The sequence below is a fragment of the Stegodyphus dumicola genome, chromosome 5 (assembly GCF_044657685.1).
Source record: "Stegodyphus dumicola isolate Sdum_Otavi_A_Nest chromosome 5, ASM4465768v1".
Lineage (NCBI taxonomy): Eukaryota > Metazoa > Arthropoda > Arachnida > Araneae > Eresidae > Stegodyphus > Stegodyphus dumicola.
The window spans coordinates 219,776,492-220,064,849 of record NC_140772.1 but is presented as its reverse complement, the minus strand read 5'-3'; the positions used below and the strand labels follow the sequence as shown (position 1 = coordinate 220,064,849).

The window sequence follows — 288,358 nt, the reverse complement described above, 5'->3', positions numbered from 1 at the left end:
GACAAGTAATAAGCAGTTCATTCGCTCATGGAACCAGAGGCCATAATAATTGCGAAGGTAATGAGAGGGTGGACTTCCTTGCAAAGCAGGCAGCACTTGATCAAGTCGGTGACGGTATAAACATCCCCTGGCCACAATCGGCATTAAAATCAAAGCTCAAACAACTTGCAACTGAGACATGGCAGCAAGACCGGGAAAATGCTACAACAGGACGACGTACCTGCAGCTTTATACCGAAGATAGATGATACACGCACAGTATCCAACTATTTCTTGACACAATATATCTCAGGTCATGGCCCTTTCCCTACATATTTCTTGGAAAGAAATTATACTTCAACTGATTTGTGCATATGTGGGGAAAGATGCGACCCTGACCATTATATCTTTCATTGGCCACTAACCGCCAACCTACACGTCAAACACCCTACTCAAGTGGGAATATAATTTAAAAGATTCCTAATCAACCATCAACACACCTACAAAAACATTAAACTAATCATAGATAAGCTACAACAACAAGGTAGAGAACTATGCCACTCATAAATAACAAAACGGACGTAATGATGAATAATAGCAATCGAAGTGCCACTACACAGCTGTCCAAAGAAACATGACTCACCTCCACTGAAGAATGACACCTAATCTGCAGCTTCACCATTTAACTTTCCATGGAAACAATCTAAAGTACTCATATGATTCAAATATGATATTCAACAGGGAGTTTTCCTATCCTAAGTCATCACTATTTATGTGAGTGATGATTATCAACTACCAGTGCCTTCAAACTGCCAAAGCGCAGTACTTTGAACTTTACACTATTATCTGATGCTCATTATACAAAGTGCTCTCCATGCTGCTGCGCACAATTCTGTGCACATTGAACTCTATGCACAATGAACTCTGTGCAAAGTAAACTCTGCAATATCTGTGCACAATCACACAACGATACCACCAACACAAAAATAACATAGCATTATAACTCACATCAGATCCTTCTTCCCAATTGCTAAGGCATTCCTCCAAGCACACAAACAAATGTCAAACTGCAACACCTAATTAATTGTAACATGTTATCTCCATATTGATTCCTGTATACCAATATATCTGTACCTCAATTACCTGTACCCCAGTTTATCTGTATAATTGTTCTTCCTATGTAAATAACTTGTTACTTTAATGTAATTTATTATATCAACTGCGTAATGTAATGACTTGAAATGTAATCTTTTGTCTTAATAAATTCCAGAAAAGGTTAGTGCAGTGGGGCAGTACCATTTTGGTCTATGACGATATCGTGGTGCCCCCTGCACTTTTTCCTGTCCTGTACTGCCAATAGTTCGGGCGCCACTGTAGGCATAGCTTCATTATAATATTTTGAATCAGGAGACGTGAAAAATATGCAATGCTCTCACCGGAACTCGAACTTGGTCTCTCGAATACACGCCGAATGTGCTTCCGGTACAATACGAAGGCATGGTGGTCCAAATGATGGTGGTCACGAATCTAGCGCTTGCCACCTTTTAGTTCGGAACCCACTCTCGAATACGCGCCGAGCGTGCTGACCACTACACTACGAAGGCTTTCTAAGAAGGCGGCAAAAATACCTTATGTACTCCCTTTTTTAAAGGGCTACTGGGGATTAGGAGACTCAATCGCCAAATCCTGGTGGTAGAGAATCATCACCTACCACCTTTGTTTAGTTCGGGCGCTACTGTAGAGACATTAGGTTATTTTGAAGCAGAATAATGAAGAAAGAGCAATTCCTTGGCCGGGAATCGAACCTGGACCTCTCTAATACGCACCTAGTGTGCTATTGTTAGTCCACGAAGGCATGCAGAAAGGAAACAAAAAATACCTTATAATACAATATTTTAAAAATAAGTGAAGATACATGCATATTTTCTGATGCTTGCTAGTGTGAAATTAGTAATAAAAAAAAGTTAAGCACTAGCAGTAATAAATTATCTGTATTATTCACAACAATTGAAATCGATCCTTTACAGTTGAATTTCATGTTAATAACCAACCGAAAGTTTAAAGTTACTGCAAATTTTCATCTGAGGAATGTACAGCAAAACTCGAAAAACTAAATAAAATGTATTTTATTAGTCCTGAATGAAAAGTGCATGTTTTCGTTTCAACAAACTAAAACAAACTCTTTTCATTAAACTATGACTTCTCGTACATCGCTGAAGGGCGCTTTCCGTTTCCTCACAGACGCCGTCTAGACAGGCGCCTTGTAAACTTTAAGAACAAATAAAATTACATGTTAGCAGGAGGATTCGGAGTTATGAAAGCATGAAATTTATCTGAAAAGATTACAAATGAATGGAATATTCCGAAATCTTTACCCCAAAGCATGTCATTATCACAATACATTGTTGATTCTTAGAAGATTTGATTTTAATACTATTGAAATGAAGATTCGTATTTACATTCTCGAAGCTTACTTTGTCATATTAGAAGATTTTCATTTTAATTCCTTTCATATCTCTCCATACATTTAGAAACAGCTGCTGAATGTTAGAGATTAACCTAAGTTATGTTGAAGCAAGTTTATGTAAATGTTGCACATGGAGAAGACCATAAAACTGCTCATGCGAAATTCTGAAATGCCACTGTTCATCATGTTGGGGTCCTCCCTTTTATCTGTTAGCTAAGTGTCGAGCAACCTAGTGAACAACTAAGCAAAAAATCGCTTAAGTTCATGAATAGAAACGTAAACTCAAAAGAAGGGTCACTTACCCTTTATTGACCAAAATAAAGATTGACAGGTGGCCCCTTTGTCAGGACGTACAATAAAGCCTCCACTTGGACTTGAAATTATAAGAACTTATAATTCATGACTAACTAAAGAGATTTAGTGATTTCGGGCTTCCCTGCCTCGTTCGACTTAACAATATTACAGGTCCACCGCTCCCTTTAGAGCAAGTCGCAGAGGATCTACCTTCGCCATTGCCCCTCCAGGAAGGGACGCACCACCTGGAGCCAGGCAGCACTGGTCAGCCAGGCAGTGCTGGTCGTTTGATTTGCTACCTGCCAGTCGCTCGGGCTGCCCGTCGCAGAGGGACATTACCCAACAAACCCGGGCTACTAAAACCGCGCCGCGTTAGGACGTGCCAGACTCCGGGGACGGCCAATAAGTGACCTTTCCCGGGGCCTTCAGAACTACCAAGTTCATGAATTTTATACCCCCGTGGCCGAGACTGCCTAGATACAAATCCTAGCTAGTAGCTTCGCAGAGTTCTCTACGTCGACTCCCGGGGAGGACTAAAGAGATTTAGCCGAAGCTAACACAATTTCAAAACTAGTTGGCTCCTTAATATTATTTCAGCTTGCGAAGGTATCAAGAACACATAACACGACCGAGCGTAGTAACAGTTTAGAGAGACGTAGCGAAAAGGCAAACCAGAGCTATTCAGGAAATCTAATTCTGTCTGTTCGAAGTCAATAAACTTTTACTTAAACACTCTCTCCTGCTTATTTGCATTTAAGGCGATTCTACAAACTCATTATTGTAAAAATATTTAAGCTGAAGCTAAAAGAGACACGAAAGGAGCTTTAAGGAGACTCATACATCTCAAAATCCATAAGAGCTTCGAATATGGGACTGTCGCGAGAATTGGGATAATTTATTTATTTTAAAAGCATTTTACAGCTGACTACATAATATAGCTGCTTTCTGAAATAATAATCAGAAATTTTGTGTTGTCACAAACATTTTTATAATTTAATTCGCTTTGTGACAAAAATTTTTCCTCATGTTTCCACCTTGCGCACACAGTTTAAAACATTCTGTAGCGTAATTTAATTCCATATTTAATACATAGCTTTTATAACATTTGGAAACAATCGTCAACCAAAAATTGTAAGAATTTCATGTTAAATTTTTATTTTTTTGAAGTTGAGTTTTAAAAATGTATAAATGTATTTTATTTAAAAATTCTGCAATGTTTTCGTGCATAAAATATTTTAATATTAAAATGTTCATCAGATTTTTGGCTCAGTTAGACAATAGTGCCCATATAAAGAATTCCATCAAATTTCAAGTATGTACCATTAGCCGTTTTTAAAAATATCATGCTTGCAAGGTAGAAACATGACGAAAACTCTTGTCAGAGAGCGGATTAAATTATAAAACTATTTGTGCCAACACAAACTTTCTGGTTACTAGTTTCCAAAGATGCTATATTATGAGTTCAGCTGTAAAAAGTTGGAAGTAAGTGCTTTCAAAGAAATAAAACATTCCAATTCTTGCAACAGTCATATATTCGAAGATCATAAGGGGTTTAAGGTGTATGAGCCCCCTTAATTTAAATTAACTGTTATAAACTTAGGATATACCTTATAAGCAACTTAACCATTAGGCCAATAGTGACAAGAAGTCGTTACTGAGAAATGTTCTAACAATCCCTTGTATATTCCAGTAAACGCAGTGCTGCGTTTCCTAAATTCTCATTTTTTATAACTGCCAAAACTTGACTCTGAGCGCAACGTCATAACTCAAAAAATCAAAACATAGCGGGCGTGATATAAGGTAGAGGAGGAGTCCTCAAATGTTTTTGACATCGTTACTTTGAAGAAGTTTTTAGCTTTGTATCGATCCTTTCTGCTTTATTATTACATAATTATGATAGGATGAAAAAAAGTGCTAATGAGTTCGTTAGATTCTTTATTTTATAGTATTTGTTATTTTTTTATATTAAATGTAGTATCTAATATACTAGTTATATCTAATATACTAGTTATATCTAATAAGATGCACTGTAATAAGTTTTTGGTGAGTTATTAGATATGAGTAACATCGACTGCTCAACGGAATCTTCCAAGGTATTAAAATATTACGTTCAAGTTTAGAGAGTTTCTGTCTTGAATCTCTGCGAAATTCTATATCTATCGTCTTGTATTTCATGAAGATGGAATGAATATGACTAATTCCATGTACAGAGTGTGTTTACATTGTTTTTAAAAAATAAGAGGGTAATAGTGCGTATCCAGACGAGCAATAATTACCATGGGATAGAGGTTCGCACTCCACTCTCAGAAGCAGAAAAGAATATGAACTTGCAACATTGTTGGGAAAGAGAATGAAAGATATAGTTCGACCGCCTCATCTGCGACCATGAGCGCAAACACGCATGCGCCATTCGGATCGAATTATTCTCAAAATAGGATGGAATGATGGGGATTTTCTTTCCCTCCAGCATAGCTCTTTCCGGAGAAGAGAAGACCTTTCACGTCGCAGCATGGCAGAATGCCAACCAGGGTTGCGCTTGAGACGGTCGAACTATACCAAAAGTTGCACAATCTGATTTATTGATCAGAGAAAAACTCACAGCAAGTGCTCAAAGTGGCGACCACGCGTGTTATTGCACAGTTCACACCGGTGAATGAATGACAGCCGCATCCTCTCAAAGATTCCTGGTGATGTCAACGATTAATTGGTGTTAATTTTGTCAACGATTCGCGCTGTAACATCTTCATCCGAGTCCACAGACGTTTCGCACACTAAAGAGTATATGTGCCCCCAGAAGAAAAAGTACAGGGTGTTCATGTCAGCTAGGAGGCCAAGCCACAGATCCTCCACGTCCGATAAATCGCGAGGGATATTATGCTTGCAAAACTGTGTTGCTCGTCGGGATGGGTACTACCGCCTCTCTTATTTTGTTAAAACTATTTAGACTCACGTGGTGTGTATGAACTTAGACTTGTGAGAAAATGAGAAATTAGTACTTTAGAGTAATATTTTAATAAAGGAGTAGGAGTCTTAGCTTCGTACGAACTGATACATTGATAAGTTCATCTTGTAAGTTTCATTCCATGATTCTAACTTCCACTGAAAATAGCTCCGCAATCCAATCTGAAATGTGCATAAGTTTTAAATCATCAAAAAGCAACTTAAAATCATGTCGCGAGTTTTGAAGATGCTTTGTGTATACATATAGATCTTCATCTTTTACTTATATTTCTTATGGATTTGAAAAGTGCTGATAATCTCTTGTCCGAATAGTACCTCCACAAAATTAGCAAAACCTCATCTTTCATATCACAAAATTTAGCAAACGATCTCAATTTTCTCGATCCAATCATTCACACCTCATCTTCAATACCATAAAATTTAGCAAACAATCTCAATTTATCAGAATGCTCTCTAATTTTATTAATAAACTTCTTCAGGGTATTTTCAGGTTTCTTACTCAAGAGATTTTGCTGAAGATGCGTGTTAGTAGTTTTGCGATTCAAAATGGAAGCGAAACACGCCAAATTAAAAGATAGGCAAATCAATAATTTTATGTTAGCGAAGTTTTGAAAAACCTCAGTTGACTTAGAGGCGCGATCAGAAACAGGTTCCTCTTTTCAGGAGAAAAATGATAAATATAACATAATAGAATTTAAAAAAATTTGAAAGAGTTAAGATTTTATCTATTGCCCAAAACGGCTGCATTGAAATTTAATATGGTTTATCAATAGAGAATATCAAGAGACAATTTTTAATATAGCGAAACTTTTATATGATTAAACGAATAAGCATTTAGTGTAACATGGGAACACTATGTATCTTATGAATATTTAAAAAGTGAAAAATGTAATTCTAAAAAATAATTAATGCTTTAAAATAGCTATATCTAGCTATGTCTATGTAAATAGCTATGTCTAGCTATATAACTATCTGTCTATCTAGCTCTCTATCTATATATACATAAATGTGATGAGAACTTTGTGTGTGTGCACCTGGGGTGTGTGCATGCAGGGAGATTCTAAAATTAATTTCAAAAATGTGAAATGTAATGCAAACATCTAGTGATTATTAAAGGTTTAAAAATGCACTTTATGAAAACGTGAAAATGTGGAAGTTCACATTTATTTAAGGAATTGAATATCTTGCAAGCAAAATCATAAGACTGACTAATTGCACAATAAGTAGCTCTAGTAATCCTCTAGCTGAAATGGAGAGCGATCAGCAAGATTGTCGCCAAACTCTAGCGGACTCACTCAGTAGTTATGAGTGTCTGGGGTAATGGTATCCAAATCATGGCGTTAATTTCAAACAAAAGGTACCATCACTCTGTTAATGCCATCCCCTACGACACTTGAGGTGAATCAATGTATGACATTAAATGAAGGATACCATAGAGACATAACGGCTAGACAGCTTTTTAAAGACTTTTGTGCCAGTCTGAAATAACAATAGCCAGACGACTGTCAATGAAGGCTCTTACGACCCGGATACCAGCAGTATGTGTCTCCGTCAAGAGATGGCAGAAAAAAAGCTGTCTTGAGTGAGCCATGCACGTATATTAGAATACAGGAAGACTGAACCATTGTTCTCTTCAGTGTTGGGTCGAGATTCAGTATATGGAATGATTCTCGGCGAATCTTTACCTAGAGAGAAACTGGAGGCCGGTATTATTCATTCAATCGACCACTTTGAAACAAATGGAATTCGTGGAATCTTTGTGTAGAGCAGCATCATGTTGGACGTGTAAGGCGGCACCAGCATGTCTTTCATATGGGTACTGTCACTACACAACGTTATATGACGTTGTTTCTGAAGTTTTTAAAGACATCTCTGAAGATTTGTTGGAAAATATTTTACTTTTATGGAAGACAAAGCGAGACATTACAGATTTCAACTAGCTGACAATTTGTTTCGAAGAAGGCGGTACTTGCCATGCATTGTAGCCAGCGAAGTCTTCGAACTTGTTTTGTAGGTCTAGAACGAGCCTTGTATAATACTGAATTCTCCCGACTACATTCGTTATAGTCAGATAGTTTTTAAAACATTTAAAGTCACGTTTTGGTCATTTTTATTTCATTTACATATCGCAAAAAATATTACCTATTTATGTTATTTTACACTTTACTGCTTTATAATACCATGCATCGATGGGGAAAATTGAACTGAAATAAACCAACAAATTTTCCAGACATCCAAAATTTGGTGTTTAGAATATCGATTTGGATCTCAAATCGATATCGTTCAAAACTATAAATGTTTTATAAAATTTGGTATTTACGCCAGATTTAACGTTCAGAATTTAGAGTCCAAACATGGGGGGAAAACTGCGTAGTATTTCAGAAAAATCTGAACCTGTGCCAAAATATGTATGCTAGAACAATGCTGTATACAAATCTGATATATATCCCAAGTCTCACTTGGAAAACGCAAGCTGAATTTTGATCATGACCAACTGGAATGGAAGTGTAATTACTGTCCTACTTTTGTGAAATACAAAGAAATAAATAAATTCTATGCATAATATTGATTCTAGCCTTTTTTTCATGTGTTTTCTCTGTTTGAATTCCGAAACACAAATACGAACTGCAAAAGTCCATTCTGGAAATTTGTCAGAAATCAACTTACGTTTTAGAAAGACATTGAAACTTCAAAACGACAAGTGCAACTAAATTAATCTTGAAAAATTTGAGGTCACTAAATTAAATTAATATAATGTTTTTATAACAGAACAGAAAAAAATATTGCACTATCAATTCACGAGATACCTTTTTTTCCATAAAAATAAATTATACACAACGAAAGCACAACTTGATGATGTTAACTCAAACAGCATTGCATTAATTTATAATGCGACAAAATAAAATACTAAAACAGAGAATATTTATGAATAATTATGCAGGTAGAATTTTGAAAAATCTTATGATAAATAAGAAACCCACGAATATGTGAACTCTTGAATCGTTATACTTAAGAAGGTAAGTGCCTTTTACGACATTCTGTTCAGAGAATAAATTTGTATTCCTTAATTATAGGATAACTTCTATTATTTGATTTATTATTGATCAATTTGAACTACCCTATGAAGTGCTTTAATGTATTTTCCAGTGTCTTTCAATTACGCCTTTTTTTATTTAAATTAAAAACAAGAAAAATGCATAAAATAAGACTCTGTCTTTGCAACTCGCATGGTCACACGTTGATTTAATGATCGCTGATTGGATCATTTTGTTCAATTAGAGCATCATTATTTTCAACTATAAAGCATCACTGACAGTATGTGAAGAATTCTAAACAGTAGCCATTTTTTTTTTCCTTTGAGAATAAGATGCAAGGGATACTGTAGGAAACCATGAAGAGAATTCCTAAGCATTAGTTATTTCTACAAGCAGGTGAAAAATAAGCATCTTGCTAGATTAGCTGATAAAGCTGTATTTATAGTTCACGAAACGTTTTCAATGGCAAAGCAATTACCATCATATATAAATTATGCAGTGAAAACTATAGCCATTTTATTGTGTAAAACAGGTTTCTTTTTGTATTGACGCTTAAGGTATCCGACTCCTTTCTAATCATAAATTTTGATGAAATTTTTCAAAAAAAAATATTATTATACTTTAAAGTCTACGTATATTAAGCTTCCCAAAACTACTTTTATTTTGTACGTTCGGTCGCTAGAAACATAATCATGGCTGTTTTTGTTCTACGCCATGAATAGGAAGTTTCTGTTTAAGAACCCGGAAACTGACGTTTAAAGGAACACACTCGATTCAAAATAACTTTAAAATGATAAGTTTTCATTTGAATACTTTTGGCAACGTTTGAAAGATGATTTTGAACCTTTATATTTGTTATTAAACGCTCGAGAATGAGATAAGTTTTTAGCTTAATTTTTATAATTTTTATACTTGGCAACATTTTCCTTTCCTTCTGTTTGTGTTTGCATTACATTAAAGTTATTTTCTGAAAAATTTCATTTTTTAACTTTTCTGTTATGAAAAATATTTAACTCAAAGCATTACTTTAGTAATTTTATGAAACGTTTCACAAATATTCTATAAAATATTGTGAATTAAATGGATTGAAAGTTTAGGTTTATGTACATATCTAGAATTTTTTCAAACAATTTTGTAAATGAAAAGAGATAAATTTCTCCAAAAACAGCTAGTGCATGTACTCGAACAGGTATATTTAATAGACATTTTACTTTATGATTTAGATTTTAATCCATTTAATTGTTTATACCTTAATAAATATAAGTGGAAAAAAAAAGTAAAATGTTCATAAATATTTTTGTGGGACAATATCTAGCAATCTTGAAGTTTAGCACATATTTAATACAAAATCTAAGGAAAAACCGAGAAGTTTACTTTGATAACATGTTTCTTACCTGTATCTATCATTTTAAGTAATATCCGGATAAATAACACCAATAGGTAGTGTAGAGACTTTAGATTATTTTAAAGCAGAAATTATGAAAAATGAACAATGCCCTCCTCGGAACTCGAACCTGGACCTCTCGAATATGCGCTGAGTGTGCTACCATTGCACCAGGAAGACATGCAAAAAGGGAGGGAGAAATTACTTTATATACTCCCCCTTTTTTGGTTTGACTGGGGATTAGGGGACCCAGTAGATAAATTATGGTGGTAAAGAATCATCATCCACCACAATTTAGTTCGGGCGCCACTGTAGTGACATTAGGTTATTTTAAAGCAGAAATCATGAAAAATGGCCAATGCCCTCGCCGTGACTCGAACCTGGACCTCTCGAATACGCGCCGAGTGTGCTACTGTTACACCACGAAGGCACGCAAAAGGGAGGGAGAAAATACCTTATTATAGACTTATTTATACTACTTTCTAAAATTTGAATGTCGAGCGTAGTCAGATACCGTAATTTGAGTAATTAATTAAAAATTTTTAAAAACAAAACAGATTACGAAATTTAATTATCTTTTTTATAATCTAACATCAGATAGCTGGCGCTATGTATCAAACTTTCAGTAACCATTTTAGGTTGGTTTATTAAAACTACATGGTATTAATTTTATTTATGTGTTTATGTTTAACCCTTAAATGCATAAATTTTTATTTTTATTTTATTTTTTTAATTCAAGTCAAAATGCTTTAGAACTGATATGAAATAAAATAGGAAAATACTAAAAAAATCTAAACTAAGTTTTTATTCCAATTTTTTGATAAAATATTATTGTTGTCAAATGCTAAATTATGCAAAAAAATATAATATGCAAATGATGTGTAGTAAACATTTTATGTAAAAATACATACCTTATGGACTTGTTCAATTAATTTTAAAACGTTGAATGCATCAAAATAACAGCAAACACAAAATAAAAAATTCGTAAATACAAATTATGTCCACACCAACTCACACTAATGTCCGTTACACCTGTAACTACCACACTGAAACTTTCTAAACTGTATACGTAGGCAGTATATATCCAACTGGTTACACTATGTAGTAAGATAAAATTTGTATTTTGATTTGATTTACATGACTAAATATGAGTATGTTGCCAAATGGCAACTACATACGTTTAAGGGTTAGACAGATATTTAGATTTATGCAATAAGAAATATTTGCTCAAAACTTTTATTCTGGCTTTTGTGTCTCATCACTCTTCAAATATTAATTTTTCCAATTGTCTTTAATTTTCCCAGTAGTTTTTTTTTTTTTTTTTTAAATCTCGAGAAACTTTATTTTACACTGTTTATTTAATTTTTAGTAGTATTATTTGATTAGCGTCATTTCAAAGCAGATTAAATCTTGATGAAAAATTTTTTAATTTTACTTTTTTTAAATTTTTAACTTATTTTTTGAGGATTTTTATTAATATTATAAAATTTTAATGTCCTTGACTTGTGTTAAATTACATTCAATTTGTTAATCTTCACTCTTTTGAACTAATTATTTATTTATTTTTATAATCATCCAAATATAATTAAGAAACGTGCCTCATTTCAAAATATTTCAGTTGCTTTTTAAGAAAGACTAAGGAATTTTTAACTACATGTTTTATTATTTTACGATTATTATTATTATTTTATTAGTTTTGTTTTTGCCTCAGTTTTGATTTGTGTTATGCCTGTTAGCTAGTTAACCCTTTCCGGCACGCTGGTTAAAAAAAAAAATTTGAAAAATGAGAGTCTTAAAAAACTAAACATGGCTAAAATATATGGACTGGTTTGTGTTAAGCTGCCATCTACTATAAATAAAAAAGGTTCAGAGTAACCTATAGTAACCTATAAATCCCTTTTCATTCAATTTTTCTGTGCGTACAGAAGGAAATTTTTAGGTGTGTCCAGACCGGACACACTCTGCCGCAAAGGGTTAACAACCCTTTCTTATTTAATTATTATGTCTTGATAATTTTATTAATTTCGCAACATATAGCACAACTTTCATAACTAAAAATCTTAATTCCGAGATTTCTAAACTCTTGTTCGTTATATATATTTAAATATATATGTGTGTACATGTATATATGTAAGATAAAAAATATAAAAGCAAACTTCTAAATTTAATTCACTATAACCTCTTTTATTTTTATTTAATTGGGGAACTTCATCCATCTGTTCTAAAAATAGCGCTTGAGTCTAAACAGCGTCATTCAAATTAATCATGCGATCTTACGTAACCCTTAACGCAGATGCCTCTTGACCAATCACCAAATTGAAACCGAAACTTTTCTCTTCGCGTGCTTCCATCTTGCGTAACTACGCACTTCAGCTTTGCTCTCTACTGTGCTAAGAGGTAATTTCGCTGGCTTGCTTTCTATTTCAACAATATCAAAAATTTAAGTCTTCTGTGGAAAGGTACGACTACAGTGCTAAGTGATCTGTGGCCACATAATGTCAATTGGAAGTAAAAATGGAATTAAAACTGCCTCGACTGCCAAGTTCTTTAGATATTACCAAGTTAACATTATTAGCATACTACGCAATCAAAATTCTTCTTCAGCATGGATCTAAGCACGCATCGACACTGCTCCGGATTTAACTTGTGCTTTTATTACTTCATATATATAGAGAGAGAGAGAGAGAGCATATATAGATATAGATCTGTGGAATGAGCAAACGCAGTTTGGAGGTATTACCTGGCTTATCAATTAAACATTTCAAACAAAAGATTTCCAAAATTATAAAAAATTAGGCTTATAAATTATCTCGAGCTGAAGGAATTGAAAATATCGAGAAATATTAACCTTAATTCTTGAAAGCCTTCATCTGTGATAAATATTATTTCATCGTTTTCAAATACTGGAATTTAGAGTAAGTAAAGTTTTATTTAATTACTTAATCTTAAATAAGAATTAATTCAATGCAATTAACTTACAAAATAAACAAATGTTTGAATTTTGAACTTTCAACGCACGCTTAGCTATTAGGAATCTTCCATTCCATGGATGACAAACAGTGAGAACAGGAGATACCTGCAAACTCCTATATAGTAGATGTGCGCTGATATACTAGTAGCATATTGTAGCGTGTAACCCCAGATCTACAATCGCTGTTGGAGGGACGTAAATGACACTGACACGCAATCTGAGTCCAGTCGAACGGGTAAACATTGTGACAAATTCTATATTGCATTAGCTGTTATCGACCAAGTTTCAAAGCGGAAACTCAGAGTATAAGCCTTTGTGTTATGAAGCTGGGAGAATATATATTGAGCATAGGATTCTATGCAAACTGAGATCTCTAGGATCTACTGAATATAATTGCTAATTTCTTTACAAAATTGTTATACGAATCGTAAAATAAATTGAATTTTTGCGTATAAAGGAGTGTCTCTTTTGAATCCCTTCGTAGTCTGTGTTCCAATATCTGTTGAATACCTATAGCAAGAATTTATGACTGTTCTTTAATAGACAATTTATTAATTCTTTGTCTTAGTTAAGAAAATGTGTGTAGAGTAAGAGCAGTCAAACGATCCATAGTTAAGTGAATTAATAAAAATTCTGTTGTTTTAAGTTAGACTCAATTTAATTTTATTATTAATAAGCGTTTTTCGTATGGCTTCAAAATGAATTTTCGTTTAATGTGGAGTGAAATAGATCCTTAAAATTCTACATTTCCTGAAGTGCAGTCTAATATCAAATTTGTAACTGCAGAACTCGAAAGCTCTCTAATTTTAATAATGTTAACATTCCAAAGAAATGTTTTTGCTTTCAGTTTGCAATAAAATGGCGTCCAGTGTAAAAGACGTTACTTGCACCAGATGATGAATAAGAGTATTCTTTTAAGTTTGATGTTTAAAGAATTTTTTTTGCTTAATGTAGCGTACTTTATTCAGCAAAAAATATCATTTTACTGCGAAATTTTTCGAAGCCAGGAAATATAAAAATAGATTGTGCCCTCTTCGAGGTACGAACCCCGGATTTTCCACTTGATAAACGAGTGTGCTAACCATTTGTACCCAAGAGCACACACGGGGGTGTACATTTTCTAACAATTAATTTGAATTTCTTATCACACGTTTGCAATAATATATATATCATAAACGAAAACGATTTATAATACTCTACACTCGAACGCAGATTTCTTGTTAAATTTTGCGTGCATTATCAAGTGCAGTAAAAACGAATTCTAATGGATAGCACATGTATTTTTAGTAGCGCATATACTGAAATGCGCGAATACTTACTGACCTTCTGCTTCCTTGGAGCATCTTCGTAGAAAACCATCGTGAAGGAAAGGACGTCGTGCTACCTGAACCTCAGTACGCACTACAGTGATGAACGAAATCTCACATGCGTAGAAAATAACAAGCTTTTCGAAGCCTCCCAAAGTTAAAATTTTTGGGTCTGAAACTAGGCTAAGAAATGTTTCTTTTACCCTTTCTCTATCTGTCAAGACCTAGTTAGAAAACTGAATACTTGTCATACTCAAGGATGATAAATATTGTCAATATACCCAGAAAACAAATTATTTTGTATTTAGTCTGTTATCTGAAAATGTACATAAGAATCCCCTAAAGGCACGCTTTTATATCAGCAATAGTCTATTGCAATGCAGGCTGATTCCTATTTCTCCCATTGTTTATTTTAACTTACTGTTATGTGATCCCGACACAATCGGCTGTGAAGAGAGCGTGACCAGTTTCTCCCCCCCCCGGAGGTCGAGGTAGAAATCTCTGAGAATCTACTGGCTAGGATCTGTACCTATACAGTCTCGGACACGGGGATTATACAGATTACGAACCTAGTGGTTCTGGAGGCCCCATAGAAGTTACTAATTGAACTGGCACGTCCTAGAGCAGATGGCTCTAGTAGCCCAGGGTTGCTGTGTAATGCCCCTCTGCGACGGGCAGCCCGAGCGACTAGCAGGTATCAAATCACAGACAACGATCGGTGTAGCATAAGAGATGCTTCCAAGGTGCCAGAGCAGGGATCGAACCTCTGTGCCTGGTTTTGCGGCGTGAGGGGACTCTTAGTGCCATGAGGCGGAAAGAGAAATGACTATATTACTAGACCTAGCCATCAGTCATCTCCTTCCATTTTCGCTCCATTGGAAAGCACAAAGCGACGAGTATCTCTCGTGCTTGGCGATTCAGGCCACATTTAACCGAGATGAGTGTGTGCCATTACTGACTCTTGAACACACTTTTCATATCGACGAGTCTGTCGGGGGATGAAATGGTGAAGTGGTTAGTGAAGAAAGGCTGTAAAACATGGCTGTAAACAAAAAACTACATGCAAATTCATCTGCTCAATAAACTGAATTAAGGCAAAAAGTGGTATTTAGTAGCGAAAATGTTGCCGGTAAGTGCAATGATTAGTTTGCAGCTCTAACCCATACTTAACAGGAAGTGATAAATGAGCTGATGGGAAAACATGAACTATTCCTAATAAATGCTCTTTTCATCTTATGGCCATTGTGAACAAGATGTGAATACAATGTGCCCCCATACATTTCTTCAGAGTATCCAATTCGTGTGCAGATTGAGACTCGGGGATGTTGCACGTCAGTTCGAAGGAAGGACACTTTCAAAAAACTGGCTGAAATATCTGTAGAAATTTATCAGTCCTAAAACCGAAGTCATTACATATGGCACCCCGAAAAATGTGCACATAAAGGAGGAGGATTTTAATGCAGTAGAGATGCCGATATCGAATTCTGATCTATGTGTCAGTACGACCACTGAGGACAAGTTGAGCCAGATTACAATATCAGCATCTCTATATCAATGTCTTATTTGTTTCTGACGGAAACCTGTTCTCACTTCTATCCAGAGCAGCTAATTTCCAGAATCGGTTGTAAGAATGCAGAGATTTCCGTAATAAAGACTACTCTACCTTACTGGTGTATGATACACTCTTGGGGGTAAGTATGAAAAATTCAGATCGTCCGACAAATGTAAGCTTTTATGTAAACATCTTGCCAAAGTAAACCAAAAGTTCAAGGAATTTATTTTTTCTAATTTGGGGGAAAAACAATAGGGAACTTAAATGTTTACGAACAAAATGGCATCATACATTGAAAAAGCAATGTGCGTTCTCTAGTTACGGGAAACTAAATCTGCAGAAGCAGTTTAGGAGCGATTCCGACACGAATTTAATAGTAGACTTCAATCTAGAGAACAACTAATTAAAAGATGTTTAAAACATTTTCAATGAACCCAAGATGTTCTGCATAAAGAAGGTGCAGATGGGCCAAGCATCAGTGAGAAAAATGTTTTCGCTATATAGTATGTATTTGTGCTCAGTCCGGGTAAATCCATTCTTCTTGCTAACTTGCAAACATGAATTTCCAGGTCGACTGTTCATTAAGTTGTTTATGAGCGGTTGTAACTGACTGCGTATGAACTGCAGATTTATCAACAAATGAAAGCTAAAGTTCGAGTCCTTCATAAGGAATTTTATGTTACGTTCTCGACCGTATTAATAATGACGATCAGTTTCTTTAGAAAATCATATTCAGAGATGAAGTAACATTTTCATGATTGAGCGACATAACAGCAGGATTTGGGTATCAGAAAACTCAACTTTTGTAATGGAAATTTAGCGAGGTGTCGCTTAATGTTTCATGCCCTCGAACTTATAACAAAGTGACTGGTCTCTCCCTCTCTTGTAATCATCAATTGATTCGGATGATTACTTCGATATGCTGAGATTGTTTTCAGAGCCACAATTAGAAAAATGCGGCCAAAACTTTTTTTTTTCAATAGGGGAGGATCATCTGTCATTGGGCTACACATGTATACTTGTTCCTTTCTGAAATGTTCCTAGATTGTTGGATTGGTAAAGGTAGACCAATTTCATGGCCACCTCGTCCTTTGGATGTCACACTACTTAACTTCTTTTTCTGGGGATACTTGAAGAACCGAGTATATGCTGCAGAGATTTGCAGCACCGAAGAATTAAAAAATCGAATCATCACAGAAACAGCAAATGTAACTCCGTAAATACTTAATAACATCTAGAGAGAAATGGAGAACAGACTTGATATTGTCCAAGTAATTAATGGCCCTCATGTTGAAGTGCCTTAATGTAAAATTCTTTGGCGTGCTAAATAATATTCAATGTCCTATTTCTCTACCTCTCATTCAGTTTTATGTAAAACATATATTTATCCGGTGGGTAAATTATAGACATTCTGTATATTGGAAGAAAAGTAGTCAAGGTACAAAATGAAAGGTTCGTTCTGGAACTATAATTAAGGAAATATCATTTATTAATGACATTTGGAACTCTGAAATTTCGGTTCCAAAAGTGCAAAGCTCGCAGGGTTAATCGCATTTTAACGGTATTCTAAAATAAAACTATAGTTTTATGAAGTAGAAATAATTAAGAAGAAAAGCAAATATCCCTTTAATTAGTTTTACGATTCAAAACTTTTAGTCTCAAATTCATTCCATCTACAATTTATTTAAGAAACAAAAAGTCATGAAAATGCGAGGGTGCAAATCCTGAAAGTAGAAGTTTCAAAAATTAGTAAACTCTTGGAAGTCAAAAATCTCCAAAAAATCGTGACTTGGGATTTTTGCATTTTCAAATTCCTTACACCTGTAGAGTCATAAGTATTTTTCATATGGGAAACATGAAAAATGTACATTTCCTTTGCAGGGACTCGAGCCAGGACTTCCCGAATACGCCTCGAGTATGCTTCCAATTACACCACGAAAACATGAGCATTAGGGAGGAAAAATTACTTTATATACTCTCCCCCCTTTTAAAGAGCAACTGGGGCTTAGGGAACCCAGTCGCCAAATCCAAGTGGTGAAGAGTCATCATCCACCCCTTTTTTTAGTTCGGCACCATTGTAGAGTCATTAGGTATTTTTGGTACAGGAGACATGAAAAATGTACAATGTCTTGCCGGGACTCGAAACTGGAACTCTCGAATACGCACCGAGTGAGCATACATAAAAGAGAGAGAAAAAAACCTGATACATTTTTAAGTATCTAAAGAAACATGCTTTAATATCTATGAAAATTAGAACTGTAAAAAATGTAGTTTTAGATCGCGCCCATTTAAAGGGACACACATTTGATTGAGTAAACATCGCACTTCGTTTTTATTTGAATACGCAAAGTTTGACGTCATTTTGAATGTTTAATAAGTCTGAAGGTTATTTTCTTCGATGGTAAGAAACCTTACTATATCCGGGACTGTTCGCTAAATTTCAGTTTGTTTACGATTGGAGCTTTTGCAATAGCACACTTTTGATTTTGAAACGTTTCTTCTTTTCAGTTGCTTTTTATTATATTAACATTAAAATAACTTAGAGTAATTATCTGCTTTATTTATATAGTTTTAGCGATTTCTAGATCATCTGAAAAAGTCTTTAAAAACGTAAAGAAAATTATAATAAAGACAATAAACAAATGAATGAATGTGAAGAAGCTCCGGCAGAAAATTTTGTTCATAATTCAAATGATATTAATTTCTCAACTAGCGAAAAGAAATTAGATAATTCAGATGTTTCATATTCAAATGAAAAATGCTCTGGTGTTAAAAATGTGATTATGTATAAACTTGTATGAAAACAGGATATCGATTATTTCAAAGTGAAAATATCTGTGGTAAGGCTTGTAGAGTCATTAGCTTAATTGGAAGCAGAAAAGACGAAAAATATGCAAATGCCTACGCCGGGAATCTATCCACGGACCTCTGGAATACCGGCTCAGCGTGCTACCGTTACACCACGAAGGCACGCTAGGGAAATGGGAGAAATACCTTATAAACTATTTAGTTTCATTTAAAATGTGCTTTTTGTAAATATAATGTTTTTCTTCAAAAAGGTGTGACAATGACATTTCCAAGAACGATGGAGTGAATGATAGATTAATGTGTGACAATGATATTTCCAAGAACGATGGAGTAAATAATAGGTTAATGTGAGAAAATGATATTTTCAAGAGAACGATGGAGTGAATAATAGGTTAATGTGTGACAATGATATTTCCAAGAACGATGGAGTGAATAATAGGTTAATGTGTGGCAATGATATTTCCAAGAACGATGGAGTGAATAATAGGTTAATGTGTACATTGCAAAGCATAGGAAAAGGTGCTGATGCTGCAAGAATGTTTTCTGGTGTTACGAATTTTACCCCGCCCCCTTCAAAATTATCTAAATTTAATAATCTCCTACTTAAGCAGCAAGAGAAACCCGTGAAAACAGTATGTACGAAGTTTTTTTAGAAGCAGTTGTGGAAAATGAAAGTAACAGTGATATTGCTGTTGCTGTCGACGGATGTGGAGAGGCGAGGATTTTCTTCTAAGAATGGTGTTATTATGATTATTAATGCAGATACTGGTAAAATATTTGCATTGAGATTTTTCAAAACATTGCTTCTGTCCAAACAAAAATAGCCACCTTCCAAACTGCAGGAGAAACTTGTAAGGTTATAGTGGGAGAATAGATCTAGGTGAAGCTCCTTCTATTGTTCGACGCTCCGTATCAAAACATAATGTACGATGCGCGTCGAATACGCGTCGAGTATGTGTCGAGTATGTATCAAGTTTGTCGAGTATGCGTCGAGTAAACATACCGAATTTAGGTGATGGAGACTTAAAATGTTGTGAAGTTTATCTATTTATTTTTAACTAATAAATCATTTTAATTTGAAAAGACTTTTCTATCACTCTCTTTTCACCCACACTTTCCATGCCAGAAAGTAAATGAGATATCGAGAATTCATCCAGATTGAGGTAGAAGTCTATTTAAGCAAGAGTTTCGGAAGTTAGTTTTCAAAAATCAATAGATACATAAGGATTTAAAAATTCCTCATGACCAAGATTACATATTGATGACTGCGCATAACTTCTTCAGAAGTGTACAAAATTCAGAACATCATCATATCACACAGCTCTGTGATACTTCTTTGGCGAAATGAAGCAACTCCAATGATGGAACATAGCAATAACTTTTATTTAACACTAAAAAATGGCGACATACAAAACAAAAAGAGAAAACATATTCTAACATTTAAAAATAAATTACATTCTTCGTGCGAGAGTCGCACGTGGCACTCGAGTCTGGTTTCAAATATTGCCATTCACAAATACCTTAATGTTCATCTATTTAAATTATTTAAACTACAAGATTTTAATAATATGTAAAGCTGTTACAACCTCTCCCCCAACGGAGAGACTTTTACGGAAGGGAAAAGTTCTGTAAAATTCGAAGGTTTATAAGCTCGGCATTCTGAATTATTTTAAGAAGAGGTAATTTCTCCCATAAGTTCTAAACTTTAAACCAAAATTTTAAGTTTTCAACAAATACTTTTACACCACATTTAAATAGAAAAAAATTGGAGAATGATTTAGTCTTCCTTTTTTTTCTTCACAACGCCTAGATCTCTTCCATAGTGGACCAGTTCCTCGGCTATAATTCACAGCAAAGCCTTTCCTCAGTTCAGCGGTGCCTTTCGGATAATATTAAATTGTCATTTGCTTTCTACAATTGTTTTCTTCGTCTATTAGTAGCGGCTTTGATATTAAATCAAAAGCCGAAAGATGATGATAACGCTGCATTGCAAAATGATTCTCAATATTAATTTCTTTATCGTTCTTCAAATTTTCGTGAACATCTTCCACGTTTAATTCTGGTGATTTAACTTCTTCAAATACATCTCTGGATGCTTTATTTTCTTCCTTCATCGGTTCCAAGATCTGCTCTTCAGCTATTTTTCTTTTCCTTTGAGCTCTAGTAGAAACGGCATTAAAATGGTATCACTAAGTTTACGTTCAAGTGATAAACTAATAAAATAAGGCAGTTCAGTGTTAACAGTAAGTAATAACCTGATATCACTAATATTACGTTTAGTGATGAACTAATAAAATAAGGCAATTCAATATTAACAGGAAGTAATAACCTGGTATCACTAATATTATGCTCAGTGATGAACTAATAAAATAAGACAATTCAATATCAATAGGAAGTTACGTTCAGTGATGAACTAATAAAATAAGGCAATTTAATATCAACAGGAAGTAATAATCTGGTATCACTAATATTACGTTCAGTGATGAACTAATAAAATAAGGCAATTCAATATCAACAGGAAGTAATAACCTGGTATCACTAATATTGAGTTCAGTGATGAACTAATAAAATAAAGCAATTCAGTATTAACAGAAAGTAATAATCTGGTATCACTAATATTGCGTTCAGTGATGAACTAATAAAATAAAGCAATTCTATATGAACAGGAAGTAATAATCTGGTATCACTAATATTATGTTCAGTGATGAACTAATAAAATAAAGCAATTCTTTATGAATAGAAAGTAATAATCTGGTATCACTAATATTATGTTCAGTGATGAACTAATAAAATAAAAATACGCACGATTATTCGATCTCGGTCGGTGCCTCCAAAATAATTAAGACTGTAATACTTCTTTGGCGAAATGAAGCAACTCCAATGATGGAACACAGCAATAACTTTTATTTAACACTCAAAAAAATGGCGACATACAAAACAAAAAGAGAAAACATATTCTAACATTTAAAAATAAATTACATTCTTTGTGCGAGAGTCGCACGTGGCACTCGAGTCTGGTTTCAAATATTGCCATTCACAAATACCTTAATGTTCATCTATTTAAATTATTTAAACTACAAGATTTTAATAATATGTAAAGCTGTTACAGATCGCAAACTATGACCCTACAGTTGTGCATCCTTTCAAGCGTCCTCGTACTATTCATCATAACTCTGCATATTAAACTTCCATTAAACATCATAACTCTGCATAAAAACATATCCACGCAGGCCAAAAGTGTGATAACTTCGTTTTTCTCCCTGCTCATATTTACTAAATCTCGTCGAAGCGCCAGACATCAGACTAAAGACTGTGATTCAACTGGCAAAGCATCAGGACTTTGTTTTGAATTCTCTACATCATTTTGCATTTTCCTTTATTATGTATTCAACTTGCATATTATTATGTATATAACTTGCAAAGAAAAGGATTTGCTCCAGACAAAGCGGGAATAAGACTTTGTTTGTACCTTATTTCAACACATATTATTATTCTCAACGCATTTTATTATTCTAGTATTAGCGCATTTATATAATTTGCAAATATTTGTTAAGTCTTTATCTTAAGAATACAATTTCTTGATATATAATCTATGTTTATTATATAATCTATCAAATAACATTTCAATGCTTTTTTAACTCGGATATTAATCTAAGTTGCGCAAAAGCGCTTCTTCTTCTATTTCCAGCCAAAGGCCTCAGAGCAAAACTCCAATATACTACGGTCTAGCTATATTATGATATTTAGCTAGTGTTCAGGATATACGATAAGCAATTTGGGCGTTTTCCTTTACAAACCGTCAGCAAATGCTAACGCTCAGCACCGATTTTGCCAAATACGTGAAGAAATGTTTGCATGGTAGTACACAAAATCCAAGTAAAGCGTAAATCCAGTGAAGTAATGTAATTTTGTTTCGTGTTCCGAAGAAAACACTTGTCCTCACAGAAGTTCTTTCTTTGAGTACTAATAATGCCGTATCAACCTTTCATCAAGAAAATGTCACAGAATTGCAAATTTTCAAAATAACTAAATCTAGAACCTGGAGACAATACAATAGTGACGGTTAGAACACTGTATATAAGAGAACATTATTTCATCGTGGCAATAAAATTCTTCGGTCTGAAACCAAAAGGTAACTCAAAAATACGTCTAAAATATATATTTCTCACCAAAGACTCCTCTGCTAAATTTCAGCTAATTCCAGAAGGATTGTTTCATTATTGAATCCGTATAACAGACCAATTTAAGCTTGCGTTTTCTAAGGTAAATTCAGAGGTGTTACTACACGCAGCTTGTTTAAATCAATGTATATATAGTATATATATATATATATATATATATATATATATAACAAGCAAGGTAGTTAGTACAATACTGTATGACCAATTTGGTCTAGAGAATATTTTGCGCAATATGCTGCAAAATAAGTAAATTAGAAATAGTAGTAAGCTCGCCTAAAAGTTACCAGGAGCTGTGGCTCCAAAAAGTTCAGCACGCTTTTAAAAAACAGTGTCATTGAAGGGTGAGAAATATGCTACACGAGAAAGGAAAAAAACTTAGTAAAATACTCAGTGTTGGAAACTAGTAATGGCAAAAAATACAGTAAAATACCTATGGATGTGCCATTTGAAAAATTAATACATATTAAAATCAAACCAAGTAACAAGTAAAACATAAAACAAATAAAATCAGATTAAAATAGAAAGCGGAAAATGGTAAATTAGCTGAACTCGACTTCCAAACTGGCTTTTCAACGGAAATATCTGATTTGAACGTCGAATCAAGCTAACTCCATTACGCGTTTCGCCTAAACAGACAATTGAAACTTTTTCGCTACAAAATTTTTAATTTAGACATAGTGTCTTGGAAAAATTTATTAGTCTCAATTCTCTGTTCCAATTTCCCGACGCGTCCGCACAAAATGACACATTAAGGTGTTAAAATATGTAAAAACAATTCCGATTACATCTAAAATCAAGACAAAAATAAAAATAAAAATAAATAGCGATCTGCTATTAGTCCGCGGATCGTTTCGCAAAAATGTTCTTGGAATATCAATTGAAAATATAAAGATAATATTCACAGAAGTGCCCACCAGCAGCCAAGCAGTAAGGTCCCTGAACACTGGTAGTTCGGTCCGAGGTTCAAATCCCGCATGAGAGTTTCCGTAGTTTTCCACATGTGTAAAGGGTTATTATGAGCCAGTTTCTCTTGAAAAGTCTTCCACGAAGGCACTCCTCCTTTCCGTGCAGTACCTTAGAGCGAAACACGTAAATAATACTAATAACAGTAATAATATTCACAGAAATTTTAATTTTCATTTGTTATTGTTGTTGTTGACTAAAGCTCGCTTATTTAACCTATGGTCAGCCCAAGCCTACGAAATTCCTCTTTAGATACGCCTGGTCTTTGGCAACAGCTTTGAGCACCTTACAAGTGGAAATGCGATTTAGCTCAGTTCCGACCCCAATTTTGTTAGAGAGCACACCGGGGATACGGGTCCAAGGGTCTTCCACCCCTCTCCTCCTACCCTCAACCTCTCGAGATGACATTCGGCTCGCAGTACATTTAGAGTTCCCCCATGCCGCACGGACACTATATATTTACAAAAATCCATGCCTTCTCCAGGATTTGAACCCGGGACCTTCAGCACGGCAGTCAGCGACGCTAACCACTATACGGGTTGGGCGGCAATTTTCATTTGTGACCGCATACATTGTGTCCATCTTAAAAAAATATTTTTGTTTTACTTAATGTTAATTTATTTCAGCTAGTTGATAAAAAATTTGAAGTGTTTATTTTGTCTTAAAAATCTCTTGGGGTATTTGGGTTACAAAAACGAAATATTTGAATTAATTTAGAGTAAATGCGCTTTATTTATTTTAGCTTTGTGTTCTTGTAAGAAGGCAATATATTTGATTTTATGTGAAAAGCTCTTCTTTTAGCCTGCTTCTAAGTTCACCAGAGAATACCTCACAAATATGTGATAGCCTGTATTTCTTATCCGACACATAGACATATTTTCCTTTTCAGATAAAATATAATGCACAGATGTCTTTAGAAACATTATCCGTAAGTTTTATTTGTGTTGTTTTAAATGGAAACTGACCAAGATGATATATTATTTCAAACAAAATTGAAAAGACACCCACCATTGCGACAATACTCAATAATTTTACTCGCTCGTAAATATTGTTCCTTTTCCATTGACCAACTGGCAGTTGGTAAACTTTTGAAAAATCACCAGCCATTACACATAAATTTCTACCACGAAAGCTTTGTTTTTCTGAGAAAGAAATCCCCACCGAACCCTTTCTCGTACTTTTTTGTTCTGCCATTGCATGTTCGGAACGATAAATTTCCACGACTTTTCGGACGCTCTGTATCATCTTTCATTAAAATCGTTTTTCTTCCGCTTGTTCTAGCGTCGCTCCAGCCGCGATCCACCCATGCATGGTCTTTGGGACAAGCCATTTCAAGATGGGATTTTTTTTAAAAATCGGTCATTATTTATTGGTTCTAAAAAAAGTCAACTTTAAAAGGGTCTAAACTATAATAACGTATGTGATGGGCAAGTAATAGTTTTTGGAGACAAAATTTTTTGTTCAGATTTTCGTAATAATAAAAAAATAAGCACAACAGATTTTTCCAAATGTTCTATGTTATTCCATTACGAGTAACTCGACTTCTGAATGCTGAAATTTTTTCACATGATGAAGAAAGCATTGTGTATAAAAATTTACTACCAATAAACTACTACTAAAATACGTTGCAGCATCTTCCTTTCCAAAAGAAATAAAGATCAGATAACTAGAGAAAGGAGATTTAAATTAGCTGTATAAATTGTAATTTTCTATATAATATGCGGACTGTCATTGCATGTTCTAGCATTCTGTCATTGCACGGTCACTGTATGAATATCTAGAATAAAATTAGTGCAAAATAGAGGTATAAGGTATTTTCTCTCTCCTTTCTGTATGCCTTTGTAGTGTAATAGTTGCACACTCGGTGGGTATTCTATATGTCCAGGCTCGAGTGCAGGCGCAGGCATCGCTCATTTTTTATGTCTTCTGCTTCACAAAAACCTAATGTTTCTACACCTGGCCCCCGAATTAAAAAGTGCTGGATGATAATTCTTCATCACCATGATTTGGCGATTGGTTGCCCTAATCCTCAGTTAACCTTTAACAGGGTGAGTATATAAGGTCCAGGTTCGAGTCTCGGCAAGGGCATTGCTCATTTTTCATATTTTCTGCTTCAAAATAAACTAATGCCTCTACAAAGGAGGCAGATAAAAATACAAGTTAAAGCATTTTGAGAGAATAAAATGGTAAATCTCTATTATTTTCACCTTTAGCTTTCTCACCATGTATTTAACAATTTTGCTACAAGCCATGACACCTTTTGAAATCCAACAGAAATAGGAATGAGCATTATGTAATACATCCCATTTCAAAATAATTCATAATAACATTACTTCGTATGATTAAGTACCATATTGCTTGGGCTTTTGAAAAAATCTAATTATTCTGTTTTGAAATGCTTAAATTTCTGTCCTTTTCTTTACTCAGTTTACTCGTGTAATTATGCTAGACTATAAGTTAGTATTAATAATAGTCCTACTTTGTAAAGAATCATTCAGTTTTAAACTAACCAATTTTGTTCAGTTACTTATCCTATATATCTTCTCACATTTCCATTTCCTGTCAGAATTGTTATTTTAATTTCGCGTGATATGCAAAGTAGAGTAGAAAGTTCCTATTCAAACTGGTGTCTGAGTTACGTCAGACAGACCGTGTTCTGCCGAGCTGCCACATTGTTTCGTTGATTTAAGCTTGCAGATTTACGGCCGTGTATATTAATTGCCGATTAGTCTACGTCGGTGGTAGGGTTAAGAGCCAGCTGGTGTTAATAATCTAAGTTTGTAAGCGTCAGAAGTGCTGTCTGTAAATTCATTCTTGAGTTGCATAAAACATTTTTTTCACCATTCTTACGTCTTGTCATTGATACTGTTTAAACTTAGCGAATAACCGCTAGTTTAAGTGAAGATCTAGCCAGCAAGATAAAGTTAATTTAGTTAGAATCTTACATTTGGCGGCTGAAAAATTTACGAACAATGTTAGAGCACAGTAAAAAATTTACGTTGGCTTTCCCAAAGCTTCAAGTTCCACCGCCACCAGTTAACCCATTGGAGGATTTGGCTTCGAAACCATGCGAGTAGCTATGAAACCCTCTGCCATTTTTGATGGAAAGAGTTCCTTTATGTTGTTCTTGGAGCAGTTGGATTTGCTTTTCATATTCTGTTTTATTCTGTTCCGGAAATGCAAAAATTTACGACTGCTACGGCAAATTTGAAAGGTCAAGCTTTATGCTTGTCAAAAACACAGGCATGTTCCTGCTAGGTGAGCTAAGGAACACTTTCACCAGGAAAACGTTTAAAAATGCGTTCATAAAAGCATTTCCAGTGGTAAAAGACAGAGGTAAATTAAAGGCTGAATGTTTCAGCAAATATCAAAGTAAGGTTGAGGAGTTGGCGAATTTATTTTAAGAAGTACTGAAGCTAATTTCCCAATTCTGGACTTTTCGATGCGAAATACGAGCACGATCCAAAATTTATTTCAGTTAGCAGTAAAGTTCGAAATCTGGCGAGCGACGGAATGTGTGCATACTGCGGAACATGGGCAGAGATCGCCTGGACAGTTTTTCGAATCTCCATCCCTGCAAAGGCCACAGGTTAGCCAGAATAGACTGCAAGAAAAGAACAAAGGGCGGGAAAAATAATTTAAACTTATTCGGGGGACTCATGATAAGAGGGTACGCTTACTCCTGACGCAAGACAAGCTCTCTACAACTAATTATATACAGCGCTCGTCAAAATTTTGACCACTCGGACCCACTGCTGCTTTTTGTCAGAAGATCTTTTCCTTTGTATATTTTTTAGGCAACAATTCCTTCTTAATTTTTTTAGGGGAATGAGCTATGAATTTTTATATATTTAAAAGAAGTAAATATAAGTTATTGCTTAAAACGCGTTTACACAGAAACATGCTTTCGAATTAAAAATTAATTTTATTCATCATCATACAGAAATGATGTTTATTCCTCACAAATCATTATTCTTTATTGCTGCTCATTATTTACAGCATTTTGGTGATCATGTAATAAAAACATAACAGTAATACAATGTGCTAATTCAATACAATGTATTTTACTGTTTATGCATACATCGTTAATATAGAGATAATGTCATTGATGAAGATATATCATATTTCAGATTCTCGTCATATTTCTAATATATTCCTCTTTAAAGAGAAAACTATACTAAAAAACACAGCTTATTTTAAATAATTTACGTTTGGAAAATATTATTGCAAGCAACTAATGTTATTATGGACTTATTACGATCAAGGTGGCCGTTACTGATTTACTGACACTTTGAACTTGATTTATTTACGTTTTTTAGTGGAGAAAATTAAAGAAACTACTATAAACTCACGTAACTTAATTATTTTTGTAACTAAGAACAAGAATTTTGCTATCATTTTTGGCATGAATTCAAAATGTAGAAGTACTTGATTTTGGAAAAAAAAAAAAAAAAAAAAAAAAAAAAAAAAAAAAGGACATTAAAATGAGAACATAGGAAAGGTGATACAAAGTTTGGTCAAGAAAACTTTGTGTTACAACCTTTTAGCAAAACTTATAAAAAATTAAGACTTCTGTGTTTATCCCTGACCGAAATGTAAGACTTACAGCTATTTTCCATGCTTAACAATCTAATATTGTTCATAAGTTCTCGCAACAGCAAAGTTTATGATGAATAGCGCCTTGAAGCTTATAGAGAGTACTAGGTATGCCCAGAAGCGAGGCGTCATAGTGCGCCTCATGTACTTTCTATGGAATTTAAATTCAGTAAATGTGAGAAATTCATCCTCTTGATTCTTTCAAACATCGCAGTGGGAAAACGCATCATAGTCCATTAGGAGGGAATTACTACTGATTGCATCCTTAAATATATTGATATAAGGATTAAGAATAAATCAGTTTCGAAATTGTTACAGCATTCATAATTGCACTGGTAGAAATGTGAAAGATACTTATGTCATTTTGAAATGGTATACGCCCTTACCATGAATCCACCATATTTATACTGTTTCGCTTCGTGAATGTTTGCAAGCTTATTGCATGCGTTTTTCTCCATCTAGATTGTAGCCAGTCTAAAATCACTCTCCAAACAAACTCAAGACTCTTCAGTAAAAGGAGTTCGGCTCTATTCCATGCTACTCCAGTCATAATAACATCTGCACCATTGCAACCGACTGGGTTTCGCAGACCGAATTAATGTGACACAAGTCATGTGTTTCATTAGAAACAGGAAACTTTTATGCAGCCTATCATTAACAGTATACCTTGTATCTGCAGAGAATTCCATTGCAATCTGGTCTGATGTCATTTATATATACACATATACAGGGGTTGTTCAAAAATATGGAAACACTGAAATAAAAACATATTGCTGTAACTAATACGGGGTAGAAATAGCTTGCAATCTTCTTGTAATGAATAAATAGAGGTCTTGTATGCTTTGAAAGAGAATCTTGTACCAATATTTCTGTAAAACGTTGACAGGTTCAATAGGCAAGGTAGATGTGAATGTTCACCGTAAAGCTCAGGAAACCAGTCCTAAATGATGCGAGCTGAGTGAACAGGACCTATGACGTCTTGGAATACGGCATCACCATCGGGGAACAAAATTTGTACCGTGGGATGGACGTGATTAGCTACAATGATCACATAATCCTTGGCAGTAGTGTAACCTTGCACACTAATAATGGGTCCCATGGAATACCACCATATGGCTGCCTAAATTATGACCGAAGCTTCGCTACGTTTTACTCTCGGCAGACACAGTCTCTAGCATAGGCTTGGGATGACGTTCTCCAGAGATAAACTCACCCACAAGCCAGAAACATTGTGAAACAAGACTCATATAACCAAATGACAGTCTTTCAGTGAACAGGTTTTATGTCTCTGGCACCACGTTTTCTTCTTACAGACATTTTGACAACTGATGAGTAGCTCTTAAATTGCAGCTAGCGTACAAATTTTTTGTACCTGCTTTTGGAGGTTCCTTTACATTGTTTTGGTGCTGACAGGGTTTGCGAGTGCGTCATTCAGTTCAACAGTCACTTTTGCGGCTATAGTTCTCCTATTTTTCATTATAGTCATCTTCAATGATTGTCTGTCATGATCACTCGACACACATTTTCATCCACGCTATGATTTAACCGATGCGGTTTTTCCAGTTTTCCTGTATGAGCTAAAATTCGTATATACTATGGCTCTTGACACCCATACCAAACACGTCAGCTACCTTGATTTTGAAAGCACCCACCATAGGAGGCCCAATCATTTACCCACGTTCGAATTCATTTAGCTCCGACATGATGCACTCACAACTGCATGGAATGCTGTCTCGATGACGAATGACACTTGAAATACGTTGAGGATGTTCTACAGGTGGCATTAGTGAGCAAACACATCAGCGCTACCAACAGCTTTTCAGTTGAAACATGCTTCCATATTTTTACTCAAACCCTGTATACAACAAAAGCTTAATTTTGAAAATTAGAAGACAAAAATGTTGATACTAGCTTGAAAAATGTTTTTATTTGAAATTTAAAATAAAGAAAATATAAGTGATCTTTTAGATTTTAGAACCATGTATTATGCAATGGAAAGGTAAGGATAAACCAGAAACGGTTTTAGAAGGATTTAAATATCACGAAAATGCATGTTAATTATTCATGCTTTATAATGTTTCAAAATTTTTTAAGAATTAAAATTGTATGTTATATATATATATTTATATTTAAATACATATACAAGTAATTTTTTTAAAACAACAATTTTCAGAGGTTTTTTTTTTTTTTTTTTTTTTTTTTTTTTTTGACTCGTTTTAACGTTCATCTTGTTTTCATTATATATTATCAAGGTATTTTAATTATTTTTAGATTTTCAGCATGACGATTGTGCTTTTAGGTAATATTTACAGATCTGTGACAGTATCTGTCGCGCTTCTATGTCCATTGTGGCACGCCAGTTCCCACAATCCGTCCAAAGTCTTCTCGACGACACGTTCCACCTTCCACATGTGCAACGTTTATCCGCCTACTCGTATGATTCTTGGCATGAGAGTTTGAAGCGCTCCCTTTCTCTACGTTCCACACGTTCCAAAAAATGACGGCAAAATTTACTTTTTTTGGTCTGTCTGTGTAATTTGCACATGAATTGAATAATGTCTACTCCGTCCATCAAACAAGTGTTTTGTATTGCAGTATTTGCTACAATTTCAAACCAGATAGCAAGCATGAGCTTGACAAGTAGAAATTATGATATTTTATATATCGAGGAACACAAACTTTCAGTTTCAAATTAATATAAAAATAACTAATAATAAGAATTTAACATTTTTGAGGCAGAAGAATTCTTCTTCATCATAAAACTAAGCTAAATATAATTGTGTAATTTAATGCACTAGTAGTGTAGAGAATAAATGCTATTAAACTGAGGCCCACTAACAAACGAGCGGAAGATCGCTGAACGAAATTAATTCGACCTAGGATCACATCCCAGCCAGTGACTGGATGCATGTGAGTTCTCTTGGTTTTCCCAATGTGTAACGCAAATATTTCTTAAAGTACCTTTGCAGAGAGATATTTTTCTTCAGGCAGATATCTCTCTTTCACACTGCCATAATCATTATAAAACGTATGAAATTATGTTTCAACGAACCATTACTTCATTGTTCTTACGATATCTCACATGAGTAAGCATATAACGTGAACATTTTATGTATATGGAATTTTATAAGCTGCGGAACATAAATGATCATTTTACAAATTATATAAAAATAACAATAAATGTAGCTTTTTTGTTAAAACTGAATTAAATTCAATAGTGTCATTTAATGTATTAGCCTTTTAGAGACCGAATTCAATTAAAATACGTTTCAACTAGCCATTGTGTCACTGGTCTTATCTAACCGAAGGTATAACACCTCAAAAGAAACTGAAAATGGCACCGAATGAGAAGAGACGTTAGCACTTGAAGCATTCTTTAGAAACTAGGAGATCGGCTTAAGCCTCTGTACAAACTGCAATCAGACCTGTCCACCACTCCTGAGTCGTTGAAAGGACTAAACGAAATAAAGGCTAGGTACAGGATAGAGAAGAAGCAATAAAGGGCTACAAAAATCGCGGCTCCAAATGGACTTCTATTTGTCAACCACAGCGAGCAGTAATGGCGTCCCGTTTGTAAAGAAAAAGAACTCTCCTACCTACCACCATTCCCCTTCAAGCTCAGTTACTGTGAAGATCTGGGCTTATCCATTTCTGCCCACGTATTCTTTATATTTCCGAGTAAACTTATTTGCTATTCTATTAACAGTATTAATCTCTTAGACTGAAATGATATATCGTATCATTTTTATTAAAACGGAACAGAATGGTTGTTGATTAGAAACTTAGATTTTAGTAAGAGTGCTAAAACCTAAATTACAGCTTACAAAATCCGTTTGGTTATTTTGAATTGTTTGCAAAATACTAAAATAATATACATTTGCAAGTACAAAATACAAATAATAATAAATATGTTACATGGGTTTTGTGTGTGCTTGTCTAAGGGAAACAGATAAAAAACACTGAACACATCTGAATTGTAATGAAATTATAGTCTTTCAACTCGAGATCATCTTTAGGATTTTAAAAGGTTTTTACTCATTTTCTGCGTTTAATATGTTCCCATCGCTTATACGCAGGTGTCTGAGTGAAATTTTGTATTTTAACTTCAGAGGATTGATCTTCCTTTCAGATTTTAAGTTTCCTAATTTAAATTCACGCTGTGAAACACTATGTGTAGGTCAAATCGTAAGTATTGGGAATACGGCTTGGTTCAACATGGATAAGAAAATAACTGAGACAATTGTTTCTTTAATTGTCTGTCAAATATTAGTTAATTGACTTGAACAAAAAGTACAAAATTTCTCTATCAAAGAATAAGTGTCTTCTGAACAAACAATTGATATTAACACGTGAGAAAATCTTGAAACAGCTTGCAACTACGCTTTCTACCAAGAGTCTAAGTGACCGATCTTTCGTGTTCAAGCAAAGATCACTAAGCAAATAGTGCCTTTCTGAATCAATATAACTTTCATTAATTCCTTAAATATCTTAGTATCAAATGGTTCAATTAGCAATCACCCTGTCATTACTTATAATAATACAAATTTTCATAATTTAAGAATGGCACAATATCTGCGTACACTGGCAAAACATTTTAGATAAGTTATTGTAACTAAACGTTATTGCCTTGTAGAATATCCTCTTTTCCATAACCTCTCTCAAACTATCTGGCAGGGATTTAACTATCTTCGATCTTTCGTCTTTGAATTTTTGGTTCCAATCTTCCAGCATAATAGATTTTGATCATTTGTTTGGATATTATTTCATGCTCCATGAAATGCTCTATTAAGATGAAAACTGGGTACCGAGCTGGTGTACAGAGTTGGGGCAGCTATAGCTTTAGAATGTATCTTGTGTACTTCAGGTCTTGCTGAAAAAAATATTTACTTATCCCAAACTTCTTAGCACTTGCCGCAAGATTTCTCTTCAGCATGTTCGAGCAATCAATTTTATTTATTCCCGAGCCAATAAATTCCAGGTTGCTAACTCCACTGCTTCTCATGTACTCCCAAATCATAACGCCTCTTCCTACATCTTTGACAGTCAAAACAAGGTTTTATTTCTTTAGATCTACAGCTAGTTTCCTTCAGATGTATTTTAGTGCTTTGATGCCGAAAATACAAAATTTACTTTCACCCGAAAATGTTACTTTTTAAACAAAACTGTGTGTCTTGTAGTCTTTGACAAAAGCTCTTAGCTCTGGTTACTCGAGAGATGAATGGCTTCTTCGGTGAAATCCAGGCGTAAACGTCATGCTATTTCAGGTCTCTTTGAACTTCGGTTAGACTATTACTATTTTGGTTCGCTGATCTTGAAGCTGATAGTCTCGGATCTTTTTTTACCGAGCGGATTAAGAAGCGGGATATCCGAAATGACAGTGCAGATGTGCAATCAGATCATGATCCGTATGTCAAAAGTTAGTTAATTTGTAGTTCATGATCACTTTTTGAATCGATGAGTGTCTCCTCTTGACAGTTTCAGCAATTGTTTGAAACGATTTCCCCTTTTTTACAGATCTGCGATGATCTTTCTTTCAGCAACATTGATATCTATTCTGCTACCTGCATTAGAGTCATACAAGCATTTAAAATCTCAGATCCTCTTTAAAATGGAGAAGACGCTTTAGTTACATAAAAAACACGAACTGGCGCAACACTCTGGAAGAAATGTTTTTTAAGACCCTCGTTTTTAAGTATACATTGACTTTTGTCCAGAGTGACAAGCGGTTCTTTGACAATGCCATGATTTATTTTTTTATGAAAAAAAGAATCATGGCCAAAAACTCGCTTGAAAAAAAGAAAGAGCCTTAATATTAGTAAAGGTTGTTTCTTTTTTTGTTGTTGTTTAAATGAAATAAGGTTGAAGAATCACTTAAATATTTGCTGGTTTCCCCAAAAGAGACTTCACTCCTGATCTTAGCAAGAACACAGATGATTGCTTGTACGCAGACTTTTGAAGTAACTTCATTCGCCAGAAACTAAATTAGTACGAGTGCCTTGAGATTTACTTTCTCCACTTTACCACTTCCTTTGATGGCTATTTTTTCAATTACGTTTTTCGCTTTTAATTCAGTAATAATTTCATCAAGAGCAAATATTTTTGGCCGTTCCGATCTCAGATACAATTTTGTGACGACACAATCATCATATTTGCCAAATTTCCGATCATCTGATTCCACTGTCTCTCTTATGCAGATGGTTCTGAGATAGCATACGCCTAAATGATGGAAAATCACATAGTAAATGTATGTTCGGAAAAGCTTCCTGTCGTGGTAGTGACAACACGAAACACAAGAAAGACAGAACATGAATAGGGGGAGAAAACATGTTTATTATGCTTAGTACAACAAAAATCAAGATATAAGAACAAAAATACACAACGAGCGTCATCAAAGAAGGTGTTCGAAATTACGTCCCACGACCCTGATGGAGACCTTACATCTCCAGAAGATCGAAGTTCTGATGTTCTACAAAATATCGGGCACGACTCGGACTCCCCCAGCTGCTGCCACGATACGTGCAACAAGTTCCTCAGAACTTCTAACGACGGTTTCGTACACCAACCTCTTGATGTACCCCCAGAGGAAGTAGTTAATGCAAGTTCGGGTAGGCGATCTTGCTAGCTAATGCACCGGACTACCCCTGCAGATCCAATGTTGAGGATATGTTTCGTACGTAATTTCGATTCTTTGATAATGATCGTATGTTCTGTGGTTTCCGCTTCATTAAGCATCACAACCATAAATTCTCATTCTGTTCGTGCCCTTCCTTTCTTGTGTTTTATGTCATCACTACCACGTCAGGAAAGCGTTTCCGACCATGCAGTTCTATGTGTTTTTCCGACCATGCAGTTCTATGTGTGAAATTGTGATTTGCTGAAACACTCTGTATATTGAATTTCATACAGACCTGTCCTATGAGAATTATACACGAATATTTTCAATAGAAAACGAATTAGAATATATGAGAATTATACACGAATATTTTCAATCATCAAATTAACACAATGATAAAAAATTTTAAAAATTAAAAAAAAAAAATTAATCTAAAGTGCTTCAGATTTTAAATTTTGCATCTAAAGAGGCGTTTTATTAGCATTTTGTGTGTTACCTTTATTTATGAAATATCATGTTCTTCTCATTTAAAACATAAAATTCAGTTCAAGAGCAATATCGCAAAATAATTTTAAATTGAGCTTATCTTTAGAAGTTCCGATACACAGTCTCACCCGCTGGAGATAAAAATGTTTTTCCTGTACAACGTTGCCATTACTCGCTTTGAAATCTTGAGATTCTTACTAAAAATTCGTTAAAGCTTTACAAAATATAAAATCGATAATAAAACAAATTCCAAACTTCAAGTTTGGGTAAATTTGAGCCCATATTCGCAGTAGGATTACGTCTACCGTTGTTTTATCACAATGCGAGAACATACATATATTTATGCAAATTCTTCATTATTTAATTTCCTCAAATATAATACAGGGCGATAATATTGGTGGCAACAGTTTTAAAAGTGAAATGGGTATTTAGAGTGATTCGACGCAAAATCGAAAAACGAAACCAATAGTCCCTCAGGGACAAAGCCCCTTTGGACTAATAAAAAAGGTTTGTTTGAGAAAGAGATTAGAAACAGTTGCTGACGTCACAAGTACATTAATCTTGCTTTTAATCGAAGAGAATAAAGTTTGATTTTCAGTTAGTAATTAAACCTCTAACTTTCAAATTCTAAACGGTAGTTCCGCAGTATATTACGTTGTTCATTAAATCCACCAGCATATATTTAATCGAAAATCTACCGAGCAAGCAAGTGAAATTTCACTATTAGTAACTTACAGATCATTTACTTGGTTTCTGATAGTTCTGCTTTCATCAGCTTCCATTCTCAACAGAAATTTTTCCAATTTTATCGAGCCAGTTTTTATTTGCAAGTAGATTTAATTTAATTTATTTTCTTTTCCTTTTTAAACCATTTTTTTCTGCACAGTTTGTTTAACTAGTACAGAAAAATTTCTAGTCAAAATAATGCTTTAATATCGTTAGATTAATTAAGAATAAAGACATTCCTGCAGCATATGCTTGTACTCTATTCATTAGCACTTTGTTATAATTAATATGAAAGGTTTATGAATGAGTTCCATTTAGTTTTAAGAAGGCATTGAACTGGGTGTTCTATTTCCTTTTAAGAAAGCGTTTATCTAGATAAAATCAAGTTAAGTTTGAAACTGCTTCTATTTCTGTAGTAATATAAATTTAATGCTTCATTCTAAAGTAATACTGATATCAAATCAGCATTATCGGAATATGAATTTTATTTATTTGTAAATCTTAATCACTCTAATCAATTAATTATAATTAACTCTATTAAAGTTTACTATATTTTATAAACATTACTTAAAAACCACATTCCAAATTTTAAAAAAATATATAAAAATACGGGAATATATACATGTAAAATCTCAGTGTTATTCCAATGCTAAATAACAGAAGTATTGAGAAACCCATTGAATTTGTTTAAAATAAAAGTATATTTGGAAAGACTTAGACAGTTATAGATGATAACAATTATATATGATAATAAGGATGTAAAATTTTCGATTCCCAGTAAATTATTTGACATCAAACGTTTATCTTGGCAAAACATTTAAAGATTATTTGAAAAGTAATACAGGAAATAAGCGAATAATGAAAGTTTAAAAAAATTAGGTATTTGCCTTTTTTTATATTATCCATAAATTCTCAATAATTTATCACTTTAATCTACAAAAATCCTGAAACGAAAGAACTTCATTCATTACAAAATTTATCATGCAGAAAATAAACTTCTAATAAAGGTGAACATCGTCCATTCAAGCTCGTGAACATTAATTATAAGATGCGTCATATATTCGGAAGTACCTGTCTAATGCAAGTGCAGGTCCTGCTTTTTAAATTTGTCTGATTAATCTCTAATTTTCGAAACTGATGATGGAACTCAGTGCTTGCTAGCTTTCTGAATTAAATAATTTGCGATTTACAGGTTCTTGAACAGCTCTTCAAATAATTATTCTGAATGAGCAGGAAGTAAGTTACAATTTAGTTTAATTAAGCGTTTCGCATCCTTTCAGTATATGCGACCCAATTTTCATTATAATTTCCATCGCATCCCCCTCTCATATAATAACAAGGTACAAAATAATGTATTTTGTGTATTCTGACGCTTAACCTTCCCTGCGCCTATGCGCAAAATTTACGACAAATTCAGTTTTTAATGCACATTTTTCGCATATCGAAGCTGGGACGTCTGAATGTCATTTCTATTCTTCCTTTATACCCTTCCCCAATCATGGAATGTGCCAACAGGAAGTCATTTGACTTTTTTTACTGGGCATTTGTGCTACTTGGCAGCTTTTTCGTAAAAGTTTCGATACGCGCGTGTTCGTGGGTGATTCGGAAAATATTTTTTTTCTCAAATATTTTGTGATTTTGTGTTATTAATTGCCGTGTATTAGTTTAATTTGAATACATTTGGCTCTGTAAATTTTACATCAGTTTTCATGGCAAACAAATAGGTGCAAGCAGCTGATTTTGCTCGCATTCTTCAAGAATTATCTGATGAAAGAAAAGGAAGACAAGGAAACCTTTGGATGAGAGAAGAATAGGGATTTCCATTCCTTATTTTCTTTTATTTCTATTTTTTATAAATAAATAAAAATATTAAAGTTAGTTTAAAGTGCGTTTTTGTAACCTGTAAGAAGGAAATTTCCTTGCAGAAATAAGTAATGCTAAACTTGCTTTTTTTCCTACCGAGGTGTTTTTTTTTTATTTGTCTATACTTCCCTTTGTTGAATATTAAAATTAGCTTCGATTTTAAAATATAATTATTAAATAATAAATTTAAAATGTTCTATAATGAAATACATCATTGCATTTCCATCTAACTAGCATAAGAACTTGAAAATAATTTACGTATATTTGAATGTGATATCATTTGTACGAGTATTTTGCAATAAAAAGATTAATATTTTATTTCTTAACAAATTTTTTATCAATATTCACTCATCTGTCGTTTTCCGTGCCCAAAACGGTAAAATAACGGATGTCGTATAAAATACGACGCGCGCGTGCTCATATAAAATTGCCAAGCGCACGTGTTGGAAAGTTAAGCTACACTACGATCTTAATTACGAACCATACAAACTACTAAGAATAAGAAAAAAAAAGTATTAAAATTTGGCAACACCGATCTGCGGCATTGACAAATCCAGAAATGACGCCACTCTGTTGCTGTCTGCCTTCCGTCCACCATATCGGATATTTTAGCTAGTTCGCGAGAAATTCAGATTCGTCTTGAACATAATGGAACGTCTGCATAACAGCGATGCAAATGTGTATAAACGGTGCACTCCGTTAAGATCCAGTCAGTCTCAGTCAAATCGATCCTTCTATCACTATGAAATCTATCTTGAATGTGTATGTTATAATTCAGGTGCTGCGTTTTGACTAATTCATTTTTAATTGATTTTAAAGCGATTATTACATATCATATAAACCCAATAGAAATTTCCTGAGCTGTCGAGCGACTCAAACTGAAAATTTGAATTTTCTCAAAAGTCTTTGACTGGCTTCTGAATCGTTGCTAGAATTAAATTTCCGGCAATTTCTGAAGTGGTACTAAATCTCTTCTGCCTTCAGCACCTCATACTTATGTGAAATTACTTAGCATTACGTAGCTCTACTAAGCATTATATTACTTAATTTTAACGTTTATTAAATCCAAATATCGTTTAACGCTAAAAAACCCTGAACATACTGTCAATCAGCATCTAATATTGCAGTCAATATTGTAGTCAATTAGCGTCAAATATTGCATCAAGATTTAATTTGTTAGGCAGCAGAAAACAAATCCGTTTCATTTAAACGTAATTTTCTTCCCTTTATTTTCGAACACTTGAAACAAATTCTAAAACTTCTTGTGTTTATTGTAGACCAAAGAAATAATGAGAAAATATTAATAAAAATTAATATTTATGAGAAAATATTAATTTTTATATTATTATTTTGTATTTAGTATTAGGGGTTGCAGAAAAATCTCGATGACGAAAAAGGGTCACGAGTGAAAAAAGTTTAAGAAACCCTGGTTAAAAGCATTAACTTAATTCCCTCATCTGCAAACCATATAATTGAGTGTTATACTTATATACACTACGAAACATATTACTCATGGTTTAATTGAAATCGAGGTTTAAATTAGATATTTTATAGTATATTGGAAATTGCGTCCTAGTGACATGTATTGTGAAACTGAAATAGTTATTTTATGAAAACTCGAAATCAGTTTGCAGATTTAGTCACATTTGTTTGAAGACAGTGGTGTGTCCAAACCGTCCACAGACATTGGCTATTACTAAGGCCGAAAGCAGTGGTCACTTTATTATGGAGTCCTTTTATCTCCTATGAGAGATGGACAAACACATCCATGCCTTCTCCGAGATTGGAACCCAGGCGCATATAAGCATTCTGTACCGCGCCACGCGCATAGGAAAAAGACCATACTTGTGATTGGACATATTTTTCGATGACATCATTTTCTCTTGGCGTAATGACGTTTAGACGGCATTTTTATGTTTTTGTTTTCGATGCATCACTCTCATGCACACGGAAGCGTGAAAATTATCGTTAGTTTTCTTTGAAACGAAAACATTTAGCTGCAGCTTTCTACAGATGGCTTCCTGTTTCATGCAATAATAAAATTATAAAATCTTTTAAAGATGCTGTTAATATCAGAAGCAATCTTAAGCGCTTAGAATACATAAACAGCTGAGTTCATGAATTAGTGCAAAAACCAAAATACGACGCTCTCGATCCAACTGTTAAGGCATGCCTTAACAGTGCACTGTGCTAGTAAGTATATTATTATTATTGCAATTTTGTTGCATTCAGTTCATTTCATACTACAGAAAATATTTCTCTGCGAATGTTATGTTATTTCCATGTCATTTCTAATATTGTGTTGCCTTAAATGAAAGAAAAAATGCATCCACTATTGTAGCTGAATTTAATACATGTGTGTATAATACGTGTGTGTATCCTTCTCCAACAAACACTATTTTTATGCAAAGGTACAAAAGATGTTACAGATTAAAAATGGGCCATATTCATAAAGTAATAAAGCTCAATTTAAAATACGTATCTCTATTTCCCTGTTCCAAACCTATATTAGTCTAACTTAAAAAATAAATTTTACTTTTTCAGACTGATTTTAAATATTGTGAATTTACTGCGTTAACATGTTAGCTTTCAACGTCGTTTTTACTATTTTCAAAAACTAACTTGTCTCACGCCTTCGGAGATTGCATCTGCAGAGAATGGATGTATAATGAACATGAAAGAATGAATTAATAATCGCAACACCTTTAATATGAAGGTTTTTAAATTAAGAATGAGTTTATTAAAATCTCTGCACCTAATATTAATACACATTTACGGAGTTAGCACAAGAAGAATTAATACTTTTTCTCTCTAGGAAAAAAAATCACTACCTTTTTTTTTACATTAAATTCATCATACCATGTTGTTAAAACTGCAGTCTCATAGTTGGAAAAATACAACAGACGTAATAATCTTTTCGATAGTGCTATCAAAATGTAAATAAACGGTATGAAGGTGTTCCCTGGAACTCAAGCAAAGTCAAGACATTCCTAAGCGTAGGGGAAATTATGTCATTGGAAGCCATATCCTGCCACGAGGTGAGATTTTTCCCTATGTGCGTAGCGCGGTACAGAATGCTTATATGCAACCCGCACCCTTCGGTAACAATCACTAAACACTTTCCTGTCTAGGGGTAATTACAGTCTGATGAAGCGAAATTTCTTAATCTCCTTAACTTAAAAATGTATTTCAAAATGTTTGAGCGTAGTATAACTTATTTTTACCAATTTACCAATTTTAAAGAGTAAAATAATATTCTTATGTAAGATATGTGACGGTAACTGCAGTAACATTCTATTTAATTTGCTTTTAGCTAAAAGGAAGGAAGAAGGAGTGATATACTGTAAAGCGTAATAATTCTTTTGCTCTTTTCACCGCCAATAAATAATAACCAGATGAAAAGGCATCAAATATCTAAATGGTGTATCACTGAAATTCGTATACGCAATCTTTACCGCAAATATTAAAAAAATATGATTTTATCTAATAGCTACAAAATTTTACTCATGTTGAGAAAGCCAAAATAATTTGGCATAAACTGTTTACGTAGCAATTTTTTCCATTAAATTTTGCACTAAGTACGTTTCACATTCATTTCATGGCAACTAGCCAGTAGAAAATACTTTTCTCCTCAATTTAATACTATTAAATGGATGGAGCCTTTTCAGGACATTTAATGCCGTTGCTACTGTACCGTTAAGTAATTTGTTTTCGTTTATGCTCTTTAACGGTCTTGAGTTTGCTAAAAACTTTTTTAAGAAAATACTGAAACTTAACAAAAAGTGAAAAATAATTTTTGTAATGAGGCATGCGGTATACATTTGTATATTTTTTACAAACATCTGTGTAATATGTTAAGCTATACGCACAGGTTTTAGTTTTAGGTCCATGACTAATATACTCTATTTTAATACTTTATTTGCTTGTGGGTAACAAAATACGGAAAATTTAATTTTTTAAACTCAGAAAGCATTTAAACGAGAAAAACATTATTTATAGCTGACAATGTGTGAGATGTGAGTATTTCACTTCTTTTTGGAAACTTAAATTTAATAACTCATGTTTCTATATTTTTCTTTCTTTTTTCTTTTTATTAGTTTGCCGCATTTATTATTCAAACAGTTTATGACTTATAAAATTTTAGTTTGCCTCAACTCTAGAGCAGTATACGTTCGCCATTTTGGTCGCTTCTTTGGTCATTATATCATACTAGAAAGCCTGGTCATACGAAATGACGGCTGTTCTAGATATTATAAATTGTAATTAAAATAATTTTTGCAAAGGTGTGTGCTAATTCAAACTGAATTACCCAGGGCAGGCGGCGAGGACGTCCCTTTTCTTATTGCCCCACGGGGTATCCCCTTTCTACTTGCTTAATTGTTTAAAGTAGAGTGCAATGAAGGAAAGTACTGGCGGTATATTTCTTAAGAGCTACCGCTAGCTCAATAAATAAAGGTGATTTAAATAATAAAATGTTAATTCACATATCAAAGATATCTTTGTACACAACATTCCTTGTGTAGATCTTTCCATCATTTTTAAGCTCGCCTTGCAGAGGACCATCCATTATTTTCAATTTTACGTCCGTTCTTTCACGAACTCTTGAACAAGCAACATAAAGTTGACCGTCTCCAAATGCAGGCTCAGGTAAAAAAATGCCAACACGCTTAAGTGTTTGGCCCTGAAACATATTGATGGTCATAGCAAAGGCAAGTTTTACCGGTCATAGCAAAGGCAAGTCAACCCTGTGCCGTGGCAACGTCCCCACTTTGGCTAGTACAGTTACGCAAGCAACCAATAAACTATCGTCAACAAACAGACACTTAAGCCGCATATAATAAAGATATTTATTTATTTCATTTTATGTGTTTTTTCATCGTTGCCGGTTTTTGCCGGTTGCATATTTCTGGATTCTATTATATATAGATGTTAAATTTATTTATTAAATGTTAAATGCACGGGCTCTTGTATTTTTAATTTTTAAGGCTTAGCTTTATCATAATATTCGTGACGCGCTGCACTGCACGGGGAATAAAACAATTTACAGTTACGAAAGCAACCAATAAACTATCGGCGACAAACACTTAAGCCGCATATATATAAGATACTACCGTTGTTTTATTCCGAACCTGCATGGTTGTTTTCCCACTTTTAATATGATAGTCAAATTATAAGGAATGGTCATTTTATCTGGTGCGTCTTTGTCAGAAATGTTTATGCAAGAATTGCTCAAAAGTTCTAAAATATAAAAACAAAGTTCTAAGTTTAGACATACTGCAACATTAAATATATTTTCATCAACACGGAAAAACATTAATCTACCTGTTATAAAAGATAATTGAGATATCGAATAGAATAATAAATCAAAGTTTACATTTTGATAAAATTAAAGGATACAATTTGAGAAAGTTGACTTGACTCAAAAGCAATAAAACATAATAGCAAAGTTCTAACTTTAGGCATACCGTAACATTAAATATATTTTCATAAACGAGTAAAAAATATTTACCTGTTGTAAAAGATAACTGATGTCGAAATTAACTCAAAGAGTACAATTTGAAGAATAACAATGTTTATGTTCAAAATGCACATTAAGAAAAATGATATAAAATATTTACAGTTGAAATATAAATGCTTGTTTTACACAGACAAATTTATTTTTGAAAAAATGAGATTTTGTAACATTTCAGGAGGTTGAAGAACGATATTATTAAGGATAGAATCAAGAAAAGTATAAGTGCCCTATATCTGATTTTAGAATTCTCAATTTATAACTATAGAAAAGGAAAATATACATTCGAGATTTATAAAATATTAAAAATTATTTCTGTGGGTACAAGCATATCTATACATATTTAAGATGTAAGAAAATATCAGTTAAATATTTTGCATGTTTTTAAATTTTTTAAAATGATTAGGGTTTTGTGATGCAAAATTGCTATTAACTCTTGCAGCTTGCAGCATTCCAGCTTATTTACACTCTCTACTAAGAGTAATAATAACGTTCTTCTTTCGGAGTACATTGCAATTATATAATTTTAAATTTCTTCTTGTATCAATGAAAGACTTCTGTTTTCTTTGTGTTTGAGTTGAGTTTTCATGTAACAGGTGATCGACTCAAATTTATCCAACACTTCAGTTCTAAAGGAAGAATGGTTTTAACGATATAAGCACATCTGATTCCATTTAAATCTATAATTAGTACTTCCCTCCAAAGCTTAAATTTTACACACGAGTATATGAGGACATCTTAGTGAAAGATTTAATCTGCGTTACGCAGCAACAATAAAGCATCCCAATGTTATTATGATAAAAGGTTGTATCTCAGTACATATAGTGTATCAACTTAGCATCTTACAAAAGAAACTTAATACTTATTAAGGTATACATATGCTTGAAAGAAAAAAGCTTGTTTTAGCTGTCAATGTATTTCGAAGTAATATCTTCCGCAATGATAATGCATTAAGCTATCGAGAACGAATGCTAGCCAAATAGCCAAATGATTTTCTACCAAGTGAACCTAAGAGTGTCAAAGGTCTTTATTGCAATTCAAGTGAAAAATGATTGGATTATAATGAAATAGAAAATAATTTACGCTGCAGTTGCATTCTGCTATAATATATGTCAAATAAATGCCTTTCAGAAACTTGCGAGTTTGAGGCGTATCGCAGAAGCAATGTGTATTAATAATCAAAAACGCTTTCCAATTAAGTATTAATAAGCTGCATAACTTGAAGTATGTCCAAAACTGATAGATTTAAGCAAATATTTATAGATTTTCTTTAATTATACATTATCCTTTTTTCTCTCCTTAAATAATTATTTGTAGTTTGCAAGAATTATACAAAATCGATATCATTTCTATCCGTTTGTATCAACTCTATAATTTCTTCCCATTTTTCTCATGTATATTATTTATAATAATGTTATCATTTTAAATGTTAAACATTTATTCAATTCTCTCTAAAATGATTTTTAAACTGATCTATTATTTAATAATATTAGCACTTAAATTATTTTTTAAATATGGTTAGGTCCGTAAAATACATGATTTCATGGTGTGTTGCAGAGCTTTACCACCAGGCTGTGAAGCAACTGTAATCAAATTTGAGAATTATGCCTTGAAAAGCTAATAGTGCAAAGAGATTTTCAGGATGTAGGACTGTAAGGGTTTAGGACTCATTATACTGGCCGCTTGGTAAATTTCCGCTTTCAAGTTCCCCTTATTAACGTAAAAAGTCGCCCGAGGGGCTAATAGTTAGCGACTTTGACTACCATACCGAAGGGCCAGGATTCGAATTCCGAGAAGCATGAATGCTATAAACGTATAGTATTTATGCGGCAAGGGAGCACTCTAAATATATGGCGAACTGGAAGTCTTCTCGTGTGGTTTGGTGTTAGGAGAAGAAAGGAGAGAGACCCTCGTACTGTCCTTCACGGTGTTTTTCCTTAAAACTGGGAAAGAACTAAGCAAAATCCTGCTGTCAGTGCCCAAGGCTCTTGCTAACGACAGATGTAATGTTGTACTCCTTACAACGATAAAATCCATGGGCTTGTTCTCATTATATATGTGAGATTTTTTTACAACAACAATAACAGTGCAAAAAATCCATTCTTGTTTTCGTAAACGATTTTCATACACGCACTTTTAACCCATGTCCTAGCCCACCATCAGACGGAAGATAAAGTCGCTGTACACTAGAAGCTCCGACTTGGGCTCAATTCGAGGCGAACGGGCTGGCTGCATGGACGTTTTTATGTTTTTTATGTTTAGTTTAAGTGCACAGAACATGATATTTAATAAATAAAGGTAACACACGAAAAGTTAATAAAAAAAAACACCCCTTTGGACGAAATTTAAAATCTGAAACCTTTCAGTTTTTTTTTTTTTTTTTTTTTTTTTTTTTTTTTTTTTAAGTATGCCACTATATGAAACAGTATGAGAAGTATCGTTTCTCTCTTTTGCGTTAATGGAAAAACAAAGTTTCAACATTTATGATGCCATTATGTTACACTGCTTTGCATTGCTTCATAGATTTCTTTAAAATAGGCTTTATTTATTTGCTTAACACGGACGAGTAATATTACTTATTTTAAGGGAACTTTGAAATTTTAACATCCAAAAATACTTGTATCTAATTAATTTACGCAATATATATTATTATTATTATATTAATTATTATAAAGATTTGAAATTATCAAAGGTTCGGTAAAAAATCTTCATCCTCTTTTCTAAATAACAGTACAATATGGTGATTTTTTAATAGGATTAGAATTTTTTAAATTTAAATTTGGATTTTATTTTCATATCTTCGTTTAATGGAAAAACAAAATTCACAGAATTTGATAGTTAGCACCTTCAGGCAGTGAGGAAAAAGTCTTTTAAGCAAAATTTGTATGATATTTTAACATAATTTCTGATTTTTACGCAATACAGCTGAAAGTGTTTTATTATTTGTTTATGTAATATAATTATTTAAAGTAAAAGAGTAATTATTCGTTGTTGAAGAATTATTTTAGGTGAATTCTTGATAACATCATAGAATCTACATGTTCTTTTTGGTAGCAGGTAGCATACAGCGTGAACTCTACGTAGAAGACGAAGTAGCGAGTTCTCGATAAGTCTTTAAAGAATAAGTACTGCAGAGGAAGGTCTAAATAACCTTTTATTTTAACTAAAATGAACAGATGCATGCACTTGGTGCTCGCAAACCACCATTTCTAACTAAATTAACAGAAAATAAGAATATAAAATACACATTAAATTAAGATAGCTAGCGACTGGCTCTTAACTTAACTAAACGCTGAATGGGTTGTACCCAGCAAAGCCGAGCCTGGAATTATCAGTATAAACTGAAAGGTACCTAATACCGACTGGAGAGCTAAATTCTAACACGCCAACATAAACTCGCTACTACTGTCTTTCTACGAGAAGAATAACTCTCGCCACAGTGCCTGGCAGGTGGCGGTCGCTATAGCAACGGGGCTAGTATATTTCAAATAGGGAAGAACCAGAGGTTGCCAATTCATCTTTAAACACGCCAGGATGGCAAGCTGAAAAGTAAATCTTCAAGATACCCCTACGGAAAATGGGTCAAGGCTCGTTTCTACGACAATAGACAGATGCAGACTAACTGGTGAGAGCTTTTCTTATCATAGACAGACTGTACTGTATTCGAACTCTTGAAAGACGGTTTAAAAACTGCTTCTGAAACACGCTTAGATTAGAATACTACTTCATTACAAAATTTACAATCCGGAAGGAAACTGAAATAAGGAGAGAAAGGAAAGGGAAACTAAAAATAATTGGTTAAAATATAATAAATCCTTCCAACATGCCATTCCGACTAAAAAGATCAAAATTAATTGAATAAATAAATACAAGTTTTTAAATATGTTTTTATTTAAATCTCATAAATTAGTTAATGAACTAAAACAGGAAAATTAATTTATCATATAATTTAATTGCAATAAATAGTGAAATATTTTCTTTACAAAATTCACATAGATTTATATATCACGAAAGTTAAAAGCATGAGGGGCTTTTGATAATCTTATAAAAATATTGGCTTATGCTTTCGACAATTCAATTCGCCTAACAGATTCGCTATTTAGATGCCCATGCTGTGATACGATATACAGCCATTATATTTTTAACGTAATGCAACATTTGCCCATCATACACATTTATAAATATCGCTCATGTGTGAATAAATACAACATTTTATCTAGAAATGAACAGAGAGATGGGGAAGTGACGGAGATAGAGACTCATGTATTCAAATTTTTACTCACGATTTTATTCAGAAACAATTGACCATCGGAAACGAATCTGAAGCAAACTTTATGTGTTAGTAAATGCATCACGATTTTGTTTCGCTTCATATGTGATTATATGAGTATAGAAAATACGCCTACGTCACTGATGGGACCCTAGCGACCTGAGGTACAAAATGGCGTTTTCCCGACCACTTACAAAAGTACAGCAGCAGCTTCCCGGTTCTGATATACGAGCACTCAGTTCCGAGTGCTCCACAAATCTGATCAGATGGCCGCCGCCTCGCATTGCAACGGGGAAAGTTCTAGGGGTGGAAGAAGAGGAGTGACGGCTCAGTTGATTACGAGAATGGTTTTTCGGGGTCGTCCACCGATCGTTTGGCTCCCGAATGGGGCTGTATTTTCTCAGGTCCAAGAGGGAATGTCTCGTCGAGATATTGCCAGCTAGTTAACGGTTCTCGGACTTCAAATGTTCGCTCCAGGGTAATGGAGAATTTCAGCTTTCCTCTATTAACACGGGAGTTTTGGAGCCATTTTGCAGCAGTTAAAGGTGTTAGATCTTTAATATTCAGCGAGTTTATGCTTGGGTAAGGAATATATGCATAGGACAAATGCTTCCAAGGAGAAAGCACAGATCTAGATTCGTTCGTGGATAGGTCTTACAATGCGTTGATAAGGCCACTCTTTGCGGTATGGCTACATTGTCTGTTTCTATTACATCATGGTACGTGAATTTCAGTCTTAAGTAATAATTTATTCTACACTGCAGTAACTTGTTTTAAGTGTTAGTTCAGGGATTATTCATATGCGTTTTACGTTCGTTTTACTTACAGTTTAACAGAATTTTTGAAACGCGTCTGAAAGGTTTTTGATTAGATTTGATTTGAATGAAATTGAGGATCAATTTTTTACGCTTCCATTTAAGCAAAAAATCAAGGTGATTCAGAAATTTCTGACGTTTCAGGCGTTGTTTAGTGAAACGATTAATGCATGAAGGCATGTTAAACAATGCAGAAAATCGAACTAAATGAACCCAATAATAAAGCACGCTCAAAACAATGGAAAAATTTCGCACGGAAAATGAATACAAAACAAAATATTTGTAACTACAAAGCGTTAAATCAGATAAGCAAACCGCAATATTAAAATATGTACAACGCAAAACAAACTTAAAAAATTGGAAAGAATACTTATCGAAACTCATAAAATCGCAAAATGGCGGTCACCCGATGTGCAAAAAAGGAAAGCAAAAAAATAAGCCTATTTGCAGCTGCGAAACTCCTACAATCGCAAAATGGCGAAAACCACGTGCAAAAAAGAAAGCAAAAAATAAGCCTGTTGGAGCTCCTGTAATTATGATACCAACTCGAAACTAGTCCTGTGAAAATTTCAAAACATAACGCTGATTTTTGTTGTTTGCTTTCTAAATTATACATTAAGCTAGTTAAACGCACTCTGAAAGATTATAATAATTTCAACAAAATAGGGATACTTTGCGGTAAAAAGTAATGTTGATATTAAAATAAATACAAAAATTACTTTTTAGCTCAAAGGGCCATTAGCCCAGAAGGGATATTAGTCTCGAAATTTAATTTTGCGTCGAATCATTAAAAGCATTGAATAACTTTCTAAATTGTTGCCGCCAAATCCTATCGTCCTATATTATATTTAAAGAAATTAAATAATGAAGAAACTGCATGAATGCATGTATGTTTCTCCCACTGTGAAACACTACTGGTAACTAGAGCCATGAAATTTTGAATAACGTAGTCCTCCACGGAATATGGGCACCTCGAAGCCCGAATTTTTTTTTTTTATCTATTTCATATTTTGTAAACCTTTAATGAATTTGTGATTAACAAACACAATGATTTGAAAGCGAGCACTGACAGCAATGTATGGAATAAAAGATTTTTATCTTCAGCGAGCGGGAATCTATCGGGATATGCTGTCTTTAAGTATTTCTAACCGAAAGGGACGTTAGCTCAAAAGCTCTTGAAACGTGTATATGTGTAGCGTTGTGACCACGGCTAGCTGTAAAATTGTTAAACAAAACTGGTAAAATTTAAGCCAGACAAACTTTAACATTTAACAAAAGGAATTTAATTAAACACAAACACTACATAAAGAAAGTTACATGACAAAACTAACAAGAAGTAACGCAACGAAATATTACTCAAAAGAAAATGAAAAGTTCATGTTCATAGTTCTCTGCCGAAACTCAAACTAAACAGTTCGAGCGTAGATGTTTTGAATAGCGTCCGATAAGGTGGCGCTGCAGTACATGAGGCTGTTTGCTAGCGTTCGTTATATATGTGTATAAATGAAACAAACGCCCCTTTGGACGTGATACGAAACCTGAATGCTTTCATAATTTTTAAATTATATTTTGTGTAACAATATTAAAATAAGAAATGTCTCTGCGACTAAAATAATAATACATTTACAAGTTTGAGAAAGAAATATTTTATTACGTCGTGCATTTTACTATATATGTGTTTGTTTAGAATGATATGTGTTTGTTTAGAATGATATGTGTTTGTTTAGAATGCAACAGTACAAAAAAATCTGTATTTTAAGGACTTTTCTATTAAGATATTGCCGTATGATGTGTTCTAAAAGTTCCGAATATGCATGCTTATGTTTTCAACTGCTCTAGGCTAAATAATGAAAGTTACGCTCAAATAAACAAATAAGTAAATAAAATATCAAATTAAATATGTTTTTTGGAATTTGCTGGCTTAACATTTTAAGACGCTTTAAATGTCTTAATGCCCACTGCACTGCCAAGTTCGTAATGCCACCTATTCAAAAATTGCGTTTATATATCCCTTTAAGATAATTCAGTTATTCAAGACTGCACACTTAATTTTGTTAGTACTTTAAATACATTGGCTACATGGGCGTTTTTGGCAGTTTTTGCTACGTATTTACAACCCAGTTTCCCTTAGAAAGTCCTCCTAAAGTTAAACAGTTTTTACTTGTCAAATATTCTGACACTAAGAACCTTACATTTTAACACTTCCATATTTATCAGTAATGAGTCGCAAGATTTTCTCAGTTAGATAAGAAAGTTGTATATGTGCATAACGGGACATTTAGGTATTTTACTTAAATTTAATAAATGTATTTGTTAAATTATGAAAACTAAGGTTTCTTCATTAGTATACGAAATAATAATATAAAATAGTCATTAGGTACCTTTGTAGAGACATTCGAGGTATTTTTTGGAAGCAGGCAAGATAAAAAATGAGCAAACGCCTTCGGAGGGAATCGAACCACTGACCTCTGGAACACCGCCCCAGCGTGCAGACCACCACACCACGAAGGCACGCTAGGAAGGCGGGAGAAATACATTGTATACTCCCCCTTTTAAAGGGTGACTGGGGATTTTAGGGGATCCAATCGCCAAATCCTGGGTGCTGAGAATCATCATCCGACACCCTTTTAGTTCGGGCACCACTGTAGAGATATTAGGTATTTTTTGAAAGCAGGCAAGATGAAAAATGAGCAAAGCCTTCTCCGAGAATCGAACCATGGACCTCTGGAATACCGGCCCAGCATGCAGACCACCACACACCGAAGGCACGCTGGGAAGGAGGGAGAAATACCTTATACCTCTTTCTCCTAGCATTTATATATGTGAAAGATTCGCACTTTTGGCCAAAACTGAAAAATCTGATGCAGCCGGAAAATGTATTGCATTTAATGCTGCCTTTTAATATGCTTAGCTTCAAGGAATAACTTAAAAACAGGTTTTCATGAAATCATTCTGTAGTCAATGAAATATTTGTTCAAATTGCGCCAACGTAATTTGGTTAGGAGTATCTTGTAAAGACAATATTAGTTTATTAGGATTGCCATTATTTCACAATGGGCTCACCTACGTTCGGTGGACACACAACATAAGGCGCGGCGTTTAAGTTTCAAATATTTAGCAACTCCTGATGCAGAATAATTCACGACATCACCTGAAATTTGGTGACCCTCCTTTTATAGGTAATGAAATAAAATAAATGCTAAATTTTACTTCTTACTAAAATAATCTAAAATATCTAAAATCTAAAATCTGCAGTCTAAATTAAAAACAGTTTCAGCTTCCGTGAAGTCTTACTGCCTAATTACAGCGTATTCCATGTTCTATCAATTGGATACTACTTCTTCCAGTGCTACAACGACAACACAAAGTGCATTTCGCCTCCTCCTTCACTTCTTCATTCCATAAATAACACAATATTCAGAATTTGGGAAGCTCATACAAATTTGTTTATCCCTACTTGGATCAAAATTTGAAATTTATTTCATCCGTTCCCAGTCATGAAAAGTTCTTTGTTTACTCTCTTATTAATGGAAGAAAATGCAATTCTGAAAGAAACTGAATGAATATGCTCTGCATAAAATTATCGTAATAAGAGTATCTGAAGCTGAATTAGCGTTATTGTGATTCTTCCGGGAAAATATTTGCCAATGGTTTGAGAAGTTCCTCGGCAGAATATTCATAAATATGATTTTATTAGCATTAATATTTTCAATGGTATGTCGAACAAGATTTCTTCTTAATTAAATTGGCATAGCTCTTGATAATACTTGTATATAAGTCTATTCTAATTATAAACATGGTTTGTTTCTTAAGTTTGTTTTTATATATTATAGGGTAATTCAGAAAGAACAGGTTTGTTTCATTGATATTTCAAAAATGTTTTGAAGCCAAACAATGAAAGTATCGCTCTCAACGTTCACCTTTTACGTTTCCTCAGTCAATTATTACTCCTGTGACAAATACTCAAATTTTTTGCCCGAGTGTGCTTCGTCTAAAAAGAAAGAAAAAATAAACAGTTGCACAAGAAATCAATAAATTATTGCAAGCTGCTAGCATTTTTAATGTATATTTTAAGCAACGTTATCTAACAGTGAAACATTGATGCTTCGCAATATATTTTGATACTTCGATTATCTAAATAAAATTCCGATTCTAAGACAACATTTTCTTCAATAAAATACTTTTCAAATGAAAAGTGGCTTTCATGCAACGATTTCGCCGTCATAGGTAACTCTTACACTGTGCAAGCAGTTATCAACACAATAAAATAAATACTTTCAGTGGACAAATGACAAATGCCTATGGAGTGCAAGGGGTTAAATATCAGCAATTCACTTTATCTCAAATAATGGAGTAGCCATCCACTGGGTCTAATTAGTATCTCGGCTAGAAGATCCCATTATCAGAAATATCTTTACAGTTGAGTCTTCATGACTCTTAGCTTGGCAGACCTACAGTGGAAAGGTAGGTAACAGCGCTGAAGTTACTTATATCCTTCAAATGCCTTTGTAGAAAAATGAAATAAAATCATGAATCATGGTTCTAATTAAGATCAAAGTTGCCATAGGTAGCTAGATAGGAAAATATCGCAATAACACTGATATGAAAAACTGTCATTTATTACTAATGGATTACCAAAAATTCATTTACGCATATTTCAAGTGAAGTTTGCCCTAAGAAGATATATCGTACCATTTAAAATATAAGAATTTTAGTAATAATGTAAGGTTAATTCTAAGTTTTAAACTGTTATTTTAATTTGAAGCTCCGTTTTTATCCATCCTAATTTCACGTTACAATTTCCTACCAGAATATACTTTTAGAATCACTTTTAATGCAAATGAGTAAGAATTGTATTTAAATCGAAGATCCACTGACTTCGAGAGAGAGCTTTCCGACTAGCGCGCGGTTGCTTTTTGGCCACATCTCTCTAAACTTTTGCTATGTTCGGCCGTATTACAGACTCTTGATAGCTTCGCTAGCTGCTTCGATACTTAGGGCCAACTAGTTAGATTTGTGATAGCCTCAGCTATATCTCTTTAGTTAAGCATTAGTTAAGTTCCTATTTCTTATTATTTTGCGTTCAACTTAAGTCGAGGCTTTGCTTACGCCCTGAGAAAGGGGCCTACTGTTCATTCTTATTTTGTGCAATAAAGGGTAATTAATCCTTCTCGAGTCTTCTTATTACTGAACTTAAGCAATTTTTCGCTTAGATCTTCACTAGGCTCCTCCACATTTAGATGTTAGATAAAAAGGGAAACCCCACAATAATAAATTAGTTACAATGTAAAAAATACTCAATTAATTATGTTGTGTGATAACAAGTGCTAGCATATTCCAAAATTCCTCAGTTCATCATTGGGACATTACAAAATTATTGCATATTACGTGCCCTAACGAATAAATTCATTGTCATAATGATATAAAATGTACACCTTAGCGAATGAGAAATACACACCATGTCTCGAACATCAAATATTTTCAAAACTTTTAATTATTAGAGAAGTAATTTCATGATCTAATACATTTCTTGAGCTGCTAGTAGAAGCTCACGGTTTAATTTTGGAAACAAAAATAAAATAGAAAGCCTTCCTTTTGTACCTGGGAAATACCATTTAGAATAAAAAGAAAAAAAAGTATGGTTTAAAAATAAATTTTACAGTCAATTTTATCGTTACCGTTATTTAAAGAATGTATGTTTTCACATTTATTTGTTCGTAATGCAATTATCAGTTATTTGTAAGTCATTTTATTTATCAGTCAAGTCCGATTTACTTGAAGTTTAAGAACATAATCTGAATGCAGGGTAAATATGATCATCTCTTCGCAGCACAAAGATTTAAAGATATACATAACTATATACTACACTGATTACCAATAAGTATTTGGACACCTGGTGATAGAAAAGAAAAACTAACTTTATTCAAAATCAATAGTTGGTAGAGCCTCCACGAGAGGTAATTACAGCATGGACCCTCCGGGGCATACTTTCCACAAGTCTTTGTATGACAGCTAGTAGTATTTTCTTCCATTCGGCTTGAAGAAGACATAGAAGTTCCTTCACCGATTTTGCACGGGTAGTGCACCCCTGAATTCGGCGATGCAAACCGTCCCAAAGGTTCTTGATAGGCTTCAGGTATGCACTCTGGGCAGGCCAGTCCATTCGATGAACTCCATTGGCACCATACCAAGCCTCGGTTAACGTCGAAACATGACAACTGGCATTGTCGTCCTGAAAGTTACAGGGGTCCAACCCGTAAAACTGCCACAACGTAGGAAGCACATTGTCATCCAAAATAGTGCAGTAGGCATCGGAGTTGAGCTTACCATGATTGGGGATCAAGGGTCCCAGGCCATACCAGGAGAAACACCCGCAGACCATAATTCCACCTCCGCCGAACTTGACTGTTGGCACAATGCATTCTGGCAGGAGACGTTCTCCAGGTAGACGCCAGACCCAGACCCTGCCATCCGAACGGTAAAGGATGAATCTTGATTCGTCACTCCAAAGAACCCGTTTCCACTGATCTACGGTCCAATTTCGATGTGCTTTGCACCATATTAACCGAGCAGCGCGGTTGGATTTTGTCATCAAAGGCTTATGGGCAGCAAAACGACCATGGAAACCAAGCAGATGTGCTTCCTTGTGGATGTATTCATTGAAACAATACTCCCGGATGCCTGTTGAAACACCTCGCGGATGAGGGCCATCGGTTGGGTGCGGTTCTTCCGAATTTCTCTGGACAGCACTCGTCGGTCTTTATCTCCCAGTTTGGTTGGTCTGCCGACTCGGGGCACATCCCGACAATCACCGCTCACCTTCCACTTCTTAATCACATAGGCCACTGTCGATTTTGGGTACCTCAGATCGATAGATATGTCCCTCGGCCACATTTTTGATACCCGATAATTATACCTTTCTCAAAATCAGAGAGCTCCGAACTTCGAGGCATCTTGCATGCGACTAAAGCCGATGCTGTTACCTACACGATATATGCCGGCGAAGTCCGTGACATACCTTAGGACCGCAGATATCGTCATTTGCATAGGTGTCCAAATACTTATTGGTAGTCAGTGTAGAAGTACTGAGAAATAACACCATACCTGAACTTCCGTTAAGAAAAAACGTCTTCCAACACTAAATTCTAAATTTTTTTCGCATGTAAGAATCTATTCATCAAGAAATACATAATAATGAAAAATTATCTGCTACTATTCTATAGATAATTTTTAATGATGTTTTAACTATTCTATAGATAACTTTAACTATTCTATAGATAATTTTTAATTAAAATAAATGAAGAGATTTTGATCATTGTTGCTGAAATTCCTAACAAATTAGATCCGCAACAGCGAATGTTCTGACAAAATTGCAAAAACTGTAAAAGATGTTTTGTTCCATAATTACATCAAGTTTAATAATACATTTTTAAACAAGTCCGGGGCATTCTAATGGGATAGAGCCCGTCCTCGGAAATTTATAATTTCTTCCTCTTCTCACAGGAATATCAGTTTCAGTGTTCCTTTACTAATGAACAACCTACTTATTTTTCCAGCATTTACAGATATGTCGATGACATCATTGCATTCAACAACTTTAATAGAAGAGGAGAATTAAATATATATCCTACTTGCCTCAAACTTAACTAGCCTACATCAAAATGATATTGGAGTTGAAATTTATGATAAAATGAAAGATTTTAATTTTCATACAATTAAACTCATCAGTAGGAATTCCATCATCTCCAAGAAAGTTATACTTAATGCTATTAATCCACAAGTTCTTAGAATTAAACCGTTTGCAACGAATCGGATTACCTTGAGACAAAATTACTAAAACTTAATACACCTTCTCTTGAAAATCAAATACCCAAATCCACAATTCCACGCACTTTAAAAACAGCTGGCTTTTTTCGCATGCGTTCTTTCAACAGATTTTAGTAGCCATTTGAATTTCTAGAATAGAAGTTTACAGAAATGGTAAGTTTTTCACACTTTTACATAATTGTAGTTCCTGCATTAAATTTGACTTGATTCACGTTTTGGCAGTTACTTTTAATTTATTCCAAAAAAAAAAAAGAAAATTTTTCTTTATGTAAAAATTTAGCCTACCCTTTTTTGTACCTTGTACATCGACTGTGGACAATTTTGTCATTTTTTCCAGTAACTAGTTTTAAAGGCTTTCTGCTTCTTTATTCTCGTTTCGTCATTTTTATCATTTTGGATTTAGTTAGGCCATCTGTTGGTTACATATAGTTTTGTCAATTTCTAAAGGGTTTAAGTTAATTTTTTTGGCATTTGTATCTTGTATGGTTGTTTATTTGTAATTTTGTTTTCTGAGTACAAGTGCATGTAGGAGAAAGATCTGAGCGCATTTGAGACTCATTCGAAGTATCATTTTAAAATTTATAATTAACGTATTGAAAGTAATATAAAGTCTGAAATTGTTTAGAGGAACAAAACAGATATTCGGAGCTCATTAACCAACTTGATTCAAGGTTTCAAAACACTTTTCTCTTAACAAGTTCTGTTTGGAGCGTTAAAGGAGATTAATTTTGCGAGCAATTTTATTACACTTTGTATTTTTGCAGTCTCTTGCGCTATGTTTTTCAAATTTTCTTCGATCACTTCCTTTTTTTACTTGTTGCCCTTCATTTGCGTTTGCTCGGTTCTTTTGGCCTTTTCCCCCGAGATTAAAATGGGTTGGCCCTTATATTTTTTAGAACTGAATTCGTATTTAATTTGCGTTCTCACTATTTGTTTCATTTTGAATTTATTTTTCTCCTGCAGCTTCAGCGCAGATTCGTCTCTTATTATTTTATTTAAGTTACTGCTACAATTATGACTATTCTATAGAGTATATATATATATCATCATTGTTGGAGCATTATGCGCCACAATTATATATATATATATATATATATATGGTAGACCATATATCCATTGTTCTAAAAATATAATCTTTAAAAAATTTGGCGCATAACGCTCCAACAATGATGATGATACATAGATAAGTTTACGACATGTATATGTATATATATATATATATATGTCATAATAAATGCACAAGGAAAAGAAGGAACATTGAAGAATCGTGATTAGACCCATACTGAAGAAAAATTTGATTGCATAGTATTTAAAGAACTTGGCAGGCGAGGCAGTTTTAATTCCATTTTTATTTCCAATTGGTATTCGTGGCCACCATCACTTGGCACTCTAGTCGTGCCTTTCCACAGAAGATTTACATTTTTTATATTGTTGAGATAGAAAGCAAGACAGCGAAATTACATCTTAGCAGAGTAGAGGGCAAAAGCTGAAGTGCGTCGTTATGAAAGATGGAAGCATGCGAAGAGAAAAGTTTTGGTTTACAATTATTACGTCATCAGAGCTTCGCGGGCCATAGAGTGATCTAGAAATGACGCAATGCAGAGAAGTTATTACGATTTTAGAATAGAGAGGAAGAATTAATGTTTTTAGTTATATTATAATTCTGATTCATATATTTTTATCTTACATATTCCCCCCTTCAAAAAGAAAAAGGCGTAGCGACAGAGAAGCCTTTTTAAAGAGAAAGAGTTAAAGCACTAGCAAATGTAAAAAAAAAAAAAAAAAAAAAAAAAAAAAAAAACCATAAATCATAAAATTTTTGTCCTGTAAAGTATAATTTATAAATATCAATTTTTTTAATAAATTTTTAATTTTTAGAGTCCTATTGAATTTTCCAGCATTTCAGTCCAAAAGTCTTTTTGTTTGAGAATTCACATAATCATAATTCTTCAGGGAAGGTTCTTGTTATTACAGAATATCACAAAATAAACTTTTACACAATCAGGGAACGTTCTTGTTATTACAGAATATCACAAAATAAACTTTTACACAATCATTACTTATAACAAAATGTAATGCACATAAATATTTATGATACTTATTTCCATACTGATAAATTATAATTTAACATCATAAATAATAGGATTAAGATTTTCAGAATTTATGGTTTCACCGTTATCATCTTTCATTTACAATTCCTGATTTTACCAAACTGGAAGCCTCGCAATACTTCTAAACAAACATATCTATCAATAAGGCTGTCCTCTTGAGCTAACCAGTGTGTTCTCTGCACTAGTGGCCTAGGGTGCCCAGACAGTTACTTGAAAAGACCTCCGTTCCTTGCATTAAGGTAACTGGCCTTTGAGAACTGCACTAATACATTCCATAATAAAAAATATAATAATAATATAAAAAGTTTACATGCATTCATAAAATGAGAGCCTCCAACATTATCTTGCATGAAGAGGGTAAAAGTAAAAACTGGTACAGAGGTAATTACAGGCCTCTGTTGAAGGAACTAGTACACCCTCAGCATACTATACTTAACACACAATAACCCATAAATTTTAACATGCATTTACCCACACAATAACCCATAAATTTTAACATGCATTTACCATAATTTCATATTGCTTATCTGTACTAATTTCACTTATTTTTAACATCTTTATTTTTAGAATATTTATAAAATTCGTATTCAAATTCTCAACAAAATTTCAAAACATAAAAACTTATCTTAATATCCTTCCCTATGAATAATTTAAATAGCTTAAATTTCGTTACTTAATTTGCTCACACATAATTATGAAAAATTTAGAAAACTTAATGAACAAGAATTTCAGATTTTCTCAAAACAAATTGCAGAAATTTTAACCAAAGTTGAAATGAAAACTATAGAATTCGCAGCATATTAAATGATTTAGTTCCTGAGTTAGATTCACACGAATGTAACAATTTTTGAGCTGTTGAAAAAGCAGAAGTACAAATAATTTTCTGTCGCACATACTTGCAAACACTAACTCAGATCGATCTTGTACCCGCTGTAATGCTTAATTCCTACACGGTAATTCAATGATGATTTAAAGCACTTTTTTTCTAAATATTGTAGAGATCGGCGAAGCAAATTAAATATTCCTTTTCACTAGGCATTCGAACTTCTCAATTTATCGAGGGATCACTTTCAATCTGTAAACACTACGCGTGATTATTTTTTTTTTGAAGCACTTGCACCACAGCAGAAGAATGATCTGTTATTTTTTAAACACTGAAAAAACAAATTTGATGATTCACTTCTTTCACATTATCTTGGATTTATCACAAAACGATGATTTGAAGAGCTGAATTAAATTTTCCATGCAGCCTGAAACCTCAATGGAAAATTTAATTCAGCTCTTCAAATCATCGTTTTGTGATAAATCCAAGATAATGTGAAAGAAGTGAATCATCAAATTTGTTTTTTCAGTGTTTAAAAAATAACAGATCATTCTTCTGCTGTGGTGCAAGTGCTTCAAAAAAAATAATCACGCGTAGTGTTTACAGATTGAAAGTGATCCCTCGATAAATTGAGAAGTTCGAATGCCTAGTGAAAAGGAATATTTAATTTGCTTCGCCGATCTCTACAATATTTAGAAAAAAAGTGCTTTAAATCATCATTGAATTACCGTTTAGGAATTAAGCATTACAGCGGGTTCAAGGTCGATCCGAGTTAGTGTTTGCAAGCAAGTATGTGCGACAGAAAATTATTTGCACTTCCGCTTTTTCAACAGCTCAAAAATTGTTACATTCGTGTGAATCTAACTCAGGAACTAAATTATTTAATGTGCTGCGAATTCTATAGTTTTCATTTCAACATTGATTAAAATTTCTGCAATTTGTTGTGAGAAAATCTGAAATTCTTGTTCATTAATTTTTCTAATTTTTCATAATTATGTGTGAGCAAATTAAGTAACGAATTTTAAGCTATTTAAATTATTCATTGTGGATATTAAGATAAGTTTTTATGTTTTTGAAGTTTTGTTAAGAATTTTGAATACGAATTTTATAATTATTCTAAAAATGAAGTAGGTGTAAAAAATAAGTGAAATTATTACAGATACGTAATATGAAATTATGGTAAATGCATGTTAAAATTTATGGCTTATTGTGTGTTAAGTATAGTATGATGAGGGTGTACTGGTTCCTTCAACAGAGGCCTGTAATTACCTCTGTACAGTTGTTCCTTTTACCCTCTTCATGCAAGATAATGTTGGAGGCTCTCATTTTATGAATGCATGTAATTTTTTTATATTATTATTATTATTATACTTTTTTATTATTGAATGTATTAATGCAGTTTTCAAAGGCCAGTTACCTTAATGCAAGGAACGGAGGCCTTTTCAAGTAACTGCCTAGGCACCCTGGGCCACCAGTGCATAGAACACACTGGTTAGCTCAAGAGGACAGCCCTACTGATGGATATGTTTGTTTAAAAGTATTGCGAGGCCTTCCAGTATGGTAAAATAAAGGAATTGTAAATGAAAGATGATAACGGTGAAACCATAAATTCTGAAAATCTTAATCCTATTATTTATGATGTTAAATTATAATTTATCAGTATGGAAATAAGTATCATAAATATTTATGTGCATTACATTTTATTATAAGTAATGATTGTGTAAAAGTTTATTTTGTGATATTCTGTAATAACAAGAACCTTCCCTGAAGAATTATGATTATGTGAATTCTCAAACAAAAAGACTTTTGGACTGAAATGCTGAAAAATTCAATAGGACTCTAAAAATTAAAAATTTATTTAAAAAAATTGATATAAATTATACTTTACAGGACAAACATTTTATGATTTATGTTTTTTTTTTTTTTTTTTTTTTTTTTTTTTTTTACATTTGCTAGTGCTTTAACTCTTTCTCTTTCAAAAGGCTTCTCTGTCGCTACACCATTTTCTTTTTGAAGGGGGGAATATGTAAGATAAAATTATATGAATCAGAATAACTAAAAACATTAATTCCTCACCCCGGCCTCTCTTTTTGACGGGGGGGGGGAAATGTAAAATAAAAAAAAAAATACGATGGCTTTGCTCTTTGCGAACCAGCAACCTTTAATTAATTTTCTGCAATTCAGGATCGTCCCCTAACCCAGTACCTGCTAGAACATTCACGCCTATTACATAACCTCCTCATATAAATGCTGCGTCATAAGTTTTCTACATTTTTCTAGAAGCTACTCTGTTACATAACCATTCATATAAATGCTGAGTCATAAGTTCTCCTAGACAGATGCCTTCTCGCCTTCGTCCTGCTAACGCTTCCGCTATGCTCCTCTTTCTTTGTTAGAACATTATGACGTATTAAAGTTTAAAGTCAGTCGTATCTAATAGTTCAAGTTATTTGATTCAATTACTGAATAAGTCATTTCATTAACTTCATCTGGAAAAAGTCATCTGCTATAAATTAAAATAAAGATATGCTTGCTGTCAAAAGTGAAAAGTCCTGAGCCGTCATTTTTCTCCGTACTTCAATCATCCCAGCTTCGTCAACCCTCTGCCAGAACGTGTAATGGAATAGCCTCACCATTCGCCCACGATGTGATGGAATAACTGAAAACATTACAGTTATTAATTAGCCGGCAGGATTTATCCTCTACGTGGGAAAAAAGCTCCTGGATTTATTTACAACGCGCTTCTAAATTCAACAGTGGGTCAAGGACAGTGTGTGATCGTCTTATGCTTTTGCTTCTTTTCCGGCTGTGCTTAAGTGTTTTACTTCTCCAAAGTTATGCGTTTTATCAAGTGCTTCTAAAGTGATTTATTTAGTGTTCAAATTGATGTGTATGCGAAGTCTTAAATTCAAGATTTTGTGATTGGAATGTTAACATGCTCAAAAACGGCAAAAATGTCAACTCATAAGAAAGAATCCGTAGCTATTGTGGATACAATAAAATTCCAATTTCCTATTTTTGATGGCACAAGTACAAATTTTCCAATAGACAAATATCTTCTATTGTTTGAAGAGAAATGTGCCGCAAAGAACATTCCAGAAAAGGAAAAGAAATTTGTTTTCTCAGAATGTATTAGAGGAGAGGCTTTAGCCCTCTATTTACGTGATTGTTTAGATAAAGACTGGGACAACATAAAGGTTATTTTCGAGACATACTTCACAACATCGCAATCTGTTACTTTTAGAGATTTTGTGTCTTTAAAATACGAGAAATTTAATAATATTGATGTTTATTTTCGTAATAAGTTGAAATTAGGAGCCAGCTTGAAACTAACAGATTCCACAATGGTGGAAGCACTTACGGAAGGACTTCCTGAGCCTCAAAGAATGCTGTTAACAGTGCAAAAAATAGACACACCGAAAGACTGGATTACTCTTGCTAGGAAACTGTTTCCAGTTAAGATGCCGTTAGATGGTCTAGAAAATAGTAATTACCAATTTGTTTCTCCAAAGCAAACTGTTCCGAAGTGCTATTATCCCAGACCAGTGCAAGCCACTCCTTATCAAAGTTTTCGTAGTGTGAGACCTTTTAATTATCAACAAGTGCAATACCGACCTCTACAGTATGCGTATCGGCCAATTCGATATCCACAATTACCTGCTATTAATTATAACACGGTTCCTAAAAGAGAAGTTATTACGATTTTAGAATAGAGAGGAAGAATTAATGTTTTTAGTTATATTATAATTCTGATTCATATATTTTTATCTTACATATTGTTACGAATTTGGTATTTAAAAAGCTAATGTTAGTTCAATTAGAAATTAAATGGTTTTATTTCTCGCGCAGTGCAGCGCGTGACGAATATTAAAAGAAAGCTAAGCCGGAAAATTGAAAATACAAGAGCGCGTGCATTAAATAAATAAATATCTCTTTTTGATTTCGAGAAAGTACTGGAAAATTCTAGCGCGTGATTTTAAAATCTTATAAAAGGAGGAAAACATCTCAGTTTGTAGTAGTTGCTTAGTTTGTTGTTGTTTAGAAAACTACTGTTGTTGATTGTAGCGAATTCGCGGATTAGCGTTCTTTAGCTGTTTTGAATTACGTTCTATTGGATATTTGAGTAGTTAAAAGATAACTACTGTGAGATATTGTAATACTGCATGATAATTTGAGAAAATTTAAGCATTTTTGTTGTGATAATAATAAATTTTTGTTCATTTTTCATCGGACTTGTGCATTCATTTCATAACGAACCCGTACGCACGCAAAAATTTTTGGTGTCAGAAGTGGGATTTGAATGCCAATAACAAGAGCGATGGAAGAAAAATTGAGACAGCTCATTAGTGCTTTTGCTGCATTCCAAGAAAAGATGGAAGCTGGCCAAGCATCATTTAAGGAAGAAATGAAATTGGGCCAGGAATCCGTTAAGGAAGAAATGAAATTGGGCCAGGAATCCGTTAAGGACGAAATGAAAGCCGTTCAAGCTGGTCAAGAAGAAATGAAAAGAGAAATTACTTGCATAATAGAAAATAAATTTGAAGCTATGGAAGGCAGAATTGACGCAGTTGAAAATAAAGTTGGACATATTGAAGAAAGAGTTTCTTCGGTGAAAGAAGAAATAGAAGAAAGAGTTTCTTCTGTAAAAGAACAAATTGATGAGAGAGTTTCTGCAGTTGCCAAAGAAATGGATACTTTAAAGAAATTCGTAGCGTCGGCAGGGAGCAGGAGTGATGATTTTAAATTCTTACCAATGCCTGCTCGTCCACCTCTGAAGCTATCCACATATGATGGGAAGACCTCCTGGCAGGTGTATAAGACACAATTTTCTATCGTGGCGGATGCGAATGGATGGGATTCCCAAGCTAAGGCCTGTCATCTCGCCGTTTCTCTAAGAGCCGACGCAGCGGATATCCTTCAGACTCTTCCCGAAAACAAAAGGTTAGATTTCGAAGCTCTGTCCGGCGCCTTGGAGTTGCGCTTTGGGGAGAAGTGTTTAAAAGACTACAGCAGGCTCCAATTAAAATCTCGTCAACAGAAGCCTACCGAAACACTTCAGGAGCTCGCCGCGGATGTTGAAAGGCTGTCCCATCTCGCCTTTTCGGAATGCCCGACAGAAACAAGGGAAATCCTGTCCTTGCAATACTTTATCGACGGCATCCGAGATACTGAAATACAGAAAGCTCTACGAATGGCGGATGTAAAAGATTTAAAAAGTGCTCTAGTGTACGCCATGAAATTTGAAGCAGCTCAGCAAGCCACTCGTCGAGACCGCTACCCAGTTAGAGCTGTGCGAGTCCATGAGCCAGTGGATCAACTGATGGCTCGTTTAGATGATTTAGCCAGACAAGTCGAAGATTTGATACGGAGTAGGAGCGAGAAGAAAGTGGCTCTAAGGTGTTGGAGATGTGGTAGTGAAGGTCACCTAAGACGGAATTGCAGAACTCCCCAGGGTACGGAATATAAAGCAGATGATTTTACCAGACAAGTCAGTGGCTTGAGACGGAACAGAAGTGAAAAGAAACTAATTCTAAAGTGCTGGAACTGCGGAGTTGAAGGCCACATACGAAGAAACTGCAGAACACCCCGAGGTACGGAAAATAAGACCATTTCCCAGCAACAACGCAGTAAACAAATTAGTGACCATATCGAGGAACGGAGGTTGCCAGATAGTGAAAAACCTTGTTTTAAAGCTCTTAAAATTTATACAGTGAGTGGCAACAATAACGGACTGTCCATCAATGGGAATATCGATGGAGTTCCTTGCAGAATGATCATTGACACAGGAGCTAATGTTACCATCATTAGGAAAGATTTAGCTGAACAGTTTAAAGATAAACTTATTTGGACGCCATCCTGTGTTACCCTTCAGACTGCGTCTGGTGACAAGATCGACATAACTGGGAAGTTAAACGTAAACATCACGTTTGGAAGTGCCGCCTACCATCGCACGGCATATGTGGCGGATATTACAGATCCATGCATACTCGGATTGGACTTTTTAAGGAAATACAATTTTTCCTTAGACTTGAAAAACAACAAACTGCTTTCAGGATCTGAAGACATGACTATCCATCCTAAGAAGGGATCCTCACCTGGAAATGCCGACGCTTTGTCCGAAAGAACCAGCTCGAGAAACAGTCGAAATCATGCTAGGGTCGAAAAGAAACACCAGACTACCAGCTATTCTCCATCTCAGATGCTCTTCGGTCGAGACCTTCGTCTGCCTTGTGACCGCCTGTTTCATCGCCGTACGGATGCGCCTTCATCGCCTGAGGAACACATCCAAGATGTCAAGTCCCGTTTTGAAGTGATGCACCGTTCCGCACGAAAGCGAGTGAACTTGGCGACGGAGAAAGTGAAGACCAGATACAACACGAGAGCTGCTGGACATAGATCCAACGAAGGAGACAAGGTGTGGTTGTGGAACCCGATTCGACGAAAAGGAGTCAGGCCTGATTTACAGTCACCTTGGGATGGTTCGCACACAATCCTAAACAGGCTAAATGACGTCATGGTTCGGATCCGTGAGTCTTCGAACTCTTACGACAGGTTAGCTCATTACTATGGCCATAGTACGTAATGTAAATAATTGTAAATAGTATAAGACCATGGTCCATTTTTGTTTTTAAATGTGTATTTGATTTGTATTTGATAGCATTTGATTTGTTTTATGTATTGCATTTATTGTTCATGTTGTTTATTATTGTAATGTAATGCTTATTAATGCATTTATGCCACAGTTGTAAGTTTTGCTTCCTGTCCAGGGATTGTACTGCCCGGGACGTGCAGTCCTTGGGAAGGGGGCAGTGTTACGAATTTGGTATTTAAAAAGCTAATGTTAGTTCAATTAGAAATTAAATGGTTTTATTTCTCGCGCAGTGCAGCGCGTGACGAATATTAAAAGAAAGCTAAGCCGGAAAATTGAAAATACAAGAGCGCGTGCATTAAATAAATAAATATCTCTTTTTGATTTCGAGAAAGTACTGGAAAATTCTAGCGCGTGATTTTAAAATCTTATAAAAGGAGGAAAACATCTCAGTTTGTAGTAGTTGCTTAGTTTGTTGTTGTTTAGAAAACTACTGTTGTTGATTGTAGCGAATTCGCGGATTAGCGTTCTTTAGCTGTTTTGAATTACGTTCTATTGGATATTTGAGTAGTTAAAAGATAACTACTGTGAGATATTGTAATACTGCATGATAATTTGAGAAACTTTAAGCATTTTTGTTGTGATAATAATAAATTTTTGTTCATTTTTCATCGGACTTGTGCATTCATTTCATAACGAACCCGTACGCACGCAACATATATATATATATAACTTTATTCGACTTGCAGTCAAGCTGACTGCCAAAGTCTAAATTTAGGAGGCATTGGATTAAACATTTAATTATAAATTATGTCATTATTTCGTGCTGTTCGGACCTCTGAAATACCGGCTCAGTGTGCTGATCACTACACCACGAAGGCACTCTAGGAAGCCGGGAGAAACACCTTACAAACTAAACCTAGAAACAAAAAATGTGCGTTACATTCAGAATTCTAAAAGAAAACTCTTTTTCATTTCCATAGAATTCTACTCTTTCATTTCCATAGAATCCATAATGAGCACGCTGATCAGCAAAACTGATGCTAATCCTCCTATTTCTAAGCAAACTGTCAGTCAATAGATGGCGCCCAGCAGGTATAATGGTGACTCATAGCAATGGGCCCGGGTTTGGTTCGAATCGTGGTGAAGCCATGGTTGTAACTGTCTGCTCCTTTATAGGAAGCAACGGTGGTCACCTATTAGATGCTTTCATAATGAAATAACCACAACTTCTGACCCTTGTAATGGTGCAAGGCTATTTAAAAAAAGTCATTAAAGAAAAGAAACAGTTAATAGTGTTTCTGCTCAAAATGCGAAGAAAAGAAAGAGAAACATAAAAAATAAGGTACCTTTAAGATGCTGTTCTAGTAGCCTTGATCCATTTGACAGCAAGATATACTTCATTTCTAGGAGCTTGATGATACCTACTGCAGATGACTCATGCATACTGACATAGTCATTCATTTGAACACGTATCAAAATGTGCAACATATGCATTTAATATTCCTTTAAGTTTGTTTCATGAATAAATGAAGATATTCTGCGCATACAGGAAATTATTTTTCAGCTTAGAGCTCAAATTCAGCAAATGTAGTTTTTACTATATGTATAATTTGTATAGCAGAAATAATTAGGTAAGAGACACTTCACATAACGTTATTTGAAATCTAACTTATTGTTGTGCTTAAAAGGAGCTTAGAGAATATTTCTGTTAAATGTAAAGTGACTTACTAACTTTCAATTCTTTAGAAATTCAATTCTTTAAGGAACATATCAACTTGCAGGTTTGTGAGCTTGATTTCACTTACCTTCTAGAATTTTTTCCTAGACTAAGCAAATAGTTCTACTATAAAGTTAGAACATTAGCGTGTATCTTGTGCATGTGAGAGTTCTTTCATTTATGCTACCTGAAAGAAATTATCTCGTCACGAATAACAGCTGTCTTCCGTCGGATTGAAATTTATAAGGTAGGTTTAGTTTGGTAGGTTGCAATTCTGAGTCAGTACTAGCGATAATAGGTGAATCAAGCAAGAATTATCATATTCTTGCGTGCCTGCTGCTCTGTCGGTAAGATCTTACTGAAAATCCTTTGTCGGGTAGAAGAGTTACTTAGGATTAGAATGGCATTGGTCAATCTGCAGAGAGGCTGTATGCTTTGCCATTATCAAAGCCTTGAGGACCGTTCCGACTGAAGTTTCCTGTATCCTTGCGGGTGTTACACGCCTCTCGATTTTGAACAAATTATAATACAAAATGTTTCTACTAGCTAATAAAATTATGATAGATACTGAAATTGGACAAAAAATACACACGAGTATGGCCTTTCAACAAGAGAATGAGGATATTATTCACACAATGACACGGCTTGGATTATTTTATGATCTTGAGTTTCCTCAAAGTGGCGAAACAGACGTTTTTACAGATGGTTCTGGAATTGATGGGAGAGTGGGTAGTGCTGTCATGGAGTTGAGATAGACAATGTGAGAATAAAACTTAAATCAATGAATTAGGTTATCAAGCAGATCTATACGCATTGACAGAGGCTTTGAACTGGATTAATAAAAAATTAACAGTTCATATTTTATAAATATTTATATTGATGCCCTCTCCGCGTTACAGGCACTATTCCAAGCACATCATAAAAATCGACTGACTATGAAATAAAAGACTTGTTTAAAAAGGCTGAAAGAGAACATATTGTTAAATTACACTGGGTAAAAGCACACAGAAATAAGAGAACGGACACCCTTGCTAAAATGGAACGGATAATGGGACCCTTGCTAAACGGTACTTGGGGGTTGGAGCCGATAAGTTTTATATCCAAGATTCAAGAAAAACGACCATTACTGAAATTTAAAACTGGATTTATACAGAATGGAATATTTGCTTGGTGTCGTCTAATAAAAAAAAACGTTTTAATGAAAAATATAAAGTTAAACAAATAGAAGGGTAATATAATACTATACTGACTAATGCTATAAATCAGATACTGACTAACCATGGGCTTTCCCTCGCTTATTTTAACCGGTCAAATCTACAGAATAATGATAAATGCTTAATATGTGGTACATTTGGGGACACCAAGCGCTTTGTCGATGAATGTACGCTTACCCGGAGTGCAAGAGATAAAAATTGAAAGAATTTCAAGGAAGCCTTTAAAAAAACTATTCAAATTTGAAAGATTTCGCAGAGACAAAAATGAAGATAATAAATATAAACAAAGACAGAATTGGAATTGATATTGACACTAGAATTTTGCCCTTCACATGTTTTTTCTTTTATTTGTTTTTCCTGGCCAGTTCCACGTTTTCGTCATGTGGCCGGCTAGTGAAGGGTAACAAGACCGTTGCTGTGGCCTTATGATGATGATACAATCCATTGTTGGTTCTAGGTTTCCTTAGGGTGCACAATATCATGGACCTGATTTAGCTCTGCTAGCTTTGGGGATGAACAACAACAACACAGGTGAATCATGTAACCTCTGGATGGAATCAATTAGATATACTAATTAAAAATAGTGTAAAGGAAAGCTCGTGTTTACAGCCAGATTCAGGTGACTGTGAGTTTTGAGTTGAATTATTTTTAGTTTAATCCTCGCAAGATGTAAGGTTGTAGGGATTTATATTTATTTAAACTAATAATTTAAATTTTAGTTCAGACTCTCCTATAAGCCTTCATTCCCGTAATTGTCAGTAACAGAATAGTTAAATTTGGTAGCGTGCGTGCAAGAATGCAAGTTCTACTTAAGGAGAAAATGTTTAAATACCGAAGTTTCAGAAGGGGAGTCAGAAGTTGGGCTCGAGAAACCGTCTCTGCCGTAGGTACTATTGCTGATTTATGGTTCAAGTGGCTTACTTGCATTTATCTGCTGCCACTAGTTATAGAGCGGGTCGAAGTTCGGTATTTCGCTGAGCCCTGTAGGTTAGTTTAGCACTTGTTAAGCATCCCAATTCTTGATTTTCAATTACCTGCTTTTCAGTTACCTCCCAAGTAGAGGCGAAGCTTGTTAGCGTCGAGTTGACCCAGTGTAAATTTTAAAGAGTTAATAAAGAATTTGAACCCTTTTTCTGTGTAGTTTCGTGCTACTCCAGTATACAGTATACTACAGTATCCAGAAGTTAACCCGCTTGGACATTACAAGGTAAATAAATTTAATTTTTTCTTATGTCTATTTGCTTGAAGATATTAGTTACTCTAGGAGAGAAAACCTGCCTACAGAATACACCTAATCCTTAGACAGGCTTGTAGTGTTAAGTTAAAACCAAACAGTGTAACAAGTTCTCAGATTAAAGCCAGACAAAGACTTAAAGAAATAATATAAATTTAATTGCTACACTAGCAGTCCCCTTAGCAAATTGTAATTCAGGATTCACCAGCAAATCTAAATTTAATGACTTCTTTTGTTTGCAATCCATTACCCTGAGAATTTAAAATATTCTGCTTTCTATGTTAACTACATTTAAAATTCGATGTGTTTAGGGAATTCTTTCAGAGCTGTAGTGTAAACAAGAATATAAATACAGGAGCTGTGAACAATTTTTGAATGAAAAAGATTTGAGAATGATGTACAAAAAAAGTATAAGAAGTTTGATTAAGAATTAAAAATATTACTCACGTTTCCTTTAAAGATAAAACATTCAAAAATAAAAATGCAGCATTTTCATGTGCTTAAAAAACAAAATAAAGCGAAATTAAACCATGAATAAATTGTTATCATATTTTCGAAAACTCAAACCTAATTGTCCATAACGGAATTCTGACAGAATTTCTTTTCGGATTTCGCAGTCAAAAATTATCGCAGTGTTTCTATGCTATCTTTCATTAAAAATTAATTATTCTTCAACTACAATGTTTACGGAAATTATAAAATTTGAATGAATTTATATTGACAGAAAATAAATTATTAAGAAGATAATTTACCTGCAGGCTTTCGATTTAACAAAATAACTTCTATTTTGTTTTTCATTAAAAACGCGCATTTCCTAAAAGCATTTTTTATCTTCATTAAAATTAATAAACCATTTTGAGATTCATTTCATAAGGAAATTATCACTATCATTTGAATTAACGATTTGGAAGAATGCTCTTTTAACGTGCTTACTTCCACCTTTCCTGGGGAAAAAAATGTCCCAATGCATAATGAATTGCGAAAAGTATGCATTTAATATAGATTAGCTACAAAATGATTGCCATGTTGTTTTATGTTTTGTTTTATTTGCATCAGTGTAACAGAGATTTTGTTAATTTTCTTAAAGTTGAAACATTGAAACATTGTTAAACATTGAAATTAGTGACTTCAGGAAATTGGCTCTTAATTTCTGCGCTAAGAAAATAGTTATTTAAATAGATCTAACATTACAAGAAATACAATCGGATATATACTGGTGCGTGTGAACAGGTTCGTAACAGATTGAAAGCAGACAGAACCGATCATAGCTTGATAAAATTCATTTGACCGAAACAAGCAGTTCATAGTTCTGGAACTTCCCACAAAAATACTCGTATATCTGTTTACAGTATCACAGAGTACAATCAATAGTTACACTTCAAACTACTAAGAACGTTAAACACAACGAAATGCAAACCGCATCTAAAGAGAAAGCTAACTCGGATTTATCTCAGTTCACGCGGAATTACCACTCACAACACAATAACTAGGCAAGTGAGAGCGGATGCTCTCTCTTCGGCCTTGAATACTTTTCAAAAGGTTCCCGAGATATGTCTAGTACTTCCTGCTTCTCGAAATTGCTGGAAAGAAATACGAGACTGAAATTACAGTTTACAGCTGACATAGTGGTCAATTACATTTATTCAGTTACAATACTTTATTAAATAGGGACCGGACCCAAATGTCGCCAAATGGTCTTCAAATTTGGCATCAAAATAAATCTCAAAAACCGTTATCAGCTTGGCGATAACTCGTTAAATTACCGAGATACCCATTTAGTCAGCGTTAAATGAGTGTATTATTACTTTACCGGGATGCGTAATGGCAGACCGCGCATTCAGTTGATCAATGTTAAACGGATTTTGCGTACTGCGCATGCTCAGAAGAGAATTCGGCACTATGACGACTTTGGCACAATTCTAAAAGAAGATAAATGCCGTGTATGGTTGATATTCTGTTATCTGAGCGTAAAACAGTTCGAGGTTTTAAAACTTGTTACTCAGTAAATAAGTTGCTTCATTACTTTGAGTGTAAATATCGATTGCAAACTACGCAAATTTTCGTTTAGGAAGGATTGCAAAACAGGAAACATTACAAGATATCAATAGCTGAATGTATATTGATTATATTTCTGAGGAAAAAAAGCAACATTATTTACTATACATTCCATTTGTTCCACTTTAACAATTACTGAAGTTTAGTCAAAGAAATTATTATCATGGTTATGAGCAAAATAAACCACAATGAAATGAAAAAGAACCAACAATTAAGCACAAACAAATTTCCGTAGTACTGCAATTGTAAACAGTCGAAAAGACCTTACATTGACGAACAGGCTTGTGTAGGGTTGCTTATGTTTAGTCGAAAGTATTTTCTACCACGTCAACGGTACGACACTGAGCATGCGCAGTAAGCGAAATTCGTTAACATTGATCAACTCAATGTGCGGTTTGCCATTACGCTACCGGGATAACTTCTCTTTAGATTTTTCATTATACAAAAGGAATACAACAATTTAGTTATAATTCTACTCAAACTACCTATCTAAGTACAAAATTCTTAACAATATCTTTGATCGCATTGTTGTCAAACATGGATTTATTTAATTCAACATCATGCCATGTTATTATGAGCATTTTGTCGAGGATAGATATTATTTAGTAAATACTTGGAAAATAAAGGGTCATTCAACACATATAATGCAAAACATATATACTTTAATACATACCTCATTCTTCCAAAGCACTAAGCTGTAAATTAACGAATTTCACATTCTACGTCATAAAACATTATGAGAGATAACTTGCAGTTTAAGTTATATCTAAAATGCCATAATATCGAATACGTCAGCTATAATAAAAATGTATTATATTTAAGTTTACGAATAGTATTAATAGGTATAAATTGTGAAAAGTTTGTTTTGGATATAGAAAACTGAACTTCTTAATGCATTCAGTTCCTAATTTATCAGAGGCTTTACATTTAACTGTGTCCTGTCTGAATAAAAGTTAAGTCTATTTTTTACAGAATGAATAAAAAGTTATTATCCTAATTCCTCAGCTTGAAACAAAACTGTCTACGAAAGCTATGGAAAGGAAACAAAATAACTGGAATAACAGCAGTGATAGCTGATGACGCTACAGTATTTGGATTTTTTTATTTCCAATTTAACCTGTTTGTATCTAACCTGGAGCCAGATTTTATGAATGTCAGTTAAGGATTCACATAATAGTATATGAAATATTCGCAAGTAGATATATTTAATGGTTTTTACATTTATAAAAATTCACAATGACATTAATACAAATATAAATTAGTAGATACATTAGGTTTTTTTAAAGCAGAGGAGATGGAAACCTCTGTAATACGCGCCGAGTGTGCTGACTACTACACAACGAAGGCATGCTAAGAAGGTGAGAGAAATACCTTATATGCGTCCCCTTTTTAAAGGCGAAAACCCAGTAGCCAAATCCTGGTGGTGAAGAATCAACATTCACCACCTTTTAGTTCTGGCGCCACTGTAGAGTTATTTAAAATTTTTTCAATGTCAAGAAACTGAAGAAATGAGTAATACTCTCACCGGGACTTGAACCGCGGATCTCTCGAATACTCCCCGAGTATGCTGACCACTATAACACAAAGGCATGCTAAGAAGGCGGGAGAAATACCTTATAAATTAGAGTACGTACAAACCGTTAAAAAATGTGTGGTTAATCCCTCAATAGTGAACCTCTGGATATAGAACGAACCTTTTGGATCGATCCAATTTCCTGCGCGCTTAATGTTATACGACTATAGTGAACGTCCAAATGCATGAAAAATAATTATAACGAGCTTTGGGAATACCTCGGTCTGAAAAGTTTTTGTATTTTTTCGAATGTTTTCCTAGAATATCTGCAGTATTGAGCAAAAAATTACTAACAATTAAATTTATTCTCTTTAAATTATTTGAACAGTGAAAAACCATCTTTAGGTTATTGTTCTTTTATCTTCGACAAGACCTTTATCTCTCTTCTTAAAAATAGAAAAAGCTATGTGATGCCAGGTGTAACACATAATTCGTGGAAATACAGGGGGAAAAAAGATATGCTATAGGAGATTTTATTGTATCACGCATTGGGAAACATTGATCCACTCAGACAAAGTGTTCGGTTCTTTGATTCCATTCAAACAATTCATTCAGACAATTTGATTCTTTGACCCGATCAGACAATCGGATCTTTGGTTCCATTCGAATTCTACGAGTTGTCAGACAGTACTCTTTAAAGCCTGATTGCATTATTCATAACTATAAATACGTATTTTAAATGAGAATGTGCAGTTGAAGTACGACTCTAAATCACAACTTTTGTGGTAAGTTATTTTTAGCGTAAAGTTATTTACGTATGGTAAAATCGCAAAATAAAATTTAAAAACAAAAAAGACAAAAAAAAAAAAATCTGAAAACTTTCAGATTTTATATTATGGCCAGGAGAGCGTTTTTTAGCGTTTCATGTGTTACCTTTATTTATTAAATATCATGTTCTCACTTAAGTTCTCACTCATAAGACTCTTTAAAAACAGCATATCTTTAGAATTTCCGAGTCTTGCGCGCTGGAGATAAAAATGTTTCTTTTCCGTACAGTGTTGCCAATGCTCGCTTTGAAATCGTTGAGTTTGTTAATCAAAAATTAGCTAAAGTTTTTCAAACTATGAAATAGATAATAAAACAAATTCGAAATTCATAATTCGGGCTTCCAAGTGCCCATGTTCAGTTAAAGAACTATGTTATTCTGAATTTGATGGCTCTAGGTACCGTTCTTTTTTCACAATGCGAGAAACATTCATGCAGATTCTTCATTATTTAGTTTCTTAAAATATTATACATGGCGAGAATATTTGGTGCCAACAGTTTAAAAAGTGAATCAATGCAGAAAGCTAAACAAAGCAGAAATTGAAACGACACAAAATTCCATTTTGAGAGTAAGCCCTTTGGGTTCATCCCCCCTTTGGGCTTTAAAAAAATATAGTAATTGCTCATAACAAGTGTAATTAACTTCCTATTTTTTTAATTAAATTTTTTAGGAGATGTGACAACAAATCGCACTTTTTCTGTGTGATTCCTCAGCTAACTGTTATACTGTTTTGTGAGATTTTCCTTATTTTTCTTATGAAGTCGGATATATTTATCCGATATGATACAAAACAAAACTTTCGGTATCTTGAAGTTCGTCACAGCAGGATTCGAATGTGTAATAACTTTTAGGGGTTTATTTTAATTTCCTAATGCTTATTTTAGTTTACAGACATGCTTTTCTATAATTTCTTATTTCCCACCTACATTTCCCTACCAGAATGAGTTTTCAGGAATGCGTTAAATTTAAATGAGATAGAATCCCCCAGTATTTAAGAGGAAGTCTCGGTCACTTCCCAACAATCTCACTCATGCATTCTCCTCATGCATTTCATCTGTCTGTAGCAAATAACTCCAGACAGCCGGAACAAAAATTGGAAATCGTACAAGTTAATCAGCGGCGTAAACAGCGGAACTTGGAACTTGAACTTAAGGAGAAGATCTTACGAGGTCTTAAAAGTAGTGCGTATCTGCCTACCAGCCATGTTCTTCCTACTAGTCCAGTCTTATTGCTATTCGGCCGTATTTTTAGCTGCCTGCTAGTATTTGCCGGTGATATTCAAAAGGACCAAATCTGTTACTTATTTCTGTACAGCTTCGACTGGTTTTAGTACAGTTAGCATTAGAGCAATTTCTGATTTTCTATCTTATGTTAAATCCTAAGTGGAGGTTTGCTGTATGCCTTAGAAGGGATCATCTGTTAATCATTATTGGGTTGAATAGAGTGTAAATTTAACCCTTTTTTGGACTTTCAGTTAACGTTAGTGAACTCTGCGAAACTTCGCTACACAATCCACATGTAACCTAGCTGCCAAGGACCACAGAGATCACTAGAACATTATAAACTAACCTGCAGGATGTATTTTAATTTTATAACAGTTATTTTTAATTTTGAAACCCTATCCTTTCAATTCTTTTTTCTCGTTTACAACTCCCTAACAGAATGAGTTTTTAGAATCGAAATGAATGTATATGAGGTAGAAGGAGTATTTAAGGAAGGTTCAGCTTACTTCAGTAGGAGAGCTTAGGAATCCTTAACGACGCATGTTTGTCGTCAGGCTACTTCGTTATTAAACTTACTACTCGGCCGTATTGTATTGTACGTCTCTGTTGATAATCGCTGGCTAATTTAATTAAGGGCTAATTTCTTTAGCTATTTGTAGCTAGCTTTCGCTAAGTCAGTTTAATTTAGTTCTAGATTAGTTTATTATTTTTCGTATCTTGATTTGAAGCGAGGGGAGGCTTCCCTGTACGCCCGAGAAGGGGCCGTCTGTAAATATTCCTTTGAGTCAATAAAGGGTATTTTTACGTGTATCTGGACTTTGTCGTTACACTTGAACTCAGCGATAAATCGCCACGCAGTTCAATAGGTTCCTGTGCATTCAGCATAGACCAAGTAGTTAGGAACATTATAAACCTGTTAAAAATTAAATGGTTTTGGTAGATTTGCTTTTTTGGGATCGAAAAAAAGATCTCTGATCGTCGAAAAACAGTATAATTCTTAAGCTGTCAAGCCTAATATACTTTCTCATCGTAATCTGTTCTTCTTTTAGAGTATGGAATAGGACTTTATATCTTAAAGCCACTTTACACATTCAAAAATATTTAGTTACTATACACCTCCTTAAATGTTTCTGAAGAATGATATAAAATTGGAACACAGTCATTTCACCTGTCATCAAGATAGAAATATTGTGAGGGAAATAAATTCACTAAAAGCCTTGCGTGTTCTGTTAAATAAAGGAGAGAAACCATGCTTAAGAATACTTCGAATATGAACTTTCGGAGTATCTTCAGAACGGGTTAGCGTGCTAAAGAGATATGAAAAAAGTCGGCAATCGTAGAGTGAATAAGGCCCTTTTTATTCAATGGGAGAGGTTTGAATCTTTCATGTCTTGTGGAAATTGCGGCAGATGTCTGACCAGAAATAAACGTACAGTGTTTCTCTTTATTCGTACATTGATTCGGAATGCTGCCAGATTAAAACATTTCTTCTGTATTTTTCAGATTGCTCTGCAGTTATCTTATGGTGCTTCAAAGAAGCGTGTGAATAAATGCATGAATTGAATTCTTAGATTAAATTATGAAACAAAACAGAAAAAAAAATAATAATAAATCTGAGCGTATGGATGAAATTTTTGCATTTCTGGGAAAGGATGCAGACTAGTAATTTGGGCATAAACTTTAATTTTTTATTTTGTATGATACATTCAAATTGCAAAGGTAAAATAAAGTAATGGCTTAACCATTGCCTTTGCTTTAAAGACTATCTTTTTTTTTCTAACTTTTGTTCAGATATTTAAGCAAAATTCGTTTCTCCTTGTATTAATTTACAAAAATGTTTACCAAATCATTACCAGTACCAGTACCACAAACATTTCTAAAACGATGAAAAAAAGAAGCAAATGTTTTAGAGAAACGAAAGAAAAGTGTCCAGCATTATTATTACCTTTTGCTGCCTAGACGGTATAGTGGTTAGGGAGGCCGTCTGCGATACCAAAAGCCACGGGCTCGAATCCTGGAGAAGGCATGATTGTAACTGTCCGTCTCTCTATAGGAGGCAGAAGCGGCCCACCTATTAGGTAAATTGCATATTGCATAAAAAAGCTGGCCACCACTTGTGGCCTTAGTAGTGGCCAAACCGAATTCGGCAGAGGGCTCGCCATTAGTAAAAAAAAATGTAATCGTATGTAAGTGCGTAAGTGCAACTGCGAAAGCCTCAATATAAAAAATGTATTTGTTTCTTTCCAGATTGGCAAAAACTTTGTCATACGGTACGATGGTCAAACGATCTAATCAGAAAAGAAAGAGCCTGCGATGTGGAACGCAACAAATACAGCGCATTACACTCAATGTCTGACGAGGTCTCTTGTTGGCCCTGTTAAGTGTGTTTATCTGCATAATTAGTGCAGCTGAATGATACCCACATTACCAATCGTTAAACAATGGGTGTTCACCACACTTCACCATATGCATAATTATATGTACAGCTTTCTAGACTTGAAGACTTTTTAAGTAAGTGTATTATGACTAAAACTTCTTAAGATGTTAAAAAGTTCTTCTCTTGTTATATATATATATTGCTGCGTTCTACGGGTTCATGGATTTGAAATGATTGAGGACAACATTTGATGAAGAAAGAAAACAATTTATTCTTCAGTATTACACAGAACAGATCTATAGTTGCGTTGCAGTCTTTGGAAAACTACGGTGAACACGCTGAAACAATCACCAGCACAGCCTTCAGATTATCAGACTGTAACGATGAAGACAGCTTCTCTGCAAATCACTAAAGTACATCTCTCGACTCGGTCGATCGCTCTCAAGCTAATTTCTAAACGCAAGACACTACTACCAAACTCAAGGTACTCTTTCACGATACGCTACTACCTCCCGTACAGCAAGCTTTATATAGCTTTTGACCTGCATTCGAGAACATTCCGGTAAAAACCGGTAAGAATTCTCTCTAGAATGTTCTCGCTGCGTCTGTGGCATATCGCCAATTTTTTCTTTCACATGTCGCTAAATGGATGATTTCGCGCCAGAACTGGCAGCCCTGTCTTTTCTTGCCACTTTCTGGCAACCCTAAACCCGCTCTGAGGGGAAGCTATCTATCTACCTTGGAACGTTTTGTAACTGCAAATTTTAAAAGCCACAGTTCAAACGTTTTATTACAATTAACAGAATGACATATATATACTAAAACATACATACATACCTGCATTTGTCAAATGCAGGATAAATAACAATAACCAAACAGCATGATAAATAACTAAATGAATCAGAATAAAAAGATTACAAACCACATCAAAAAGTATAATTCTATGAACGTTTCCACCAAGAACTCCAGCTAGCGGTTGAACCAAAAGCAGCTTCTATTTAAGGCATGGGAGGGAGGGAACGTGGTATGGGATCAAAAGCATTTTTTGTTCTTTATATGTTTCGGAGTATCAAACATACAAATATCATCTTTTTCTAATTTCGTTTTTCGATAAAAGACTGAGTTTGTTGTGCAGTTTTAAGATTGTCCCAAGGGATAAAAAATATACTAGAATTTTATTTTACATTCTTTTGAAAAATTGAAACAAAAAATTAACTTTTTTCCATTCTTGTAAGCGTGTTATGTATTACTTAGATAAATAACATAAACTTAAATTAGTTACAGTAAAGGATTTTTCAATTCCTTTAAAATTTTAGTTGATTTATAATAAAGTATTTGAATTAATGGTTTACAAAAAACTATATATTTATATATATATTATTTTATTTTACTCTCGTATTAATGTTTATTTTAGAATTAAACAATAATTAATTAAAAATTTTATTTTTAAAAACTTTTATGAGATTAAATGTTTTGTTAAAAATATTTGTTTGTTACTTTTTAAAGCTAAATGATGTTTTAAAGTTTTACTTTAGATTTAATTCAATACTCTATGGCTTTATTTAACTGAAAATAATCTTTTGAATTTATTCTGATGTTTAAAATTTACTATATTGTTACGAATTTTGTACTTAGATAGGTAATTTTCGTAGAATTATAAGTAACATTGTTGTATTTCTTTTGTAGTAGCATGAAAAATCTAAAGAAAAGCCATACGCGAAAAGTAAGAATACAAGGGCAGGTAGTTTTCGTAGAATTATAAATAACATTGCTGTACTTCTTTTTTAGTAGGCATGAAAAATCTAAAGAAAAGCAATACGGGAGAAGGAAGAATACAGGGGCAACTGCATTTAACACTGAGTAAACAGGTATCTCGGTAATGTAACGAGAAATCGCCAAAGTTGGTGACCATTTGGAGATATTTTGGTCCGTTTAATATATCACCGGAATATCTATCGAAATTGAATAAGTGTAATTGTCCACTATGTTAGTTGTTACCGTAAGTCCACCCTCGTATTGTTGTCCAGTAATTTCAAGAAGCAGAAGGTACTAGAAAAATCTCAGCGGCCGTTTGAAACCTATTTAAGAGCGAAGACAGAGCATATCCTCTCAGTTGTTTAGTTAGCTGTTGTTATTGTTGCGCGTTGTTAATTCAGCGAGAGCTCGGATTAGCTTCCTCTTTATATGCGCTTTGAATTGCGTTGTGTTTAACTTTCTTAGTAGTTTGAAGTACTAGTTATACAACTACCGATTATAGTATGGGATACTGTAAACACCTGTTTGAGTATTTCTGCGGAAAACTATATAAATTTGAAGTGTTTCTGTTGATAAAATAAATTTTATCAACCTATCACTGGACCTGGGTGCATTCAATCTTGTACGAACTCGTACGAAAGCAACAATATTCTACAGAAAACAGCAAAAGTACATCAGAATGATTCAAGTAATATTTTATGTCATACTCTTGAAGATTTCCGTTTTCAAGATAACATTAACAAATACAAAAAAAAAAAAAAAAAAAAAAAAAAGAAAGAAACTTCAGAGCATCTCTTTATTTTAATCTATATAATTTCGTACAGCTTAATGCAAAGTTTCTTAAACTAAGGATCACGATCCCAATTGGAGCAGCAAATAGAAGTTTTGGGGTCGCGAAAGTTCAAATCGGTAGTTGAATTTAAAGAAACTGTATTCATAAGACTTTTAAAGACATTGCACAAATTGGCATTAATGAAATTAGACTTTTAAAGACATTGTATCAATTGACATTGATGAGATTAGACTTCTAAATACATTACATTAATTGATATTAATGCGATTAATTACCTGTTCTATAAAGTGCAAATAGGATTTGCAAAGCTATCTAGCGATTCAAACTTAAAACGTGAGTTTTCACAAAAATCTTTGATGAATTCTGAATAGGAATTAGATTTCTCAAATGGTATTGTTACATATTTGGTATTTAAATAGCTAATGTTAGTTGAATTATAAATTAAATTGCTTTATTCTCCGTGCAGTGTAGCGCGTGACGAATATTAAAGGAAAGCTAAGCCGGAAAATTAAAAATACAAGAGCACGTGCATTTACCATTTAATAAATATCTCTTTTTGATTTCGAGAAAGTTCCAGAAAATTCTCGCGCGCGATTTAAAAATCTTATAAAAAGGAAGAAAACCTCTCAATTCGATTATTTTAGTTTGTTTGTTGTTGCTTTAATAGTTTGTTTAGAAAACTGCTCTTGTTGACTGTAGCGAATTCGCGGATTAGCTTTCTTTAGCTGTTTTGAATTAAGTTCCCTTGAGCGTTTGAGTAGTTAAAAAATAACTATTGTGAGATATTATAATTCTGAACGAATATCTGAGGAGATTTAAGCATTTTTTTCTGATAATAATAAATTTTGTTCATTTTTCATCGGACTTGTGCATTCATTTCGTAACGAACCCGTACGCACGCAACAGTATTAAATGTTCTTCTCTCATTCAGCACTATATACTTTTATCAAACTTCTTTTTCAACTTTAACGCTAATTAAAACCAAATGTAGTTCAACACTGAAACATGTTGAAGATGCTTACTGTCCAGCAATGTAAAATATCTAACCAACATTTAATTTGTTATGCAGCAGAAAAGAAACACATCTGTCTCATTAGAATTTCCTTTAATTTTTGCTTTCTTTAAATAAATCCTCTACTCCTTCTTTTTATATATATATTGTTTACCAAAGAAGTAAATTATTTACGGGAGGATATTTAGTTTTATATCTTTATTTTATGTTTAATATCTGGTTCGCGAAAAAATTCTCTGTGATGAAAAGGAGGCGCAATTAAAAAAGGGTTAAGAAGCTCTGGTCTAATGAGAAATTGCATTCAAAATTTGTTATTGAACTATCATTTACTTCTAAATTAAAACATTTTTAACAGAAAAAGTCCTAATTATGATAGTTATGAAAAAAATTAACTTTATAAATATAAACAGCATTTTGTAAAATTTGAAAATTTTATTTTATAAGCAATCTATCAAAATCTCAGTGAAACGGAAAATGAAAGGCTTCGAAAATTTGTGATTCGAGATGGTATTAATTAAATTTAAAATTTAAATTAATTCAGAGCAGCATGTTCATTCATTTTATGTTAATACCTATTTCTAGAAAAACATGAGAAGTGTTAGATCCCTAAGTGAGGATCACTTATATCGACATCATGCTTTCAGGTAGCAGGTACATTTCTGTGAACTTTTGCATTTTAGGGAAAATGCAATTTAAGTTATACTAAAAGCAAATGCGGTACAGAACTTTGCAAGAAATACAACCAGAAGGAGTATTCTCAACCCGAAAAAGCACCTTTCAGAATACCATTATTTTCTCAAGGGAAGGAAAAACTTTCAAAAAAAAAAGAGAAAAGCAGATGATTTATTGGTTTCCATCCAACAGAATTTCGAAGAAATCTGCATTTTAAAATTTTTATAGTACTCAGTTCAAACAAAATGCTGTAGCAATTGTTGTATTAAATCCATGAGAAATCTAGATTTCTCAGGCTTTATTTTGAAGACGACCGGGCTTCACAAGCAAACAAACTATTCGTAAATAAAATTTTTGTTGTCAAATTAGCAAAATTTTCAGACTTTTTAATTAATATCTCGCAAGAAGCCTCAGCAATCAAACATTAATATCTAGCGCAACTCGAAACAAAATTTCTTGTTGAAAAATTAACGTTTTTAGTGTTTTTAATATCTTGCAATAAATAGCAGCGATTAATAATTAAAATCACTCGCAACCCGCAACAACCAACTCGTAAATAAAATTTTTGTAACTATCATAACGTTTTCAGAGTTTTTAATTAATATCTTGGCTGAAAAGAATCGTACAAAAACAAAATGGTGAAAATGGCTTCTACGAACCTTTAGAATCCGGTATTATGTCTGTCGAATCTCAACTCCCCACCTTTCCGGAGGAGATGATGTTACAAATAAACAAACCTATGCGCACAAATTTTAATAGTATAGATTTTGTTAAAAGACTGTTTTTTTCAGCTGTTCGAAAAACTACGTATTACACAGATCACAGCAAGCTTATCCAAATTATAATAAAATGCAGTTAGAGATCTTCGCCTGAGACAATGAAGCTATCAAATTACGACCACTCGAAATTCATTTGCTATTGGTAAGCCTGATACCGAAAAGTATCTTTTTAATCAATAGAATCAGACTATGTAAATTTAAATGATGTTAAGCAATTTTTTTTTGAGAAGCGTTTTGTAAAAGTGCTATATATCTTCAGCATGTCGAGTAAAATGTCCTTCCTCTTCGAGAAATGAAATTGATGTGCCATATAGGTGTTGTAGTTAGGAAAGTAAATTATATCAAATTGTTTCCAGCAACTATCTTCCAAATATACAGTCATATGCATAGTATATTTGGATCACATTTACTGTAATATGTATCATATTTATTACATATTTTCACCGATTAACTAATTATATTAAATGTGAAACTAAATACTTTAATAAACGTTTTTTTTTCAGTACAATGCAGAGAAAAAACCTCTGAATAACAGAAAAATATCTGAAAGCAAACAGATTTTATATTACGCCAAAGGGGAGTTTTTTAACGTTTTGTGTGTTACATTTATTTATTAAATATTATGTTCTTGGCATTTAAACCACAAATTCAATTCAACTGCAAGATCACAAAATATTTAAAAGAGTATATCTTTAGAATATCCGATACAGTCTCTCGCCCTGGAGATAATTTTTTTTCCGTACAGTGTTGCCATTGATCGCTTTGAAATATTTTAGTTTCTTTACCAAACACTCATAAATGTTTTACAAAATATGAAATAACTAATAAAAGAAATTCCAAATTCCAAATTAGGGCTTCCAGATGTCCATATTCGGGTGGAGACGTACGTTATTTCAAAATTTGTTGGCTCTCGGTACCGTTGTTTTATCATAAAGCGTGAAATATGCATACATTTATGCAGCTTCTTCACTATTTAATTTCTTTCTAATTAAATTTAATATAGGGCTCTAATATTTGGTGGCAAGAATTTTAAAAGTGATTCCCCGTCTGTAGTAAATCAACGCAAAATGTCAAAACGAAATTAATAGCCCTTCTGGGAAAATTGCCCCTTTGGGCTAAAAATTTAGTGATCTTAGTTTAGGCTTTTAAAAATTTTGGGTTTGAAACCTGACATCTGAATACCCAAGAGGAAAAGTACACTTCATTTCATAAATATTTTCTCATAATTTGTGTTTTTATGAATATTTCAATATATTCAGAATTCCTTTCCAGGAGCAGTAAAAATATAATGACACGTAGTATATGTTCAAATATGAGCAACATTTAATAATAAGGTAATACATGCAGAGTTCCATGAATAAACAAAGATGTTCATTTAAAAAGCCCCCCCTTCCGTAACACACTGGACAAAACAGAATTTTTTTTTCTGGAATCGTTTTCAGTTTCTTCTAGTGATATGCGTAAAGCTATCCCTCTATATGTCTGACATTTTGAATACAGATAGAGATCTATCTTATGCTTTTCGCTCATAGAATGCATTATAAGTATTCCTGTCTAGGACAACATATTAAAAAAATTAATGTTTCAGGTAGTTCAATAAGAAAAAAATAACAAATGTTTCTTTCATCTTATTTCCCCAATACTTTTTTTTTATAAATGTTTCTCTTTCAGTATACTTTTTGTATGTACGTGCACACGGAGGCATGAAGTTAAATATGTAAAATTTAGCAAGTTTTAGATTTCATTCTTCTGTTAAGGAAGAATTTGACTTCTTTTCCTGCTCTGCGCGCCATTAAAACTTGCACCTGTTCACGTTGCTTTACGGTGGAAGTTTCTCAACCCAATATTTATCGTAATTTGCGGGTTCATGTGGGTCTTCATAAATATTCAGCAACAGTAGCCAACTTGTGGAAGCTCGCAACAACTATAAAAAATCAAAGAGCTTCCCCCTTGAAGCTTTTTCATTTTGATTTTCTTATTTTCAGATCTCAACAGAAATTTGTCTAAAATTTGCGAATATCTCATAGATACTAATGCATGTAGAAAGCTATTTATTTAAACATCGTTAATAAAAATATTCATTTTCTTTCATTATTATTATCAGCCTTATTCAAAATAAATTATGCAATCTAAATTATTCAAACTCTTGTACGTCTGCTTGCTTGTTTGTTTGTTTGTGTTGGCAATAAGCGCTAAGAGTTGCAGAATTTCAATAGTAAGAACTTAAAATTAAACCAAAATATTACGCGGCCGATTATTCAACGCACATTCAAAAATCATAGTCAGTTTAGCAAGGTAAAAAAAGCGAACTGGTATAAAAATTGAAAAAATTCAAAAAGTGCAAATAATTACTTCTCAAACTGGCAGAAGTAAAAAAAAAAAAAAAAAAAAAACCACTTTAAAAATTAATTAGTTCTGCGGAATATATATACTATTAAAATCTGCCTGTTTGTTTCGTTACGAAATGTTCAGGCTCGGTAAGATAGCTTCCTCGTAAGACAGGTTTATGTTTGCCATAAAATGGGAAGGGAAAGCAGGGTTGGCACATTTGGCAAGAAATCGCCCATTTGGCGACAAAATTGGTGATATGCCATGGACGGATGGAGAACCTTCTGGAATGAACTCTTACCGGTTTAGCCCAGAATGTTCTCGAACACAAGACAAAAACTATATAAACCCTGCTGGCACGCGGAGAATCAGTGCGAGTTAGTGTCTCGAGTTAGTCAGTCAGTGCGGAAATGATCGAGTTGACAGCCGGGCAGCGAGTGCGGATGGATCGTCGAGTGCATCGAAAGAGTCTCATAGTGTATCGCGGTTTGCGCATCGTTAAGAGAGTGTGTTGAGCACCGGAAACGACTGAACCGAAGAGTCGGGAGCTGTTCTCTGTGTGTCGTCGAATGCATCGCGAGTTGTCGCATGGAAAATCTCTAGAGTACGTGGAATTCCGAGAATGACCAAGCAAAGTCGGGAGCTGTATTTTGGTGCTTTGCAGTGAAGCTGTTCCCACTATTATAGCCTGATAACCTGAAGACTGTGTTGCTGATTGTTCCAGCGAGTTTATAGTAGATCTTCGACGACTGCAAAAAGTGCTTTGGAGCTGTCCCGATTAATACTGGCTAAATAAAGTGTGTTTCGATATTCCAACAAGTGCTGTCGTCGTTATTCACTCCTAATCCGAACCCCGTACGAACGCGAATGAAGAAAATAACGTAACAACTGGTGTCAGAAAATAACGTAACAGTGGCTTAAGGCATTTTCTCCTACGAAACGGCGGTCAGTTGAACTTCGAGAGATGTACCAAAAATTCGTAGGAAGCCATTTTCGACCATTCTCATCTTCGTATGACTTTAATCAACCAAGGTATTAATTAAAATGAAAACGGTAATTTTCGCATTTACCGAGTGACAGCAGTCTCGCGCGTTGGAATTAAAAATATGCTTTACCTCGAAAAGTGTTGTCACTGCTCGCTTTCAAGTGTAGTTTGTTAAAAAAATTGTAAAGTTTTACAAAACATGAAGTAAAAAAAGCATTCCTAAACATTAAATATATTATTATTGTATTAAGGTCATATTCTGAAATGAATAAAGCATGTGACGTCGTTTTATGTCGAAAATGTTTCGTTAATATGAGCATTTTAAATAACTAGCCGCTATAATTTAGATTAAAATAATACACCGAACAAAGATTAATTTAGAAATAAAACAACAAAAATCAGCGTTATATTTGCAAATTTTTCAGGACTAGTTTCAAAAATTTTATCGAACCATCCTCCTCAGCTGCCAAAGTGAAAATAGCAGCTGAGGAAAGCCACAAGGCAAATTGTAGCTGAGGTGGCTGGTTCGGTAAAACCATCGTAGCTAGTCCTGGAAAATTTGCAACGCTGATTTTTGTTGTTTGACTTCTAAATTGACTAGCTGCTGCCGGCAACGTTTTGGCAGTGCAAAAAGTGACTTTGGAGTCACTTTTTGCACTGCCATTTTTGCAATGACGTCACATGCAATAGCGTGCTTTCTTCAGAGTCAGAATATTACCATATATAATAATATTATGTTTAATATTTGGAAATGCTATTTTTATTTCACTGTAAAACTAACAAATTTTTGATTAAAAAACTTTACGATTTGAAAGCGAGTAGCGGCAAAACTTTCGAAATAAAGCATTTCTATCTCCAGCCCGAGCGAGTGTTGCCACTCGGAAAAATGATTGCCGAAAATTAGCGTTTTAAGAATTTTAAATTAATATCTCGGCTGATTAAAGTCGTACGAATATAATAATGGTCGAAGTGGCTTTCTATGAATTTTTCGAATGCAGAGGTACCTCTTTTGAAAGACAACTCCCTGCTTTCTGGAGAAGATTATGTTACAAACAGCGCATAGATTTTCACAGTACAGATTCTTGATTCTGACATAAAAAATGAAATCAATAGAAGTGTAAGAAAATAACAAAAATTTAGAGTAATATTTTTAGATTTGGAATGTCTACGTATTTAACTTTTCAATGTTTCCTCCATCAAATTAAATACAGATTTTTTTTCAACTATACATTGCCAAGATAAATAACTCTATTGAATTTAGAAAAGTGCTTTGAAATATGAATGCAGCTCATAATTTGTATTTTCATTTTTTGAACGGTGTACAGTTATTAAAATTCGAATAAGGACTACTGGAAAACCCTGAAGAGTAATATTTTGCAATCATGTATTACTGAAAATCTTATCAATAACATATATTCAAAAATATTTCTGCTTCAATGTAAGACTAGAAATTGCTAATAAAACGCCATTGTTTACTCTCCGTACTATTCATCAGAATTCATTTAATAAGAGAAAATATTCCTTTTGATAAGCACTGTTGATTTAATTTAATTTGCGCTCGGAGTGCGAAAACATTAACAACATAGATAATGCTTTTATTAGGAAACAGCTCGTCTTTATAGTTATTTTCTCGTGAGTGATTTGTTTATCTTTCTTCGCTTTAAAATACTAAATTCACATTTTTCAATGCATTAATTAATTAAATTGGTACTGATGCAGTAATGAATTGTTGTGATAAGGGAAGATTTTACAAACCTTCAGCGTAACCTTTTTGTATGATTATTTAAACATTATCCATCGTTATCGTCTACAGCATGATAATAAGGATAATGCGTTTCAAAGTAAATTTTTGCTTCGAAATGGGACGATGAAAAGTGTTCGGTGAGCTGAAATATTTCCCCACATATTATATTTCATAGAAGAAGAGCATCTTAGTACAATAAATAACGAGTACAACCTTTAATCATATTTTGAAAAATTTGAAAAAAGAAATATAACATTCACAGCATTAAAAATAAATCTTTATCTTATCTTTGCATGATAGTCTTCAAAAGTCTTAAAAATATAAAATGCAAAAAATTAATATTTGAAAAGAACCGAACATAATAGCAGAACTAATGATAAGGGAAAAATACGGGTACGAATATTATTTCATCGTAAATTAAAGTTACATGGACACTTGAATGCCTATTTCATAATATAAAATGTAATTATTCACATCGTAGCTACATAAACCCTCTGAGCGGCCAGGGGTTTCGCTAAGAAAGCACAAATTTCCTAAAACTACTATGATAACAAATTATTTTTTTTGATTTTAATGTAAAAACTATCCTGGTATTACATACCTGGATTTGTGTACTTTTGATACATTCCTTAATTTCTTTGACATATTGTAATATGCACGTATATATACGTTCTTACAGATATCACAAAAATATTCTAGGCCGTATATATACGGCCTTGCCGCTTAGAGGGTTTTAATTTCACTCGGTTGCATACGATTTGCAACGTATTTTCTCAAGTGGCAATAATTTCCGTTTCGCTAGTTTGTTAAATCCGCGAGCTTGAAGCAAATCACATCACAATGAGGTTTCTTTCAAAAAATTAATTTCTTTTAAACTTCTATGGCTTGTAAATAATTATTAATATTAATAATTTCATTTTCAAATTTTATAAGCATATAATTTTAATTGAGCAACTAGAAACATGAATGTGTAGCTGAACAATATAAACTGCAATATGATTCAAAGCTTTACTTCCTAATATAGCTTATTTAGTTAATAAATTATTTAATTTATTTGTTAATAAGTTATTAAGTTTATTTAGTTTAATATAGTTATTAAGTTTATTTAGTTTAATATAGTTACATAGTTTATTTACTTAAGTTTTATTAATAAAATTTAGATATATATTTAGATATATTCATACTCCTGTCTTCCAGTTTCATATTGTGTAAAAATCATCGATAATCTTCTCGGTGACGAGCTCAAACTTCAAGGTAAGCAAACTCTACACACCCACGCACACGCACACAGACAAATATATGTATATATACTTCATTTATTTAGAATATAGGAAATTGTATTAAATTCTAGCTATTTAAGTCTGTATAATAATAATAATTTCTTTTGCATTTCCTTCTTTAATTTAATGCATGTTTAAAAAATCAAAATAAATATACTGAAATCTAACAAGGTAAAAAATCAGAGAGAAACTGTGATTGGCATTATACTTTGAATGACTCATTAAAAACAACTAAATGCATTTAAGGTTTTATCCGGTTGAAAAGAGAATACTCATTGTTCTACGTTTGTTCTTTCTTTCAAAAGCGAAAAAAAAAACTGTTTTACGTGTCATTTATCATTAATTTTGATCCAAAACATCTTGGATTTCTTTACAGAACAATTTAAATTGCTACACGTGCGGCAGATATTTTCATTTTAAAAGTCTTATTTTTTGGATATAAGCAATTAGTGCTTAATTACTTTTCAAACAATTCGTTTTTTAGTAATTAGCAAATCTCTGAGACTTATTAAAAAGATACGTTCCAGGGAACGCAAATCATTTTCTTTTGTCTTTCGCTGAAGAAAGAACTCTTTCGACAACGTCATTAGTCGACAAAAAATTATGATTTCCGGGTCTTTTTTTCTTTCAAAGAGCATTCGAAATTACTAAAATTTCACCAAATATACTACGGTACCTTGAAAGCAGAAAAAAATCGCAATTATTTAAATATAGAAGCATGCTGAATTTTTCTTCCTTACATATATTGTTGAGAATGAAGTTTTCAATTAACTCGAATTGAAAGTCCGGCTGTTCAGCAGAATTCAAACTGAATCAAAGTGAAATGATCTCAACTTGATTTCTTGATATATTCAGAAAAAGTTCCAAACATTAATAAATCGAACATATTAACATATCGATATGGAGCTCTAAAAGTGTGCTTGTTCTAAAGGTATACCCTAAGAGTTCATCTTCGTTTTAAGTAAGAGTTAATGGGCTTGTTATGTGTTCTTAAACAAACGTTAAAGTCGATTAATCCGCAGGATAACATCAATTTTAATAGTTACGAAGCGAACCAGTCACGAATGTGTTGCAGTTATATTTCTTGTACGACGGTTCATCAGCTTGCTGTTACTCAACCATTACGGCCCACCAACCACCATTAAAGCCCGACAACCCATTACGGTCAGCGGTAAGTATGTTGAACATTTGGTAGTTCGTACATTCCGAAGAACGAGTTTCGTGGCACTCGCAATGAGTAACATGAATATGAGCCATTTTCCCTTAAAAGATCTCCTTGAAACCTCCCCGCCCTCAGGCAGGCAGCCCTCATGTACGTTTCCATAATCATTTAAGTTTTATAATCCTTATGATCACGTCAAACGTATGTGGTACGTGTAATTATTATTACATTTAGCAAAAAGCCCTCATGTACGTTTCCATAATCATTTAAGTTTTATAATCCTTATGATCACGTCAAACGTATGTGGTACGTGTAATTATTATTACATTTAGCAAAAAGCCCTCATGTACGTTTCCATAATCATTTAAGTTTTATAATCCTTATGATCACGTCAAACGTATGTGGTACGTGTAATTATTATTACATTTAGCAAAAAATATAATTCTCCTTTATTGAAATGACGTAAAATGTTTTCAAAATATCGAAATTGTGAGATGTATTACTGCATAGTGCAATATTTTCCCGTATTTTAGTGATATTATAGGGATTTATATTTATTTTAACTAGCAACCTTAGTTTAATTTTAAGCTTGCCTATAAGCCTTCATTCCCCTAACTGTCAATGCCAGAATATTTAAATTTGGTAGCGCGCGTAAAGGAATGCAAATTTTACCTTGAGGAGAAAAAGTTCAAATACCGAGTTTTAAACGGAAAGTTAGACTTTAGGCTATTGCCGTTACATCTGTTACGTGAGCTTCTACTCCCAGAGTTATTGCTGCTTTACGTGCCATAACAGTGTTTACTTTGCTGCCATTTTTACTTTCTTGTAAAAAGCAAAGGAAGTATTGTAATCGTAAAAATTTTCAGTTGTTATATTTCAACGAAAATATTCATTTTTACGCTATCGAATTCAATTTAACGATATTTTTGCGTTACATCTGTACGTAAGAACAGAATAAAGGACTTTTTAGACAAATTGGTTATAAAATTTACTTAAAATGGATTCAGAAGAGATTTTTTGCGTGACGTCTGTACATACGTACGTTCGTAGCACGTACGTATCTCGCATAACTCAAAAAGGAGTAGCCTCAGAACATAGAATTTTTTTTATATAGGACCGCTATATCATGCAGTTGTGCACCTCCCTTTTTGATTGCAATTGGTCGCACTAAAAGTAAATATATATCCATTTTATTACTCAGCTTCGTGAATTCAGTATTTTTATCCTTATATGTTTGTAAGTTGTGAATTTTCTGCTTTAAAAATTATTGAATTATGTTGGTTTTTCTTCTGTATAAGGTTTTTATGCCTTTAAGAAATCTGCATGCAACAGTTGTGGAATTATCAACAATTTAAGAATTGTTTAAGCGAAACTAAGCTTAATTTTCTTACCATAGCGGCCATATTTGTTTACATTTGAAATTTATCAGAATAGTGAATTAAGTCGATTTCTGTACCTTTAGTGTTTTTTGCTGAGTGGGACCAGACGTAAACTTCAGTTTTGTGCACCAAAAAATCTGTCTTCTGACCCGCTGGCCGAATAGCTTAGTTTTGTGTAGAAATACTAATTTTAATTGCAATTTATTCTTTAATTGGTTAAACTCTATTTGCTGTTTTACATTTTTCTTCATTTTCCAATTTTTAATGAAGATATTTTGAGGTTTTATGTATTTTTGACTTGTCGCGAAGTGAGAACTGATTTATTTGAATGAGTATTGTATCTCGTATGAAATTCGAAAAAATAAGTTTAAATGAAATGCAAGAAAAAATGCGTATAATTTAATATTTCATACAAGGAACTCGTGTGATGGTACACATAAGATATTTTTATTTTAAATCAGATTCTTTTATTCTTTTCTTTTAGTTTGTTGATAATGATTTTCAACTTACTCTAAATAGTGATAGTTTCAAGATCTTTAAAATTTCGCAAACTTTTGCTTTATTATTTTAATACATAGTATTTACTATTGTAATTGCACGTGATATTATATTTTCTACTTGAAGTACCATATTGATCATTCCAAATTTGTGGTTTTGATTTTCGTATCGTGTTTTACTTATTGTGAGAAATTAGATGTTTGCCAGTTATTGATATAGAGAGTATTGATAAGCGCAAAGAGAGTATAACGCCAGTAATGAATCTGAGAAATAGTGAAATGAAACCACATATGATGTTCATTTGCAGTAATTAAAGATCTAATATCCAAATATGTCACTCAGTCACGATTATGCAGCTAAGCTTTTAATGACCAGCCACTAAAATTAAAGTTCTGAATAACTTAAACTTGAAATGAACACCAATTAAATTTCTATGGAGCTAAATAATATGTAAGTTTGAGGGAGGAGATAATTGCCGATTAGTAATTTAATTATCGAGTGTCTTTAGTAATGGAAAAATATGTTGACGATACCGTTAAAATTATTTTAAATACTCCATTAAATCCTATTAAAAATACTTAAAATATTGCTGCGTTGTACAGGTTTGTGGGTTTCGAATAATTAATGATAACACTTGATGGATAATTTAAACACAATTTATTCGCCAGTAAGCACTATTACAAAGGCATTTTTACACTAGTCGAAAAACTACGACAAAAACATTGAAACAACAGGCTATGACGGTCAAGGGAGCTTCACAGCAAAGTATTAAAGCACAGTTGTCAACTCGGTCTCAAGCTAATGTCTGAACTCAAGACACTACTCACTCCCAGGGCAGGCAGGATATAGCTTTAACCTATCTTTGATAATATTCCCGAAAAATCCGCTACAAATACTTGTTCTCGCACCGTCTATAGCATATCGCAAATTTTGTCGCCATGTGCCACCTAATAGGCGATTTCGCTCCAAATCTGGCAACCCTTCCTTTCCCTGTCACATTCTGACAACCATAACGACGCTTTGGGGAAGCTATCTGACTGCAGTTGGGTATTTCGCAGCAGTATTATTTCAAAGCAAAATTGTTCCGTAATTTCGTCTTTGAATATCAATGCTACATTTTAATTACACATCTTTATTATTACTCGTCAAAGAAACAAGATGCGTTGGATTACAAGGATGAATACTGTAAACAAAATTTCCAGGTATAAAAGCAGCAGGTGTAAAAGGGAATGTAATACAAAAATTCTTTCCAGGAGATTAATTTTCACGTTTACTCCACAACGACCGCTTCTTAATATTCAATATTTTTCTTTTTCATTTATATTTAATAACATAAGACATGTCATCGAACTGGTGCTTTAATATAACAAATAAAAGCTAATAACATTCAGTATATTAATATTTTTAACAAAACCTTTGCCACCTTGTAACAGCGAAGATGTTTAAGAAATAACAAACATATACGTCTGCTGCTGTCAAAATTTCCTTCATATATGAACATTTTACCAAAACCCAGTACGCACATGTATTATTGCTTGGATAATATTTATTCTACCCGCAGGAAAGAGAGAGGTTGCTAAAAAAATAAATAAAAGAAAAAAGAAAAGAAGAAGGAGAAGCCGGATAGATCTGATCCAAATCTTAATAATTATTTAGGAGCTGTTGATCGTCGTGAGAGACTACTATTTTTATACTAGTTTATTTTTTTAACCTTTCAGGTATTATTTTCTCCCTGTCTCATTTTGCAGATATCCATCATAGGCAGACGGATGAAACGCTGGAGAGAAATGGGAAAGAGTGAGTGCCTATAGTCACGATTAGGTGATTAACTTCTGTGTAATTGGCCTGATGCAGTGTCATTGGCGCGTTCCCTTTAGACATAGATACACTTCTGAGTTTCCGTGCCTCCTCCCCCCGTCCGCTCTTTCTGTGCTATCACTGGTTTCGGCAGATAAGCACATAAACGTCGACTAGAAAATCAGTGTCAAGAAGCAGAGATATATGTGCCATTTTTTTACGTGCGGTAGGAAGTTTTATTACAAAATTGCATGAATATCTCTACTAAAATGCTGATAATATCTAGCGTCACAGCGTTTTAAACATAGTTTTCTGAGAACTGTTAAGTACTTTTATTATTTTCCTGAAGCATAATTATAGAAGATCTCCAGCACGCTGATTAGTCAAGGTAGCTTTAGGTTTTTCGAATTTTATCCAAAGATTTACTTTTCTTAAGCAAAGTAAATTTTTGTACTTACGAATAATTTTTGGAATTTATATAATGTGCTTTATAGCAGATGTTTTGAATAAGAATTTCTTACGATTCATTCCCATTTCCTATTAGTATGTAGGGATTTATATTTATTTTAACTAATAATTTAAATTTTAGTTTAGATTCTCCTATAAGCCTTCATTTCCCTAATTGTCAGTGCCAGAATAGTTAAATTTGGTAGCGCGCGTGCAAGAATTCAAATTCTACTTTGAGGAGAAAAAGTTTAAATACCGAGGTTTTAGAAGGGTGTTTGGTGTGTATGGTGTATTTTAATTATGGCAAAGCACACGAGGGCTATCTGCCTAAAGGGAGGGATGCCTTTCGTGGAGGACTTTCTAAGGGAAACTGGCTCGTATACAGGTTTTAGAAGGGAAGTTAGAGAGTTGGGCTCTAGCAACTGTACGTACAATTGCTGATTCAAGTAGCTTAAATGCATTTATCTGCTACCACTACTTTTAAAGGGTTTGAAGTTCGCTATCTCATTGAACCTCGTATGTTAGTTTAGCTCTTGTTAAACATGTCAACTTTGATCTTCAATTACCTGCTTTTCAGTTACCGCCCAAGTAGAGGCGAAGTTTGTTAGCGTCGAGTTGACGCAGTGTAAATTTTAAAGAGTTAATAAAGGGTTTGAACCCTTCTACTGTGTAGTTTCCTGCTACTCCTGTATCCAGATAGAATTTAACTCACCTGGACACTACATGCAATTAAAAAATTAAATATGAAGCAATAGATGTTGCTTTTAAACTAATCTTAACACACCACTGACCATTAAAATTGCAATACCAGGAAGGAAAGCAAATAGAGAAAAGACACTTATTGTACGCAAACAGTATAGCTTGAAGATAAAACGATCGAATTTTTAAGCAGGTCGATCATTTACAGGGGGTGAAATTAGTAGAAACAGCTGTCATCCTCGGCATATAAAACAGCCCTTACCTGGTTAGGCATGGAGTCGAACTGGGCTTGGATAACAGAAACGGGCAACTCATTCCATGATGTGGTTGATCTTTACATTATGGTAACTTGGCGATTTTTTGGCGAAAATTTGGCAACCAACTCTCCTACAGCAACCCTCTATTTTTTTTTTCCCCGCCGCCATTTTGTCTTCACGAAGTAAAGACATGCTTCTTTTCTTTTTATCTACTGAACACTTCTTCCAACAATCTACTAGCCGAATTACACTTATGCTAGAAATTTTATCAAAAAAACTGCTTAATCATGACAAATATTCACTGCAAAATTGGGAAAAAGTGCACAATACCATACTCCTTACGCGTTTTTCAAAATAACACATACACATAAACCATGTACACGCCGACTTATTTTTACTTAAAAAAAATCCCAGAATTGCACAAAAATGGCATTGCGCACACTCTTCACTATATCCATGTACACTGCTTTTTTCTCATAAATTAGAAAAATTTCACGAAAATACATGACAATTTTCTCAATCTTTAAACCCGGTAAAAAGAACATATATGAAATTACCTGATCGCGAAAAAGTATTTACCCTTTACAAATATGAACATTTCCACATATAAAATAAATAAAATATCCAAAAACTTTTACCTCTAAATCATCTATTACATTATACACGTCACCAACGAATTCATACTGCAAGCATTACAAATACTTAGTATCAAATATTTAAATTATTTCCATGCACGTTTATTTCAACTTAAACGTATACCAAATTCCTACAAACATAAAATTCACAAAATAACTATCATTTCATTAAAATATAATTAAATTCAAAAACACTACTTAAAATATAAATGAGCACATACTTTAAATTAATAAAAATTACCTTACAATCCTAATTACTTTAAACTAAATCATTGCTAATAACAATTTTCCCAATAATACCAAATTCCTTTCCACCTTACATTTAGAACAATGCATAAAAATAATATCCTCAAATAATTAAAAATACTAACTTACCTAATCTTCTTCAGAATCTTGATTACGTGGCGGATACACTTTTCTAATTCATTCAATAAAATTATCGAAAGATTTTTTGTGCGAATTTTTCCTCCATACTTCCTCCGCTAAATAAAAAGCAAACTTCTCTTTATCACAATGCCTAAATACCCATTTCGAATTCACTTTAGTTATGGGATCCAAAAATTAAACAACACTGTTTCACACAACACAGAATAAAGCTAAATACAAAATTTCCACATTTTTTCCCGATTTCCCCCCTTTTTCGATTAAAGAACCGTAATTCGTCCATTAATATCACATAACATATCCCATGATCTCTCATTTCCCTCACACAAAATAATGCGTAATCGGAACTGAGTACTGCTCACATTATTACCAAAGTCCCAGGTAGTAACCTTTATCGCCTCCAAAATGTCGCCAAACTACCAGTTACCATATTGTAAAGATCAACCCATGCTGTTTCAAGTCTATGCCGCACTTCATTAATAGTATTAGCTGGAGAAGGGTGGCGGGCCAGTCTTTCAGCAACCCATGACAAGATGTTTTCAATGGGTGACAGATCTGGAGACCATACAGGCCAGGGTAGCAGTCAAATACCCTGTGTATTGAGGAATATCAGAACACGACGTGCAACATGTCGTCTTGAATTATCTTGTTGAAAGATGGCGTTTTGGAGGCCTGGAAGATACGGCACAACCACTGGACGTAAGCAATGTTAGAAATGTACCTACCTACGTTCAAATTACCGTCGATCCAAACTAGAGATGTGAATGCCGTGCACCAAATGGCTGCCCAAGCTATTACACCAGGTGCAGGGCCCCTATGCCGATACTGAATGCAAGCAGGCGATCTGCGGTCTCCTCGGAGCCTCCAGACATGTATACGGCCATTAGAATATTACACAAAAAACCGGGACTCGTCTGGAAAGACGACGTTAAACCACTTCTGTATCCAGGTTTGTCGTTTGGCTCATCAGGGTCGCCGTCTCTCTCTATACCACACACTCTGTATGAGCAACGAATCATTTATTCAATTTTCGTATACTGTACAAAAGCTGGTTATTTCTGCACAAATAGGTGTCATTTTGTTTATTTCAAAATTTCACTTAGTTTAATTAATTAGTCAGGCCTGCAAAAATTTAATGTTAGTATCGAGGCTAAAAGAAACAAATTGTATCTTAGCATGGCCAGTATGTTCACAGAGAAGAAATAACGTGTTTAGCTTTGTAATATAAAAGAATGAATCTGTCCTTTGAATTATGTTTCCGTGGCAGGTACTTAATGTTAATAACAACATAATTTGCAGACTGCAAATAAAGGTAGGCATTTATTAAATAGTCTAGAAACTTTATCAACTATGGAAGAAGACTTGTTTGAGTCTCAAAAATTAAATACTTTAGTGTAATTTTTACAGAAAGGTGAAAATTACTGACTGCTCTGGTGAAATCCTCGAGTAGTCGTTTTGAAGCACTGTGACATTTATAAGTATTGAATTTATTGCTTTACCAGTTTCTCAAACAGAAGACATTACTTAACACTGGTAGCTCCAACCTGAGTTGGATTCCAGAACAATGGGCTTTCTGCATGTGCGTCTTCGTAGTTTTTCCCATGTGTAACGTGTATACGAGCCAGTTCCCCTTAGAATGTCCTCCACGAAGGCACCCCTTCCCTTAGACAAATAGCTCTACTGTGTTTTGTCATAATCAACTAAACTAAACCAAAAAAGTTTCAAACAGATATGTGTGCTTGAATTTAAAGAAAAATTTAAATTATACACAATTTTCTTGATAAAATACAAAAACTTGAATTAAATGCTGTTTTGTTCCACTAGGATAAGTTTTGAAGAATGAGTCATTACTTAAAGTTGCTTAATTCATGTAATGTAAACTTTAATCTAAGTAGCTATTCAATGCTTTGTTTTTAATTAAAGCCATTTTAGTTAAATTCAATTTTCAGGCAATGTTGTAATTTCTAGTCATCGAATGTAATATGAATTCCTTATTCCTTGAACTTTTAAAATATTTGCCATGCTGGGATAGTTTTATTTCTAGTTTAAATATTTCAGTTAAAAAAATCAGAAAAATGAATCTTTTTAATCTTAAAATTCTATACATTAGTGAAAGACTTGCAAAAATTAAAACTGGTTTTCTATACTTTTAGTAATAGAATTGAAGATATTAATAATTTTAGTTTTTTTATAAAATGGATAATAATTTAAATAGCTTAGCTTCAGAAAAGATTTAAGACGAGTTTATATCTTCCAGATAAAAGAAAATTCCTTTGAATGTGGTCAAAAGGAACTGAGACGAAGTAAAGTTTCCAGACATGAAAATATTTTAGTCTTTATCTGGCGTCAGTGTCAAAATAAGCGAATTTCTTATTTTTATTCCTCTGGTTCAATGTACTTCTAACATTCTAGCCTTTTACTAGAAAAAAATAAATAAACAAAATCTGCAATCTGAAAACTTTCATATTAAAAGTGTAATACCGAAGAAGAGTGTATCTTTAAAATAATTAAAGCGATTTATAAAAAGTAAAAGTGTAAATCATCACATACGCTTGCAGCATTTTTTATTTTATTTCGTATTCTAATCTTACTTACTTCTGCTAATGCTTAGAATTAAATTTCCGCTGTTGTATGAAATTTAAACATATTTTAAATTGAGTTTCAGTTTTAAAATCTCTCGTGTTCTTTCTGCTTTTCGTATTCTAGTCTTTAACTGTTATAAAGAAGAACGTACCGAAATACTTGCATTAGAAAAAAGTCTAATGTGTTGTTCCCTATATCACTTCCTTGTTCGGTATATTAAATTATAAGCATTTTTGCTGCATTTCAGTTAAACTTTTTTCCTCGAATTTCGTAACAGTTACATTTCTAACTCAAATAATCCAGTTCTCACTTCGCGACAAGTCAAAAATACATAAAACCTCAAACTAACCTAATGCAAATTGAAAAACATAGAAAAATATAACACACCAAATACAGTTAAAACAATTAATAAAACTTTTACAAATAAAATTAGAATTTCTTCTCAAAAACAAGCAATTCGGTCAGTGGGCGAGAAGGCAGATTTTGCGGTGCACACAAGTTTACTTTTGGTCTCACTCGGCAAGCAGACACTGAAGGCGTAGAAACTGATTTAATTTTGTCGTGGATGTTATGCAGAGTCAATATATGAGATAATTTAATAATTTAAATGATAATTCGAAAATAGATTAAGCATAATTTAATTCGCAATAATAAGAGAAGACATTACTTTGTTGCTGCGAAGCTTAGTTGCTCTGGATTGGCAACAAATTCACTATTCTGCTAAGTTACAAATGTAAATAAATATGGCTGTTATGGAAAAAAATTAAACTTAACCGCACCTAAACAACTTTTAAATAGTTGATAATTCTACAACTATAACATGCATGTTAACTAAAGGCATAAAAACCTTAACCGGAAAATAAGACAACATAATTCAATCATTTTAAAGGAAAAAATGCGTAATTTACAAATATATACGAGTTAAGGAACTGAGCTCAATGAACCGAGTAACAGAGTTGATATATATATATGGACATACATTTATACACTTTTGGTGCTGTCGATTGCAACCAAAAAGGCAGGTGCACATCTACATGTCATAGCAGTCCCACATACAAAATTTCAATGTTTTGAGAATACTCGTTTTTGAGTTATGCTGCGAGATAAATACATACGTACGTACAGACGCCACAAAAAAATCTCCACTTAATTCCTTTTAAACCAGTTTTATAATTCGGTTCTTAATATTTATAAACTTGATGGTTATTAATACTGTCTATTACTGTATATCGGCACCCCTACTTAATAAGTAGGATCATCATAAGCCTACTTTTACTTTCCCATCTGAATATTCCTGCATATAGAATTATTCTGATTTTTGCATATATAGAGAAGGTCAGTGACGCTGGTTACTATGTATTTAACAATCCAGAAGGCGGTTGAAAACCTACTGGCAGTAACAGTCCCATATGGATAAATAATATTTGTAGCAGTGCTTATGCAATTAAAAACATCAATGAATGCATGAATATTGCTATTTCAAGCTCAAGGATAATAATGATGTTGCTATCACTGGTAGCATTGCACTTAGTTACAAGTTCAATTTCACAGAATACTCATTCTTATTAGAGTAATATATACATATGTTGCTATTATTATCAATGGTTAAAGTGTACAAACTATAAAACACTTACAATAATATAAAATAGAAATCCTAACCCAGTAAGAAACTGTTGATTCATACAATGTGTTTATTAAAGTTCATAATAAAGTATAGTACTTATCAATAGTAGACGAATACTTTCTATAGTTTAGTAACTGACGAGTGAAAGTATTTCAGTGTACATGATATAACTGTTAAGAAAAAATGCAAATTACTAATTGGTAAATTTGTTATAAGGTATTTTATCCCTCCTTTCTGCAAGCCTTCGCGGTGTAATGGTTAGCACACTCGGCGCGTATTCGAGTCCCGGACATTGACAATTGCGAAGACATTGCTCATTTTTCACATCTCCTGCTTCAAAATAACCTAATGACTCTACAGTGGTGCTCGAACTGAAAGAAGGTGGTGGATGATGATTCCCCAATTTTATTCCGAAATGGTAAATGAAAACTTTTATTTAATACAATAACACATGTTTAACTTAGAAAAATAATAGTTAGTTAGTTTATAATACACATGATTTTCAGCGAAGAGTTTAAGCAGTCATTACGCGAGAGAGCTTTTTACACTGCCCTTTCACATCAGCGTAAAGTAGTAAATTATTGCCAATTTGATACTATTTTATTGAAGTGAAACTAGAATATAATATTTATCACTGTGATGGTGATTAATGCTGTCCATTACTGTATACCAGCATTCCTACTGGATAAGTAGGATCACCATACGCCTGCTTTTACTTTTCCATCTGAATATTTCTTTCCTTTGGAACATTGGTTTACCATATTATATTACCTCACTGTATTTTCATGAATAAATCGCGACCTAACCAGATACACTGAAGGCACACTATCCTCAAAAATAACGATTCTTTCAATACTCCAAAAACTGATACTATCACAAATGCATTCTGATCATACCACCAGATCAGAGCTGGGGCTCTTTACAAACTGGGAGCTCCTTACAAACTAGCAGCTTAAGTTCGATTATTAACACCGTTACAAATTCCTCAAGAACAATCCAGACAACATGTTTACAAGACTATACGACTGCGGATTGATCAAGATATAGTACTCACAAGCAACTCCCCAAAACGCCCAGCGAAACTAATTTAAATAAAAACCACCAGATCTTAAATACCGCATTGCTATTTCAACCAGAAATTAACGCTAAAAAAAGAAAGCCATCTTTCTATAATCGCCGAAGTTTCTAGATATCTACCATCAGCAGAGCACATTTTCCAAAATTGTATACCCAATAGAGTAAATCGGACAAAGTCAAAAGAATCATGCCTATCAAACAAGGCGGATTATCTATTACGTGCAACAAACCGAAAGACGTCAAAATTTCAACAATATCCTAAATAATTCCGAAACATTAAAGGAAATAATGAATGCAAATTTCTCAAAATACAGACTTTAAAAAATACATACTATCCACCAACTACCCTTGAACGTTGCACCTCAAATATTAAACCCGACACTAGCACTGCGAAAAAGCAATGCACTGCGAAGAAAATGGATTCAACCTCTTTTCCATCTTAATGAGAAGCTGAATACAACCAAATGAGTACCCAAGTGTACCCTCAAGCCATTCCAGTGTTGCAAGTAAGAACAATTTGTATATTTCGGTTGGCAGCAAATCTCATCTCAGGATTCACCAGTGACACAGGTGCAATCACTATCGAGCATTCAATCAACGTAGTAAAGATTGCAGCTATCATCCTCACTATGCCTACTATAGAGGCAAAATTAAGGAACGGGACTATACAGCAAACTCGCCTCATTGTACAGCTACAAGATAAAACAACATCCACCACTATAACGACTACACTACGACATCATATATAAACGCCTGCCCACTATACAGTGAGTAAGTACAAAGAATTAAGTCAAAAACTCAGTACTATGTGCAATCGCCAAGGTAACCATTCACAAGGCAATGCAGTCACCCCTCAGAAATCCTCATTTCAGAATCTCAACTTCTCACAGCCCTTGTGCCTCACTTGCAAAAGGTACAGAAACAATTCCATTACAATTAAGTGCAACCGTCCATAACAGCACCACCTCACACATTATCATCAATGATTTCAATGCTTAGAATCTTCTCTGGAAATATTTCAGAATAAATCTAAAAGCATCTGTCATGGAAGATATTTAAACGCACATAATTTGTTCCTCGATAACAGCCCGGAAGGTCTCCTCACCTCTTCAACCGCAGACAAAAAATTTGGCTAGATCTAACGATTACAACCCACCACCTTAGCAAGAAATTATTCATTATCCGACCATCAGTATATGCCCATCTCTATAAAAACCAAGTCAAGACAATTAAAACTAAATGATTTAAATTTCATAATACTACAGACGAAACGATTCATTAAAGCACTGAAGACAACAATTAATTCTATCATTCAAGATATTCCACACCTCAGCAAAAGATATAAACTCACGCGTTCCCATTTGGACAAAACGAATCCAGAATATGTGCAGTAACGCATTTGAAATAAAAATTGTTTATAACCATATGAATGTCAACTGATGGACAAAACTGCAACGAGCCAGGTAAAAAACTAGAGCTCTTAGACGGCTAATGATATCACGCACCATAGATGAAGACCGAAAACTCACATTGACTGAATAAAACAAACAAATGGATACCTACAAGAAAAAAATCATAAAAGCCAAACTAAGATTTTCGAACAGTTATTGCTCAAACAATCGAGACTTATACGGTGCCCGTAAATAACGAAGTCCTTAAATCACCACAAATCTGTATGCCAAATAATAGGGAGCTTAACATTAACAACAACGCAATCTTGACCTATGATGCCCTAACAGTATCTCGGATATGTTTTTATGAAGGAGATGACATAAGTCAAGACACCTCGGAGCAAATAATGATCACAAATGCCAACCACCTCCTAAATACTGCAGATGATAACCCATTTACTAGTACCGGGAGGAGAGAGATTAAGGCAACATGCTCTATCACATAACGATAACAAGGCTCCTGCCCCAGAAGAAACCCCAGACCAAATGTTCAAAAATCTCCTTCAAAGCAAGCCCAGACATTCTATTGGCATTTTACAGTAAATGCAGTGAAGATGATTGCTTCCCAGACTGTTTCGAAAGCAGCCAAATTGTAGTGTTCCCAAGAAAAATAAAAACCATCAAAATCCTTGCTCATACCTACCCATCAGCCTATTACCAGCACTAGGTAAACTGCTTAAACGCCTATTAATAACTAGAATAAAACACCATATCTATAAAAACAACCTCATTAGTTCATAGCAATATGGATTTAAACTAAACAGTTCAACAGCTCACGCTTTGGCTACGCTTGAATCTACAGAGTGTATTTGACTGACTAGAGTTCTCTGTCATTAGACAAGCACTCAAAGAGATGAAATGAACACAAAATTTATATCTACTAGCGAACGGCTTCCTAAATAACAGACAGACAATGTGTGGTGCTGCATGCTAATGACACCAACACCAGAATGCAAGCCAAAGGTTGCTCTCAGGGATCGTGTATGGGCCCGGACGCCTGGAACAGCCACTGAGAACCCCATCCATTGTATTTCGTCATAGAATCGTCTTCAGTAGAACCATGGACTATCAATATCCGCATTCTTATACAATATTCGCCTTTTCCGATGACGATTCTTTCGATATCAGCGGCTCAAAAAGAAGACAGCTCGAAGCAGATCTCAACCCAATTCTAGAAATATTCAGCAATCTCTGCGGCAACATCAGACTACAGATCTCTTATACAAAATGTCAAGCCCTCATCATTCATAAATCTGATCTCACATTACTAGAAATACTGACTCACCGTCCATAGTCCCGTCTAACTGAATTCATGGACACCACAACAAACAAACATTAGCTATTGATTATTTATTGCTTGCAGTTTATGTTACGTTCTTGAAAATTCCGGATATAGTATTCTGTATAAAGATTATAAATGAATCTCTAAGTGTCAGCAGAGAATACAGAGGCTGTTCACACATTTATTAAACGATGTGTATTGTATTCACAAAATTAATTACATAACATTCTTGTGTCTTAAATGTTCTATTTGACATCCCCTATTCTGAACTATCTTTCGACAGCGCAATTTCCAGGTTAATAATGCCTTTTGAAGTGGCAGAAGAGGTATTCTATCCCATTCCTCCCGAACAGCTTTCCAGAGTCCTGTTAGGTGTTTGGGACAACGTTTAGACAATGCAGTTTTTAAAAATCCGAAAGCACAAAACTCCATAGGTGACACATCGGTAGATTTAGTAGGGATATCAGTGAAGGCTATAGCCTTCATACCAGTTTTTTGTTCCATTTCTTTTAGGAAATTTACAGTGGATTTTGGTGTATGACTGCTAGCTTTGCCCTGATGGAGTCTCACAGATTGATGGCACTGTGGGTAAAGCGATGGTATATCATTCAGAAAAATTGGCGATAAAATATGTTCCTAACAGTATTTGGAGTTAATCTTGACATTTTTTTGCACTCTCTTTATTTTCAACTTGCCATTATAAGAAAAACCAGCAACAATCATGAATCCCTTAGAAAAACTTTCTTTCGATTCTTTGAACCATGTACTTAAATTTTTTTCTCCCCTTTTATAATAATAAATGGCTCTTTTTTTTTGTTACAGTCATTTAAATACACCCATGATTAATCTATTGTGACATCTATTTTTCCATTTTTCTTTGGATAAGTGTTTCCCATATAGAATTCTGCAGCGTGTCCTGCGTTGAGCGATATGCTTTGGAAGAAGACGATGCACATTGCGTTTTTTCGCATTCTTAAGATTTAAATCAACGTTTATCATTTTGCTTGCAGTGGACACCGAGCATTTTAATGATTTCGCAACTGTTCTTTGACTAGGAGGATTTTCTTTTAACATTAAACAACTTACCTTTGCAATAGTCGAAGATGTCCGTTTTTTCCTTGGATACTTGTTTGGAATTTTTGTCCCACTTGAGGACAATTTGACGTTTTTTTCCCCCTTTCTTGTTGATGATATTACCTATCGACGCTTTAGATATCACAAACCATGATTCTCACATAGTTTTTGGATAACGGAGTATGCATATTTCTCTTCGAAAGAACGTAAATGTAGACTTCGAACCACTGCTTTGTTAAATTCGCCATTTTGAATAAAAACAAAACTTTCAAGCCACAAACGATAATTTTGACTTTTAAAAACATAGTACAATTGCAATTACTTCTTTTGAAGCAAACGATTTTTTATTACCGCTACCGAATTCGTCTAAAAATGTGCGAACACCCTCTGTATTACTTTAAAGAATTTATCTTGAAAAAACACAAAGACTCGCAATATTTAACTGCACGAATTCGTTTTCATATTACCGAAATGCCCTTCATCATTCTCATTACTTTAACCTCAGTTTAGTGAATTATTTGAGTAAAATCCAATGTTTTCCCAGTCCTTTTTTTCTCTTTAACTATAATTACAGATGCCAGTTGCTTTAGGTCTTTACCATTTAAACTAGTGTTCTTAAATTATCAGGAGAAAACTAATCAATGCACTTAAATAGTATATAGCCATTACAACATCTCCACAAATGAAAGCAGAACCATTACATATGCCTCATGGAAACGCCTCGTTTAGCTATTTTGCTTCAGAGCTTTTTACTTTAAGCATGATCTTTGCTCACAACTCTTAAATACCCTCTCTGAGCCTAAAGAATGCTGCAAATAATAATTGAACACAATATTAACGACATCATCAGGTGCTTTGAACGTTTTACTTCATTTTCAGGCATGGGCGAACTTTGGAACTGGAGAAAAAATAAAAACAGAAAAACTCCAACATCCTTTTCAAACGAGAAATTCACTCGTTCATGAATTCAGAGCAGGTGTTCCTAATTTTTTTGTTACGAACAACCTTCTCCTGCTCAAGAATTAAAAAAACGAGTCATTACAGCAGCAGTTGATTTCAGATGTGCTGGGCACATCTTTTAAATAGATTTAAAAATAATTAGGCTTTTTAGGAAGAACTTTTTTCCTGCTAGAAACATTTCTTTTTTAAAATTTCCTAACGAGTGATTCAGTGCCATTAGTGGTACATCAGATACAGTTTATTCGGCTCAGTTCTTCAGGAAGTGAGTGTAAAATGAAGTTCATTTCTTGTCGCATCAAAGGTTTTAATTAACACTGGAACTCAGCCATTGAATACTATAGCCTTTCAGTCTTCTCTGATAGAAATGCCATAAGGCGTTTAATCAGGGAAAGGTATCTTCATTATAATTATATTTTTATTTTAATTTTATATTAGAAAATAGTTTTCTTTTCAAAATACTTATCAGATCTTTAGATTTCACGTAACCTTTCGTGAAACACAAAAGTGGCACGCTTCGAAAAGCTAAAATCTTATCTAAGCTAACACCCTATTTCCTGTAATTTACGGATACAGGTCTGATGAAGTTATGCATAATGTGGTATTGTATTTTAAGATAAAACAAATTCTATTTATAACAACGTTAGTAATTTCCGTTTAATCGTCTTATTAATTGAGCTACACACAAAAGGGAATGCATAATCTTAATTCCTGAAAAACAACGGCAAAACTTTCGAGTGCAATAAATTGAAAATATAAAAGTGGGCTTTTATATTTTCAATTTATTGCACTCGAAAGTGGGCTTTTATATTTTCAATTTATTGCAGTTAAATATTTTTAAAATTAAAAATATTTAACTGCATATATTTGTTGTTAATGCACTTCAGGAAGTAAAACATTGAATTCAAAAGTCATTATATTTTCTGTCAGGATATTGTAAATTATATTCTTCCTCCTTTCTGCATGCCTTCCCTGCGTAACAGTTAACACACTCGGCGCATATTCAGCAGGTCCAGGTTCGAGTCCTTGCAAAGGCATTGCTCATTTTTCATGTCTTCTTCTTCAAATCACCTAATGACTCTACAGTGGCGCTCGAGCTGAAAACGTGGGTGGATGATAATTCTTCACCACCAGGACCTGGCGACTAGTAGACTTAATAATCAGTTGCCGTTTAAAAGGAGAAGTATGTAAAGTATTTTCTCCCTCCTTCCTGCATTTCTTCGTGGTGTAATGGTAGCTCTCTCGGCGAGTATTTGAGAGGTCCAGGTTCGAGTGTCAGCGAGGGCATTGTTCATTTTTCATGTTTCCGACTTTAAAAATCCTAATGACTGTATAAATAATAGATATGACTGATAGTGACTAAGGACTGGTAGTGTTTTATCATACAATAATCAAAGATAATATATTTTAAAAATTTCCTGAGATTTTTTTTTAATTGCTATTAGCATTTAAAATATAGTTTAATATTTTTCCTGTTATTTCGATCCCAAATAATGCTGACATTATTTTTAAATTTTAATTTTCTATCTATACGAAGAGATTTTGTGACTTGTCTCTTTATTTTGTCGATATCTCTGGTTTCCTTCATACGCGAAGGAATGCTTTTCTTTTATTAAGGAGGAGAATTCGTTCGAGTAGAAAGTTCCAGAACTTTCTCATTCTTTTATTCATATTTCTTGACGTATTATTGTTCCGTGCGGAGTCGATCGACTGTCAACTCGATCCTCTGCTAAATAGCATTTTGGTGACTAATGCTCCAAACCCAATGATTCCTAGCTCCATTTGTTTGGGCCTCCCAATTTATTTACAATGTTTGACAGCTCTTTAGATTGGCTATTTTCGCCGTGGATTTTTCAACCCAACTATAATATATTTTAAAATCCAACTACCTTATCAAAGATAATACAACTACCTTATCAAAGCTAAAATCTTATCTAAGCTAACACCCTATTTCCTGTAATTTACGGATACAGGTCTGATGAAGTTATGCATACAGGTCTGATGAAGTTATGCATAACTATCAACCCAACTACCTTATCAAAGATAATACCTATCAAAGATAATATATTTTAAAAATTTCCTGAGATTTTTTTTGAATTGCTATTAGCATTTAAAATATAGTTTAATATTTTTCCTGTTATTTCGATCCCAAATAATGCTGACATTATTTTTAAATTTTAATTTTCTATCTATACGAAGAGATTTTGTGACTTGTCTCTTTATTTTGTCGATATCTCTGGTTTCCTTCATACGCGAAGGAATGCTTTTCTTTTATTAAGGAGGAGAATTCGTTCGAGTAGAAAGTTCCAGAACTTTCTCATTCTTTTATTCATATTTCTTGACGTATTATTGTTCCGTGCGGAGTCGATCGACTGTCAACTCGATCCTCTGCTAAATAGCATTTTGGTGACTAATGCTCCAAACCCAATGATTCCTAGCTCCATTTGTTTGGGCCTCCCAATTTATTTACAATGTCTGACAGCTCTTTAGATTGGCTATTTTTGCCGTGGATTTTTCAACCCAACTACCTTTGGCAATTTTAAATTCTCGGGCACGTTTCTTTCTTTCTATTTTTTGTGCTACGGATATTCTCTTTTTTATTTTAGTTACAGAGGCAGTCATGCTTTTAATAGCTTCCTGCCCTTCTCCAGATGTTGATTGAGTAACTTGAGAAGAGGTCATTTCTACCTCACTCGATGAAGGATTGATTCATCTCTGCTCCTTCGATTGAGTTCCTTTGGGTTTCCTTGTTTTGGGAAAAACGATCTATCTCATAGGTTTTGTCAGAAAAAGCAGAATTTTAGTTATATTGTCATTTTCATCCATATATAACAAAACAAGTAAAGAATAAAAAAAGTTCACCCATTATTTCCTGTTTCTGGGTTAAGAAAAATACTCTAGAAGTTGCCAGGCATTTTAAAGGGTCCGTTGAAACACTATAACTGCAGTAGCCTAGGCACGAGCCGCATAACACCAGGTTACGAGAGGGGATTGGCGAATTCTTATTTATTATTAGAAGCTATCTTCTCAGATAATACAGGCCATCCGGCTTTCCACCACCTGTCAATAATGGTAATTAATGGTAGCCACTCAGAGCACTAGGGCTGAGAAACAAGAACTTAAATTCATAAGACTCTAAAATGTAAAATTATCTCCCATTTTAATCGTTAAATTTATACTTATACTACTCAAAGCTGAAAATTACTTGTTTAAAGAGAAGGTTAACTTTTAGTTAAACGTTTTCTCTAGAACGGAACCCAAAGAAAGCTTTTATTCACTGAAGTGAGTAGCTAGCTGGTTTAACTAAATAAGGGAAACAACATGAGGTAAGGACAATAGAAACGGTGTCAAATAAAACTGTTTCGTATTCATATGAAGAAAAACTCTAAAACAGCCCTGAAGTAAGTCCAGTTGCCAGAAATCAAACACGATCGAACTGAAACTTTTCAGCGGTCAGCCTGGTCACTGATGAACTCAGATTGGAAACAAAACCATTCATAGTTAGGAGTCTTTTCAGATAAAAACTTAAAAGAAATATCGAAGTAATCACGAGCACTATCTTTATAACCGATAACGAATTCTTTAACTATACCAATGCGTTAAATAATGATCGATGTGTACTTTATGAGGGAAACTTTCGTTATAACGATTACATTAATTGATACTGAATTGCAACGATGAACATTTCTCTATTTCCGTTTTCCTGAAGTAAACTATAATTTTCACTTCAGGTAGCTAGCTAGACTCGTTTGGGAGACAGAAAAAAGGACATAGCACCGTGAAGAAAGTTGCTGATTTTTTTTTTTAAATTAAATTTGCGTAAGTCTCATACACAGGTAATTAAATAACTGAAAACTCATAGCCAAATAACCCATCAGTGGCTGGCAGTTGCACATGGAATGTTGAAATCAGTAATTATCAAAACTCTGGCTGTAATGCATGCTTGTAAACGTTGAGGTAAGTAGTGATAAAAATTCCTAAACTCTCTATGCGATTCTATCAGATTCCTCAACTGTTGCTCAGATTTACGATATTTAGAGTCTGGGTGTCTGTCATATGCCATATATGTTCGTCAGGCGAAATGTCTGGCAACTTTACAGGCAAAGGAAGAATTATTCTTCGCAGATAATCTAGAGATTTGCGAGCCATTTGGAAACTAGCATTACCCTATTGAAACATGGCTCTAGGATGGGTGCCATAAAGGTTAATGCAAACGCTGTAGTGTCTTCAACGTATTTCTGAGCTGCTAAAATTGTATGTCGATGTTAACGTTGTATACTAGGATTGACCTGCTGTCGTAAGAGACAGCATCCCACACCCTCACATCAGGGATAATGGTTGTTTGACTGACAGTGATCGCACAGTGAGTTAAGAAATCTGTAGAGACCCGTTGGCACTGGACCGTCCACACATATACTGGATGGTCATTTGCTACAAGGCTGAAGCGGCATTTATCGCTAAACACTGTGCGATATCAGTTGGCTGAGAGCTATTATGATCGGCTCTAGAAGTCTCTTTCATACTGTGGGACTAAAGGCAGACGTCTTAAAGACCGCTGTGTGTGCGTTCCCGCCTCAAGTTGTGTGTGTGATCCCTCCCAAAGGATGATGCTACGAATGGTATGGAAGATGCTGTAACGCATTCGATAGTAGACAATGATGTCATTTGGATAGGGCTTGCTGTCGCACAATCATCCTATTTTGCTTCGTATTCAAGCATCTTCGTCTTCCAGACACTTGATTCCGCTGATGAGTACATTACAACAAAAATTATTGCCACCACATTTGCACGACCGTGTGCTTACGGTGAAGGTAGCAGCCTATTGTTCACTATGGCCAGCTCGCCTCACGTGTCTTACTAGTTGTCCGAAGTCTTTGACAACGTCGTAAAAATATTATTGCTTGTATTTCCAGGGATCTTCACTGCCAACAACGAGAAAGCATAAACCGTCCGCAACTGATACCTGTGATTAACACGCATTTGATTTGAAAATGTTATCATTTGCATGCTTGGTATGAAGGAATCTGCATTGAGAATTTCATGCTGATAGGATTATCTTTATTTTTATTTATTTAATTTTTGCAAGAGAATGTTTTTACTGATATGAGATCAAACATCATCAAGTGGAATAATCATGACGTTCCCCTACATTTCAGTGTCCCCAAATCTGATTTAAAGCGTTGTTAAACACATTCTACAGATATTAATAAAATATATTTTCAATCTGAAATTTATCGGGTTCGTATTTAATAAAAAATGTAGTAAACAAATCTGATGTAAATGTTTCTAAGGGAGATTACAAACACTTATTTGATTTTAAAGAATAATATCCTTAGCTACACTCCATGTAACGCCCTGAGGTATATTCCAAGTGCTTATTATATTAAACATTTCTAGGAAAATAATACTTAAATTATTTGAGAACACATAAATTCGCGTTGCGTATTTCACAAATAAGATTTTTTCATGTAGCAGACACTATAGAGAATAATTTCCGACAATGCAAGAATTTCGAAGTGCCTTGTATACTTACGCTCTTCTACTAATTTAATAAAATGGTTAAAATGCGTTGTCCCCTTAGAATATTTATTTATATTATTAAATTGCGTATCGTTTCAAGCTTTCATTTCAGAGCCATTCTTAACTAAAAACAGAATACGATGATGGTATTTCCATTTTTTATCAGAATACAGACTGTTAAATTTTCAAAACGACCATTGCAGTGACACCAGTTTGTGTAAATAAATGTTTTAAGTAAAAATATTTTTCAATGCAATGATTTTTTGTCATGAAATAGCTCTTACACTTATTCCTTGTGAGTATGGAAGCACATATTTCTAATACTTTTAAAATTTTAAACACATTTAATCAAGGAAACTGAAGCGAAAGCGAAAAGTTCTTATAATATGTGTATACAATTAATCCTCTCTGCCTTTTAAAATATTAAACACATTTAATCAAGAAAAGAATGAAAAATTTTTATGATATCTTTATACTATGAATTTTCTCTAAGAACTATCCATGATTTTGTCTTCTCCACTAATGATCCTCAAAGAGGATGCATTCAGCTCTGTTATTTATTCATATATTCTCAAAAAAAAAAAAAAATCAGAAAACGATCACTTTATTAAAATATGAATCGTAGATTAAAATAGTTGTAGGGGTCCCCTTAGTTCAATTAACCAATTGTTAAAATTTTTGTTATCTTTTCTGTGCTTCTCAACTTCTCCTCGCAATTCCTATCCAGGATGCAAATTCAAGTTAAGGGAGTATTTAAGCGGATAATCTTGATGTTTATTCAGAGCCTATTTTCGTTAAGCACCGTAAGTTACAAATCTCTCCTAGCTGTTACGCAGAGTTGCTGATACGCCTTTTTGGCTATTTAAAAAATATCACGCAGGGTAGATTGTCGAGTCAACCTAGTTAACCTTAACTTAAAGCGTTGTTTTTTTTTTTTCTTATTAGGTGCTCCACCCTTAGGCACTACACAGAAAGGGAGGGATATCCCGTGGATGTCTTTTTAAGGGAAATTGGCTCGTATCCACGTTACACATGGGGAAAACCACGAAAACGGCCATGCAGCCAGTCCGTTCGCAGGAACTCGAACCCCGGACCGAACTACCAGTGTTCAGCGGCTTTTACCACTCGGCCGCTGGTGGACAGCTTAAAGTATTAGTCCAGCACTACTCTTTAACTTGAAAATTATTGTGTAACGCTTCTTAAGTTCTAGAGATATTAGGTTATTTCGAAGCAGGAAAGTGGAAAATGAGCAGTGCTTTCCATGGGACTCGAATCACTGACCTCTTGAATACGCGTCGAGCGTGCTGACCACTACACCACAAAGGCATGCTAAGAAGGCGGTAGAAATACCTTATAAAGTTCCACCGCAAGTTGTCGGTGTTATTGTAAGCACGAAGTACGTGCCTTTTTCTGTCCAGAGTTTGAGCGGAAGTTGCCGTGTGTGTCACGTACTGAGCCACGCTCGGATAGCGCTCCGTCGTTTTGATCTACAGCAGCGGCAATAATCGTTCTACGAACGCAAAAGTAGTTGTCACGTAATAGCGTATACCCTCAGGAGTACCTGGATATCAATTTTATGCGTATACGACTATTAGTTCGTTAACTGTGGATTTTACAAATTTTGAACATTAATCAGCGTTCCTTGACGCCATTTTCGACGTGAATTCCATCTTCACAACTGCATTAGGAAGCCATCTGAAGTCGCAGCAGTCCAATACTGGTATCATTGGAAAGAGGATTACTTCAGCTTTCTATTAATAATCTCAATCGGCAAACTGGATGATGAATTAATTATAATTAATTTACTAATATAAGGTAGCGAATTTTCGCTCAGCAAGCACTTTTCGACCGTTGAAGGAAATCGTTTCGCCCCCCCCGCGAGTTGCAGGAAGTTCGCGAAGGTCATTCACAACGGCGAATTTTTATCAAGTGGGTTATTTTATTCAACGTAGTAATTAAAGAACAACTCGACGCACCAATCTGGGACAACGCCATTACTCATACTTCACCTTCGCGGACAGAAGTTTCCAAATTCAGTGCAGTGTAGTGCTTACATAGTGCAAGAGTGTGTGTCAAAGTTAGAAATAAGTAGAAGAATTCAGTGCAGTGCAGTGTTTACATAGTGCAAGTGTGTGTGTCAAAGTTAGAAATAAATAGCAGAATTCAGTGCAGTGCAGTGTTTATATAGTGCAAGTGTGTGTGTCAAAGTTAGAAATACATTTACCGTGGATAACAATTATTAGATTTCAACTAATTAATATCAGATGAAGAACAGAGAAGTCTGTCTGCCAAGATACCCAGAGAGGCACAATCGTGCAATAGCGCTAAAAGTGTGTTAAAGTGTGTCAAGTGTTATAAGTTCACCAAGTGTGACGCAAGTGTCATCTCGAAGTGCTAAGTGCTAGTCTTTTAGTGTTCAGCGCATAATTGCTCAGTGCTGTGTTCCACTCTGACATGACACGTCCGACAACTTTATCAGATAAAGCAGGAACTACCTCACAAGATAACTTGGATACGGAGGCCTTATTGACGTCTGAGCTTACACGCGAAGAGCGAATTGCAGCTCTAGCAAGGGACATCAGTCTAATTGCCGACACTTATCGAGGAGGCAAACACGTTCTTTCCCAAGTCTTAAGGAACAGGCTCAAGGATTCACTGGAAGTGCTAAAAGGGTTGGCACTCGAAGGGCCAGATTTCAGTCCAAAACCGCCAACACACGAGGCAGGCACAAACACATCTACCCTCGTCTGTTGCGGCTTAGCGCACTTCCAACCTAACGCAGGACCAAGTGATTCAGCAGCACCAAGCCCTTTCACTGACGTAGAAACAGCTGTAATTCCCCAGGTTTCCATCCCAAGATCTTTTGCGGAGGCAGCAAAGCTGATTCAGAAGCCCAGCCAGTCTAGAAAACCCAGAACCCATACTCTGCTGATCTATCCGGCCCAAGACGCCAAAGGAACAGGCAAAGATCTAAAAGCCACCTTGAATGAAAAATTCCCCCTTGCTACCTTAGGAGTTAGAGTTAATGCAATAAGGAAAATCCAAAAAGGAGGACTGGCAGTAGATTGCCCCACAAAAGAAGACCTCTCTAAACTAGCCAATACATTGGGCAGTGAAGAAGGTCAAAAATTTGTACAGACGAAACTCCCGGAAAAAAGGCATCCTAAGGTTGCAATTCACGCTGTACCGCCAGAAGTACAGAGGGAGGAGGTCGAAAGGACTCTAGCTTCAGAATTTGCTCTTACAAAGTCCACAGCAAAGGTTCTGTACAGACTAAAAGAAGGACGAAATGGAACAAAGTGGATTATCCAATGCGAACCTGCGGCATACGACAAGCTTACGCAACTCAAAAAGATCAGCTTCGGATGGAGAGTCTACAGAATCTCAGAATATTTTAATACGCGACGGTGCTATAGATGTCAGGCATTCGGACACCTACAAAGTGAATGTAAATTCCAGCAACATTGCGCCTTCTGCTCAGGAAGTCACAGCGTTAAGAAATGCAGAGCCAGCAGACCAACCTGCATCAACTGTGCCGATTTTAATTTCAGAACACGTGGTAAAATCAATACCGCGCATGCAGCATACACAGCCTCATGCCCGACATACGCACGATATATTGAACGGCAACAACGCAGCACAGCGTACTAACAGCCAACTAATAGCAACAAGTAATAATCAACCGATACCCACAGAATCAAATAACCCTACGACAGCACAGATAATCCGCTGCACACAAATAAACCTGCAAAGAGCAGAAGTTGCTACAGCACAGGCGATACAACATGCAACGGAGCATTCTGTAGACTTCCTGATGATCCAGAAGCCGTACTGCCAGGAAGGACGCATTGCAGGTTTCCCTATAGCATGGCAGGTCTTCCAGTCAAAAGCAAGGAACCAAGATCAAGCACCAAGAGCGGGTCTAATATGTTGTAACCCAGCCTGGAATCCGCTGCTAATTAAACAGGACAGAGACTTTGTTGCCGTTTTAATTCTGCTCAAAAATGCACAACTGATTCTTATATCTGCGTACTCCTCCCCAACAGATTCCATCGACAATTTCGTAGCAAACGCAACGTACGTCCGATCTAAATGCCATTCAACGCCACAAGTCTATGGGGGTGATCTTAATGCGCATCATGTAAACTGGGGATACCAAGATATCACTCCCAAGGGACAAGCGCTAGAGGACTACTTAACAGCAAACGACCTACATTTGGTCAATACAAGCGGCGCACCCCCTACCTTTGATAATACGTACTGCAAAGGTTGGCCAGATGTCACCCTGGCAACAGGAACGGCTCTATCGCAAGTACAGGACTAGAAAGTTAGCGACGAACTAAGCTGCTCGGATCACCGTTACATAACCTTCACAATCAACTGTGACACCAACATCTGTATTTTAAAGCGCTTTAAGTTACCCAAAGCCAAAATCCGTCCTCTGACAGCAGCCTTCTCTACTTTATTAACAGCAGAACAGGAGACACTAGAAGCCTACAACGGCAAAGACGAGATGGAAGAATTTACAGAACATCTTCTGGATAATATTAAGACCATCTGCTCAAATTTGCTTCCAACGCGAGCTGCCAAGAAACGGCACAGCATTTCATGGTGGAGTAAAGAACTCAGGCAACAGCGTCAGAAATGTCGTGCTCTAAGGCTCAGAATAAGAACAGCAACCGACGAGGACACAAAAATGCACTACCTTTCAATTTTCCGTAAGGAAAGGGCATCATACAAAAAGAACATCCTCGCAGCAAAGATAACAAGTTGGAGAACTTTTTGCACGCAGAATAACAATCCATACAGCGTCCTCCATAAATTGTCGACTAGTAAAATCTACCAGCCATCACAGATCTTCGCCCACCCCTCTCTTACAACAGACATCGCAGGAGCCACAGCTGCCACCTACTTAGACGCACTGTTCCCGAATGACGATCCAACACAGGACACAACAGAGCAAAGGGAGATGCGTGCAGACTCAACACCTCCAGCAACTCCAGCCGACGAGCCCTTCAGTGACTCAGAAATCAGACAGATCTACCGCCATCTCCCTCTCAAAAAGGCACCGGGACCCGATGGCATCGATTATAACATCCTTAGAATAGCCTACAAGGCAAGACCATCCTTCTTTACTAAATTCTTCAATCAGCTCTTGCACCATCGAGTTTTCCCTCGCGTCTTTAAAGAGGGACAAGTCGTCCTCTTCTTAAAAAAGAATACAGATGCAGAAAATCCGCGCTCCTTCAGGCCAATATGCCTTCTATCCTCCCTAGGGAAGATATATGAGAAGTTAATAGTCAATAGACTCAGATTTCACCTTCATCGCAGCCGCTATCTCAGTAATAGACAATTCGGCTTTAGAGTTGGACAATCCACCACTCATGCTCTGCACGCTATCTTGGAGGAAATACAAAGGAATAGATCAGGCAACCTGCACACCGCCTTCATCTCGCTGGACCTCCAGAGTGCCTTTGATACACTCTGGTGGCCAGCAATCAAGCAGGCACTCAGGAAAGCGCAATGCCCCATCAATCTCTACAGCGTCCTCTGCCACTACCTGCAGGACAGAAGTCTACTAATAACTCATAACAACGGAGTTACTACTAAACACCAAGAAAGGGGCTGTCCGCAAGGCTCGTGTGCGGGACCGATTCTTTGGACGATTACTTTCAACGCCATCCTGGAGGCCACATGGCCAAGACATACGTCCATCGTCGCCTACGCTGACGATGCCGCACTGTTAGTACAAGGAAGAACCCGCGACGAGCTTGAGAAGAATGGCACCGAGTCTTGTGCACTCTTTGCAGAACTCTGCGGCAAACTTAAACTTCAACTATCTGCTGAAAAGTCCTGTGCCCTGATCATACCGAAGCAAAGAGCCAACCTGAGACGCAAAGCATGCATCAAATTAATGCAGAGGAACATTAAAATCAATAACACCTTAAAGTACCTTGGCCTTCTGTGGGACAACAAATTAACATGGATTCCCCACCTCCAAAGTATTAAACAGCGAACTTCCGAAATAGCAAGAAAAGCCCGCCTATTTCAGGGGCGAAACTGGGGTCAAAATCCCCACATACAGAAAATTCTTTATCTCACAGTCTCAGAGAAAATAGCCCTTTACGCTTCAGCAATATGGGCCAGTCCGATGAGTGGTAGAAAAGTCAAACAGCTGGGAATTATACAACGACCTTACGCCTTACTCTTGTGTAAGGCCTACAGAACAACGGCCACTAGTGCAGCAGTGGTATTATCTGGTCTAATGCCACTGCACATACGCGCAGAAACTGAAGCTGCTTACGCTACTGTTATCCATTTAAAGAAGGAAGCTATCTTCTGCGGAAACACTTATAGTCCAGTTCAGTATGAGCATCCAAAGAATACCCTGGAGACGCACCCTGCGCACAAGCGAAGAAATATAAGGATTCACGTCAGCAGAAGTGGCGAGCAAATTACAATACAGGATCCACGGTACCCAATGCAGTACTATACAGATGGATCCAAGCTCGACGAGGGTACAGGTAGTGCCTTCGTCCTGTACCACGGAGGATGCAAGGAAATCGAGTGGAAGGGGCATCTTCAACCAATAAACAGTACATTCCAGGCTGAAGTCATAGCCATTACCACTGCGATTCAGCATGCAATTGACAGCGGGATCACCGATGCAATGCTGTTTACAGATAGCATGTCAACGCTATTCGCCCTAGTCAACCATAACCACACCTCCCCATTGTTAGCGGACCTCCAGAATATTCTACAATCACATCCTCAACTAACTGTAAATTTAATATGGACTAAGGCACACGTTAACAACGAGGGTAATGAGACAGCTGACCAACTGGCAAAGGAGGCAGCACGCAACATAGCTGCACAGATGGTAACTATTCCAGCGCCACCCTCGTATCTCAAGAGAACTCTTAAGGAAAAAGGTCTGCAGAAGTGGCAAGCTGAATGGGAGACCTGTGATACGGGTCGCAGAACCAATTTATTTCTGCCTAGAGTGAAAACGGAGCGCCAATACTCCATACCTCCCATCACTAATTACATCTCGGGGCACGGGCCTTTTCCCACCTATTTTGAGCGATTTGGTATCTCTCATACAGGCTTGTGCGTCTGTGGGTCGCTCGGAACTCCAGACCATTACATCTTTGAATGCCCGCTCACGGAGGATAATCACCTCCACTTGCCAGCAGACAACCAAATAGCCTTCAAACGATTCATCGTTAATAACAAAGGCACAGTGAATACCATCTGCAGAATAATCAGCCAGATAACCGCCCTGGGGCAAGACCTATGCCAACCCCACTAATTCAGGGTCTTAAGTGAATGTAAGTACTCCTCTGCATCTAAGGAAATACAGTATCTTCCTTCTGCTAAGCGCATGTACCTTCTTTATTAATAGTATTTATGTGTCATGTCATGTATGTGTTATGTTAATATTTTTTTTTCTTTTTCTTTCTTTCTTTTTTTTTTCTTAAATGTGTAACCAGTATGTTATGTAACGTATACCTTGCAAACCTAAATCTGTAATACAATATAAATAGCCAATGTATCTCTCTATCTCTCATCTGCCCCTGTATGGCAATGTAATAAATCTTTTAAGATCTCAATAAACCTCCGGTAGATAGGGGAGGGCGCGGGACATATGCCTGTTTACCTCTGTTAAACACCAGGCGTCCACGTCCTCCGTCACCTGTCACCTGTCCAGAGTTTGATTCCCCTCGGGGGGTTGACTCAGGAGAATTCTTGGGAAGTACTAGTTAGGATCTGTACCTAGGCAGTCTCAACCACGGAGGCATAATAACAGACTTCACAGAAGGCCTGGGGGCTCTCGGGACATAGTAAGGCTCGGCAGGGACCGTACTGGTACTGCCTTGTCTGCCCTTGCTCTGTGGGGTCGAAACATGATAGATTTCGTTAGTGGGCGAGGCGGCACTAATTCCGTTTGGCAATAGTACCTTAAGTCGGAAGCTGTCTCTCTCCCAGAGTTGTCCGGAGTTTGAATAATAATAAAGGGTTATTTTTCCTTTACACCTGTACGAGAAGTCGCTAGGTTCCTTAATAGAATCTAGTATAGTTTCCATGGCCAAAGATAACACGATTCTACAATGTCAGTTCCAAAATATGTGTCTTCTTTCAGGAATATAACGCACATTTGAAACGTTGTCCGTAAGCTTTTAAATGGTAAAGAAACATTTCTAAAGTTGATGAAACTGGACTAAATATCGGTTTTAACGACATCAGGTACGCTGTAGATACTGAACTCTTAAGTAGATGCCAATTCCTGAAATCCTAAAAACCCATCTCCAACAAATCTGTGCTTCACATATTACCTCAATCCTGTTACAAAGAATACTTGGAATATTTGTTACATCTACAGCTAAATGTATTACACAATTTGCCCTCTCCAACGTACTTCAAACTAGGATTCCGTTTTAATAAATTGTTTTTAATTTAACGCTTTAGCATTCGCAAGCAAAATAATTCTTTCATCATGCTATGATATTCAATCGCCACTGATAGCAGAATAATACGCTACGAGTCATATTCTCCTTATTTCAAATGCGAAACATTCCGCGAGTGTTTTTCAAAAAATGCGGAAGACATAAATAAAATATTTTGAGACTGTAAGGCATTGCTAGAAAAGTTTTACTTTTCTCGTTTTCATTCGGACCTTTCTGACCGTCACGAAAGGTAAATTTTTATTAATTGAAATTCAATATTTTGAGTTGTAGACAGAATTTCTAATCAAAATAAAAAAGAATGATAAACGTTCTATCAGATTCAAGGGAAAAACAATATATGATAATAATAATCTGTGATTGTTCGGCGATACGGTTGATTTTCAACTGAACATCTCCCATTAATGAAGTCTGTAACTCATTTAGAGTTGTGATGCAAATGGAGTAAGCTCTGGTTCTTACCTATTCAGCAAAATATTGTTACGAAATATCTAGGCGCGGTAAGGTAGCTTCCCCGTAAAGCATGTTTAGGGTTGCCATAAATTAACAAGGAAGGCACGGTTGCCACATTTGGCGAGAAATCGCCCATTTCGCGACAAAAATTGGCGATATGCCATGGACGGATGGAGAACCTTCTGGAATGAATTTTTACCGATTTAGCCCAGAATGTTCTCGAACACCAACCAAAAGCTATATTGCGGTTAGTGCATCGTCGAGAGAGCGTGTTGAGCTCCGGGAACGACTGAACCGAAGACTCGGGAGCGTTGCTCTGTGTGTCGTCGAGTGCATCGCGAGTTGTAGCGTAGAGATTCTCGAAAGTACGTGGAGTTCCAAGAACGACCGAGCAGAGTCAGGACTTGTAGTCTGGTGCTTTGCGGTGAAGCTGTCTCCACCATGATAGCCTGATAACCTGAAGGCTGTGTCGCTGATCGTCTCAGCATGTTTATAGTAGTTCATCGACGACTGTAAAACGTGTTTTGGAGCTGTCCTGACAATACTGGCTAATAAAGTGTATTTCGATATTTCATCAAGTAGTGTCGTCGTTATTCACTCCAAATCCGCACGAACCCCGTGCGAACGTGAAGGAAGAAAATAATGTAACAACTGGTGTCAGAAAAGAAAAACGAAAGAATATTACATGGTATCTAGGTATTCTCCCTTCAGTTTCAGTATAAACATGTATCTTGAATTTGCCCATAACTTGGGAATAATTAGCCCAAAAAGGTGGTTAATCCTGAATGGGACATTAGTTTCGAAACGACATTTTGAGCTGAATCACAATATACCACGTATCATTTTTCAAGTTGTTGTCACCAAATATTATTATATTATTAAATTATTAAAATATATATCTATTATATTATTAAAAAATAAATAATGAATGTATGTATATTTCCCACATTGTGAAAAAAACAACTGTACCAAGAGCCATCAAATTCTGAATAACTTAATCCTGCACTCGAATATAGGCACTTGAAGCGCGAATTTTGAATTTCGAATTTGTTTTATTACCTATTTCATATTTTAGGTAAGTTAAGTGATTTTGATTTCAGTGCTAGCAGCGGCAACACTGTATGGAATAAAACATTTTTATATCCAGCGCAAAAGGCTGTCTAACGGAATTTCTAAAGATCTGCTCTTTTTCTTTAAATATCTTGTAGTTTTGCTGTTGGATCTAATTTTATGTGACGTAAGCGCCAAGAACGTGATGTTTAATAACAAAGTAAATACACAAAATGTTAAAAAAAGCAAAAAGACAAGAAAAGTTTTGTAAAACCATGTTAGTAAGAAAACTGAACATTGATTTGATGGAAAGAAAGGACTTAAATAAAGATTAAGGATTTAAGAGGATTTAAGAAAATTAAGGAAGATTAAGGATTTAAGAAAGGACTGATGAAAACAGAAAAATGTATGCCAGCATTCAGCGCTACGTTAGGAATTCTGAACGTATACTGCTATGCTGCTTTTAAAATATTAAAATGATTCTTAATGATAAAGCTTAAAGGACAAAAAAGGGGGTAGCAGGTGTGAGTAGACTAGAGAAGGAGGAAGGGGCACCCAGTCCTGGCTAGCATTTAAGCCGCCTTACATGGTTAAACGCTCCAGCTGCTACAGAATGTATCTACTATGCACGAGCCACAGCTCAGGTTGGGCCTGTAGCTCTAAACCGTCAATGTAAGCGTGCGGGCTCAGCGTGAGCGAAAAGAGGTTATCAAATCTAGCGACGATCGTGCTAGATGCGACTTTTCTGAAAAACGAGATTCTGGTAGCACTAGTTTAAACGGAAGGATTCCTAGAAAAACACATCCGCTAGAAGCCCGAAGTTCCACCTTGCTAAGGAAACGATGTACCGGCTACGCGGTTTTTTTTAAACCTCGCCGAAAATGTTTCTGCTCCTGCTCTGCCCCGTGTAGAGATCAACCAATGAGACGAAAGTTCTGCTTCTGAAGGATCACGTGATCTCAATCTGACCGATAATCGATTAGTGTTTGGCGTTCTAGTCTTCGTAGTAAGTGAAAATGGTAACCTAGATACATGGGCTCCTGGAAATGTGCGGGTTCTGAGAATTGTCCCTTTCGACGTCCAGTCCCTCGTAGCGGAAACACATGTGATTGGGGCATAACAATCCTTTTGGGAGACCGTTAAAAACTGAAACCTAACAGAATTTTTTTATCCTTGTAACCTGCTTATCATTATATTTCATGTTAGTTTTCTATTGCTAATATCTGCTTCTAATCCATATTTACTTTTTTGGTTGTTGTTGTTGTTTTCGTAACTTTAAATTTAACCACCTCGAGTTCCATAAAGTATACCAAGAGATATACGCAAGTAAGTTAGAGCACTAATCAAATAAAGGTGAAGGTAAATTATGTGAAAACTTCATTTGTAGAACATTTATTTTCATCTCTCAAAATTGAGAAACTACTATTTCTTAGTCTTTCCCTTTACCAAACGCATTTTATTTTCCAGAATAATTAATTATAATTGTCAATCGGAAGTATTAGCCACAGAGACTCTATTTAACTCAAATCTTGAGGGTATTCATTTAAATTGATTTCATTTTAGTGAATGATTAAAATTTATATAACCTGCCACCTTTAACCTTTACCAAACGCATTTTATTTTCCAGAATAATTAATTATAATTGTCAATCGGAAGTATTAGCCACAGAGACTCTATTTAACTCTTGAGGGTATTCATTTAAATTGATTTCATTTTAGTCAATGATTAAAATCTATATAACCTGCATTTTATCCTTATTTAACACAGATAAATTCATGATTCGTTCTGATCTTCAGCTCCAAGCTTTTATCCATAGATGAGGTTGTGTGTCTCGTTTCCATTCCATTATTCCATTTTCTCCGCTCATCGTTATCGTTACTGGAACATTCTTGAAAATTTTCCTAATTTGATTTTATGTGTAAACATAAAGTCAGTTTTGATTAGTCATATTTTGAATGTTCTTGTATTTGATAACAGTTGAAACTGTAATCGCCGAAAGAGCCCAGCTGATTTAATGACTTCTTATACCCAGGGATCCCCCTACTTCTTTTACTAGTTTTGTTTGACGTTCCATTGCGAACCATTTTAGATGAATTTCAAGTTTTGAATGCTTCTTTTTTCTAAAAACTGATTTTCATTAGTTTGTGGCAACTTATGCTAGAACTCTGTCGCGGAGGTTTCTGTATTGATGAACAGATGCTGACTTGCATAAAGTTGCCGTAAAATTTATTTTAGCTTACTGTTAGGCGGCTTTACAGTTCTAGCTACTGGACTCAGCGAATTGTGATGAAATTTCAACATGGATGGCTATAATGTTCTCAGTGATGATTTCCGACGGCTGACAATTTCTCGACTGCGTACAAGACTAGCCAGATCTAGCGTTTTAAGCAAATTTTAACGTTTTTAATCATATAGCTATTTTTAATAATTTAATTTAAAATTTATTCTTAAACTCTTTTCGAATATGTATTATTGCATGCGTAAGGGTTCGTAATTGGTTGAATGCACACACGTTCGATGACAGGTTAATAGCACTGTATATTAATCAAAATAAACACTTCAAAGTTCTAGTATTTTCTCCAGAAAAACTGGTACAGGAGTTTACAGTATTACAGAGCACAATCAGTAGTTACGCATCAAACTGCAAAGAACGTTAAACTCATTCCAATGAAAAGCGTATTAAAAGAGAAAGCTAACTCGGATATTTCATTTCACGCGGAAGCGTGATTAGATGCAGCAGATGCTCTCTCTTCGGCATTAAATAGTGTTCAACCGGCCGCCGAGATATTTATAGTACTTTCTGCTTCTAGAAATGACTAGAAAGCAATATGAGGGTGATATTATGGTTACAGCCAACAGAGTGACCAATTACATTTATTCAATTTCAATACATATTACGGTGATAAGAAACCAGACCCAAATGTCGCTAAATGGTCGCCAAATTTGGCGACATTTGGAGATATTTGGAGAAAGTCGCCAATATCATTGTCAACTTGGCGATATCTAAATTACCGGGATACCTATTTACTCAGTGTTAAATGCAATTGCCTTTGTATTCGTATTTTTCCAGCATAGCTTCTCTTTAGAATTTTTTTTTTTTTTTTTTTTTTTTTTTTTTTTTCCATGTTGCAAAAGAAATACAACAATTTCACTTATAATTCTGATAAAATTACATAGCTAAGTACAAAATTCGTCCAGTATTTTAGCTTCTTTCGTTTCAACAATTTTTTTTGCGCAATTTTATTTCAGAATCTTCTGCAGAAAACATATTGAATAAAATTTTATGCACAAGAAAATTTTTATTTTTCGGATTATTTTTAAATATGACATCAGGTTATTTATTCGAGTTAATATTTTATGAGATCGTTTAATACAATATGATAACTGTATGTATGATATTCAACTCTACTACTTGTTGCCTTTCCTTTCTTCATTTTGAAACTCATTGAATTTAAAATAGCGAACAGTAATTCAAGAGCTATATGTATTCAAAAACCTTTTTTAAATCTTATAGCGTAAATTACTAACTTACGACTTCTTTACTATTGTTAAATCAAGATTCATTATTCTTTCTGAACAAAAACAAAATGTTCTAAAATTGTCTACGAATGCCATGAAGTAATTCCAGTTTAGTTCTTAAAAATTAAACATCACAGAGAGAAAATATTCCTTTTATTTTAATCTTTTCCTACATACCTATTCCTTTCTTTCAGAACTTTTCTTTAATTAAAGAACACGATGTCTGAAATAAAGCGCTTCAGGCGGCTTTTCAAAGCACACAAATAAATTCCTCCATCAAGATTTAAAAACGAAAAATCACGGTTTTGAGAAAGGAACGAAGGACAAACAGAAGTGGTCGTTAATCAGTGTGAGCAACGACGACAACCGTGTTTTTCATGTTTCTAATTTTCTTAAAGGAATTCTAATTAATATCCTCAGACTGACTACGAAGATAATTGCTATTTTACGAGTTCTCAAAGGTAAACAATTTATGAACCGGTGCTGCCATCTCTTGACAATTAGCGACGACATTGAAAAATTTTGATGGAATTTTCTCCACTATACACACATAAAGACATGGGAAATTCCACTATATTTCCGCTTTTCGATTAGAATATTTATTGTATACACATACATATATTTTTACGGATATGTATAGTAACGGTATTAAATAAAAAGCAAATGCCAAGGTATGTTTCAGTTATCATTCATAGTAAAAATATTTTTCTTATAAAAGTAAACTTTGCTTGTAAAAGTAAATATTGCATACAAAAATAATTTTAAATGACAGCAAAAAATTATTGTACCTTAGTCGTATTCTGCTGCTTACAGTTTAATTAATGCTACTCTATTTTATTAATTTTTTCTTTTTTCAGTTTTAATAAATAAAAAATAAAATAATTATTTTTTCGACAAATATATCTGAATATAATTACTTTTTTTTTAATTTTTACGTCAAAATTAGAAATATTTGAGAGGTACCTCCGGATTCTATCGTCTGAAGCCATTTTGACCATTCTCATCTTCGCACGACTTTAATCAGCCGATATATTAATTAAAAATTTTGAAAACGCTATCGAAATCATTTTTCTGAATGGCAACAGTGACGCTTGGCTTGAGATAAAACCCTGCTTGGTTTGGAAAGGTGTTGCCACAGCTCGCTTTCAAATCATAGAGTTAGTTAATAAAAATTTGTAAGTTTCGCGAAATGTAAAATAAAAATAGATTGCCAGACATTAAACATATTATTATATAATGTCAGATTCTGACGTTGCGGTTGCATGTAATGTTACTATATGTCAAAATATTTCGTAAATGTCGGCATTTTAAATAAACAGCTGGTGTTGGCAACTCTTTTGTTTCAAGTTCGGATAATTGCCGCGGTATGTTACTGCCATGTTAATTCACTGAGGAAAAGCTGTTATATCACATTAAATACAAAATCATGGCGTCCCCATACGTATACGTATTAACCTCAAGTGTCAGAAGATTTTGTTTCCTGTTTCCCAACAAAAAAATTATTTACGAGTTGTTGCTTGGATAGAATGAACTGATTTCATTGCTATTGAAATGTTTCCATGCATTTTCTTTTCAGGTGTACAAACAAATTATAAATTTTTCTTTGGCAGCAGCCAAACCTGCCTGCTAGTATATATATATATATATATATATATATATATAAACAAAAAATATCAGTTTATTAAAGGGAATATAAGAATTATTTAGAGAGAGATATATTTAGATTTTACGAAAGCTGTACCGTACAGTACAGTACTGGAAATAATATATTCTCAGTTACATTGTCAAATTATAATGCATTTAATTTGTATGTTAACTTTATTTGTTTAAGTTATGCTGTATTTAATTTAGATCTTAAACAAGTCAAGTCCTCACTGCGAAAATAAAATTGTAAACGAGACTGTAATTTTTCTGTAAGGCAAAGTGCAAATGTATTAATTATTTCTCTTTGAGGCATATTGTATTTTTTCATATTAATAAATGACTGTTGTTGTTGTTACTGTCGTCGTATCTCCGTATTTCATCGAAAAATGGTTACCAGAACCTGAATGAGGTTGTACCTCTAGTTTCACCCCAATTTTGAAGGAAAGCACACCGGAGGATGGCCTAAAGGTCTCCCACTCCTCTATCCTACCATCAAACCACATGAGAGTACTTTTAGCTCCCCATATATTTATAGTGTCCCCATGCCGCAAAGACACTATACATTTACAAACAACCATGCATGCCCCGAGATTGAAACCCAGGTCCTTCGGGATCGCAGTAGGCTTCTCTAAACACTATACTGTCTGGGTGGCATTCAAAAACTACTATTTGGCAATTATAATATGTCCATATAATACTACACGTCTGCTCTATTAACACCTCATGTATAATTTCACTTTAAACATATGCAATTGCACTGTAAACTGTTTCACAGCATTTTAAAGATTCATATTTAAATCTCATTTATTATATTGAAAGATGTGATAATCTATCATCTCATCTATTACATTCTCTATGATCTATTATAGAAGATTTTTCACTTGTTATATATTCTTGTTATATTGCATGTATTTCCGTTTATTTTATAGTCATGCTATATTCCTTGATTTGATTACTGATCTTATAAAGTTTAATTTATTTCAGGCAAGACCAAACTATAGTTGCCATAGGTAGCTTTTTGACTGTAAATGTGGCTTGCGTTGTAACAGAGTACTGTTATTGAAATGTAAATTGAAATTGCTTATGTTACGATATTCTGTTTTTAACAATTCAGCAATTTAATCTTAAAAATTATGTTATGCATGTTATAGTTTTAGACATTTTCAAACTCTGCGCTAATTGTCATAAGCAAAAAGCAGATAATTTGACTTACTACAGCGGCAACGTTCTTTTAGAAAAGTGGGACTTTTCGAAAAGCAGAAGAGACAAATATATTAAACAAGTGTGGGATTGAGGATGCACTGTAGGTGTTATTTGAACGCCACAATGAATATGTATATTTTTGTACTTACCATGTTGGAAGCAAAATGCATACCAAGATTAAATCTGTATCTAATAAATAAGCTAACTGATACTAGGTTTTATTTTCCTTTACTAGAGCAAAATTGAAGACTAGGTGTGATTTCTGTTATTTGTATGGAAAAGTGTAAACTATTACTTTTATTTTTATAAGTTGATAGCAAACATTAAAATAATAATTGTACTTAGAATTGCAATTTTTGTACAGGACACGCTACACTACAATCAGTCTCCATTGGTTTAGTTTCTTCAGAGATAGACATAGATGTTAAGAATTTTTAAAAAAATACTAGTTATATTTTTCAAACTACTGCGCTATCCGTCACTTGAATGAAAAGTCTTTTATATTTTATAATAAGTGCTGCGTTTTCTTTCATGTCCAATGTATGCCTGTCAAAAACATCCGATACTTATAATGAGGAATGGGATAAAGGAGACCAGAAGAAAATGCTTAGTTTACTATCTCAAATAACATTCATGCAAAAGTTCATGCAAAAATTCAAAATTCTGCGTCATCGGAACATATTTTCTTGAATGCAGAACAAAAAAAGTAATATTTATTCAATTATCAGTCTTTCTTAGCATGTCTTCATGGTGTAATGGTCCTGCACACTGGGCGATATTCCAGAGGTCCGTGATTCGATTCCCGGAGAACGTGTTTGCTCATTTTTCATTCTGTTTTGCTTCCAAAAAAAATCCTTATGTCTCTACGGTGGTAATATAAATAAAAGGGTGTTCATTGAGGATTCTCCGCATCCAGGATTTGGCGGTCGGGTCCCCTAAAAACCCCAGTCGCCCTTTGAGTTCGCCTTTGAGGAGTATGTAAGGTATTTCTCCCGCATTCCTAGCGTGCCTTCGTGGTATAGTGGTTCTGCACCCTGGGTCGGCATCAAAGAGGTCTGTGGTTCTATTCCCGGCGAAAGTGTTTGCTAGTTTTTCATCTTGCCTGCTTCCAAAAAATTCTAATGCCTCTTCAAGGTTAATATAAAAAGCAAAACTATTTTTTAATTTGTTTAAACTACTTTAAAAACAATATTTATTCCTTCTGAAATGATACATTTATATAACTATTATAAATTCTACATAGGAGCTTTTGAATACTCCTGAATTTAAAATTGCTGCTGCTAGTCATCTGAAGTTTGGTTATTCACTGTCTGTTGCATCGAAAAGAACTGTTTGTTTTATCCGTAATCTGATATCTTCTTTACATATTTTGGCTTACTTCATTTTAAAGATTTATACGTTGTTAATGTTTTTTCTCTTTTGATAATCTACAATGCTTTTGTTTTGTTATTAGCCCAAAAGGAACGTTAGTTCCGATGCGATATTAGTCTCCAAACGGCATTTTACGTTGAATTACTATCAACGGTGTATAACGTTTCAAGTTGTTGCCACCAAATATTATCGCTCTGTACTATATTTAACGAAATTAAATAATGACGAATCTGCGTGCATGTATGCCTGTTTCTTGCACTGTGATTAAACAATGGTACACAGAGGCATCAAATTTGGAATAGTGTTGTTCTCCACCGGAACACAGGCATCTGGAAGCCCAAACTTTGAATTTCGAACTTGTTATATTATCGATTTCATATTTTGGAAAACTTTAACGAAATTTCGGTTAACAAACTTAATGATTTGAAGGCGAGTAGTGGCAACATTACGCGGAAAAATATTTTTTATCTCCGTCGCGCGTGACTGTTATTTGGAAATTCTAAAGATATGCTGTTTTTTAAATATTTCTTGGTTTTGCTATTGAATCGAATTTTATGTGGTCTAAGGACCAACAAAGTGATATTCAATAAATAAAGTAAACACACAAGACCTTAACAATAAAGAGACAGGAAACGTTTCCTGAAGACATCTTAGTAAGAAAAGCTGAACATGGATATGATAAGCTGAGAAAAGGCTACGAGGGAAAAAAAAAAAAAAAAAGCAATGCATGCCAACACTTAAAGTTGCACAGAGAATTCTAAATGTATACTGCTGTACTGCTTTTAAAATTTTTCTAATTTTGTTGTTGAAACGTATATGACGTAAGAAAATTATGCTTAATAATAAAGCTAAAAAGACAAGAAATGGGTTAATAGGAGTGACAACAACAACATACTAGTAGCGCTAAAATACTTTAACACCCTTTTGTGCGGCCGTTAAAATCTGAAACCTTTCAGAATTTCTCTCTCTCTCCTTTTAGTCGAAAGGGGCTTTGTCCCTGAAGGACTATTGTTTTCGTTTTGCGATTTTGCGTTGAATCACTATAAATGTTCGTTTCCCTTTTCAAACTGTTGCCACCAAATTTTAGAGTCCTACATTATATTTGAAGAAATTAAATAATGAAAAATCTGCATAAATGTATGTATATTTCTCGCATTGTGATAAAACAACGGTACATAGAGCCATCGAATTTTGAATGACGTAATCCTCCTACGAATATGGGGATGTGGAAGACGAAATTTGAAATTTCGAACTTGCTTTATAACCGATTTCATATTTTGTGAAATTTTAACGAATTTTTGATTAACAAGCTCGAGGATTTCAAAGCGAGCAATGGCAACACACTACGCCCTTTTGGACGTAATTTAAAATCTGAAACATTTCAGATATTTTTTTTAAATGTTTTAACAGGAGAATCAAAAGTGTAATGCACTGTTCTCTTCTGCGCAACTCCTCAATGTACGGAGTGTTATGTATTCTAAACTGTCTGTAAATTCCAGCTGTTATACTTAATTATAATATAATGATTGTTAAAGTACTATGCCCGTGCCTTTCTTCCTCCTGCTAAACAGTTGATTTTAATTCACTGTGTCTGAAACTTTGCTTCATTAAACTGGACTGAAGAACACATGAACTGCCTTTGTAGCGAATCCCAAAGTATTTTTGGAATCTGCCTACGGAAATTTACACTATCTACTTAAGCTTTAGAGGCTTAGAATTCTCCGTGAAAGCTAAGCTATCATCTAATTTGTTTAGATATTTAAAACTTCCCTCCTGAGTGCAGCCTGGTGACCTCTGCCTCCTTATTAAACACTGAATAGTTTGCGATAAATAACATTTATATTGGTATTAACTATAAAACACACAAGAATAAAATCTTTTATACACTTATACTGCTACGGATGTAAACTAATTCCAAAATACTCAGAAGTGAGCTAAACAAAAGCTGAATTAGAATTTTTGTTGAACATTCTGCTCATTGCATGATACTATAAGGCCTGGGATATACTGCTTATATCTTAAAGATCGCTTATTTACGCATCTCTTTACCATGTCGAATGAATGTTTTAGACACGTGTAATACTGGCAGAAGGAAGGCTTGCTGTTTGAATGCATTATGAATGCTTTGGTATTGGCTACCAAGAGATTAAATAGAGATAGTGCCTGAATAGAAACAACGCGTCGTTTGTTTTCCCATGTCGATACCTGTGTTAACTTCCAAAGCATATAATCTACTGGATGCACGGAATTCTAATTTACATTCTCCAATGGGTTGGTAAACAATATTAATTCAACTCCTATTTAATCAGATCGTTTAAATCTGTTATGACGGTTTTCAATTAAAGATCTGATTTAAAAGCAAGTGCTTTGAAAATCAAATTAACTTTGTCACATTTCATCGAAATGCTCCTCCAGGAATTAAAATGGTTTCTTTTAAAACAGTACTTTACAACTAAACCTGACTTATAAAATGTGATTTATGGGCCTACACATCGTCCTTTATCAGATGGGCTCTTTAATAAACATATATTTTCAAAGGAATGGCTTAGTTAAAATATGGCCTTTTGCATCTATGCAGTGAATAACGTGTACCCAGAATCCTTTTGCTATTCATACAAAATGTTTAATTGAAGACACTATATTCAGCGGTTGCAGAGTAAATGAAACACGGTTTTAAAAGAGTTAAACATAAACCAAAGAGATTTTGCTGATGCCTTTTGCTTTGCTTTAACTACACTTTTGTCGAAAAATCTCTTTGTTTGAGATAGCATTTGGGTATTTAAAACAATAAACATATTTGTAATCTGTTAGATAAACATTGTAAACAAAGATGGCGTAACATTAAAATTTCACAGACGAGATACATGTCGGCCCCATGCGCATATATTTACGTACACTGCCCCCCCCCCAAAATGTGGCAATTCTATATCTCACGTTCTACTGGGCCGATTGCCGAAATTTAACTTGCGTTTTTCATGTCTCGAAAGCGCGACTTAGGATATATATTAGATTTATATATAGCATTGTTTTAACATAGGTATTTTGACACAAAATCGGATTCTTTCTGAAATAACATACCAATTTGATTCCACATTTCGATTCTACCACTCAAACTATGCCTAGATATTAAATTTTGTAATTTTTGGTGCGAAATTTACGGAGAAATTTAAAAATTTCTGATGGCGCATTTTTTTTTCAGTTTGCACCAAGAATAATTCACTTGGTGGAATTATTAATTTATAGTAACTTAACTTGACTTTCCTTTTTTTCATTGATGCAACGAGAGGAAAAAAGTTCCATCGTTCATTTTCTCAAATAATTTTAACAAAGTGCTTAAACCACATTTTCGATATTATCGGTTATAATAAATACGCCAAATTTCAAAAGGCGCCAAAATGTAAATTCACGTTTATCTTAGGAAATTTTGAATGAAAAACTCTAATACTTTCACGTATGCTCAGAAATGCATCTACTTTAAGATGATGGCAAAAATGTTATAGTTTATGATTTAAAATTGTTTTCGAAATATTTGTAAAAATTGTTTTAAAATGCAAATTTTAAAAATAAATCATAAAATATGTGCGAAATTTATTTGGAAGGAACCCAAATTTCGAAATATTAAAGGAAGAATCAAATAAGTTTAATAAAAAATAGATATTAATAAATATATATCAAATTCAAGTAACCTTGAGGAGCTAAAATTTTGAGAGGTAATTTTTTAACAACTACTCGTGCGATTTTTACAACATTTGGCAGTTTGGCATAATTTGAGTCGTAGAATCGATATATGGAAAAAATTGGCATGTCATTTCGGAAAAGGTTTGATTTTGTGTCAAAATACCTATATTAGAACAACGCTATATATAAATCTAATACATAGCCTAAGTCGTGCTTTCAAGACGTATAATTTTTTTTTGGGGGGGGGAGTGTAGATACGTACAGTATATCTGCATTCTTAGGCTAAAACTTGCTTGCATACATACATACGTAATTATGCATATATTATAAATATTGGTTGGTTCGCTCCAGAAATTAATATTTTTGATTAGCTTTTGGGAATTTTTTTTTAATTTACAAAAAGTTCATACTTTACATAAATGAGCTGACCCTTGTATTAATATATAAATACATTGTCTGAACATTTTTTTTTTAATTTTGAATAAAAAATTGATTCATTTATTCTGGATTCAGAATCTATTTTAATTAATTTTGTTTTTAATTTATTTAGTTTTTAGGCTTCTTCAGATTATTTTCCTTTTTTGCATTCGTATATAAATGTTTTTCCTGTATGAGTACGAATGCATATAGGAAAAAGAACTGAATGTTTTGTAACTTTTAAGATAAATTTTATTTTATTATTTTTACGATAAATTTGATTTTATTTTCAAGTTGGATAAATAAAAAGCGGTTTTGAGTCTTAAAATTCAGAAGAACTAAACATGTATTCGAAACTCATTAATCTACTAAGTTCAAGGCTTCAAAACACTTTTCCCTTGACAAGTTCTGTTTGAAATGTTAAACAGAGAAGATTAAAACTTGTATTATTCTTTAAATTTTCAGTATGGTAGTTTATTCTTTTTTGTTCCGACTTTTATTTTTGATTTTTATAAATGTTGATATATATATATATATATACAAAAAAGAATAAACTACCATACTGAAAATTTAAAGAATAATACAAGTTTTAATCTTCTCTGTTTAACATTTCAAACAGAACTTGTCAAGGGAAAAGTGTTTTGAAGCCTTGAATATATATTAAGTATGTCGTGCTTAAATTTAGAAAAATTTAGTCTTACGGTTGACTTTAATTTTGAAGAACAAAATATGTGCATTTCAGTGGGGACGTACGAAATGCTCTCTGCAAGCAGTAGAAACATTCTGCGCTATTTTTCGCTCTTTAAATCAATCAATAAAAAAATTAAGTAGCAAGCTATCCTTTCAGCGCTATCTATTGAACAAAATGTGAAAGAAAGTTTTAAGATGAAGCTTTTAAATGAGAAACCACCAATCCAAGTGTTTCTAACGTTTTTTAAAATGTGAACTCATAATTACGTATATCTTTTATATCTGATCGCTTTCTCAGTAGGATGCACTATCAGTGATTGAATTTTTTTTTCATTTATTTGTTTTTATTTCATCTATTCATCTTACTTGGGAAATTTATAGCATATCTTGAGTGGTTTGAGATATGTTGGTAAGCCTAAAGAGCACATTAAAATTTGATGTTAAGAAGCATAAATGTTACATCCGAAACGAAGAAGTAAATAAATCCTCTATATCTAATTATTGCGGGAATCATATCACAATTTTAAGTTTAATTTTATAAAAATTATTCATAAAACTTCTTGAGTTTATGAACTAGAGTTCCTTGACATTAACTAAAGTAAATTAATTTCTGAAGTATTAGTATATTAATTTATTTTTTTTAGAATTCTAATGTCTTCGCTTTTCAAGTTTAAATACCGCTTTCCAACGCAGATGGCATTATGTTTGGGTTTGTTTTGCCTCTCTTTTTCCGTTCTACATCAATATGGCCGTCTCTTCCATTTTCAAGACATGAAAATGAAAAGGTTGAACTAACCAAAGTTAGCTGTGTCTATGCTACCACTGTCAAGGATTCCACGGGACGCAGAGTCACTGCCATCACTAACCTCGTTACGAATATTGTGGTCAAGTTAACGAATCATTCAGTGCCAGAAGAGCAGAAAGGACACATCCACGTGTGCCAGCTTTGGAAAAGGCGACGCTTCATACTTTGGGGGGGGGAGAAAATTCTCAAACTGACAGGAGCTCTCGAAACCAAGAGACATGCAGACAGATTTATCATGAATAAATCCCATCACAGTGCTCTCTCCAACGGATTTTCACAAAAGACACTGAAGTTAAAAAATACTGAAAAAACCTTTCAAACCTCGTTTCGATAAATCGAGACTCAGACATTCCACTGCTCACCATATTAAGTGATAAAAATTTTACTAATACGGAACTAAGTGATAGCTCTTCATTTAATGTTTAATAACACTACAAGCTGTGCTCCATTCGTATCATGATTTGGAATGTCTGTCGCCCACACAACATCGATATAAGGACCAGCCCTTCAACATTGCATTTCTAACTATCTTTTACGTAGATGTGGTAGACTATGTACCAAATTAGTCTATCGATGAATGAAGGCGAATTTCCTGACGTTTCAGCAAATTTGGAGAAAGCAACGATTTCTGACAGTGAACCAGTTGAAATTGTTTGACAGATACAGGATGCAAAATTAGTCTGATGAAATTTTGATGAATTTTATGAAATGACTTCATTACATGTGCAATTTCCGAACTCTGAGATATGAATTTTACTTTACTCTTCTCATTTGAATATTACTTTTGTTAATTTTAGAAATCCAGGAGGACCACAATTTGAGAAACGTTGCTCTAAAGTAAAATGCCGAAAAAGATGAATGTAAAAAACAAAGTCAAAAAATATTTATTTTATTTCTCATCGGGTGGGGGGAATTCCATAAATAAATATATGAGCATAAAATGTGTGATAACAGTTGCATAATAGACAATTTGTACGCTTTTAATCTATTTTTGGATTACTTTGGTTTATGTGGCTACTCGATATAAGAGGTGCACAGAGTTGTACCTTTGTTATTGGCCATATTTTAAGAACGTATTCGTCCTTATGTGATAACAATTTACAGCTGAAAATTCTTCGATGCTGTGCATAGTGTTGTGAGGCGTCTGACGAACATTCTTATAAATGAAAGCCATAACACTGAACAACTGTAATCCTGCCTGTATTGCAAACTAGGTTTCATATATATATATATATGAGTATGTATGTATTTATCTCTATACGCGCATATGTCTAAGATACAAATAAGTAAATGAGAGTTCTCACTTAAATTTGCAGTAGCATCTTAAATCCTCATTTTGATTTGGGTATTTCGCCTTTTCTATTCTTAAAATAGTAACTGCTATTAATAAACGTTTCTATGCTGTGTCTAGATTACTTTATATCATAGGATGTTTACATACCGCTCTGAGGAAAATAACTTACATAAGCCTTAAGCTAATAAAAGTGTCAGAGCTTTATTAATTATCCAATCAAAATGATATCGAAACTAACCTATTTTGAATTAAGATTTTGTCTTGAACAAACCGCGTTTAGCTTTCTCTTCTCGGACTCTGTAGACGACTGTTGTGCTTCTCTCAGCATACCAAAAAGTTAGTTAAAACTGTAAATGTTCTAGAAACAGGCGCGATTAGTCTGTGAAGTTATTTGTTGCTACAAACATCAATATAAATAAAAATGAATATTTAAAATCTGCGATGACTGCAGAATTCTTCCGTTTTGTACTCTAACATCTGTTATCCACATTAACTTTTTTTTTGAACCACGAAATTTTGTATATAAGAATTTTATAACACCTAATTATGCACCTCGCTTTTTTCTATTGCAGTCGGCAATACCAAACATATATATGTAATATAAAAAAATACGTTGGCTTTGTTCTACACGAACAGGTAACCTCTAATTAACTTTCCGCAATTTCAGGATCTTCCCCCTAGACCAGTACTTTCGAGAACATTCTGACATGTTAGATAACCGCTACTATAAATACCGGGTACGCGCCAATTTTTGGTCAGACTGCTTCCCACTATCGCTGCTACAAGACTCTGCGCTGTTCTGTCCATCTTTCTTCCCTTTGTTAGAATAGCTATGACATCAAAAACCTACATTTTATGTTGTTAGTTTAAAACACTATTTGAAATGTAATTTGAAGAATTTCATCTAAAAGAAAGATGATCTGCTCTTTTAATTGAATAAAGATGCGCAATTAAAAGCAAAATCCTTCTGTGTCATCATTCTGCTGTATTCCACTCAGCCAAACAACGCCCGGACTCTGATGCCAAGCTTCTTCACTTCTGTGCTTACCCGCAAAAACATCACACACACACACACACATATATATATATATACTTACCGCATCATTTTGCCCGCCTTTAAAGTCCTTAGTGGGTCCTTAGGGATACAGAATTTCGTTCGCAACCTTACATAGACTTCTCAAAATATTAAAAACCAAAGCAACTAATATTCGAGTGCTACTCCATAAATATATGTTTATCTTCGATAAGGGCACTTTTCCCACGCCCTGGAGCAGGGGTAACACAGTTAGTATATCATATGTTAATTCTCTTTTACTGCTAAATAAAACATATAACTTTTCCATTTACATATTATTCCACATAAGAAAGGCCTGACGTTTTATGTATTACGATCACTGTATATAAATTTTATGCTAAATAACTTATAAGATTATTCTCCCTACAGCTGAAACCTAGCGTGCCTTCGTCGTGTAGTAGTTCTGCACTTTGGGCCGGTTTTCCAGAGGTCGGTGGTTCGATTCCCGGCGAAGACGATTGCTCAATTTTCATCTTACCTGCTTCCAAAAAATACCTAATGTTTCTACAAACGTAACAGATAAAGTAACGTTTCGATTGTTTTGAACAAAACCCCAGCCATAATTTATTTTTTGCAATTTAGGTAAGAAGATAAACAATATTATCTTCTCTTTTCCTCTTTTCAGCGTAAGGTTTCGTAAGTGACAATTATCAGCTCTCGGTATACGTCAAAACTATTATTGATAGTGACATTTCTCGATCCTCCTACATTCGCCATCATTATCGGTTGCTGTGATGATACTAAAGCTACTACGTCAAATATACTTCCTGCTGCTAACGTTTATTCAACGAGCTGCCGCTTTGATTTGTGAATTGCACTCTGGTATAAACTATTTGCACCTGCACATGACAATATTACGAGAGATCACGTGTGGCCAAGAATTCAATTAAATGATTAATGAAGGCATTTCACTCTGTCGAGTGCCGGTAGCTTCAGTCAATGGGCACGTTAGTTCAACAAGTGCTCTCCCACATTGCGTAATTAATATTTCCTGAAATCAATTTAATTGAATCTGGCATACGGTGAAATGCGTACTTCTCTTCCACTTCGTATTATCTCAATAAATGTCTATAAGATTAATGGGATATTTGCCGGTACTTAAATAAATTTCTTGTCTAGGTTTAATACTGGCTGGAGAATGATCAAAATGATGTAATATGATTCCGTCTAATATTACCGAACATTTCCTTGTTGTTTGTTCCATTGGCACGAAATTTAGTCGACTTAGGCCTGGCCGCTGCTAAGGCCGGAAGTGCCGGCCACTTAATTGTGGAAGCACCTAATAGGTAGCTCACCGTTACCTCCTATGAAGGGACGAACAATTACAGCCATACTCTTCGGAATTCTAACCCAGGCCTTTCGGTATCGGTATCACATTAGGCTCTTCTAACCACTACACCATCTGGGTAGCATATAATATTCATTAAAAGTAGAATTTGGCTGCTTAAAGAAAATTAAATTGAGAAGTGGGAACATGTATTTTATGTGTAAAATATATTCAATCTACTAAATATTATTTTGTTTCAAAGAGATTGACTTACGAGTTTTCTGAAGAAAGCAGGTAGAAAACTTTTGAAAGAGAAAAGTTGGAGTTTGCTTTAGTTATTTAATAATAGCATAAACACGAGCGGTACGAATTTATATTGTTGCGTTTTTCTCTTAATGACACCAGTTATTACGTTATTTTCTTCCTTCACGTTCGTACGGGGTTCGTAGATTTGGAGTGAATAACGACGACACTTGATGAAGTATCGAAACACACTTTATTTACCAGTATTGTCAGGACAGCTCCAAAACACGTTTTAAAGTCGTCGACGGACTACTATAAACACGCTGACACGATCAGCGACACAGCCTTCAGGTTATCAGGCTATCACGATGGAGTCAGCTTCACGGCAAAGCACTAGAGTACAGCTCTCGACTCTGCTTGGTCGTTCTCGAAACTCCACGTACTCTCGAGACTCTCCACGCTACAATTCGCAATGCACTCGACGATACATAAGAGTATAGCTCTCGACTCAGCACAGTCTAAAGCAAAACTCGGCAATGCACTAATTCGCGATGCACTAAAAGACTCTCTCGATGCACTCGACGACCAACTGGGCGCTAGACTTCGAGACACTCGCTCAATGACTGACTATCAGCTCGCTAGACGAGACACACACACTAACTGACTGCGGACCAGCAGGGTTTACATAGTTTTCGGCTTGTGTTCGAGAACATTATGGGCAAAACCGGTAAGAATTCGTACCAGAAAGTTCTCCATCCGTCCATGGCTTGTCGCCAAATGGGCGATTTTTCGCTAAATGTGGCAACCTGCTTTCCCTTGCCATTTTATGGATATCCTAAAACTGCTTTGCGGGGAAGCTATCTTACTGCATCTGTACATTTCGTAACAATTTCATAATATAGCACACGGAATATGTAATTTTACTTACAGCTAAGTAACTAAAATGCCATAAATGAATGCTCCATTAAGTAATCCCTTTTCTACTGAAAGAGTCGTACCTGGAAATAATTTATCTAAGTAGCTAAAATATACTATTCTACCATAAATGACTCCTTATTATGTAGAGATGAGTGTTTACTCTTTTAAATCGAAGTCGCCCGAAACGCCCAATCATTCAGTTTTAGGCAGATCTCTCGAACGCTTCAGACCATTTTCTACCTGGTGCTTTCCCTTATCACGTTAGTGCATGGCTGATTGATTTCGGGAATTGTTAAATGACATGCCAATCATTTGTTGACACGGCTAAAAGTAGCTTTGTTATTTAAATGCACCATCTCTCATCTTTGTTTAGCGTCAGCATTTATCTACTGACGTTTGCAGTTGCATTCCTCTCCTGAGAAGAAACTGCATACTGTGGATGAAACAAAGATCCCAAGAGAGACGTAATCGCTTTACTTAGTAATCACGCAAGTAGGTTACTGGTAACGGTGTAGCATTTTACTTGGCATAGGGAAAGGAAATCCATTTCAACAAAAATTTGTATATACTGGCGTTTCAGAAATTTGAGGAAAACAGATTTTAGTCTCTACCCATGCCAAAGAGTTAACGGAAAGATAAAGATGACATACCTGTTTTTACATCCACTATATTTATTAGATTAGAAAACATATTAGTTTAGCTCGTATAAGCAAATAACAAACAAAACAGAAATCAGACGTGAGTCGCTCGACACAGTCAGAGAGTAAATCTTAGGCGGTAATAGACGTTAATAGCACAAATGCCAATTCGTAGGAAATCAGCTGGAGTTTCGAGTCAATTTGACGCTTTACTTATGGCTGTTATTAATTAACTGTCGCGGGTAAGTCTCAAATTTTCTTCCTACTAGCGAAAGGGGAAAGCTGACAGCCTCATCTTTTATATCTGGCCTGCTATTTAAAAGTTTCCCACGGTAGTGTTTCCTCGAGTGACGAAGATACGAAGAAAGTCCCAACTATTTCGCACAGGTCTTCCAGAACTTGTGAAGAGTGAGGTAACAATGGGAGAAAATTGAAAGTCAGGCGAATCCCAGGAGGATCCGGAGAAGCAGGTGGATCACCAATCACATGGATCAGAGGATTCAAAGCTTTGAAGAATACAGGCTACAGCTGATCGATTACTACTACGGTATATTTGTTTGAGGATGGTGAATTTTTTTTTCTGAGTGGACAGACTTTGAAGCGACCATCGTATTAAAGAATGAGTGGTGTTTTTACTGCATCATTACACTCAAGATATGAGTGCAAGTGCTCAGCGGTTGATGCACAAGCAAGATTAATGTGCTTCGCTATGATTTAGGAATGGAGACAGAGTTTCATCGCTTCTTGAAAAGTCTGTAGTTAGGACTTAACGGAAGGATGGTTGACAGAACTCAGATAGTAGTCGAAGCGTCGTACCATAAGCTGATTCGGTGGAAGTACTTTGGAGGAATTACTTGAAGGAAGAACGTAGACCCAGGGATGTCAAAATAATATTGGTTCGGTAAATGGTTATGTTGGCTTTTATTTTAAATAATGTTGGTTAGCTAAATACTTTAATCTGGTATATCTCTTTCGGATTATTGGTAAGAAACGACGGCATAAAGTGGTAAGAAGCTGCGATTGAAGTTTATCGGGGATAATAAAAGAAACATCTAACTTCGACTACAGTGGTAGGTTTTTAGAAATTCTACGATTATTTTTGTTTTCTCAGGCAGACGTTTTACATCAGAAGCAGTGATAAGGCAATCTAATAACGTTCAGTTTTGATTTAGTTTATTATGCCAAAGCACAATAGGGCTATCTGCCTAAGGGAAGGGATGCCTTTGTGGAGGATTTTGTAAGGCAAACTGGCTCGTATTCATTTTACACAAGGGGGAAACCATGAAAACGTCCAAGCAGCCAGCTCGCAACCTAAACAAGGCAACAGATGGATTTCCTAATGCGCATGTGTTAGGGTTTAAAGTCAAACCGGGCTTATTGAAACTATTGAATACCTAGCGAAGATAATTAATATCATTGTAAGGCGAAGCAATAAGAATGTCATGAAAATACCGGATGCAAAATTCCGATCTAAATAGAACTTCTTGTATAAAATAATGGAAAATTTGGTCTGAATTACGTAAACAAAAGGGCATGAATAGGAATTCAAAAGACGAAAATGGGAGGTAACTCCTTTTTTAGTAGCTTTTTGTATGCCATATCTGATAATAGGTATGGGTCAAATCAAGGGTTGAAAACACCTTAGCTAGGTCTTAAATGTGGAGCGTTTAAACCTGGATAATCTCCACAAGGCCGACAATCGCCGTTCGCTTTCCAAACCATATGTAGAGGACTTGGCCCAAGGCTTTTTGAGGCAAAGTGATGTCTTTTGACTTAAGAAATTCAAACTCTTGACGTGCGGTTTGCAGACATTCTTCATTTAATACTCTAGGTTTTGGAAAGTAAAATAACTTTTAGTTTCAGTATAGTAGTAATTGCAGTCGTCTGTTTGCTATCAGCATTTGGTGACGAATACGACAGTTCAGGGTAATCGGAAAGATTATTTGAGCAAATTTTTGAATTACCAGCCAAAATATGAATACTGGTACTAAGAAGAATATCTTTGGGTAGTCTGACACAATGCATTAATGCTCTTTTTCTCTCAAATAAAAGGTTGTTTCTAACATCAATATTCACTTATGTACACTCATATTAGGCAGCCAGTTGAATTTCATGAGAAAGTGAACACCTATGATGTGTTGATTAACGTCTGCTGTCACGAAATTCCAGGTAAATGAATGATGGAATTTTAAATTGATTGTAAAATATTTGGTGCCATATGCTGGTACTCTGTTGCCATTCGCGAGAACGACTTATGTGGCAAGAATATTTGCCTGCCGAGAAGAGCTCTTGAGAGTGACTAATAAATTGGCGCCGATATCAATTTAAAATAATTATTCATAAAGAACTGTCGGTTCAGAAGTGGTTTAATGGAGTGTTTGCAAAGTTGGCAGTTGAGCGATTACTAATCTAGCTTTCCTGCTGACAAGAATTTCATTCAGAAGAGCATTTTCTTGCTCTGGAACCCAAATTATTGTGATAGAAGCAAATATTACTATTCCGCTCTTTACATTGTTGCTAGCGGCTTTTGGACTACTAAATCTTCTGTTATTCTGAAGAAAATGTTCTTTACGTTCTTGGGGATATTCGGTTTTATTTTTGTCTGTTCATTTACTTGATTTCTCAGCAATGCAATTTGCTGTTCAAAACATGACGTAGATGCTATGGCTGCTCTGTTGATATTAGAGAGACTGTTGAGATCCGTAATTTTGTCAGCCCCTGTTTTTAAATTCATTACTTAAGTCAGTGGAAATACTCTGCCTATTTTGGGGGCGGCGAGATACCCCTAGGGATTTTAATATGCGTTCTTTAACCCTATCTCCAGTGAGTTTCGCATTATGGGTATATAACTACGGAGAGCCTTGATTGCCAACTTCGAGTTCTTTAAGTAAAATACATATCTCTCAGAATGTAACTGAAACTTGTTTTGGGGGTATCATATCTGCCAGTCAATAGGGTTTCAAAACAATGTCACAAACACAACTAAGGATATAATATTCAATTGCAGATACCACGTGCTGGAATTTTATGGAATTATGAAGTTATATCGGCGATCTCAAAATGAGCCTCTAGTTTGAGGCACCATAAATTGTGGTTTATGTTCCAGAATGGGGAAAGCTTGACAGACACACCTGAAACACTAATGTTGTCTATAGCTGGTTGCATCTGCGAATTCGTGATTTAAATATAATAGTTTTTACAGCAGTTAAATATTTTATTTAAATGTATATATGTATATATTATATATATACATATATATATATGAGTTTATAAACTAGCAGTTTTGTTGCGGTAATAAGATAGGGCACGAGATGCAATGAATAAAATTGTCAAACATGAAGTAAGTAAACATGCAGTAATTAGTTACTAAACAATTCACATAATGCGATACTAGTGGAAGTGAAATAAATAAATAAAATTAATGCGAACAAATGAGAGTTTACACATGTTACGTGCGTAAAGTGAAAACTGATTTATAAAACGTTGGAAATAAACGCTTATGATAAATTTAAATACATAAAACAGAAAAAAAAGGAAAAAATACTGGATGTATGACATTAGTTTAGAACGATAACAACTAAAAATTGAGTTGGCTTATTTCCGAACTGCGTGAAAAATATGGATTCAGTCAGCAGCAGATTCAGTGTGAGGAAAAAAAATCCCTCGTTGAAAATATTACCTGAAATAATATGATATATAACACATGCAGATTTTATATATCTACGATATATTCACTTTGAAGATAGTGAACATTTTTTCTATGTTTCACAGAACACATATTTTCATATCATCTAATTACAGGTTTGCCACCCAGAGGATATAGTGGCAAGGAAAGACTGACTGCGATACCGAAGGACCCGGGTTCGAATCCCAGAGAAGGCATGGGTGTAAAATTGTCTGTTCCCTCACAGGAGTTAACGGTGGCGGTCTATTAAGTGCCTCAACTATAAAATGATCACCACTTCTGGCTTTAGTACTGGCCAGTGCCGTTATTGGCAAGTGCCCGCCATTGAAAAAAAATACAGGTGTTTTTGAAGCACACACAACGATATGGAGCACGTTTCCGCCTAGTTCACAAAAATAATGATGAATTGAAATGATAACTATGTTTAGAAGATGATATTTTCAGTTCGCAATGCGTTGTAAGCGCAGAAATTCAAGGTCCAAGTGGATTTTTAGCAGGTACGCTTTCGGAGAATTATGGTCGCGCTATAACATTTTACCACAGTAGAGAGATTGTAAATAATAAAAAAATATTTTACCATAGTATATTATGTAGAGCTGTATCTTAATGAAAGAATAAAGATGACAAACCTGTTTTGACTTCCGGTACTTCATTATAAAATATATTACTTTAACTTTTAACACAAATACACAGATAATAAAAATAAATAAAAGATGTTTGTCGCTCGGCAGAATCAAAGAGTAATCACAAGCAGCATCCATATTAATAGCACGCTTGGTAGTTCGCAAAAAAGTCAGTCAGCATTGCGAGACAGTAATGAGGTCAATTCGGCGTTTCACTAACGGCAGCGAGAAATAAACTGTCGCAGGTCTGTTTCAAAATCTTCTTAATAGACGAGAGGGTAAAGCCTATGGTCAGCGACTCTTGGACCTGGCGGCTCATTTGTATATTTCCTGTTATTTATATCCACCATGACGTATTTTTTATGAATGGAATTACTGTGGGCAATAACGTGGTCTACAACTAGCCATTTCATAAAGTTATATAGGAAATGACAATGGGCAAGTCCTACACTTAGGATGCTTCTTTTTTTTCTCAATGGCAGATTGTGAACAATTACAAATGTAACCCAGTCCATTAACCTATACAGTGCCTGGTGTGGTGGTCTCTTTATTATGGAGGCACCCAATAGGTGGGCCACCATCGCCTTTCCCATGAAAGGACGGACAGTTACAACCATGTCTTCTCCGGGATTCGAACCCAGGCCCTTCGGTATCGCAGTCAGCTTCCCTAAACACTATACCGACTGGGTGCTTCTTGATTAGTAAAGAATTTCTTAATTTAAAACTGGTTTAGAAGGTACTATTTCAAAGGGCCTAAACGTTATCTCAGTTATCTCTTTCTCAGTTATCTCTTTAGACAGTTATCTCTTTCTGCTCAAGTTATCAGCATTTATACTGAGTACTTTCCGAATGAGTCAACAAAGTCATAGGGAGGAAGGAATAAGCAGCTTCTGTTGGTCCGAGGCTGGGTATATTGGAATGGCCTTTACACCTAGGCTAATCCTACCAGGAACGAACTCCCAACCTACTTCACCCATTCCGCTCAGGAATACCCTCCCTCCACACTGAGGCAATCACCAGGACTAGGGAGGGCAACTTGGATTTCATATTCTCTTTCAAAAGAGGGCATGAAAATCTTTTACCACATGCTCCAATTGCCAAGAACATCAGGCGTCTGTCGAGCTACATTAGGCTGCTTGGGCTTCTCTAGCGATGATATTTACTCTAATCCCTTCCTTGTGTTCAACTTTCTTAGAGTCAACGGTCTTTTGGAATTTGTCAGAAACTGGAGGAAAAGTAACAACAACAACATTCCGACTATCAAGCAGTCGTATGGAAGACCAAGCGCCATTTTCCATAACCTATAATAAAGAGTAGATTTCTTGTGCTTTACATTGTGATGTCACCCTCAGTGGATTAAACCAGTAACCGTTACAGCTCCACATTGATTTTTACCATGTGATTTACATATTGTAGATCATTTCTTCTTAACAGAGACTGAAGGGATTTAATTTCGATGACAATGGATTTGACAAGCCCACATGTGATCTTATAAAAGGATTATCATTCGTGGAACGACTTAAAACTTTATATTATTCTCATTTTTGAAAGTAAAATTAAAGAAAACCAAGAATGGAGAAATTATACAGCAAAGCATGGTAATAAGAAGGAATTAACAAAAATTGCAGTCAGTAACTGAGCTTGAAGCTCGGACTTTGAGAGAAATTCCTGAATGCAATAGCCGATTTTTAAGTTACATTCAAAAAGTACATTATAACATTAAACTTCGTAAAAATTCATATATTTCAGTCTAGAAACGTCTCTGAAAATATATATGTCAAAAATGTAAATTCTTAAAATCACAATAGCATTCACGAGTAGTGAAAAAATGAGAGTTCTTGACTGGGAGCTCGGTTAAGAAGAGCTGAGAGGGAATGGTCAGCTATGGAAGGGAGGTTTATCTAATAGTGAGGATAGAGAGCATTATCTGGCAGTGGATATGGAAAACATTGTTGATACATCAGAAAGGAACAGCCCTTTCAGAGTATAATAATTTTTTAAGAATCTAAAGTAATTGTTACTGGATATTATGTGTAATTCATGAATTAAAGTCATAATATTATTCTTAGAATTGATTTCTGTGATTTCTTACTTTTAAACCATAATAATATTTTCCCCTTTAAAATATGTGCCCTTTGTTTAAATGGGAACATCAGTTTTATTCATCTATCATTATTCAAAAGCCGTATATTTTTCGTTCTTTATTTCCCATCACTTTCTAAATTTGCTAGTCCTCTTTTGATACTTATGCTATTCCATATATTTGGTATTAAACTTCGGATTCTGATTTATATTATGTTTCGGCCCTTATATTCAATATTATTTCTCCTAGGTTTTATGTCCTTTTCCTTGGAATCTATTATTATTAGTTTATTTCTGTCCGAATTTCACACCAAAGTTTTCATTATTTTCTGGAATAAAACACCAGTATTTTATTATTATTATTTTAATTGGAGACAGAGGTAAGCTTTTTCCTACTTTCACGAACGATTTCACAACATTTTTGCCTCCTAGCTTGTTAGTCAAACTTTAATTCCTTAAGTCTGCCGATAAATTAATCACTATTAATGGGCATTTACCTTACTAGCACAGATTGCCCATATCGGAACTGAACTGTTACAGTACTTTGGGAGAGATATTAGATCGTCTCATACTTCTAATTCAGTGTACATAGACTAATAATATTTTCCTTAAGGTAGATATTCATTATAAGTAATTTTAGCATCTAAGTAGTTAGAAAAGTATAAAAATTATACGAATCAACCTCTTTTATTGTCCCTATACTATTATTCTAAATATTTCCCGTTCTACAGTATAGAAAATTTGAAATCTTCTAAAACGCTGAATACACCCGATTTTAAGAGATACAACCACATAAATGTACACAATTCTGCATTTAAGTTAGAACTCATACAAATCAGATCGCCAAAATGGGAATTCATATTTTGTACTTTTGTTAAAAATTATGCTTTCATTGTGGTTGGATATAACTTTTCAAGACATCGTTCCCCATATATTAGATATTTAATTTTTATTTTGGCCACTACTTTCTCTGAAACAGTTTTTGCAGAATCATACCCGCTTCACAAATTATGCATCTGATGAATACTGATGGTTGCATAAAACATACGATATAAAACCTCTCAGAAACAATCCTAATAAAATATTTCCACTAAAATATTCAGTGTTTCAACATCCTAAGTTTAAGAGAAACCAGTACTAAGGATTATTTTGATTGAATATTAAACTTCAAACTCTTGATTTTATGATTTATTGCCCTACAAAATTAAAAGAATTTATGCCAGGTTGATATCTGACAAACAGAAAATTTACGTTAAATCTGTACAGTAGTAACAAATACGTATAAAAACACACATTTAAATTCAGTCTCTATCCTGATCGCAGTAGACAATTTAAAAGCTTTGTTTTACCAATCGGAAAAATGTAAGATATTTATGGTCAAATTTAGTTAGAAATCACAGCGATGTAAAAATATAACGCCATTTTGCAAAAATCAATGAATTTATTTTTCTTCCGAATTTTATTGACAAACACCGAGATTTAAGATATGTGTGTTGCCATTACGCGAAATAAAAAAATATTTTTATCTTTCACGCGGCATTGCTTTTCGTTCAGCAAAGAGTAAGATATTTAATTTTTCTTTCTAATTTTATCTGTGTAATACTGATGGACAAACTACTAGTATTAAAATCAATAAATATAGTTCTTCATCGCTGTTATTACTAATTTCTATCTGGGCACAAAACTGACTCCAGCTGAACTCATTAAAAACATTACATATTTTTTCTTTGATAATGACTATTTTAGGCGTTTGTGTCTAGTACGTAATAAAATTAGATGAAACTTTTTATTCGAATTCTCGGGATGGCTTTTTATTGCATATTTTGGAAACGCTTTTCAAATAGGAAACAGCTTAATAGTTTAAATAACTTTCAAATAGGAAATAACTTACATTTTGGTTAACATAAGACTGAATATCAACAATTTACAGGGCTTTTAGAAGTTTTCTTTTTATCTCTGTAGAAGCATTTTTATTCATCCAGAAGAAGCATGTTCGGTTGTCTTCCATACTGCAAACCCTAAATAAGAAAGAAAAATAATAAGGTGATTAATATAAATAAATTTAAAGAAAATGTTCAATATGAAATAGATAATTTTAATGTCTGAATTTGCATATTTATGGAAAGAAGAGTGAAAGGTTAGGAAGACAGACAAATAATTTAAATTCCTTTTCTTTACATCTTTTGGCTATTTGTATAGCAAGTTTGTGGAAGGCTTTTTTAAGAAAACAAGGCCAGAAATCATTATTTTCGGGGAGAAAATGTCAAGTATAAGGAAACCGTTAATAGCTGCTGGTCGAAGCTAGGCACATCATGTGAAAAGCAGCAGTGAATCATATTTCGGCAAAGAGAGGATTTTAGTTTCCTTCTTCAAAATCGTTGATTTATCCTTAGTATAACGCAAATTTTGGTTTTTCTATAGGAGACTTGGAGTTTTGGCATTTATTTGCAATGTCCAGGAATTCTTTGAGAAAATTGAAGATTCCTCTGCCTTGTAGCAATTTTTTAATGGTAGGTGTGGAATTATCCGGTTTCTAGACTGAAGAGTGAAATGAAGAGGATTTATTTCTATAATTAGTATCTCTTGGTGAAGTTCGCTTGAACAAGCACTTAATTTCTTTTTCTCGGCAAAGTGCACGTATCGGAAAATGGTTTTGAGAACATTTGAGTTCATGCAGACGGTCTAAACATGCGAACAGATTGCGTGTGTTCAAAGCACAGACATCTGAAGTAGATAATCGGGCAGTTTCCTCTCTTGAATTATTTTACGTTGGGTGGTAGAGAGAAGAGCTTTAAGATATTAATGATGATATATCCTTTTTTAAATGTGGATGGATGTGCGAATGTCACGCTTTTCTAAAGGAATGACCTCTTCGCCTGGCTTAGTTCTGAAATTCGATGAGCCATCCAGTTGCAATCTTTGATGCTGCTTCATTTCATTACAATCTTGCGTAAAGCAATTAATTGACGATGATATTCTGAAAATATGCTACTTCTGTAGTAAGATAGAAATGACGTCAAAACTAATGACTTGTGCTTGTTGGACGTTTTCCGAACCTAATCTTTTTCTGACACACTGTGTAGAAAGCGAATGTTACACTTTATTGTAAATATTCGTTCATCTCCGAAGGATACCCTGGCTTTTAGAGACAAGATATCTAAAGTATTAATCATGATTATCTTGAATCTGGATTAATGTGAGAATGTGATGCTTTTAAATATAAACATCAGCTTCAGTTGGCTTTTTACTGAAACTTGATCACCCAATCCGATGCAATCATTAATGCTGTGTTTTTTTTTTTTTTTTTTTTTTTTTTTTTTTTTTTTTTTTTTTCTCTTTCATTGGAATTTCGATTAGAGGAAATGCTTGACACTGTAATTCCGAAATATGCTGCTTTCGCGATAAGATAAAAATGACGTCCAGAATGTAATGGCTTGTGTTTAATGGATGTGTTTGGAGTTACACTTTTTTGGGTTGAATACAACTGAAGACACCATTGTCAATATTGATTCATCATGATGTGTACTATTCCTTATCTTACTCCGTTAAAAATCTTTTATGAACGCATTATGAGCAGCCCAACTGATATAGAGCTTAGCTTCGCTGACCCGGGTTGAATCCCGGGGCCCTCGGACCCGTCGCCCCGGGGAGCTTTCCATCAAAATTGGGAGCGGAACTAAGCTAAATCGCACTGTTCCCTGTATGGTGCTGAAGGCTGTTGCCAACGACAGGTGTAATCTTGCGCTCCTTGCCACAAGGGCTTGGGCTGACTACGTCAGACTTATGCTACGTCAGACAAGTAAGCATAAGTAATAACAACGAACACATTATATTTTTTATTCTTGAAAGAAATCTAGTTTTCTCGAATGCAAATATAACTGTTGATAGATTTTTTTTCTTTTTTTTTTTTAAATCAGCTGTTTCCAAATTTTTATTCAAGTCCTGTATTTTCTGATTGTCTCCTTAGGTATTACTATGATGAATTTGGTTTAAAGTAATTTAAAGTTTTGCTCAGGTCCTTATTCAGAGTTTTTTTCGCCAGATGAGGTATCGATATTGTTCTAGTAGTTTCATGGATTAAGAGCTTGCATGAAGACGTATAGAAATTACATACTTACCTAAGAGTCAGGAGCATTCATTTTTCGCGAAAAGGAATGAATGTTAAATTTCTGCCAGATGTTAAATTTTTGAGTTGTGCTTCAAAGTCAGGTTCAGCCTGGATGACAGCCAAAGTTGCCATCGCCAGAGCAGCGAGGAAAGGTAGACTGCGTTTCAAAAGTTCCATTTCTTATATGCACTAAGTTAATCCGTATAAATACCTTAGCTTGAAGCTCTCCTTTTATAATACAGCTTAACCCTAAAAAATGTGCAATGTCATAGAAATAAATTAAGCACACAGGAAGAATAGACATTAAGAAAAGGGAATGATATGCAAAATACAATGTCTGTTTTAAAATACCCAAATCTTTTTTAAATAAATTTCCTCAATTGAAGGAGATGTTTTAAATCTTAGAGGGGGGCTAATGCGTATTTCAGTGACTCAGCATAGATTCATTGACTGGTGTCGGATATGTCTTGTAGTAGGAATGCAGAATATTGGAAATGCAGAATTTGCAGAAAATGCAGGATCACCTGATATAAATACTAGGAAATTTACATTTTTTTGTTTCGTGTTCTTTTTTAAATTATTTTTTTTAAACTATATGTAGGCCTAATCCTAAATGTTCTCGAATATGGATTCTAAATAGATATCGAATCTATCCAAAATTTCGAATTTCTCAAACTTTTATATAATAACTAAGAAAAAGAAATTTTTTCTCAATATTAAGAAACTTTAATTAAAACAAAATTTCAAATCCGTATCTGATAAAAAAACAAACAGAAGAATGCTTTTTAGTTAAAACATAACTTGAAATCCGTATTTGACGATAACAAACATAGGAACGCTTTTTAACTGCACTTATTAAAATGAAATTAAATTTAATAATTTGCTGCATAACTAAAATACCTAAGTCTTAATATTCATTGATCAATGTAATATGGCAAGCCTGTTTCAATAAAAGTCCAAATTATTTCCATTTTTAAGGAATTTTTTAAAATCAAAGCAAATGCGAAGAGGAGATGATGACTTCAAGAATTACATAGACCTTCTTAGATATAGACTTCAAGAATTACATATATCTTCTTAAACATTTTTCATTCAGTACCCAATTTTATTTATCGAGATTTTTCGCGAACTTAGATATAAAATGAAAAATAAAATATAAAAATAAATATTTCCCGATACAAATTTTATTTCTTTGGGAAACAATGTACATATGAAAAGGAGTAACTTTCAGATTTGTTTTAAGTCTGCAAAAATTACTGAAAGAAAATCACGTTTTAAAGAGACAGATGTGCTTACATTTTTTGCTGCATAGCAAATTAAATGCGCTATTTGGCACTACATAAGCACGTTACCGCATTTACTACTTAAGGGGAGGGATGCCTTCGTGGAGGATTTTCTAACGTTAACTGCCTCGCACACACTTTTTACATTGGGAAAATCACGAAAGTGCCCTTGCAACGAGCCTGTTAGCGGGATTTGAACCTCAGGCCAAACTACCAGTGTTCAGCAACTTTCCCGCTTGACCGTTTTTAGGCCCAGTCGGATTTGAAATTAGCGCACAAATGGTACAGGATTCAGTACCTGAAACCTCTGTGGTCAAAATGTTAAATTTTGCTGTCCCAGCTGTCATGTTAAATAACACACTAAATGCCGTAAATTTATTTTACGTAAAAACTTACTTTCGTGCACTGTGCATTTATTTACATCATTAAAAGATATAAACTAGTGTGCTGCTATGAGGTCAGGCTAAACAAATTTTGATGCATGAAAATATTTTCTGAAATGTTTCTAACATTTCATTACTTGAAATTTAAAAGTTATAATAATAGCAAGTGCATTTTTTTAAAATTTCAGGTTAAAGTAATTGCTTAGAAACGATTTCCTTTTAAATAGTCTCCGCATTAAAGTTTCTTAAACGCTTAACGATTTAATTATTTATCTAGTCTCGATTGCAGAAGCAACATTTGCGTAAGAGTGTAGCAATTACACGGTAAATTGGAGTTATTTCGCAAATGAGATGTTTAATTTTTGCTGCCAGGAAAGCTAATTAAACTTACAAAGATGTCAAGAGCAGGTTTTATTTGAATTGAACTCCCCGCTTATACTCATTTGGAAGTGACAGATGTGAAGTTACAAAACAGAAGACGTGGAATAATTTAAAGAAGGAAATAGCTGTATTCTCCCTCCTCTAAATTGTAGTTTGAATATTATTTTTAGTTTTTAAAATCCCTTGAGAAAATAAAAAGCAGTTTTTTTAGGTAAACATACATTTCACTTCCAAAAGTTAAGTAATTGACTTCCTAAAGTTAAGTAAAAAAGTAATTTGACCTTGGATAACTCTCATTGGAAAACTTCTTTTATTTTATGTTTAAATATTAGTATCAAGGCAGGTTTGAGTTAGATGTTCGGAAGAAAGTAATAAAATTATGTATTTTAAAAAAATATTTCGTTTGTAACTAGATGTAAGTGAACGTATTATGTGCAGATCTTATATATATTGATATTTTTGACTAAAAGCAATCAAGTGAAAATTAAAATTTAAGAAAAATATTAATTTTTATTTAGTTATATCGATATTACTTTTTTCGCATATAAATTTACGAATATGTCATTTCCAAATGAAATTTTGTTGACCATCATAACTAATATTTCGAGGACGTAAAGAAAATTTTGTGAATATATGATATGGATATCAAAGCGAATAGAAAGAAATTTTCCCAGTAGTTTGATCTGCTTTATCATAAGCTTTGAAATTCTGATTAATCATAAATAGTTTTCTATAAAAATTTTAACTATTGATCCATGGTGAAAACATACAAGTATAATTATAAGAATGGCACTCTTAACTTCGATAGCAAGCTAGGAACCGATTAAAAACAATATTATAATGATTAAAATATAGAAATATAGACACAGTAGTGATACCAGCCTCACTGAAGACCATAATAGTATGATCGCTAAAATAATTATAGTACATTCCACAAAAGTATAGGCGGTAAAAGTATAGGTGGGTATTTTGTGGTATAATAATTGAAAGATAAATAAATTTATTAGTTCAAAAGAGGCTTTGTACCTTAGGGACTATTGTTTTCGTTTTGCGATTTTGCGGCGAGTCACTTTGAATGTCTGTTTCATTTTCAAAATGTTGCCACCAAGTATTATCGCCCTGTATTATATATGAAGAAATTAAATAATGAATAATCTGCATAAAGTATATATGTTTCTCGTACTGCGATAAAACAACTGTACCTAGAGCCATCCAAATTTGAAACGCGTATTTCTACTGCGAATATGGGCAGCTGGAAGCCAAAATTTGAAATTTGGAATTTGTTTTATTATCGATTTCATATTTTGTAAAACTTTGACGATTTTTTGATTAACAAACTCAAGTATTTCAAAGCGAGCAATGGTAACATTGTACAGAAAAAAACATTTTTATCTCAAGCGCGTGAGACTGTGTATCAGAAATTCTAAGATATGCTCAATTTAAAATTATTCTGCCATATTGCTTTTGAACTGAATTTTATGGTTTAAGTGCGAAGAACATACTATTTAATAAATAAAGGTAACACACGAAATGTTTAAAAAACGCCCCTTTGAACGTAATTTAAAATCTGAAACGTTTCAGATTTTAGTTTTTTTATTTTTGTTGTATAATTTAAGAGTTATTTCACTTTCTCCTATATAAGCAACTTTTAGGGAAACATGAACCTCTCTTCAAATGATCGTAGGCTTATTTCCTAAGATATTTGTATAGATTTTCATTTGTGCAAAATGCACATATCGTACTCTGATTTTGACAACTATTTTCAGAAAATATGTTTGTGATTACACAGTAAAGAGTTATTTCACCGTTCCTTTTCAAAGCAATTTATCAGTAATCATGAGTTTCATGAGTTACGTTTAAAAAAACTGTGGACTTATTTTCTAAGATTTTTGCATATATTTGCATTTGTCAGCGAACAAACACTACATATCGTACTCCGTTTCCAAAGATTACTTTCCAAAAATATGTCTTTGTTCATAGTGTAAGGAAATATAAACTTCACAAGATTTTAAGTATTCTGTAAAGTTTATATTTTCATGTAAAATCTTGCATCTACATATATAAAATGTAGATATTTACACAGGGAGTTTCAGCACAGCAGCTTTAAACTTTCAGGAGAGATAAAGCACACCTAGACGATGGAAAATCACATCTAGTCTGTCTATCATAAGAAAAGCTCTCGCCAGCTAGTCTGAAGCTGTCTATTGCCGTAGAAACTATCTTTGACTTATTGTTCGTAGGGGTGTCTTGAAGACGAATGATAAACTGTTTCCCCTCAGCCAACAGTCGCCAAAACCAAAATAACAATAAAGCGACCCTTAGTTCGCTCCTATTTGAAATATACACAGTCCAGTCACATTAATGTGACCACCACGTACTTTCCATGTCAGAGTTAAATAACCAATCACAGAAGGCAGGTGGCAGCACAGTGCAGTTGAGCGTATATAAAGGGTGTGTGAGGGCTTCGGAAAACATTTCAATCGTTGGCGTAATGCAGAAACGAAGCGATTTATCCGACTTCCAAAAGGGCATGATCATTGGCTTTCGGGCCAAGGGTGGAAGCATTTCCGAAACGGCTGAGTTTGTGAACTGTTCGCGTGCCGCCGTGGTAAAAGTGTACCGTGCATGGCAAAATGGGACTGTCCAAAATCAGCGACGTGGCAAATGTGGTGCACCACGGGCCATAGATGACAGAGGCGAACGACGGTCGCGGAGATGCGTTCGGGCAGATAGACGGGCTACCGTTGAGCAACTGACCACCAAAATGAACCAAGGGGCTACCAAAAGTGTCTCCCAAAGTACTATTCAGCGAACATTGCTGCGTCTGGGCCTCCGAAGCAGAAGCCTAGTTCGTGCACCTATGCTGACTGCTGTTCATCGACGGCGAAGGCTAGAATTTGCACGCCAGTACAGCAGCTGGACGTCCACTGAGTGGCGACAGGTTGCGTTTTCGGATGAATCACGTTTTATGCTCCATCGGACAGATGGACGTTGACGTATAAGGCGTGAAACCTCTGAAAGGAACCACCCTGCAACCATTGCCGGAACGGTCCAAGCTGGAGGCGGGAGCATTATGGTCTGGGGAATGTTTTCCTGGCATTCTCTAGGTTCACTGATCATTGTGGAAGGCACAATGGATCAATACAAGTACGCATCTGTCCTTGCGGACCATGTTCACCCCTACATGCGCATTGTTTTTCCTCAGGATGATGGCATCTTCCAGCAGGACAATGGGAGGTGCCATACAGCTGCCAGTGTACGTGCGTGGTTCGAAGAGCACCAGGATGAGTTTACCGTCCTCCCCTGGCCAGCAAACTCACCTGACTTAAACCCAATCGAGCATCTGTGGGACCATCTCGATCGAGTTGTTCGCGCCATGGATCCTCAACCGCGTAATCTAGCGCAGCTGGCCACGGCATTAGAGTCGGCATGGCTCAACATCCCAGAGAACACCTTCAGGGACCTATGTGACTCTCTTCCTGCACGTCTCGCAGCAGTCCGCTCTGCGAAAGGTGGTTATTCTGGCTTTTGACAGATGGTCACATTAATGTGACTGGACTGTGTACTAGCCCTGTTGCTATAGCGACCGCTACCCGCCAGCAACTGTGGCGGGATCTGTTCTTGTCGTAGACAGACAGTAGCCAATCCATGGTCCGAAACGCTTTCCTAGCGCGATAGTAACAACACAAAACACAAGAAAGGAAGGGCAAGAACAGGGTGAGAAAACATGTTTAATATGCTTAATAAAAGTGACAGGTGAAAGCGGGTCCGGATACCCTGGCTGTTACTTTGAATATTCGGGTATCGTTCGGAATCCGCAGTTGTACATTGACAGAACTATCTGGAGGCCCAGAGACGTGGCGTCAGGTGCCTAATAGAAATTTTTGCTGATGCTGTACTCTGATATTTGAGCATTTAGCACTGATATTTAAACATTTTATGCAATTAATACAATAATTGTATATTGATGCACACACTGTAGCTTTTACATAAATATTATGCGCTAATAATTAAACATTATCGTAGTACATTTTACGTGCACCTAGATTTAGACACAGAGAATATATTGCTATTATAGTGCTTGTACTGTAGAAACCAAGAAATAAGAACATAAGCAGACAGCCATCGTCATCAAAGGTTTTCGACATTATACCAAAGAACGTCTATGTAAAGAAGCAAAGGCTCCATAGACGTAATGTAGTTTGTCTTCTACGCCGCTAGAAAGAAGAGGGAAAATTCGCCAAGGGATTTGGCGACGGAAACTGCTGGCGAGAATTTCCTCCTCTGCGATGTACCGGACATGGCAAAGATTTTCGTCCTCCGCGACGTGTACAGCAAATCGAGGAAGACGGGTTAAAATGAATAAGAAAATTAGCTGAAGTTTCACTTTCACTGGCTATTGCGGTTTGATGTCTGATTTTATATCCGTCAATATGGAGGGGAAAAAATGGAGTCACACAACTTTAAACTCTTGATAAACATCACCGTCGAACCTGTTCGAACTTCGACATTAGCTTCGAGCCTTGGCGCTTTTTGGCGACAGATATTTCACGAATTCGCAGCTGTTTCCCTTTTCGGTTCTAAGGGAGCCACTCCTGCTGCTGCGAAGTTTTCCTTCTTAACAATACATATTCTTTGATTATACCCCGGACCGTGATGCAGGTCTAACAATTCCGAAGCATGGAAGTTCTGGAAAATACCGGGAGTGTCCCGGACATTCCCAGCAGCTGCCATGATGCGTGAAACAAATTCCTCAGCAGTGTTATCGAGGGTTTCGTATACCAGTGTCTTGTCGTGCCCCCAGATGAAGTAGTAATGCCAGTGAGGTCTGGCGATCTTGCTGGCCAATGCACCTAACTAACCCTGCCGATCCAATACTGAAGATACGTTGCATCCAGGTAAAGAAGCATATCAAGGCTGTAATGTGAGGGGACCTCATCATGCTGAAACCATAATAAGTATCTTTTTTCACCCTGTTCGTGTCCTTCCTTTCCTGTGATTTGTGTCGTCACTACTGGTCCAGGAAAGCGTTACCGACCATGATATGTTATGTGATTTTCCATCCTCTTTCTGTACTTTATCTGTCTCGAAGCTTACAGCATTTTTCGCTGCGCTGAAAAATGCTGTATATTTATACATTTTACGTATGTAAATCGTTGAAAATAATAATACAATCAACAATAAATTAGACAATTGTTAGAAGGCGATGCGAGTAGTTTTTAGATTAATATCTGATAGTACTAATATTCAGAGAAAGCTGTATGGCATTATAATTCGCAGATATTTATAAACATTCTGAGTTTGCATATTAATAATTTAAAATTATAGTACAATATACGTGCTGTAACCACTCCAATATTTTACAGTACATGGAATTTTCATTACCGCAAGTGTACTGTATTTATAGTATGGTTGACAACACGGAGATTAAAAAAATAACAAATTACTACCGACTTAAAACTGGGGCACTCTATATTTTTTGTAGAATCAGAATTTTATTACAAAAAGAATTGCTGAAAATCAATATTAGAAAAATAGCTCACCTGTAGAATAGTAACAGGACTGTAAGGGCAAAAACTATTGTAATGTAAGCTTATTACTATCCATTTTGTATGTACTTGTTAAAATAATATTATAAAGCAGTTAAAAATGACACTGAAAATCCAGTCAATGTGTAAATGAATTACAAATTTACTTTGATTATCTCAGTAAAAGTATTGTAAATATGAATTCAAATAATGTTTCAATGTGCACCGAACTGTCAAGATTTCATGTAAATATCACATGTAACTTGTACAAGACAATGTTTGTAATTAACATATATATGCTTATACACAGGCCTTGCATGCCCATGTAATAATTATATTTATATTTTTATACGGGAGAAATAATCCCTTCTGCCAGGATGACTATTTTCACTGTAAGACTTTTACAACAAAGTGAGGTCAGTGGTTATCTCAGGCGGAGCTCAGTGGTCCTGCATCTTCACACGTACTGGTCATGCAAATAAAATATGTACGTAAACTGAACTTAAAATATTCACATCTTCCTAAGTCAAAATTATTTCAAATTCAATACAAATATTTTTATTTTTCATAATGAAATATAATCTGGATTGGAAATGCTAGTTGCGACAGCAGCTTTTTAAATTTTGTTACTGTAAGGTGTCAGCTGGTAGTTCTATCCCTCTCGACATGTACTGGTCCTGAAGGACATACTTATACTGAATTTATACTGACATACTTATACTGAATTTAAAACATTCATATCTTTCTAAATTATTGTTAACTCGGATTTAATAATATAATTATTTAGATTTTTCCTAATGAAACATAATTTGGATTGCAAATGCCATTTTTTACAACAGCCTTCAATTTTTTCTCTTATGCTCAGTTTATCTATCAATGCTCATCATTACATCTTTTTTCTGTGGACCCTTGAGATCATGTAACATACCCCTGTATGTAAGCATACTGCAGATTAGGAAAGATCTAAGACGCAGAAGTAGTAATGATTAAACAACCTCGTTATGCCCACCATCGACCGGAACATAGGTCTTTATTGAGCTAGAATTTGTTGGATATTCAACATTTCAAGTGCCGCTGAGCGATGCGGTTTCATAGGTCGTTAACATCGTAGAACGGCAAGTTGGAAAACTAGGTTTTCACATAACATCGCAATCGCAAGAAAAAATTCAATAGATTTAGGCAAGGTCAATCTGTGTAATGTTCCCTGTTACTCTAGGCTGGTGTGCTACGCTGTTTATAATAGTCTCAGTGGGATGCGAATGGTTAGCGAAACGTAATGCGTATCCGGGCGTGCTGCTCTTCTTGCCTGACAATCGCATTTCCCGTACAACAGAACCATCTTACAGTACTTCTCTAACTAGCCATGTTTAGACTCGAAAATACACAGACTCATGTCTAGGGTACCTTCCCGATGAAATGTGACATAGCGTTTCCATTTACATATTAACAACCAAACTATTATTCATCCATTACTGGAAGCAAATTATGTTTAAAAGTCTTTATGTTTGAGGGTGTCATTAATAATGTATGTATTCCAGTGATTAAATACAGAAGGATATGCGTTTCAAGGCCTCAGATATACTTTTAACGTACGTAGGACGTAATTTTACGCTGAATGATCGACGCTTTACAGGTTTGTTACAGACAACAGTTTTGTTATCTATCAAAGTTTCACGATATGATCCTTTTCTTCAAAATTCGTCTCTACAGGCAGTTTTATTGATCTCACAGGATCAGATTTCAAAGGACTGTTTTAAAATTAAGAAACAAAAACAAAGCTTAATTTGGGCATAGAATCTTGGGTAGAGTTCTACAGAATTTTAACGGCGACAAGAAATAGGTCCCTTTTCTTCGAACTTTGGGAGCAAAGAAATTTGCTCGAGTCACTTTACCTCGGAACAACTTCCACAATAGTCTTCTGCTTTCACAAATTATTTTGGTGTTTCAGGCTTAAGTCTATCGCTCTTTATACAAGTATAGAAAGATAAGTATAGCTCTTTATATAAGTTTTCTCCCTCCTTTCCGCATGTCTTCATTGGTGTAATTGGAAACATACTCGACGCGCATTCGAGAGGTCCAGCGGTCGAGTCCCTTTAAGGGCATTGCACATTTTCCACGTCTCCTGTTTAAAAAAATTCTAATAACTCTACATAATAACACCGCTGGATGCAGGGAATTTTTTTCAATCTTGTATAGTCTTCTATATTTTAGTATAAAATAAATACATAATGTGTTGCCTCCCAACCGGTATAGTGATTAGCGTCGCTGAGTGCCGTGCCGAAAGGCCCGGGTTCGAATTCCAGAGAACGCATGGATGTTTGTAAATGTATAGTGCTCGTGCGGTACGGGGGTACTTTAAATATGCGGCGAGCCGAAAGTCCTCGCGAGAGGTTAGTGGTAGGGAAGAGGGAAGAGGGGTGGGAGGCCCTCGGATTGCCTCCCTCCGGGTGCTCTCCATCAAAATTAGGGGCGGAACTGAGTTAAATTGTATTGTCACTTGCAAAGGGATCAAGGCTGTTGCCAATGACAGGTGTAAACTTATGCTCCTTGCCACCAGGATTTTCGTGGGCTTGGGCTTACTATAGGTCAGACAAGTGAGGATTAGTAACAACAGCAACAATACTATCTTACATGCAAACATTCATTTTAAATTTAACTTTTTAGTTCTATTGATATTTCATCATTTTTACTTTCTTGTACAAAGTAAAAAGGAAGTATTGTAATCGCGAAAAGCTTCAGGCAGCATATTTCAACGAAAATATCCACTTTGACCGCTTTCGAATGCTTCGAAGTCATGTGGTGTACACACCAGATTTTTTATTAATGGAATACTTATAATACACCTATTTCGAAATTATCTAATATATTCGATAAATGTGGCTTGCAGATAAAGATTAGAAAAAAACGAAACAGAAGAAGATAAAATTTATTACAATACATTTCAATCTAAATACGCAATTTTCTTAATATAAAAAGGCACATATAAGTCATTCAGGAAATATAAAATAGTAGAGATTATCTTTTCATTTTTGTTTTTAATAAAAGTAAGACATTTCTGTAAATTCTTAAAATTTCTTAAAATTCGTGAGGAAATTTAAAATAAAAAAAACCGGAATAGAAATGAGAAAAAGATTTCTGTTTTATATCATACCGGGATATGAAATGCCATATTTAATCTTACACTGCATGTAAAATAATACCGTTTGGTTATTTCCTTAACCATAATTTCAAGGAAAATGCCGTAACATTAGGAACGTCAGTTTTTCCTTTCAGTTTTGTGTTTCACATTTAATGCTTTAGAAATGAAATATACGCTGTAATAAACAAAATAATGCCTTCAAATCCAGTATATGCTATTGAATTAGATATCGATTATCTATACCATTTGTGAGCAACTCTCGTTTGCCATGAAATAACAGTATGAATAGCGGAAATACAGCAAACCAAATAAGCAAATAAACATATAATTTCTCTAAAGCCATTCAAAAATATACTTTTGAAATTTATGCTATTCAAGAAAATAGCGCATGAGGATGTTATTAAAACTTGTACATACAACGAGTAAATATTCCTAGTTTATTGCTTTTGAGCTTCAGAACTCTATAGTAAAAATAAAAATGCATATGGGAAATACATATTTGCTAAAAATGTGCGTTTAATGTATTCACAGGTTTTATGTTCATATAAAAAATAATTTCTTTCTGATGGCATAGAAACATTACAGATCGTTTTTCTTTTATTAGAAAACTCATTTTACATATTTATCTTCTGTAGTATTATTTATCTTTTGTGCAATGCTACATTTACAAACATTATTAGTTATACTTTTAGTTACTTCTAGAAGCATATTAATAAACAGTTCCTTCCTGCGTAGGTTTAAATTATTATTAAAATATTTTCAAACATTTTTTAAACTAGCCGATGCTATGTTTTCAGTTAAAATCACATCCGTATCACCAAATAAATCAGTTAAAGAAGACAGAAAATGTACAAAGCTAATCTGCGAAGCTCTTGTAATAGATCTGTTATGATTGTGAGTGTTAGAGATAGAATTTAATAGCGAAATTCCATTGCCATTGAAAATAGGAGTTGTCATAGGAAAGGAAAATGAAAGTTTTTGGTCGGCAGATGAACTTCTGTTAACGGGTAGAAAATTTAACAATAAAACTGATTTAACGATATAAATTTTAATTGGATCAGATTATTATTAGAAGTAAATAGTTGGTAAAATATGTAAACTGTCTAAGAACCTGGTATCTACAATTTTGATTAATTAAGAAATGGTAACGGTATATTCACAAACACAGTTCCGCAGTTCAAGGCAGCTTTATATTCAAATCCTAATCATGAAATTAACACTTTATTATGAACCTTTTGGGAATTAGATTCGACTGGTATTAGTGATTCATCGGAAAGTCAATCAAAAAAGAAGTTGGAAGAATTTACTGTTAACGGAGGATGGTAGAACCTTATGAGACATTTTCTGTCTCCTTCCAGCATGCCTTCATGGTGTAACGGTAGCACACTCGGCGCGTATTCGAGATAATCCAGGTTCGAGTCCCGGCTAGGGCACTGCTAATTTTTTTCGTCTCCTGCTTCAAAATAATCTAATTACTCTACAACCTTTTACTTGCTATAGGTTAGTCAGTTTTTGTCCCCCGCCCGTCACTAACGAAAGAAATCGAATATCTGAAATTGTATTTCTACTTTTGATCTCTCAGCAGGTAGGTATAACACTAGGTTACACGCTTATACTGAATGGTGCTAAGATTAAATGCATAATAATATGCAAAAGAATATAGTAACGTACAACAGGATAATAAAATATAATAGAATCCACATAATAGAACACAGTATGTTTTGTGCATTATGTATGTACAGTTTACATGGACGTATGAATGAATTAACAAATCCGATTCTTAATTATGCATCAAGTATTAAATTATTACATGTGACAAACGTAGAATGTTATTAATATAGGACAAATGTAGGAAATTTATATTCAAGACTTGAAACTTTAATTCGTGTGCTTTTTAACATACGAACTGATTTGTGTCACAATGTGTAACATACAAACTTTTGTCTTGTGACTTACGTTACATACAAATTGGCAGGCGAATTGACATAAGTCACATCGAATTGACTTGTGGCATACCATTGACGACTTGAACTTTCGAGTTGACTTGTGGCATATCAATGAGGACTTCAAAAAATACGAATTGACGTGTGGCACAGACAAAACTACTGTGACACAAGAGTCAAGTAACACCAGTTGATATGTCTTTTGCACTACAGAGATACTATGCTTAAAACTTCCATCAACATATTACCTGGGAGGAATAGTATTAAGAAGTAAAGTTATGCTGAAAGATTAATGCCACAGAAAATTATTGTGCCCTGAGTTATTTTATTTCACAGTGCATAATAGTACTTCCCCGTTCTGGGAGGGCGCATACATTTCCTTACAGAGGTTTTGTATTAAATGATAATGCTTCATTAAATATCTACTTTTTATGCTATTGCTATACTAGATATTTTCGGATTGTTGGTTAGAAACTTTGTATTCAGCTCCTCTGTTATTTGGTAGATTTTTAAGTAGGGCTGCAGTGAACCTGGCCCGCCCCACACGCAACGGTTATTCTTCGAAGTAGTTCTGTAGAAATATGTCAAGAAAGTTCCATGTCCGCTGACGAAGCGTATTAATTGTGAAATGAAGATTTTTTGGTATCTATTTGTGTTTGGTATATGATCATGCGTGTGTCTTCCTTGTTGTAAGGTGTTCCATTCTCCTTCCCACAGCATTTAGGCTTTGCTCATAAGTTGATGTTTAAGATATGAACGTGGTAGTGGAATGTTTAGTATTTATAAAAACGTAGAACGAATATTTAAAGAAATCTGTTAAAGCAACTGTATTGTCAAATGTGTAAGCCATTATATTTTCTAATTTACAAGAGGAGACCACTTATGATTATTCGCGATATAAATTTATAGAAGAATTCTGTAAACTGAATTATTTAATCTAGTATTCCCAATAAACTATACGATAAATTACTTTTCTCCTTTTAGTTCATTAATTAACATACCCATTTTTAACGAAAGTGTATTATATGAAAACCTTTCTTTAACTGAATTTTATCTCGTAACATAAATCTGCTTTCAAAAATTTTTCTATACATGCTGTTTTTTTTTTCTCTCTTCCGAAAGGAAATTGAAAATAATTTATTTACTTTATTCTTACATTTTCAATGTTAAAGCCTGTTCAGTTGTCATTTGATAAACTTGTGGGGGCGATTAAATTAGAAATGTCTGTTCGAAAAAATATAACAACGGCTAAAATTTTATTAATTTATTTGTCCTAAACACGAGTTTCTATTTACAAAGTTTTATAAAATAAGGCACCTAACGCTATGAAAGCAAATTCAGTACAGTTGAAAGGGAAGAATTAAAAAGATCATATGACATTTTATATAATTTTCATAGAATAAATATTGCGCGAATCAAATATTCATGCTTTAATTAATTAAACACACAGTGCTCCATAACTTTATTTACAAAGCTCATGATGAAAGCGATTTGATAAGAACTTTAATTAAAAATTAAAGGGATTTTGTTAATACCACTTCAATGATAAATATTACTTTGCACAAGCAGCTACAAAACAGAATTACCTTCTTTTTCTGCCTAATTATTTAGTTTTGTGCAAAGATAGTTTCCCTTTTATCTAAAAAGTTTTTAATTTAAATCAATCCCAAATACTCAATAATATCCCATGTCCCTAAATGGCCCTATCAATAACTTTCAAATATTTCCATGTGTTTAGTTTTAAAACACGTATTTGCTTAATTAACTAAAGCACAAGGAATATGATATAAATCTAAATTTAAGAAACTTCGAAAATATAAGTTTATTATTAGTATTTTTGAAATAAGAAAACGTACCTATTTCTACACTTTCCAAATGTTAAAATATTTTTCAGATTCACATGAGAGATGAGAGAAAATTCCTTTTCCATTTTTATTTTAATATTAACACATTATTTGTAGTCAGTAAAATAATTTTTTAAAGTTACTTAATTTGCTGAATAAAGTTTCTAAATGAAATACTATACTTAGAGTAATAGCTTAATATGCATTCATACTCCCTTATTATATTCAGGAAATCGCTGACTTTAATAGCATGCATCAATGTTAATAGCATGCATCAATCTATGTTACTGTATTTCTATAATGTAAGTTTGTATTCTTTCTGTATGTCAAATGATAGTAATTCACAATAAAAATACAACACAATAAATATTCAAAAACGCAATAAATATACAAACTAAGTTCAAGAAAGATGTCTTCATTCACAAAAGTAATGTACACTTCATATGCATTCTTTGGAAGTGTAATCCATAAAATTCGTATTAATTCAAATGAAACTATAAATAAAATCAGCTTTTTAAAAAGCATAATCATAAGTCAAAATAAAAAATATTTCTGAGCTAAAGGCAGTATCTTGGCAGGTTCACAGGTTAAATGCGTGCATATTTCTTCCCCATTCTTTGACGCTTCTATTATAAATGTCTTGTAATTTTCCGGAGACACTGCAAATGAATAAAGTAATATGTAATAACATAAACGCACTGTATTGTTACTACATGGTTCATAATTTCCTACCCTAATTTGAAAGTTTATAGTACAGTAAATGAGACATACCGACTTCTTTTCCTTATTTCCATTCTACGACTCAAATTATACCCAAATGCCAAGTGTTTCAAAAATCACACGAATAGTTTTTTTTTTTTTTTTTTTTTTTTTTTTTTTTTTTTTTTTAATTAGCTCTGAAAATTTTAGCTTCTTAGTGTTATATTAAACTCCCCTTTCTAAAGGGCGAGTGACTGAGGTTTTAGGGAACCTAGTCGCCAAATCCTGGTGAGAAGAATCATCATCCAACACCCTTTTAGTTCGAGCGCCACTGTAGACGCATTAGGATTATTTTGGATGCCGGAAAAATGACAAATGTGCAATCACCTTCGCCGAGAATCGAACCACGGACCTCTGGAATACCAGCCCAGCGTGCTACCGTTACACCACGAAGGCACGCTAGGGAAGTGGGAGAAATACCTTATAAACTTACTTGATTCCGTCTTTCACAGTTCAAAATTAGCATTCAACCCAAATAAAATTCATAGCAACTTTCTGATTTGTTTTTAGAATTTGTATTTTTAGTAACTTTTATAAATTTTTCGAAACAATTTTGAATTCAACCTATCAGTTTTTTTACTATCATCTTAATGTAGATGTATATCTCGGCATACCTGCAAAAAGATTTAGTGTTTTTATTCAAAATTTTCCAATTCAAAATTCCAGAAAACAAGAATTGGCGAATTGAAAAAGAAGAAGCTAATACAGAAGCAATATTTTTTATGCTTATAAAACTTCAAAACGACGAAAATTGTTTTTTAATATCAAAGATGCATGACGAAAACTTGTGGACACTGTCCGACACAGGAATTGCAACACCATGTAGTTTACCAGTATAACTATGCAAATTTCAGGGAACTACGTAGCATAACATGACATGCAGAGGTTGTAAGATGCAAGGTGGTCCGACATAAAAGGGAAGGGAAGGAAAGAAACGGCGAATGAAGAAATAATCGCTACTCTCTGCTGCTTTAAGCAGAGAAGTTCAACATTTCAGAAGTCACGTGTGAATGTGACTAGACGATGAAGATTCTCGGTTTTGTATTGCACGTATAAGGTTACAAATGAGCGGAATAAGACCCGATCCACCTGGTCTAAAATGACCTTATGATCCTGTTTGGGTTGCCTCTATGCACGTATAAGGTTGTTTTCTCCCTCCTTCCAGCATGCCTTCGTGGTGTAATGATAGCCCACTCGGCGTGTATTCGAGAGGTCCAAGTTAGAGTCTCGCCAAGGGTATTCCTGATTTTTCAAGATTCTTGCTTCAGGGAAAAAAAAAGCCTAATGACTCAAGTATGGTGCCCGAACCAAAAGAGGTTGTGGATAATATTTCGTCACCACCAGTATTGGTCGAGTTCAAGTCACGGCAAGGTCACTGCTAATTTTTCACGATTTTTTTTACTTAATGATTCTAAAAGTTTACAATAAACCTCACATTTTATTGTTTATCAAAGTCAAATTACAATAATTACGGCTGAAACATAATTTTTACTAGGAAATGTAATTTAGTTACTTCTTTTTTCAATAACTAACTTTCTAAAAACCAAAACTGACATATATTAAAAAAGAATAAAATAATACATATCTCCTCATCTAAGAGTATCTCTCAAAAACTTTTACAAATTATGTAACAGCTTCACTATTGCATGCGTTTAAATTTGTTGCCTTAGCCTCAAAACATTTCTTATATTTAGACTCTTTAATATCTTATTCCATAATTCAGCTACATATTATTGTTTTCTTTTGAAAGCTTATTTTTTACTCAGATGCTCCTCCTCTTACTCTTTTTATTCCAATAAAATTCTTTTTCCCTTTTTTTGCTCCTAAACTCGCGCATCTAAAAAAATCTTAGATACTTTGTTTTCTTTCCCCAGTAATTAGCGGGGAACATTTCATCATTTACATCGAACTAATTATTTACATGCCTACAGAAATTAACTTTTGTTTTCCGAAGAGGAAATATGTATCTTTTTTTCTGACTTCATTCAGTGGACATTAACGAGCATTTATTATCGATTATGCAATTCTTTAAGTGTTAAATTTATCGATTAAGCATTTCTGGAGATATTTCCAATATTAATATTAATTGTTAAGCTTATGTCTATTATTTAAAAGCTGAGCTTCAGTATTTAGTAATTATTTTGCACTTACAATATTGCAAAATGACGCAATTCTATTACAAACTGACACAATTCTATTAAAGTAAAATGATTCGAGCTCAAATAAAGACAGTTAAATGCACGGCATTTGAATAAGAAATAAGATAATTTCTTAAAATGCTATCGAAATAGGTCAGTCGTTTGTTTCGCTGTTGTAGAGGAGGTAGCTTTAGGTGAATTAGAATGAGTTATTCTGTATTCTGTAATGAGTTGGCACATAACTAGCAGATTAAATTAAAAAATAAATAAATAATACCTTTCGATATAGGTGAAAACACAAGGCTAAATTAAAATGCACTACAATAAAGACCATCGCTTAAAAAAAACTGTCAAATATTCAAAAATAATAAAGAATGTTCTACAACCTTTTAGATAAATTAATGGCTTATCATATGTAATACCAACATTAACTGTAAAAAACAAATTACTCCTTGCAAACACTTGTCGTTTTGTACCTTGGGTAAAAATTGAACAATTTTTGTTAATCACTATTAAAAACAATCTTGAAAATAATAAAGTAAATATGGGAGGTCAAATATTCATATTATGCATATATATTTTCGGTCAGCCCAAATACCATTTTAGAATTCCAACTCTGTAAAGGTTATGAGTGTGCGCGAATCTCTGTAAGTATAAAAATTGTAGCATCGGCGATAATAAAATTGCAAACACACATGAAAACACATTTAGAACTGTCGTGACTGCCATTTATTAATAATTTTAATCTTTATTTATAATTTTTGCGATTGCCACCTACCAATATCTAAATATTTATTCTCTACAGCTATTTCTATACTTAAATTTATTTCAAACTTTTCAAAATAAAAACACTAAATTACGATACGTTTTAAAAATACTATAAGGTATTTTCTCTCTCCATTCAACATGCCTTCGTAGTGTAACTGCAATCATACAATGCGTATTCGAGAGGTCTAGAATCCGAGTCCCTGTGAGGGCATTACACATTTATCACGTCATCTCCTTCAAAAAACCTTATGACTTATAAAATATTTCTTCCGCCTTCCTAGCGTGCCTTCGTGGTGTAGTGGTTCTGCACGCTGGACCGGTATTCCAGAGGGCCGTCGTTCGATTCCTGGCGAAGGAGATTGCTCAAGGTTACACCTAGTCTACCCCTTAAGCTTCTTAGGGTATGTAACAAAGCTCGTATAATATTTCGTATGGTGCATAGAATCGCACAGAAGTCCTTCTGCAGCTCACATGGAAACTTGTGAAATTATGTGCACATAAATCCAGTATCTTTATATATAAAGATATGGGATACATGTACGCATAATTCAATAACCTGAGTAAAACTGTGATACTCCACCTCTCGTTAAGTTCAGTTTCTAAGTTATTTTTACTTTGTTCAGTAAAATTTATACTTTAGTCTTTAAAGTGAAATTTAATGTCTCTGTTATCATGAAATTTAGTACACTATATCACTTGAGGTAAGTAAAATATAAGATATTTCCATTAAGAGCAAGAATCTGATATCAGAAAATGGATAATTAATAAATTATCAATGGCGTTCACTATCGATTCGCAAAAAGATTCTTCAGATGATAAATTATATCTATTGGCAACCCGTGTTTAGTAACGTCAATGATTTTAAGAATGGTCATATGCTTTAAAAACAAATGCTATACAGTAATTAAGCTCATTTCGGATAAAGAAATAGGAAAAATGAGCAATTATCTTAGCCGGGATTTGAAATTTGGATCTGCCAATTTCTCGTCAAATCTGGTTTTACACTCATGTCCATAAATTAAGGATAATGCAAAATCAGGCAAAGGAAGAGTTAGAAGCAAACCAAATTTGACTTATTTGTAAAGCTTATTTATTAAACAAAAGGTAAAGAGCAAAAAAGATGCTATATGTTTGATATTATTAAAAAAATTAGCGATTTTTTCTCCCTGGAGCAAATTACAAAAAATACCTATTTACAAAAAACCAATATTTCATAGTTGGTATGATTGTTAATATATTGTATGTCCCCCAGACGATGCAATACAGTCCGTACAACGCCTAGGCATGCTGAGTATCAAATTATCGATCTGATCTTGGGGGATATTACACCACTCAAAAAGCAATGCTCTCCGAAGTTCCGGTAGACATGTAGGAGGAGGTTGACGGGCTGCAACTCGTCGGCCAAGCATGTCCCACACGTGCTCTACTGGATTCAAGTCCGTTGAGAATGCTGGCCGGTCCATACGGGTGATATCCTCCGACTGAAGGCATTCGTTGTTTTTGTTTGCACGGGGGGGGACGGGCGTTGTCATCTATAAACACAAATTGTGCGCCCATGGTGCCCCTAAACAAACGTACATGTTGTTCCAGAATGATGTCCCGATAGATTTGGCTTCTCATGGTTCCAATTTGAACATGCAAGTCAGTTCTGGATACCAGAATAATTCCTCCCCAAACGAGCACTCCTGCACCACCGTAACGGTGTCGTTCAATGATGTTTTCTTGGTGGTAACGGGTACCTGGAGCTCTCCACATGAACGTTCGGCGAGAATCAGACTGCAAGCTAAACCTGGACTCGTCGGAAAATATCACTCAAGCCCACTGTTGCGGTGTCCACAATGCATACTCTCTACTCCAGGCTAACCGCAGAGAACAGTGAGTTGCAGTAAGTGGAATGCATCTGACAGGTCTACGAGCATATAGACCAATCTGCCCTAAGCGTCTGTACACGGTCTGCCCTTGAAATTTTCGTACCAGTGGCTGAAGAGAGCTGACGAGACAGGTCTGAGGCTGTGCTCCGCCTGTTTCTTTTAACAGTAACTGGCAAATACCGGTCCTCATTCTGCGTTGTAACTCTGGGGTGACCTGTGCTGTAACGTCTACTCACATTACCATTATCTTGGAATCGTTGCCAAAGCCTGGAGATGACACTCTGGGCAATTCCAAGTTCGTTTGATACTTCCAGTTGGGTACGCCCACATTACAGACGACCGATAATTCTACCACGTAAAAAATCATCCAAATGCCTCCTTTGTGTCATAACTTCGGTTATTGAACTGAAATGCTTTTAAAGCGCCTGCGAACAATTTTACTTCTTTGCCTGTATTCCTTATATATCACTCTCTTACACTCTCGTCATTGTGACGTACCATCGGTGTCATCTGGTTACTTCTTGAAATTCGCATATGATTCTTGAAGATGTGTGTAGTGATTTTACAGATGATATATTTATTTTAGAGTTCGATTTCCGCGTTACTCCGAATAATCCTTAATTTATGAACATGAGTGTATTTATACCACGAAGCAATGCCATAAGAAAGAAGAAAAATTCTTTACATCGTTCCCCATTTAAAGGGCGACTGGGTAGGAGCGAACTCAAACACAGATCTAGGTGGTGTAGAATTATCATCCACCACGTTTTAGCTCGGGTGATACATCTAAATTCTTTAAGTTTATATTTCAAAAGAGGAATAATGAAAAATGAGTAATACCGTCACCGAGATTCGAACTTCGGTCCCCCCGATAATAACCTGTTGTTCTACGAAGACATGCGGTAAGGATTAAGAAAAATTTCTTACGGTGTTAAAATTCTAAAATAACACTTATTGGAAAGTTCACTGGCAGTTAATAATTCACATAATGTGTTTCACATTTACACACAATGTGAAAAAAAGAGTAATAGAAAAGACAAACACACTAATAAAAACAGATCAATCACTAAAAAAAAGCAACAATGAAATATTATTTAGAAGAAAGACTTATTCATAGTTTCTTCGGTGTTGTACTCTTCAGGAAAATACTGCGTTTTTTCCCATAAGATACATTGGCAATTTCTTTCATCACACATTTCGATATGCTTAATTCCATTCTGAGCATTTAGGAGCATAGTGTTCCTTGCATGTTGCTCGTATGTGTAGCTCATCCTATATCTAAAGTATATTGTTAGCTTGGAAAATTATCAATCTCTGAAATTCGAACTAACGGTTTCTCCTGAATGCGAAGCCTAAGCGTTAAATCAAAAAATGATATACGTGAAATATGATAAAACACACTTAAGATAAACAAGTATTATTTGAAAAGTAATTAAACTACATCAGTTCCATATTTGTTGGTTCCAATTTACTTCACACATACATTGATTTATATGCATACGTGGACTCCATTGCTATTCCATTCCCGAAATTGTCTTTCATAATTTTTTTATTTGTTTTTTACCTTCCACACATGAAGATATAGTATGTAAATGAAATTAAATACATGGAAGCATAATGGAATAATTCCCATAGTTGTATACTAACCTTTTATACGTGGAAGAGCATCGTTGAATATCATATCTCGTTTGGAAATACTTCTGCATCCTCGCACAGGTATTGCTTTCTTGCCTATATTATAATTCTTCACAATTTCCTTATCCATGGATACCTGAAATATTACGTAAAGGAGTTGCAATTCACACTACATCTAAAAATGCTATAGTTTTAGTAAGCAATAGTATAGTTAAAGCAGTTAAGTATTCCCAGCTTCGGATTATCTTAATGTTTTATTATTTTGTGTAATCCAAAATGTAGCTAACGAATTAACTGTATTTCATGCTCTGATCCACATTAAAGCATGGTAAATTAACGTAGATATAACCTTATTGGATAATAAGCAAGTTGCTTTCGAAAACTTTTATTTTTTTTTATAAGAATCGGAATTTAAGGTAGTTGAGTCTATTGGCAGGCTGTGGGCCGCTTGATGCTGCTATAGTGATAGAGGACAATGGACAGTTACTATGTGAATAATCGAAAAACTGTAATAGATGTTTGTATATATACACTGAAGAACCAAAATATTATGACCACCTACTCAATAGCGCATTATGCAAACTTTGGCCTGGAAAACAGCTGCAGCTCACCTTGGCATGGATGCCACAAGTTCTTGGCAGATGCCTGGAGACAGGCTGTACCAAATGTCTAAGCATCGATGACACAAAGTCGAGATATTCCAACATAGTCGTGTTGGAGAAGGAACGCCCACCTTTTTACAGTGCCTGTACTGTAGAAGTCATCTGGGATGTCATGTTGTCATATGCACATCTGGGATGTCATGGAGCTGATGTGCTCTATCGGGTTAAGACAAGATAAGTTAGGTGGTTAATAAACTCAGTCGGTTAGTGCCTTCAGATTTCCAGAAACCAAACAAAATATATACTAATCAATACAAAATCCGTCGTTTATTAAATTTAGTCAATTCATCTCCGCCAGTTATTAAACTGAGATAGGTAAAAGTCTGATTCTTCAGATCCAGAATATCCTATGTGTGCCTATCAAAGCTTCCAGAAATTCATACACCTAACGTATTGTAAACTGTGGCTTTATCATTCAAGTATGTAGTGCTTCAATAAAACAGATTTGACTTGAATTTCTTTTAACTCTGGTTGCCTGTAGATGCTAGATACCCTTCTAAGAGTTCTTTTTCAGGAATGGATTTCAAAGGAGTAGAGTTTCTGTATCCTTAAAGTTAACAAAATATTCCTCTACAGTACAGGCACTGTAAATAGGTGAGTGTTCCTTCTCGTATACTAGCTGATAGAAGGTGGACATACAACTTCTGTATCCCATCCTTTAAATTTTACACATTCATAATCTTTTCTTTGGGATAGACACACTATATTCACAGAGAGTTTAATGAAAAAGTTCTTGAAATGCTTCTTGTATTACCGTACGTTAAGTGTCTTTGAATGAAAAGGAGGTATTTACTGCAGACTGAAGAAAAAACAAGGAAAGTATCGTCATGTTTGTAATCACGAAGTGACAGATCTACTAAACAGACAAAAGGCAACCTTTTTGTAGCTAAAAACGTCAAGTTATAAAGTCTTTGTAAATCACTGAAAGAAGCATTTTTTAAGACTTTATACTTTGTGTTTTTTATACTTTGTGTTTAATTTGTAACAAGTTGAAAATGCCAAGCGAAATGTCTTAAGCTTGAAAGAGAAGGACAAATTGTTCAAAGATTTTGATGTTATTGGTAACTGCATCCAGAGGAAAACTGCATTTAAACTGAGAATTTTCCAAACAGCATTCTGCAATTTATTTAGACAAGGAATTATAATTAATGAAGAACAAATAAAAATGCAGGTATCTCAAGGAAACGAAAAAAAGCCAGAAAGTCTACAGACTTTGAAATTACTTCTAGAATGTTTCAACTATAAATCTAAAAGGTATTTCTACTTCTATAGCTATTTTCCTGATCTGCTAAATGCTACGAGAGAACTAAATATGAATTGACAAATGACTCACATGTTGGAGAAAAAGAGACGCAGTATTTTTCACCTGAAACTGCATAGTGAGAAGAAAGAAGCTGATCACTATATAGCTGAAAGTTGGATAAAAGACGTTTTACTTGGGTTGGTCAATGAATGCAAGCCACACGAAACTTACAACACAAACGAAATTGTACTGCGTTACAGAATATACTTTAATATTTCAACATCAGTTAAAGAGCAGTTGGATTAAGAAACTAAAGGAATACGTTACTGTATTATAAATGCACAATATAACCTAAGAAATTAAAAAGACAGCATTGGTTACTGACAAAAGCAGAAAGCCCCTATGTTTAAAAGAAATCAAGATTTTAGATTTTACACCTGAATTACCACAGAAACAAGTGAAAAGTAGCTTTATAAATTAGATATCTGTGCAGCACACACCCCCGCTTCTTTTATGAAAAACACTAGAGTCTCTTTCGACAAATACAACTTCTAACCTTTCTTTAATTTTCTGGGTACTCGAAAAGCTTTTAAATGTCGTTACAGAAAAGTTCAGAAAACGATGAACACAACAGAATTTTGTGAAAATGCAAGACCTTCAAAGAAAATGTGTAAACTGATATTTTCGCTAGGATCCAATCATATTATAATCAATGTAGAAGGTTTAACTCCAAAAATCATTTAAAATGGATTTTCATATAGAAAAAGCTTCAGAAGAATAAAAACTATAGCTTATAAAATTCAGACATCAGTGGCGGAGGTTATGATAGCAACATTGAGATAATCTTTATAAAAATTTACAATGCAAGTAAAAGAAACTGACAGCTAAAGACAGTGAACTGGCTTCAAAAACTGACAGCGAAACTGTTACAAATTAAGTGATGACCTTCCATCATTAGTCGAATCTGTGTTTTACGAAATTACAATTTAATTGAGAAACTGTTGTTGAACGATATGAGCATACATTCATTCGTTTATATAAATATAAACCTAGCTGTTTGCAAATGATAAAATTTCATCAAGAACATAATTATAAAAATGTAAAAAATGAATTTCAAAATTGCGTTAATAGTTTAACTTTAGCATTAATTATGATTATTACTTTAGCATTAATTAGGATTCATTATTGAATCAGTTGCTAGTAATTATTTTACTTGAAATGTTTAAAACTGATATCACGATTTGCAATACATAAACTGCCGCCTATTAAACTCAGTTGATTAATAAATTAAAATATGTTTGGAACAGACATGATTTTAATAAGCGGCTTTTACTATATTTTAAAGCGAAAGAAATTAGGCTTGAATAGAGGTCTAATGAAAAGGATAAAATTTTACATAGAGATAAGAATGAAGCTGCTAAAAGAAGTTCATGAAATATTAGAAAATTTAGTTAAGAAGATTTAATTAAGAAAAACAATAGAAATTCCTAAAACTGAATTAAGAAAGTTTAAGAACGTAGACTAGTTGGTAAAAGACTAGTTGGGATTCTGGGAGCGATTTAGAAATTTTCTTCGATGATCAGAAAATTGACCCTGAAGATAAGTACCAGTATATACTACTTTGTTCGGAGACTAGCTCTAAAGTTAAACATATGGTAACAAGATTATAAGGTATTTCTCCTGCCTTCTTAGCATGCCTTCGTGGTGTAATAGTCAGCACACTCGGCACGTATTCGAGAGGTCCATGGTTCGAGTCCTGGCAAGGGCACTGCTCATTTTTCCTCTCTTCTGCTTCGAAATAACATAATGTCTCTACAGTACACATGAATTAAAAAAGGTGGTGGGTGATGATTCTCCACTACCAGAATTTGGCAACTGGGTCCTCCAATCTCGAGTCGTTCTTTAAAAGAGAAAGTATATAAGGTATTTCTCCCGCCTTTTTACCATAACTCCGTGGTATAATGGTCAGCACGCTCGGCGCGTATTCAAGAGCTCCGTGGTTCGAGTCCAGGTGAGGCCACTGCTCCTTTTTCATCTCTTCTGCTTTGAAATAACCTAATGTCTCTACAAGTTATGAAAATTTAATTAAGGAAAAATCCTATCATTGAATTAAGAAAGTTCAGTAACGTAGACCGGTTGGTAAAAGACTAGTTGGAATTTGTGGGACAATTTAGAAAATTTCATGAAGATTGACCCTGAAAATAGGTATCAATATTAACTACTTTGTTTGGAAAAGAACTAGATCTAAAGTTAAGCATCTTGTACAGAGTTTTCCTCCTATTCCTGAAAATTACAGCTATCGAAGCTATGCTGTATCCTATTATTAAATCCGGTTTATCAGATTATATTTTGAGAATATGGGGAAAAACATAACCTCGGTTGAGAAAGAGATTTCAACAAATAAATTGGAACTATTTATGACATTTCTGAAGAAAGAAATGGAAAGAGAAGAGAGAATAACAAGGATTTAATATAGAAAATCGATCACAAAATAAATATTTCTGAAAAAGGGAGAATAAAATTCCGACAGCCGCGGAACTTTGCACAATTTATCTACAAAAGCAAAACTTACATAAAAGAAAAATTTATATTTTTTGATAAGAACCACAACATTGTAAAGCATAAATCCGCTAAAAGTTTATCATTAGATCGGAGAAACAGGTTTTGTTAAAAAAATGAATTATGTTTTATATATTTAACACCATGTCATTTATCTAAAGATTACAAAAAAAAATTTTTAAAGGTACAAAGTGTTTTTCTGTGTCGATTAAAAAGTTTGCCAGAAGTACAGATACAAACTTGATGCAAAAATGTTCTAATTAATGGAAATGAGAAAGCGCGGCTTATTAGAACCCTTGTTGACACTGGGTGTCAGAGATCATGTTTATAAAAGAACTGACTTCAAACATGGGACATGAATCAGTGAGAAAAGAAAAAATGCAGCTTAATCTTTTTTGCAGGTACAGAAATAGTTCAGGAGCATAACAAATACCAAAAAATAAGCAATTTGGAGATAACTCATAAATGTAATTTTGAAGTTAAATCACCAAAAGGAAATATGTGCTGTAATAAAACATGGGACAAAAGAATATGGCTGAGTGATTACAATAAGATCAAGATCTTCTGAAGCAATCTGCAAAAATACAACTTCCTATCAAGGCAGATTTTGCTGGGAAGTTGATGACTGACAGAGTAAGGGAATCGACATGCGGAATAACTGAAACTGGATACAGGGTAATGGTAAAATTACCAAATGTATATGCACATGAAGATACAATTTCTGTTTTATCTTTGTTCATTAATGAAAGTCAAGATATCGATCTTTGGAGCTAGAAGCTATTGTTATCACCAGTCCTCCAGAAAGCCATCTGAAACGAAGCTTGCAAGCGAGTTACGTAACTTTCACGAACCTGAAAAACGAGATTAAGATGGTAGATATATACTGCGGTGGTTGGAAAGACATAGCCCAATATCCAATCGTCGAGAATTCACTGAAAAATAACTTTTGAGGACTGACTTTTGAGGAACGGTTATTTGATGATTGACGTGAAGTTTTCAAAGACTGGATTCTACAAGGTACTATAAAAGAAGTTCCCTTACAAGTTGAAATTGGACTAAAATTACTGCATCATCCAGTAATAAAGGATTCCAGTAAAATTACACCTGTGTCCGACGCATCAGAATATAAAAATAAATTTATTTCTCTCCATTCGTGCTTAGAAAGGATACCCAATCTGTTAGAACTGACACCACCTTCTATAGATTACGTTTTCGATTAAAACGTTGCGGAGTAACATCTTTACTATACGTCAAACTTTTCTGTAGATAAGTTTGAATTCACAGAACAGAGATTATTTGCGACTCTCGTGGTCTGCAGATGACAATCCATATAATTTAATGAGCTATCGACATTTTAGAGTACCATTTGAAGTACAATGCAGTAACAACTGATATACGTCAAACGGTTTTGTAGATAAGTTTCTATCCTATGGCATAAATACCAGACCTAGTGTGCTTTGATTTGCGGATAAGTGTTATGAAAAATCAGTTGCTGAGAACTATTAATGTGTTTGCTTACATCTGGAATCACACAGTCGACGATTTAATTCCAGTTTCCTAGACCAGATACCCATGTTCATATTCCATATCACTTAACACATTGGATGCAATCATAATGTTGTTTCAAGTACACCGTAATACCACTTTTTAATTTTTGATTAGAATTTCAATTAAAATTTGTTTCGAAATCTAAATAGGCAAGCACGATCATTGTAGTAGTTGAGGAATTAGAGACTGGTTTTAAGAAATTATATGTTCTAATAATATAATACTTAGTATAGTGTACAACAGCATTCCGAGTTTTCTATCCGTAAGGTATATACTATGGACCCCATCAAACTTACTATTATTTCAGAAATTTTCTTAAAATGTGCTATGTGAATTTAGCTTTAATGGTCTTTATTCATTTTGGAAGCAAGCAACAAATTTTATGTGCAGAAATATTATGAAATAATTTATGGTAATTCTACATAAACCTTAATTTTGCTATTAGTATGTAATTATCTGGTAGAAAAAAAGAAATATTAATTCTGTTACAATACATAATATGTAAATAGTAAATTAAACTGCTGCAGACTGAATTGCAATTAACCTCATCAAAGAGAAATTTTTCATTTAAATAATTATTAAAATTACTAATAACTAGTTAGAAAATACTTAGTTTCAAACAGGTAATGAGCTGAGGATTATTTCAATAGAAAATTATTTTACATAAATGTTTCAATGCATTTGAAATATAAAGAGAGACTGACAAAATATTTAAGCTAAATTTAAGAATATATATTCCGTTGAACAGAGCATAAACTAATTTTAATACAAACTAATATAGTAGTTTTTGAGTCAGAATTCAGATTTATATTTTTAAAGGATAATACTGAAGCTGTTGCAATCATAAAAATTTGTTAAAAATAATATGCATAAAGAAATCTTAATTAAATTCATAAAACATGCAGTGACTGGTTTTAATAATATATTTCTGATGTCAAATAGCAAAGCGAATCACTTGGTAATATACATTCTGAAACAAATAACTTAAGTTAAATATTTCGATAGTAATTTCTAATAAATTGCTTATACATTATGGCATAAAAGACAAATGTGCATAGATTGAAAGTGTAATTTAACTGTTCAATTTCATTTAGATTGTAGCTGAGAAACTATAATATCTCTCACCTTAGACACAAATAAGTACGAATTATTCGTTGGGCTTCTTCCGTAAGATCCATACATTTTCCTGTATCTTACAGGTTGTACGATAGGAATAGAAGCATTTGCCAGGCCTAAAAATTAAAAATCGTTGTTAAAATCTTGTTAAATTTTTTTATTTACGTCATTAACATATTTTTTACTTCTCTCGAGCAAATAAATTTGCATTCGAAAATCAAAACTGGGACTCTGGTGAAATTTTTAGGTGAAAATAGTGGTTTAAAAGAGAAAAGATTTGTTTTACGCAATTATGAATGGTTAAATTTCGTGCTTTTGAGAAATACGCAAGAGAACGCAATCATGTTTTTGCACATGCAGGCATAAATGTATACACTTCATATTACGAGGCATTGGTATAAAAAGTAAGTGAATATGATCCTGTTATGAAGTGTTAGCTAATTCTATAAACACTGCAGGATTTGAAAGATTCCAAAGGTCACTATTTAACCAAGCAACCACGTTTTAAGAGTCATAGTGACTGTGCTTAATTTGAACTCAATGCACAAATTTACGTCATTTTTGCTACTCTGATTAAAAAAGTGTCGATACTTGATTCAGTTCTTCATCACGTTCCATTCAATTCTTCAGTTCTTAATTCATTATGCTGAATTCTGTTCTCAATTAGTCTTAAATAATTAAAACAAATCAATTGAAGTTATGCTTTATTCAGTTGTTAATTACTCTTAGATAAGTCAAGAAAATCAACTGTAGTTAAAATGAACATATGCAAGGATGTTTTACTGAAGTCTTTGATTATCAGATGTTTTTCGATTATCTGGACTCCCGCTGTATTAATTAGATCGGATAAACGAGATTCTACAACAAATTTAAAAACAAACGAAAATGGGTTGACGTTTGCGCTCAGATTATTACTTTGCGGAGGTATTAGGTTATCTTGAAGCAGAAGCCTCAAAAAACGAGCAATGCTCTCCCCGGGAGTCGAACCTGGACCTCTTGAGTACGCGCCAAGTGTGCTAACCGTTACACCACGAAGGCATGCAGAAAGGAGGGAGAAAATACCTTGTATCTTGACACGTGAAATAGAAATTTTGTCTATAAGAAAATAAGGAACTGAAACTAATTATTATTTTTATCCAATTGTGTTTTACTAATAGATGCTACAATAATCTGCTTATAAAAATGTTTTCTGCGTTAAAACAAACAAAACATGTTGAGATTTATAATTTTATTTGTTCGTAAATTACAATAATAAACGATCACTTTCGATGACATTCAGGGCATTTTTTTCCCTCGATCGCTTTCGTACGAGGCTTGTAGTATATATTTCCACTGTGGAAATCAGATTCAAACGGATTATTCTTACAGCTAATTACATATTTAAACAGCTAATTACAGTATCCACAACATATAGTCCGAAGGCCACTGCATTCACATACCGGAAAAAGTGCAAATCTTACGCAATGGAAGTAAAAGCAATTTTCTATTTTGCCAGATGCGAATTTATCAAGTACTAGTATAATATTCTACCAAAAATTATAATCTTCTCATTAGTCCCAAATTTAAGCAAGCCGTTTAGCTACTCCAGTATATGCAATGCATCTCTTTTCCTCTTCTCCACTGTTCTCATTGCATTGAGAGCTCATTTGTCATTGCTCTCTCCTAACCAAACACATATGTTTTTATGCGTATGTTTCCGTAAATCAAACACTAAGCATACCGTTCCACTTTTTTTTCTCTCTTTATATATATATAAGTTTCAATATTTTCCAATAATAGCCAACAACTAATAAGGAAGCTGCATTTCAGTCATTCACCTACCATATACATAAGACAAAAGCAATCACTTTTAATTTTCCATGAACCATATTTTCAATAAAAATCGCAAATGTATTATAATACAAATTATGCAAAATTCTACTGTTGAATATCAGAATGTTAAATTCTGTGATACGATACATTACATGTAAAAATTCTAAATCCTAATGAAAGTAAAGCAAAAAAACATCAAATTATCTCAGCTTTGTTGCACTTCGAGGAATTACGTTCATATGTTACACGTAAGAATTTTGCAAAAATTATAAAGTTTATTTTAATTTTATAACAGCTATTTTTTGTATTTTGAAGCCTTTCCCTTTCAATTCTGGTTTTCCACTTACAGCTCCCTATACCAGAATGAGATTTTACAATCGAGCTGAATGTAAATGAGGTAGAAGGAATATTTAAGGAAGGTTCAGCTTACTTCAGTAGTAGAGCTTAGCAGCCTTTGGTGGCGCACGTTTACCGTCAGGCTACTTAGTAAACCTACTACGCGCTCGGTCATATTGTACCTGTTTGTTGATAATCGCCGGCTAAGTTAAACCAAGGGCCAACTAGCTTAGGTAATTGTGCCTAGTTTCGACTAAGTCAGTTTAGTTTAGTATTAGATTAGTTTCTTACTTTTCTTATCTTGATCTGAAGTGGGGGAACGAATAAAAGGGTATTTTAACCCTTTTCTGGACTTTGTCTTTTTGACACATGTACTCATGATAAGTGGCTACACAATTCAATAGGTTCCTCTACATTCAGCATAGACGAAGTAATTAGAAACAATACAATAGGTATATGTTCTTTAAGCGTAACGCATTGCTTTATGAACGGTTTTAGGTATTTACTACATACAAATCGAATACGCGTCGAGCGTGCTGACCACTACACCACGAAGGCATGCTAAGAAGGCGGGAGAAATACCTTATATGATTATATAGTTAAGTATGTTAAAAGTTATATAAGAGATTGTTTTATTTTAAACGAAAGACATGTCAAGCAGAAAAAAAGTTTAGGTATTTCAGATACCAAAAGAGAGCATTAAAATGGATGTTTTAAAAATATTTTCTTTTTACCAGGAAGGTATTAAAGATTTTTTTTATTATATATGTTTTCTAGAAGTAAAAGTTATCAAAAGGATAACTTTTACTTCTAGAAAAGGATAACTTTACTTCTAGGATAAAAGTAAAGGATAACTTTTACTTCTAGAAAACATCGTGATGAATCTTACATATACGTTTATTTATTAATAAAAATCTATCAAAGAAAAAGTATGGTTGAATGTAATAACGTTATTTTACTGTTGGAAGGAACTTGTTTATTTGTCGGCTTAAAATGACAACTGAAATAACACAGATTATTTGGAAATTTTCTTAAATTTCATGCAAAAATAACTTGCGTGCGAATATAGCTAATCGATATTTTCAATCTTTTAATGGAAGAACTATCTAAGCGCATAAAATATTAAATTACTTCACGACTTACTCAAAAAGAGAGAAAGTTCTCAGCTGCTTTTTTTTTTTTAAATTTCACTCACAATGGTTAAACGAAAGCCATTTGAGAACTTGTTCTTAACTTAGATCAAATCGAAAATTATATGATATATCCGCAACTGGTTTCAGTATGCATTTTATTTTAACTTCATAACAAATATATGTAATTCAGCAGAAATAAATGCAACAAAATCTAACAGGTCAAAATTAGAGGCGCATTGTTGTCGAAATATGAAAAAAAATATTATTTTTCAAAGAAAGGTTCAAACTTAGAAATTCCTAGAAAATTGCTGAACGTGTGAAATTCGGTTTCGGTTAACAACTTTCAAATTATTCTTTAAAGCAGCTGAAAATGCTTATCTACTATGAATGATTTCCTCCGAAAATTTCATAAATTAGTCATTAGTAACAGATACAAATTTATTTGAGAAAAAGAAATTTTTGAACATCAAAATAAAGGAAGATCATCAGCATAATAATTAGAAGAAATAACTGTTGATTGCTGATTCCATGAAGCTTAGTTCAATACTGTCAAAGTTTTTTTGTTAAGGTAATAAAGGCAATGGAAGAGTAGTGTTTGATTTCGAAATTGTAGTGTTTGATCAAAAGATATAAATATACTACAGTTAAGGAAATGCGCTTTTGATTATCAAGCAGACAGAGAAAAATTATAGGGTTTCTTTTAGTTAACTAACATTTCATTCAAATTTTTGCTATCGCTCCTGAACTCCTCAACTTCCCTTCGCATTTCCTTGCCAGGAAATAAATTTAAAGTTAAGTGAAGTGAGTATTTAAACGGGTGAATCTCTGACCTTATTCAGAACGTGTTTATGCTAGCCAGCGCATATTTCGCTGCTTATTTCTTTGTTACGCTAGCACACCCCTTGGCCCTTTCAGATAATTGTCATGCCTGTTAGTTTGAGTCCGCCTAAGTTAGCCGCAACTTAACATGCTAATTCATCACTACTCTATTTAAACTTGAATTGATTTATGTTATAACGCTTAAGTTCCACCACAGGTGGTCGGTGTTATTGTAAAGCACGAAGTATGCGTGCATTTCTGTTTTGAGCTGAATTAATAATGGATTATTTTCACGTATCTTCTGTGCTGGTATTCACGCCTGTGCGAGAATTGGCCAGGTTCATTTGTAGGATCTGTTTAGTTTATGTTGCCTAAAAAAGCTAGATCATATAAAATGACTGATGTTCTACTAAACACTAATAAACATGTCATACATACATTGCAAATTAATATCATGTTATGCTTCAGCAAACCTACTCTACACACATGCTGCTGTCGTAGCCCATCATAGTCTACAGAAACCTCCAATGATTTGGCACCAGATTTCTGTATAGCTTTACGCAGGTTTACTTGAGCTGGATCAACTACACTTTTCTAGATTTTTTAATAAATTCTTCTCGTGAATGTCATCGGAATATTTTTATGAAATATTTCAGATCTGTTATGTGTGTCCCATTGTCCAGACAGCACAGTACCTCACTGTTTGTGGTGGTTTCGTGAGAGTTGAATTTGGTGTGAAGGGAAGACTGGGTTGTGAGTACTATTCTCACTTCCCTTTGTCATCGTAGACTCCATCTACGTATACTTCATCGTAGACTTCATCATAGATTTCATCTGATCTGGCGTGAGACTGGTATACTGCTTACAGCCAGAAAATATCCAGGAAGGGAACTGATATACGAGACGCAGTATTGTGGTATGGACCGGCATCATAATCAATGGCTGCAGAGCAATGACAGACATAAAAGAAGCCCAAAAATTAATATCAGCAGATATTGTGTTAGTGAAGTAATTCTGCATCCATGCTTTGCTGTTATAGTCTGTTACACTGAAATAGGAACTAAAAGGTTATTTTTCGCATGTTGATTTGACTCTTGACCATGGGTACAAGATTTTAAAAAAAAAAGGTTCAGTCGCTTATTTCCCTCCCCCACCCCTCAATTTCCGTCCCGCATTGTTTCGATTCTACGCTAAACCAAAATTAAATATTAATATTATCACAAATAGGGAGGCTGGCAACGTACTTGAAGTGCCTATTTTATAGTAATTGACAATAGTAGTGAGTGAATTTAAATGTTGGCAAAAACTCGCGTTGTTATATTTTGTATCTCCACCTGAACTGTTCTTCAGCACTGTAAAACGAACATTACGATAAAGCGCAATTCTCCATCATTCTCGATTATTTTTCATTGCACTTAAGTATATTACTGCACACCTAATTTGATACACTGAATTTTATATAACACGAAAATATGAAAACGAAGTGAAACTGCTTATGCAAACATTGCTTCCGAGAAGCATGTAAACGTCATCCTGTTTGAGATAAATTTGAAAAGTATTTCATTTGATACAAAAGTTTTATTTTTGTTGACTTGTACTGAATAAATCTGCTGCTTGAAGTACATGCTGTATTAATGTAGATGCTCGTAGATTGATACTTCCTTTTGCAAACAGACTGTCTAAAGTTATTATATCGATGATTGCAATGAGATATTAAAAATGTAACTTCTCTCCCTTGCGATTTTTCGTCTGAGAACATATTCTCTTTTCTAGCTTGTTTTATTGTAAGACTGCAGTATACAATACAAACATAGATAATGCTGTTTATGTTAATATACTGTTTATATTAAAGGAAAGGCTTCTGATTAAGAGTAGTATTAAGTGTTAAAGCTTTGAGAAATCGAAATGTAAGCTTCAGTTTGAAACTGCGTGGGATGAAAATGCGAATCGAATTCAATAAATGGAAAGTAGAATTTAAAAAGAACCTCAAGTATTTGTTGCTCGATAAATATGTTTTTTACAAGAAAAGACATTTTCTCTGAAGTATCTGAAGGATTTATTCCTGATGAAATGCGGAGATAAAAAAATATTAAATTTTTTTAATATAAAAACAAAATGCAATCTTAAAACAGAACCGTATTCTTATTAGTATATTCTTGCTGTAAAAGATTTTTTGAAATATTCAACCCTACATTTTTGGTCTTGCATGGCGAAACATTTCAAACTTGAATGAATATCATTTTATTTAAAAGGGAATATTTCATAAAAATATTCCGATGACATTCACGAGAAGAATTTATTAAAAAATCGATAAAAGTGTAGTTGATCCAGCTCAAGTAAACCTGCGTAAAGCTATACAGAAATCTGGTGCCAAATCATTGGAGGTTTCTGTAGACTTTGATGCGCTACGGCAGCAGCATGTGTGTAGAGTAGGTTTGCTGAAGCATAACATGATATTAATAGAGTCTTCCTTCTCTCAAATGTCTGGCTACAGTTTTTGGGAAGATCTGCTTTCCTGCAGCAGCAAGAAATTCATTCAACTCCTGCTGATGTGTGTCGCCAGCTTCTTTTATCGACATGGCCATGTACTCGTTTCCAGCTGGTGTCGTACATCTAACAGAACCTCTTCATGGCACTGGATATGCATTCCACTTGTTTTAAATACTTTCCATAGCCGTGAAACAGCGCTGCAGTGAATTTAAAACCTTCTTGCAATATCTGTTGTATTTCACCTTTCTTCGAATTTTACAATGATACGGCCAAACTTAAAATCATCTAAGTGATATGTTGGACAGACACACCGAAATTTGCGAGATCGCAAATTAAATCTTTCCCATGCAACTTGGTATAACAACTGCCCCCATTCATATAATCCTTTGTATAATTTGTCAGCTGTAGTATGGGATGAATAGTCATGGAAATGAATATTTGTGAACACACACCTCTTCTTATTGTCTCCCGTGCTTATTCTAATTTTCCCGATTTTGCTTCCTTTCATTTTATGGTTGCTGTGAATGACATCGTTGTCCGTCCCCTAGCAATTGTCTGGCAGAGCACGTCTTTTTTCTAGTTTCTCTTCCGTTAAAGTATATTAAACTATGATTTCTTTCCTTTATTTCATTTTGAAGCATCGAAAATACTGAAGTTGTTTTAAATAAAAGAAAAAAAATTATACTTTTGGTCAGTAAATTCAGAAAGTGCCTAGTCAAACATTATATTTATAAGAAAAGGCGCCTACAATATTTTAGAACGATTTCAAACATAAATTAGCAGTTCCAGAATAAGAAGAGAATATTCTTACGTGCTTCATATAGACTTTGTGTTGTGTACTTGAATTATATCATGATGGTTCATGAATGAACAGGAGAATTATGAAGTTAATGAGAATGAAATTAAATTAAGTTTATACTGTTCCTTAATAATAAGTAATTACAGGTGTTAAGTGTTTGAATCATAAATTCTTTTGATTCGCCTAACAGCATGAGGAAAAAGGCATCATTTGTGCAACAAGTATTTCAATTCTTATCAAGTCACAGAATTAATTACTACCCAAACTGTGAGAATTATTGGCATTGACAAAATGCTGAATTACAGAGTGGGATTCAGTATTTTTTCAATACATTATCTTAAAAGGAAAAGACATTATCTTTAAGCATTACCTTATGAGATATTTTCTCCCTTCTTGCTGCATGACTTCGTAGTGTAACGGTCCCGACGAGAGCATATCACATCTTTCACTTCTCCTGCCTCAAAATAACATAATGACTCTACAGTGGCGCCCGTACTTAAAGGTAATGGATGATTATATTTTACCACTAGGATTTGGAGGTTGGTTCCCCTAATCTCCAGTTGTCCTTTAAAAGGTGGGAAGAGTATATAAGTTATTAGCATTAGTATTAACGGACGCAACCCTAGTCCACCTAGCCGGCATAAGCCGGCTATAGGACTAAAAGGAGGACTGGCTCATCCAACCCAAAACGAGGGTGCCAGCATCTCGGCTGCGCCCTACGCATAAAATAGACTAAATCAGCAAAATTAAACTAGCCCCAAAGAAACCAGGTCAGGACCTCGAGTAACAAGAAATAAAAGAAGTTATATAAAATGAAAAAGATATAGCAGACTCAAAATTACTGTTAGTGAAAAGGTTGCAAAGCCAATCACTTAAAGCAATACTCATGCGAAACGAGCCTAAAAAATTAAAATACAGGGTGTCTCAAAATTGTGCTCACTTTTTAACTGTCGCTAACATGCTGCCTTTTTTGAGCTGCAGGTGTAATTAATTTATCACAGCATGGCACGAAATCAACTTAGCTTGGAAGAGAGGAACTTTGTCCTGAAATATTATTGGAGGACCGAAAAATGCCATTGAAGTGCAAAGACGATACAGAAGGGAATTCGCAAAACCGCCACCAATGCGCCGGACCATTGCTCGCATCAGAGGCAAGTTTGAAGCAGATGAAACCGTCCAGAGCATCAACAAGAAGCATTCTGAACGACCACGGACATCCGCGAACCCTGGAATAGAAGAACAGGTGCAGGAAACACTCCTTTGATCACCACAGAAATCTTTTCGACAAACTGCTCCGGAAACCCACATCTCAAAAGATAACGTCTATCGCATCATGAAGCCATTGCACTGGAAATGCTACATTTCAACACAAATCCATGCTCTCAACGAAGACGATCCTGAACAGAGAGTTCAATTATGTGAATGGTAGCTGGCAAAATGTGCAGAAGATGCACGGTTTCCACGCAAAATTCTGTGGAGCGATGAGGCATTCTTTTAATTAAATGGCTCCATTAATGTCCATAGTTGCATGTATTGTGGTCCTATAAATCCTCAGATAATACTTGAACGCCATGTAAACTTACTAGCAGTAACAGTGTGGTATGGAATATCCACACTGGGCATCATAGGTTCATTGTTTTTAACAGAACTGTCACTGGTGAAAGTTACCTCAACCTGCTTAAGGAGTTTTTCGGTCCAAGACTTTCAGAGATGTTTGGTGATGACGACGAGATTTTCTTTCAGCAAGACGGAGCCCCTCTCCATTATTATCGCCATGTACAAGTTCACCTCGATGCAGCTTTTCCAGACACATGCACTAGACGAAGGCGTACGATTGAATACCCTTCGCGTTCCCCAGACCTCATGCCCATGGACTTCTTTTTGTGGGGATATCTTAAAGATAAAGTTTATCGCATCAAATCAAGAACAAATGATGCATTGAAATTGGAAATTGAAAGACAATGTCGCGATATTCCTAATGACTTGTTTCGTGACATTTGCGAATCCCTTGGTATGCGTTAACAGGAGTGTCTGGACAATGATGGCCCTAAACATTCACGAACATGATTCCTCTGTTATAGTTGTCTTCTGTATTCCAAGCCATTCTATTTCACTCTATGTTCAGAAATATAGTTTTTCTCGTTATTCGATGTGTGAGTAAATTTGTAGACACCCTGTATTATACAGTTATTAAAATTACATAAAATTTGTCACAGACTCGTTACAGACACATACATAGTCCACTTCAAAATAAAAACAAAAATAAAAGTAGATCTTGTTCTCATTTCCAATAGTACTCTTATTCACATTAATAAAGTTCATTATCCCCCAAGTATATCGTCTCTCCTTTCCATTCTTATTTAAATCTTGCATACTGAATGATCCATATTTTGCCCTCACATTCCCTGTTAATACACAGTGAGAATACCTGTTAATACACATATAAACTGAGTTGCATCTTCGTAAGAATTATATATTTTTTCTCCCTCCTTTCTGCACGCCTTCATGATGTAACGGTACCACACTCGGCGCGTACTTAAGAGGTCCAGATTCGAGTCGCAGCTAAGGCATTGCTCATTTTTCGTGCTTCCTCTTCAAAATTCCTAATGACTCTATAACCTTTCTTCTCTAATTAGAGAAAATTGTATGGGCGTAGTTGAGGTTATATGGAAATTTTTCATCATCACTCAGTATATTACATAACTTTAGTGATGCATTTAAACGATTTTTATTGGAATTTTCTAGAGTTCTCCCAGAAAGAACGACAATATTTAAAACTTTGCTTTTCAGTGCACAATAAATGTTTCAATAACTAATCTAATAACAATATGAAATTATTTAGGATATGATTTTAGGAAGTTATTACATTTATACATCAGAATACAAACCCATTTCAGCCCAAACTATTTGTCCTCCTTTTAGAATCATATTGGGTTTAGCACCAAAAAATGCCGGATTCCATAAGACCAAGTCTGCGAGTTTGTTTACCTAAAATATAAGTGTTCGTGTTAAAAAATAATAACAATGTAGTAACAAACTTTAAAGTTTCCTTAAAATTTTTATCATTTACAAAGTATTCTGTAGAACGCTCTTTAAGGATTATTCGCATTAAATAACAACAGAAAAATAATTAATATTCTTTTTAGCAAGTTACTCAACAATGTGCTCTTATGCCAAAAAAATAAAATCTTAACTGAAGTTGCAAATGCTTTTAATGAAACTTTTCTAAAGTTTACATGTGCTCTTGACATTCTTCACAAACTTATATGCTTAATTGTAACGTAAATTTATTTCTGAGTTTTCAACCAAGAAATTTACACCATATGGTGCCATGCATTTTGAGTGTAAAGATATGGCGATGTTACGCGTATAACTCTCTTACGCTGTGAATATCTTAAAACTTTTCGACCGCCTTTTAATGTAGTACAAAAGACCATTAGTGTAAAAATGTCAAAAAATGTAAATTCCTTTTTAAACGCTTAAAGCAGGAATGTCAGTTACTGACAGAATATTCACGTCGGATGCATTTGCCTTTAAAAAAAATAATCGTATACAGAAAAGATTTACCAGTATACCAAGAACTAAGCGGGATTATTGCAAACGAAAGGATTTAGTTAAATATGTTAGGTTAAAATGCGAGATATGTGGGCGACAGAATAAAGACACTTTCTCCTAAAACGGGTTGCAAAAAGGATTTAAAATGAATTCAGAAGCGATTATTTCGTGACGTGTGTACGTATGTATGAATGTATTTCGTATAACTTAAAAACGAGTAGCCTCAGAATGTTGGAATTTTGTATATACGACTGCTATAACATTTAGATTTGCACTTCTTTTTTTAATTGCAATCGCTAACACCAAATATATATAAATATAAATATATATTTGTATATATACACCCATTCTTTTACAGGACTCAGTAAGCTCAGTTTTTTTATTCTTATATGTTGGTAAATTTGGCATTTTTTGCTTCAAAAATGATTGAATTATGCTGTTCTTATCTTCCGGTTTATGCCTTTAGTTAATCTGCATGCAATAGTTGTAGAATTATCAAGAATTTAAATGTTGTTTAAGTGCGGCTAAGCCTGTTTTTTTAACCATAGCAGCCATATTTGTTTACATCCTGAAACTCAGCAGAATAGTGAATTAAGTCTTTCTGCGCCCTCTGTGACTTTTTGCCGAGTGGAACCAATAGTAAACTTTCAGTGCTGTGCACCGAATAATCTGTCTTTGTGCCCGCTGGCCAAATTGCCTGTTTTTGTGTAGAAACTCGAATTTTAATTCTATTTTTTTAAATTGTTTTAACTGTATTTGGTGTTTTATACTTTTCAATATTTTTCAATTTTTAATAAAGCTATTTTGAGGTTTTATGTATTTTTGCCTTGCCGCGAAGTGAAAACTGAACTAATTGAATAAGAAGCATCTTTCTAATGAAATTTGATGAAATAAGTTTAAATGAAATGCATGGAAAAATGAGTATAATTTAATATTCTGTACAAGGAAGTCATGTGGTGTACGCATCAACTGTTTTATAATAATCTTTTATTTATCTTCTCTTTCATAGTTTCCCTATTCTTGGAACGTATTTTCTTTCGTTAAATTTCATAATAAAATATATCTTCATTTGATATTGTATCTACTATTGTACTTAACTTTCTTATTTAACCTAACCTTAACTTATTTAACCAGGCAAAATTTCATATTAATAAATTGATTTTCATACTAATAAATTAATATATGTCCAATGAATAAATCTGTAATTTTGACCTAGAAACGAAGTTAGAATTTTTCCCTCTGCTTTCAAAACCACCTTCCAAACATTAAACTCGAAACATTTCCTTTTTTTCTCTGCTTGAACTGCAAAGTATAAGCATTTTCGGACTTGAAGTACTAATTACTTCAGGCACTTACTTTGTTGGCTGTATTAGACAACACAAGTGCACATTGCATACTATTAACTAAGTGTGATAATGGAAATTTCTCACACCGCGCAGCGTATTCATCAGGGACGATATCGTAACAGTAATCTTAATCGCAGAACTGCATGTGCATATACTATAAACACCCGCCAAACGGATTTCTTTCCCTCTCTCTCTCTTGGCTGACTTCGTGTTCGCACGAGTACGCGGGGCTGCGTGCTGACATATCTCACTCATAGAGTGCCGTCATTCTTTTGGATGAAAAAGAAGGAGCTGCCTGAAAATTGCACAAATTAGCTGAAAATGATTGGGTGAAAAATTAATCCATATTGGAGAATCATGCTAATGTAACCTGCATAGAAGTAACGTGTTAATGTGTTTTTCGCATCAAGAATCTGTTACCATTTTGCCATCAGTTCATATCCTCGTGTTAGTCACCTTGTGATGGACAGAAAATGTGTGTAAAAGAAATATATGCACGTGTGTAAAGCTCCATCTGCAATATGTGTGATTAACGTAAAAATATTTCCAGTAAGCAAAGTGCACGATGTGAATAGATTTAAAATTCATGTTCTATCTTCAACAAACGGCGCCGTCTTGCCGTTCTTCCGTTTTTCCGTATTCATGTTCTTCTGTTTCTAGTGTTCGTCTATTTCCAGTGTTCTTGTATTTGTTTGCTATGTTAACAAATCGAATATCTATCCCAGATTAAATATTAGCAATTCAATAAAGTAAGATTAAGCAAACAAGTTGTTCTCTGAAGTCCTTTTGACATGTTTATGGATAAGTGAAGTATTTTGTTGCTCTTTCAAAACCCAATTGTTTTTCAGGCCAGCAAATATTGGACAAATTAATTGAATACTTGTAGGTATCTAGTTAAGATAGATTGTAACATCTCAACACCACACTAAGCAAAAGTATAAGGTGGTATTTTGTTCCGAATTACGTTCTAAGCAACAGTTTTCGCACGTATATATATATATATACATATATATATATGTGTGTGTGTGTAATAAAGCACACTTAGCAATATTGGTGGCGTAGATGAATAAATATGGCATATCGTCATTGTAATGAAGCAGAGAGGAAAGACAACGTCTGAGCCATAACAGGAGTAGAAGCAGAAGTGCGCAGTTATCCAATACGGAAGCTCACCCAGAAAAAGTTTCGGTTTAAGTTAATATAAGTTTAATTATTTACATCATACTTTCGATCTAATTTCCGAATTAGTTACGTCACCAGCGTTATTAAGTCATATGTGTGGAATGATACATAAATGTCGCAGTCGAGAGAAATTTTGATGTCCTGCAGATGTCAATAAAAATCTAAAGAAGAAATTGAAAGAGCTATTGCTAATGTGTTTTACATATATAGAGAAACTTTATTTTTTTGAGGTACATAGAAACTTACTTCAATTGACCCAATAACATGTGACATCCCATGAGCGATTGCAGGGTTAATTGTATATTTTGCTATGAACCTCTTTACACGGTGATTATCGTTGTCTTTGGTATCTTCAGGAAGTTGTCCACGACACTTCTTCATTTTGTCTGCTGTCTGCCATGTACTAATTATTACTTCTCCTATTCTTCCCATAGCCTACAAAAAATAGACTTTTTTGATAAAATTATTAATTTTCAAATCATTACAAAGTAGAAAGATTTTAAGAATATTCTACAATAAAGACGAGAAAATGTTATGAAATGTAAATTGTCTGATGAAGAAAAGGAAGACAAGGAAACCTTTGGATGGGAGAACACTAACGATTTCCATTCCTTATTTTCTTTTATTTCTATTTTTTTAGAAATAAATAAAAACATAGTTTGTGCGTTTCTTGTAACCAGTAAGGAATACATTTCTTTGGAGAAGTAAGTAATGCTAAACTTACTTTTTTTTCCTACCAAGGTGTTTTCCTTTTTGATTGTCCAAAATTGTCTTTGATGAATATTAAAATTAGCTTCGATTTTAAAATATAATTATAAAATAACAAATTTAAATTTTTCTATAAATAAATACATTATTGCATTTCCATCTCACTAACATAAGAACTTAAAAATAATTATATTTGAATGTGATATCATTTGTATTTTGCAGTAATAAGATTAATATTTTATTTCTTAACAAATTTATTATCAGTATTCACTCATTTCTGTCGTTTTTCGTGAAGAAAACGGTAAAATAACGGATGTTGTAAAAAATACGACGCGCGAGTGCTCATGTAAAATTGCCAAGCGCGCGAGCTGGAAGGTTAAGCGTAAAGAAAAACTTTGTGTAGAGTTTACGGGATAAAGAATTTGTTTGTGAGAACGGATCAAAAAATTTTATGGAAAACCAATGCGTACCTATAAATTAAATTGCTTTCAAAACAATCTGGATGCTCTTAATCTGGAACAAAGTAAAAATATGCATTGTCTACCAAAAGCCCAACAGTAAATATTTCCCTAAATTTAGTTCTTACATTGATTCTGCCTTTAGGTTTTACACATGCGCAAATAGGCAATACGAAATGTCCTGAAATTGAATTATTAAAAGAAACTTTCCCTGTTCTTTAGGCCCCTTTCTTAACATATATTCCATTCTTAACCGCAGAAATGTGCTTACAAAGTCACATATTTTTAAGATTCAAATCTATCTACCCGCCAATGTAAATGCGATTGATGTGGGAGAAATATAAACAAGTCAGCTTTGAATGCAACGCTGGAAATGTGAACAAAATAAATTCATGACACATGAAATATAATGTTAAATGTAATTAATGGCGAATATTCAAAATAAATTAAATGGCAGGGGAAAAATAAAGGCTTATTTCAAGCAAAAATTTGCTGTCATTCACGATCCACGGTGATAAATAAAGAATACTAAAATAAAAGATTAATTAACTTGAATAATAAAATTAATCTGTTTTTCAATCAAAATATTTCATAAAGAATCGTGTTTTTTTTTTTTTTAATTTTACATTAAAATTTGGCTACAGTTTTCCTTGTACAAGAAGAAAATTATGGCTCAATTTGGCAGGTTCAAATTTTCTGAAAAATCAGAATTTTATTTCTTCATATCCAAATTTGAACTCGGATAATGACATTCACAGATTATTGAAATTCCTCTTAATTACAAATAAGCCTTCATCCTTTCCAGCACAAGACCTATTAATTAAATTCTTGTTTATCGTAATATGTTAAGTCAAAACATATTATATTTGGTGTTCATAAGTGACTCTTGTGAAAACCAATATGGAAGAAATTTATTATTTGACAAACTTCAAAATTTATTTAGCCTTCACTGAAACACATCTATGCCATTCTCGTTTCGCTTGAAATTCGAATATAAATGCTAAGTTTTACAAATTATTAAAACTAGGAGATATTTATGTATTTTATACATAGTAACAATTTTTTAATATAATTTAATCAGTACTGTTATGTTTTCGAAAAATGGATTCCCTTATACCTAGCTCTCTTTTCTGTGGATTAGATCTGTTAAGGAAGCAGGGATGCTTGAAAATTACAGATAGAATTACATAAGAATATGTCTATGTTATTTTGCCAATAGATGCAGCAAAGCAGCTAAAAATATTTAAGGCTTTACAAATAAATGTTTCCAAAATTTGATAATACCGACCTTTATTAATCCTTTTGGGGTTAACTCTTTCCAGCACACTACCATTTAAAGTCGGAGTTATGATAAAAAGAAAAGGTAGGCAGTCTAATTACGCCTAGAGGAGTACACAAGTAAAATTTTGTGAAGATAGCACTTATCGTTTTAATTCTGTGGGTGTGCCCAAAGTGGCACACTGATTGAATAGAGCTTCGAAAATAGTGCTAAAATGAGCATTGTTGTCAATGAACTGACCTATGAGATGCTGAGAAGCAAAGAATACAGACTCTCAGTTGTCCTAGATTATCGGTGAGCCCGGTCTGGGCACACCTAGGGTTCACCGTTTGATTTTAGGCAAGATTTCAAGGTAAAAATTTAAAACTAATATAGAATAAGGAGATTAGTATACAGCGAAAAAAATAACATTGAAATTTCTTTAAAAAATTCTGAAAGATTTCTTTGAAAAATGAGGGTCTTAAAAAACTAAACATGGCTAAAATATATGGACTGGTTTGTGTTGAGCTGCATCTACTATAAATAAAGAAGGTTCAGTGTAACCTATAGTAACATATAAATCCTTTTTCATTCCATTTTTCTGTGCGTACAGAAGGAAATTTTTAGGTGTGTCCATACCGGGCACACTGTGCCGCAAAGGGTTAAGTAGGCTTTAAGCCAACGTGAAGATATATAAGCACTAACAATTAATCTCAGTACGTACACTTTTTCATCACACAAGCCATAAACTAACCTTGAACATATGCTTAAATTATTACGTGAATATATATTCTAAGTATGTTTAAGTTTTATTTACCAAATGCAATTAAATACACTGCATACATACAATAACAAAAGGTAAGTAGTTCAAAACACTGGCACAATGATTAAACTACATCTTACAACCTAAAATACAGTATGGTTATAAAACTATTTATATGTGGTTAATACTTAAAAAAAAGTAAATAAAGAGTGAAATTATACACGGTTTTAGAATTTTTCGTTTTTTGATATAGCAGTAAAACGTGTATTTTAAAAAAGCAAATGAGATGATAAATCAAAAGAAAACGCATACATTTGTAGTAATATTGCCCGAGATGCAACATAATAAGATATACAAGCTCTTCTTTCTTTAATGTGCAGCGAAATATTGCTTCATGAAATTAACACGATAGTTCGTCTAGTGGAATATTCTTAAATGGAACAATTTTCCCATAGTAATAAATCTATTCCTGACTCTTAAATTTTTGCTTAGAATTTACTTCTTTGCACGTGATTTTGTAATGCAAAACTGACGTAGTTCATTAACTCTAACATACACACAATACTTAACACAATTCTAAGCATATAAAAATAAATAGTAGAATTTGAATTTAATTGTGTCGTATTTCTGTGAAGGAAAGTTGACGGCTGCAGTAGGTCTTATTCCGTAAAATATAAAATAGCTGCAAGCCACTCTTCTCCCTTTCAGAATCGCTGGGTACTTTTTACTAATATTAATTTGTTCAATGTGATTTGTTTCTGTTTATGTTATAAAATATTCCCGAATTAAGACATGGAATTATTATTTCAAAAATCTATGCTGTTGCTTAATACTGCTTTATCAAGAGGATGAAATTCTATCAACGTCTGCACCTACTTCATTTTGCACAAATTTTGGGGATCAAATAACAAGGAACATCTTCACTTGGGTCTTTAGCTTCTAAAGGCATTTCATTGCTGTATTAACTGCATTTTGGCGTACCATTTGTTGCCAGCTTATTTGCTTGTATTTCGAGTATCGTTCGTTCGACTACGTTTACCAAGCGGAAAAACACGTTTCGGTTGATAAATTTATCCGTGAATCAACTTATTCGTGAACCAAGGCGCTACTGTAGTATGTTTCGTATTTACCCTTTATACTATGATTTATGCTTACCTAGACGCCAACATATATATCAGCATGCTCAAATAGCTGCTTACCAGTTAAGTCTTAATGACTATAATCCGGTCTTTTCAATCATTCGGTACAATTCATATGACTCACCAGAGCTCTTGAGCAAGCCGCTCCTCCACTGCGTCGAGGTGGACCTTCAGAGGGTCATATTAAAATACAATTAGCTCGTGTTATATCAATTCTCCAGGCGTTCAGGAAAAAAGACGTCATGCCAAATGGTCTTTGTATAAAATAATATTCGAAAGTGTGAAAATTATTTATCGTACTCTTTTAAACAACTCATACAAGGCATTCGAAAAACATTCCACTTGATAGCTTAATTCGTGAGAGTCATTACACCAAGTGTCATAAAAATGTTAACTGACCGCATTTTAAAGTGCTCTTAGAGGCTGAATAGAACTTTAATTAGCTAAAAGGAAAAGAGTCAGAAAGTAAGGTTTACTTATTTACTAAATTTCAAGTTACTTATTGTACTCTTTTGAACAACATTCTATACAGCAGCTGGAAGGAAAAGGATTAAAAAGTAAAGGTAAATTATTTACTAAGTTATTTTTTTTGTAGTCTTTTGAACAACATTCCATTTGATAGCGTCATAAGGTAATTTTCCCGCCTTCTTAGCATGTCTTCGTAGTGTAGTGGTCTACACGCTGGGCACGTATTCCAGAGGTCCGTGGTTCGATTCCCGGTGAGGGTGTTGCTAATGTTTCATCCCTCGTGATTTACAGTGGCGCCCGAACTAAAAGGGTGGTAGATGACGGTTCTCCACAATCAGGATTTAGCGACTGGTTCCCCTAAAAAACTCAGTCGCCCATTAAAAAGGGGAGTATATAAGGTATTTCTCCCACCTTCTTAGCATCCCTTCGTAGTGTAGTTATCTGCACGCTGAGCACGTATTCCAGAGGTCTGTGGTTTGATTCTCGGCGAGAGCATTGCTCTTTTTTCATCACTCCTGCTTCAAAAATAGCCTAATGACTCTACAGCGTGATTCGTGACAGACATTACACTGAGGTCATAAACACTAGATGACTCAATTTCAAAATGCTCTTACAGGCTAAATAGAATTTTCATTAGCTAGATGGTAAAGGTTTAGCAAGTACAGGAACTAATTTTGAAATTATGATGAAATAAACATAAATTTCTAAAGCCATACATACACACTCATGTCCAAATTTTAAAGCAATTTCAGTCGGCAAAGTTTCTGTTCGTTGTGAATCATTAGATAATATCCAAACATCTATAATAATAAAATTAATAAAAAACTGGTTAATTTCAGCGCCAACACTTGAGCCTGGCATAATGTACCTGGGAATCTGAAGACATTATGCTGATGGCCCCCATGTCATGTAATATATCTTCTGCTGCTATCGTTTCGGAACGTATTCTGGATTCAGCAAAAGCGAGGTCTTCTTTGAGATTCCTGAAATAACAGCATTATGTTTTACTTCAAAACGAAACCAATATTAATAGTGATGAATGAACTGACAACTACACAGAACGAAAATATAATAAATATTTGTCTGAATCGCAAAATTACTCTCTGAAAATCAATGAAACACAATTTCATCTTCATCCTATTTAAGCATCTTGATATGATTTCAGACTCGTTACTGTTATGCAGTAGTTACGTTTGTAAATAGAAATGAAAACATAGTAAAATACATTTTCAAAACGGAAAGGCAGTAACAATAACAATAATGACAACCGAAATGTAAAATTTATCAATTCGCAAAATTGAGAGAAAAATAAAAGAGAAAACGAAATTAACAGGTTAGGATATATTATTGAAATATGACATTTTTTAAAATCAAATGTGATAAATTTATGCGAAGGTTTCTAGGATTATAATATATTATTTTAATACATTATGTTTTAGACATTCAGCTTAGCTAATAATATCTCAAAATATGAATACATTTTGCTTTTTTTGCATTTTAAAGTCAATAATGAAACTAAATAATCTGATATGCGGTGTAAAAGGGTGGAGGTATATACATGTTCGACCTGTTAAATAATACATATTTTTACTGCAATTCATTTAAAATTATCTCCTCAAATTATTCAAACTTGAATAACTGATCCCTCAAGGCACGTTGAAAATGACATCAAAGACTGCAAATTTTGAAATTAAATATCCCGGTCGATACTTGTCGGAGTGAGTTGAACTTCTCTTGTATTAATTCTTTCATAAACTTCCCCAAATATAAGTCTAGGAAAAAATTATATTAGTCGCCTTAAAAGTCAGGTTTCGCTGTTTCTCCAAAATTATTTTTTTCTAATTTGACATTACCGAAACATCAATATTTTCATCATTTAAAACACTTCTTCCTGTAACTGGAAGTATGTGACTACGACTAACGATTGCAAAAATAAAGGCCAGGTAAGGACTTTAAGACGGTGTAAAAGGGAGGGGGTATATATATATATATAATATTTAAAGTGCGTAGAAGGCACTGGTACTTTTAACAGCTTGCAGTCATCATGGCTGAGGATATATATTTTCAAGTCTGCGTAGTTAGATAAATGGATGCATAAACCAGAACTTTCCAGACGTGGCCGTGTCAAAACGTAATTTTATTCCATGATAATTCTCATCAGATAATTTTTGTATACAAGGTATTTCATTTTTATATCAATCAAAATTGATAATTGATAATTCCCAAAATCTTATATTATCAATTTTTGCCACAAATCCATTAATCATATATATCATGTAAATGTTTATATGATTAATGATTACGGCCCTCTTTACAGTCTTCAGGTTTTAACATCGTTTCTCCCGCCCTCGAGTGACCTCTTAAGTGGTGAGCTTCTCGGCCAAAGGGATACGAGACCTTAGGTCGACGGAGTTTTACGTCCGATACGACCAAGTTAGAGCAAGCTCCTTCGGCAAGTCTCAAGGTATTTATCCAATCTTATTTAAATACAGTAATTTTTATGTCCACGGGTTTTAAAAGTAAGACGTAAGTATCTTAGACAGGAAAGCTTAGCAGCGCGGAGATGTGTGCATGGCAGAATTTAGGAAATGGAATGATGTAATTGGTTGTGAAGAGTATTTATACTAAGTAGGTGCATAAGTATAGTTGAGCTGTGATTGGCTAATTTTAGGTTGTTATGTAATGTGGAAAGATCTCGAATTTGGGAGAACAGATGAACTTAGGGGAGAGAACACCAAATTTAGAACAGTCAATTTTGAGATAGCAAATCATTTGGATGCATAGTCATCATATTGTATTATATATATTCTTACGGATTTGGTATTTAAATAGCTTATGTTAGTTGAATTGTAAAGTAAATGGTTTTATTTCCCGCGCAGTGCAGCGCGTGACGAATATTAAAAGAAAGCGAACCCGGAAAATTGAAAATACAAGAGCGCGTGCATGTAACATTTAATAAATATCTTTTTTTGATTTCGAGAAAGTACTAGAAAATTCTCGTGCGCGATTTTAATATCTTATATAAAGAAGAAAACCTCTCAGTTCGTTGTAGTAGTTACATAGTTTGTTGTTGTTTAGAAAACTGATCTTGCTGACTGTAGCGAATTCGCGGATTAGCTTTCTCTAGCAGTTTTGAATTAAGTTCTTTTGAACGTTTGAGTAGTTAGAAGATAACTACTATGAGATATTGTAAAACTGAAAGAATATCTGAGGGAATTTAAGCATTTTGTGATAATAATAAATTTTTTTGTTCATTTTTCATCGGACTTGTGCATTCATTTCAAACAAACCCGTACGCATGCAACAATATCTATGTTGGATGTAGTAAAAAGGACATCTACACTACTAGATTACTAGATGTCATAGCAGTCTCACATACAAACTGTGAACGTTCCACAACTAATCATCTTTTAGCAACGCGATAATGACATACATACCCACACACGTCAAGAAAACATCCATCTTGAATCCATTTTGTAGTCCATTTTGAGTAAAAGAGTTCTTTAGTCTGTCCTTACGGACAGATGTCAAGCAAACAAATTGTTAAAATGGATTCGGAAATGGTCAAAATGGATATTTCCTTTGAAATATGACACCCGAAAATTCTCTCGAGTGCTGCACTTCCTTAACTTTGCGCACTGAAGTTAAAATGAAACAAAATGACCTAGGAAGAGTAATACGAGATACAGATATTTTGAAACTAAAATATTGGGAGTCCATACGAATAAAATCCTGTAGGTTGCAAAGGATTGACAAGATGAAAGAACTGTTCAAGACCCAATACAGTGAGTTAAATAGCAATTCTATTGTTTGGGAATTAAAAGTCATACTCGGAAGTAAATATTCGAATAATGAATCTATTTTGTTTATTTTTTAGTATGCAATGGAACAGCTTCAGGATTGAACTCAAAAATTTACAAGCTATCATTTTTTTAGCAATATATATGTATTTTGGATATTACTTATATGTACTGTTCCTCAGCCCTTATATTTTCCAATATAACTAAATTTAAAGCATGCGCACATTTTCAAATAAAAAAAAGAAATGATGAGGCAGAAGTAAAACTTTCGACCATGCTACTGTAAGCATTAATTTGTGGGATCTACTGAGCTACTAAATGAAAATCTCAATCTATGAAAAATGTCTTGACACTTACTTGTCTAAATGATGACATATTAGAAGCATATCAATATGTTCATCTATTGTGTTTCTTGAGAAGGGTCTGGTAGGACTAGTTGAGGATGGAATGCAGTTTGGCACACCACATACTTTAATTATATCAGGTGCGTGACCCCCTCCAGCACCCTCCGTGTGATACGTATGTATTGTTCTTCCTTTGAATGCTTCGACTATCTCTTCAAGGCAAGAAGATTCGTTCAAAGTGTCAGTATGTATCAGAATCTGAAACACAACACAATCTGAACAAAACAAACAAAATCTGAAACAGTTATCTGAGTAAAGATATGAACTATATAATAATAATAATAAAATAATAAATTCTGAAAGGTTTCAGATTTTAGATTACGTCCAAAGGGTCGTTTTTTTAACATTTTGTGTGTTACCTTTATTTATTAAATATCATGTTCTTCGCACTTAAGCCATAAAATTCAGTTCAACAGCAATACCGCAAAATAATTTTTAAATGAGCATATCTTTAGAATAGAAATATTCATATACTTTGCAATAGTTTTGACGAAAATTGTAGAAAGCACTTTTAGACGAACTGCTTTGATTCTTTGTAGTGCAAAGTGTTTATGTTTTGATAACGTAGTAGTAACACTATTGAAAACTTACCAATAATATCTAATATCAATACTTATATCAAAAAATGCCAATAAACTAATTTATTTAAAGCAAACGCACAGAAAGTTCAAACACTCATTGTTTAGCTTTTTATCAAGCCCCGCCAATGGCCGAGAGTTTAAAGACCTCGGAATACTGGTAGTTTGCTTCAGATTTGAATCTAGGCAAACGGACTGGCTTCATGATTGTTTATTGTGGTTTGCTCACGTACATAAGTGGATACAAAAAAAATGTTAGAAGCATAAGCACTTGCAAAGTAATTATTGTGGAGAGAATGTTTTATCCTCAGAATGTAGCAAATGGTACCGCTTTTCTAGCAGTAAAGTCGCAGACGGCATCAGAGGGATTGAAATGGCGAGACGTTTAGCAAAGTGGTGCGCTTGGAGGTGCGAGACGTGATTCATTCTTCTGGTCGAGTGTCTGGAGCGTGACCATACAGTTGCTGCCAATCGTTATTGTGCCATTTAGGCAAGGTTGCGTGAAGCCATCCGGCACAAGACATGTTGGGTGATGGTGTCATGCTCCTGCAGGGCAATGCTCGGCCTGTACTGCTTGCCAAACTCAAGAATTGCTGCAGAATTTTAAATGAGAAGGTATACAGCCAAGATTTAGCTCCCAGTGACTATTTCCTTTTTCCGAAACTGAAGGAACATTTATCTGGAATGAAGTCCTTATCAGACAGCGATGTGAAAACAGCTACTGAGAACACGTTCAATGGGCAGGAATGTGATTTCTCCCAAACCGGGTTAAATATGTTGAGTACTGCGTTCAGATAAATACCTAAATAGATTTGTTGATTATGTGGTAAAATTATAGGCAAGTATGCCTCTTAATTCTCTTTTGTATTTTCTGGTGATTGTTAATAAATAATATCCTACTACCCTTGCAATCTTTTTTTTTTATTCACCCTTTTATAAAGTGTAAACGAGCAATTTCGCTCAAACGTCCCCGCCTCGAAAGATTACTTCTCCACGAAAGAATCCTTATCCTTAAGCATATAGCCGTAGCGTGCTTTACTACATTCAAATAACCTCACCAAATACACTCACGTTTGTGAAAATTGCAACACCATGAAGGACTTACGCGAGTGAGCTGAAATTTTCAGGAAATGCACAGTAGCGCATGATATGCAAATGATTAGAATTGCAAATCCGTAGCGCATGCGTATGCTGAGCAGCGCCCTCTGAACGGCTGATGGATCCGAATAAATAGACGGCTGTAGCGAGGCGTGTATGGTTATCGGTGGTTATCTGCTAGTGGTAAACGTTAACTCAATCTGTACTTATGCCTCCTCGACGAAAGAGAGCGAGATTTGAACAACTTACAGAGTTTGAACGAGGGAGAATCATCGACCTTCGTGAAGCTGGATTGTCGTATCGTGCAGTAGCCTCTCGTGTGCAGCGTAACAGCAGCACAGTGATGCGCGTTTGGAAGCAGTGGACGGACGAGTGTCGGACAACTCGGAAATCCGGGAGTGGACCCCGAAATGTGACGTCAGCTCGCGATGATAGACACCTGGTCCGCATGGCGCGGACGGACCGTACAGCTTCCTCTAGACAATTGGCAGCACTGTGGTCAATAGCTACAGGTGTTTCATTGTGTGCTTCATCAATTCGTAGACGTCTGCTGCAGTGTGGACTGCGCGCACGGACTCCTTTATACAGGATCCCCCTAACGCACGACCATCGCCGCCTGCGGCTACAATGGGCCAATCAGCATAGAGACTGGCGTGCTGATTGGCAGCATGTCGTGTTTTCTGACGAATCCCGCTTTAATTTGTGGTACCATGATGGCCGCATTTGTGTCAGACGCTATGCCGGTGAACGCCACCTTCCGGAGTGCATTATCGAACGCCACAGTGGACGAACACCCGGAGTTATGGTCTGGGGCGCCATAGCATATCATAGACGATCTCAATTGCTACGAATTGTGGGCAATCTGAACAGCAACCGGTATATCCGTGAAGTTCTACAGCCCGAAGCTGTTCCCTTCCTTCAAAGCTTGCCAGGCGCTGTATTTCAACAGGACAATGCCCGCCCTCATTGTGCTAGCAAGCCGGCATCTACCATCAGACGATATCGCTTCAAGAATTGTCATCGTATCGTCCAAGCCTTTGGTGGCAGTTGTTGGACCGGTTTTTTTCTTCTTCTGCTGCTGGCGTTCGAGGGTGTAGGACGGGCTTCGGTCTGTCCTCTCCCTGGCCGAAATATGATGTGCCATTTTTTTCCTGCTGCTTTTTGCTGCTCCTTCAATGCTGTCTGCCATAGATGAAAATCCTTTTAGTGAGATTTTTACATGAAGATTCAAGAAAATAATTACTCCTGTTTCCTGTACATCATTGCAGAAAATAATTTTTTTGAGCTTCTTCCTCCTTTCCAGAACTCTTCGCGCGCACGTGTTTGTGAGATTTCAAACTTCCTGATTTAAAGAAGAAAATGCAGAAATACCAGGATTGATAAAGTATGCTTAATGACTGCCATCAAATTTTGATTGTTCCTTTTACACCAAGACTTTGTTTCGAGCGGATCCAGATAGATTGACTTTATTCTCCGTGCAGTGTTAACTCTAGTGATGCGCATCACTCGTGCTTGATGTTCAAATTTATTCGTCTTTATTTATATTAATACTTAATTCAATATCAAAGATGAAGAATAAAATATAATTGATTTGGTAACATACAGTTGTTATACTTTGGGGTAAGTACTTTATTTTGCTATCCTCTGTGGGTCACATATTTTATCCCTGTCATTCGGGTTATTGCGGAAACAACGTGATGTACTCTTAATCATTGTTGTAATTTCATCGCTGATAATTACCTAAGAAATTAAAATATATAAATATTTTTACTGCTACAAATATTTTCACTACTTATTGTTCTTCTCAATTAAATTTTTCACTTCATAAGGTGCCAAAATTATATTTACTACATATATTAATAATTTTTCACAACATATGGTGCCGTGACAAAAGAAATAACTTAAAATCATTTAGTTCAGGTTGAGAATTCAAATAAAATGTGTGACCTATAGTATATTTGCTACACATATGATTTATATTGTTGAAAATTTATGATAAATGATGGGTAATATGCCATGAAAGAGTAATTCTATTTTGGATAATTCAAAAAATTCAATTTCATATGTATTGTTATATGTGTGTGCATATTTAAAGAAAGTTTTAAGATATTTGAATCAAAAGCTGATTTCAGTAATTTCATTGGATTGTGGTATGTAATGATAAAATAATGTTCAGCAGTATTAGAATCCAGAAGTGTTAATGATCAATGTACTTATATTGCATCACTAATTTGATATATGCCTGATTAAAGTTACAGGAGATCCTAATTAATTACTAAAAAAAAAAAAATTACCTTAACTTTGCTATCTACTCTTATATGCATGTTTGGTAAATGTATATGTAAATTATCAAAGAGAGTGCTAAGTGTTTGTGTAAAATAATGTAGATCTCAATAACATTAAAATAGAAATAGCAGATTGTAAGGTAATGCAACATAAGTAACTATATTTCTTCATCCATGTCAAAACTTAAAGGTAGATCTAACATTGGTATGGCAACTTCTCTAGCTTCTTCTCTGCCCACATTTAGTGGCAACTTATCTGAAAATGTAAATTTCTTTCTTGATCAAATAAATAGTGTTGCTAAATTAGAAAAATGATCAGATGAAAAGAAAATAATCATTCTGAAAATAAACTGTAGGGATAAAGCTCTAGATTTCCTAATTAATGATCCAAGAGTGGTTAAGGAAAATAAATTTGAAAATTTAGAAAAATTATTAAAGAATAAATTTGCACGAGTTGAATCCTTTCAGGACATTCTACAGCAATTCTCAAACATTTCTCAAAAGTGTAACCAATCTGTTAGGGAATTAGCTGACGAGATTACTACAATAGCGACAAAATACATAAATGAAGATTCGGTTGAGGATTCTAGTTTACATAAATTAAAAGAGAAAATGAAGCTCACTAAATTTCTTGAGGCCCTCAGAACAGACATTAGGATTGAAGTTAAAAAATTGGGTCCATCTTCCTTTGATAAGGCTGTAGAATTGGCAAGTAATATAGAAAATGCATTGAATGATGAGAAAACATATTTGAACAGTATGAATGTTGAGCAAAATTTAGAGATTAATAATCTTCTCAAAGAAAGACTTGAACAGAATAAGATTATTCAGGAGCTAACAGATAAAGTAAATCAACTTTCTCAAAATAAGCCTATAAACACATCTTATACAAGAATAAATCACAATGCTTCTACATCTCAAAATTCTAGCAACTTTAATAGTGTATCTTGTCATATATGTAGCAAAAGACACTTAACAACAGATTGTTGGTATTTTCCTAGGCAAAAACAGCATAATTTTAGAAACAACACATTCAGGGGACACAGACAATTTCGAAACACTTGGCGGAGGAACTATCATCCTTACAGAAATAATAGTCAATACAAAAAAGGTCAGAATAAGCATTTAAACTAGCTAAGGATTCTTGCCAGATATATTACAACAAAAATTTTAGACCCCTTGCAAGAATCCGCAGAGACTGGGGTTATAAAGAACACCTGTATAGACATCATAATCCAAGAAAGATCCAAAGTAACAGCAATAATGTCCAACACAAGTTTGCAAAAAATAAAAGATGTAATAATAGAAACTCAATCAAATTGTTGATGTCTTGTAACTCAGAAAATTCTGATTATCTGCCAATAATCAAACTTAAAATTGGTTCTCAGACTTATGAAGCTCTTCTTGATACTGGTGCAAATTTATCTTTAGTCCAACCAGATGTTATTGAGGAAATTAAACAATTCACTAAAGTTGAATTTGTTTCTCGGATGGTAAGAATAAAAACTATTGAAGATTCATGCATCCCTTACATGTCTGCAGTTAATTTAAAATTCAAAATTCAAAGTAAATGGTTCACTAATTTATTTTATGTCACCCAAAACAATTGGAATTCTACTTATCAGATAATCCTAGGTTATGACTTCATTCAAAGTAACAAAATTTTGTTAGATTCCATAAATAAGAAACTCATAGTAGATAATACTCATTTGGACTTTGAAGAAAATTATCCCAATAAAAAATTAAGCAACTCAGTTAATGCAAGAAGAAAAAATTGTAATTTAAACTCATTAAGAATGGTTTCTAATATAACTGTCCAGCCAGGTCAATCTCAAATCATTTCTTTAGCTGTTCCTGAAGCTTTAAAACAATTTAAAGAAATTTTGCTTTCTCCAAAGCCATCAAAAAATAAGTTCCATATCAATGAATCTTTACATATAGTTGATTGTCACAACCACATTCAAACTATTGTTGAAAACAACACCAATGAGAAATTAATTCTTAGGAAGAATTCTGTTATTGGAACTGCTGTGCCATTTCACTTTGAGGATATTGTTAGTCCCAAAAATCATGAGACTTTACAAATCAACACACTAAATCTGCAAGAAGTAATTAAACTTAGAAAAGAGGAATTAAATGTATCAGACTTTAAACTAGATCATTTAAATGAACAAGAAAAAAATGAAATGATAGAATTGCTAATGAATAACTATGCTGTGTTTTCAAAATCATATAATACTTTAGGATCTACTGATAAAGTTGTACCAGAATTTAAACTTCTTCACAATTTCCCAATTCAAACTAGACCTTACCCTATTCCTAAAATTGCAAAACAGTATGCTCAACAAGAAATTGCAAAATTATTAGAAGCAGGCATAATAGAACCCTCTTCTTCAAGTTATAGTTTTCCTGTAATATTTGTTAGGAAAAAGAATTTACCTGGTGAAGATAAAAATGCACCAAAATTTCGTATGGTTGTAGATTATCGTCTATTAAACTGTATCACAGAATCATACAAAATTTGTTTACCAAATATTTCTGAGATTTTGCATAACATTGCTGGTAGGAAATTGTATTGTGTACTGGATTTGAAGTCAGCCTTTTTCCAGATCAATTTGCAGGACTCTGATAAAGAAAAGTTGGCATTTTGCACCGAACTGGGCAATTTTCATCCTTGTAGACTTCCCTTTGGAGCTCGCAATAGCACTTCTTATTTCCATACATTAATTTCAAAATGTTTAAATGACATTAAAGGTAGTAATGTTCAATTTTTTCTGGACGACATTATTATTGCAGCTGATAGTATGAGTGAGTTAAAAGTAATTCTTCAAAAAGTGTTTGACAGATTAAAATCATTTAATTTAACTCTAGATCCAGCTAAAGTGCAGCTCTGTAAATCTGAAATAACTTATTTGGGTTTCAATATTTCACAAGCAGGTTTTTCTCCTTCTGAAGAAAACATTTCAAAGGTTACAAGATTTCCTATTCCAAAGGATGTAAAACAAGTTCAGGCTTTTCTTGGCATGATGAACTATTTTAGACATTTAATCCATAATTTTGCTGAGATCACTCAGCCAATAGTACACTTAACTAAAAGACATGTTCCCTTTGTTTGGAATCAAGATTGCCAAGATGCTTTTGATAAATTACAATCAATAATGTTGGACAAACCAACTATAAGGAACATTGATGATAATCATGAGATATTTTTGATCACTGATGCATCTGAAGTAGCTATGTGTGGTATTCTGTTACAAAAGATTGATGATAAATTCTTTCCTGTAGAATTTTATTCGAAACTTCTCACTCCTGCTGAGTCTAGATACCCATCGATCAGGCGTGAGCTTTATGCTATTTTTTCTTCTGTCAAGCATTTTTATGAACATTTATATGGCAAAAAATTCACTATTTTAACTGATGCTAGACCACTCACTTTTCATATGCAGCTGGATAAGCAGCCTGACATTTTTGCCAGATGGTTGTTGTATTTACAAGATTTTGATTACTCTCTAAAACATATACCTGGTTTTTCCAATCCTGCAGATTTTCTTTCTAGAGTTCCTGAAGCATCTCATAGTGTAAACAATATTAACTTATTTCATTCAGATAATACTCAGTTAAGCATCCAAAATATAGTTAATCACCAAAGAAATGACAAAAACATTAAGGATATCTTAAGCCAAATTAACAATAATAAAGCTGATATTTGTGGAAAATATTTTATTGACAAAAAAAATGGTGTAGTAATGATAAAATTAAGACCTAGAGCGCATCATTTAAAGACAAGGCATTTAGAAAATAAAATTCTACTTCCAAATTCTTTAGTAAAACCTTGTTTAGAGATTGCTCATGCTCCGCATTTTGGTACTAGTAAAACTTATGAATTCATTAAGAAAAAGTATTTCTGGAAGGGCATGTTTTTAGATACAAAACACTTTTGTGAAAAATGTCAACAGTGTTTGGAGAATAAACCAAAGTCATGTAAAACAATTACAAGCAATATAAAAAAATCTGATTTAGCACCTGGAGAAATGTTAGCAATTGACATTGTGGGTAAATTGCCCAGATCACATGATGGGAAATTTTTCATTCTAACTATTATTGATCATTATTCGAGATATTTAGAAGCTATTCCTCTGTCAAATATTACATCTGCTACAATAATAAGGTGTATGAATCTTTATTTTTCAAAATTTGGTATTCCAAAAGTAATTTTATCTGATAATGCTTCAAATTTTTGTTCAGCTGAATTTGAAAAATTTCTAAAAGATCTCAATATTGAACACCGAAAAAGCTCATTTATTATCCACAGTCTAATGGAATCATAGAAAGAGTTCATCGAACTATGAAAGAAAGCATAGCTTCTTTATCCAATAAGGTAATCGAATGGTCAGATAGACTAGCTTTTTTCAAACTATATTACAACAATTCTAAACACATAGTGACAGGTTTTACTCCCGCACAGTTATTTTTTGGGCGAGAACTCAATACACCTCTAGATACAAATAATGAACCGGCAACGGTAAATAATCCTTCACAATACTTGTTACGTCAGAGAGAACACATTAAAGCAACTAGAGAATTAGTGAAACAAAACGAAGAAAAATATTTTCAGTCTCAAAATAAAGTCATTAAAGGCAGAGAACCACCAAAATTTAATATTGGAGATGAAGTATTTTTAAAGGCTTTACAACCACCTCATGCTTTTCAGCCAAAATTCAATGGACCTTTTAAAATAATAAAAATTTTTCGAAATAAAAACTACTTAATTCAAAACATCGAAGACAACAAAACTACAAAAATTCATTGTAGCAAATTATTTAAAAGAGTTGATCCAAGGTTCAATTTGATTAATTAAGAACATTTATTTCATCGAGCTTGTTTTTCTTGTTCACTAAGTTAGAAAAAATAAATAAATAAAAAACATACACACATTTGTAAGTGTTAGGAAATTAGTGGATTTATTTCCAACAAAAGAATTTTTTTTTTGAGATTTCTTGATCAGTGTGGGTGTCGGCTGGCCACCTTCACTCACACGTTTGGTTGGCTGCAGGCTGGTCCGGGTTGACTAATGTCATGGAATTTACAAAAAAAAAAAAAAGTGTGCAGTACACTTAGTGAGCATTACAAGTAACGAGCTAGACATGAAAATTGTGCTATTAAAACAAGCTTGAGTAGTAAAATATATATACATATATAACAATAATAAAAAGAGGAAGAAGAAAATTAATGTGTTCAAAAAAAATGAAATTGTAGAGCAATTGGTCTAGATGAATTTAGTAATTTCAAGGGCAAATTGATGTCATCCAGAAGAATTTATAGAATCTGTATAATTAGAAACTTGTCAAAAACAATGATCATTAATGCAGAGTTGTGTTTAACAGTGAAAATGTATGAATGTAAAAATAGGTATTAGCTTACAATTTCCATTTACAAAGAGAAAATTGTAACTTGACTACAGATTGTAATGAAAGTGTATGCTGTAATTATATGAGTAACTTGTATGATATGTATTAGTTATTAATTTTTGATTGTACTTCATATGTGTAGCACTTATCCCAGACAGTGAAATTATGATAAAATAATTTTTGACTATTTTTCATTTGATTTAACTATTATACCAGATCATACTTGTAATGAGTGTTGTGCGTCAGTAAATTTATCGTGCAATGAACTGTGTTTCGGTGAAATTTATCATACAGTGCTCAGCGTCAGTGAAGTGCAGTGTTCATGCGGTGATCTGTGCTTTTTCTTTGGCCGGAGGGAATGTGCTAGCAAGCCGGCATCTACCATCAGACGATATCGCTTCAAGAATTGTCATCGTATCGTCCAAGCCTTTGGTGGCAGTTGTTGGACCGGTTTTTTCTTCTTCTGCTGCTGGCGTTCGAGGGTGTAGGACGGGCTTCGGTCTGTCCTCTCCCTGGCCGAAATATGATGTGCCATTTTTTTCCTGCTGCTTTTTGCTGCTCCTTCAATGCTGTCTGCCATAGATGAAAATCCTTTTAGTGAGATTTTTACATGAAGATTCAAGAAAATAATTACTCCTGTTTCCTGTACATCATTGCAGAAAATAATTTTTTTGAGCTTCTTCCTCCTTTCCAGAACTCTTCGCGCGCACGTGTTTGTGAGATTTCAAACTTCCTGATTTAAAGAAGAAAATGCAGAAATACCAGGATTGATCAAGTATGCTTAATGACTGCCATCAAATTTTGATTGTTCCTTTTACACCAAGACTTTGTTTCGAGCGGATCCAGATAGATTGACTTTATTCTCCGTGCAGTGTTAACTCTAGTGATGCGCATCACTCGTGCTTGATGTTCAAATTTATTCGTCTTTATTTATATTAATACTTAATTCAATATCAAAGATGAAGAATAAAATATAATTGATTTGGTAACATACAGTTGTCATACTTTGGGGTAAGTACTTTATTTTGCTATCCTCTGTGGGTCACATATTTTATCCCTGTCATTCGGGTTATTGCGGAAACAACGTGATGTACTCTTAATCATTGTTGTAATTTCATCGCTGATAATTACATAAGAAATTAAAATATATAAATATTTTTACTGCTACAAATATTTTCACTACTTATAGTTCTTCTCAATTAATATTTTCACCTCATATGGTGCCAGAATATTTTTACTGCATACATATACTAATAATAATTTTCACAACACTCATACTGCTCGGATTGTTAAATCCTTCTTTGCAGCGCAGCAGGTACAGCTTCTTCCTTGGCCTGCGTGTTCCCCGGATATGTCGCCAATTGAACATGTGTGGGATGTCATTGGTCGGCGTCTTGCTCGTGATCCTCGTCCTGTTGCGTCTGCAGACGAACTTTGGGTACGCGTACAAACGATATGGAATGCTCTTCCTCAGTCAGACATTCAAACTTTGTTTGACTCCATGCCACGTCGTGTAGCAGCACTTATTGCGGCGCGTGGTGGCCACACAAAATACTGATTCTGATCTCTTGTTCTTGTTTGTTTGCTTTGAACATTTAATCATTTATTTGTACCACTACCACTCAACTGTGTATTAAATTGCATTCAATTATGACGATTCCTTCTTGGTGTTGCAATTTTCACAAACGTGAGTGTATAACGTTCAAATGATCTGAATTCAATACTGTTTATGCGTTTTGTCAGTTACGATGAAGCTCTTGTCTATGGTGTAATTTTGTCTATAGTAAATACAGTCCTGCCGTTAATGGCAAACTTAAATATTAATATAATGATTCTTTACCTCCGCATTAAAAGCCAAAATAAATTCCCTTTAAATTACATTGTTGCTTTAGAATATGATTTCCCATGATAAGATACTTCTCTGTATGTATTTTGTGGATCAAGAACGGTTTTACGAATTTAGACGTAACTTCTTTTCATAAAACATTATAATGGTTAAATTTTTCAAGCTCTTGACTTTCAAGTTATTTATTTTATAATGGAATTGTATATTTTTTCTGAGTATTTTAAAACATTTCCTGCATAGATTGTATAAAGCATTATTTTTAAGACCTAAACCCACTTTAATAAGATTTAAGTGAAAAATTCAAAATAACAACCTCTTGAGCTATTTCGTTTAAAGCATAGTCAGTGCAAGAATATACTTTACTTGAATGTCATACTCTTCTGCAACTCTAAGAGCGGTGTCAATAACTGCAGGAGTAGCTCCCCAGTCTTCATGAATCTTTAGCCTTTGTTAAAAACAATGATAGGTTTTAGTTCACTAAAACCATAAAATAAGAATGACTAGATATATTACTCAGAAAATGAATGAAATATATTTTTCACATGTCCAGAATTCGAAATACTAAACACCATTATCTGAAAAAAAATACTTAATTTCTGTGTAATTACATAGTTACTACAAAACTGCCTAATGGCGAGCTAAAATGTCTTAATCGTCTCTTAGTAACAAAGTAAGGATTGAAAATAATTACGTCATCAGTTTCTGATTTCTTAAAATTAATTAACTGGATAAATTAAATTTTGGGGCTGGTATTCAAAATTAACACAAACCACTATAACAATACTAATTAAATTACATTCAGACGGTTCTTCCCGTCACATGGAAACAAGTAAACTCTGTTGCGGTTATTTATTCAATGCTACTTTTTGTAATTTCAATCAGTTGATAACTAATAATTATATAGTAATAATATTTTTAATCATATTTAATATTTCATATTACCTATGCTACCATTTCTATCGGTTTGCGTATCATAAATATGTAGATTTTAAAGTGTTGCTTCTCAGTGCAATATATTAGGATAATTATGGCATAGGATAGGATCAATAATAAGATAATTATGGCATACACCATAGAACAATTATGGCATAAAGCATAGGATACAATCAATAATAGGATAATTAGGGCATAAACCGTAGGGTAGGATCAACCATAGGATAATTATGGCAAAAACGGCAAAATAAGACATATCTAGTAATGATTATTCAGTAAGCTCTAGTGAATCTGCAACTTCTGTAGATGCAATCTAGTCTACCAGGTGTCTTTTCCGGGACATATCGAGCCAGATATGTTACTGTCTATTCAAAACAAAGCATAACTTAAATTTATAATCCTCTAATTTCACATGTCATGTTATTTTACAGTAATCTTATGCCAGAAAAGATTAGTCACAATTCTAAGCGGAATGTTTTTATTTCTTGAAGATAAGGGATAATCCCATTGGCTTCTAGAATCATTATAGTTTTTATTTATGTCACTCACAGTTCTAAGCAGAATGTTTTTATTTTACGAACACAAGGAATTATGCCAATAGCTCTAAGAACATTATACTTTTATTTAAAATCAGTGCCAAATTACAGAACGTATTATACTTTCTTTTAACTTTCGCGCTAACGTATGTCTCTTCCGTACAAGCTTTATGGCGCTCATGAAAATTTGCAAGAGATAAGTGCATGCTTATTTCAAACATTAAAAGAAGATAATATATCCCCAATCAATAAACTGAAGCATCATAATATATCGCTAAAAAATACTGTCCAAATCATTATTATTTTTCTTAGTAAACTTCGTTCCTTTCTTTTTAATATGTACTAGATCGTTCATTTGTTTCTGGATAGTTTTTCTTTGTAAATTAATCGTGAAGAAGATTAAAGAAATCTATCCTGAAAAAGAATACTCGGCCACTTTCTTTAAAGACCAGAGCGAACGACAAAGAGAAACAGACTAAAAAAAATAAATTAGACAAGAACAGCAACACGTTTTTTTTTTTTTTTTTTTTTTTTTTTTAAGTATTGGTTTCAAGGTTATCAGATACATGGAGGTTTCTCAACAAAATTTTACAAAAAGATGCTAGCAGCGCAACCATTTTATATCAAAAGCAATGAGCGTAGTAACGTCAAAAACAAACCTAGCGCCATCTGTCGAAGTGAATAGCACGAAAACATGAGAAAGCAATATTTTAGAATTCTGAAAGTGCTAGGAGAATATGGATTGGAATTAACGTCATCAACTAATAAACATAAATGGTGAATCTTCGAATTATGGTAACTTGGCGAAGATTTGGCGACCAGCCCTGCTACAGCAACCTGCTAGTATTTTTTTTTTTTTTTTTTTTTTCCTCAACATTTTTTTTAACAATCTGCTAGCCGAATTACGCTTATGCTAGAACTTTTATGGAACAAAAGTGCTTAATCATGACGAAGATTAGGTGCGAAATTGGGAGAAAATGCAGAATCGCCCACTGCTTCGCGCGTTTTTAAGAATTGCACATACGCGGTATCCATGTACACGTCGACCTATTTTCACTTCAAAAAACATCCCAGAATTGCACAAAACTGGCATGGCGCACACTCTTGACTTTATCCATGCACACATCGACCTATTTTCACTTAAAAAGTCAAAGAAAATTGGCAAAAATCCAATTCTTCTTACTCTTGTAAAAAGCGCCAAACAAATAAGTGGACGATTCTGCAATTTGCAGCGAAATTGTTTCTAAGTGCTTATTAGCTAAAATCACGATGGGAATTTTCCGTAAAATGTCACATGACATGTCTCATGATCTCTCATTTCTCTGAGACAAAATAATCTGTGATTCGAACTTCTCAGATTATTGCTAAAGTTCTACCTAGTAAACTTTATCGCCTTACCAAAATGTCGCCAAACTACCTGTTACCATATTCTAAAGATTAGCCAGATAATTTTTTGCAAAAGCTACAAATAACTGCAAGCGAAGGCCAGTACAGCTTGATCTCTGAAAATGCTTTAGCTTTGACCTTTCTTACAGTTGAAACAACTATTAAGCCATTTCACGTACACTGAATTAAGCTTGAAAAAATCGCTCATTCCAGCCATTCCTAACAGTTCTAATTTTTATATTCTTCTAAAAGATAACAAAATTGGAATTCCTGTTGCCACTATAAATTTCTGTCATCATACTCTCTCAGCCAAATAGTTGGTTTCTGTATTTTCCCCATTACATATTTTATACTTTTCTCAAAGTTCAGATTTCCATTTAGCCCTATAGTTTCTAAGTTAAAAATCATATCTTTTAGCCAAATATTTACTTTCTATATTTTCTCCGTTCCTTTCAAACAACGTTTATTGTGTAAAAATGTATCGATGAACTTGAAGGACTCTCTAGCATTCACTTATGGTTTCCTTAAATGTTAAATCATTGTTACTAACCTTTCACTTGGGGCTTTAAAATATTTTGAAAGCACATAGGAAACCTAAGCAACTTATAAGGTATTTCTCCTACCTTCCTAGCGTGCCTTCGTGGTGTAATGGTTTGCACACTGGTCCGTAATTCCAGAGGTCCGTGCCGGTGAAGGCAATTGCTAATTTTTCATCTTCCCTGCTTCCAAAAAATATCCTAATGTCTCTAGAGTGGCGCCCGAACTAAAAGGGAGTTGGATGAGGATGTATAAGCATAAATAAAAGGAAAGCTTACTAAGCATCTTTAAATTCTTTTTCCTCTCCATTTATTTAATTACTTTATTTTGCATAAAATTTATACCTCTGAGAACTTAAAAAGATACCTTCATAACGGATTTTACCCAATAGCTCCTGCTTCTATTTGCTCCACCAAAGCAGCCGACAGATTATCGCTTTCGGATGTGCTCCCTTTTCCTAAACAAAACATAAAATTTTATAGTGAATACCGCACACATGTGAGCAATTTATTCATATAACAGGATAAAAGTGTGAGTAATTTTATAAATATATGTAATTAAGAATTTATACATTTCGAATTTCCAACTTTAAACTGAAATCTAACGCGGAAAGTTACTTTTCGTCTACAGCTACACTATGAATCTATAATTAAAATATTAAAAGTAGAGGACAATTTTAATGATGCAGCATTTCTTTCGTTCAGTTTTTGGATGAAATATGCTACTTATAAAAGAACGATATCTGGTACCGTGCTGTATTTCAAACTTTGAAAGAATATCTTTAACATTTTTGGATAACGTAGGTATTCTTACTATTGCAGAAGTCAAGCAACAAGCTTCAGCGTTAAATTTGTAAATTTTGCGAGACTTCTTTCAATGGTTTAACAACAAAACAACGTTCCTCAGCTGCTAAGGAGCAAATGAACGAGATGAGGTATGGTGATAAGATACGATATGAGTGTCAGAACAGAAGTCAAGGTACTGGCGCCATCTGTTGAAAAAACAAGAAAACTAAAACGTAATTTCTTTAAAGGCTGAGGGTAAAGATGGATTGAAATTAGCATGATAGCATGGTGTTTCCAGTACTTATTAAGTTTATCTCATTATGTTTATCTGTATACTTATTACTTTAATCTATTATTTCTGTTACATCCAAGCTTTTGTTCCATTTAATGTGTGAATTTAAATTGTATTGAAACTGTGTTGTAATATCTTTATGTCTGAAATCATTTATTTTTAATAAATACCGGATACGAGGCGTACGATGGGATTGACGTACCATAATAGGTAAACTGTAGATCCTTTGGAAAGCTTCAGTTGCTCATTTCTTTAACCTTGTTTTCTAAATTCTTATAAACATTTGAATTTTTTTTAATAGTTAGTAAGGGAAGACATTACAAGTTGACGCACGGTACCTCCATATGTTAACCTGTACTTAGCTATTTCTGAAATTAATAGATTTAAATTTTGTTAATAACATATTTTTTCCTGCTGTAATTGCAATAAAAACGTGGGTTAAAGTGTTAAAAAGCTGTGGATTCTTTCTCTTTAAAACTTAATTGATTACGATAAAGAACAAAAGGTCCACCTTTCTAGGAAGAAAGATTTGACTGCGTAAGAACTTTCTAAGGGAAACTGTCTCTGTTTACGCTCCATATAGGTAACTGTACATATGCTTTCATGTATACATAAATATGAACATGTTTATCGATTTATTTAATTACGGCAAAGCTCACGAGGGTTATCTGCCTAAAGGAAAGCATGCCTTCCTGGAAGACATTCTAAGGGAAACTAGCTCGTTACACACGGAGAAAACCACGAAAACGCCCATGGAGCCAACCCGTTCGCCGGAACTCGAATCCCGAACCGGAACCCCTGAAGCGGAGTGTTCAGCAATTTTTACCGCTTGGCCGCTGTTGGGCTGATTTATGTACTAATACGGTAACTTCATTTCATAAAATATACCCCACCAGTAGCGAGGTGGATAAAAATCTTAAAATCTAAATGCTCGATCCTACTTAACAGTTCCACAAATGGACTGGCTGTATGGGTTCTTTTGCGATTTTCTCCGTATGTAATTTGATTACGATCGATTTCTACGATAGAATATCTTCCATGAAGATATTTCTTCACTTATAGGTAGCTTTACTTTAACCGATCAGTCAAGAATAATTTTAAACTCATTTTATAAGGTATTTGCTTCCTCATTTCTACATGCCTTGGTGGTGTAACGATAGCACACTTAACGCATATTCGAGAGGCTCAGGTTCGATTCCCGGCGACAGCATTGCTTGTTTTTCACGACTTCTGCTCCAAATAACCTAATATCTCTACAATGGCGCCCGAACTAAAAGGTGATGGATCATGATTGTTCACCACCAGCATTTGGCGACTGGTTCCCCTAATCGTCATTCGCCGTTTAAAAGGAGAATTATATAAGGTTTAAATATTCTTCGGCTTGAGATTGCCGCCTGAACGGACAACACATAACGACACTGAAGAGATATTACCGAACAGCCGAATTAAGTAAGGTATTTTCTCCCTATTTTCTGCAGTCCTTCGTGATGTAATGGTAGCACACTCGGCGCGTACTCAAGGGGTCAAGAACTGAGTCTCGGTGAGGGCATTTTCATGTCTCCAACATCAAAATAACCTAATGAGTGTAGAACTTAATAACTGAATCGGGGCTTACAGATAAATTAGTTCTTTACTCTAAGTTTAAAAATAAATTCTTGTAGCGATTCATTCTGCCATCAGTAAACTATTAAATTATTCGTAATTGAATAAATTAGTATTACGTTTAATGATATATTAGCTTTTTATATAATGAAAACCACTTCTGGTATGTTTTAAGTTATTTTTACGTTCTGGATAGTAACATGAATAGTTTATAAAGAATATTTGTGTTTGTTTTAATTTCAATAGTAGGTATTTAATTTTCCTAAACAAACTAGATTTTGTTCTTTAATAATACTTACTTATTTTTATGACGTCTTAAATCTACCTTGCTTGAAAGTAAGAATTATTAATCAATATATAATTATCGAAATAAAGATATGATCTAATTTGCTTAAGAACAATAAAAAATACACTAAATTAGTTAAGAAACAAATTAAGAAATTTTTACTTACCTGTAAATCCGAAATTCATTGGAAAGCAATCAGTACTTTCAATCATAGTTCTGAAGGAAAAAGGAACATTACATTGCAGAAATTATATTTCAGAAAAACAAAGTCTCCAATTTTGTGGAAAGTATTTTTTTCTTTTGAAACTATCACTAAAAGTGAAACACTTATTGTACATATAAATTGTATTGTGCATATAAATTGTGGAGTAAAATTATATTTTAACATTCCGCAAAATTTCTGATCAGGTCGCATCATACGTTATTCGGGTGACAGTTCTTTGATTTCTTTGGAAGGTAAATTAGGTATTTGAAACAATTATTGTTGTTTGTTGAAAGAAAGAAACGAAAATGATTGTTGCCGACAGCTAAATTCATTCCAAATCACTAAACCGAATTGTGCTTCCTACAGATCAACTTTTCGTTCCTCTCAAACAACCAATTCTTATAAAATATGATCAGTAATATCTATACCTCATTTATTATTCCTACATTTATCAGTATTCGAATTAGGATCTGAAGATGTAATTTTGTTAATAAGTACTTTCTGGAACCGCTACTACTCGAGTTTTTGTAAACCTCACAACAGGTTTCTTCTTGACTACTATATGATTCATTAAAGATTACTTTTTCCCTTTTCTTTTAGACATTGGAAAGAATTGGGACAACAATTTTAACAGAAAAAACTTTCAGTCGTTTGTCACTATAGAAAAAGTATTTTGAAAAAAGAAATAATTTTCAAATCTCACATCCTTTCTTAGATACTTGTTCTTCAGGAAAGATTTTAAACTGAATGCATGTCTCAAAATGTTTCGTTCTAGACGCTTTAAATACCTGAGATCGGAAACAATTGACACGTGGTATGGCAGCTCTCGTGTCCTAAAGTAGATTCCCTTACAAATAATTTTTTAATAGTTAAAGCAATGGATAACAGCCTCTTCTGTTATTGGTGAAATTGAAAGCAATTTCATATGGCTTTATCACTGACACTTTTCAGTTCGTAAAAGTCAGTTTTCGTAAAAGTATTGTTGCGAAAGCCCAGCTGCGGTTAGATAGCTTCCCCGCAAAGCGGGTTTTAGGACTGCCAGAAAGATGCAGAGAAAGACCTGGTTGCCAGAATTGGCGCGAAATCGCCCTTTTGGCGACAAAATTGGGGATGTGCCATAGACGAAGCTAGAACATTCTAGAACGCATTCTTGGCTGTTTTCCTCAAGAACGTCCTCGAACGTAGGAAAAAGCTGTGTATACTGAATATACTGCATGTTTGTAAGTTGTATATACTGAATGACACTACTTCTCAACTCCAGATATTGTTGGAGAATTACACTCCAGATATTGCCTGTACGCAGGAGAATAGTATCAGTAGTAGTGTCTTGAGTTCAGAGATTAGCTCCAGAACGATCGACCGAGTCGGGAGCTGTACTCTAGTGCTTTGCGTAAAGCTTCTTCAATGTCATAGCCTGAAGGCTGTGTTACTGGTTGTTTCAGCGTATTTCTCGTAGTTTTTTTACGACTGTAAACGTGTCTTTGGAATTGTCGTTTCACTTTTTATTCGCCTTTTTGCTAGAGCTGTTACAGGGAACAAGGACACATTGCAGCATTAAGTAATTGTGACAAATGATAATGTTCTGACGGTTGGTGTATTGCTGTTGTACACGCAAACTTGTGATGTATTGTTGCTGATACTCATCTTTACGTCCTTTCGTCATAACAGGAAAATTAGCAAAGCTACTTGAAAATTTAGTTTTCAATTTATTATTCTGATTTTGCAACATTCTTATTTCTTTATTCATAAAGAAGTACCTTTATATTTTAATGAAATAACTATGTCCATTTTAGCTAACTTACAAGGTCAGTCAGAACTATGGCTATACGTTTAATTGCAACATGCAAGCACGGTGGTCCATAAGGTCCGAGGGTCTCCAACCTCTCTCCCACCAACCCACACAAGAGGTCTTTCGGCTCGCCATATATTTAGAGTGCCCTCATGTCGCAAATACACTATACATTTAAAAGCATCCATGCCTTCTCCGGAATCCGAATACGGTACCGCAGTATGGTATAGGTCCCCTAACCACTATACCGTCTGAGCAGCTATTATGAGTAGATGAAACAGAATAATACCAATGGAAAGTAAAATCATTAGCGCAAAAATAATACTCTGTAGTACCAAGCAGACTCACTTCACAGTCTCATATTATTTACAATTTCGAACGAATCCATTCTTTACCGATGCTGCTGGATATGTGATAGCGCGAATTCTTTCAGGACATTTTTCGTTTTCGAAAGCTTCCCGTACAAACCAATCAAACATTTTCCGTGCTTTCTCATAATCAATAGAAAGAATGTTGCATTAAAACCATGGCTCTCCAATCTCACGAAATCACGTGATTTTTCCTGTGTTCCACGTAAATAAGAGTCATTTTTTTTTAATTGTTCTTCGGGAATGCATCACTCTCCTTAAATAGACCTCTGTTGCGTGCTTTGCCATAATCAAATAAACAAACGGACAAGGAATGCCATGGTCTTACGATCGCTCAATCGATGGTCGCAGTTATTAGCCAGATCATTCTGGGCACTAGTTGCAGCAGGTACAGGTACAAGTGGGCGAGGAATCAGAATTTCACCATTGGTTATAGTCCAGCGCATTAATTTCTCAGTTCTGCCCCATTTGGGAGGGAGATAACTCGCAACTCTTAGAGGGATAGCTGCCGATCCTATCTATTTAAAAAAGAATTTACAGCAACCTTTTATTATTCGTTTCTCCTCAGCTTAAGGCAATCCCAGCGGATCAGACGGTTTTTATTGATGCTCCAAAAAAATTATTTTACAGTTTACTCTTACAGTTTGCATATATTTTTATACCAATTAGTAGAGCTAATATTCATTATGTGTTGTTAATGGTACTTATTATATAAAATGTTCTTAATATACATTAACGTTATCTGACAGGTGACAATTATGCACCATTAATCTTTATACACTTACAAAATAAATAAAATAAATAAAAATAAAAACTACAGTACTCAATGTAGAAAAACGAATGCAACGCAATATTGTTTACGGTTCTGCGACACTTATAAATACAATGCTAAAATATTCTATAGTAAATTCCTTAGATATCTACAAGAAATCAGTGTACGATAATGCCGTTTTATATGACATTCTTCGCGTTTAAATAATGAATGTTGACACAAAATTCAATATGCAATATACCTATATTGAATATTGGTATAAAATTCTATTAATATGCAATATTCGGGATTTTTTACATTATGTTTTGTATCAATATGTCGTATTTAAATGCCTAGGGTGCCATATAGAGTGACATTATCATATACTCTTTTTTTCGTTAGATTTGTTTTTGTCTTCACTATAGAATATTTTAGCACTTTATTTCAAGTATTGTAGAATTGTAAACACTATATTCGTATAGCTATACTCAGACTATAGTTTATATTTTTACTTATTTTTTCCTATATTCAAAACTCAGCATTTTCTAACACCCGGGAGGGGCGATCAGAGGATATCCCACAATCTTTTCCTCTTTCCTCAGCCTCTCGAAAGGACTTTCGGTTCACATTTTCAGACGAAATACTCGAGATTGTATTTTGAGTGCCTTATGTTGCACATACATTATACGCTTAGAAACATGTATGCCTTTCTCCAGGATTAGAAACCAAACCCATTTGTACGGCAGTCAGCGTCACTAACCACTCTACCGGCGCCTGAAGTGTAGCAGCATGTACAATTGCAAATGTTAATATTGATTCTGCAGCTGTAGTTCAGCTCTATTTTGTTTGATGATATAAGGTAGAACACATGACGATTATTTGAAATGCAGAATGAAGTTTAAATTTAAATACATCTTTTTAATCTAAATTATAACTTGATGCACTACATTTACATCAAACGTTTAACCATACTCCACTTTTATTATTCACTTTGTTTTATTATTATTTATTTTATTCACTTTATTTTATTATTATTTATTTTATTCACTTTATTTTATTTATTTACTTTTTTTCACTACTGCCTACATTATAAAATTAGTGTCTTTTAGTTACACCGAAGCATACTTTTAATAAAAATTTTTAATAAAATTAAAATTTAATAAAAATCGATTTATTTGAAACGTTGTCTAATTTCCCGTTGGAATGTTTACTTACAACGGAATTTTCCATCTAAATATATACTGAAACATTGAAGTACGTTCCAATCCATGCGCTTCGTTATTTATTTAAAATATGATAAGAACTTCGAATGCTTATGTAATATTTATGAAAGAGCATGCTGAAATACTGTTTAAATTAACGAATATTAGTTAATTTACGTAGCTAATATTAATTATTGGAATATTATTAACGAATATTAGGTAAAACATATGAAACATCGTTTTTATCAATCTTTAAAATAAATTAATATTAAATAATAGACCTGAATGAAACATTAAAATTTCTCACTTGTTTTAACAAATATGATACATGTTAAATTATAAATATGTTTCTGGGGAAGGAACATTTCTGATATGGTTGATAGTTTAAAATTTATCCTTGCTTCTGCTATTCATTCATCTCGTGTTAAAGGTTAAATGTAAATCAATGTCAGAGAAAAAAGTTCCATCAATTTGCATACCATTTGCACTTTCTCGATAAAATTACGAATTTAAAGTTCTCCCTTAAGTCAGCTATTCAAAACATTTTATTTACGAAATTATTTGCTTTTTGCTAGTAAAACGCAAAAGTTGTGACCAGAATGATCTTCAAGTAGAAAAGTTAGCTTTAGTATTTTCACAAAGGAAACTTTGAAAAGCTGCGATTTCCATTTAGAATAAATAAGATTTATTGGTTTTCCAAGCAATCTAATATATTCTTTTAAAGTTAAGAAACCATTTTCTACAATGTCATTTTCATTACAGGGAAGAAAAAGAGAGATGTTCTGTTATTGTATGCCAAATGTATTTTTTATGAACAAAATTTTTATTTGAAGATTTTCTAGAAAGTGTCGAAAATCTTCTTCGTGTTTCCTAAAATAATATTAAGGATGTGTTAAAAATGGGAGCATATTATTAAACATAAGTAAGCTCTGCTCACTTTAAATTGCCACTAACACGTAACGAAAGATTTCAAATACATTTCTTTAGCAAAATTAATCACAAGTATTATCAGAAATGTATGTAATTGAGATGCAATTGTACTTTAGCGAACACTTTATTACAGGGATGGCCAAATTTCAAGACGATGGGAACCGCATGATGGATTTTATGAACGTTCCAAGAGCCGCAAGTCCAAATTTATATATTTCAAAAATAATTAAACATGTTTGATTAAAAGAAGCTTTTGAAATAAATTAATGAATATGTGATTAGCCAGTTAACTGTGATTGACGAGAATACTCGTCATGTGTATAAAGCAGTGTAAACAACGCGCATAGAAAGCAACGTAGTAGAAACTGAGGAAAGAAAAATAATCACAAAAAAGAAACCGGAGCTAGTGATTGATTATAATAAAAAAAATGGGTGGAGTGTATATGAGCAATTGAATTATCATAGCGGACTCCACAGCAAGAAAACGACTCAAAAAGTACTACCAAAAGATATTTCTCCATTTCTTAGACATTATGTGTCTGAATGCATTCATATTATATATAAAAAAGTAATGGAACATTATCGCGTATCAACGTTTTGCACAAATTTATTGAAGACACTTCGCGGCGACGTTTCCAATTGAAAGAAATAAATCGACACAAACTCGCCCATTTAGACCTAATATAAGCCAATTAAGCGGGAATCATGTTCCGGATTGTATACCCGGAACACCAAAAATCGTAACGTAACAAAAGTAAGATCAGGAAGGAATCGCGTTACTGGTGTTCTATTTGCAAAGTCCTATTGTGTATTAGTGCCCTGTTTCGCTGAATATCACTCCACAGCAGGAATTTAAATTCTTACTTTTATATTTATAATATTTAATTTAATTTATTGCGTTTTTAGTTTATTATGTATGTAATATATGCTTATGTTAACCAAATAAGTCAATATTAGTAATACAATTTTCAATTTTATAAAATAAACCCATCTTTTTCATCAAATATCTTACCAGCGTAACTTACTCTGGGATTGACGAATATACTCGTCATGGCTCGATTCTGGCGATACAAAACGGTGCGCACTCTTAAACGAGGGCGCCACATCTAACTGGTTAATATGATTACATAAAAATATGAATAAGTATATCTTATGTCTACAGTTTTGTATTCAGAAAAGTTAAGTACCAAGAAAATAAAAATTTGTAACTCTTGTACTGGGCAGCTGAGAGATTTTTCTTCAGGTAGAGAAACCAAATATTTTCTTCTTATTTCCGTTATAGCTCTATATTATGTGTATAATTATTTTTGTTTTATTTTAGTATAAGTAAAATCAATCGGAAGCATATTCATTGGTCTAAAATTACTTAAAAAATATTATTTGAGTAAATTACAAATCATTATTTAAACGAAAAATGAGATTTTATTTAAAAATAAGCTATTAACATGTTTAAGCTTTTGCTTAAAACGCAATGTTGTTTCACCATACAATAAACATAAGGACCAACATACTGAGATCACTCGAATTTTTAGATCTTAACCTAAAAAATCGTTAAATATTTTTTCCCAAAACTTTGTAATAACTACGTTTATTGATGTATAGAAGAATATAACAGAATAACAGTCTAGAAGAATGCACCAAAAAAACGAATATGATTGCAACTTCAGCGGTATTTGAACAGTCAATATCTCTCATGCCAGCCCTGACTGATACAGTACTTCAGAGTGGCATCCAACGGAATCTGCCAGAATTTTTTAATAATCAGTACACTGCGCATCATTTAAAATTCTCGAAACTTGTCTCCCAAATCGTTACGATAAATTTGGACGTGGATAATGAAGTTCGTGCGCATCATTGAAACTTTGTGAAACTATCTCCCAAATAGTTTCGATAATTTTGGACATAGATAATGAAGTTCGTGCGCATCATTGAAAATTCTTGAAACTATCTTCCAAATAGTTCCGATAATTTTGGACATAGATAATGAAGTTCGTGCGCATCATTGAAAATTCTTGAAACTATCTCCCAAATAGTTCCGATAATGTTGGACATAGGTAATGAAGTTCGTGCGCATCATTGAAAATTCTTGAAACTATCTCCCAAATAGTTCCGATAATTTTGGACATAGATAATGAAGTTCGTGGGCGTCATTGAAAATTCTTGAAACTACCACTTAAAATGTCTTGATAATTTTGGAGGTAGGTTGTAAGGATCTTAAGTTTTACTAACGTTTATTTTATTTTAAATCTTTACTATCACTTCTTATTTTCTACTTCCGGCCAGAATTATAAGCGTGAAGGAGTTTATGCAAAGTTGTCTGGCGAACGCCAAGTATTTAAGTGTGGCCTTTTTGCCAAGAGAGAGAGAGGAAGCAGTGAGTTCGAAGCAGGCCGCTTACCTTAGAAGTTACGCAGTTGCTATTTGCCTTCCAGGCCAGAGGTTTTAATCCTCTTGATAAATTAAACGTATTGTAGTGTTCACAGTCTCTGTGCTACATACGCTTCCTGTTATTATAAGGCCAATCTTACACGTGTGTAATTCTAAAGTTAAATTAGAGTTTAGTTTTATTTTTATACCTTTTACGTTAGACCCCGAGTGGAGGGTCATTGTATTCCGAAGTACGGAAGTCATTGTATATAAAGAAAAATAAAGGGTTTTGTATACCCTTCGTCTGTATCCTGTCTACTTACTACAATTAGTGAACATAGCTTTAGTAAGCTCTCTGTTCTAGTCAGGTCATTGTATGTTTCCGAAGAAGGTTAGAAGAAACATTGAACCTGATAGTGGCGCCCGACGAAGAATAACCATGGCCGAATTTCAAGAAGAACCTGTGCTGCCTGCAGAAACGGCTCAGAATCCAGAAATGCCAGCTGCCGCCCTGGAAGGATTTGGGTACATCGTCCAGACCATGCGCGCTTCGATGAAATCAGAAGCAACGTTTAACGGAAACTCACCGGTAACCAGTTTTTTGGAAAATTTGGATGACCACTTCATGCTCTACCCCGTGCACGAGTTTCAAAAAGTTACCTTAGCTACCAGCGCTTGAGGGGCCAAGCGCTTAACTGGTTCAAATGTATCGGCAGAAGTCTCTTGGGTCAAGCAGGAAGTCCCACCTATACTTACGAAAATTTCAAGTCTGGCCTACTAAAAGCCTTCCCTGTTGTAAGGGATCGTGCGAAATTAGAAACAGAACATTTCAGTATATATCAACAAAGAATGGAAAACCTCTCGAGCTTTATTTTAAGAAAAATTCACGTTTTCAAGCTCTTGTATGGAAACCGTCCGGATCCTGAAATAATTCAAGTGATTTTGCCGAGGTTACTACTCCAAGTGCAAGACTTTATTGAATTACGAAATCCGACTACACTGGAAAAGTTATTTGAGCTAGCAATCCAGTTTGAAAGTAGAAGAACGGCGGACGTCGAAAGAAGACGCCAATATCAACAGCGAATCCAATTTGGTACGCCAAGACTACAGCAAACTCAAGCACATGGCTACGGAGAAAAAGCGAATCAGTGGGCAAGGAAACCCGAGCATTCAAAAACAGCCGGCGAACGTCGACAGTTCAATAGCAACCCAGGAAAAAAGTCTCAAGGCCAGTGGAGAAAGAAGGAAAGCACGGAGAGGAAAAATAATTTAAACTAAAACGGATTTCTGCTGACGAGAGGGTGCGGAAATCCGAAGGCCACGAAAACCCCTCTTCCTACAAGTTCAATACAGTAATGGTGAAAAATTTAACTCTTCCGAAGATTGAAGTCTTGGTAAATAATATCCCGGCCACCGCACTCCTGGATACCGGCGCGCAGTGTTCCTGTGTAGCAGAAGTCTTTTTTAGAAAGTATTTTCGCAAATACCGCATATATAATGCGGATAATACAACAGTATTAGCGGCGCAAGGAGAACAATGTAAGTGCGTAGGTAAAGTACCTTTGTATATCCGTATCAAGGACGAACAAGTAAAGGTGATGTTTTTTATAGTAAAGAATTTGCAAGCAAATTTAATCCTAGGAATAGACTTTCTTTCAGACGCACACGCTACACTGGATTTTAATGAAGCGTTCCTTAAGCTGACGATGAAACCAGTGCGTGTAGAAAAGGTTGAACCGCCAAGGTTAAATCTTGACCACCTGCCTAATGACGAGCAAGATAGAATCCGAGAAGTGGTAAGTGAATTTGCTTCCTTATTTAGTGATATTCCAGGATTTACTCAGGTTACTAACCATAGTATTGACACCGGAGATGCATTGCCGGTTCGTCAAAAACCATACCGGTATGATAAGAATAAGGAAAAAATTATAGAATGGCATATTACCGATATGCTACGTAAAAAGGTCATAACGCCTATCTCAAGTAGTTATGCTAGTCCGGTGGTTTTATGTAAGAAATATAATGATTATCCTTTGGAGCATCCAAAAAGGTGGAGATTCGCTATTGATTACCGTAAATTAAATTCCATAACGAAATATCCGGTATATCCGTTACCGATCATAGAAAAAATTTTAAGGAACATAAAATCAACCAAATTTATGACGACTTTAGACTTAACGAATGGTTATTTTCAAATAGGGTTCAGGCCTGAGGACGTGCCTAAGACTGCTTTTATAACCAAGTCTGGCACTTATGCATTTTTGCGTATGCCGTTTGGCCTTTCAGGCGCCCCAGCAACATTTCAGCGATGCATGGACATTGTGTTAAGACCTGTTCTTGGAAAGTCCACATTTATCTATTTAGATGATATCATTATTACTAGTGATAATCTCGACCAACATATACAGGATTTAAGACAGGTGTTTTCTTTATTAAATGAGGCCGGTCTAAAAGTTAATGTCGAAAAGTGCAAATTTGCAGCCCCTGAATTAAAATATTTAGGTTACAAACTATCGCAAAAAGGGATCGAGACAGATGAATCAAAAATAATCGCTGTACAAAAGTATCCGACTCCAAACACGGCAAAGAAGCTCTCTTCTTTTTTAGGACTTTGTTCATATTATAGGTCCTTTATAAAAGATTTTGCGGCTATCGCTGAGCCATTGTTAAAATTAAAAAGGAAAAAGGCAAGATTCTCGTGGACGGCTGAAGCCAATAGTGCTTTCGAAAAATTAAAACAAGCATTAACGCAAGCCCCTGTGTTGAAATTTCCTGAAAAGGATGAAAATTTAGAAATTTCAGCGGATGCTTCGGATTATGCGGTAGGAGCGGTACTTTCGCAAAATCAGCAGCCCGTGGCATTTTTTAGCCGAACTTTAAATCAAACACAAAGAAACTATTCCGCGACCGAGAGAGAGGCACTTGCAGTTCTGTTAGCAGTGCAAAAGTTCCGAGTCTATTTTGGAAAGGCGCCGATAACAGTATATTCTGATCATGCGGCGGTAACTAGATTGTACTCAGGGAAAAATTTATCCCCAAGGTTAATAAGATGGGCACTCAAGCTGCAAGAATATAATTTGGTAATCAAGCATACCCCCGGAAAGGAAAATATCGTAGCAGATGCCCTATCACGAATTAAATTAGACGAACAGGGTAATACCGTAAAAGTTGCAATGCTGACAGCGTGTACAATAAATTCCCGAGAAACTGTAATAACCGAACTGGGTAAGGATCCTGAGTTTGGAAGTATTTATGAGTATTTGAAGGATCCTGAAAATTTTAGCCACCAAGATATTGTGGCGATAAGAAATAGGGCGGCCCATTACGAACTAATAGATGGTCTATTATTCTACACAAAAACTACGAATTCCAACAACGAATTTCGACCTGTTATCCCAGCTAGTCTTAGATTAAATATCCTGCAAGAGCTCCATGACAGCCCTTTAGCTTCTCATGCTGGTATTCGAAAAACTACTCAACGCGTACGCGAGGCAGTCTACTTTCCTGAACTGCAAAAGTTAACAAGGGCGTATGTCCAGTCCTGCCCAACATGTCAAGCCGTTAATTATATTAATTTCCGCCCGGCCGGGTTTCTAAATAGTATTAAATCCGAATTTCCCAATGAAATAATTGGCATCGATTTATTGGGCCCTTTCCCAAAAAGTCAGTTAAACAAAAGTCGCTATCTCCTTGTTATGGTTGATCATTTTAGTAAATGGACCGAAATTGTTCCCTTAAAACGAGCCTCCGCGAAATTAGTTACCGATTCTATTTTAAATAAATATATTTTAAAATACGGGGCGCCCCTAAAAGTTATATCGGATAATGGTCCTCAATTTGTAAGTAATATATTTGAAGACATGTGCCGAAAACTGGGCATACGTCATTTAAAAATGGTCCCGTATCGGCCGCAATCAAATATAGCGGAACGGGTCAACAGAAATATAGTGAAAATTATCCGTAGTTATGTTAAAAATTTTCATAAAAGCTGGGATAACTATGTCAATGAATTTGCTTTCGCCTTTAGGACCGCAAAACATGATACAACGGGCAAAACTCCTGCTGAGTTATTTCTAGGCAGAAAGGTTATAACACCGTTAGATAAACTATTATATGTGCAACAAAGAGCCCCAGAATTTAAAATGGGTGATATAGAAAAACTAATAAAAGAAGCAAAAAAGAATACGGAAGTAGCACAAAGAAAACAGAAGTTATACTATGATCTGAAACGACGGGGAGTAACTTATAAAGTAGGGGATGAAGTTTTAAAAATTAAGCATTCACTTTCTTCAGCACCAGAAGATAAAACTGCCAAATTTTTTCCACGCTTTGAAGGACCATATGTTATAGAAAAAATAACTCACGCTGTTGTAGTGTTAAAGGCAAGAAATGGTGAAACCTGTTCCGCAAATATTGATCAAATTAAACCCTACTTCGATCGTAATAAAATGAAAATCTTTTCAGATCTTTTGCAGGATCCGGTACGGCAGACACCGCAGGTACAAGTTCCAGAGGTGGGAAAACGACAAGTACAAGGGCAAGCCAATGAGAGACAGAAGCAAGTGAAAAGAAAATTGCCCCGCGGAAAAATTGAAGGTAAAAAGAAAAAGAAGCCGTTCCACCGTCCAGAAAACAGAGTTCACGAACACCCCCAGAATGAAGAAGGGAGAAGGACGACGTATGTGGAAAGGACCGGGAGAAAGGACGGCAACTATAACCCGACTTTAAAACGGAGGATCGACTCATCCGACAGAACTCTCCGCAGCAAAAGTCGCCGAACTGCGGAAGGGCCATCAGCGGCGGAGGAAAAAGTACAAGAAAAATTTGAACGGCCAACAACGAGGTCCAAGCAGGATCACGACAGAAGTTTCCCGGTTCCACCAAGACCAGCTGCCTTTAAACGGCCAAGACCACAAGCAGAGGAAAAAAGGAAGTTGTTCAAGGGTGGCCGTACTGGTGAAAAACGGAAGCTTCCAGAGGAAAGCACTGAAGGGCGAGCCCGTACAAGAAGGAGGATCAACCAAGCCACTATCTGCTATAGCTTTAAAGACTGGGCCCAGAAAAGGATGTCTGAATATTACAAAGATAAGTAAAATTTTATGTTATTTTGCAAACTTGAGTTAATCTTTCATTCTTACTGCAAGTGGCAGATTTCAAGAAGTTTTACCTCATGCGAGGTCTACCTTTATCGCCAAAAGGGCGAGAAATGAGTTGTGACTGATTTTCTTATTATGTTTTTCAATTACTCGCGCGTAAAACTAAAGTTGATGTATAATAGCGTTGTGTAAGAACTTAAATATTGTAAAAAAAGTTATTGTATAAATTTTATTTAAAACATTCTAGCAAGAGAGAAGTTTTAGTCTGAAAGACTTTTTGAAATGTAGTATTATTTCAATGTAGAAAGAATTGGCACTTGCTTTGAAAAGAATAGAAGTTAACAATGTACTACTAATGTATGTTTTCAAATGTGTAAAATTAACGGCATGTTGATATGTTCTTATATACATGTGAACTGTTATTTTAAATGTTAAGAAATACCGTGATATGGTAAAAGTGAAAGTAATGTTAAAAATTTGTTATTCGTGTGACTGTAAAGATTAAATCATGACGAATATATGTTAAAGGTTGAATGATGGAGTTAGGCTCTCTGACGCTACACTTTAGAGTTAGCCACTTTTAGAATAGTACCTCAGGGTTTAGAGTTGAAAGTAGGGTGTGTTAAGAGGTCTCGTATGTTGAGTTTTAACACGTTAGTGTTTTGATTGTAGGAGGAAGTGTGGCACACGTAGACAGAAACACATACGTGTTTGGTGTTCTTTTACAACACATGTCAGAGAGCACGGGGAGAGATAATTAAAATAGTCATGAATGAAATAAGAATGTTAAGAGAAGTATATTCTATATGTTATTTGCAATGTCATTCTGTAACATTTCATTAAACTAGTTTTCCTTCCAGATCTCTGGAAGGAACCAGAATTGAATAAAGCTCCTGTTTAGATGCAGTACAGATGGAAAAAAAAAAGATTGTTGTATATCCCGGGAGCTGCTATTGTAACAAATTTCTTTCTTTTAAATTTTCTAGTTTCTAGCGAAGCATTTTTTTGTAAAAGGTTGGCCTCGCGTTAGTTTGTAGAGCTAAAAGTTTTCAACAAGGTCGTTTTAGACCTCAGTTTCAAACTAATTAACTCTGGCGGGAAGTATGTAAGGATCTTAAGTTTTACTAACGTTTATTTTATTTTAAATCTTTACTATCACTTCTTATTTTCTACTTCCGGCCAAAATTATAAGCGTGAAGGAGTTTATGCAAAGTTGTCTGGCGAACGCCAAGTATTTAAGTGTGGCCTTTTTGCCAAGAGAGAGAGAGGAAGCAGTGAGTTCGAAGCAGGCCGCTTACCTTAGAAGTTACGCAGTTGCTATTTGCCTTCCAGGCCAGAGGTTTTAATCCTCTTGATAAATTAAACGTATTGTAGTGTTCACAGTCTCTGTGCTACATACGCTTCCTGTTATTATAAGGCCAATCTTACACGTGTGTAATTCTAAAGTTAAATTAGAGTTTAGTTTTATTTTTATACCTTTTACGTTAGACCCCGAGTGGAGGGTCATTGTATTCCGAAGTACGGAAGTCATTGTATATAAAGAAAAATAAAGGGTTTTGTATACCCTTCGTCTGTATCCTGTCTACTTACTACAATTAGTGAACATAGCTTTAGTAAGCTCTCTGTTCTAGTCAGGTCATTGTATGTTTCCGAAGAAGGTTAGAAGAAACATTGAACCTGATAAGGTAACGAAGTTCACGCGCATCATTGAAAATTCTTTAAACCATCTCTTACGATAATTATGAACATACATAACCTATTTCTAATACATCTAGGAGTTTATACCCGGCTATATAAAAGGTTCGTCCAGCACATATTCCATCTGTCTACCAGCCGAAATCTTCCACCTAGCTATTTAATTTTGAGCAATTTTGAAATACATGGCAAATCAAAACTAATGTTACAGAAAGAAAACATACCTGTTGCTACCATAGTGAGGTTAATTCGCAAATGCAGATATAACATAAACGCGTAGCTCTTCATATTTCTATGGGCATGCACAGATGTTCTCTGTGGACGCCTTTTGTAACACGGCAAACGTCTGCACAATAGTGTAGTTCCTAAGCTCTTACCAAATTGGTGTACGGATTCACCATATTCTAACTGTTGGACCCATAAAGGTGGTCAAATGACTTACCGTCTCGTTTTGAATTTCTAAGTAAAATAACTTAGAAGGAAGGTTAAAATAAATTATTGTCATCTTAATGGTTACATAGTATAACTTTACATTGGGTTACCTAAGCTGTGTACAGAAAATAAATCTGAAATGGAGTTTGAAATGGATTCTGTAGGCAGAAGATACTTTAGAAAATAAAAGATCAGACTTTAAACATTTATGGGAGCAAAACTTCACATTGTTGCCTGAAATTTGTAGTGATCAAGCAGTGGATCACTGTACAAGTTTTCTTTTGGCTACTAAGCTTTTATGAAGGACGTGCCAAACGTACATGATGATCGAAAATTAGAAAGACAAAAAGTATCAATGTATCAATAGATTAAAAGAAGTGCAATGCTGACATCAAACCCAGGGCAACCAGTGCAGCTGCAGAGAAGCAATATTAAGGGCTGAAAATTTTAGATACGGTGGGCAGTAAAATGCCTCTAAACTAGAGTGGTATATCTGCGACTCTAACCTAGTGCAGCAAAATGCCTCTAACCTAGTGCGAAGTAGAAAGAAAGAAAGACATCAAATAAGAAATCGAAAAATATGAGAACATATCCCAAGCTAAAGAGATTTCACCGATATATCAATAGGCTGATTTTGGCAGAAACTTTGGAGAAGAGAGACGTTTGTGTTCCGTTGCTCACTCATTGCTTGATGCAACGTTATTGATATGAAGAATTTGATGACAAGGTGAAAGAACTCTATCTGGAATAACAATATTTTATAAAATAGTAATTAAGCATTTTGAATAAAATTTAAATCGTTATCAAACGAGTGAATCTTTCCACGACCCCAAATATTTCAGCATGCACAACTATTGGTGAAATAAATTATGAGCTCTGCCTAAGATTACCAAGGAATTATTACGAAAGATGAAGTTTCATATGAAAAAGTGTTTATTAAGCATATTGTTGTGAACGGTTGCTAAATTAGTGAAGCAATTGCATAAAAATGCTTGACTAGCTTAGAGATAGAAATTAATTTTGAAAGTTCCGCAGAAAATTGAAGCAAGTGTCCTAACCGTTAAGGAGCTGAAGATTCACTCCACCAAAAGTGAAATACTCGTAAAATTCTTCCACAGATTAAAACTCTATATGGATTGCAAGACGAAACAGTTTTCTCCAGCAGTTATTCATGCTATTCAAAGACTAAATAAAAGTTATACCCGACAAGGAATAGCAAATCTTCTAGGTGGATGACAACTGTTGTGAACACTGGGTTCACACAAGAATGTAAGCAGGTACTGCCTGAAGTAAAATTAACTTGAGGAAAAAAATATTAGGGAGAATAAATAAAAAAAAATATTAGCATTGCGTTTTAGATTAACTTCTTATTAGTGTATTCCGATGACCATTACCTGTTCAAGAAGTAACATAACGGAAATAGTAATTACCAGAAATGAAATTAGTTTCAATTTTACGTATTTGTTGTTCTGACAATAACCTAGCAGTAGACAGTTTGAAACTTACCAAACTTTTGCATACATACTATCAGAAATTAAATTAGCGATTAATAAAGAAACGTAGCAGCGCATGATTTCTGTTTCAGATTCCATTTGCATTAAACATTAAACTATATTTATTTAAAACAGGTGGCATTTCAGATGGCAAAAGATCGCAAGTAGCTCGCGAGTAGCAATTAAGGTGTCGGAGAGCCGCTGTTTGGTCATACCTGCTATGGACAATACAACGCTGGCGGATGGGGCCGCTTCCGACCTGAGGCTGTTGCCAAACGGAATTAAGTGCCGCTCCACCGAACTTAAATCCACCATGTGGCGATCCCACAGAGCAAGGGCAGACAAGGCAGTACTCATACGGTCTCTGCCGAACCTTACTCTGTCCCGAGAGCCCTCATGCCTTCTGTGAAGTCTGTTATTATGCCCCCGTGGTTGAGACTGCCTAGGTACAGATCCTAACCAGTACTTCCAAGGCATTCGCCTGAGTCAACCCCCGAGGGGCAATGGACAATACAATGTACAATGTTTGAATATCCCGACTATCCCGACGTTCGAAACTGGACACAGCGAGTATTCTTTAGATAACAGACAAAAGGTCCCTTCAACGCCCGCTAATGAAAGATTCAACTATAGTCGCTGAAGGGTTCTCTGATACATTAAAGCACTGTATATACATCAATAAATGCTTCTTGCCTTATATGATGTGGTCCAGGTGTACATGTAGTGGCGCGACTGCCCGTAGCAGGACCAACACCTCCACCAAGAAGAGTCGTGAGACCAGAAGATATCGCATCTTTCACCAGTTGAGGACATATATAATGCACATGGCTGTCAATTCCCCCAGCTGTGAGAATTAAGCCTTCTGCAGATATAACTTCTGTGGCCACTCCTACAATCATTCCGGGAGTAATTCTATCCATGACGTCGGGATTTCCAGCTTTTCCAATGGCTGCTATTTTACCGTCCTGCAATGAAAAAACATTTTTTGATTTGTTTAACATTCTTTAATCCAACTGGTTTTGATATAAATATATGTACCAGCATGATATCCTTTGACAAAGTATGAAACTTTGTGTATGATAAGGAGAAAAATTCCAATAATTCCTTGACTCACTCATTAGAGTATTTTACGTTAACAACTCCATTTTCTTATAAATATGATCTACACTACAGTTTCTACGTTTTGCTATGTCTCATAAGGATGCAAATGAGATATGTGTGTATAAGAAGAGGAGTTCTTGAATGTTAGACAGACAGCTTTAGCATCGAAGCTTACCATAGTGCCATTTACTCGCCCATCTCTGCAATGTTAAGTTATGCAATGTTAGCCGCATTACTTGCTAGATGACTAGCGAATTTAATCAGAATATCATACAACGCTTATTAGGCTTATATACTGTAAATATTCAGCATCAAAATTATATTGAATTTATGTTATCTGAAATCCCGTAAGTAGCCGAGATTCACTTGTAAGCACAAGCAGGGCACACATTAGGCTTTTTTTAAAAGTTAAATATAAACGTTTTTAAAATCTTTTGACTCACTTCCTTACACGGGACGATAACTTGCTTGACACTCTCTGTGGGATTTAAAAAATGTAATTAATTAAAGAGGTAAACCCTACATTTAGCGCTTAATGATATAAAAAGGTGTCTAGAGACAGAGCTACATTTAGTTTGGACCTCTCAAGAATTCTGGAGGGTGGAACACCGGCAAAGTAGAGGAAGTATATAGAAGTAGACCGTTATGTATTAAATACCATGCGAATCTCAGTGAAGCTAGCCTCAGATTTGGTGGAAGAAATTCAATTTTGACTTTGCAAAACTAAAAGAAATTCACTTTCCACTACAACCTCTGGAGGACCAAAGAAAACGTTCTAAAGCAATGGCTGAGCTTTAAGATAAAGAGCTGAGTTGGTTTCTGAACCAACTCAGCGCTTAGAAAAATTGGAAAGAATTCTTTCCAGTTGGAAACAGTTGGTACTGGAAAGAAATTACTTTGAAAACCAGGAAGTGAAACTTATAAATTTGGTGTGCTGAAGGCTGCACTTCTGAGAGCTTTCCTGGAGTTAAAGAAAAAGTCCAAATAGAATCCGAATTGCATGAGAAGCACTAAATACATAGCAAAGAGCTAACTGCCTTTTGTTTTAAAGCAGATGTAAATTGTGAAACTTTTGTGTGATAGAAAATGTGAAGCATAAATTATCGAATTGATACTGCCAAACCTGCTAATACACATTCAGGATCTTGTGCAGTAAGGAATTCCAGCATATTTAGAACAACTGTTTGAGCTGAGAGTGAAATATTCGAACTTTGGCTCTGTCATTAAGTAAGCATAGGAGAGTGTTCAAGGAAGGTTTAACGGGAGTTTTAGAAAACCTGCGCTTGAGAGAGATATAGTAGATTTCACTACAGGAAAACCTTTGAAGGCCGGCAGAATTTTTGTTCGAGGAGACAAGCTGGTGACCGCCGAAAAGACAAAAGTCGTTCTGATAAGAAGAAACAGTTATTAACATGAAAGCAAGCAATTTAAACTAGGAAGGAGTGCTGTGGGTCAGATAAGTCAGTCCCCCCCCTAAATAATGAAAAAGACTCCCAAATTCAATCAAATAATATGCTAGTGAAATATTTGGAATTGCTGCAGATGCAGTTTGTGTTAAGTATTACCACGTCAGAGATATTGTTGGATACAAAAGTACAATGAAGTTTTTTTGTTGAAAAATGTTTTCGGAAATATAAATTATTTGAACTTATAAGGTCGAATGTTTTAATATCTTCGGAAAAGTATTTTGAGTGTGTATCTGATTTTATTTGGAAAGCATGTTATGATTATCAAATCCGCTAATCTGCTTTAGGTCAAATTTGCTAAGCTTTTAGTTCTTTTCCTTTACATGAAATATTCAAATAAATCAAACCAAAGAAATAAACTGAGATTCAGATTTCTAGGAACGACAATTAGTCATATAAATTGAAAACATTGTAATATGGAATTTTGGAAAAGTTCGGAAATTAAGATTAGCCAGTTTTAAAAATTAAATATACAATAAAATATAAGCATAGAAGCTGAAAATTTGCCTCTAGGGTACCAAGAAATTATAAAAAATTGTGCTAAATTCACTTGTAAATAATGACTATTCTCTCCTTGTAGCTCTAACGCGACAATAATTAACTCGTCTACTCTTTCGTATTGTGCTAGAAGAGAAGAGGAAGGGGATAAATTAATTTTACCGGTGTTTCGTCAACTGGTGCGATAATTCATTCACATACAGCTGGTGTTAGATGGGCAGAAAGAGAGAGAATGTGGCAGCATACAACTCATTTCGTTTAAATTTCTGATGTTAAAATCAACAATTCAATGCTAAGCTGCAGTTTAAACTCAGTAAGAATTTTACGATTTGAATAACTTTGAAAACAATAATCATTTTCTTCAGTTTTAAATTTATAGGCATGCGCTGAGATGACGCCCCTGGATGCGTAAAAAAAAGCATAAAATAGTGCAGTTCGATAAACTTACGCCTCGTTATGAAAAGGACCGTTAGTCATTGTCATGGGGATTTCATTCCTTGGGAAGTGCAGTCCTTAACGAGGCTGCAATATTAAACATATCTATAAATATTTAAATTATTTTTATTGCATTGTTGTAATACTGGGCATTAATTTGCTTACTTATTTATTTCTGAAGTTGTAAATAAATCTTATCTTTCAGCCAGATTGTGCTTCTGATCAACAGAAATTAACACGACCCTCATCGCAAGCAAATATAGGTAGTTTATTTATGTTGACCGCACTGATCGTCCATATTTCATTTTGTTAAGTCCTCTAGAGTAGCAATAATTGCTTTCGAATGTGGGTATTCCTCAAGGAAATTAATAATTCCCACGAGAAGTTTTTAAAAAGTTTTCATTGAACCGCTGATAATGCATTCCATTCTAGAAGGAACAGTCATATTCTTTTGAGTAATTTCCCCATGCTCACCAAACATCGGTACTTCTTGACGAGTGTATATTACTTTTGACGCATTTCATTATTTTTCAAGTTTAAGCAAAATCCATACTTCTTTAAAAAGTCCGAGGCTGTATGGATGGATCTGTTTTATCAGCTACGTATACTATTCACTCATATATGCAGGATGCGAATATGATATGTACATTCATTTTTTAATTTTTCTGCTTTTGTATTTAAGTTTTGTTGAAGCCGAGTACAAAAGGTGCTCATTGTTATTCTGTTTCCGTTTATTCCGTTGTATTCTGCAAGCTTTATCAGCTTTCAGAATATTTACATTTCCCCAATGTGAACTATCATGCAGCAACGAGATCGATTTACTTCCTCTTCAACACAGAGTCAGGTAGTTCAACTGTAAACTGAAAATTTTTATATAACGCTGACAGCTGAGGTTTTTGCATTTAGTAATTTAGGCTCTTTCATAAGACCTTTATTCAGTTCTTTACCCACAGGAAACTGTCTTTGTTCAGCACTTTATTCCATTATTACGGCTCCTTTGAATCTCTTGATCTGACGGCAGATGGCTTTATTTCCATAAATGATTTTTTCTATTGGAATTTCACTTTGTTATTATTAATGTTCTCTCTTTGGACGTTTCCATTGCCTCCAGTCTTTCGTCTGCTCCGTCATCGCTTTTAGCGCTATGTCCTCTTTACTGCCGACACCCCTGACAGGTTGACAATATTTTCCAGTGGCATTCTGGGAAGTCTCCAATTTCATGGAATGCTCAAGAGCACTTTTCAAATCTTTATTATCAGCTATCCGGAGCGCTTGTTGCAGGGTGGGATCCTTATTCGCAACCAAAAGGTATTAAAGTCTCAGTGGCTTTTTAATGTCTAGGACAAAATCTGGACGTGCGCTAATCTTTCGATGTCAATCACCTGTTCCTGATGGATTTGTCCTTCGTTTTCTCGGTTTTAAACTACATTTGGTGTTAATCCTTGAGAAATAGTTCTCCAAACAGAAATCCTAACATACCGAACGTTTTTCCGGTGGAAGCGTCTGTAAAGTGTGAGGAGTTAATTCTTCTAAAGATGCAGCCAGATTTAAAGCTTTGTTGGCGGCAGAGTCCCATTGATTGGCTTCCGGAATCAGTTCAAATTGTCTTTTGCATACGTTCCAACATAACTTTCAGTCTCATAACTTTCATTTCAGTCTTTCAGTCTTAATTGCAAGATCAGATAACGAAACATGTATGTTGTTCAAAGCAGGATGATGTTATTTAGGATCAGGCAGGGTTGGGATGCTGTTTATAGTTGAAGCCGGCTCTGGAAATTTCCATCCTAATCTCAGGGTTTCTTTCTCAAATCTCTCTTTACTGCAGAAATATTTTCGTCGAGATTGGCGATATCTTCATTTAGAGGTGATTTTACATTTGTAACCTTTTCACTTACCCGTTTGAGAGTATTTTTGAGCATTACAAACGTCTTGAGATTCGAATTATTTGTCTATATTTGCTTTATACTTGAAGTAAAGTTTCGATTTTTAATACAGTCGTTACACTACAATGAACTTCTGAAAGGCTACTATGAAGCTCTGGCAAAAAAATAGGTAATCTTGATCTCAATAAGATAAGCTGCCATCTGTACGTCTTTCCTTCATCATATTCTCATTTGCGGTACAGAACACCATCTCGCAGATGAATGGAATCTCATAACTCTCAACGTTTTTCGTTTGTCGGACCGACAAATCCATTCATTTATGAAAACATTTTGAGAATCCGTAAAACTTAAAAATCGTAGTCAAATATTTTTAATCTACCAAGATTCTCACGTTATAGTTAAGTTACTTGAGAATTATAGACATTAATTATTCAGTTCACCTAAAATGAAATATAATCTACACATTCATCTTGCGATGGAAAAAAGGAAAACTGAAAAATTACTTAAACCTGCCTGTGTTCCAGGATCAAAACAAAGAAAGTTAAAGAATAATCATCGTTAGTGTGGTATTGAAGTAATAAAATAAAATGAAGTTTCTTCCTGTAACGTGCAAAAACAAAATACCTTTATTCCGACGTCTGCTTTTACAATGCCCTGCATAGCATCTACAGTGACGCAGTTTGTGATGACCGTATCCAAAACATCACAGCTTTTCTTCTGAGCGGCTTGACCCAAGCCATCACGTAGTACCTGAATAAATTCAATTAATACTTAAAAACGTTATAATTTTAAATTAGTAATAAATGAGCTTATTTGATATGCATGATATGTTAATTTTATTTATTATCATTTGCGAAACATTTTCTTTCAGTCCACGAAATCCAAAGAAATTTCTTCAGTGAAGAATATGTACTAATAAATATGTATATTAGGCAAATTTTCGGAGTATATTTTGTTAAAAAGAGACAATATTTCCAATTTTTTTAAAAAAGCCTTTAAGTATTTGTCATCGTGCACTTTTTAAAACTCTAGTACGTTTTTTATTTGGTATTCATTCATGAATTTTGCATTAATTAAAACTACAAGTGAGTAATGAACATTTAATAAATTGACATTATAATGAATGGTGTACTTTATGTCTACTGATAGACTACAAGTGAGTAATGAACATTTAATAAATTGACATTATAATGAATGGTGTACTTTATGTCTACTGATAGAGCAACAATATTTTTAAACTCCAGATTAGAAAAGTAATACATTTTTATACATTTTACAAGCCAAGTAAGAAATAATATGAATAAAATGAGACATTTTTCATTCTCAATATCTGTAATTTTACTTTTTATTGAAAATGATAAAAACAGAAAAGATAAAAATAGTAATATTTATTCTATATATACACAAATATACTTGCCTTTCCGCCTCCAAATTTACATTCGTTTCCATACTCAGTAAAATCCTTTTCTATCTCTATCACCAAACTTGTGTCACCCAGACGGACCTAATCCAATAAAGAAAGTATAAGTCTGAATACTGTCTACATTTCCATTTTCATAAAAGTGAGCTCATTCATAAACAATGCAAGTAAGTAGAATGTATTAACACTCGTATATTGTGTGCATAAATATGAATCTGCGCTTTTTCGAATGAATGATAGCTATATGCTACTTTCAAATTGAAAGAAAGATTTAATCAAAGCCTCAGAAGAGACAACATTTCCATCTTTTATTCAACAAATGATATACGCAAAGAAAACAGTTTCGTTGCTTTGAAGCAATCCATCCGATTGCATAATTATTAAATGCACATTGGCATCGCAACCGAGGGGGGGGGGGACTTCGAATGCACACCAGAGGGCTTCTGCTGCTCTTGTGACGATGAATCTTTGAAAGTTGCTGTTAGTGTTTTATTTCGCATTATTGAGGATGTATTTGAAATATTTGAAATTCCATATACTTTCAAATAGTTATTGAAATCTTCAAAATAATTTATTTTTGATTTAAATTTGCATTGAAAATTTCAGAAAGAATTCACGATCTTTTAGTTACTTTATAGAGAAAATTAGGTGATAAAACATTTTCAGCCATCTTACTTTAAGTGCGGTAAAGTTCAAAAACGAGGTAAATGTCATGTGATGTAACAGAAAATGTTACTGGGAGCCCGTAGATTTGTTCTCGAAATCCCTTCCTCATTTGCGATACAGATGTGCACTTGCGAATTGTGCACATCTCTATCGCAACAGTAGAAAGAGGAAAAGATACCGCAGAAAAGTGACATTTTCAAGTCACTTTCTGCATAGATCGAAATAAACAATCTGAACGAGTAAGATCCGGGAAATACAAGAAGGTCATAGAATAATTTCTCTGATGTTTGAACTCAGCGGCTTATCCGCTCAACCAATCGAAATAAAATTTCAGATGCTGTTATTTGAAGGTATGCGCTCGAGATAGTGATGATTTAAAAAATTAGAGCTCTCACGGCTACAGTTACAGTGAAAACATTTCGAAATTTTTGAGTGTACAGCACCCATTAATGCGCCAGTTAAGCAGCTCATTGACAAACCCGAAATGGCGTTAGAAAGATACATATTTGACGAAAACTGTCAGCGTAAGACATTTGTAAAGACGTGTATTGTAAAAGACAAATGACAAGACAGGGAGGAGGTGCACTGGCACACTTTTCATAATTCACATGGTGTTCTGTGATTGGTGATTTTGCACCAATCACAGTACACCATGTGCAAAGCATTCCTTGTCGAAAACCTTTAATAAGCAATCTGAGAAGATTGCTTTTTCAACAAGAAGTTCAAATGTGCCAATAAGATAATACTTACAAAGAAACAACGAGGTAAATTGATAAAGCTATCTTATCTGAACAGAGAAAATGTTGTCGAAGAAGTGTGAGTTTATCTGTGAAATCACAGCCTAAGGTCCATGCTTCGTGGGAAAAAAAAAATGAAGAACCTGCATGTTTATGTGATGAACTGCGATTCGCCCTAATATGTCTTCCTGTTGATGTTGTTGCGAAAGTGCATAATGCTGTTATTTCAGATCCATTGCATACGGCAAGATGTATTGCTTGCAGACTGGATTTATCAAAACTACAGTCCTTAAACTTCTGCACTGTGTTATGCGGATGTTTTTTCATAGATTGCAGTGCGCCTAGATGTTGTAATACGGAAAGAAGCAGGTGATAGGCGAGAGCAGGATCCGGACATCCGGGCGGCTTATACAGACTATTCGGGTATTGTCCGATCCCACAACCGTCCAGAATAATGCTCTTCCGGTTTCCCATGAGGGCCGCATCGGAAGTTTATTTCAAAACATATTCATAATAGAAAAACATACATGATACTTAATCATATTACTGAATTTTTCCGTGCCATACGTGCAGTTACTATCTTACACAGTAACTGAATTACATACAAATACTGAATTATACAAATCAAGCTGATTGTGTTGTGCGTGTGACTTGATCTCTTTGCGTGTAACTTGGACGTGGCATTCTTAAAAACGTTAATGAGTTTGGGGAAGTTAATGCTAAGATCTAGAATAAAGCATATTGTAAAATGAGGGCTGTAGAAAGAGGAAAAAATACCGCAGAAAAGTTTTGTAAGTGAATAAGTAATATTTTAGTACCTTGATTCAAGAGTTTGAAAATTAAAGTGAATAAAACATAGAAATGTGACGAGAGAGAAGACTAACATTATCAAATTTTATTAAACACAAGTACTGCTGAAGCACTAGCTCAGAATGAATCAAAAGAGCAGTTCGAAAAGGATGATAAAGACGACGAAATAACAAATGTTTTTGTGACTACTGGTGGGACACTGGGATATATAGAATAGTTGTTAGAATGTTGGGATACATAAACTGAGTTAAAATTTATTCTCATTACAACTCTGAGTAATATGTTTCATACTGCCTGAAGTCCTTTTCGATTATCCGCGCGCAATAATCTCTTAATTAGCATGGCTAATAGGGTGCTTAGAGAACTCTCTTTAAAGAACTCTCTTATTTAAAAATTTTATACACAGTTTCCCGAAGATGTCTCAAAGCACACATACCATTCTTTTTTAATTTAATAAAAATAAAAATAATAAAATCCCTTTACAAAACTGAATATTAAAAAAAATATTAATATCCGTAGGATCGCAGTGGCGCTTCTTCACGCTTATAGTTATGCATAAAGAGCTTCCGATTATTCAAAATCAAATTTGTTATGGAAATTAAGTTTTAGAGTTACATAAACTGACTTTTCATCGATTGATCGCAGATAAATTTATGTTACTTTTGTGTCAAATGAGCATCGGTGAATTATATCAGTTGCGATGCGGTCAAATTATTCCTTAGGATACCTTTCATGGCTTTTGTAAGGAACTGTAATGCTTGAGTTACGTATTTACGCAAAATTAATTGCTCAAATGAAAAGCAACGATTTTTTTTTTTTTCGCCTCTCCAGAATTACCAAAGGCATTTATTTCAGTGTAACATTATTTATCTCCTCAGGGGTAATACATTGTTAGTATAGTTATTCAATGGATTAAGGAAATAGCCAATACTAAGAATAACGCTTTTATTTATTTGTACAAGTAAATGAATTTATTCATTTATTGTACAATTTATTTGTACAATAAATGAAATTTAATTGAAGCTTTTGGAGTCCCCACAAAAGCTTCAATTTCTTTTCATGGATTGCCCGAAATGTGGTGGTTACAGGCTTTTTTTCTTTAATTACTGATCTCAGCGACTGCATTTTTTACTGTAATGCATTCGAATTTGTATTTTTGTAAAGTTTCATTGATTAGATCCATTGTCTACGAGAGAACCATTCGGAGCTTTTAAACATAAACAGTTTTAAATTCATTAGATTTCGTTTCATTCTTTCATCAAGAGAGGGCAGCACTGAAATTAGAAAATGTATATCTGAATCCAACTTATAATGAGTATAAGTTGGCCTTGATTTGCATTAGTTAGCTATTTTTTGCCCTATAGATGGCAGCACGAGTTCTTATTTTTATATTTAATTTATTTCGACTTGTTTCAGACGAATACCACCTGTATAGAGGTCGTTATAATTTGTAGCTCACTAAATTGTCTTCCGTCCAAAGTACCTAAATAATTATTTTTAATTTATGAAGCAATGCTATTTTAAATACAAAAGAAACGTAATGTTTTAAAAAAATGTGATTCCTTTCTTTTAGACAATTGTTTTGAATTTCTGTCTTGGGTGAAGGAGGAAATAGGTCTACAGAATCACAGACGTATCTTCATTTTCTGTTAAAGATATATATTACAAAAAAGAAGTAAATGGATTAAGTTCAAAAAAGCCAACTTTTTGAATTTAGCCGCACTTTTTGAATTTAGTAACACATTTATATGCCATTCTCATAAATCCAAAATATGCAGAAACAATAAAGTATACTAGGAATAATTTTAAAAAACTTTATTAGATGAATTTAGCAGAAAAACAAACTGCAGAGTATTATTTTATGGAAGATTTATTAATGATATATGAGTAGTGGAGGGAGGAATTAGTATTTGCGATTAGTGAAGATAAATTTTCTATTGTAAGAAGAGTATCTAAGTGCCTCGAGTTATTCTATTATTATTTACTTAAGTTATTCCAACTTAATTAACCAGTTCTACGAGGCAAGTTAAAAATGACATCAAAAACTGCAAACTTTGAATTCCGATCAATTTTCGATGTAACAGATATATTATTTATATCTATATCCCGGTTAAATATCCCAGTGAATTTTTGTCGTACGGGATTCAAACTTCTTATAATTTCATTTTTTCTTAACGAGTGCAAAATTTTCTCAAATATAAAAATAGAAACAAAGAAACTGCACTAAAATTTAGATTTAGCTTTTAGTCGAAATTTTATATTCTTTTTTAATTTGATATTACCAAACAGGAATATTTTCGTCATTAAATATCTTTCTGTAATTAGAAGTTTTATGATTAAAACCAACAATTTTGAAAATAAAGGTCGAATGAGGAATTTTAAGCCATGTAAGCCAGATATGTTATAGCAGTCCCATATACAAAATTGGAACGTTGCACGTTAATTGCTTTTGAATTACGTGAGATACATACATTACGCACAAAGGTCAAGAAAAATTCCCTCTTGAATCCATTTTCAATCTATTTTACACTCTGTTATAGAGAAAAGGATCCTTTATTCTGTCCGTACGTACAGACGGCACGTAAAAAAAAAAATCGTTCAACTATATTCGGGAATTGGTATTTTCCTTGTCATACGATACCCGAAAGTTTTCGCGATTACAATACTTCCTTTGTATAAATAAGTAAAAATGGGATTGTGCTCAGTAAAATCATGGTTTGCAACTAGTGCTCAATGTATCAATGTATATGGATCAAACATACACACACTTAATTATTTATAATGTCGTTCGAATCGTAGTCATGGGATTAACACACAATTGGATGCATTAGTATATATTCTAACCTTAAGTAAGAATAAATACGGGATTTTTTCCCTCAGTTAATACACTGTTACATTTTTCAGTTTAATTCAACGCTGTTAGTTTTAAAAAGCTGAAACTTTTTTTCAGTTAAAAAAATATATTTTTTAAATGCAAGGTATTGAATTACTTGTTCATTTTGTAGCCAACAGATGGCAACGCTAATATTAGCAAAACGATGAATCACTTATAATCAATCCCGATTGATCAAGGTCATGTCTTTAGGACGGGGGAAAAAAAATGGTGCACTTATTCGGAAACTATCATTATTAACAGCTGGAAGAATATTAACAGCAATGTGTGTTTTCTAATCTTAATTAATAAAAATACCGGATTATTTTTCATCGATTAGTACATTATTACTTTTCTCAGTTTAATCCAATGCTGTTAATTTTACAAAGCTGAGTTTAAAAAGAATTTTTTCAGTTAAAAAATATATACTTAAAATGCAAGGAATTCAATTAGTTTATATATTGTTCATTTTCTAGCCAACAGATGGCGGTACTCATATTAGAAAACTGCATTAAAAATTATAATAACCACTCCTGATTAATCAAGGCCATGTCTTTAAAAAGGGGACAAAAAAAGGTCCTTTATTGGAAAACGATGATTATTAACACCTGAATGGCATTAGTATGTCTTCTAATCTCAATTGATAAGAAATACCGAATTATTTGTCCCTAATTAATTAATTATTATATTTTTCAGTTTAATTCAATGCTGTTAATTTTAAAAAGGCTGAAATTTCTATCATGCTTCATTTTTCACGCTGCAAAAGATCATCCAATGTACGATGGAAAAAGATCATCCTGCAAAAGATCATCCTCTCTGCCATACATTCATATACAGAGCCATTCTTTTCAGAAATTTCTTCTCATGCATCCACATAGTGTGCATTTATTTTCTTTGTTTGTTTTTAGAAATTGTATGTGACGATTTATACCCTATCCTCTTACTACTACTTAAAAGAAAATATTTACGATGAAACAGCATCGAAAAATTTCATATTTTTGCAAAGACCAACCATTTTAAATAATTCGAATATTCTTTTAAGGACAGACAGGGTTTGTTCCTTTGTGAATCACTAAATTCCAGAACGTAGACGTTATTTAACGCAAATGATTACGCTCTTCAGGTTCATTCGAGAACATTTATTTGTGATCAACTCGTTTGCTTTAAATGTCTAAGCAATTTTAATTCCTAAATTTGCAAAGAGTGTGTAAAATCATAATTTGAATTTTTTTTTTTTTTTTCTAAATTAAATGAAAACAGAAGTAATAAATAAATGAAAACCTTGTTTTGAAAATTCACTTTACCTTATCTCCAACAGTTGGACCATAGTTCTTCGCGTAAATATACCTTGAAATATTGCACGGTTTTGCTGCCAACTGGAATTCCTGAAACACAGTTAAAACGGATAAAAGAATTTACAATGACATTATTATATGTGATTAATTAATATATAGACTCTTAATATGATATATTTTTATTTTATTCGATGTTTTTTTTTCGAAAATAAACGGATTGCACTGTTATATATCTATTTCTTTTAATTATTTTTTCTTAAAAAAAACATTTCTTTTAACTTAGTCATTTAAATTACTATGCGCTAATTTATAACTATTACTAGTTTATTACTATGCACACGATAATGACGAGTTTTCTTTAAGACTAAATTCTCAAAAGGTGCCCCTAACATCAAATTTATTATCTTGTTTTCAAATAGAAGAGAAATTAATCCGCGGCTAAGAGAGCAAATGTTGTCTTAATCAAGTTTTTGTGACAGAATATCAAATTATTATTAAGATTGCTTATAAATATCTCATTTTTTTTCTCCTCGTGTGTGAAAAATTGTTGTAATTTCAGCGTTAATCCAAGATTACATCGCAGGTAACACTTCAGTAACTTTGCTTAAGATCAGGTCATGACTTTTGCCTGAAAAATTAGACTTACCACACTAAAGATGGTTTCTAACGGCACAATCACTTTTGCATTCATTGATAACGGGCTAAAATTTACAGCCCTAATATCGATATACAATGTGTCATATGTAAGTATGGGGCCTAAAAAACGGATCTGCTTCGCTAAAGATATTTGTAATGTCAACAAAGGAAAGAAAGGCGTATTCTGCCCAAAAGTATAAATTCCATCTCTCAATTCCTTTACGTTTTGATTGTAAAAATTTTATACACAATTATTAAAAAATTCTGAAAGGTTTCAGATTTTATATTACGCTTTAACGGGCGTTCTATTATATTTACAGACACATACACGCTTCGAGGGCTTTTGGGCTAACACTAATTTGAACTAAAAATATTTAAAAACAGCATATTTTTAGAATTTCTGATAGACAGTCTCGCTCGCTGGGGATAAAAATGTTCCATTCCCTACAGCGTAGCCATTGCTCACTTTGAAATTGCTGAGTTTTTTAATCTAAAATTCGTTAAAGTTTTTACAGAATATGGGATAGACACTAAAACAAATTCGAAATTTCATTTCGGGTTTCCATATGCGAATATGAAATAGACAATAAAACAAATTCGAAATTTCAAATTCGAGCTTCCAGGTACAATGTTCGGGGGAACAACGATGTTATTCAAAATTTGACGACTCTAGGTACCGTCGTTTTTCAACAATATGAGAAGAATACATACATTCATGCAGGTTCCTCGTTATTTAGTTTCTTTAAATATAATACAGGCGATAATATTCGGTGGCAACAATCTGAAAAGTGTTACATTGCATTTAATTGATTCAACGTAAAATTTCGTTTCGAGATTAATAACCCTACTGAGCCCCTTTTGGATGAAAAGAAAAAAAAAATTATCATTTGTGATGCCAAAAATAATCATTTAAAATGAGAAAGATGATTAAAAATCATAATCGCGCATTACTTTTTCATTGAAATACTGAAATGTGTTCATGTTAAGGCCATTTTCATGTTATAAAAACAGTCACATTATTTTACCTGAACTTTGTTTCCAAAATGCTGGTCAGCGATCTTTTGCATAACGTTTCGTAGATTACAATTATGGATGAGTCCGTCACATAAACCATTGCCTCCTCTGACAATCCTAAGTTAAAGAAATATATACATTTACTAAATTAATGGGTTTCTTTTCCCTTAGCGAAGGCGTATAAATTGAAAGAAACATTATTCAAGATAGCAGTTGATTTGTTCAAAAAATAAATAAATAAATAAATTTGAAAGCTTTCATATTACTCCAGAGGGGCTTTTTTTAACGTTTTGCGTGTTACCTTTATTTATTAAATATCATGTTCTTCACATTTAAACCATTAAATTCAAATCAACAGCAATATCACAAAATATTTAAAGGAGCATATGTTTAGAATTTCCGATACACAGATCGCGCGCTGGAGATAAAAATGATTTTTTCCGTACAGTGCTGCCATTCCTCGCTTTGAAATCGTTGAGTCTCTGAATAAAAAATTCATAAATGCTTTACAAAATATGAAAGAGAAAGGATTTGGAATAAAAGAAATTCCAAATTCTAATTTTGGGTTTCCAGATGCCCATATTCAAGTGGAGATGTGCATTATTCAAAATTTGATGGCTTTAGGTACTGTTCTTTTATCACAGTGCTAGAAACATACATACGTTCATGCAGATTCTTCATTTTTCTTTAAATATAATACACGGCTCTAATATTTGGTGGCAGCAATTTAAAAGGTAATTCGCCGTTTGTAGTGAATCAACGGAAAATGCCAAAACGAAATTAATAACCCTTCTGTGTGAATTGCCCCTTTGGGCTAAAAAAGAAAAGAAAAAGCGTCTAATGATCCATGAAGGCAAAAAGATTTTCGAATGCATCGGTACTTCATAAATCGTAGGCCTGAAAGAATCAGAAGGTACAGTGTAAACTTTATGTTTCATTTATCATCTTTTATTCTTCATGCCTATTAAAATACGAATACAGAAGTATTTTAATAGACAGAATGAAGAATAAAAGATGACGATCGTATTTGCGAATTGTTTTTGTATTCAAATCTAAAGCATTGAAAAGTCATGCTGTGGTAAATAAATACGTAGTAATTGTTTGAATATTCCGATTAGAATATCATAAACAGAGCTTAAATTGCGCCGGAGCCTTAAATAAGAATGCTCCGGTACTTCTTTTATGTAACTGAACAATGTTTTCAGTAGAAATTTAATCTCGAAAGTTTTATTGTTTTCAATAAAATTGTATTAAAAATCGCTTATTACATTTTAATTTATCTCTTTACATTTTATATAAATAATAATAAATTTATTTAGTTAAATCATTGATTTTTAATTATTAATTTTAAATTATTAAACTATTATTTTTTATCTAATTAAAAATATTAATATTAAATACATAATTATTAATTAATTTGATAACAATTAAATATTTAATTTTAAAATTATTAAGAGTCATTTTATTTATTTATTTACTTACTTTTTTCTTCTTTTCTGACGGTCTGCCATAGGGCTCCGGCACTTCGCAATTTTAGAAATTTTAGCAATTTTCGCAAATTAAGCCCTGACCATAAGATAATCATCGAAACAAAAATATGAAGATTCGCTTGCAAAGTTGGTTTAGAAAGACTAATGACATTTCTGAAAACGCAGGAAGGGACCGACAAAGAGATACAACGCACATACGAGAGACTAAATAAGTAAGATTCACGATTATCAACATTAGTCAACATTGCTAAATCTATGGGAGTTTGCATTAATAGCTAGATTTTGCAGAAATTCCTGAGAATTTCGGACAACGCAACACAAGCTGTATGAAAATGCTTAGGATCTAGAATTACAGGCCTGAAACCTGACGGCAATTCAGTCAATTACTCTTCATATAACTTATAACCTGAAGGAATGTGCTTGACGAGGAGAACATCTGAATATGAAGAATAGAATGGAAAGTGAGCTGATAAAACTCGCTCCTTCGATATTGTATTGCACATATTCTATAACGATATAAATGTCAGAATGCATCAAGCTGATAAGATGAAATCAGAAATAGTGACTTGAAGTTATTTCACAATTTTATCTGTTATTGCACTGATCCTGTACGGTTATCACACCGACATAAATACAACAACACCGACATAATAACAACATAAATGTCAGAATGCATCAAGGCGGTAAGATGCTATTAGAAATAGTGACTTCAAGTTATTTCCCAGATCCACCAGTTATTTCACCAATCCTGTAAAACCTTAATGTCAGAATGCACAAAAAGATGATAAGATAGTATCAAAAATAGGGACATTAATTTATTTTTCCATATCCATGAGTTATTGCATCGATCCTGAATTGTACATATTCTGTAACGAAATAAATGTCAGAATGCTGGTGAGACGAAATTAGAAATAGTGACTTGAAGTTATTTCACAGTTTTATCAGATACTGCACCGAACCTGTACGGTTATAACACCGATCTTGTAACAACATAAATGTCAGAATGCATCAAGAGGATATTAGAAATAGTGACTTACCAATTACTGATAGATCTTATCATCTTAGTGATTTTAGTGATCGATCTATCAGTAACTGCAACGATCAATGTCAGAATACATCAAGATGATAAGATGATATTAGAAATACTGACTTACCAATTACTGATAGATCTTATCATCTTAGTGACCATAGTGATATGTGAAATAACTAAAGTTATTTCACAGATCTATCAGTAATTGGAACGATCAATGTCAGAATACATCAAGATGATGAGATGATATTAGAAATAATGAGTTTAAGTTACTTTACAGATCTACGAGTTATTGCACCGATCATGTACGACACTGAGAAATATAATTAAGCAGGATTTTTTTTTTCTAAAGTTGCAGAGACATGTTCTCTTATAATGTGACTTTTATTTAAAATTTATTTTATTAATAGTGTCGGAAAATATATTACAATATTCCTTATTTGATATGTTTTAACTACTTTTAAAATCATAAAATATATTAGGATCTCAGTCTTACTTATTGCCACCAATTTCAACTAGTGTAACTTGTCTCACTTCTCCAGGCTCGAACCTCACAGCATTTCCTGCTGGAATATCCTGAAATTAAATATATATTAACAATCATAAAATGTTTTCATTGACATATATTTATTGTTTCGAGTGCCGTCAATCAATGAATGAGAAAGAATAAAATTTAACAATATCTTATACAAAATACAAAATTATGACACTCTATAGAGCTGCGTAACTAAACTAATTAGATTAAAAACGTAATTATAGCAATTGGTTCTATGTTTTATGCACGTGTACAAAAATCTATAGTTTTAAATAAGCTTAGTATCCAAATTTCATTTCAATATTTTTTGTGTATGTGAGTGTTATTCAGATTTGAAGCTAATTATTTGTGACGATTTCACTGGAGTAGCGAGCATAACTGGCGCCCGGGGCAAAATACCTCTTTGGCGCCCCCCCCCCCGAAATAAACACAGTGATATGATGAAAATCTTGTTTGGAGACCATTTGGCGCCCCTATGCCAGCGGCACCCGGGGCATCATACACCCCTTTGCGCCCCACTCGCTACGCAACTGGAAGATTTATTGATTTTTTTTGACTAACAGTTAAATTTCAATTCAGAAGTCAAACAACAAAAATCAGCGTTATATTTTCAAATTTTCACAGGACTAGTTTCGATGGTTTTACCGAACTATTATCCTCAGCTTAAAAGCTCAAATGAACAAGATAAGATATAGTGATTAGATAAGAAAAGATAAGAAAGAACAGACAAGCGTCAAGCTACTGGCGCCATCTGTTGATGAAACCAGAACTAAAACATAATTTCTTTGAAGGCTGAAGGCAAAGATGGATTGGAATTAGGGTCGTTAACTAAAACAGAAAGATTTTTTTGAAATCCGAAAATCACACTTTTAATTTTTCTGTAGCCAAAAATATTCAAAAAATATCTTCCATTGATGAAGTGGATTTTCTAGAGGCATTTCACATTAAAAAAAATCTTTCTGTTATGGTTAAGGTGCGATTTTTACAGAACTTGACAGTTTGGCATAATTTTAGCCGTAGAATCGAAATTTGGAAAACAATTAGCAAGTTATTTCAGAAAAAGTCCGATTTGGTGTCAAAATACCTATATTAGAACAATGCTATATATGAATGTAATACATATCCTAAGTCACGCTTTCGAGACATGAAAAACGCAAGTTCAATTTCGTCAACCGGCCCAGAGGGAGATATAAACTGTCCCCCCTTTTTTTTCCGCAGTGTACGTGATAGTGACAGGACAAATGACTTTATGTGTGGAATTTGGGATTGTTTATATTTTTCTATAAAAATGATTCTTTGAAATTCATGAAAGGCAGTCAGGCAAAACATCTTTAATGTGAAATGAAATTCGACTTCTAATGTTACAACATTTTTTTAAAAATGTCAGTGTTTAAACTCAGTTAAGATGTGGTATAATCATTAATTTATAATAAAACTCATTAGCTACATTTTTAACAAGAATTTTTACTCCTGGATTACATTATCGATATGGAGTTAAGCTTAGAGAATTTTGACATTTAGAATTTCCTGTTGTTTATTAGTTCATTGAACACAGAAATATCTGTTTAAGTATATCTGCAGGTAGAGACACCTCACTTTTATTTAGGAAACATTTTACTAAACAAAACGTAAATAAAAATGTAAAAGTAAAATTCTCTCTCTTCCCTAATTTTTTTTTTTTTTTTTTTTTTTTTTTTTTTTTGAATCTCTCTTCAAATTCTTGCCATCAGAAATTATCGATCTGTACTTTATTTAACGAAATTAAATATTGAAGAATTTGCATGAACGTATGCATGTTTTTCGCATTGTGAATAAGCAATGATATCTAGCGCCATCAGTTTTGAATAACGTAATCCTCCACCCGAATTTGAACACCTGGAAGCCCGAATTTGTAATTTCGAAACTGTTTTACCATCTATTTCATATTTTGTAAAACTTTAACAAATTTTTGATCAACAGAATCAATGATTTCAAAGCGACATTGGCAACTTGGTACGGGAAATAGCATTCTTAACTCCAGTGCGTTTGAATGTCTATCGGAAATCCTAAAGATAGGCTGTTTTTAAATATTTTGAAGCTAACTCTGCAAACGTGTATATGTATGTAAATTAAAACAATCGTCCCTTTGGGCGTAATACAAAATCTGAAAGCTTTCAGTCTTTTTTTTTTTTTTTTTTTCTACATAGAGAAAAGGAGTGAACATATCCTTACCAGTCTCATTCCATATGATTGAGCTCTGTCAAACACGAGATGCTTATTTGCTTCAATAAAATTGTAGTGACTTCCTATCTGCAAAGAATGACAAAAGCAAATGAGTTTATGTGAAAAAAAATTGTTATATCCAGTCATTCTACAAATTCCACTTTTACGTAAGCTTTTATCAAATTCTAGAAGGGTAAAGATGGGAATTATTTAAAAGGAAACGAATTTGGTTTTAAATGCTATTCATTGGATATTATCGTTTTCATTTATTTATTTCAAAACTAAGAAGTCCGTTTATGACAGTCCACTAGCTGTCGAGCGGTAAAATCGCTGAACAATGGTAGTTCCAACCTGGGTTCGATTCCGGGTAAATGGGCTGGTTGCATGGCTTTCTCCATACTAGCCATGTTTACGAACCAGTTCCCTTTAGAAAATTATCCACGAAGGCATTCCTGCCTTCAGGCAAATAGCCCTTGTGTTCTTTGCTTTAATAAACTAAACCAAATCAAACCGTTTATGACATTTAAGTATTTAGTTTAATTGTTTGCTGGGTGAAGTCTATACATTTGGTATGTAAAAAGCAACAGCAGTCTTTAAGTACAATTTTTGGGTGTTCCAATTCACGTAATTTATACGCATAATGAATATTCAAGACAGCAAGAAAAGGATTTTAAAGACCAAATATACAAATGTATATAATAATGTTTTAATTTACAGAAGCTGTTCTCTGATTTAAAGAAATTGATTTCAGAAGCAAAATATTAAACAATTCTAAAATCTTGCTCATTTATTGCAAAAATTACTTTTTATAAGTGAAGCATATATGTCCCAAAATAAAGTTATGTGTTTATATCATTCTAAATTTTATAATATAAAAACATCAATCTGTTTTTGAAATGGCAATATTTCTGAACATATTCAATTGATTACCGAAGTATATTGATGTAGAAATTACTATATCCAATTTGTCAGTTATATCTCACATAACAGCCAGAAAATTAGTTAAGCAATATTGGAGAAAATAAAGTGAAACAGATTTCCTTAAAGAGTTTCATAGAATAATTCCCATGCGATCGAAATGCCATATTTTACTATTGAGAGATTATTAATGATTATGCAAGTGGGAGAATATAAATATAAAAGACATATCTCTGTACTACCACGTATATTTTCTTTACATTGTGCAAGATAAGCGGATAAAACGTTAGAGGGTGACAAAAGGCGAGCAATATTTGTCATAGAATGCATGCGCGGAACGCAAAGGATGATCCGCTAGGTGGCATTGTAAATAAATACAACTGCATTTTCTACCGTGAATTGCCCAGAGGATTGCTGATGATATGAAACACGAAATTTCCAGGGCAATGGATTAGTCAAGGTGGTCCCATAGGTTGGCCACCAAGATCCAGGGATCTCTTGTGTTTGGCCTTTTTCTTGCGGGAGTATATGAAAAGCCTAATGTACAAGTGCCCCACTGAAACCAATATGGATCTACTCTCCAGGATCTCCGTTCTTGCTGGCGATACTCTAGAAATGCCTGTTGTCTTCGTAAATGTGCATCAATCTCGATTCCGCAGGTGTGAAGCTTGAATTGCAACTGGCTGAAGATTTTTTCAGCAACTTTTGTGAGCATGTTCTGTTACTAAAATATTTTCTGAAGTCTCTCCTCTCCTTTTTGTGTTAATTTTTTAAGTGTGACAGTGGAAAACTACCCTTTAACTTGTAGATACATTAGGTTGTTTTACAAACAGGAAGAAGTGAGAAATGAGCTTTAAAATTTTAAAGGTTTTAGAGGTTTTAGAGGACCCAAATACCAAAACCTGTGTACGGAGAATCATCATCCAACACCCTTTTAGTTCGGGCGCCACTGTAGAGACATAAGGATTATTTTTGAAGCTGCAGAGAAGAAAAATTAGCAACACCTACGCAGCGAATCGAACAAATGCCTCTGGAATACGCACCCAGCGTGCAGACCACCACACCACGAAGACATGCTAAGAAGGCGGGAGAAATACCTTATAAATTTCTCACCGCTTGCGTTCTGAACATGCATTCTATGACGAATATTGCTTGTACAGCTGCCTTCTATCAACCCGTAGATTTGCCCAGTTGTTCAGATTCACCCTGTATATCAAGAAAGGTAGCTACAAATTACTTAATAATTATAAAAATTACCTGTATTGGTCTGTCGCATACACTGACTACTTCTAAAGCAGTTCGTTTTTTGCCTTTATTGATGTAAATAACAGGTTCATCCTTCTTTGGGTATATGCTGCCTGGAGGGCTGCGTTTCATTCTTGGATCTTCATTCAGGTCTTCCTTCTGAAACACTTGTCACTTAAATAAACAGCTGAATTTTAGGAATATAACTCAAAACAAATATTACTAATCCTTAACAGGGTGTCTCAAAAGGTCATTACCGAACTTATTATACTGGTCTGTCATACCATAGCAAACAAGATTTACATAGAAACTAGTGTCCAAATATGGAAACGTCGACCGTTAGAGTGCAGTGTTTGCAGGCGTAGAGGGGAAGAAAGAAAGAATGTCGAAAGAGGTGTTACTATGACTTTTATTGAAGAACGTTGTTAAATCTCAGAAGATGTTCAAAATTCCTTCCATTCACCACAATGCATGCTTCATAGCATCGATGCATGGATTCATGAACCCGTGCAAAATGGGCAGGTGTGTCACGAGCACGTGCCGCCCCTTCAACAATTCTGGCGATGAAATCTGTGTCTAATGCTACAGTCATCTCGTACACCATGGACCTTTATGTATCCCCAGAGGTAGAAATCGAGGAGAGAGTAGGGAGACTGCGGTGGCCATGTGACTGTTCCGCCTTTGCCAATCCTCCGCGAGTTCTGAGTTAGTAAACCGATTCATCCTGCTCCTGCAACGTTCTCGCCTTAAATGATCACTCTTCCCGCTCTCCTGCCCTCTAGTGGTCGCCGTTCGCATTTTCGGACAAGTTCCTATAAAAAATCTTCTTTTTCATAGTATGATAAATCAATATGTTAAGTTTGGCAATGACCTTTTGAGACACCATGTAATCGCTTAGTAAAGAAGAAAATGCAATAATACACACACCGATGTTAGAGTTCTAGTTCGAAATTCACCTAAGTTCGATCGTAAATAAGGACATTTTTCCTTTTTTACTGCTAACTGCTCGACCTTTCTTTGTCCTTTTTGCTTTCGTCTCTGTTTCGTAGTATTAAGAAAACAAGAGGCTGCAGTAATATCTTACCAAAGCATAAAATAAGTCAATGAATCTTGAACGAAACCGACTACCATTTTTTGCAAAGGTCTTCAGTTTGTTCGTCCATACTCAGGAAAATCACGCTGTTAAGCAAAATGTCTGCATTGCATAAAGCAAGTAATTATCATTTGCACCGAGAAAAATAACATTTAATGCAAGACAAAATGTTAAGAGCTAATTTTCTTCTGTGCCATTTCCAACTGGTGAAAATTTCAACTGTGCCATTTCTCTCTCACACAATATCATTGTTATCATCTTTAATGATACTGTATTATTCAATAGTATTGCACTATTCGGTTGTTCTAACAAATAGTTGTCTTTGTGATCATAATATTGGTGTTTTGTTGCTTTGGCACTTCGGTTCGTCTCAAGTATGCTCGGTGACGTAGATTTGCCAAACCATCTTCACATTTTCATTGCATACAAATTTAATTTATATATTAACATAACTATATTAGATAATACTACACGTCATCACATAATTGTCATAATTACTTCGCTACTACTAAAGCGATTACAGAGGTTTCGAAATTTTTCATACTCAGTGTAGGGCTGCTAAAATGCCCTCCATGAGAATTCTCTAAACACTCTTCAGGATGGCCGTTGAAAAAAAACAATCACCCATTATGAGAATTAAATGAAATGATCATAATTAATTAGCTACAAGTAATATCGGATATTGCAATCAAAACTATGGTGTATTCTAATACAAGTTACAAAGCAAATTTTGACATAAAAAGGATAAAATTGCATACGGTAATGTAGAAAATAGTTTGTAAATAACTTAGCATTTTGTTTAATTTTTCTATTTTTACCTTTTTCGTCGGAATTGCAAAGAAATGGACATTAATCCTACTGGATACTAGTGCTATGTCAATACATTTCTTTGAGTCATTTATATTTGCAGGGTATACCAGCGCCCAAGCGATAACGTCGATGAACACTGGAAGTTCGACCTGGAATCGAATACCGGCGAAAGGACTGGCTACAGGGTTTTTGTTTGGCGTAGAACGTAGATCTATATTGAGGAGGAAGAATACTGATTGCGTAGAATATTGAAAAGGCCGATTCACAATGAATAAGAAATTTGGCAGTCGAGGCACTTTTAATTCCACTTTTATTAAAATCGACGTTTATAGCCACAGTTCACTTGGCACTCTAATCGTGCCTATTATCAGAACGTTTAAAATTTTTATACATTTGCGACAGGAACAGAGCACAGCGAAACAGTGTCTAAGCAGCGACATAGTTACAAGTGAAGATGACCTTTTTTACTTCCTTGTACGAAGTAAAAAGGAAGAATTGTAATCGCGAAACGTTAGAGGCAGCATCTTTCAACGAAAATATCCATTTTGACCGCTATCGAATGCAATTTAATTTTGTTAATTTAACAATTTTTTGCATGATATCTGTGCGTAAGGACAGAATAAAAGACTCTTTTCCTTCAAAAAAATTATACAACTGCTTTAAAATTAATTCTGAAGAGAATTTTTCGTGGCGTCTGTACGAACGTATGTACGTACGTGCATGCGTACGTACGTATCTCGCATAACTCAAAAACGAGTAGCCTCAGAACGTTGAAATTTTGTATATAGGACTTCTATAACATGTAGATATGCACCTCGTATTTTGGTTGTAATCGGCCGCACCAAACGTATATAGATATATTTATATATATATCCACTCTGTTACCGGCTCAGTGATCTCAGTTTCTTTACTCTTATATGTTGGTAAATTATACATTTTTTGCTTTAAAAATTATTGAATTATGTTGTTTTTCTCTTCCGATTAAGGATTTTATGCCTTTAGTAAATATGTGTGCAATATTTTTAGAATTATCAGCAATTTTAGAGTTGTTTAATTGCCGCTAAGCCATTTTTAATGGCGGCCATTGATGTTTATATTTGAAACAGTAGACTAGTGGATTTGTTGCCAATCTAGAGAAACTTAGCTTCGCAACAACAAAGATAACGCCTTTCATTTATTATTTAAATCATGCTTAATCCTTTCTAGAATTTTTTCGAGGAAATAAGCGTTTAAGATTTACTTCGTAATTTTTAATATAGATATTTTGAGTTTTTATGTATTTTTGCCTTCTCGCGAAGTGAGAACTGAATTAATTCAATGAGAAATACTCAATCGTCTGTGAAAAACTGTTTCTTTTTTGTTTTGTTTGCTTAATTTCTTTTATACATCATTCTAGCTTTATTATAGCATTTGAATGGAACATGTGGCAAAGATTAGATAATTCTATTTTTGAAATGATATAAATTTTGTGCATTATGAGTTATAATATGAACGAAATATATAAGTTAACTGTTATATAATTATTAATACTGTTAAGTGAATCTAGCGCCAGAGTGTCGCTATGGTACACAAATACAAAAGTCAATTTTAAAGAATGCATTTATTCTATTATGGTTTATGCGCTGTCGGCGAAGTAGATTTAATTCAATCCAATAAGTGTAAATGAAATGCAAGAAAAAATGCGTATAATTTAATATTCCAAATTAATATTCCGATACAAGGAAGTCATGTGGTGTACACATCAGATTTTTTTTTCCAATATGTCAGCTCTAGGAAGGTTGGTTTTGGTTTACGTTAGAATGTTTAGGTTCCGAAATACTACGTCATAAGCGTTACGCAAGCTCTAGCATAGATTAATCTAGAAATGAGGCAGTTCAGGAATGCTATTATTATTTTTAGATTAAAGAGGAAATAACCAAATTAAAAATGAGGAATTAAGAGGGTATTACTAATTTAAATTATAAAACTAATTTATATATTTTTATCTTACATTTATATATGCTATAACAATTACATTACTACTAAATCTCTTACCGAAATTTAAAATTACGCAAAAAAGAAATGAGTTTAGATTTTGAATATAAACTCAATTGATTTCGAAGGTTATCACATATAGATAGATTATACCTAGTACTTCTGAAGATATACAGGTATAGGTACTTCTGAAGTAGAAACATGTTTTGGAAAGGAAAGACGAGCAACTAGAGCTATTTACTATGCTGATGTTCAGTACAGCTGACATTAAGAATTTTATGAAACACGTTCTGTTTCATAACCTTATGTCTAATCATGTAGCTCAATTTCAAAGATCATTCGTTCGCTTTATAAAAAAAGGAATCATTTACTTTGATAAAGTATTACGATTTTGGCTAAGCCGTAATGTTACAAAAATTTACAGCAGAGAAATATTGAAGTTGAAGAATAAAAAGAACAGCTCTTTCATTACGATTAAGAACAAGCTATAACACATTTTTATTTACATAAATACGCCGCTCTTAATTTTCTATTTCCTATTAATCTGGATGAAAAGTGGTTGTGATACATTATATGCAGAGTCATTTCGGAACTCAGAAATGAGTAACAGCTGCCATTTTTCCAATTTTGTTAAAGATGATTCATTTTGCGTTTTAATTTCAGTTTTCAGAGTTATGCATCCTGGATTCTTAAATACCCGGATTTTAGAGCAACTTTAAAATCGAAATAACGTTTAACGAAATATATTCAATATTTCTGGATTATTCGTTGCCAAAGAGGTGAACGCATTTTACAAGGAAATCTTAGAAAACAAAATGCGGTATGAAACCTTAGCAGAATCATTTTTATGTCATCATTTTGCTTCAAAAAATTTGGTTTTTCGTGCCATAATGCACTTTTTTTGCTCAAGATTAAAAGTAGAAATGTTTAATAAATGAGAGACAGAACTCACAATAAGCGTTACGCGTTCAATCACATTTATCGTTGTGGCCTGCATTTAGTGAAGATGTACGAATTAAAAAATGAAGAAAAGTCACAGTGTGATTGTTTAAGAGTTTCTAAATCATTAATCAATGCAAATGAAGAAACTTATTATTGCATATTCCAAAATAATTGAGCGATGCTAGATCTCTTCAAACGACTGCTAGTAAATCCATATTTCCAATTTAAGGGATGGATAATCGCTAATAAAAATATGCAGCTCTTATAAAAGGTATATTTATATAGGTAAAATCTGACAACCAGAAAATATGCTTCTTCGTAGTCGAACTAGTCAATGAAAAATACATACCCACCCTGAGATTATTAGAAGTGGCTGACATATACTTAATCTGATCTTTATGTGACTCTACTTAAATACTACAACAGGTAGTTGAAGATTTAACTTTGTAAATAGCAATTTATAAAGACACTCTTTTGTGTCAAAAAAGAATAAATATTTTGCGTGCATATAGATTCGTAATAGATTGAATGCACACAGGTCCAATGATAAGTTGATAAAATTTATTTTATCAAAAGAAACACTTTAGAGTTCTAGAACTTTCCACGGAAATAGTCGTAAAATAGAGTACAATCATTTCTTACACTTCAAAACTACTATGAACGTTAAACACAACTGAATATAAAGCGCAAGTAAAGAGAAATCTACTTGGATAAGAGAGAAAAGAGAAAAATCTATCTCAGTACTCAGAACTTACGCTGAACCAACAGCTAACAGCAACAATAACAAATGAGAACAGATGCTTTCTCCGGCCTTATGTAATTTTCACTCCGCCGCCGAGAAATTTCTAGAACTTTCTGTTTGTCGAGATTATTGGAAAGCAATATGCAAGGCCAATTACTGTTAAAGCTAATATAGTAAGCAATTACATTAATTCAATTACTATCTGTTACAATGATACAGGGACTAGACCAAAATGTCACCAAATGATCGCCAAGTTTGGCGAAAAAATTTAGTCACCAAAACGTTGCCAGCTTGAAAATATCTTGCCAAATTACCGAGATACCCATTACTTAATGTTAAATGGACTTGCCCCTGTATTATTACTTTTCTGGCAGAGCTTCTATATGTTGATTTTGTTTTGTTATATTACAGACAAAAATGCAATGATTTCACATAGAATTGCACTAAATAATCTATCTATGTACGAAATTCGCAACAATACCGACGAGGATCGGTCTTCTTCAAAGATTAAGCATAATGAAACTACCATTACGGTATTAAAATATATATTTCTATTTACCGTAACGAATATGCTTGTATCTGGAACAGGTAGAAAACTTCCATACAACGCCAAAGTAAGATTACCATGTTCACGGCAAACTGGATGTGATAGGGTAACCTATAAAAATACAAAACAGTTTTTACTTTTGCTACAATAATCTTTAAACTTAAATAAAAGGATGCTATAAAAATATTTCTCAGATACTGATAGATTTTCGGCAAAAACACAAAATATTGAATAGTTATTATTACAGATTTTAGATGCAATGAGCCTGCAGGAATTAAGAACAGTAAATAAAGTGCTTTCGAAAAAGGCAAACTGGATTTAATTCCACAGACTTGTACTTGGCCAAGTTCGTTTTTACAAATAATTATCAAACTACTATACGGATTTCTCGGTATGTAATTTTAATTAAAAATATCTGTACATTTAGACTAGAAGAGAAACACGCTAATGTGACAATCAAAATCGTAAAAACAACCTTGTATTTAGCGTAAGTATAATGAAACACTCAATCGATTTCGAGGGCAGCTAAAGGTCCCTCCTGATCAGGAGAAAGAAATACCTAGAAAGAAGAAAATAAAGGAGAAGGAGTCTCAGAAACACGTGGTCCTTATCAGCACTGCACGTGGTTATAACTGGATTTTTAATCAGAGTTGCACTGGCCGCCTACTTTTACTGAGCCAGGCTATCTGATCAAGCATAAAGGACAAGAAAAATTAGCGAAGTTAAAATAGGGAGCGAGGGGCAAATGCACCTTCACGCTCAAAATCTGAACTTCAAATAATAGAAAGCAACCACTGAATGGATTTTTATACCCTCTGGTAGTACCAAACGCGAGGAGGTAACGCCATCTATCGGCAAAAATAACTGAATTAAGATAGTAGAATTTTAAAGGCATTAGGAAGGACTGGATTGGACTTCAAATCATTAACTAAACCTGCTAAATCTTTGTGAATGTGAAAAGGCTCAAGAAAATCCAATTCACCTATGGAAGAAGCCTTTTGGATAATTTTTGCAGACCCAAAGTCAAAATTATGGTTAAATGTCCAACTATGATACGCTATTGAAGACTTGTTAATTTCGCCTTTTCTGACATAATATTCATGTTCCTTGATACGAAACTTCAACGCTCTTTTTGTTTGGTCAATATATCTTAAACCACACTGACAGGATATACTATAAATTCCCCATGAATTCAAGACAGAAACGCAATCTTTTAGAATCGAAGTGCGAATTTTATTAATAGGGGAAAAACAGACTTGAAAATTGAATTTCTGGAGAATCCGTGCAATTTTATAGCCAACAGAAGGCTAAAATGGAAGCACGACAAGGTCATTAATATTATTTCTAACAGTGGAATGTCTTCTTTGATGGGAATCTGAAAATTTTTTAACGGCTTTATCAATAATCACGGGAGAAAATCCACGGTCAATCGCAACTGCTCTCAAATAATTAAGTTCATTGGTAAGCAAAGATTCAGAGGAACAAACTTTAAGCTCGCGGAATACATAATAGCAAAAAGAAGCCATTTTTTGCTTAACAGATTGGCATGACTTGGCATGGGGTGGTAAACAAACTGCAAAGGGTTTACGGTACGCAGCGGTGCTAAAATCAGTTTCATTGCGGATTATAAGAATATCAAGGAAGGGAAGAGAACTGTTGGATTCAATTTCAAGAGTGAATTGGATGGCTGGATCAATTGAAATCATAATAGATAGAATCTCGGATAAATCCTCTTTATAACCGTCAAAAAGTGCGAAAGTGTCGTCAACATACCGAATCCAAAGACGAAAAGATAGTTTATCAAATAATTTCATCTCAAAATAGTGCATATAAATGTCAGCAAGTACCGGACTGAGAGGATTACCCATAGCCAATCCTTCAACTTGACGAAAATATGCATTTTGGAAAACAAAGTGGGTTTGACTTAGAGAAACTTTAGTAAGCGAAACCAACTCTCTGAATTTCTGAGTTTCTCTAAGTCAAACCCACTTTGTTTTCCAAAATGCATATTTTCGTCAAGTTGAAGGATTGGCTATGAGTAATCCTCTTAGTCCGGTACTTGCTAACATTTATATGGACTATTTTGAGATGAAATTATTTGATAAACTATCTTTTCGTCTTTGGATTCGGTATGTTGACGACACTTTCGCACTTTCGGACGGTTATAAAGAGGATTTATCCGAGATTCTATCTATTATGAATTTAATTGATCCAGCCATCCAATTCACTCTTGAAATTGAATCCAACAATTCCCTCCCCTTCCTTGATATTCTTATAATCCGCAGTGAAACTGATTTTACCACCACTGTGTACCGTAAACCCTTTGAAGTTTGTTTACCACCCCATGCCAAGTCATGCCACCCTGTTAAGCAAAAAATGGCTTCTTTTTGCTATTATTTATTCCGCGCGCTTACAGTTTGTTCCTCTGAATCTTTGCTTACAAATGAACTTAATTATTTGAGAGCAGTTGCGATTGACCGTGGATTTTCTCCCGTGATTATTGATAAAGCCGTTAAAAAATTTTCAGATTCCCATCAAAGACATTCCACTGTTAGAAATAATATTAATGACCTTGTCGTGCTTCCATTTTATCCTTCTGTTAGCTATAAAATTGCACGGACTCTCCAGAAATTCAATTTTCAAGTCGGTTTCTCCCCTATTAATAAAATTCGCCCTTCGATTCTAAAAGATTGCGTTTCTGTCTTGAATTCATGGGGAATTTATAGTATATCGTGTCAGTGTGGTTTAAGATATATTGACCAAACAAAAAGAGCGTTGAAGTTTCGTATCAAGGAACATGAATATTATGTCAGAAAAGGCGAAATTAACAAGTCTTCAATAGCGTATCATAGTTGGACATTTAACCATAATTTTGACTTTGGGTCTGCAAAAAATTATCCAAAAGGCTTCTTCCATAGGTGAATTGGATTTTCTTGAACCCTTTCACATTCACAAAGATTTAGCAGGTTTAGTTAATGATTTGAAGTCCAATCCAGTCCTTCCTAATGCCTTTAAAATTCTACTATCTTAATTCAGTTATTTTTGCCGATAGATGGCGTTACCTCCTCGCGTTTGGTACTACCAGAGGGTATAAAAATCCGTTTAGTGGTTGCTTTCTATTATTTGAAGTTCAGATTTTGAGCGTGAAGGCGCCTTTGCCCCTCGCTCCCTATTTTAACTTCGCTAATTTTTCTTGTCCTTTATGCTTGATCAGATAGCCTGGCTCAGTAAAAGTAGGCGGCCAGTGCAACTCTGATTAAAAATCCAGTTATAACCACGTGCAGTGCTGATAAGGACCACGTGTTTCTGAGACTCCTTCTCCTTTATTTTCTTCTTTCTAGGTATTTCTTTCTCCTGATGAGGAGGGACCTTTAGCTGCCCTCGAAATCGATTGAGTGTTTCATTATACTTACGCTAAATACAAGGTTGTTTTTACGATTTTGATCTGTACATTTATCCATTTCAGACCTGTTGCTTCTGGGGACTGGATGAAGCGTTCCCTGTTTACTTTCCTGTGTTTGGATAACAGCAATCACGCAGAAGAAAGCATATGAAATTTTATAGAAACGGAAAACTTTAACAGCTATAATTCATATATTCAACTTTATAATTAACTTTACCTGACAGTCACGATATATACAAGAGATTGATTTAAAACACTAAAACTCTAAATTATAATTTAAAACGACCATTTTATGAAAAATCTTATTTTAAGGTATTTAACTAATATAATTAAAATACCAGTAGTACAGGGTGAACCTGAACAAGAGGGAAAAACTTTAGGGAATGATAGAAGGCACATATATGAGCAATATTCGTCATAGAATGTATGGTCGAAACTCAAACGGCGAGCCGTTAGGTGGCATTGTAAATAAATGGTATAAAAAGGGTGATTCATCTCATATAACGGCACTTTCTACAGTGAATTGTTGAGAGGATTGCTGGTTATACGAACCGCATAATTTCCAGGGTGACGGATTGGTGAAGGTAGTCCTACATCTTGCCCACGAAGATCACCGGATCTCTCGTGTTTGGACTTTTCCTGTGGGGCCATATGAAACGCCTAATCTACAAGTGTCTCATTGAAATCAATATGGACCTAGTCGCCATAATCGTCGTTGTGGCTGACGATATTTTGGAATTGCCTGGTGTCTTCGCGAGTGTGCGTCAGTCTCTATCCCGCAAGTGTGAAGCCTGCGTTACAGATGGTGGAAGGTCTTTTGAGCAATTTCTGCGAGCACATTCTATTAATAGAATGTTTTCTGAACTGTCGCCTCTAATTCTTGTGTTAATTCTTTAAATATGACAGAGAAAACTACCCTGTAACTTCTCACCGCTTGCTTTCCGACCATACATTCTATGGCGAATATTGCTCATATAGCTGCCTTCTATCACCCCTGAAGTTTTGCCCTCTTGTTTAGATTCACCCTGTATATATTACTAATAAAAAATCTGATATGGACATGATTTCCTTGTAAGTCATATTAAATTAATCATATTTTTGCTGTATTTCATTTAAATTCATTTCTCGAATTATTAAAACCTGAATAACCAGGACCTCAAAGCAAGATGAGCATGACATAAAAATTAGAGATATTTAAATTAAGTAGCCCGGTTAAATTTTGTTAATTTCATAGCGAATGTAAAACTTTCACTAATATGTGCATGGAAACCGGGAGACTGTATTAAAAGTTAGTTTTCGTTGTTTATAATTAAATTTTTTATTTTAAATTTGACGTTGCCAAAACATGACTATTTTCGTCGGTTAAAAGACTTCTGTAATTGGATGCATATAACTATGACCAACGATTGCGAAAATCAAGGCCTGGTAAGGGGTAAACTGAGTAAGGGGTGGATATATATATTCATATATATATATACATGAATTCTAACTACTTTGTCAAAGGAGATAATACACTACATAATCTATTAGAAAATAAATTATTATTTTGCTACTTTGCAGCTTTAGCGCAAGTATTAGGCAATTTATTGCCATTAATTAACCTATTTACTTATATATATATATATATATATATATGTAAATATGTGCATGGTCCTACTGCCCATAGAAAAGAGAGACACACAACTAGATGTAATAGCAGTCCCCATATACAAAATTTTCATGGTCTACTACGGCTAATCGTTTTTGAGTTTACATACATGTATACACACTTACAAACAGAAGTAAAAAAAATCCCATTTGAATCCATTTTAAATCCCTTTTACATTCCGTACTAAAAAAATGTTTCCTTTATTCTGTGCATACGTATAGACTTTACGTAAAAAATCGTCGAAATGAATTCGGGAACCGTTAAAATGGATGTTTACATTGAAATATAATACTCAAAAATTTTTGTGATTACAATACTTAGTATAAGGAAGTAATAAAAAAGGGATAATCATTTAATCATTTAATGAACAAAAATATCTTACCAATTTTGTTCCGTCTGGGAAGGTAGCCTCTACCCCTATTTCGTGAATCATCTCACCAATACCATTCATCACTTGCTTCCTTCCTGAAACCACATTAAGAACAATTTTACCCAAAATTAAGATATTTTTTATTTCTTGATGTTTTAGCTGCATTAAAAAATACTAATGTTTCTTCAAACGAAATTACTATTCCGAAAATCTTAAAGAAATTTCATTTTAAATTTTTCAAGCACAAAAATTTTAGCATCTTACGATAATGTCATATAATTCCTGTAGAATATCATCTTCTGTTGGCATTCCGGTGAGGTTCAGTTTAACTAGGTGGTCTGCAATTGAAGAGTCCATAAAATTGTACAGATGTATTCAATAGCTAACAGCTAAGTATTTCTTCTGTGATACATGTGTAAGTATGGTTGTAAATTTGTTGTAATTACGCGGAATGTCTAGAGAAAAATGATAGCAGCTAGTTCTGATTTTCGTCCTCTTTCACTTTCTAAAAATTGTAGATATGTCCAGCTCAGTAAGAATGTCCATTAACGATATATACGTTTAAGTCTGATAAGTTACCAGTACAGTTTAGCTTTCAATAAATGTCCTTAATGGCGTTAGGCTCACCAGCGGCCGAGCAATAAAGTCGCTGAACACTGGTAGTTCGGTCCGAGGTTCGAATCCCGCGAACGGGCTGGCTGCATGGGTGTTTTCGTGGTTTTCCCCATGTATAACGTGTATACGAGCCAGTTTCCTTTATAAAGTCCTCCACGAAGGCATCCCTCCCCTTAGACAGATAGCCCTTGAGGCTTTGCCGTAATTGAATAACCTAACCTAACCTAACCTTAATGGCGTTACCTCTAATGGGCTATTGTCTCGAAACAGGATTTTGCGTCGTCCACTATAAACGTCTTATTACTTTTCAAATCACTGGCATTAAATATTATCGTTCTGTAGTTTTTTGTAAAGAAATTAAAAATGGTAAATCTGCATGTATGTATGTATATTTATGCTGGTGTTTATATATGTATAAATATTGTGATTTTGCTGTTGAATTGACTTTTATGTGGCATAAGTGCGAAGAATGTGATATTTAGTTTATAAATTTAAAATAAAGGTTAATCATTAAAGGAAAAATGAAGGTTTTCCAAGCCATCTTACTAAGAAAACTGAACACTTATATGATAAAATGAGAAAAGATTGACTGAAAAAATAGTAAGATGCTATGTCGCCCTATAAAAGCAGGAGTGCATAGGGTATTTTCTCACTATTTTCCGCATGCCTTTGCGATACAAGTGGAAGCATACTCGACGCACATTCGAGAAATGCAGGGTTCGAGTCCCTGCGAGGACACTGCACACTTTTTACATCTCCTGCTTCAAGAAAAATAACATAATGACTATACAGAATTTTATTTGCGTATTAAATGATACATGTTTTCTAATACAGGAATCAGATATACCACAATTCACTTTTTATAAAGATATAAATAAATAGGTTTTAAGTGAAATAGTAACATTTGAAGCATAATACTTTCATTTAAATGCTGTACAGTTTCATTGTAGTGCTAGCTAAGTTCCACAAGTCTCAAGTAGCCAATTAATGTTTTTCGAGCCACTCTTCCTATTACATGTATGCAGTTTTGTTAAGAGAGATAAAGAACTATAATGCTTTCCATAATTACTATTGGTAATGTGCTTATTCAGTTTAAGATGGTATGCTGGAAGGGGCTAAAGTCAAGTATGAACATGCGTACTATTTTCAGATCCATGTTTTTAACCGAAATTAAATAAATAAATAAATAAGCGAAAATTTTTATATTACGCCCAAAGAGACATTTTTTTCACTTACATTCATGCACACATTTCTGGACCAGTTCCGAAAGTATTTGGGCTAAATTTAGTTAAAAACTGCATACCTTTAGCTTTTCCATAGTAGTATAATAGACAGTCTGAAGATAAAAATGTTTCATTTCATTTCTTACAGTGTTGCCACTGCTCGCTTTGAAATCGTTGAGTATTTTATCAAAATTTGGTTAAAGTTTTATAAAATATTAAACAGATTATAAAACAAATTCGAGTTTCAAAATTCGGCCTTCCGGGTGCCCATACAGGTGTGTGGACGAATATGCGATTCAATCTAGATACCGTTGTTTTTTCACAATGCGAGAAACATACATACTTTCATGCAGATTCTTCATTATTTAATTTCCTTAACTATAATACAGAGCGATAATATTTGGTTGCAATAACTTAAAAAATGATTCAATACTTTTAATGATTCGTCACAAAATGCCGTTTCAAGACTAATAGCCCATCTAGGCTAAAAAAGATTGATTGCAAGCAAATACTATATTAAATTGAATAAAAGCTCAAATTTAACTAGCAAGTATTTCTTCACAACAACTTCCATTTATCAACAACAACCGTATAAATACTTAAGTTATTATTTTCGGAAAATTAATTACTTGGTAAAATGACTTTTAGTTCAGAGAAATCTGCAGTTATACGACACTACTAATTCTAAAACCCGTTTCATTTGAACCCTAATAGGTTGAAAAGGAAGCTTTTTTGATCACATGTTTGTTTGCTTTCGAATTTGTTGTTGTTTGTTTGTTGCACGGCTTCTCGTTTGCTTTCGAGTGTAATTTGAAAAGGCAGTTTTTTTTAATTTTGGAATTACAATTCAAAGCGAAAGCTATTTTAATAATTAGTTATGTGTTCCACATAATATTCAGAAAAGGCAAAATTTAAAGCATCTTGAAGCAGTTAGATTTCGATCGCTTCTTAAACTGTGGTAGACGCGGAGAATTGTAAACGAAGGGCAAAATATTTATTAAAATATGTATCATTGATTAACAGCTGTGTTACTCTGAGTTGTGATGAAATGTTTCTTAAATACGCTATTGTTGTGATGAAATGTTTCTTAAATACGCTATTGTGAAAATTGAAAGAAAATTAATGCCAGTGGACAGATTGGTAGATACGAAAGGGAGAACATGCTAACAGTGAGCATGTGAACTCCCCCCCCCTCCCATGGGAGCAGTTTAAAAGTAGCTGTTACATTATTTTAAAAGCTAAACGTAGTTGTGATTCTTGAGGTCGTGTTTTCAAGCGTACTATATTTGAGAAATTCTTAGCTGATAAAGAAATTACACAAGTCTCTTAAGTCTCATCAAGTAATTCATTTTTTTCTCATCAAAGAAGAGTTTGAGATAAGATAACATATTTCTATCGTTCGTGAAGAAATTATCTCCAGTGATCGAAGAAAGGATCTTCATTGAAAGAATTGGTTTATAGTAATACACGTGACAGAAGCCGGATAAGATTGATTAACAACTTATTTGGTTCAAAACTCCGCAAAGGCGAAAACGATCTAAGGAATCGATAAACTCTGAGAGTTAGGTTAACATGTGAGATCGTCAGCTGCGAATTTTGCTTCGAATTATGCAGTTTGTATTTAATCACATAATTGCTATGTCCATATTGTCTATAAACTTTCAGCATACTATTGAATACAGCAATCATTGTAGTTGCAAACTTATAGAATAATTCATGTATAGGACTATTCAGGTTTAGGAATATAATATAGCAAGATAAGTTGTTATCTATTCCAATAAAATGAATTTTTAAGAAGACATTGATTTTCTGTTGAACCATAAGAAATGGTTCAATAGAAACATAATTAAACTTATAAATAAATATCAGTTTTAATCTTAATTAAGACTAATGAAACGCAAGCATTTTTTATTAGTGATATCAATTAATTAAAGTACACTATGAGGTATTTTCTCCCTCCTTTCCGCATGCCTTCGTAGTGTAGCGGTTGCACACTCGGCGCGTATTCGAGAGGTCCAGGTTCGAGTCCCGGGGAAAGCATCGCACATTTTTCATGTCTCCTACTCAAAAGAAACCTAATGACTCTTGTTGCACTTACAGCAGAAAAAAAAATGTTATTTACAAATTTTAAACCTATTAATTTCAGAAATAGGTATGTACAAGTAAAAGTATGGGGGCTCCGGCAATGTACAATGGATAGTACCTTCTTTCACTAACTCTTAAAATAACTGCGATTTTTCTATTTACAAAACAAGGTTAAAGAAATGAGCAACTGAAGCTTTCCAAAGGATCTAGAATTTACCTATTATGGTACTTCGTGCGATTATATCGTACACCCCGTATTCGGTACGTATTATAAATAATGATTTAGGACACAAAGAGATTACAATATAGTTTCGATAAAATTTAAATTTACACATTAAATGAAACATTTGTTTGGGTGTAATAAAAATAATAGATAAACGTAATAAATATACAGATAAACATAATGAGATAAATTTAATAAGTACTGGAAACACAATACTATCATGCTAATTCCAATCCATTTTTACTTTCAGCCTTTAAAGAAATTACATTTTAGTTTCCTTGTTTTTTACAATAGATGGCGCCAGTACCTTGACTTCTGCCATTCTTATCGTATCATATCACTATGTAGAGACATTAGAATTTTTTCGGAGAGGAGACTTGAAAAATGAGGAATGCCCTCTCCAAAAATCGAACCACGGACCTCTGGAATACGCGCCCAGAGTGCAGATCACTACACTACAAAAGCAGGCTGAGATGGCGGGAGAAATACCTTATATACTCTATTAAAAATGACTACGTATTATATTGCAAAAAGAAAAAATTATATTTTAGATATTAAGGAATCAATAACTTACTGAAACTTCTTAGGATTGTAATCTGGATCAAATGTTTTATTGCATGATTAAAAAAGCAACTTCCTATAGTGGCCTATTAAGTACTTCTGAAATTCAATATCCTAAAATATTTTGCACTCACAAAGCTTAAACGCATTTCTTCACACAAGAAATTATGGCACGAGAAGTTAATTGAGGGAACTAAACTGGAAAAAACTGAGTGTAGATCTGACAAAAAACAGTCTTTATTCCCAAATACTCCAGATTTACTGAATTATTTGTAAGAAGAGCAACGTTCTACACGCAGGAATCGCTGCGAACTTGAAAAAAATTAGGGCAGAAATTTTGGATCTGTAAATGTAGTGAAGAAGGTCATAATGAAGACTGAAGGTCATAAGGAAGAACACTTGTTATGTCGAAAGTATAAAGCAAAACTTACGAAAAAAAAAGGCAGCTTAGTTACCCAAAAGCAAAATTTTGGAAATTAACTGGCCCTGCTAGTGTCATATTTGGGAAGGACATCTAAAAATCATACAAAGTATTGTTCATGTGCGCTATTACATTGATATTGAACTCTGATCCTATACATCTGCAAAGAAATTCCTTTTGGCTCTTTGACATCATATCTCGAGAAGAAGGAACTACCTTACATTTTTATCAGGAAAATGAGAAAGCATTTAAATATGCTGCCAAAGATTTACCTTAATTTTAAATCATTGTTAAAGAAGATTTTCGACATTTTATTGCAAATGAAAGTTTGATCTAGAAATTTATTGTGAAGCAATGTTGGAAAAGCTTTTATTAACACGCTTTGGAGAGCATTAAAGAGCCTTTAAGAGAATCTTAGGTAGAGCTCAAATGCATTTTGAAGATCTGATGATGATTATTCCGACGGAAGTCGAAAATATTAGGAACTGACGACTTAACGTTCATGACCTACTTAAAATTGAACTTGACCAACTCATTTTCTATAGATCGAAGATAAAACTGAATATCCATATAACTTTGTAGAGATCCCGAGTGCTATTCCTCAAGAGAAAGTTTAATCCAACGAAAATAATATCAAACAAAACTTTTAAAATGTATTTAGGAAAAATAGAAAAAAATCAGTATCAAGATGACATTGATTTTTCTCACTCATTGGAACGTTTCTTCATTCAAAAAAAGTTCCTTTTTGAGTATTTCAGAACCTAAAAACAATCTTGAATTTGGTGACGTATTTTTATTTGATGAAACAACAAAATTTAATGCTGTGGGTCTTGTGCTGCACAATGTAAAGTCTGAATGGCCGTAATAGTCTTGTACTATCATGTATGGCAAAAACTGGAATTAAACTGACCTGCACAGCTGCTATATTCCCTTCAACTCTTAAACTATAATATGAACTGAATTAGCAAATTGTATCCAAATTTTACATATTATGTAACTTTTAATATATTTTGCTGAATCATTGCTTGTAGTTCATTATTTGTCATTTGATTTAATATATACTCACTGAAAACTTTTGAATTTAATGTTATTATCTGTATCTGTTTTCCGTGAAATTTACCTTTGCTGTTTTTTATTTAGATTAGGTAAATATTCTTGTAAATGTACTGCATACTGTTATGTAAGTGGCCTTCTGAAATTTTAAGTCACTTTGTATGTTAAAATTGTGATACTTTTTATAAAATTGGATAGCATAATTTGTGTAGCATAGGTGGGTAGTGTTGAAAATTCCCCACAAGCTAATTTTGTAGCGCTTTTGAAGTGCGCTGTTCTTTGCACAAAGAAATCTGTATGTGTATGGTGAATCTGAAAGATTCGTTTTGGTTTATTTTATTTATGGCAGAGCATTCGAGTGCTATCTGCCTAGGGGGAGGGTTGCTTTCGTGGAGGGCTTTTTAAGGGAAACTGACTTGTATACACGTGAATACATGGGGAAAGCCACGAAAACACCCATGCAGCCAACCCGTTCGCGGGATTCGAAAGCTGGACCGAACTACCAGTGTTTAGCGACTTCTCTGCTGCTGGTGAGCCCCTCTGCTGCTGGTGAGCCTGAATTTTAAAAATTTATTATCTATGAGAAATGTCGCCATTTGCTATATACGATGCCGACTGAGACATTTCGCGCTTTTTATAATAAAAAAACATATTTAATTAAAATTTATACGAAGTTTTAATGAATTTCATATGAAAAATATTTCAGATTTCATTAAAATTTCTTCTTTTATCATTTTTGTTCAACGTTGCTGAGCATGTAACGATTAAACGTTCAATACAGCTAAAAACGCAAACGTAAACAAGATAGATTAGAGAAACTTCAGACAGAGAAAACTTTCTTTGTCAACCAATAAAAAAAATCGTGGTAGAGAAGACAACATCATGGTGGAAAATGAACCTTCGCCGTTCTTAATCATCACATTACAAAATATGATAGTAGAAAATAGTGTCGTGACAAAATTTCTCAGTTTTGTTGTAAAAATCAAAACTGCAAACATCGTGGTAAAAAACAAAACTGCTAATATGGTGGTAAAAAACAAAACTGCTAATATGGTGGTAAAAAACAAAACTGCTATCAAAACTAGAATGACGAAAACATTCTAAATGATGTATTTGTGCGTTTCAAACATTTAGAATTCTAAATTTTTGCCAATGTTATATTATAAAAATTCGTAGCATTTTCATATTATAAATTTTCATAGCACCATAACTGCATTTTATACTCTCAGTTAAAGTGCAGTGAACGCTGTCACAACTACCGCTTAGGAAAGTAGCTATTAGGTTTGAAAACACAAAGTAGCATCTTTATTAAACGTCACCTCACTAAGATGACCATCTGCACAGAACAGCAAAGTCATGCCAAACCATGACCGGTCGTCTTAGAAAGGTCGTCTTTATTCACCAATAAATATCCTCTACAGAATTCTGAATGACAATAGACTCATAAACTGCATTTTTATGCTATGTTTTTGTCATTTAATGTGTAGAGACATTAGGTATTTTTTCGAAGCAGGCAAGATGAAAAATGAGCAAACGCCTTCGCCGGGAATCGAACCATGGACCTCTGGAATACCGGCTCAGCGTGTAGAACCACTACACCACGAAAGCAAACTAGGAAGGATGGAGAAATACCTTATAAATGTTTTGTAGCTGCTTTATTTCTACTACGATGTTTTCAAATTGCGAGATTTTGGCATCTCTTAATTTCCTATGACGATATTTTATACGGTGACAACGTTTAAAACGGTGAATTTTTTTCTCTTTGCTTTCTAGCGTATGTTTTATGCGGTGACGTTTCGTCTTGCGTTCTTTTCTCTGGCATATTTTGTCCGCGATATACTTCCTTAGATATGTTCAGGGAACATTGCATAATTCCAGTTTATTATTTGCAATTTTTCACGAAAACCTTCCAAGTGATACAGTGCAAAATTTTCTGTGACAGTGACGTCAGTATTAAAACAAAGACTATATTTGACCAAAGAAATATATTACATAGAGAAAATTGTAAAAACATATTCAGATACTTCTTACAAAAAGCATCTAAATAGGTAAAGCAACCGCCCAACCGCTATAGTTGTTAGCATCGCTGACTGCCGTGCCGAAAGGTCCAGGTTCGAATCCCGGAGAAGGCTAATATGTTTGTAAATGTATAGTGTTCGTGTGGCATGGGGGCCTTCTAAATATGTGGCAAGCCGAAAGTACTCTCGAGAGGTTAGTGGTAGGGTAAGAGGGGTGGGAGACCCTCGAATCAGTTCCAAAATTAGGAGTGGAACTGAGCTAAATTGCACTGTCAGTTGTAAGGTGCTCAAGGCCAAGGTTCAAGCAGTGAGGTGCACACCAAAGACAGGTATTTCTTGCGTTCCTTGCTAAGAGGAATTTCAAGGGCTTGGGCTGACTATGGGTTAGAGAAGGGAGCACTAGTCAACAACAACAGCAGACAATTGCTGAATATACCAAGCATTTTTCCTGTTTTTCTTTTCCTGTTAATTTCAATGGTCCTTGAGCATATTCGCAGTAATAATTGCCACGGCTCCCACTACATTATGCTACTTTGAATAACTTATTTGGAATCATATGTAATAAATTGGATAAGAAACGTAAAAATTAGACGAAAATTGAGAATAAAAATATTTTAATTTTATGAGCAGATACCTTAAATGTTTAAAAAGAGAAAGAATTGAAGTATTTACCTAATAACTGTCGACCTTTACACATCAATTCCGCTACACTGTCACCATTTCTAGCAAATTCTTGGATCTAAAAATTAGAAAAAAGAAACATCAGAACAGAAAACATGAGTTACTAAATATGCATTATTAAAGACGAAATTAAAGTAGCAGTACTGTAATTATTCAATTAAATAATTATTATGTTTGATAGCACAGCAAGGGCAATATCTAGGCAAAGAAAAATATTCTATTATCTATTGCTAAGATTTGAGAAATTAAAAATCGCTAATTATAGGCCTGTTTCAAACCTTTTTGACAATAATTTATGTTACACGTGTCACCAATAAATACTGTTAAACTAGTAAAATACTGTTATACTTTAATTAAATTAAATACAAAACATTTCGTGTGCACAGTTTAAAAAGATATTACGAAACAAGTTTTCTAACTTAGATTACTTTAAGATGCACGTTTCCTATTAAATTAAATATTCCCTAAGTGTACCTATACATATTCCATATACAAGAAGAAAAATGAAAGATGAAAATGAAAAAAAAATGAAAGTAGCTGGTGTCTGGAGATTAAATAGTTCTGCACTCACTAAAACAATACAACTAATCTAGATTTGTAACTGGTACTGAGGAAATAGTATTAAGGGGACATATGACATAATAATTTTCAAAATTTCAAAATTTTCAATATTCGGCTAAAAAGGTAAAGTAGACTGAGACGAATTCAAAAATATATAATTTATGGATGTTTCGAAATTTTAAAAGACCGAAATGTTTCATTAAATAATGTAAACAACCACGAGCAAGCCCGCCTGTCTGAAAGACACAAATATTTGGTGGGGCTACAGTAGAGCTATATTAGATGATAAAAAGCATGTTACTACACATTTTTTTTGCCAAAACCTGTTTTATTAGCTGTTAAAAATATGTTTAGAAGTCTCTCTGACAAAAAAAAAAAAAAAAAAAAAAAAAAAAACTACTGCCAAATTGCATTCACGGAAGAACTCAAAACTCGAATGAATGTTTTATTAATTGCATCCGGACCAAAAACTGCTTTTGTGAGTGTCATCACGTTAAAATTAAGTTTGTTATATGCGACAATATTGTTTCGTGCGTTCGGGTTCGTAATAAATTGAATTCACAAGTAATAATTAACATGTCGTTTCACTGAAGTTAATTAAAAGTGTATCATGTCCTTGTTTCAATGGCATGCATTTTTTTTACTGCAGCAATTTTCAAGAAAGTATCAGACGTATGGGTTTATTACTAATATTTTTATTGTACCTGTATTATCACCAGCATCTTATATATATTTTTAGTATAAATATTTTACTACATTTTTATCACAAACATCTTATGCATTATATTTTTATTATCAATAATCGGCGCATCAGCGGCCGAACGGTAAAGTCACTGAACACTGGTAGTTGTGTCCGAGTTTCGAATCCCGCAAACGAGCTCGCTCCATGGGCGTTTTCGTGGTTTTCCCTATGTATAGCGTATATACGAGCCGGTTTACATTAAAACGTCCTCCACGAAGGTTATCCCTCCTTTTAGGCGGATAGCCCTCGGCTTTGCCATAATCACATAAAAACCAAACTAAATATTATCGATAATTATTTTTAAATTCCAAGTATATAATTATATTATTTATTACCAATAGTAACTACATATTATTTTTATTACTAATTTATTACACTGTAAAAATCTAAGCTTTCTAATAAAAGCTGTGTAATCTGCTATTATTTTCCCTGTGTCAGGATTTGACAGACATTATATTTTCTCTGTCGTGTCGGGATGGCAATTTAATTCTTTCGGCGCAGTGTTAGTACTAAATCATCTCAACGGTCAAACACATTAAAACCCTTGTTTGAGTGCATCTCTTTCATAGCTTGTTAAAAGAGTTTTAATAAATGTACATCTTTATCCTGAAAAATAAATATGCAGAGGTGCGCAGTTAAATTCAGACTAGAGAAAATTGATACCTAGATACCTACAATAAAATGTTTACCAAAGTTTTCAAAAACACCGTACTTGGCAGGATATTAGAGCAACTGCCTCAGGGTGGTTCAGTTGGCATCCTCTGGCTAACCTTTTTTGTGCCAGATATCCAGCTTGGTGTACAAGTAATGCATCTAGTTCTCGAGGCGTTAGCTTCATCTTTCGGGCCTACATGAACAAACATGAGAAGAATTTATGTATATGCACGCAAATTAATAATAATGCATAAGTTTAATAGGATTTTGTTGTTTAATTTCTAAGACTTACATTCCCCCCCCCCGGGGTCGACGTAGAGAACTCTGCGAAGCTATTGTCTAGGATCTGTACTTAGGCAGTCTCAGCTCCGGGGTTATACAAATCTTGAATCTAGTTGTTCTACAGTCTGTCCATTATACGAAAAGCTCTCGTCAGATAGTCTGCAGCTGTCGGTCGCCGTAGAAACGAGCCTTGACCCATTTTCCATAGCGGTGTCTTAAAGATTTACTTTCCAGTTTGCCATCTTGGCGTATTTAAAGATGAACTGGTGACCTTTGGTTCGCCCCTATTTGAAATATACTAGCCCTGTTGCTATAGCGACCGCCACCCTTCAGACACAGTGGCGGGGCTGTTCTTTTCGTAGACAGACAGTAAAGACCCCGCTAAGATGACGTACCGGTCACCGCGGCGATAATTTAAATTTATGCGTCGATAAAATAATTGAGCCGGATGCTAACTTATTTTATTACATGTGTAGTCTTAGATTACGTTATTAGTTTTTTATATTATTTCTTAATTTGATTAGTCACGAGTAGTGCTTTTTATATATAGCACAAAATGTGCCTTTCTGTTTGATTTAGATTAAAATAAAAGGTTATTTAATACTTTCTTCAGTATTTTGTGAACATTTGAGACGTAGCGATAACTACGTCTCAGATGCGTAAGGGTGTAGGAAGTCTGTCTAGGTTTAGTAGGGTCTAGTAAGACCTATCTCGTCTAGTAGGGTTTCTAGGACTTAACTCAGTTGACAGTTCAATAGCAGGCCTATATATGATTTAATTTATAATATTTAATTTATTTTACAATATCTATTTATAATGTACACTGCTCCAAAAAAAGCTACAGTTCTACATCAACCGTTTTATTGAGCCGATTGACGAAATTCGAATTGCGCTTTTCATGGCTCAAAAGCGCGACTTAGGACATAGGATATATTATTAGATTTATATATAGCACTGTTCTAATATTCGTATTTTGACACAAAATCTTACTTTTTCTGAAATGGCATGCCAACGTTTTTCCATGTTTTGATTCTACGGCACAAATTATGCTTAAATATTAAATTTTGTAAAATTTGGTACCAAATTTACAGAGAAATTTAAAAATTTATCTTGGCTAAATTTTTTCAGTTTGCGCCAAGAATAATTAACTTGGCGAAATTCTTAATTTATGGCAACCTACTTACTTTCTTTTTTTTTTTCATTGATGCACGAGAGGAAAAAAAGGTTCATTTTTCATTCTTTCAAATAATCTTAACAAACTGCGTAAACTACATTTTCTTCATTATCGCTTATAAAAGTACGTCACATTTCAAAACGCCTTAGAAAAGTTTGAATAAAAAATTGTAAGTTTTTGCAGGTATGCTTAGAAGTAAATCTACTTTAAGATGATGGCATAAATTTTATAGGTTATAATATAGGTTTTATAGGTTTATAAGTTATATTTTTTTTTCCGAAAAATCTATAAATATTTTAAAATACCAATTTTAAAAATAAATCATAAAAAATGAGCGAATTTTATTTGGATTGAAACTAAATTATGAAATATGAAAGGAAGAATCAAATAAGTTTATTAAAAAAAGATATATTAATAAATATACATTAAATTCAATTAACATTGAGGAGCTAATATTTTGAGAGCTAATTTTTTAAAAACTATTCGGGCGATTTTTTTCAAAACTTGGAAGTTTGGCAAAATTTGAGTCGTAGAATCGAAATAGGGAAAAAAATTTCATGCCATTTTAAAGAAAAACCGATTTTGTGTCAAAATATCTACATTAGAACAATGCTATATATAAATCTAATACATATCCTAAGTCGCGCTTTCAAGAAATGTAAAACGCAAGTCGAATTTCAGCAATCCGTCCAATAGAACGGGAGATGTACGAGGGCATTTCGAAAAGAAAAGATACAATGGCTCGTATTCCTTAAAAAAACATTTATTTAGAAAACGTCAGTAACATCTTATTAACTGGATTATTTATTATTTTTCGACATAATCACATTCGTTATCCAAACATTTGTTAAGTCGGTGCACAAGCTTTTGTATTCCACAGTCATAGAAGGTTGCCGCCTGTTGGAACCCAGCGCGCATGCAATTTCCTGTACCCTAACTTGACAGTCACAACTTCATAAAGAGTTGTCATTGACACTTCCGGTATGATCTGATGCAATTCTTTCAATTTTAGACGTCTATTCGCACGAATTGCTTCCTCTGTTCTCTGAATAAGGGCATCAGAAATCACAGATGGCCGACATGTTCGTCATGGACATCGGTCCTACCTTCAGAGAAATGACGACACCATTTCGTTACATTTTGTCGATTCATAATGTTCCCATAAACAGAAACAATTTCTTTGTGAATATCCGCTGGTCGCTGACCTTTTGCATGAAGAAAACGTATGACGGAGCGCGCTTCGCTTTTGGAGGGATTCTGAATCGGCGCAGCCATTTTAAACACGACTTACTCCAACCAGAATCAACGTTGAAATGCCGAACGACCGCGAGGAGAAAGCTAATGGTTCAAGGTTGACACCTGTGTTGCCAACTTGCTCACCAAAACTTTTTTTTTTTTCCTCTGGCGTACGGTGTATCTTTACTTTTCGAAATGCCCTCGTAGAACTGCTGCCTTTTTTTTTTCGTGTACATTTAATATCGTTTTAATCAATTATCTGTCTAATTCCTACTGATTCTTGATTTAATTCAAAAATTGAATATCGCAAATTACGAATGGCATAGGTATATACAAATATTTTTCCTACATAATTTCAATTGAAACAACAAAGAAATGACTTCTCCTCTTTAATATGAGTCTTTATATGAAATGGTGCTTTGTATCTCGAGATTTTTAACGTAAAAAAGACTTCTAATTAGAAAACTTATAATTATTAATTAGCCTAAAGGGGCATTAGCCCAGAAAGGCAGTTAGTCACGAAAGGGTATTTTGCGGCGAGTCACTGAGATCTTTAAATATCTTTTCAAGTTGCTGCCACTAAATATTATCATCCTCTATTATATTTAAAGAAGTTATGTAGAATCTATATGAATGTATGTACGTTTATCTCACTGTGAAAAAATTGCGGAACCTGGATTCATCTAACTTTGAATAATGTAGTTTTCCACCCGAATCAGGCCCCTGGAAATCCGAATTTTGAGTTTCGAATTTGTTTCATTTATTTCATATTTTGTAAAACTTTAGCGAATTATTGATTAAAAAACTCAACGATTTCAAAGCGAGCAGGGTCAACACTGCGCAGAATAAACATTTTTATCCCCAGCGCGGGCCCCTTTCGGAGTAATATAAAATCTAAAACTTTCATTTTTTTTCAAATATTAATATAACTACATACATTTTATTTTTTATTTTTGTGTGAGAAGCATACAGATACTAACAGATAAAATGGGAAGAAATTGTTTTAGCAGCTGATTTTATCAAGTATTTAATCAAGAAAATTGCTTTTATTTTTTACAAAAATGTATGAATAAATAATTCGAGTTTCATAATAAGTTTGATACATTCAAAAATAACTTGAATTGACCTTCTCGATAACACTGTCATAAACGTCGACACAGACGTCTGACTTTTATCAGCATGTCTTAAGAAGACGTTAATACTTCATTTTATTTTGCGTCTTTTTTCTGTGTTGCAAAGTCTAACATCGAAAACGAGTTTGTAATATGATTTTTATTACTTGCTGGTTTCCTGAGTAATGTATTATACCAACTGATATCATGTGAGGCATCAAGAATAATAAAATATGCAAATAAAAATTAATAAATTATTACATCAAATACGATATATTTCTATTTTTAATAAATCATAAAGTCCTTTAAATAACTTCATTATTTTGGATTAACAGTTATTTAACTTCTTTTTAAAAAAGTTAGGTATAATATAAAATTTATATTCCAAATTAATCAAGTAAAGTACATTGCAGTAATCATGTCTTTTCTATTGTACTCAGATTAAGATTTATTTCACTTCAGCAGAAAATCACTCAAAGTCATTTGCAAGAGTCTGTATAGCTTCGACTTCAGTTCCAGTCAGTTATAAAAATAAATGCTAAGAAGATCTCAAGAATGTTTTCAACTTTGAAAAATCACGGACATTAATTTTTAATTCCTTCTACGAAGTAAAGGAATTGCGTGACATCTGTACGTAAGGATAGAATAACGGTCTCTTTTACCCAAAACGGATTGCAAAATGATTTAAAATGCATTCAAAAGAGATTTATTTCGTGACGTTTGTACATACGTATTTGTGTATCGCATAATTCAAAAAAGAACAGCTTCAGAGAGTTAAATTTTGAACATAGGACTGCTATAACATATGGTTGTGCACCTCCCCTTTCGGTTGCAATCGGCCGCACCAAAAGTATATATATATATATATAAAGTATATATATATATATATATAACCACTCTGTTACACGGCTGGGTGAGCTCAGTTTATATTAGTTTATATTAGTTATATATTAGTAACTTGTGCATTTTTTGCTTTAAAAATCATTGAATTATGTTGTTCTTATGAATTATTGAATTATGTTGTTCTTATGAATCATTGAATTATATTGCTCTAATCATTGAATTATGTTGCTCTAATTAATCTGCACAAATTAATTAGAGGATTAAGGTTCCTCTAATTATTCTGCACACTATAGTTGTAGCATTATTAATAATTTTAAAAGTTGTTTAAGTGCGGCTAAGCCCAACTTAGCAGCTCTATTTGTTTACATTTAAAGCTTAGAATAGTGAATTAAGACAGTTTCTGCACCTTCAGTGTCTTTTTGCTGAATGGGACCAGAAGTAAACTTTAAGTTTTGTACACGGAAAATTCTGCCTACTTGTCCACTGGCCGAATTGCATTTGATGTTTTATGTTTTTCTATATTTTTCAATTTTTAATGAAGATATTTTGAGGTTTTATGTATTTTTGACGTGTCGCGAAGGGAGAAATTGAACGAACTTGTCGCGAATTTAACGAGAAATATAGCTCTAATGAAGTTCAAGGAACTAATTTAAAAAGAAATGCAGCAAAAATTGCGTATAATTTAATGGGCCGTACAAGGAAGTCCGCATCATAATTTTTTTTTTTTGTCACTACTGTATAAAACTAAAAATATTGCATTAAGTTTAAAGTCAATTCTTCCCTTTTTTAATATTGTTCAAAAAGTCTAGACATTTAGCTAAGTACCGTAATCAAAACATTTTTTCTAGAAATATGAAATAACAAAATCAATTACAAATCAATCAAATACCCAAATCAAAACTTAAAACATGTAGTAAGATTCAAATTCAAAACACTCTGAACATTGATTATTATTAATAAGCAGTATATGACACTGATAATCATTTGCAAAATGTAAACAAATGCATTAATATTAAAAGAATTATTCTTACCCAGGCGAAAAATTCACTGTAGTGTTACATCCAAAGCGCGAGAGAAATGCATCATTTACTGCGTTTCAGATGGCGTGCTGTTAGCGTAGTTAATATATCAAGAAATTATCTAGCCTTTCACCTCTGAACTTATCGCTTACTTGTCTGTTTTACGCTTCAGCAACCGTGTAAAAGAATATAAACTGCACTATCAGTGAGTAGAACTCTTATTTTATTTCGATAAGTTTGAGTATGCTAATTAGGCAATATGCAAATAAAGGTAAAATAGCAATACCACGATAAAGGTCAAATTTTTAGGCAATCAGTCAGCATTCTGCTATGTAGCCATTTTCATATTTTAAACAGTACATTCGATGGAGCATGATAATAGCTTTTTTTAAATATATATATAGTTTTGGTTGAGTGATTTAATTTTATCTGCTAATGGATTTGAACACTGTGACTACAATTTGTTAGCCATGCTGCAAAAAGTATTTTTACGATTTTTTGTATATTAATTTTAGTGAAATCATAAGGTATTTTCCCGCCTTCTTAGCATGCCTTTGTAGTGTAGTGGTCTGCACGCTGTGCGCATATTACAGAGGTCCGTGGTTCGATTCCCTGGAAGGGCGTTGCTCATTTTTCATAACACCAGCTTCAAAAAATACCTAATGTCTCTACAGTGGCGCCTGAACTAAAAGGATGGTGGATGATAACTCTCCAGACCCAAGATTTGGAGATTGGGTCCGCTAAAAATTCAGTCGAACTTTAAAACGGGGAGTATATAAGGGATTTCTCCCGCCTTCTTAGCATGCCTTCGTAGTGTAGTAGTCTGCACCCTGGGCGCGTATTCCAGATGTCCGTGTTTCGTTTCCCGGGAAAAGAGTTGCTCATTTTTTATCACTCCAGCCCCAAAAAAGTACCAAATGTCTCTACAAAATTGTATGTTAAATTGTATTTATTTATTTATTTCGTGTGCGTATAATATAACATGAAAATCTAAAGAAGCGAATCTTGCTGGAAAGTAAGAATACAGGGGAAAGTCTATTAACCTTCAGTAAATGGCTACCTTATCATAAATTGGCTGTAGTTTTGGCGACTAATTTTTGTCGCCAAATTTTGGGGGAATCGCCAAAACTCGCAAAACATGGCTCTAATTAACAGACGTTTCGCCAAATTTGGCGATACAGAGACCTGGAATATTGGTGCTGTCCGT

General features: G+C 34.1%; 1 protein-coding gene and 1 long non-coding RNA gene across 4 annotated transcripts; both read right to left on the bottom strand.

The window, feature by feature from the left end:
* Positions 1-149,371: 149,371 nt before the first annotated feature.
* LOC146997414 (uncharacterized) lies at positions 149,372-151,886 on the bottom strand. The gene is made up of 2 exons (XR_015041038.1): positions 151,707-151,886; positions 149,372-149,606 (listed from the first exon to the last, which is right to left on the bottom strand). It is a non-coding gene; the product is annotated as an uncharacterized LOC146997414 (long non-coding RNA).
* Positions 151,887-166,596: 14,710 nt separating this feature from the next.
* LOC118184970 (uncharacterized) lies at positions 166,597-287,302 on the bottom strand. Of its 3 annotated transcripts, XM_085817675.1 has the most exons (23): positions 287,164-287,302; positions 281,544-281,678; positions 279,520-279,586; positions 270,661-270,743; positions 265,240-265,338; positions 259,132-259,278; positions 256,966-257,043; positions 254,716-254,795; positions 251,711-251,816; positions 250,059-250,139; positions 243,667-243,753; positions 242,874-242,999; positions 237,560-237,831; positions 220,705-220,754; positions 217,958-218,030; positions 214,545-214,626; positions 202,920-203,164; positions 199,631-199,745; positions 194,215-194,403; positions 190,774-190,873; positions 180,506-180,612; positions 173,381-173,504; positions 166,597-166,856 (listed from the first exon to the last, which is right to left on the bottom strand). In XM_085817675.1, exons 2-23 carry the CDS (start codon positions 281,667-281,669, stop codon positions 166,732-166,734), a joined length of 2,562 nt encoding a protein of 853 aa, XP_085673801.1. In that variant the 5' UTR covers positions 281,670-281,678; positions 287,164-287,302; the 3' UTR covers positions 166,597-166,731. The 3 variants fall into 3 exon arrangements, with proteins under 3 accessions (XP_085673801.1, XP_085673802.1, XP_085673804.1); XM_085817676.1 differs by lacking the exon at positions 287,164-287,302 and having other exon boundaries at positions 281,507-281,673; XM_085817678.1 differs by lacking the exon at positions 287,164-287,302 and having other exon boundaries at positions 281,521-281,673.
* Between the last annotated feature and the right edge of the window lie 1,056 nt (positions 287,303-288,358).

Excerpts from the sequence above, each read along its gene's own strand:
- LOC118184970 (XM_085817675.1), bottom strand. The coding sequence starts at position 281,669 with ATGAAGCTAACGCCTCGAGAACTAGATGCATTACTTGTACACCAAGCT. Across the intron at positions 243,000-243,666 it reads GTAAATTTGGAGGCGGAAAG|GTACTACGTGATGGCTTGGG; the intron begins GCAAGTATATTT and ends GAATTTATTCAG. Across the intron at positions 194,404-199,630 it reads TAATGTCTTCAGATTCCCAG|GCTATGGGAAGAATAGGAGA; the intron begins GTACATTATGCC and ends TATTTTTTGTAG.